Below are 288358 nucleotides of genomic sequence, written 5' to 3' on the forward strand. Positions count from 1 at the left end.
TTATAACGATACTGATTATAAAAGGCAATAATAATGAAAAAAAAAAAAGAGGTATCCAACTTATGTCAGAACCAACTTATGATGGAGTCACCAGAATGAATGATTTAATGAAGTAGAATCAATAGGTTTCAGCAACTTTGCATGTAGGGAGGTGGGCAGAAAAGGAATTACATCAGTGTGTAGAAAGCCTTGCTGTTAGGAAAGAGCTGTGCTGAAGACATAAACAGTGAAGAATAGGTAGGGTTTGGTTTTTACAAACAATTTTGAGAACTCAGTTTTTGAAACTTTCCAGTAGATAATTAAAAGTGTGAAATTGGCCTGAGAAGGGATGTCAGGGCTTGGAGATAAAGACTTAAAGTCATCCACATGGATAGGGAAAGCAGAGAGGAAGGATGATGCGGCGGCTCGTTCTTTGTACAGATGGCTGCAGCGATATTTCCTTCTGTTCTGCATGCTGGCTAATGCCTCCTACGTCCCCAGCAAGAGGTGGGGTCATTTTCCCTCCCCTTGAACTTGGGTAAGCCTTTGTGATTGCCTGGACCCAAAGACTACAGTAGGAATGACAGTCTGTGACTCAAAAAAAAAAAAACACACACACACACACACAAAAAACCAGTGCTATTGAGTCGATTCCGACTCATAGTAACCCTATAGGACAGAGTAGAACTGCCCCATAGAGCTTCCAAGGAGAGCGTGGTGGGTTCAAACTGCTGACCCTTTGGTTAGCAGCTGTAGCACTTAACCACTATGCCACCAGGGTTCCCACTGTGTGACTAAGTCCTAAAAATGCCTTGCACTCCTGCTTTGTCCTATTAGGTTCTTTGCTCTTGGAACCCAGTCACCATGTTGTGAGGAATCCCAAGCAGCCTTTGGTGAGGCCCATGTGGAGAAGAACTGAGGCCCTGGCCCATGGACCTATTTGAGTTCCCAGACATCAGCCAGTATCAACTTGCCAGTCAATGTGCCAGCCACGTGAGTGAGCCATCTTCAAGGTGGATGGCTTTCCCAGCTCAGCCCCCAGCTGAGCTGCTGCAGCTGATGCTATTTGGACCCAGAGACGTATCATCCCTCTGAGCTCTGCTTAAATTGCAGATGTGTAAGCAAAACAAATAAATATGATTGTTTTAAGTCATCAAGTTTCAGGAGGTTTGTTACACGGCAATAGACAACTGATAGACATGTGTAGATGGAAGGAACACGAGGTTTGACTGTGACTCATGGAGACCCCATGTGTGTCAGAGTAGAACTGTGCTCCATAAGGTTTTCCATGGCTGGTTTTTGGGAAGTAGGTTTCCAGGCCTTTCTTTTGAGGAGCATCTCGGCAGACTTGAATCTCTAACCTTTCGGTTAGCAGTCAAGAGTGCTAACTATTTACACCACCCAGGGACTCCTGGGTTCAAAACCCTGGTTCTTTCACTACCAGGATGTATGGCTTTAGACAAGTTACCAATGGACAGCTAAGGCTCAGCTACTAACTGCGAGGACAGCAATTCAAACCCACCCAGAGGTACCTTAGAAGAAAGGCCTGCTGATCGGCTCCAAAAGGTCACAGCCCTGAAAACCCCATGCAGTTCTACTCTGAAATGCATGGGGGCGCCATTAGTTGAAAACGACTTGATGAAAACTGTTTTATTTTTATAATGGCCACTACAGAGGGCTGCTACAAGAGGTAAAAGAGATATTATCTGCAAAATGCCTACTGCTGGGCTTAATCTCTCTGGTAGTTAAAAGTGAACGCTATTTCTGAGATCCGGAAGTTGAAGTCTTGAGGGCTATCTGAGGAAAGAGGATATCCATGGAGGTGACCTGGAGATGGACAGGAAACAAGGAGTGGAAAAGAGGGAGAGGGAGCGAGGGAATGGCTAGAGGAAGAGGAGAGAATCCAGACGAGCTTCTTGAGAAGGTTGGAGTGAAATTGGGGACGGAAGGCTGGCTAAAGATCAAGAAACCTGAGGACTGAGAAAAGGCCAGGGATTTAGTCAGCAGAGAGGTGACTAGTGACACAAGACAGAGCAGTGTCAACAGAGCAGAGGGCTTGGGAGCCTGAGTGCTGAGGGGTAGAAAGGAAGGGAGGAGTGAGAAGCAGCAAGCGGCTGCTGCTTACTTGTGCCTTAATTTCTAAGCATTTATGACACCCTTTAGGGACATGCGAAGACTATTATACTAAAAAGGTGTATATCGCCCTCTAAAATGTCAGTTTTCCTATTATAGTGGTCTTTTTTTTTTTTTCTTTCCTAGAAGTGCATCCAGGTGGCTCTTGCAACTCATAACCCTCATTCTACTGGTTTTCCCTAAAGACACATTTATTATGTTTATTAATGTCTCTGTGGACTACTGTTTCTGGTGTGCTTTATATTTACATGTAAATTTTGTTCTCCAAAATGTCTCTTATTTACTGTCATTATACATGTTTTTTATAATCTGCTTCCAAAAGGAAAAGTGAAGCCTACAGATTACGTGCTTAATGACCAGGAGACCAATGGCTCTACCTAGAAATAGAAGAAATCTGCTGTTCCACAGATGAAAATGAAAAGCATACCATTAAAAGCTACAGGGGGTTTCCCACCCTCCCACGGTTATTTGATACTTTCAGGGTGTATTTAACCACCCTACTGGTATCTGGAGCCCTGGGGGAGCAGTAGTTAAGAGCTATGCCTGCTAACCAAAAGGTTGGCAGTTCGAATCCACCAGCTAGCTGCTCCTTGGAAACCCTATGGGGTAGTTCTACTCTGTCCTATAGAGTTGTTATGAGTTGGAATTGACTCCATGGCAATGGGTTTGAGTTTAGTTTGGGTATTGTTATCTCAGAGTCTGAGCTGAAAGGAATTTATAGGTTCCTCCTTTTATAGATAAGAAAATAGACTCAGAAAAGGTACTTATACAAAGTTAGTTACATACCTTGCTACAGTTGTTCAAGGAGCCCTGATGGCACAATGGTCAAGCTCTCAGCTGCTAACTGAAAGGTCGGTGGTTTGAACCCACTAGTGGCTCACAGGAGAAAAGACCTGGCAATCAGCTGCCATAAAGATTACAACCTGGAAAACCCTATGGGGCAGTTCTACTCTGTCCTTTAGGGTTGCTATGGGTCGGCATCGACTTGCTGACACAGAAAAACAGTTCTTTGGTGAACCTGACATAAACATGGGCTCATAGAAAGTCCATAGTGAAAACCTAGTTTCCAAATAGCTATTCACTCACGTTTTATTATTTTTTTTGAAGATGAAATTTTCCAAGATGCAAAATCATTTCTAAGTCTCCACATAAAAGGTTTTTAATATTCATTCTCAAACATTTACTTAGTTCCCGCCATGTGCAAGGCACTGCATCAGGTGGGTCGTCTAAAATATACTATACAAGGGAATGAAAGATAATTTCTGGTTTAAAAAGCCAAATTATGAAAATGTAATATTTATTATGCACTTGTAAGATAAAAGGCACTCCCTGGTGCATCACCTCCACAAGCTTTACACCTCCGTAAAATTTTGTGGTTTGCTCAGCTGATGCGAGCGTGATGCTAATGAGATCCGGGTCAGGAGTTTAATTCTTGACAGCTTCGCATCAGGAATGTTAATTCTGGCCGACTGCGCCTGGGCTCCAATAAGTTAGTTCTAGGATTGAGGGGAATGTGGCTGTGGAGCTGATGGTGGGCAGCCAGACAGCCATACAGGACCAGTGAGTGGATACAAGAGACAGGAAATGGGGGTGTACAGGCAGGCTCCCAGAATTCTTCCCCCCACAGGGGACACCAACCATCGAGGGGGATTGAGACATGGGGCATTGGATGCGGGGCTGCAACTACAGCAGAATTGGCTTGAGGGGAGTAATCTTTCCCATTTCTGAGGTTTCTTTCTATGCATGGGGAGCTCAAATAGCATAACACTCCCGGCCTTTCTCAGTGCTTTTTACTTTAGAAAGAGTAAAAAAAAAACAGTTGCTCTTAAGTTTACTCCAACTCATGTGTGTCAGAGTAGAACTGTGCTCCGGAGGGTTTTCAAGGACTGATTTTTGGGAAGCAGACAGCCAGGCCTTTCTTCCGACACACTTCTGGGTGGACTAAAACCTCCAACCTTTTGGTTAGCAGCTGATCGTGTTAACTGTTTACACCACCCAGGGACTCCTTCTGCTCCAGCAAGAGTGACCTATTTGCCTTGTCAATTTGGGGAAAACGAATTGAGCATGCTGGCTTCTTCCTTTTACCTTGTGGGAGCTAGCTGCCTGCAAGGAGCATGCATGCATTCTATGTGTCCCTTCAGGCAAAGCTTGCAACAGCCCAACACTCCTGTGCTGGATTCATCTGCCTGATCCTGGTCAGAAATAGGAAGACTGTTTGCCTATAGATACAGGCTGCTTCCTCCAACCTAGACCTTATCCGTCGTACAGGTGGTATCTTGGTCCTGCATATTCTTAGGCCTTATTTCTCAGTTGTTTAAGAACTTAGGTGGTGATTTATTGGGTACCCCCTTGGAGACTCCTCAAAGATATATGATGTCTAAACTCTGGTTGCTGAAGCCCTGGAAGGAGCATTTTTATTAGACTTTGTTGTTTCTGGTGCTCTGACAGTATTTGGCAACATACGTCAATTACCTGAATTGCTGTTGTTTATGAAGCAAAGGCCACAGGATGCTTCATCTCTGTGTCTCCATTGCCCAGCACAGGTCCTAGTAAACATACTAAATATAAATGGAGCAAAGAAGACCAGTAAAGCAGCCAGGAACCCAAGCTGGAGGCCAAGATCAAAGGTAAAGGCAGGGAGATTATCAAATGTGGGAGAGCATGTGAGAGGGGACTACACTATTGAGTGCCACTATTCAAGTATTCAGGAGCACTGCTCAAGTCTAGGACCAGCTCAGCAAAACTGACATTCAGTACAAGATTCACGCAGCCAAACAGGCCAGCTCACTAAAGAACAGCTCCAGCGTTGCTTGGGCAGAATGGGACTGCTCTCAAATGGCAACGTCCTGGAAAATTTTCAGGTGACCCAGAAATTAAAGCTCAGGGTCCCCAGGAGCCCTCATAGCCATAGCCTACACTTATATTTTTAGCCAACCGTTCAAAAAAACCTGTGTATGTTTGAACAAAAGTACAGGGGTAGCTCCTCCGGACATTTAGTAGAGTAACTATTAGGGCTTGTGGTTTAAGTAAGTTGTGTTAGCAGGCATGGGCTGTCAGTAAAGTTGTAGTTGTGTAATATAGGATGACGCTTGGCCCTTTCAGACCATCACTGAGGAGAGTGAATATTTCACTTCTCTTGTGCCCTCACTCTGCCCCTCCCCTCTGAGGTGGATTAGGAAGAAACTTGACCTCGGTTTCCGAGGAGAAGCAGAGCCTGGGTCAGGAGGGTCTTTTCGATGTCTGCCTGAGAGTCAGGGTGAATTCTGAATGATGCCTGAGCTCACAGCCAGCTTCCACAAAACAAATCGTCTGTCGTCTCTTGGAGCTTCTTCCCTGAGGACAACAATGGCAGTCTATTTACTGGTTTCCGTTGTTATGAAGTGACCATCCTGCAGAAGTAGGGCTGTTGCCCTTAGCTACACATTTCTTTGTGGGTGTAATCTTGAATCACACAGTACCAAATCAGTAGCCAGGCGAGGCACAGGCCCTGGTGAAATATTTTCCTAGCATTAGCCTCCTTTGATAAGACAGGTTGTGGTGAACTCAGCTTAGAAATCAAAGGCAGGGCTGACTTCGTTTTAATCCTGTCCTCTTCCCTCACAAGTAGGGCTTTGCTTATTTTTATTCTGCTCTTCTGAGGTGTGCCAGTTAAAATAATATGTCCTCAGTCATCTCATTCCTGATTGTTCCCACATCTCAGGGTTGTTGTGAGGACTGCAGGGCCTCCTGTACGCGAGCGCGCAATATACGGTGGGCAGGGCTGTTACTAAATGTGGGAGAACACATAAGAGCCTTGGTGGTGCAGTGGTTCACAGCTTGGCTGCTAACCAAAAGGTCGGCAGTTCAAATCTACCAGCCAGTCCTTGGAAACTCTGTGGGGCAATTCCACTCTGTCCTATGGGGTTGCTATGAGTCGGAATCAACTCACTGACAATGGGCTTGGTTTTAGTGCTGTTATAATTATGGTGGGGGTGGTTGTTACTATACTCATCCTGTTACCAGAATAAGGTTCTTGCCTCTCACTGGTCAAGAATGAGCAGGTAAGGCACGTAGTTTTCCACACGAGCACAGCTTTATTGAAGAGGCTTGCAAGCGGAGAAGGGGAGGGCCTAGCTTACCCTTCATCTCACAGGACAAAAGACAGGTGCGAGCTTTTTAAAAGTTCTTGGGAAAAGATTCATGTTTATTCATAGGCACTGGTAGGGATATGTTAACTAAGGTGCACGGGCCTGCAGCAGCTTTCCAAGATGGCTCCTGTCCTGGAGGCCTCTGGGATTCGTAGCAGGACTTATTAGGGGGCTCCTGCTGCAGCCCCTCACTGCCCCTGGTGGAAGGCCACACAGCGGTCACAGGTGGATGTTCTGCGCATGTCCCTGGGCCTGGTTTTCTCCAGCTGCTTCTAAAAGGCAACTTTAAAGAAGTTTGTGGGCTATTTTTAGATACTGTGCTGCATTGTTCTGGGGGAATGGCTTTGTTTCTGTGCCCTGGCCCATTTCTTGTTACTTTATTTGCAGATTTGGGGGCCCCTCTGTTCCTTGTGTTACCAAGTCTCTAGGTTCCACACCCAACCCCCTACTACCTCCCTGATAGTATATTTTTCTTTTACTTGCTTCTCCTCTAACCACACCAGTCTCTTCACTGTTTTTCAAACAAGCACCCTCTGATCTCAGGGCCTTTGCTCCCCGTCTTAATTCTGGAGGAGAAAAGAGTGCTATGTGTCTTCAGATAGTGAATGTTATTTGGTTGCTGTTGTTGTTCCCTTCCGTTCCATTCCATTGGTTCCAGAGATTAGATATTTATTTTCAGGCTAATTGCTGAGTACACTTCTATTTTGAATTTCATGGGCTATCTTCCGGCACAGTTAACTCTACGATCCCTTGTTTCATATCTTGTCTTCCATTTGGACAGTAATCTGCAAGTTTGGGTATTTATTTTCCACATACATATACTCTTAATTTCTGCAACATTCCATCACATGCCACTAGGGTCCTGGGGGAGGGGGTGTCTTTGTGTGTCTCGTACCCTGAATCCATTTGCAGTCTTCTCTTTTTTTTAAGGTGCTTTTTCAAACGCACCCCATGTGTGCTGACATTTGAAAAGGCTGTAAAATTAAAGCTATGTCATTATGAATACGATGAAAAAGGTTTTGACAACTTTTGGTGGCATTTAATTCAAGTTAAACTCTTCTCATTCAAAATAATAAGCATAATGTTACTTATTATGCAAACGAGGTGGCAAGGTAGATGTTTTCCATCCTGCTGCGTTCACTGGGGATTAATACACAAGCCGAGCAGGAGGGGGCGGAGTTCAACCTGGGGATTTGAATAAGGGCGGAGCTTTAGGAAGGATGATTAGGCTGGAGCTCTGTTGTCCGATATGGGCCACTCTCCACATGAGGTTATTTAAATCAATTAAAACGAAATAAAAGTAAAATTCCATTTCTCAGTCATATTAGCTATAATTCATATGCTCAATAGCCACATGCGGCTGGTGGCTGCTGTACCGAGGAGAAGATATAGAACATTTCTATCACTGCAGAAAATTCGATGAGACACTGCTGCTAACCACTGGAGGACCCCCTGGGTAGTGCTAATAGCTTGCGCCCCACCAGTGACCTAAAGATTGGGGGTTGAAACCCACGCATCAGTGCCGTGGAAGAAATCTGCTCCTGTAAAGACGACAGCCAAGAAAATCCTATGGAGCAGTCCTACTCTGTCACATGGGGTTGCTATGAGTTGGAATCACCTTGCCAGCAACAGGTTTGGCTAAGCACAGAAAGGTTAGAACAGAGCTAAGGATGCTGTAGATTCCTGTTGTAAACTGGAGCCTTAATCCTCCAGCAAGGTTCTCAGGGTGATGTAGACCTATGAAGATCCAAGAGGTGAAGGAGTCAGGATCAGGTTGCTGGTCGAGTGGCAGCTTGGCGTCTCAGAGATACACTGGAGCAGTGCTTCACAAACTGAGTGTGTATACACATCACCTGGGGATCCTGTTCAGGTGCAGTAGATCTGGGGTGGGGTCTGAGAGTCAGCATTGCTACCTGGTGCCTAGGTGACGCTGCTACTGTTGATCCATGGACTGCATTTTTTGAGTTGCAAGGAGCGAAAGCCCTAACAGCAGCTCTCTGGTTTACAGTAACATCCCTGGAGATGGCTAACTAACCCGAGGAAGGAACCCTTAGTCAATGTGGGCTGCTGCTCGGGTACATTTTGTAGCCACCTGAAGTCATTTCACCCCAAGTCCTGTTGCAGAGAGCACAAGCCGCTGTAATGAAGAGAAAAAAAAAAAAAAAAAAGTCAGAAAATACCAAGCATACTGATGCGAATCTGATAATTGGGACAGTAATCTAATTTACCTTTCCAGGTACTCCATTTTTGCAGATTAAGGAACAATTTTTTTTTTTTTTTAACTAACACAGGATAAACTGAAGCTCCATGGAAACACCAATTTGCATACATAAAAACTCCGTCTATCGAAATGTTTGTCAACTGTCTGCACAACCGCCGTCACCTAGGGGAACTTCTACACAGTACCAGCGAGATTTCACCCTCAGAGATTTTGATGTAATTGACCTGGTAGGGGCGGGGGCTCGAGCATCACTATTTTTTAAACACTCCCCCGGTGGTTCTAATACACAGCCATAGAGGATTTTTACCATAGCCAAACAAAACCAAACCCGTTAATGCCGAGTTGATTCCAAATCATAACGACCCTATAGGTCAGAGTAGAACTGCCCCATACAGTTTCCAAGGAGCACCTGGTGCATTCGAACTGCCGACTTTTTGGTGAGCAGCCATAGCTCTTAACCAGTACGCCACCAGGGCTTCCCTACATCAGCCCTCATAGCAGCGCTCCTTAAAGTTTAGCAAGCATCACAACCACGTCTTGTTAAACCTTACATTACCGGGCCCCACCCCCAGAATTTCTGATCCTCTAAGTGTGGGGCGAGGCCCGAGAATTTGCATTTCTAACATTCCGGGTGATGCTGACGCTGCTGGTCCGGGGGCCTCACTCGGAGAATCACTGATTCTCCAGCGTGCCTGCACACCTAGTGAGGCTGAAAAACTACTGATGCCTAGATCCTGCCCCCCTGAGATTCTGATTTAATTCCTCTAGACAACGGGGACTTAAAAGAAACTCCCCAAGTGATTAGAACTTGAGGAGCATTGATAGGACTGAAGCAAGTCTACCAGGTCCCAGAAAGAGAAGCGCTGGCATCACCGGAGAGCTTGTTAGAAACAGGTTCTCAGGCTCCATCCCAGACCTGCTGATCATAACCCGCATTTCAATAACATTCTCCAGGTGACTTGATGTACTTTAAAGGTGAGCACTACTGTACTCATAAAAAGAAAAAAGAAAACCAAGCCCACTGCCATGAAGTCTATCTGACTCATAGCAACCCTATAGGTCAGAGCAGAACCACCCCAGAGGGTTTTGTAGGAGCGGCTGGTGGATGTGAACTGCCGACCTTTTGGTTAGCAGCTGAACGCTTAACCACTGCACCACCAGGGCTCTACTGTACTCGATAGCCTTTTAAAATAACACTTTATTGATCTCTGCATGTAAGCACATTAAAAAAATCAGCAACTTCTGATAGTTCCTAAAAATACTGGGGCGTAAAATTTAGTCCCTAACAACTAACAACAAAAAAAAAAACAAATGTGTTGCCATCCAGTAGATTTCAACTTATGCCAACCTATGTATTACAGGGTAGGACTCCTCCATAGGGTTTTCTGGGCTTTAGTCTTTATAGGGGAGCCCCTGGGTGGCACAAACAGTTAAGCAGAAAGACTGGCAGTTCGAAACCACCCAGAGGTGACTAGGAAGACAAGCCTGGTAGTCTGCTTCTGAAAGATCACAGCCTTGAAAACCTGATGGAGCAGCTCTACTCTGCACACATGGGGTCTCCAGGAGTGGAACGGACTTGAACAACATCTTTACGCAGCAGATTGCCAGCCAGGCCTTTCTTCCGAGGAGCTGCTGGGTTGGTTCGAACTGCCCACTTTTAGGTTAGTACCCAACTCCATTGCCATCGAGTTGATTCTGACTCCTAGTGATCCTAAATGGCAGAGTAGAACTGCCCCAGAGGCTTTCCAAGGAGTGGTTGGTGGATTCAAACTGCAGACCTTTTGGTTAGCAGCCAAGCGCTTTAATCACTGCACCACCAGGGCTCCTTAATTTAGTCCATTCTTACTCCAAACTATCGAAACTTTAGTAGAGTGTCACCGCATAGATAGAAACTTGGTGATTTTTGCTAGCATTGTAATAAAAGACATCCATAATCCCAGCAGAGTACAACTGTGGGCTTTCAAGTCACAAGCAGAGGTTAAGAATAACGAAGCTTTTCGTAATTAGTTCCACATATTTGCATAAAGTTTATTATTCATGATAAACTGCTCTTCTCTTTTTAGGTTCATGTCTTCTGATTTTAGAAAATGCACACTTGTTACTCTTTACCAGAGATACACAACATAGACACATTCTTAATTTATGTACCCTTTATTATGCAACACTAAGATCCTGGGGGGAGTAATATAAGGTCATGAGAAAAAAAAGTTGCTAAGATTGTGTTTTCCTAATAAGCCTTTTTGGGTAGCATTTTAGGCGGGAAGACAATTATAATGTAGAAAGGCCAACCACGTGATGCATTAGAGAGCTGTGTTTCTCAAACTTCAGTGTGCACAGGGATCACCTGGAGAGCTTATTAAAATGCAATGTCTGATTCAGGTTGTGGCTGAGACTCTGCATTTCTAACAGACAGGTGTTGGGATGCTACTGGTCCACAGACCAAACATTGAGTGACACGGGGTTAGAGAACTCCCCCAGGACACCTTTTTGTACAGTCTCATCTCAATGGCTCCAAAAAGCCAGCAGTCTGGTATAAACACCGGAAAGGGTAAATTTGTTGAAAGTGCTGATTTGCTGTTTTGAATTATCTGCGAAAGACAGCAAAAGGACAAAATTATTCAAAGACCTGTTATTAATGGAAAGTTAATAGAGAAATGAAGAGCGGTTTATGGCAACAGCAAAAGAGTAACTCAAATACCTCAGATGACTACCAGGGACAAATTTTCTAAAATGTTGCAAGCTGTCTGCATGCTTGAAGTAGCAATTTACATGTATAATTAGGTGCAATCAACAGTTTTGAAATGTAATATATTTTCTGAGTCCATATTTACTTGACAGATGCGTAAAAAAGTCTGTCCCTAAAAAACAAGAGGGATAGAAGGAAACATATTTGCACGTAACAATAGGTATCTTAAAAGCATATGTCTAAATTTAGGACAAATTTAGTTGAAGTATTGTATCTTTATTTTGATGTTCATTTAAACATTCAAAGAAGTTCGCAAACACATTTTAGAAGTAACAAGCATGAAAGAAAAATATTCCAGTCACTATTCCGGCGCCTGTCTGAGCTAACATGGGATTCTTATTTCTACATCACAGAAAGAAAACCTGTCAAACTCAAAACTTCACAGAACACCACTGACTTTCTCCGTGCCTTCAGAAGGGGCTATATTACTTCATTACTTGAAGATACTAAATACCCTTTGTTGTTGTCAGCTACCACCAAGTTGGCCTTGCACTCAGGCACAATGGGATTGGACGATTGTGATTCCTAGGATTTACATTGGCTGATTTAGAACCTATTTAAATAAAAAAAAAAATTAAATTAGTAATTTCTTTTCCCTAAAGATCCTCAGATGTGTGCTCATAACATCTTACGGTTCTCTGTATGACAGACATTTTTGGGCGCTCACTATGTACCAGGCACTCTGTTACCACACAAATCATGTGATTCATTACAAAAATCCTCTAAGAATTGTTGTTTATTGCCCTGTAATGGAGAGGAAGTGCAGGGTAAGTAAACTCAAAGGCACACAGTTCAACATGTATTTTCTTGGCTGGTGCATTATTACATAAAGGGTCATAATGTCACTTAAAAAATGGTGAATCTCAGACTAAAGCAAGCTCACCTTATTTTTCACATGTTCCCAATTTACAAAAAGAATTTGAAATCCAGTTTTTAGAAATTTTGAAGAAGGAATTGAGGCCAAAAATGTGTAATTTGGTCACCAAACCTTTTCCTTTCCAAAGGCATATTTGGACTGAATTACTTCAGATTGGCTGTCTACACTGATTAAATTAAAGTGGCAATTAATCTCTGTCGTACTAATGTCTTCTTCTGTAACTGCAACTACTGGGCAGTGTCTCTTGATATGGTCAAGTTGTCTTTAAGTTAATATAAAACAGAAATGAGATGAACAATACAATTCCCCAGTTTCATGAGTTATCTGCGATACATTATATTTTAGGGGAAAAAAGCCACCTTCTGCTAAGAAACACATGAGTTCATTTATCTGCTGATCCATTTGGGGGCATTATGGAACTCAAAGCCCAGAACAATAGGCTGTATTTAATATTAAACAGGTTCTTAATAGCTCGCTATTTCTCTCCATGGCTGCTGGAAGGTCCTTTCCGGACGTGCAGAGTTGCACTAACAGTCCCCATGAAGTTGTAAGCTGCTCCCCAGGACCAAGTGGTGTTAAATTTAGAAGTCATGCAGATCACCTGACTGACGGTGAGCCCCGACTTAAGAATTTCCAAGTCTACCCTGGCCATCTATAGCTCTATAACTATACATCTACACCTAGGCGCAGCTGGCCGCCTGCCCCCCGGGCCGCCCCCGGAGCTCCTGGAGACTCGCCCTGCTGAGGACGCCCTTCCAGCACCGGAGAGCTCTCGGCACCGGAGAGGCGGCGCCCAGCTGGCGCCCACCCCGGGGCCCATTGCAGTAGATGCCTGGCAGCAACTTCTCGCTTCTCCCTCCTCCTCCCCCATCGACCCTCGGCTGCCGACCTTTAAGCCCAACTCGGGCGCGCAGCGAGCCTCGGGTCCCTGCCAGCCACGCGGGGCCCCACGCCCTCCCGGTTGCAACCGGCGATCCGGCGGGGGGCAAGGGTAGGTGGATTCTCTGCCCAGAATTTGCGGCTGGCTTCTCCTTTGGACTCCAGCTCCCCAGTGCAGGCTGTGTGGCGCGGAGCAGGCGGAGGAGTGGGCGCCCTGGGAGTCCCCCGCGGGTGCACCAGGGAGGCTGACCTCGGAGACACGCTTGGCCGCGGGAGGGAGGAAGGGAGGGAAGGGGACTGGGGCCAGCGTGCAGCTGGGGGTCGCCTGGGGCTGGGGGTGGGCGCATCAGCCACCAGCCCTCCGCAGGCTCCTCTGCCTCCCATCCTCGCCGCCACCGCCTTGCACAGGTCGGAAAATCCTCCTTTTCCGCGGGTCCTCGGCGTTGGGGAGGGGGCTAGGGTGAGGGTCGGCGCGTGGTCAGGGGGCGGGGATGGTAGGTTTCACTTACACCTGACGTCCCCTCTTCCTGCCAGTCTCCCCCGGCGAATCCCGGCGATCGGGTTGGTTCTTCCAGTAACTTTGTTCCGAAGGTTGGAGGGGAGGGGAAACGCTGAGAGGCCCCAGGAGAGTCTGGAACGCGGCGAGCATCGGGAGGCCTGGCTGGAGAGCAGGTCCCCGGGCGGCCCCGGGGCTGGGCGCGCGGCTGGGAGGCGCCGCCGCCGCCGCCGGGATGCTCTCTGCTTAGCGGGACTGCCGGGGGCGCCTGAAGGCCACCGCTCCAAGGACGCGCGGCCAGCCGCTCGGGGCGCTCCCGGCCCAGACGCCGCCCGTGCCGGAGCCGAGCGGGAGCGGAGCTGCGGGGAGCGCGGGCGCAGGGTGGCAGGAGGGCGGGCGCGCGGGAGGCGGCCCCTCGTCGGCGAGCCATGCGTGCCACGGGCGGCTGAGGAGCCGCCGGGCGCCGCTGCCAAGTCTCCGCTCCGCTTTTGTCTTGCCCTCCAGTGAATGGGAAGATGGAGATGGATGTTGACGGAGTTTCTCCGCGCCCGGAGCCCATCCCCCGCTCCCAGGGGGCCGGCGGAGCCTGCCAGGCGCCGCCACCGCCGCCCCAGCCCCAGCCCCCGCCGCCGCCGCCGCCGCAGCAGCTGGCTCGCGATGAACTGCCCGGCGAGAGTGCAGGCGCTGAGGACAGCGACGACCCCGAGAAGAGACCCAACGGCGAGAAAGGAGACAGCAAGGTAGGTCCACAGTGTTGCCGCTGTGACACCTTTTGAACCAAACCGAGGAGCTCTATACTAGTGGCTGTCACTTGAACCCCTCCGCTCCCCCAGCCCCCTTCCCTCGCTTGTGCTGGGGGAGGGGGGAGATGTGGGGAAGGCGTGAGATCTGAGAGAATCCGTGGGCGATAGTGACTTTCCGAACTGGAAGGCGTGTGCAGAAGTCTGTCCTGGTTTCCGTGTTTAGCGGTGTGTGCAGAGAAAAGTCTTGGTCATGCGGTGCGATGCCCAGAGCAGAGCACAGGACCTCAGGGGAGCAGCGTTGAGAGACTTTTGCTCGCCCTTGCTGTCTAACGGAAGCTTATTTGCATGGTCTAAAGGAAACATATGTGTTCAGGAGTTGCCAAGTGGCTTCTGAGACTCCTTGGAGGGAGGCGACATCAACCTGAGATGACAATAATGGGCGCAAAGTTTGGGTCATTTGCAAAATTGAGAGTGCTGCTTGACCCAGCTCAGGATCCTCCTGCTTGACTGCCAGCCGCCTACCTGGGAGGGCAGGGACCAAGCGCCTGGCAGCAGAGGAGCCTTGCAAGTCTTTGGCAGCCCTGCTGTGTCACTGTAGACCAGGGGATAGCTGTTCCTTACTGTGGAGAGTTCTTCAGGTAATTGGATTCCAGTAAGAAATGGCTCAGATACCATTGTGGGGTTGATGTTTCTTCTGCTGAGAAAATCATAAAATAAGAGGAAATGGAATAGAAAAGAATGCCTTGGTAATATAAGTAGAGCGCACTTATTACAGCTGTGTCTCTGGCTATAGTCTTCTTTTCCGGACACACTTGGAGTTTGTTTTCGTGGAAGCTAGTGTTGTTTAGTTGTGGCTCTATAACGTGCACACGTGTATTTGTTAATACATTTTGAACCTGGCTGCTAATATTGGGGGAAGGTTGGTTCAACAAATCAGAATAATGGAACAAAAGAAGGGTCAGTCGGTATACTTTTTCACTTTTGCTTACTTAAGGAAGTGGACGGGAAAATGAGCACGTCTGCTGGTTAGGGAAGAATTGCATTTTATGAAGTACTCCCTCCTGGAGATGGCTTTGGTGTCTGCTGGAGTTTTCCTAAAGCACTAGTGGATTAAACAAATACCCGGAGCCCAGCGGGATCACATTGAGTGTTGCTGTTTTGTATTTCAAGACAGGATCACTTTACAAGTTGAGATTTGCAAATACTCGAAATTGTTTTGGATTTTGAAACTGAGCTAAGAATTGAGGTTGTTGTTTGTCTACCCAGATCAATGTTGTAATTTAAATGGCAATCTCCCAAGGAACTGGAATTTGCACACACTCTAGACCGGATCAGGGTGTCTTACAAATGCATAGAAGATTTACGTTCTGTAAACTATGATGAATTTTAATATCCTAATATCCGCCACAGCTTTTTCAGTTGCTCTTGATTTCATGAATATTTAATTCTGTTGTGACTGCATATTTACTACTTTAAGTGACGGCCTGCGTCTCTGTTTTATGAAGTAGCCCTAACGGAGCGTCATATTACCTAATTGAACTTTAAGTCTCTTTTGCAAAAATAGATGTGGGGAATAATTAAAATATACAGCCAGTGCTGTTTCCATATGGTGGGTTCACACGCCCTGAGCAGAAGAAATTCCTGCTATCAGCAAAACCCTGGGCTTATTTGTTTCCCTTTGATGCACCAGGCAGGCTGTCTAATGTTCTACGGGCTGTGAGGCATGGGGACTTGGGGGCGCTGGAAATATGACAGGAGGGGAAGAGAGGCCTGAAAGCAGGTTGATTACATTTAGTTAATTAGCATGTGCAGATAATTGAGAATTCCACTGATGTGATTTGCTTTATGTTTGTCTGCAATTTCTTGAGGTGGAAACAAAACACTACTTTCTTCCCTCCAGGTGTTTGCCTTAAAAAATCATCTTTCATCCTTCCTGTGACCCAGAAAGCAGCTGTGTTAACCCTCTGCGTGCCTCTGGTACTCTTCCTGCTGGTTCTCTTAAAGAGTTTTGAGGATGTTTGCTGTGTTTCAGACTTTAATAGCTGCTTTTAGCTTTGATGGATCCTAAGGCAAAGTTATAAATTGATTTTTCTTAGCAAATCTTCTAATGAAAGGCCCTTTCATGAAGTATTCTACCCAAAAGAATAAATAAATGGAAGATGAACTGGGTTAAAAATGAATGTGGTGTTACCAAGCTGTTTTAAGAGAATCATAACAGGGTTTAAAAGCAGTATCGTATACGTGGGATTTATTGGATTATTGTTTTCTTCTCACCCAAGACGAATAAGCATATAAACTGTGAATTCCGAATCATTTATCTGAAATCAGGAGATGCCCCCTAAATGGCATTTTTTCAGATTATGATTTGGGCCATGATTTATTCTCTCATAAATTTACCCCAGGTGTCTCACTGAAAAAGAAATTGGAGCTTAGCGCCAGGCCAGCTTGTCTCCTAAGTTGTAGGTTCATGGTCATACGTCCTCAGAAAGTCTCCAAACGGGAGGTTAGAAAACTGGGCCAGTCAAGGGATTTTTTGCGCCAGAGGTTCATGACGCAACTGGCACTTTCTTTTCCTAGAATAATGATGCCTGATTCCTCTCGAGCAAGTACTGTTGAAGGAAATACTGAAGCAGCCACATTGTAGTCCGAGAATTGCAGAAGACCCTAAATAGGTTATCTGTTCCTCTTTTGTACCAAGAGGAGGTATTAGACCCTTAGAAAAAGTGGTTTCCTGTAATAACATCCGAAGACAATGTGGTGTAACTCTCTTTGGGACTGAGTGAGGTATTTCTGTACCCATTATTTCAAGACCTTCTTCCTCGTACCTGAAGAGAAGATCCTCTAAGCTGGACAAATCTTTTTTATTCTGGTCTTAGAGATGAAGAATAAATGGTCATTGTCCTTGAGAAAACGAGCTGTGGTAGTGCAGTGGTTAAGCACTCGGCTGCTAATCAAAATGTCACTGGTTTGAACCCACCAGTGCCGCCTCAGGAGAAGGATATGGCAGTCTGTTTCCATAAAGATTACAGCCTTGGAAGAAGCCCTATGAGGCAGTTCTACCCTGTCCTATAAGGTTGCTATGAGTTGGAATCTACTCAATGGTGGTGGGTTTGGGTTTTTTTTTTTGGCCCTTGATTAAATGACGTTGAAATCTTTGGAGGTGTTCATGATTCTGGAGTGGATCATTTGCAGAATTTTCTTACAAAGTTTTCCACTGGACCTGAATATTCCGTCTTTTTAGTGCCTTTTAAAACTCTTCTGAAATGCTTTGGTTATGCCAAGTAACTCTTGGCTAGGTATGACGCTTCCTTTGGGAAAGTTAAAAAAAATTTTATTATAATGAGGACCAGTGCTCCAGTGTCTTACTCTGGGTTATCAAGTTAATGATGCAGATATGTGAATTCCTCCTTTGACCCCAGACCAGCCATATATAAATGATTCTTGTCTCCTTCAGCTTCATCTCATTCGTGTTTTCTTGCTCTCCCATATTTTACTCTTTAATGTTTTGTATAAAACAAAACAAAATAAAACCCAGTACCACCAAGCTGATTCCAACTCATGGCGACTATATGACAGAGTAGAACTGCTCCATAGAGCTTCCAAGGAGCACCTGGTGGATTTAAACTGCTTACCTTTTGGTTAGCAGCTGTAGCTTTTAACCACTGCACCTCCCCTCCAGGGTTTCCAGTGTTTTGTATGGCCTAGATTTGAGGTATCGTGACCAAACTTTTTTGTCTGTTCAACTCATTACAGCCTTAGTTTGCAAATCTTCGTGGTTTGGGGTTAGAGGGACTCTTTACAGTTACGCCAAGTGTACTTCATTGATGAACTTCCCAGCCTGTCCAGCACATTTTTTAAAGCCTTTATTTTGAAATAATTTTAGATTTGTAAAAGAATTACAAAGTTAAGACGGAATTTCTGTGTGCCCTTTACCCAGCTTCCCTGAATGTTAACATGCTACATAATCATGGTATGTGTATCAAAATGAAGGAATAACAGTGGTACAATCCTATTAGCTAGACTTGTCCAGTAAATTTTTCTTGAATGAATGTGTAACATATTGACATTTTCTAATTTGTCCTCCTAGAATTTAATATCTTCTTTACACCTGAAAGTCTCTCTGAGAGGGTATTTAAGTGCCAAACTTAACTTTGGGGTGACTGCTTCCCTTTTTCAGGAGCAGAGGAGCAGCTTACAGAGTGCAAAGTGTGAGTTCCCTGAAGCTCTCCCAGGCCTCAGTAAGCCTGTGGGAGTGACCGCTTTAACAGAGCTCTTGAGAGCTGTTAACTTGTGTGCTATGAGTCTTCTTTTTCATTGTATCCTGGAAAACATTCCTGCTCCAGGTAAGATAGTGTTTGTCTGTACGCAGAGCTGGTTTGCCTTTACCTGGAGGATGGCAAAGTCTCAAGTGGTAGGTAGAAGAGAAAAGGTGATTGATAAAGCCAGGGCAGCCCACTTTGATACCCATCCCCTTGGGCGTTTGTTCCTGACCAGAAAAATAATGAAGCCCTTAGGTTTTTGCATTGTGTTCACCAGGGAACTCTGATTTCTTACACACATTAGGCAGGAAGGTGCCACTGTGGTGAAGACTATTGCCTGGGAAATGAGGAAGACCACCATTTCATCTTGGTTCTGGCTTTTACTAGTTATTGACTTCAGATAAGTTCTTAACCCATCCTCAGTCTTTTTATCAGTAAAATAGGAATAATGTCAGTGTTTACCAACTATGGTTGTTGTATGGCTCAAATGAGATAAGACAAAAAATTTTTGATTCAATGCTTCATAGGTAATAACTACTTAGTAATTGTGCACAATGTTAACTGTGGTTACTGTCAGAGTCCAAAATTCTGAGAAGGGGAATGAGTTGGGTGGAGCTCCAAGTTTCCCTTTAATTTTCAGTTTGCCAGAAGGCTGTGGGGCTGGAAATGCCACATACGTATCATTCTACAGTCACACTAAGTTGCTGCCATCAACCAGCTTTTGCCCTGTGTGCGTGTTTGCCTTGCGGGCCTTTTCCTGGTGGGTAGGAGTTTAGAGAAGAGTTATTCTGATTTGTCAGTTTCTTATCGGCAAAGTCCCTACATCCCACCCCTGAGATTCTAATAAAGCAAATGGATTGCTCTGCTTTCCCGCATTACATTTATGGCTTTTAGAGAGACATAGGAGCCCTGGTGGCGCAGTGATTAAGAGCTCAGCTTCTAACTAAAAGGTCAGCAGTTCGAATCCACCAACTGCTCCTTGGAAACCCTATGGCAGTTCTACTCTATCCTATAGGGCGGCTGTGAGTTGGCGTTGACTCGATGGCAATGGGTTTTGGTTTTTAGGAAGGTGTAGGTGGCAAATTTTAAGAATTAAAAAATGGTTGGGCTAAAAAGTTGTATCCTTCAGGACTCTGGCTGCAAGCAACAGAAACAACTATTGTGAACAAAAAAATCCTTTTATTGTAAGGTTGTAAGATAATCACAGAACCAAAGAAAAAATGATAAAACTGGTTTTGGGGAAATACAGAAACCAGTGAGACTCAGAAGATCTGAGGAGTAGAAGGTGATCAAAGGTCTCCTGAGGACACTGACCATAAGAAGCATCAATTCTGGCCATTTTCTGCCTTATGGCGCTGCGTAAGACCCAGATCTCATGGGAAGATTATCTAATTGTCCTCATTTGGATCAGACGTCTGCTGCTTGGCTAGGGGAGTGTTAACATCGTTGTGGAAAGTTCCAACAAGTTATATCCTTTGGAGAGGGCGTAGTTCCTAGGAAAACTCAGAGTGCCGTTACCAGAGCAAGGAGAATGGATATTGGACGGCAAAATACCCAGCATGGCTCCTCACCTATGAGAAGAGAGAGAGAAAAAAAACGACTTAGCAAAAAACTCTGGAACATTTAAAAACATTACATTTCCTTACATTTAAAAAGAAAATATGGAGGAAATTATATAACCTATTGCTTTTTTTTTTTTTTTTTTATTGCTTAGGAGTTCCTAGGTAGTGCGAATGGTTAATGTGCTCAGCTGCTAACTGAAAGGTTGGAGGTTCATATCTACCCATAGGCACTTTACTAGAATGGCCTGGTGATCTATTTCTGAAACACCAGCCATTGAAAACCCTATGGAGTGCAGTTCTACTCTGAGACGCATGGGGTCGCCATGAGTCAGAATCAACTCCACAACAACTGGCCAACTGGTTGGTTATTGCTTAGTTATGTATGGAAAGAAGGGAACAGAGGACTTGATATTTATTCCTATTTGCCAGAAGAGACTCCTGGAATTAGGAACTGGATTGGAACACATGGCTCAGTGGGTCTGGTTTCTCCTCCCCCCTATTTTTACAGGTAAGAGAATTGAGGCTCTATTGTAATTGATTTGCCCAAACGCAGAGCTGCTCTTAAATGAAGGCCTGTTGAATCCTTCTTCAGGCTGTGTGGCCCAGGACATGCATCCAGATGGCATGAACCATCTCAGAATGCCTTCTCCTTGGGAGTCTTAACTCAGAGTTTTAACGTGGTTAAGTGAACCATTTGGAGTCTTATTCAGAAATTCAGAATTCTTAGTTTCCCCCCCAAAAAAAAAAATTATAAGAGATTAGTAATATATTTTACACCTGCTGAGCAAATAATCAAGGCGCCCTGGTGGACCAGTGGTTATAGCAATTGACTGCTAATTGAAAGGTAGGCAATTTGAAACCAGTGGCTCCACAGGAGATAGATGTGACAGTCTGCTTGCGTAGAGATTTACAGCCTTGGAAACCCTATGGGGTTGCTATGAGTTGGAATCGACTCAGTGGCAGTAGGTTAGTGGAAGCAAATAATCTGAGGATGAATGAGATTGGATCCTCTTCCGCAAATAATCTGAGGATGAATGAGATTGGATCCTCAAGTTTTAAACTACAGACCTTATATGGAATAAAATTCCCTTAGAATAAAATATATTAATATATGTTTTTTGGTCTTTTCTAGATTAAAGCAAATTGATTTTCTGCTCACACTCCTAAAATTTTTCTTTGACTTTTCGGTCTGTATGCCAAGATATTTCTGTCCTCCCATTTTGACCTTATACCCTATTGAAGGCAAGGGAGTCCTGTAGAAAGAGTCATGGATGGTGTCAGTTTCTCAAATGGGGAGAAGGGTAAGCTGTTCATCCCAGTATACACACTGTTCTAGCACAGTGCTTGGGTACCTGGTAAAGAGCAAGGAAGTGCAGCTACGTTGAATTCTGTGTTGATGTGTTCAATCAACACGTGTTCAGCGTTGTCTTGACTCTGGGATTACAGAGTTGAAAAAGACAGCCCATCTCTTGAGAAACCCATAGCTTAATATGGGGAGACAGACTTGTACTTAGATCCTGATGTTTTAAAGGTTTGGGGTGTAAGAGAGATGAGAATATGAGGTACTGCAGAGAAGGGTGGACTGTTCTACTGGGATGCCCTGGGAGGCTGCATGGAGGAGCAGTCATTCCACCAGGGCCTCAGAGGAGTGGGAAATGGAGAGAAAGGACTTTCCAGAGGTAAGGAATGTGTCAGAGTTTAGAATGGATGAGAAAGTTTCGTAAGCTCGTCGTAGGATCCGTTGGAGGGTACCAGCTGGAGGTGTGTTTATCGCAAAGGCCTTGTGAAGGCACGAGAAGGAGTTTGGACTTTATCTTACAAATGGTTTGTGGAAAGGGCAGGTTCTGTCCTGTTATAACAGTCTTACCCTCTCCAGCCGGGGTTCCCACTTTTTGGAATTTCTTGGATAAGTAAGCTTAAAATGGGGGAGACAGAAGAGAATTAACTCCTATATGACAAGAGAGGGCATTCTGTCATTTCATAAATAGAAGGGTTTTAGACATCAAAAAGGGTAAATAAATGGAATTTATCTTAAAAAAGAGTAGCCTTTCCTGAGAAAGAATAGATAGCAGCCTTCAACCCACACACACACACACACACACACGTGCAGGCATACTCACGCCGCTCTGTCATGTACGTCTCGTCTCATCCCATCCCATTATGTTGGCTTCACTGTCCTCATTTCTCTGTGGACCTGTAAGTATTTCTTCATGGACTGGGGTTTGGGAACTGCTGTGGTCACCCCGGTATCAAGCTTGGGAAGCATGAAACAATTTTACTGAGATGAGTTTTCTGTTCCCATGGGCCGAGCCTCGGCAGAGGAGAATCAGTGGTAAGAGGGATCCATGTTCTTAGCCAGGGCTGTTGTGTTCACATGTGAAAAGTTACTTAAAAAAAGAATCCATTCTTGAGGTCTTGTTGTTCTTAGGTGCCGTCACGTTGGTTCCGACTCACAGTGACCCCCTGTACCACGGAACGCAACCCTGCCTGGCCCCGTGCCATCCCCACAGTTGTTACGCTTGAGCCTGTTGTTGCGGCCACAATGGGTGGGGGGGGAGTGGAGGGGAGAAGTAGCTTCTCAAGCACAGTTTTGAAAATGTGGCCATTTCACACATTGTTAAATGTAATGTGTTGACTTGTGTAAAAGGCATTAGCTGTAGCCAAGGGAAAATGAGAGTGTGGGATACGTTGAGACCGTGGTCAATGAATACTCCGTTTTCTTGGTTTGCCCCACGAGTAACCAAAGGCAAAGTCAAGCCCGTTCGCAAATTACTGGTTGATTTTGTCCTGTCCGGCCTTCTTGTGCCTCCAGCTCCACACCTTTTTCAAGCTTGCATTCCTCCCTCGTCAGGTTGCATTCCCCGTACTTTATAAAACTGATTTTATTTTTTGAAGTCAGATTAGTGGCATATAATTTACATATAGCAAAATTCACTCTTTTTAAGTGTACAGTTTTGTGAGTTTTAACACATGTGTACAGCTGTGTAACCACCACCACAAACAGGACCTAGGATGTTTCCATCACCCCCAAGGAGTTCCTTTGCGTTCTCTGCAGACAGTTGCCTCACCCTACCGCAGCCTTTTCTGAATTTCGTAAAAATGGAGTCAAACAGCACGTAGGCTTTTGTGTCTGATTTCTTTCACGTAGCAAGATGCATTTGATATTCACCCATTTTGATGTGTGTATCAATAGTTACCTTTTCTTACTGAGTAGTATTTCATTGTATGATACACTATGTGTTGTTTCTCCATTTACCTGTTAATGGGCCTTGGGGGTATTTACGGATTTTTGGCTTTCATGAATAAAGCCAAAATATTTGCATACAGGCATTTGGATGGACATACATTTTCATTCTTCTTGACTAAATTTCTAGAAATGTGACTGCTCGCAGACTTAGCGGAGGAGCCCTGGTGGTGCAGAGTGGTTCATTGTTCGGCTGCAAACCAAAAGGTCAGTGGTTTGAACCCACAAGCTGTTCCACGGGAGAAAGATGTGGTAGTCTCCTTCTGTAAAGATGACAGCCTTGGAACCCTGTGGAGCAGTTCTCCTCTGTCCTGGAGGGTCACTATGAGTTGGAATTGATTCAGTAACGATGGGTTTGGGTTGTATGAGCGTATCAGTCAGGGCCCTCCAGAAAACAGAACCAATAGGAGATATATCTATATCTATTTAAAAAAAAAAATACTATATATATACACTACTTGTATATACTCCGTTTTTATATATACACACATATAACACATGTGCTTTTTTATATGTCTGTATATTTTTATATATGTATGTATGCATATTATATTTTTTTATGTATGCGTGTATATGTGTATATGATTTATTTGTTTTAAGGAACTGACTCAAGGGATCATGGGGGCTGGCAAGTTGAAAATCCACGGGGCAGGCTGGCAGACTGGAAACTTGGCAGGTGTTGATGCAGTATTGAGGCAGAATTTTTTCTTCTCTGAGAAACCTCATTTTTGCTAAGTCTTCCCATCTGATTGCGTGAGGCCGACCCGCATCCATGAAGGTAATCTGCTCTTAAAGGCCACTGATGGTAGATATTAACTACATCTACCAAATACCTCCAAGCAATACCTGCGTTAGCTTTTGACTAAATAACTGCCCAAGTTGACATACACATATGATATATGTTTACCTTTACAAGAAGCTGCCGGTCTGTTTTCGAGAGTGGCTGTAACATTTCACATTCTCACTATCAATGCATCAGATTTCCAGTTGCTCTACGTTGTTACCGATACTTGGTATTCTTAATTTTAGTCAGTAGTCTACTAATTCCCTAACCGCCCCCACCACCCCCAAAAAGCAAGAAACCAAACCAGTTGCTGTCAAGTCAATTCTGACTCATAGTGATCCTACAGGGCAGAGTAGGAACTGCTCCAGAGGGTTTCCAAGGAGCAGCTGGTGGATTTGAACTGCCAAACTTCTGGTTAGCAGCCATAGCTCTTAATCACTGTGCCACCAGGGCTCCAGTAGGTCCCTAGGTGGCGCAAGTCATTTGTGCTCGACTGCTAACTGGAAGGTTCGCAGTTCAAACCTATCCACAGATACCACAGAAGAAAAGTCCTGGCTCTCTGCTTCGGTTAAGATTGCAGCCAAGAAAACACTGGAGCAATTCTACTGAGCAACAAGTGGGGTCACCATGAGTAGGAGTTGACTCAAGGCAGCTAACAACAACAGCAGTAGGTGTGTAGTGGTGTCTCATTGTGGTTTTAATTTCCACTCCCCTAATGACTAATGATGTTGAACATCATTTCACGTGCCTCTTTGCCATCCATATGTTTTCTTTGGGGAAATATCTGTTCAAATATTTGGCCTTTTTTTTTTTTTTAAATTTAAATTGTGGCAAAATATACACAGTGAAACCTGGGAGAGCTAGAACCAGATGAGACTGCCTTGTTTTTCCAGGTCTGGCAGCAAATTCTCTGCCTTTGACGGGATGCAGTCTTACCACTTTTCTATCGTTCTTTTTAGTGGAAAATGTTTGAGTTTTCCTTCTCTGACTGGTTTCTGCCTTAGACAGGTTCTGGCTTTTGAAGGTTTTACTGTATAACAAAATGTTTGCCATTTTAATCGTTTTTTAAGTTCAGGATTGATGGATATTAATTACACTCACCATGTTGCACAACTGTTACCATTATCCATTTTCAAAGGTTTTTTGTCATCCTGAATAGGAACTCACAACCCCTTAATCAATAACTCCCCATTCCCACCTCCCCCCAGGCCCTGGTAGCTACTAATAAAATTTTTCTCTAGGCTTTTGCATATTCTCGATATTTTGTGTCAGTGGGATCGTACATTATTTGTCCTTCTGTGACTGACTTGTTTCACCCCGTGTAATCTTTCCAAGAGTCATCCACGTTGTAGCGTATATCAGCACCACATGCCTCTTTTTATCTGAATAATACTCCACTAGATACATACGTACCCCGTTTTGTTATCCGTTCACCCGTTAGTGGGTACTTGGGTAGTTTCCGTCTTGAATTATTCTGGTTAGTGCTGCAGTGACCATTGGTGTATAACTATCTGTTTGAGTCCCCGCTTTCAAGTCTCTCGGGGTATACACGTTGGAGTGAAATTGCTGGGTCATGAGGTAATTCCATGTTTAACTTTTTGAGGAACTGCCAAACTTTCCCCCAGTGACCGCACTGTATTTATATCCCCACCCGTTGTGTGTGAGTATTCCAGTTTCTCTACATCCTCACCAACACTTACTACTTTCCATCTTTCTGATGATAGCCGTCCCAGTGATGGGCGTGAAGTGGTGTCTCATCGTTATTTACATTTCCCTAATTATCAATGTTGTCGAACATCTTTTCATGTGATGTTGCCAATTTGTGTATCTTCTTTGGAGAAACGTGTTTTCAAGTCCTTTGCTGATTTTTTAATTTGGCGGTTTGTGTTTTTGTGGTTGAGTGGTAGTTCTCAATATAATCTGATATTAAACTCTTATCTGATATATGGTTACCAAATATTTTCTCTCATTCATAGATTCTTTCTAAAGTTCTTTGATGCACAAAAGATTCTAATTTTGATGAAGTCCGATTTATCTTTTTTGTTGCTCATACTTTTGGTGTCATATCCAAGAATCCATTGTCAAAAACTAGTTTCCAAAGCTTTACCTCTATGTTTTCTTTTAAGAGTTTTATAGTTTTAGTTTAGTGTTTTTTTTTTTTAAACATTTTACTGTGTTTTTGGTGAAAGCTTACACAGCAAATTAGGTTCCTCTTTAACAATCTCTACAGATACTGTTCAGTGACATTGATTACATTTTCCACATTGCATCAACAGTCTCATTATTTCCTTTCTGGTTGTTCTGTTACCATAATTCTTGCTTCCCTCCCTTCTTTCCTCCAACCTTCTCATCTTTGCTTTAGGGTAAATGTTGGCTGTTTGGTCTCAAGTAGATGATTTTTTTTTTCCTTATAAAAGGTGCACAGTACTCACAGGTGATATGGCTTATTTTATGAGCCAATCTGTTATTTGGTTGAAAGGTGACCTCCAAGAGTAGTTTTGGTTCAAAATTTAAAGGGTATCTCAAGGATGATAGTCTTGGCGGTTCCCCAGGTCTCTGCTAGTCTAGCAAGTCTGGCTTTTTTTTTTTTTTTTTTAAAAAGAGTTTGAGTTTTGTTCTACGATTTTCTCCCATTCTGTCTGGGACCATCTATTGTGGCTCCAGCCACTAGTGGTAGCTGGGCACCATCTAGTTCTCCCGGTCTCTGGATAGATGAGGCCACGATTCGCGTAGGCAGTTGGTCTGGTAGACTGGTTTCTTCTTTGAGTCTTTAGTTTCCTTCTTTCTCTTTTGCTCCACATGAGTAGAGGCCAATAGTTGTATCTTAGATGGCTATTTCCAAGCTTTTAAGACCCCAGACACTACTCACAAAATTAGGATGTAATAGTTCTTATATTGGATCACTGATCCATTTTTAGTTAATTTTGGGAATCCTGGTGGCATAGTGGTTAAGAGCTACATCTGCTAACCAAAAGGTCAGCAGTTTGAATCCACCAGGTACTCCTTGGAAACCCTATGGGGCAGTTCTACTCTGTTCTGTAGGGTTCCTATAGTTAATTTTAGCATATGGTGTGAGGTATGGATTCAACTTCATTTTTTTTTGCACGTGGAGATCCATTTGTCACAGCACCATTTGAAAAGACTTTCTTTCACCATTGAACAGATTTGGCATACTTGTTGAAAATCAGTGAACCATGGGTTTATTTCTGGATTCTCAATTCTATTTCATTGGCCCGTTTCTCTATCCTTATACTACTTCCAGGCTGTTTTGATTACTGTAGTTTTATGTTATGTTTTTAAATCAGAAATTATGAGCCCTGCTTTATTATTATTATTCAAGATTGCTTTGCCTATTGGGACGCCTTGCAATTCCATAAGAATCTGAGGATTGGCTTTTCAATTTCTGCAAAAACAAACAAACAAAAGACTATTGGAATTTCTATAGGAATTATGTAAAATCTGTAGATCAATTTGGGTAGTATTGACATCTTAACAATATTAGGTCTTCCAGTCCGTGAACACAGGATATCTTTCTCTTTATATGGCTCTTATTTAATTTTTTTGAGCAATGTTTTATAAACTTTTCCAGTGTACAAATTATTCACCTCCCTGGTTAAATTTATTCCTAAGTATTTTATTTTTTTTAGATGCTATTGTATATTTGGCCCATTTTTAAAAATTAGGTTCCCTGTATTCTTATCGATGCAATCTGTTATTTTCACATAGGGATAGGTTTCGAAAACCATGGTGGAAGTTTAAGGAGATTACAAAGGGAGGAACATTTTGGGTTTCCTTTCTTGTGAGTGTTGGTGAGCTGATACTTATTGGGCATTTATCTTGTGCCAGTCATGGAGCAAGGTAGATTCACATTGGATGATCTCATTTTATGCTCCTCGATAATCCTGAGAAATAACTATTAACCCTGAGGTCACACAGCTAGTATTTGGTAGAGGAAGGATTTAAATTTCAGTTTGCCAGACTCTTACTCTTTCCACTTTATCAGGTACAACTCGAAGGCCTGTTCTCCACACCTTACTGGTTGGTTTCTCAGTCCAAAGTTCTTGCATGCTTGGGATGTTTAAAAACTGCCCTCAGGTAAAATAACATTGCTGGCCTTGACATGCAAATCAGGACATTGAGCTTAAGGCAAAAGAGAGTGCTCCAAGATTTATTTTAGCCCAGAATAAATCCTATCTACTTCAGCAATGAGAAAAGTAAGGATTCTCCAGAAAAGTGAAGGGTTGAGGAGTTTATTTACGTATCAGTGCCTGAAGAATGTCCATGTCTCACAGCTAAATTGCAATGCTGTGGTTATCTAGGGGAGTAGAGTAGGGTGGAGCCTAATCAGACCTCGGTTCAAATCCCATTTCTGTCCCTACAGGCTGTGAGAACTTGGGCAAGCCATGTGACACCTATAGTCTGAATTCTTTCTCAGTTAAAGGGATGGGTAAGGCCTCCTTACCACAATAAGGGTTGAATTATTTTAGAGTGACCAACTTGTCCTGGTGTAGTACTCAAAATACTGTGTTCCAGGAAAGCCTTATTGTTGTTCTTAGATGCCATTGAGTTGATTCCAACTCATAGCAACCCTATAGGAGAGAGTAGAGCTGCCCCATAGGGTTTTCAAGGAGCAGCTGGTGGATTTGAACCGCCAACCTTTTGGTTATCAGCTGAGCAAGAATTAACCAGTGTGCTCTGAGGACTCCCAGAAAAGCCTTGGTCCCAGGTAAATTGTGAAGTTGCTGACCTTAATCACAGCATACATGCAAAGCACCTGGAGCGTTATAGACTCTCCGGTTATGTTAAAAGTGCTTTGAAGCTTTTAGTCCGTGAGTCTGAAAATGACTCATCATATTTCAGAACTAATGAGGCCCTATGAGTGGTTCCAGGTTCTCCATATTCACTTAAAAAGTAGTTCAAAGCAAGGCTCTGAATTGGAATTGAAGAAACAGCCTTGCCTTTCTGAGTAAGTGGCCATAGAACTTTCTAGGCAGCTCCATAAAATCCCCAACCATGAAGTAAGTGTGTTTCAGAAAGCCAGCTGAGGAAGTCTCTCTGGCTGGAGAGGGGAAGGCTCGATAGGGGAGTGTCTTCACTGGTAAGGCAAAAATCACCTCAATAAATAAATTTTTAAAGTTGCATGGTTGGTAGAGTTTGTATCACTAAGCATAAGACTCAGTATTTCCCTTGGGGCCCTCAAGTGGGAAGGAACTGCTCACGTAGACAAGAGCCTCGGGCTACAAAGGGGTGACTTTGAAACCTGGCGTCCAGCTGTGAAATCTTGTACAAGTCACATTTTCTTTGAGCCTCAGAGTCCTTAACTGTAAAATGAGGATAATATTTTTACCTGGTGGTGCAGTGGTTAAAGCACTGAGCTGTTAACCGAGAGGTTGGCGTTTGAACCCACCAGCCACTCCGAGGGAGAAAGATGTGACAGTCTGCTTCTGTAAAGATTACAGCCCTGGTAAACTCTGTGGGGCAGTTCTTCTCTACTTAGAGGGTTGCTCTGAGTTGGAACTGACTTGATGGCAATGGGTTAGGAACGGTCAAGACTAGAATCTCAAATTCAGCAGTGCTTGAGCAAAGCCTTCTGTAAACTTAAACATAAGTCTGAGTGTCTGCCTGTATTTATGTGTGTAAGACTCTCAGGTATTGTTGGATAAATGAGCCTGCCCCCCCGGCCCCCCATGTTTTTTTCTTTCTGTGACTCTTATTTAAGCTCATCCAGTTAAAGGGGCTGGCTGTTGGGGTGCGTAGGAGCATGTGGTCATTCTTATGGTCATGTGTTCATGCTGAATCAGTTTCCTAGTGCTGCTATAATAGAAGTACCACAGGTAGGTGGCCTTAGCAAACAGGAATTTACTTTCTCACAGTTTAGGAAGCTAGAAGTCCAAGTTCAGGTGCTGGCTGTGGGGGAAGGTTTTTTCTCTCTGTCCGCTCTAGGGGAAGGTCCTTGTTTCTTTTCAGTTTCTCTGTTCCTTGGCAATCTTCGTGTGATGTGGCATCTGACTTTCCCCATCTCTGCTTCTTTGAGTCTGTGCCTAATCTCTTTTTATATCTCAAAAACGACCAGTTTATGACACAGCCTACACTGATACACCCTCATTTATATAAGAAGTGGGATTACATCCACAAGTATACCCCTGGCCGTTGAGTTGATTCTGACTCATAGCAACCCTCTAGGACAGGGTGGAACTGCTCCATAGGGTTTCCAAGGAGCAGCTGGTAGATTCGAACTGCTGACCTTTCGGTTAGAAGGCGTAGCTCTTAACCACTGCACCACCAGGGGTCCATTCCACAAGTATAGGGGTTAGGATTTATAACATATTTTTTGGGGGCACAATTCGGTCCATAACTGATGCCCTCAGATGACTTTGAGTGGGTTCAGAGTGTCTGGGAGGTGCAAAGGGCTGGATCTGGGCTACAGCATTCTTCTGGCGGCATAACCAACTGACCGTGACGGCTTGCTCTTGGCCCCTCTGCCTTGCTTGCTCTTTGATGACAGTAATACTGACTTTTTAGAATTTGGAGCTCCCCACGTCTCACCCAGACCCTTTGCCCAAGCCATCCCCTTTGCCTGGCGTTCTCTTCTTCCCCTACCCTTCACTTTCCTTTCACTCAGTTAATTCATACTCAGCCTTCAACCTTGAGTTCAACTCCTCAAGGAAGTTTTCCTTCATTTAAAATCATTCCCTTACAAGTCAGATCCTGCTGATATGGTATCATATGGTCTTAATTGGGTAACTAGCTGTTTAATGTAAACATGAGGATAGAGACCAGGGCTGTCTTTTTCGCAGCCGTTTCTCCAATCCTAATATAGTGCATTTCATGTAGTAGACCCTCAAATATATTTTTGATGAATAATGCCGAATTTGGTACCTTTTATCCAATATCTGCTTTCTGGCACAGATGGTCCTTGTTCTTATGGAAGTCACATTCTACTTGGAGAGATAGATATTAAAAAAATAAATAAATATGACAGATATTAAATAATCTGACACCAGTGGCTTCTTGGCTGGCTGACTGCAGGTATAGATCTAGAATCTCTGCCTAACCATATTTAGACATGCACATGAATTCCAGGCAGTAAAGAAACAACCACAGTCCAGTGTGTTTTCTAGAGTTGCCACCTATCAGTGGTCTCAAATCCTGGTCTCCTTCCTCTACCTCTCTCTACCTCTTTTATGGAGTTTATGTTCTCACCATGTTGGCATTGGCAAATACGCAGCACACGTGCCAACACCTCCCTTTCCTGTGTTTATGGCAGACATTGCTAGCTGATTGCCAGTCTTTTCCGATGAGCTCGATCTTAGCCTTGGAAGCAGGTAGGCATTAACAATCAATTAGAGATGGCAAGTGAGATGAAACCACGGTGCTATTTTCGCTCTAGATTTATAGTTCCTCAGGCAATGCTTTCTCACTTGCCTAGACCCCACACTCAATACTCAGCACAACCTCCCTCAAATTCCAGACCAGCATGGTCCAAAATGGTAGTCTCTATGTCCAAGAGACACATGTGACTATTTAAATTTAAGTGAATTAAAATTAAATACAATAAAAAATTCAGTTCCTCAGCTGTACTGGTAACATACATCAAATGCTTAAAAGCCACAGGTGGCTAGTGGTTACCATATTGGACAGTGTAGATATAGACCATTTTCATCATTACAGAAAGTTCTGCTGAACAGCAGTGTTATAGACTCTTTTTGACTTGACTTCCCCTGGTCTGACCCAGTCACTGTTCACTAAAATTCCTGTGAGCTGCTGTGAAACCAATCCTTTGACAACGGTGGGGATTTCACAGCTTCCCTGGGTTTGCTTTAGGTTTTTGGTGAATAACTTCCAAATTGTTTTTGAACTACCATTATTGTTGTGTATAGAAACTACTTAAAGCAAGATCACATTCCAAAACTTTGGCCTGCAGTGCTGCAATTTTTCCTTAGGTGTTCCACTGAATCTTGGTGTTTGCCCTTGGCCATTATAGGAAACGGTCTCTGGTAAAGTGGTTCTAAGCGATGGCCTTTCTATTATCCAAGTTCAAAACCTTTATTAGTGGGTGGTTGAACCACCGTCTGAAGCACCATTGACACCTCCTCTTAGCCATTTTCTAATGATTGTCCTCACACTGTGGGGATTATTCTGATGGTCCTTGTTGTCAGAATAACACAGGCCGAGGAATCTTGCCAAGAGCCCAAATCTAATATCATCATAGAGCCCCTGATGCTTGCAACAACAATGCAGGGAATAATTTTCAAATTATATAATGGATAAAGAGTGCTGCATTACAAAGTGACACCCTTAAGGTGTCCTATTCTTCCTCTAATTATATCCCCATTCAATAAAATTCCAGATACATTCTGATTCCCAGTGGTTTCAGGTACAGATAAATAAAAGAGAGAGAGAGAGGATGGGAAAAAGTCTGATAATAGAAACTACCTTTTCAGTCCTTTTATTTTTTGTTTATTTGTTTTCTTCATCGTGAGTGAAGACAGGATCAGGGAGTTAGTCCTAAATAGTCCTAATATGGGGCTCACGATGCCTTTGTCTAGCAAGTTACAGGAGTATCAGCGGGAAAAGGGATGGAAAAATGGCCCTAGGGTGGCTTTGGTGAATTTCCTTCCTGTTATCGAGGATGAAGATTTGAATGACATCTTGAAGTGATCTAAGACTCTTTTATTTACACATCCAGTTAGCTGGGAGGCCCCTGGGCATCACATTGAGAATGTTGCAATGCATGGAAAAGAGCAAGAGTGAGAGACGTGAGCCCTGTCTCTGCTCTCCCAGCAGTGGCAGATGAGCTGGGTCGGGGAGCGAGAATGTGGAGATAGAACAATAATCAAGAAAGAAAAAGGCAGCTGACTAAGCCAATAATAATGGCACTTTTGGGGTATTTTCTGTATTATTTAAACAAGGATTAATAACAGAGGTACAGAAGAATTAATATATTTGCCAAACGTTAGAGTTGTAGCCAAGGTAACCATAATTGCCCATTACTCATTACTTTCTTTTTTTTTGTGTTTCAGCTACAGACATGCAGCTGGAGTTCTTTCCAGAGTCTTGTATACCAGGGAGGGTTCATTTGTCACCACTGGGGTTTTGTGGGTGAAAAAGTGGAATTCTGGCATCTGTGATGTCAACTGCTTCAAGCACATGTGAAACATAAAAAGTACCTGTGAATGGAGTAAGAGTAAGGGAGGCTAGAATAACTAATGGGTTTTAATCTCCGGGGCCTCCTTGCCTTCAACATGTATTTTCCCAGGTGCACCACTCCCACATGTATATATGTTTCCTGTATGTTATTGTAACTTAAACACACATGCTCAGAGACACAGCCCAAATGGTGGGCAGACACTTGTCTGTTGTCCCTTCTGCTTTCAGCCTCTAGGCAGTTTTGGAATTCAAAGAAACCTCCCCATCTATGGGACAGTCCCAGAATTCTACCAAGATTTGCTATCTATGGCAGCGTCAACATGTCAGAGGCTACTTTGCTGGTTTTATGTCCCTCTCTTTTTTTAGTGAAGGAAGACAAGGTAGAGAAAAAAGGAGATCCTTGAGGGAAAAGCAGTCCTGAAGACCTAACACTTCACTGCTGCTATAACGTTTGAAAATACATGTGAAGTCTTTATTTTGATGCATCAATTTAATTGCAACCTAGAGCTGAGATTTGCACCTCTGAGGTTGTCAAATGTAGAGATTGCCGTTGAGCTGATTCTGACTCATAGGACAAAGCGGAACTGCCCCAGAGGGTTTCCAGGGAGCACTTGATGGGTTCGAACTGCTGACCGTTTGATTAGCAGCCATAGCTCTTAACTACTGCGCCACCAGGATTTCCTCAAATATAGAGATACAATAATAAAGTAACACCAGACGCTTCACTCCATTATTATTATTATTTTTTGGTGTTAGCTGTGTAACAGCCATGTTAGAGAAACTCAAAGCTATCCAAAGGGTTAATTTCATGCTAGGTGAGCCGTTAAGGTCTTCTTCAGGGCTAGACTGAGAGTCTGTTCAGTGCCAGGTCAGTAAAGCAGAGTGCTACGTACAGAAGTGACGTTCTAGCTGAGGGTCATATCACTCTCTGAAAAGCAGCCTGGCTTTCTGCTGATGATTCATCAGAAAAATGAGCACGGTAATTGAATTGGGGATTTACAAGGATCACAAGGAAAACAGCCACATCCGAGTGCTGGCACTGTCATAAGAAATTCTGTTAATGTGCAATATGTAAGGCAGTAATCTGTCACAGTGGAATCTTTAGCAAGTGCAGACCACTTCTTTTTTGGCCCCGATCAGCTACGGGAGGCTGTCCACCACTGCTATTGGATCAGGGTGGCATTTGGAAACTCTGAGCTGAAAAGCTCCTCTCTGTGAATGCCTATGGCACCATCTGTGTTGATCGGATGCTGAGAGAGACCTGGGTTCTTCCATGAATGATGATACCTCTGAGAAAGGAGCACCATGGAATTTTCTGAAGAAAGTACTGGTCTTCCTTCTTTCAAGGGTGGCAGTGATGATGACCGTGACAGGACGTGTAATTGCTGTGTTTTGGAAGGGAATAATAGATCTTGCTTCCAACTCTCTGGACAGTTGGTTTCTACAAGCTGAGCAAACTAACCACCTTGTGGCAAGTTAAAAGTCTTAACTCTTCTCTAGAGGAGAACAGGTTCTCAACTGAAGGCAATTTTGCCCCTCAAAGAGCATTCGGTAGTATTGGCAGACATTCTGTTATAACAGGGTGGAGTGCTCCTGGCATCTTGTGAGGTGGAGACCAGGGATGCTATTACATGCCCTACAGTGCACAAGGTAGCCCCCACAACAAAGAGTTAGCTTGCTCACCAAGAGACAGAAAGGGCGCCATAAACCAGAGACTCCATCAGCCTGAGACTGGAAGAACTAGATGGTGCCCGGCTGCCACTGATGACTGCCCTGACAGGGAAAACAACAGAGAATCCCTGATGGAGCAGGAGAACAGTGGGATGCAGATCTCAAATTCTCGTAAAAAGACCAGACTTATGGCCTGACTGAGACTAGAGGGGCCCTGGAGGTCATGGTCCGTGTACCCTCTGTTAAGCCCAAGACTGGAACCATTCCCAAAGCCAACTCTTCAGACAGGGATTGACTGGACTATAACACAGAAAATGGCTCAAGTAGACACATGAGACTATGTGAGCAGCTCCTGTATGGAGGCAAGATAAGAAGGCAGAGGGGAACAGGAGATCGGTGAAGGGACATGGGGAATACAGGGTGGAGAGAAGGAATGTGCTCTCTCATTAGGGAGAGAGAGTCAGGAGTACATAGCAAGGTTTTGATAAGTTTTTGTACGAGAGACTGACTTGATTTGTAAATGTTCACTTAAAGCACAATAAATTAAAAAAAAAAAAGAAGAAAAAGAATTACTTGCTCAAAATAACAGTAATGCCAGGTTGAGAAACCCTAGAGAAAGTTCTTGGTCTTTGGGGGTCTTGCCTTTGTATATATTTCGTTGGAAAAGTTTGTGCAGAGAAAATCCAAGGGTTTTTGTTGTTCTGGGGTAGTCACGACTCCCGAGTCTGTGGATTCATCCTTTTACTAGATCTAATTCTAGGAAACTAGTTCGAGGAGACTCTTCCTAATGATTACCAAGAATTCCAAGTGTTGTCTTTGCTCTGACAAAACTGAGACTCACTGGTCCGCTTTCTGTTGTCCTCATGGTAGCGGATGGGGATCCTCCTTTCTGAAAATTTTCTCAGACTGTAACAAAGATTCTCTGTCTTGGTGCCAAAATGTGTATGCTTCGTGTTTCCAAACCAGTGAATTCACATTTTGTAGCTGTTATACTCTTATTAAATTCTGCTACAAGCATTTTCTGGATTAATCCATGCTTATGACTTTTCAAATCAGGGAAAACATTGTATACCAAAGAGTTTACATGTTTTCTTTTTAAAAACACAGTGTAAGACTAAGAACCTTTAGCCCTGTAAAGTATTGGTGACCAATAAGTCATTCTAAAAAAGATGGCTATTTAAACTTATTGAATAGGATTTTAAACTTTTAAAACAAGTGTATGAGCTGTCTAGATTCCATTTTTTAACTTTGGTAAGCATGAGGAAGGAACTATTTGGTTAAGAAGCATACAAATGGTGTGGGGGAGGCATCTGACCTCCTCTGACTGCGCAAGGGGGAAAGAGAATCAAGATCAACAGCCCAAAGCTGATTCCTATGAGACTGAGGTCAGACATGCCTCCTCTCTCTGCCGTCTTTACCATCTCTGACACCAACCGTCCCTCCTGCGGCACTCTCTGCTGGGTTCCATAATTCACTGCGGTGACCACACGGGAATCACAGACAATACTTAGGATTATGGAATTTATTGGGGAAGCGGCAGTTACAGTTCAGGCTCAGGAACACTCAAGATATATAGTTTTTCCATCAGGAAATACTCTTCCCAGCAGTGCTTGCAGTCGTGCTTCTCCCTGGCCCTATGCATCTGTCCAAAGGCACTCAACTTTCTTGATCTGTAGGCCAAGAAGGCCCACTGTTTGGTCTCTCCTGCCACTGCTTCTCTACCACTGCTTCTCTCTGTCTTCAGGGTTATAGTTTGCTCTCTTTCTCAGGCTCCAGGAGCTGCTTAACACAGGAGTCCCAGGTTCAAGGGCCATGTTCTCTGCTCCTGGCTGTTCTTCCTTGGTGGGGGTGGGATCCTCTTTTCCCCATCTTTGAGGTGGCTCATTTCAAGCGCAGTGGGATGGCGGAATTTACCAATCCCTTTGGTGGGTTACAATTACCCTATCACACAGTCCCGTCCAATCAATTGGGTGGTGGGTAATAAGACCATGGCTAGAAAGGCCACACAAAAGTGATCCACCACACTGCAGGAAGTAGAACTTTGGTGACTGTACTCTATATCTCAAAAGATTCCATCTACCAAATGTATTATTTTAATTTTATTGAACAAAAAGATTAATTACCATTCAGCATGAGATGGCCAGGGTAAGGTCCTGCATCAGTTAATACACTGACAACCCAAAGTGAGAGGTATGATACTTTATTTCAGGAATTGGGAAACTTTTTTTTTTTTTTTTTTACAAAGGGCCAGATAGAAGTTATTTTAGGCTTTGTGGGCCATATGGCCTCTGTTCTAACTACTCAACCCTGCTTTTGTAGCCTGCAAACAGCCATAGACTGTAAATAACTGAATGGATGTGGCTGTGTTCCAATAAAATTTTGGAGGCCTTAGATCAGATTTGACATTGAGGTTGTAGTTTGCTGACCCTTGCTTTATGTAACCTATGTAGTTTTATCATAGGCAAGTGCGTGATTCCTGTGACATTCTTTGCATTGACGAGTATTATTTAAGGAACCTCAGTGTTGTTTCCAAGGACTCCAGCTTGGTAATCATTGCAGGATGCATTTAAGTTTGTTTATACACCATCAGCGACTCAGGAGGGAAGAAGACCTCATAGTCATGAACTAATTTTGTTTAAAAATGATGCGTATTCATGGGAATGGCCTATCAGGGTCTATTAGGCTATTATAAAAATATTTCGTGCTTTAATATTTCCTAGATTTCAGATTTAGTGAAGAATTTGTTGTTAGGTGCCGTCAAGTTGATTCTGACTCATAGTGACCCTACGTACAACAGAATGAAACACTGGCTGGTTCTGTGCCATCTTCACAGTTGTTGCTATGTTTCAGCCCATGGTTGCAGCCAGTGTGTCAGTTCATCTCATCGAGGGTCTTTCTCTTTCTCACTGACCCTCTACTTTATCTCGCGTGATGTCCTTCTCCAGGGACCCTCCCTCTAGATAACATGTTCAAAGTATCTGAGTGGAAGTCTCGCTATTCTTGCTTCTAAGGAGCATTCTGGCTGTACTTTTTCCAAGACAGGTTTGTTTGTTCAAATACAAAGATATCAATTCTTCTTCAGTCTTCCTTGTTCACTGTTCAGCTTTCTCATGCATGTGAGGCTACTGAAAATACCATGGGTTGGGTCAGGCACACCTTAGTCTCAAGGCGACATTTTTGCTTTTTAACACTGGAAAGAGGTCTTTTGGAGTAGATTTATTCAATGCAATACATCGTTTGATTTCTTGGCTGCTGCTTCCATGGGGATTTATTGTGAATCCAAGTAAAATGAAATCCTTGAAAAGTTCAACATTTTCTCTGTTTATCATGATGTTGCTTGTTGGTCCAGTTGTGAGGATTTTTGTTTTCTTTATGTTAAGGTGTAATTCATACTGAAGGCTTTCATCTTTCATCTTCATCAGTAAGTGCTTCAAGACCTCTTCACTTTCAGCAAGCAAGGTTGTGTCATCTGTGTATCGCAGGTTGTTGGTGAGTCTTCCTTCAATCCTGATGCCCCGTTCTTCTTCATATAGTCTAGCTTCTCAGATTATTTGCTCGGCATACAGATTGAATAGGTATCGTGAGAGGATATAACCCTGACACACACCTTTTCTGTTTGAACGATTGCCTCTTGATCTAGGTACAGGTTCCACATGAGCACAATTAAGTGTTCTGTAATTTCCATTCTTTGCAGTGCTGTCCATAATTTGTTATGATCCACACAGTCAAATGCCTTTGCGTAGTCAATAAAATACAGGTAAACATCTTTCTGGTATTCTCTGCTTTCCCAAAATCCATCTGACATCAGCAGTGCTGTCCCTTATTCCGTGTCCTCTTCTGAATCCGACTTGAATTCCTGGCAGCTCTTTGCAATCATTTTTCAATGATCTTCAGCAAAATTTTCTTGCACGTGATATTAATGATTTTGTTCGATAATGTCTGCATTCTTTTGAATCACCTTTCTCCAGAATGGCCACAGATATGGATCTCTTCCAGTCAGTTGACTAGGTGGCTGTCTTCCAAATTTTTTGGCGTAGATGAGTGAGCGCTTCCAGTGTTGTATCCATTTGCGGAAACATCTCAATTGGTGTTCCATCAGTTCCTGGAGCCTTGTCTTTCGCTGATGCTTTTGGTGCAGCTTGGAGTTCTTTCACTACAGTTGGTCCTTGATCACATGCTTTCTCCTCGTATGGATGAATGTTGACCAGTTCTCTTTGGCACGGTGCCTCTGTATTCCTTCCATCTTCTTTTGATGCTTCCCGCCTTGTTTAGTATTCTCCTTAGAGTCCTTCAATATTGCAACTTTTGAGGCTTGAATTTTTTCATTTCCTTCAGCTTGAGAAATCCTGAGGGTGTTCTCTTCCCTTTTGGTTTTCTAATTCCAGGTCTTGGCACATTTTCATTATTATACTTTGTCTTCTTGAACCACCTTTTGAAATTTATGCACCAATTTTTTACTTCATCATTTCTTCCGTTTGCTTTAGCTACTCTACGTTCAGTAGTAAGTTTCAGAGTATCTTCTCATGTCCATTTTGGTCTTTTCTCTCTTTCCTTGCTTTTTAATGTCCTTTTGCTTTCTTCATTCTTTATGTATGATGTCTTTAATGCCATTCTACAGCTCTCTGGTCTTCAGTCATTGGTGTTCAGTGCATCAAATCTATTCTTGAGATGGTCTTTAAATTCAGGTGGGATATACTCAAGGTTGTACTTTGGCTCTGGTGGACTTATTTTACTTTTCTTTACCTTCAACTTGAACTTGCATATAAGCAATTGCAGTCGGCCCCTAGCCTTTTTCTGACTGATGATACCGAGCATCTCCATTGTCTTTTTCCACAGATGTAGCAATTTGATACCTGTGTATTCCATCTGGGGGTCCACATGTGAGGCCCATGTGTAAGGTCACTGTTTATGACGTCAGAAAAGGTATTTGCAAAGAAAAGTTGTTGGTCTTGCAAACTTCTGTCACGCAATCTCGGGGGTGGTTTCTGTCATGAAGGCCTTATTTAGCAACTACCGGTCCTTGTTTCCAACTTTCGCATTCCCATCACCAGTAATTATCAGTGCATCTTGATTGCATGTTCAATCATTTTCAGACTGCAGAAGTTGATAAAAGTCTTCAGTTTCTTCATCTTTGACGTTAGTGGTTGGTGCTGCATAAATTTGAATAATAGTCATATTAACTGGTCTTTCTTGTAGACATATGGATATTATCTTATCACTGACAGTTTTGTACTTCAGGATAGATCTTGAAATGTCCTTTTTGATGATGAATGTGACACCATTCCTCTTCAGTTTGTCATTCCCAGCATAGTAGACCATTTGATTGTCTGATTCAAAGTGGCCAGTACTAATCCATTTCAGCTCACTAATGCCTAGGATATTGATCTTTATATGTTTCATTTCATTTTTGACAAATTCCAATTTTCTTAGATTCATACCTCGCACATTCCCCATTTCGATTATTAATGGGTGTTTCAGCTATTTCTTCTCATTTTGACTTGTGCCACATAAGCAAATGAACGTCCTGAAAGCTTTAGTCCATCCACATCATTAAGGTCAACTCTACATTGAGGAGACAGCTCTTCTCCCATTGTATTTTGAGTGCCTTCCAGCCTGAGGGGCTTATCAGACAGTGTTCTGCTACTATTAATACATTTTTCACTGACCTACTGTTTTAGAAATAGATCACCAGGTCCTTCTTGCTAGTCTGTCTTAGTCTGGGAGTTTCACTGATACCTGTCCACCATGGGTGGGTACCGTGCTGGTATTTGAAATACCGGTGGCATAGTTTCCAGTATCACAGCAACACGTAAGCCACCACAGTACGACACACTGACAGATGAGTGGTCGAGTGAAGAGTTAGATAGAGAAAAAAAAGAAATCAACCATTTCAGAATGGGATTTCCCATGGACTCGAACTGCATCATGAAGTCCTGATCGTAATTGTGGGTGTTCCTCCACAGAGTCATCAGACATTGCCTGGCTCTGTCCTTGCTCGTCTGTGATAAGGTATGGCAGTGTCTTGCTCAGCTATATTGTGGGTCTTTCTGATATAGTTTTCTGATGTGGGGTTGTGTTATTAGGCCCTGTCAATGTGTCGGTTAATATGATGTAAGAGTGAGCGAGGGTTCCTGCAAATTGTAAAGAGAGAAATGAGCCACCACGAGCTGCTTGCTTTCTGTTCCTCAGTAATCACGCCAATGTGATCAAACACTGTGACACTTCCAGCAAGCCAGCCAGTTGCAGTGCGGAGGCAATGAGAGATTTTTTTTCCCCACCCCTTAAGTGCCCTCAGTCAAGAAAGATAAAACTGCAGTGGTTTTGTGTGAGGGTTCTCAATCACGGGACGGGAGAGGTGCAGTGTACTGTGTGGCAGCAGAAGCATAAAATTGCCTTGAAGTCTTCATTTTATGTGAAATGTGAGGCTCTTAAGAAGTAGCCTTTGATTCCCTGAATGAAGTATGTGCTGTGTTCAATTAATCATGTTTTCTTCAATTCCACCAGTCAACACACACACACAAGCACACCTCGAAAGCAAGAAGAGTCTACACTTGCATTTCACATGCACCAGTAACAAGCTCATGGTAAAATCTTTTGCTGGCTTGTTAAAAAGAATCTGTCATACACAGAGCACTGATTTCATCATGTGACTTGGTTGGAGAAACTCAGTGTAATACCCAATGCCTGGAGTAGTCTATTCCCCTGTTTGCGGGAGGCATTAAAAAGAACTAAAGATAGACAATCCTTTCCATCCTTGGGTAAACCAAACCCAAACCCAGTGCCGCTGGGTCAATTCAGACTCATACCGACCCTATACGACAGGGTAGAACTGCCCATAGAGTCTCCAAGGAGCCCCTGGTGGATTCGAACTGCCAACCCTTTGGTTAGCAGGCGTAGCACTTAACCACTACGCTGCCAGGGTTTCCTCCATCCTTGGGTAGAGCTGGCTTTCTCTCGCCTCACCCTGTCATCTCTTTGTATTGGAAAAGTCAGTGTTTTAGTTATCTGTTGCTGTGTAACAGATTACCCTAGAAACTTAGCAGCATAAAAAACAATAAACATTTACTATTTCTTACAGTTCCTGTGGGTCAGGAATTTGAACAGCTTAGATGGGTGGTTCTGGATCAGGGTCTTTCATGAAATCACAGCACAGATGTCAGCCAGGGCTGCAGTCATTCAGAGGCTTGACTGGGGCTGGAGGATCAGCTTCCAGTATGGCCCAGTCATGTCATGTGGCTGGCGAGCTAGTGCTGATTGGTGGTGGGAGGTCTCAGGTCCTTGCCACTTGCACTTCTCCATAGGGCTGCTTGTGTGTCTACGGAACATAAAAGCTGGCTTCTGCTGGGACCAGTGATCTGAGAGAGAGAATGTGGAAACCACAATGTCTTCTGTAACCTACCCTTGGAAGTCATGCTTTGTCACCTTCACAATAACTTATTGGCTACACACATCAGCGCTACTCATTGTGTAAGTAGGTTACACCAGGATGTGAATACCAGGAGGTAAGGTCACTGGGGGTCATGTTGGAGGTGGGTCACTATGGCCTCTCGCTTGGAATGATCCCTCTGAATAACTGTCCTTAATTTCCATTTGTATGAAGACAGAAACTTCAACAAAGATTCTTTCTAAACCTGTGAAGGCTGTAACTAACCTAGACTTTTCACATAAACAGCGACGTGAAACTTAGCGTTCATCTGGCAGGCCTAGAAATTCTGTTTTTTTTTGCTATTAATAATACCTGTCAGGTGCACTGGCTGGGCATTGTAGCGGGCGCCAGTTCAGTTTTTAAAAATCCTCTTAAAGGGTTGCAATTATGTGTATCTAGATTCTCTTTTCTTCTCTTGTTTAGTATCCCAACTGATCTTATTAACTCAAAACACTTTTTTCATGTAACATTCATCCATGGACTGTCTGTTGCTTAGGACAGGATGAACTACCATAGACAGACAAATAGACCTAAAAATGTATAATGCCTCAAACACAATAGAGCTTTCTTACTCATGTCACGGTCCAAGAGGTATTCTCCTGGTCAGTCGGCAGCTCTTCCTCGTACAGTGTTTTGGGCAACAAGACTGCTTCCATCTTTGGTTCTGCCATTGCTGAAGGCCATGTTATTATCTGCATCCAGTCTGTGGAAGGGATAGGAGTGTGGAGGAAACAGCATCACTCAGATACTACTGGAGAGAACTAGTTACAAAGCTATGGCTAGTGCAGGGTGGCTGGGAAATGTGATCCCTTATGGGGTAGCCACTTCCCGGATACAACTGCATTCTCTGGAAGAGGGGAGGTGGTTGGAATGGGTCTTATTAGGGAGGGACCCATCTCTCCCTGAGATGCTAGACTTCAGAACTTAGTTACATTTGATGAGAACTTGAATTAAGTGCATTTGAAATTTTGTGACTAAAGTCACTATTACTTCATTTTAGGAGCACATTTAGAGTAATGTGAATCCAGCTCCATAGTAAAAATTTCAGCAAGAATGACAAAATTTCAAAGGTGGTGGCCATGTGCATTGTAAACTGTTTATACTGTTGACATTGGGGCACCACTTGGGGTTGATAAAGAGAAGGGCCCGCCATCTTTTTGAAAGGATTATGTGAGGTCTTCAAATAGTAGCCCTCTCATAGGCACAATCGGCCTTTTTTTCAACCCAGAGTATTCTGAACTGATTAGTAGTATTCTAACTTGCACACGTAAACCACCTCTTTGTCAGTGGTTAACGTGGTTATTATTCAGTTGAGGTACTTTTGGGTCGTTGTTGTCAATGCTTTTATAATTGCTATTGTTGTCATCAGCAACACCACTTATAAGGGCTTTGCTTACATCTTAGTTAATCTTCACAAAACTGTATAACTATACCATACCAGGTGTTCTTGAGTTGATTTCAACTCATGGCGACCCCATGCGTGTCAGAGTAGAACTGTGCTCCATAAGGTTTTCAACGACCACTTTTTCAGAAGTGGGTTGCCATGTCTTTCTTCCAAAAGGCCTCTGGGGGAACTCAAATTTCTAACCTTTTAGTTAGCAGCTGAGCCTGTTAACTGTTTGTACCATACTGGGTAAGTAAACCAAAACCAAACCTGTTGCCAAGTTGATTCCAACTCATGGCAGCCCTTTAGAACCGTCTTTTTTCTTGTGGAGCAGTTGGCGGATTCAAACTGCTGACCTTTTGGTCAGCAGCTGAGTGCTTAGCTGCTGTGCCACCGGGGCTCATCTCTGGGTAAATACATCGTCCTAATTTGACCATTAAGCTCATGGAGTGTCAGAGGCAAAGGAACAGTTAGTAGTGGAGTTGGGACTGAAATATATTTTGTTTGGTACAAAGCCCTTGCTTTTTCTCTCAAAACCCTGGTGGCGTAGTGGTTAAGTGCTGTGGCTGCTAACCAAAAGGTAGGCGGTTCGAATCTACCAGGCGCTCCGTGGAAACCCTATGGGGGCAGTTCTACTCTGTCCTGTAGGGTTGCTATGAGTTGGAATTGACTCCATAGCAAAGAGTTTCGTTTCTTTTGTGTACATCAGACTGAGGAAGTGTCAGATGCTGAGTACATTTTGCTTTGTGGTCTCAAATCCTTAGGCTAAATTAAATCACATCTTTCTTGATTCTGAAAGCACTCTGTGGAGCCATCTCCCTGCTCCTTCTAAAAGCTTCCGTTATCCCAAACATGGCCTACTCGCTTCTGAGCAGAGGCTTTTTCTCTTGCTGTGCCTTTGCATGCTCACAAATGTTTTAAACAATCTTTCTTCGAAAATGGGTCTCTACTGTGAATAAATTTATAAATATCTTGAAGAATTTGGAGCACTGGGCAGTAACAGCTTTGGCTTCACAGAGGACAATGCAATCTCCTGTGACACAGAGTGGCAGGGTTGGTAATTCTTGTGAAGGCAGCTTAAAAAGAATTCATTTATCACCATCTTTGGCAAGGCTTTTCATTCTGTCCCGTCCTAGCAGCTCATCCGCAAGCTGGTTAATGGATTCAGCTGACTTGGATTTTCCCATTTGCTGTGCTGGCCATCCCATGTTGTCTTGTCTTGGTCTGTCGTTGTCATTGTTAGGTGCCGTTGAGTCAGTTCCGATGCATAGCGACCCTGTGCACAGCAGAACGAAACACTGGCTGGTCCTGTGTCATCTTAAAATCATTGCTATGCTTGAGCTCGTTGTTGCAGCCACTGTGTCAGTCCACATCATTGAGGGTCTTTCTTTTTTTTGCTGACCCTGTACTTTGCCAAGCATGATGTCCTTCTCCAGGGACTGATCCTTCCTGACAACATGTCCAAAGTATGTAAGATGCAGTCTCTCCATCCTTGCTTCTAAGGAGCATTCTGGTTGTACTTCTTCCAACACAGATTTGTTTGTTTTTTGGCGGTGCATGGTACATTCCATATTCTTTGCCAGCACCACAGTTCAAAGGTGTCAATTCTTGTTCTGTCTTCCTTATTCATTGTCCAGCTTTCACATGCATATGATGCGATTGAAAATACCATGGCTTGGGTCAGGTGCACCTTAGTCTTCAAGGTGACATCCCTGCTTTTCAACACTTTAAAGAGGTCCTTTGCAGCAGATTTACCCAATGCAATACGTCCTTTGATTTCCTGACTGCTGCTTCCATGGGTGTTGATTGTGGGGCCAAGTAAAATGAAATCCTTGACAATTTCAATCTTTTCTCCGTTTATCATGGTGTCGCTCCTTGGTCTAGTTGTGAGGATTTTTGTTTTCTTTACGTTGAGGTGCAATCTGTACTGAAGGCTGTGGTCTTTGATCTTCATTCCCCATTTAGTAAGTGGTTCAAGTCCTTTTCACTTTCAGCAAGGAAGGTTGTGTCATCTGCATAAAGCAGGTTGTTAATGAGTCTTCCTCCAATCCTGATGCCCCGTTCTTCTTCATATAGTCCAGCTTCTCGTATTATTTGCTCAGCATACGGCTTGAATAGGTATGGTGAAAGAATACAACCCTGAGTCGCACCTTTCCTGACTTTAAACCAATCAGTACCCCCTTGTTCTGTCCGAACAACTGCCTCTTGTTCTATGTAAAGATTTCTCGTGTGCATAATTAAGTGTTCTGGAATACCCATTCTTCACATTGTTATCCATAATTTGTTATGATCCACAGAGCTAAATGCCTTTGCATAGTCAAAAAAAAATAGGCAAACATCCTTCTGGTATTCCCCCAGGTGTGTGTCTGTCTGTTTCTTGGTCTAGCCTCATTGAATTGGTCTTCTAAAAGTGGTGAAAAGAACTAACTTTCAAATCAGACAGCTGTGAGTTGGATTCCTGACTCAGAAACTTCAGAGTTGTGTGATATTCAGCTTCCAGTGTGCCAGTCTCCATTTCTGTAAATAGAAATGATGATGAGTAAAAGATAAAATGCAGCCCTTGTGGCACAGTGGTTAAGAGCTCGGCTGGTAACTGAAAGGTTCTAGTTCAAATCCACCAGCCTTGGAAAACCTATGGGGCAGTTCTACTCTGTCCTGTAGGGTCACTATGAGTTGGAATCGACTTGATGGCAATGGGTTTTAAAGACAAAGTAAGGCAAAATAAGTGCAGATACTTAGTACAGTGTCATTCAAGAGAATGGTAGGTCCTCTGTAGTTATCGCTACATTAATTTGTCCAAAAACTGTATCAGTAATGCAGAAAGCAACAGATAGCCTGAACAATAGCCACGTAAGCCAGTGTTGATTTTACTCACTTGAGAAGTTTGCAGATTGAAGGTTGCTAGTTTTGGTTCATGAGCTCGATGAAGTCAGGACTATGATCTCTGTGATTCTCTGGACTTTGTCCTCATGGCTGCACAGCTCCAGAGGTCATATCTACGTGCAGAGTGAGAGAAAGAGGGAGGTATCAGCTGTGCTTTTCTCTCATGTGGAAAACACAAAAACTATCCAGAAACTCCCCAGGACTCTAGTACTGATGTCTCATTGGCCAGACTGTATCACTTGACCATCCCTAGCTACTGGGGAGACTGGAACAGCGACTAGCTTTTCCAGCTTCAACAGAGGAGTTAGACAAGGACCCTATTCACAGTCTTATTTGGGGATGGGGTGGCATGGGTATGGGGGTGTAAGAGGTTTAAAAAACAAAAGTGCCAGCTGTAAAGGCGTGGTGGAAAAAAAGACTGCGTGGGAGCTGGGCTGAGGTTTAAATATCTGAGAGGAAAGAGTGTTTGAGAAGGGTCCGAATGAATGGTTGGTAGGCAGAGAAGGGGGAGGGAATTCCAGGCAGTAGAGGGTGGGGTGCAGTGACAGGTGAACACAGTGTGCATTTCATGTTTGGGAATTGTTAGAAACTTGACATTTCTAGAGTGTGTGTGTGGGGGGGGTGGGTACAATAGTTGAGGGAGGGTAGCATGTTAAGACTGGCAAGGTGAATTAGAGCTAGTGCCTGTTGGAAAGCACCTTGGACTTTATATTGCAGGTAAGGTGATTGGCCACTAGATGGTTTTATACCCGGAGTAGGATATCCACTTTATGTTTTGAACTGGAGTCAGGAAGTATCAGGTGCAGGTTAGGGATGGTGGGGTTTGGGGGAAAAAATGAGATAGCAGATACCTGAGATATTTAGGAGGTGGACTTGACAAGAGTTGTCCACAAGTGAAGAGGAATAACAGAGAGGGAGGAGTTCAAATTAACCCTGAGGTGTCTAGCTTGAGTGTATGATGATGCTATTGCATAGAGAAGGAATACTGGGAAAGGAACAGGCTGGTGGGGAAGGATATAAGTCTGGGTTAAGATAGAGTTGACTGGGTCTGTACAATTTCTAGATATTGGAAATTCCATTCTAGAGGCCAGAAGAAAAGGTTGGTTGAATAACAGATGAGATCTGCCTAGGGCAACATGCAGTGTTAGAAACCAAAAATGAAGGGACAGGCAGAGGATGAGAAGGAACCCAGAGTAAGCAGAGTACTGGGGAGGGGCAAGTGTCAAATGTCTTAAAGAACTGATACAGAATGGGAAAGAAACCATTGATACTGAGCCCAAATTGAACTTTTCATGTGATACATCTTTGACATGTCCCCTTTTTTGAGGTACACTTGTCTAGACCCTAAGTTTCTTAAATCTGAACCATTACATTGAACTTACCACCTACTCTTGTATGAAGTAGCAAGTCGTCTTCCTAAAATAGATTTCCAAAAATTAAAAAAAATACATAGTTTTGTTTTTTTTTTTTGCTACTACAAAAGCAATATATGGTAATTGTGGGAGAAACTAGTAAAAACTGATAGAGTAAAAAGGAGGAAAACTCTCATAATTGTAGCACCCAGCAATAACCACTGCCAAGATCTTGCCTTATATGTATTTTTAGACCATATGTGTAATATAAATTAGAACTCTTGGTATATACAGTATTGCAGTCTGATTTCTTAAATATCATTCTATACTGTCATAAAAATATTTCTGTTAATCATCTAATGGCATTACTTATTACTTTTCATGGATGAACAATATTTCACTCAGTGAACATATAATTGAAAAGAATTATTTCCTTAATGTTGGACATCCAGGTTGCTTCTAATTTTTCGCTATCATAAACAGTGCTGTAGGGAACATCCTTGTAAATAAATGTTGTTGTTGTTAGGTGCCGTTGAGTCGGTTCCGATGCATAGCGACCCTGTGCACAACAGAACGAAACACTGCCTGGTCCTGCGCCATTCTTACAATCGTTTTTATGCCCGAGCTCATTGTTGCAGCCACTGTGTCAATCCACTTCATTGAGGATCTTCCTCTTTTCCACTGACCCTGTACTTTGCCAAGCATGATGTCCTTCTCAACATGTCCAAAGTATGTAAGATGCAGTCTTGCCATCCTTGCTTCTAAGGAGCATTCTGGTTGTACTTCTTTCAAGACAGATTTGTTGGTTCTTTTGGCAGTCCATGGTATATTCAATATTCTTCGCCAACACTACAATTCAAAGGCATCAGTTCTTCTTCTGTCTTCCTTATTCATTGTCCAGCTTTCACATGCATATGATGCGATTGAAAATACAATGGCTTTGGTCAGGTGCACCTTAGTCTTCAAGGTGACATCCCTGCTTTTCAACACTTTAAAGAGGTCCTTTGCAGCAGATTTACCCAACGCCATGCATCTTTTGATTTTTTGGCTGCTGCTTCCATGGGTGTTGATTTTGGATCGAAGTAAAATGAAATCCTTGACAACTTCAGTCTTTTCTCCATTTATCATGGTATTACTCATTGGTCCAGTTGTGAGGATTTTTGTTTTCTTTATGTTGAGGTGCAATCCATACTGAAGGCTGTGGTCTTTGATCTTAATCAGTAAGTGCTTCAAGTCCTTTTCACTTTCAGCAAGCAAGGTTGTGTCATCTGCATAACACAGGTTGTTAATGAGTCTTCCTCCAATCCCGATGCCGCGTTCTTCTTCATGTAGTCCAGCTTCTCAAATTATTTGCTCAGCATACAGATTGAATAGGTATGGTGAAAGAATACAACCCTGAGGCGCACCGTTCCTGACTGTAAACCAATCAGTATCCCCTTGTTCTGTCCGAACAACTGCCTCTTGATCTATGTAAAGGTTCCTCATGAGCACAATTAAGTGTTCTGGAATTCCCATTCTTCGCAGTGTTATCCATGCATAATCTGTTATGATCCACACAGGTGAATGTCTTTGCATAGTCAATAAAACACAGGTAAACATCCTTCTGGTAGTCTCTGCTTTCAGCCAGGATCCATTGGACATCAGCAATGATACCCCTGGTTCCACGTCCTCTTCTGAAACCAGCCTGAATTTCTGGCAGTTCCCTGTCGATATACTGCTGCAGCCGTTTTTGAATGATCTTCAGCAAAATTTTGCTTGAGTGTGATATTAATGATATTGTTCTATAATTTCCACATTCGGTTGGATCACCTTTCTTGGGAACAGGCATAAATATGGATCTCTTCCAGTCAGTTGGCTAGGAAGCTGTCTTCCATATTTCTTGGCATAGACGAGTGAGCACCTCCAGCACTGCGTCTGTTTGTTGAAACATCTCAATTGATATTCCATCAGTTCCTGGAGCCTTGTTTTTCCCCAGTGCCTTCAGAGCAGCTTGGACTCCTTCCTTCAGTACCATCGGTTCCTGATGATATGTCACCTCTTGAAATGGTTGAACATTGACAAATTCTTTTTGGTATAACGACTCTGTGTATTCCTTCCATCTTCTTTTGATGTTTCCTGCGTCATTTAATATTTTCCGCATAGAATCCTTCACTATTACAACTCGAGGCTTGAATTTTTTCTTCAGTTCTTTCAGCTTGAGAAATGCCGAGTGTGTTCTTCCCTTTTGGTTTTCCATCTCCAGCTCTTTGCGCATGTAATTATAATACTTTACTTTGTCTGCTTGAGCTGCCCTTTGAAATTTCTGTTCAGTTTTTACTTCATCAATTCTTTTGCTTTAGCTGCTCGACATTTGAGAGCAAGTTTCAGAGTCTCTTCTGACATCCGTCTTGGTCTTTTCTTTCTTTCCTGTCTTTTCAGTGACCTCTTGCTTTCTTCATGAATGATGTCCTTGATGTCATTCCACAACTCATTTGGTCTTCGGTCACTAGTGTTCAATGTGTCAAATCTATTCTTGAGATGGTCTCTAAATTCAGGTGGGATATACTCAAGATCATGTTTTGGTTCTCGTGGACTTCTTCTGATTTTCTTCAGTTTCACCTTGAACTTGCATATGAGCAATTGATGGTCTGTTCCACAGTCAGCCCCTGGCCTTGTTCTGATTGATGATGTTGAGCTTTTCTGTCGTCTCTTTCCACAGATGTAATTAATTTGATTTCTGTGTGTTCCGTCTGGTGAGGTCCATGTGTATAGTCGCCGTTTATGTTGGTGAAAGAAGGTTTTTGCAATGAAGAAGTCGCTGGTCTTGCAAAAATTCTATCATTTGATCTCTGGCATTGTTTCTATCACCAAGGCCACATTTTCCAACTACTGATTCTCCTTCTTTGTTTCCAACTTTTCTATTCCAATCACCAGTAATTATCAATGCATCTTGATTGTATGTTCGATTAATTTCAGACTGCAACCCCATGTGTCTGTCAGTTTGTTGCACTGTGGGGGCTTGCATGTTGCTGTGATGCTGGAAGCTATGCCACCGGTATTCAGATACCAGCAGGGTCATCCATGGAGGACAGGTTTCAGCTGAGCTTCCAGACTAAGACAGACTAGGAAGAAGGACCCGGCAGTCTACTTCTGAAAAGCATTAGCCAGTGAAAACCTTACGAATAGCAGCGGAACACTGATATAATGCTGGAAGATGAGCCTCCCCAGGTTGGAAGGCACTCAAAAGATGACTGGGGAAGAGCTGCCTCCTCAAAGTAGGGTCAACTTCAATGACCTGGATGGAGTAAAGCTTTCGGGACCTTTATTTGCTGCTGTGCCATGACTCAAAATGAGAAGAAACAGCTGCAAACATCCATTAATAATCAGAACCTGGAATGTACGAAGTATGAATCTAGGAAAATTGTAAATCATCAAAAATGAAATGGAATGCATAAACATCAATGCCCTAGGCATTAGTGAGCCGAAACAGACTGGTATTGGCCATTTTGAATCGGACAATCGTATAGTCTACTGTACTGGGAATGAGAACTTGAAGAGGAATGGCGTTGCATTCATCATCAAAAAGAACATTTCAAGATCTATCCTGAAGTACAACGCTGTCAGTGATAGGGTAATATCCATAGGCCTACACGGAAGACCAGTTAATACAACTGTTATTCAAATTTTCACACCAACCACTAGGGCCAAATTGAAGAAATAGAAGAAATAAATGTTAGTACATTTTAATAGGTTAATGTTAATGTTAGTAAATATCTGTAGGATAAATGGTGAGAATGGAATAGCTGGGTCTCTCGATACCCTTTTGTGAGCTTCTCTTGGTTTCCATCTATAGACACGTAGGTTCTTGGAGGCTCCAGTATGGGCTTCTCCTATTCCCCCTACAGTTAATAGGAAGGTGCCTCTTTGCTTTTCTCTACACTGGCTCTCCTAAGGAGCCACTAAAGTATTTGGAATGTTCTGAAGGGAGAACCAGAAGCAAAGGCCAAACAGAATAGCAGCTCATCCTGAAGAACAAACTGATCTTGCATTTCTAATAAAGGAAGAACTCATTAGTGAAGCAGGATCAGCAGTTACCCTCTGAAATAAAAAAGAGAAGAAACAGGTTCAGTCTCTGGTGTGGGTCATTTAAGTCACTCACATAAAATCATTCCCAATGACAGCACTGAACACATACTTATCTATAATTACGCTGAATGTAAATGGACTAAATGAACCAATAAAGAGACAGAGAGTCTCAGACTGGATAAAGAAACACAATCCGTCTATATGCTGCCTACAAGAGACACACCTTAGACTTAGAGACACAAACAAACTAAAACTCAAAGGATGGAAAAAAATACATCAAGCAAACAACAATCAAAAAAGAGCAGGAATGGCAATATTAATTTCTGACAAAATAGACTTTAAAGTTAAATCCACCACAAAGGATAAAGAAGGACACTACATAATGATTAAAGGGACAATTGACCAGGAAGATATAACCATATTAAATATTTATGCACCCAATGACAGGGCTGCAAGATACATAAAACAAACTTTAACAGAACTGAAAAGTGAGATAGACACCTCCACAATTATAGTAGGAGACTTCAACACACCACTTTGGAGAAGGATAGGACTTCCAGTAAGAAGCTCGATAGAGACACGGAAGACCTAATTGCTACAGTCAACCAACTTGACCTCATAGACTTATAAAGAACACTCCACCCAACAGCTGCAAAGTATACTTTTTTTTCTAGTGCGCATGGAAGATTCTCTAGAATAGATCACATATTAGGTCATAAAACAAACCTTTGCAGAATCCAAAACATCGAAATATTACAAAGCATCTTCTCAGGCCACAAGGCCATAAAAGTGGAAATCAATAACAGAAAAATCAGGGAAAAGAAATCAAATACTTGGAAACTGAACAATACCCTGCTGAAAAAAGACTCGGTTATAGAAGACATTAAGGAGGGAATAAAGAAATTCATAGAATGCAATGAGAATGAAAACACTTCCTATCAAAACCTCTGAGACACAGCAAAAGCAGTGCTCAGAGGTCAATTTATATCGATAAATGCACACATACATAGAGAAGAAAGAGCCAAAATCAGAGAACTCTCCCTACAACTCGAACAAATAGAAAGCGAGCAACAAAAGAACCCATCAGGCACCAGAAGAAAACAAATAATAAAAATTAGAGCTGAACTAAATGAATTAGAGAACAGAAAAACAATTGAAAGAATTAACAAAGCCCAAAGCTGGTTCTTTGAAAAAATTAACAAAATTGATTAAACCATTGGCCAGACTGACTAAAGAAATACAGGAAAGGAAACAAATAACTTGAATAAGAAACGGGATGGGTCACATCACAACAGACCCTACTGAAATTAAAAGAATCATATCAGATTATTATGAAAAACTATACTCTAACAAATTTGCAAACCTAGAAGAAATGGATGAATTCCTAGAAAAACACTACCTACCTAAACTAACACAATCAGAAGTAGAACAACTAAATAGACCCATAACAAAAAAAGAGATTGAAACGGTAATCAAAAAACTCCCAAGAAAAAAAAAACCCTGGTCCGGACGGCTTCACTGCAGAGTTCTACCAAACTTTCAGAGAAGAGTTAACACCACTACTACTGAAGGTATTTCAAAGCATAGAAAATGACGGAATACTACCAACTCATTCTATGAAGCCACCATATCCCTGATAGCAAAACCAGGTAAAGACACCGCAAGAAAAGAAAATTATAGACCTATATCCCTCATGAACATAGATGGAAAAATCCTCAACAAAATTCTAGCCAATAGAATTCAACAACATATCAAAAAAATAATCCACTATGACCGAGTGGGATTTATACCAGGTATTATGCAAGGCTGGTTTAATATTAGAAAAACCATTAATGTAATCCACCATGTAAATAAAGCAAAAGACAAAAACCACATGATCTTATCAATTGATGCAGAAAAGGCATTTGACAAAGTCCAACACCCGTTCATGATAAAAACTCTCAGCAAAATAGGAATTGAAGGAAAATTCCTCAACATAATAAAGGGCATCTATGCAAAGCCAACAGCCAACATCATTCTAAATGGAGAGAGCCTGAAAGCATTTCCCTTGAGAACGAGAATCAGACAAGGATGCCCTTTATCACCGCTCTTATTCAACATTGTGCTAGAGGTCCTAGCCAGAGCAATTAGGCTAGACAAAGAAATAAAGGGCATCCGGATTGGCAAGGAAGAAGTAAAATTATCTCTATTTGCAGAAGACATGATCTTATACACAGAAAACCCTAAGGAATCCTCCAGAAAACTACTGAAACTAATAGAAGAGTTTGGCAGAGTTTCAGGTTACAAGATAAACATACAAAAATCACTTGGATTCCTCTACATCAACAAAAAGAACATCGAAGAGGAAATCACCAAATCAATACCATTCACAGTAGCCCCCAAGAAGATAAAATACTTAGGAATAAATCTTACCAAAGATGTAAAAGACCTATGCAAAAAAAAAAAAAGAAAACTACAAAGTACCAGTGCAAGAAACTAAAAGGGACCTACAAGTGGAAAAACATACCTTGCTTATGGATAGGAAGACTTAACATAGTAAAAATGTCTATTCTACCAAAAGCCATCTGTACATACAATGCACTTCTGATCCAAATTCCAATGACATTTTTTAATGTGATGGAGAAACAAATCACCAACTTCATATGGAAGGGAAAGAAGCCCGGATAAGTAAAACATTACTGAAAAAGAAGAAGAAAGTGGGAGGCCTCACTCTACCTGATTTTAGAACCTAACTTTACAGCCACAGTAGTCAAAACAGCCTGGTACTGGTACAACAACAGGCACATAGACCAGTGGAACAGAATTGAGAACCCAGATATAAATCCATCCACATATGAGCAGCTGATATTTGACAAAGGCCCAGTGTCAGTTAATTGGGGAAAAGGTAGTCTTTTTAACAAATGGTGCTGGCATAACTGGATATCCATTTGCAAAAAAATGAAACAGGACCCATACCTCACACCATGCACAAAAACTAACTCCAAGTGGATCAAAGACCTAAACATAAAGACTAAAACGATAAAGATCATGGAAGAAAAAATAGGGACAATATTAGGAGCCCTAATACAAGGCATAAACAGAATACAAAACATTACTAAAAATGACGAAGAGAAACCAGATAACTGGGAGCTCCTAAAAATCAAACACCTATGCTCATCTAAAGACTTCTCCAAAAGAGTAAAAAGACCATCTACAGATTGGGAAAAAATTTTCAGCTATGACATCTCCGACCAGTGCCTGATCTCTAAAATCTATATGATTCTGTCAAAACTCAACCACAAAAAGACAAACAACCCAATCAAAAAGTGGGCAAAGGGTATGAACACGCACGTCACTAAAGAAGATATTCAGGCAGCTAACAGATACATGAGAAAATGCTCTCGATCATTAGCCATTAGAGAAATGCAAATTAAAACTACGATGAGATTCCATCTCACTCCAACAAGGCTGGCATTAATCCAAAAAACACAAAATAATAAATGTTGGAGAGGCTGCGGAGAGATTGGAACTCTTATACACTGCTGGTGGGAATGTAAAATGGTACAACCACTGTGGAAATCTATCTGGCGTTATCTTAAACAGTTAGAAATAGAACTACCATACAACCCAGAAATCCCACTCCTCGGAATATACCCTAGAGATGCAAGAGCCTTCACACAGATACATGCACACTCATGTTTATTGCAGCTCTGTTTACAATAGCAAAAAGCTGGAAGCAACCAAGGTGTCCATCAATGGATGAATGGATAAATAAATTGTGGTATATTCACACAATGGAATACTATGCATCAATAAAGAACAGTGACGAATCTGTGAAACATTTCATAACATGGAGGAACCTGGAAGGCATTCTGCTGAGTGAAATTAGTCAGAGGCAAAAGGACAAATATTGTATAAGACCACTATTATAAGATCTTGAGAAATAGTATGAACTGAGAAGAACACATTCTTTTGTGGTTACGAGAGCGGGGAGGGAGGGAGGGTGGGAGAGGGTTATTTACTTATTAGATAGTAGATAAGAACCACTTTAGGTGAAGGGAAGGACAATACTTAATACATGGAAGATCAGCTCAACTGGACTGGACCAAAAGCAAAGAAGTTTCCGGGATAAACTGAATGCTTCGAAGGTCAGTGGAGCAAGGGTGGGGGTTTGGGGACCATGGCTTAAGGGGACTTCTAAGTCAATTGGCAAAATAAATTCTATTAAGAAAATATTCTGCATCCCACTTTGAAGTGTGGCGTCTGGGGTCTTAAATGCTAACAAGCGGCCATCTAAGATGCATCAATTGGTCTCAACCCACCTGGATCAAAGGAGAATGAAGAACACCAAGGTCACACAATAACTATGAGCCCGAGAGACAGAAAGGCCCATGTGAACTAGAGACCTACATCATCCTGAGACCAGAAGAACTAGATGGTGCCCGGCCACAACCGATGACTGCCCTGACAGGGAGCACAACAGAGAACCCCTGAGGGAGCAGGAGACCAGTGGGATGCAGACCCCAAATTCTCATAAAAAGACCAGACTTAATGGTCTCACTGAGACTAGAAGAATCCTGGTGGTCATGGTCCCCAAACCTTCTGTTGGCCCAGGACAGGAACCATTCCTGAAGACAACTCATCAGGCATGGAAGGGACTGGACAATGGGTTGGAGAGAGATGCTGATGAAGAGTGAGCTACTTGTATCAGGTGGACACTTGAGACTGTGTTGGCATCTCCTGTTTGGAGGGGTGATGGGAGAGTAGAGAGGGTTAGAAACTGGCAAAACGGTCACGAAAGGAGAGACTGGAAGGAGGGAGCGGGCTGACTCATTAAGGGGAGAGTAAATGGGAGTACGTAGTAAGGTGTATAAAAGTTTATATGTGACAGACTGACTTGATTTGTAAACTTTCACTAAAAGCACAATAAAAATTATTAAAAAAAAAAAAGACCAGGCTTGCTGGCCTGACAGAGACTGGAGGAACCCTGACAGTATAGCCCGGGACACACTTTTAGCTCAGTAATGAGGTCACTCCTGAGGTTCACCCTTCGGCCAAAGATTGAACAGGCTATGGAACAAAACAAGACTAAAGGGGCACACCAGCCCAGGGGCAAGGACTAGAAGGCAGGAGGGAACAGGAAAGCTGGTAATAGGAAACCCAGGGTAGAGAAGGGAGAGTGTTGACATGTTGTGGGGTTGTTAACCAATGTCATAGAAAAATGTGTGTACTAACTGTTTGATGAGAAACAAGTTTGTTCTGTAAACCTTCACCTGAAGTACAATTAAAAAAAAAAAGAGTTACTACTGAAAAGGTGAAAACAATAGATATGCTTATCAACAGATGAATGGAGAAACAAAATGTAGTATGTATACACAATGGTACACTTCTCAGCCATAAAGAGCAATGAGGTCCTGATGCATGCTGCAACATAGATGAACCTTGAAAACATCATGCTTAGCAAAAGAAGTCAGTCCCAAAAGGACAAATAGTATATGATCTCACTTATATGAAATAAATGAATATATAGAAACCAAAGATTTTTAGAGGTTACCAGAGGTGGGAGGGGGAATGGGGGAGTTTTTGCTTAGGGGGCATTGAGTTTGTGTTAATGGTGGTGGAATGATTTGGAAAAGGGTAGTGAGAATGGTGGCACAACTTGAAGAATGTAATCAATGTCACTGAATTGTACATGTAGAAATTGTTGAGTTGGTTTATGTTTTGTTATATGTATTTTTACCACAATACAAAAAAATAAAAAAAGTAACTACTTGATAAAAAAAAAAAAAAAATGTCCTGATAGTGTTCGCTGTTAGCTTTGAAATGTGTTCCTGGGTGAGACGGCAGAGTCTTATCTGGAAACCTTTAAGTATTTTAAAATCCGTTTCAGCAGGAATGGTCAAGTGGAGGTGGGAAGAAGGAGTTGCTCCTCTTGGTGACCTCTCTGGGCCATTGCTGAGCCTATGGAGTCACTCTTAAACCTGGGAGATGTGCCATTACCCAGGGTTTATTGCACTAAGTTCAAGTGATGATCATTTAAGTCTGTTTTCTGTGTATATTTGTGTGAGTCATTCTGTAGCGTAGGTTGAAATCTGAAGTTATTTCTCCACTTCAATTCCTGTGTCCATGAATAGTGCTTATGTGAGAAAAGAGATCAGGGTGGTTTATTGTTGCTGCTGTTACTTGTAGCTGGAAGTCTTTTCTATCAATACAAATTCCACTGCTTTCTGGAAGATCAGAGGTAATCACATGTAGTCTGTATATCTAGGGTTACTCTAAATGACACCATTTTCAACCTCCTGCAAAATTCACTTCCATTCTAATCTGTTACCTCATTTCTTATATTTTGGGGCTTTCTTTAGAAATACTTGCTTTTCTCCTCTTTCTTTGGGGCCAAATGCCTGAGGAAGAAAGTATAGGCAGGCAGCTGAATCTTTTTGTCCCCTAATAAAAGATCATGGAGGGTACCTGAGGAGATTTAGACCTTGGGAAAACTAAAACGAGCATCTTAATTCACTCTTCTGGGACATTTTTACTTTTTTTTTTTTTTTAAAACCTTTGTGAGCCTCTTCTTTAAGTATTTTGTCAGTGAGAACTAATTTTCTAGTGCTACAGTGATGGCAAAATGTGATTAATAAATGAAGAAGGTAGGGGTTTCGATTCAGGGTACTGAAGCCATTATTCTGTTGTGGAAAAATATTTGAAAGGTTACCAAAGTTCTTCAGCCTTTTTGAATTTCATGTCGAAAGTGTGATTCTATGGAACTCTCCCGAAGGCCCCATAATTTTTATACTCTTGACTGTAACTTTTGCCAGCACTGATAAGCGAGTTTGTGACGCTCACCTCTTAACAACTAAAAGTGGGCATCAGAGGGCTATGTACCCTTACTTCAAATTATGATAGTGCTGTCACTAGAAAAACACCATCATGGGCAACAGCTGACTAGTTAAAAGTAGTGGAAATGTGCACAGTAAACAAAAAGGAAGCTCGTGACCTGGGACTCTGGAGACCTGCATCCTTTTCCTGTCTGCCTGGAAGTAGCTGGGAGGCTTAGGCAGCTCTTCCTCTTCCTCTTCCCTGGGTTTCACCCTATTAGATGTGCTACTCCAGGAGCCAGGGACCCTGACTTCTTGTTTATGGCCTGTTGCTAATTTACTGTGTACATTTGTGTAAGTGAGACTTTCTCCCTTCATTTTCTCATATGTAGAATAACTAATAAGAATACATCTTTTCAAATCACAGACACATTCAAGTAAGCCTCTAGTATCAAAGATTATAAAAATTCTTAAGTGCCCCTGAATGTTGTGAATGTATTCAAGAGTCCCTGTTGAAATTACAAAACAAGTCTAAACTTGTTAAATTAGGAAGTGCGTGTCGGTAATTACTAAGATCTAGTTATCTTATTAAGGAGCCCTAGTGGTGCATTAGAAGAGCCCTGGTGGTGCAGTGGCTAAAGCGCTCTGTTGCTAACCAGAAGGTTGGTGATTTGAACCCACTAGCCACTCCGTGGGAGAAAGACGTGGCAGTCTGCTTCCATAAAGATTTATAGCCTTGGAAACCCTGTGGGGCAGTTCTACTCTGTCCCTTAGGGTCCCTATGAGTTGAAATTGACTTGATGGCAGTGGGTTTGTTGGTTGGTGTGGTGATGCAATGGTTACGTGTTTGGCTGGTAACCAGGAGGTTGGTGGTTCTAACCCACCCACGGCTGCATGGGAGAAGAGACCTGGTGATCTGCTCCAGTAATGATTACAGCCTAGGAAACCCTATGAGGCAATTCTACTCAGTCCTGTAGGGTTGCTATAAGTCAGAATCGACTCAGTGGCAATGGATTTGATTTTTTTTTTCCTTTGGTGGCACAACTGTTAAGTGCTTGGCTTCTAACCGAGAGGTCAGCAGTTCAAACCTACCAGTGGCTCCTTGGCGATCTGCTCTTATAAAGATTACAGCCTAGGAAGTCCTATGAGGCATTTCTACTCTGTCCTATAGGGTTGCTATGACTCCGAATCAACTCGGTGGTACACAAAAACAACAGTACTTCCAAATCACATTCAAGTAAGCATCTAGTATCAAGGATCTAAAGATTTCCTTATGTGCCCCTAAATGTCCTGAGTGTGTTCAAATGTCACTTTTGAAATTATAAAACAAGCCAACTTTGCTGTTTCTCTGAAAAGAATTGCATTTCACCAATGCATTCTAGTCCTGTTGTTATGTTTTTCTTTACTCCAAAATGCCAAAGGAAGGGAAAAAGACAGTTTGTACATAAATAGGAAGGAAAAACATTACATAGTGCCTCTGTGGAGATGAAATATAACTAGAAATTGATTCTGAGTGTAGTCAGCAGATTGTCATATAGAAATTATTTGGTAAAAAAATTTTTTTTGCCTTAATGAAGATGAATTCAAGGCATGGCTGCCCTTCAGATTGGGGTGAGAAGGATTCTGACATCAGTTAGAATTTGGATACATACGACTGCTCTGACAGGAATCACAGTAGAGGGTCCCGGACAGAGCTGGAGAAAAATGTAGAACAGATTTCAAACTCACAAAAAAGACCAGACTTACTGGTCTGACAGAGACTGGAGAAGCCCCAAGAGTATGGCTTCTGGACACCCTTTTAACTCAGTACTGAAGCCACTTCTGAGGTTCACCCTTCAACCAAAGATTAGACAAGCCCATAAAACAAACAATAATACACATAACTCAGTCATGTATATAAGACTGAAGGGGCACACCAGCCCAGAGGCAAGGACAAGAAGGCATGAGGGGACAAGAAAGCTGGACTAGTGGAAATGGGGAACCCAAGGTCAAGAAGGGGAGATTGTTGACACGTCGTGGGGTTGGCAACCAGTGTCAGAAAACAACATGTGTATTGTTTAATAAGAAACAGACCTGCTCTGTATACCTTCATCGAAAGTACAATTGAAAAAAAAAATAATTTAGATACATAAAATTTGGGAGGTGTGAAGATGAAATTTATGGGAAATGTTCTAAAATACAAAAATATTTTACTTATGATTCACAACACTTTTTTTTTTTAAATTAGTTCTTGCCAGCATATTGTATATTTATTTATTTATTTTTCCCAGAGAAATCTTGTATTTCAAGCACTGGGTCGCCATATAGATGGTTATTTGTTTTTAATTGATAGTATCTATTAGCTCTATCTGATTTGTGCCAGAGATTGTGAATTAAAAAAAAAAAAAAAAAAAGGAATAGACAGAAGAAGTATGTTAGAAGCATTTTATAATCTATCAGGACAGTAGCAAGGTCACATCACTAATACACTCATTTTTTAATTTTATTTTTTTAAAAAATGGGATGAAAAACCATCTTCTGCAATTTGTTTTGTTACCTAATCACATATCATGGGAATCTTTTTATGTCACCCCAGATATTAGATTTGCCCCATTCTTATCCAATTTATGGACATAAAATAATTTGTTCAGCCTTTGCCCTATCCTATATATGCCGCTGCCTATTTATTTATTTATTTGTTTGTTTTCTGAGGGGGTAGAATGATTTGGTGAATATAATTACACAATATATATTTAGGTGTTATGCTAGTATTTCTGTAGGGTAGATTATAAACATGAGAGTATAAAGTCTTAGACTGTGGACATTTAACATGTTGATAGTGACTGGTCAAGTTTCTTCCAAAAAGGATGTTCCATTTTCCACTCCACCAAGAGGTGAGTGTCTATTTCTCACCCATTTGCCATCACCCATCATTATCAATCTTTTTTAACTTTTGTCAATACAGTTGCCTTTAGTTGGTATCTGGAGGTTTAAGATGGTAGAGTGATTACCAACATCTAACTCTTCTCCCTTCCGTAAAAATCACAGGAAGATATTTTGTAAAAGGATGAATCTGTAATAGCACTGGGGAAGAAGTAAAGGTACCATCAGTGGCCAGAAATTTTGAAGAATATGTGGAACATAGAAAAAAAGATGTGATTGGACTGAAGGAAGAAGCTCTGCGTAATCCACAATTCAGAGCAGCCCCAAGCCTGGGGTCACAAAGAGAGCTGGAGTAGGCTCTAGTCATCACAGTTTCTCAGTTTAGAACTGTGTTTCTAACAACCTAGACATTTGGGTGGCTCTTCTTTGCCCTCATTAATGAGAACAGCTGGCAGGAATGGGCTTTTGCCCTTGAGCTGACACTGAGGAACTGTTTCCTAAAGAAAGTGATTTTGTGTGGGGATAGTTCCCAGTCAGGGTATAGGAGTCTTTGGGTGAAGCAAGGCTGGGTATGCAGTCAACCCAGTCTCTACCACAGACATGGTAGGGAAACAAAAGAAAAGTGAGCTGCCTTGAAGGGAAATATATAGCAAACTATTCTACCCCGGTGCTAACCGCCCCCAGCCTCCTTCCATACCGGTGTCTAAGCAGGTGTATCCCTGTTGACATGCTTCCATGTCCCGTTGACCTACCTAGAACCTGAAGTCACCCTTTCCATTCAAGGGAAAAATGAGGAAACAAATTTATACAGCTTCAAAGGAAGTCTACACCAGCTAACTCTTCTAAACCATGCAGTCCTATGTTTAAAAGCATGAATGAACAAAGTTCAGCAGATATTTGGTAAAAAACCATGAGTAAAGGTATCAAGGAGGAGGGCCAAGATGAACAGAACAATTCATACAAAGTTCACAGAAATAATTCAGGTAACGGAAAAACAATTCAAACAAGTATTCTCAGAGCAAATGAAAAGATTTCATCTATTTAGTGGTAAGGTATTCTGAAAATAAAAAAAATAGTGTGGGATAAAAACAAAACACTGGATAGTCTAAATAGTATATTGAGTTGGACTGAAGACCAAGTGATCTTGAAGATAGAGTCAAGGGAACGTTCTATACTGTACAGTAAAAAGATGGTGAGAAAATGGGGAAATAGTGCAATGATATGGAGCAGAGGTCCAGACATGCAACGTGATCTAATGGGAGTTCCAGAAAGAGAGGATAGGAAAGAATGGAAGAGTGGACATAGTCCCCACCTCACCAAAAAACAAAACAAAAAAAAGATGTTTTCTTTAGCGTAAGAAATACGACTCTTTCAGCTCTTCAGATTGAAATGTTCCAGCATGTGTCAGGAAGTATGAAGGAAAAGAGAATTCACCTCTAGCTTAGTGGGCTTCGTCTCAGTTTGTCAGCTCAGCCTTTTTTTTTTTTCCCCCTTTGGGTAACTGATCCTCTACCACATACCAAAACCGGCCAATTAATATAGGGGGTTGATGTGTCATCAACCTTCAACCTTCGATATGCAGATAACCCAACCTTGTTTATCAAAAATGAAGATGATTTGAAACACTGTTAAAGGTAAAAATTAACAGGCTTTCAGTATGGATTACATCTGAATGGGAAGAAAATGAAAATCCCCATAATGGGACCGATAAATAAATTATGATAAATGGAGAAAAAATTGAAGTGGTCACTGATTTTATTCTACTTGGATCAACAATCACTGTCCATGGAAGCAGCAACCAAGACATCAAACAATGCATTGTATTGGGCAAATCTGCTGCAGAGTTCTCTTAAAGTTTTTAAAAGCAAAGATGTCACACTGATGACTAAGTTGCACCTGACCCAAGCTATGTTGTTGTTGTTGTTGTTGTTAGGTGCCTTCGAGTCGGTTCCAACTCGTAGCGACCCTGTGCACAACAGAACGAAACACTGCCCTGTCCTGTGCCATCCTTACAATCGTTGTTATGCTTAAGCCCTAGCTATAGTCTTTTTTTTTTTAAATTGTGCTTTAAGTGAAAATTTACAAATTAAGTCAGTCTCTTATACAAAAATTTATACATACCTTGCTATCAAGCCATGATCTTTTTAATCACCTCTTATGCATTGGAAATCTGAACAGTGAAAAAGAGACAGAAGAAGAGTTGATGCATTCAAGTTGTGATGTTGGGAGAGAACATTGAATACACCATGGACTGCCAGAAGAGCGAACAAATCAGTCTTAGGAGAAATACAACCAGAATGCTTAGAAGTAAGGATGGAAAACTTTGGCCTGCTGACATTGGATACATCACCAGGAAAGACCCATTGCTAGAAAAAGACATTATCGTTGGTGGAGGGTCAGTGAAAACGAGGGAAACCCCCCATGAGATGGGTCGACACAATAACCACACTAACGGATTCACGTATACTAATGATTGTGAAGGTGGCATAGGAGTGGGCAAAGTTTCAGTCTAATGAAATTTTTAATGATGTTATACATAAAGTGGCCATGAGTTCGAGCTGATTTGATGGCAAACTGACAACAACAACAACTTGGATTTCCCATTAAGAAACTAATAGTTTTTGTTGGGTTTCTAGCATTTAGGGCCTGAAAGTCCTGCTAATTATACCAAATATATCCTGGAGGAATGCTAACACCCTGAGGATAAAGAGCTTCTGGAAGGGAGAAAACAAAACAAAACAAAAACAAAAGCCAACCATTTGTTTACCAAGGAATAAGAAGTAGAATGACATCATGTCTTTTTCTGTCAGCCACACTTGATGATAGAAGACAAACAATCATCAGTGTTGTCAGAATTCTGGAGGGAAGGTTTTGGAGCTGGAATTCTATACTAAAGTAGCCACATCATCTATTAAGCACGAAGGCAAAGTAAAGATGTGCACAAATTCAGGAAGTTTATGAAAGGGTTGGAAAGGGAGGTATTTTAGCTATTCGAAAAAGAAGTAAGATTCAGGAGTGGGTGCCTGAAAAAAAAGCTCCTTCAGTTGGAAATGATTTAAGGATAACAGATCCCCTGTCTATCATGCCTCTTGGTGCTTCATAAATAATACCTACCCGTTTGTAAGAATTGTAAGTGCTCTACGGAGTTTTCATTTTTGGAGTCAATCTCTATGGTCAACGCACAGAAGACCAAATTTGTCGAAAGGCAAAGTATATATGTTTTAGAATGCAGTAATTGCAGTTGGGGACAAGGTGATATGCTTTAAACAATTATGCAGTTCATATAATTCCTCTGAGGAAGATCTTGTGGAATTGGGATCTGAACAGAGAAATGACTATGAGTCCATGTTAGAAATGGGGTGGGGAGACAAAGACAAGTCAATTGGGAACACTGTTGTATCTGACCTGAGAAAACAGCTTTCTCAGAAGAGGAGCTTGGGTGTAGCAAGTTGAAGAGGTTCCCATTTGTGGTTGTGCTCCTGACTGGGACCAGCATTTGCTCTCTGGGAGAGCACTGGGTCCATTAGATCACCCTCATTTTCTCTCCCCGAGGACCCTTCATTTCCCCAAATTGAATATCTAATTTTGTCATTGAAGTGGTTTTGGTCAGAAGACACATAATGTATTCACTTTTCTGGAAGGAAGATTATATGTGATAAAAGGATGCCTTTTTAATGCACTGATGCGTGCGTCTTAAATATTTAAAAAGAGGAGCGGAGGGAGAAAGCTGAAATGTTCCACTTCAATTTTCTACAGTTGAAATTAGTGTGAAAGGACTTAACCTCTTTTCAGGGAAACAAGAGCCTTAAGTCTCAAAGTACCTAAACACAGAGAAGAGAAACAACAATTGCTAATTGGTGCTTAAAGAGGTTCAGTATTTTTTGGTTGTTTGGCATATATTCTCAAGAATAAACATTTCTAATGATGTCCAAAGACTACAGGGCAAAAAGAAAATGGGATAGTAAAGACATTTTACTAATCTAGAATAGCCAAGGAGAAGTAAGACAGTGTTAAGGCACCATGTGTATCATGTCAATTCAACTGGAAAGTTCAGACTAAACGTTGAGCTGCTTTTTTCTACACCATTACAGATAACTTTCTCTAAACCATTCTTTTCGCCTTCCCAATAACAAACTCAAAACTATCGCTTGGTTTCTCTGATACAGATATTATATAGAATGAAGGAATTATGAAATCTCAGGGGTGTGGAATGAACCATATCAGACCAGGCATGGACAAAGGAGAAGGAGCAGAGTCATCTTCAGGGGACAAGTGGAGAACATTCCAGCAGTGTTCACTGAGTGTTGTCAAGCGATAACTTTATGAAGCCTGCATGTGCGACGGAAGCATTGTGAATTAAAGTAGCAAAGGAGGAACTACAGTGGATATTTTAGAAATTGATGTATAAAAAAAGAGTCCAAAAAATCTGCATCCAGAAAGGAGTTCAGTAAAAAAGAAAAAAAAAAAGTGCAGTGAAAGGACATGGGGAATGTCTTAGTTGCCTAGTCCTGCTATAACAAATACCACTAGTGGGTGGCTTTAATAAACAGAAATTTATTTTCTTACAGGTTAGGAAGCTAGAAGTCTGAATTCAGGGTGCTGACTCTAGGAGAAGGCTTTCTCTCTCTCTCTAGGCTCTGGGGGGAAGGTCCTTATCTCTTTTCAGTTTCTATTCCTTGGTTTCTTGGCGATCTTCATGTGGTCTGTATCTTTCCCCCTATTTGTACATCTTTCCCTGTGCCTAATCTGCTCTTTTTATATCTTAAAGGTGATTGGCTTAAGAACAGCCTACATTGATATGGTCTCATTAACATAACAAAGAAAATCCTGTTCCCAAATGGGATTACATGCACAGGTTTAGGGGTTTAGGATTTTCAATACGTATTTTGTCAGGGCACAATTCAATACATAACAGGAAGAAAAATGGGGGAAGAGGAGAAGCTTTGTGGCTCTTACCTATAGGTGTTAACATTGATAGGATAATGATGCTGAATGTGTTTCTAAGAGAGAACATTCTAGAGATTTGTAAATAATATTGCCTAAGGTATTTTTTGGAAACACCTGTTGGTATATGACCCCAACAATGAACATTCAATAGACATACCTAATTTGTACAGAGGACTTGGAGTCTTTTGAGAGAAGGAGCCATACTCGAAATCATAGTTAATTTTGAGAGTCTTGACTCTCTGCCAGGCGCTGTGCTAAGTGCTTTTGATGTATCATTTCATTTAATTCCCATTACATCTTATGACACCACCTGTCTGTCAGTTTGTTATACTGTGGTGGCTTGAGAGTTGCTATAATGCTTGAAGCTATGCCACCAGTACTTCATATACCAGCAGGGCCATCCATGGTGGACAGATTTCAGTGGAGCTTCGAGACTAAGACAGACTAGGAAGAGAGGACTGGTGATCTACTTCTAAAACTTAGCTGATGAAAACCTTATAGATCACAACATGATATTGTCTTACCGGCTTTCTTTGGACATGTCACCAGGAAGGATCAATCACTAAAGGAGGACATTGTGTTTGATGAAGTGGAGGGCCAACAAGGGTGAGGTCGCCATGAGTTGGACTTGACTTGATGGCAGATAACAACAGTCTTATGAGGGAGGTGGCCATCACACAGATGAGGTTTCAAGACATTAAGCAACCTACCCAGTATCTCACTAGTAAGTGTAGGCTTGGGTTTTGAACCCAGACTCTCTGAACCTGGAGCCATGCTCTGAACCCTATGTTACTGCTGTGGTGTTACTGCTGCTCTATTATGGTTATCATAAGTCATGGTTTCACTCAATAAATAGGAATTTTTGTAAGAAGTAAGTTGTAACTTCACGAGTCTGTATTTCTTTTCACCTTAGCCTCAAAGTAAGCATTAATTAATAAATAAAAATTAAAATAATAACTGCACTTGCATGTCAGCTACTGTACTGTACATGTATCATCTCATTTAAGGATAATTAAGGAGGAAAATCAGAGTCACACAGCCTGGGTTCAAATCTCAGCTCCACCATTTAGTAGTTGGGTGTCCTTGGCAAGTCTTTTAATTTCAACCAACCTCAATCTCCCCATCTGTAACATGGCAGCAATAATACCACCTTCATTACAAAGTGGTGAGGCTTGAATTGCTAATCAGAAAAATGGCTGGAACATAGTAAGGGCTCCAATGTTAGTTTTTTTTAATTCCATTTTAGAGATGGGAAAAACGGAGACTTGAAGTTAAATAACTTACCGGAGTTCTCCGGTAGCAATGCTGGGATTTGAATTTCTGCTTTGTCTTATCCCTCTGCTGTAAGGCCGCCCCATCATTAGGCCTCACTGCTTGGTTTTCTAAGGATCATTCAAGGTCCTTTCCCCTTAATTTAAACTCCAACCCACATAGTCGCAGGTGGTGCCTGGCAAACGGGTTGCCTGGTGTGCTTGGGCGTGTCAAGGTTCAGGCAAAGAATAAATTTGGAAATAGACTCGGTTTCAGGTGACCCATTTTTAAAGCTCACCTTTTAAAAGCCCTTTCTATTCAGAGGAAACCGGATAGGTGGAACTGCCCTGTTTTGCTAAAACACAGATCCTGCATTTGGAGAAACACTTAGAATACTTTATTTCCAACGACGGCGTGTTCGTACACGTGTAACCGTAAAGAAGGGAGCAGAGCTTTCAGTTTCCGTGACTTTGAAGTTTAAAGAAAAAAAAAAAAAGGGCAGCACAAAAGGGTCTATAATCCATCTCCAAAGTGCGGGATAGCATGAAGAAGTACAAATAAAGCATGTCCTCAATTGTTCCTATTTGGGAAATCTCAGTGTAAGATGGTAGCGGATGGTGGTGTAATGAGCTCTTTGTAGGTTACCTCTATGACCTTAGGCTTTTAGTTTCTGCACTTTTTTATTTTTTTAAGTTTTGGGAAACCATGGGATATTAGAGACCATGAATTGTATAACAGTGCACATTTAACTAGAAGGAAAAGGCTGTAACTCGGCTAATGGCAGTTTCCATAAGTTTTTGCCCAAGACTTGCACAGAGTGGGGAATGGGTCTCATCACAGGATGGCATTAATTTTGTGAATTTGCTGCCATATTCTGGGCGCAGTCCCAGTAGGCTCGGAATATTAATTTGTCAGCATGCTGCCCATCATTTCTTCTCTCCCTCAGGTGTGGGCTCAATATAAAAACACGTGACTCGAAGGTATAAAACCAGAAAGGCCAACTGATGAACGTACAGTGAGCCCTACTTGCCGGAAGCCTAGACACAGGCCACCAGCCCACCCTTTATCTCCCTGTCAGCACGGACAGTGGTTGCTGATGCAGGGTGTAAACAGCCAAGATGGGCGACTAGTTCGATGATTTAGATGTTCAGTGGCATAACGCTGAGAGAGTTGATTTCCTCCATTCCCCCAGAGAGGGAGACCTGCCACCAGGACCAGATGGGTTCAGTCTCAGCAGTTCCCTCAATGATGGTCTGGAGTCCTTGGGTAGGGTCAATAAAGAACATACTTGGCTGCTAACTGAAACGTTGAAGGTTTGAGTCTACCTGGAGGTGCCTCAGAAGAAAGGACTGATGACCTACTTAAAAAAAAATCAGCCATTTAAACCCTATGGAGCACAGTTCTACTCTGACATACGTGGGGTCTCCATGAGTTGGAACTGACTGGTTTAAACAGTGGTCGAGTGGGCACTGCCAGCTGTGAGGTTCTGTGTGACCTTGGGGAGTTACCTGCCTCACTGTGCCTGGAGCTCCTCACCTATAAAATGGTATCAGTAAATGTGCTTGGTTCCTATGAAACCATTATCTTCATCATCCATGCATCCACTGCCTAGCAGCTCCTCCTTCATCCAGAAGCCCTGCTTTCTCTTCAGTGTGACCATACACATCTCTGATTTTAAGTTTAATTTATAGGAAAACATTTTCCCTGACTTCCAAGTTCTTGTAGCTCTCAAGTAAACAATGATAATAGAACTTTTTTTTTGAGGGTGTCCATGTAGCAAAGTTAAAATTGTTTAGATTCCTTCTGTGTTGCTAAAACACGTTCTGCCAGAACTCTGTGGAATATGGTCCTGTCTCTATAAGCTGCCTATTTTTAGCTGCCAAAAAGATGAAAATATCCTCTGATGTGGTTTTTCTTTGCTTTTTTTGTTAAATATTTGTGTTCAGATAAAAAGCCTGACCTTTTCTTGATTTTTTTTTTTTTTAAACAAATATGTTTCACTTTACTGAGGACCAGAGAGCACACCCTGCCTGGCTGCTTTCCCCCCTGATATTACAGACCTGGCTTGCAGGGAACCAAGACTGGAGAACAAGCGGGGCCTTTATGCAGCAGAGACAGCTGATGGTAACGGACACCTGCTCCAGAGCCATTACCTCGCCCGCAATATTTAATTCAGCTGCCTGCCTCTTGGCTTTCGCTTCTTATTAGAAAACAACCTTTGCATAACTCGGTAAATCTGCCTCTTGGCCTCAGCCAGTGTACTTAGACACCGTTATCCCCTGTTTGGGGTCTGACATTTGCTGGGGACGTGTAGCTTCCAGTCTCTTTCAGGAGAAAGAAAGCTACTACTTATGGTCATGTGGTGTCGGACTCATAATGGTGTATTTTATTTTGGACGTTTTGGCAGCCATGTACTTGTTTTCATTTAAATTGAGTAAATCATTTTTGTGTTATGAGTCTCGACGTCCCCGTGGTTCCCCTTGATGTTTCGGTGAAATGTGTTATCCTGGATTAGTACAAAATCAGGCACCAGTGCCTCGGTATTAAATACCACACAGCTGTATTAACTTTTATGAGATGAAGCTGAGCTGCAAAACACGGGTGGATTTTGGAGAGGATTGTTTCTGACCGGTGAGTTATGATGACTGGGTTTTTCATCTATAGTATTAGAGTTGGGCTGATCAGATTAATGCTTTTTGGGCATATAAACCTGAATTGGAAAGAAGAGAAATATGTTCTCATTGCAGGCAATTCTTCGTCGGTAATGGTATAACTGGATGAGATTTTTAAGCTGGTGAAATACTCTCTGGATGATTAGAAAAGGCTTATATTTTCCAATTTCCTGGGATACTAATATGCATATCTCTAAAAGGAAAGGGCAGCTAATGGCCTTCCCAGGGCTGTCTCTAGTTGATGGGACACCAGTGCCATCAAATCATGGGGCCACACTAAATGTGATTAGGAGCTGTCACAATGCATTTAGCCCTCATCGGTTAGAGAAAGAATCCGGGCCAAAGGTCATTCTCTACAGCAAAGTGGGCATTGAGTGCTTTTATTCGCGCTAATGGTAAATGATAGTTAATGAAAATCATTTATAAACCTTGTCCAAACCAGTATTTCTCTGCTGAAAACGGCGGCTGGCTGCCTCTCGGGAGGATGGTAATTGCAATACGGTTGATGCCATGTGATAGTAATTGGGCTTACAGCTTAATGAACTCTGCAACCGGTAACTCATTTCCCCAGACTGGGGAGACAGGCTGAGGTACTGGCCCTCCCTGCTGAGAGCTTTGGCTCCTTTGGTTCCTCTAGCCAACCTTTGCCCCGCTGCACTTTGAAGTGGCATATCACCACCTCTGAAATGATAGCCCCGTCTGAGGCTCCATACTTTTGGCTCCGTGGTTGACACATCCCTTAATGATGATTAATAGTCTTTCAAGTATGCTAATTGTTTTAAAGGTCATGTCATCTTTATGTACAAGCTTAATTTAAGAATTTACCCCTCTTACACACCTGGCATTTGTTTTGATGGGGAAAGATAATATTGGCCGCAAGTTGGTGAGATTGAATATATTTGGCACTCGTTCCCTTTTCTCAGATTTCTGTTTTACTCTTTTAAAAAATCTTCTCGTTCATTGTACTTCCTTCCCAATGGTTGTGGTAAAGAGTCTTCTGGCAAAATCTGATTCTTGCAGTTTCTTGGGTCGATTCCACTTCATCAGTTGACTGTTGGACAGAATGCCTGGCCATTCAACTTTATTTTCCCTCAAATCATGAATTTTTGAGCAATAGAATGATTGCCTGTTTGAAGGCCTAGTATTTGAATGAAAACGTCTGTGAAGACTTCTAACATTGTGTTGAAAGATTCAGAATTAGGGTTATATATACAGAAGAGCTAATACCAACTAACATTTACTGAGCACTTACTGTATCATAGACGCTGGGCTAGGCCTCGATGTGAGTTATCCCATTTAGTCTTTGCAAGAACCCTATGAGACCCATATTATTATTCTCCCCATTTTACAGATGGAGATGGGAAATAAGGTTAAGTAACTTGCCCATGCTTAGGTGGTTAATAAACAGGGCTGTACCTACCCTATATGGCGCTTGTGTGCGAATTAGGAAAAGACTCTCTCTCTGGTGATGACTTGGCTGGTAGCGCACAGGATGGATTTCAGTCTCTGCTTGCACCAGCTGCCAGCTGCCTTTGTGCAGTGTACAACCCACACAACCTACATGGCAGCCCAACTTGAGTAACAGATCCAGAATTCAGACTATAGCAATAGAGCAGTACTGCCCAATGGAAATAGAATGTGAGCCACATATGTAATTTTATATTTCCTAGTGTTGTTGTTGTCAGGTGCCATTGAGTTGGTTCCAACTCACAGTGACCCGTGTGTATAACAGAATGAAACACCGCCCAGTCCCATGACATCCTGACGATTGTTATGCTTGAGCCCATTGTTGTAGCCACTGTGTCAATCCACCTCATTGTGGGTGTTCCTCTTTTTCGCTGACCCTCCACCAAGCATGATGTCCTTCTCCAGGGACTCATCACTCCTAGTAGTCACATTAAAAAAAATTAAGAGAAACAGATGAAAACATTTTTTATATATTTGCCCTACTATGTCCAAAAAAGTATTTCAACATGTAATAATTTCTAGATTACTGAGATATTTACATTTTTTAAGTTTTGGGCATCAAGCCTTTGAAATCTGAACGAGTCACATTTCAAGTGCTCAGTTAGCTGCATGTGGCCAGTGACTACAGTATTGAACAGTGTAGTCCTTTGTCTCCAAGTCGCAAACACCACCCCATATTGGTTCTGAAAGAATAAGCTAAATTCAGTCAAACCCTCCTCAGTTTTCAGTGGTTAAGAGCTGGGCTGCTAACCAAAAGGTTGGCAGTTCGAATCTACCAGATGCTCCTTGGAAACCCTATGGGGCAGTTCTGCTCTGTCCTGTATGGTCGCTATGAGTTGGAGTCTATCCCATGGCAACGGGTGTTTTATTAGAAACAATAAAGTGGATCAGAAATTCTAAGCATGATTTCCTCTCCTGCTCAGTGTAATTATGAAAGCTTTGTTATTGTGTACAAAGGGTATATCAGCATTCTTACCAGTATATTCTTGGTGATACAGAGTCTGAGAATCTGTATTGATGGATTGTCAAATTATATGCATCCTTTAGTTATTGTCTTTTTGCTGCTCCTTTTATCATTTGCATTTCATCCACAGTCCTTTGCGGGCAAAGAGCTGAAGAAGCAATATGACCCAAACCAAAGAGCTTTTTGACTTGTCAGCAACTCTGTTAAGAGTAACGCAGTCCAAAAGCTTGAAGACATTTCTCGATGATTGATTATAGAGGATTTCAGATGATGTTTATATTCATATTCTGTAGAGTTAGGGAGAAATCCCTGGGTAGAACAAATGGTTAAGCACTTGACTACTAACCAGAAAGTTGGCGGTTCAAATTACCAGGAGGTGCCTCGGAAGAAAGGCCTAGTAATCCACTTCTGAAGGATCACATCCGTTGAAAACCCTATGGAGTGCAGTTCTACACTGAAACATATGGGGTCGTCATGATTTAGAATCAACTGGATGACAGCTGGTATTTTTTTTAGAGTTAGGCAAAGTTCCTGGAGGAACAAAAACACAGGCTGAGCCCAGCTTCTTGACTTCTTGTGGTGGTGGCTAGCATGATTTAATGAATTACATTTTTTTTTTCTTAAATAATCTACTTCATTCTTTCTGGTAATAGGGTATGAATCAGACTGAATGTCATTAGTCTATGACGGGTCATATCTTTTTGGAGAACGTTGGAGATTCTCTTGAAACTCAGGAAAGTAATGACATTGCTTGAAAGGGTTCGTAGAGCTTTAATTACTAATTAATTACTGTGATTGCAGTCTGGGAAGCCTGCCATACATGGATTGTGTGGCTTGGCTTCCTTGAAGCAAGGACAGCTGTGAATAGTGTAGCATTTGGGGAAGAGAACTTAGAATCACAGGTTTGCTAGACCTCTCTTAATTTTCTTAATCAGTAACACGGGAGAATGACCCCTGTTACTTAGGATTGTCATGGGGAGCTAATGAGAATTTATGTGAAATGCACAGTTCTGTGCCTGGCGTCGAGTAGATAATCCATCAACTGCAGCCATCATTACTACTTACAGAACCGATTGACATGCCCTTTTTTGTTGATTATATTCTTTTCTCATCAGAACATTACTATTAACAGCCATGGTTTATTGTGAACAAATATCATCTTCTAGCATTGAGTATCATGACCTCACTATGTATCTTGTGCTTTTATAAACACAATAGCATGATTCCCAGAGAAAGAATGAACTGAGACGTTAGTGGGATGATTGAGATAAAGGTGGTGCTTATTCCACAGAATTGTATTGGACCAAAATTAGAACTTTTTGGTTTCACAGGAGTGGAAAGGTTGCTTCCACCCCGAGAACACATACATATTTTCCCTTCAAACAAGTGTTCAAAGTAATTGTGAGCACTTTCTCTCTTTCTTAGAAGGAAATGGGTTAAGTTGGTGGGAGGTTTGCTTTGGGGTGTTTGTGTGTGGAGCATGGTGTCTTGTGACTTGAAAAGTTCACCTCACAGACCAAGGTGATGTGTGTGGTTTATGGCTATGGGGTATTTTTATTTAAGAAATGCCATTGCTTCAAGCCACTCATCTGGATGATGAGTATATAAACTGTGAATAAGGAGCCCTGGTGGTATAACAGTTAAGCATTTGGCTGCTAACTGAAAGAAAGGTTGGTGGTTTGAACCCACCCACTGGCTTTTTGGAGGAAAGACCTTGTGATCTGCTTTCATGAAGAATAGAGCTTAGAAGGCCCTATGGGGCAGTTCTGCTGTGTCACATGGCTCACTATGAGATGGAATCGGCTATATGGCCCCTAATAACAATAACAACAAAACTCCAAATGCTACCAATCTTATTTTGTTATCTGTTATTGAGCTATGTTGCTACCAAGTGCCTCTTAAAGAATAATATTCATTTTACAGTAAGAGCCAAAGAAACACACACAGTGAGATGTAGCTGGATACTTCATCAGTTAAAAGCCTTTGGAATAACCAACATATTCCTATACTGTCTAAGTTAAGTTATAAAAAGGGAGTTTAGTGAAGAGATACAGAGTGGATGGAGGATGGTCATTTACTTAGACATAGATTAGGAATGGACAGCGCTTGCATCCAGCAATAGGGTTGATCCGAATGTTTCATCATTTATGCTCTTATACCACTTTGCTCAAGTTGGGGAGTTACAGTGAAGTGTCTATGGCTGAAGCTTGGGTTGCCCCTTGGATGGGTTGGAGTGTAGCTAGATTTGTAGAGCTTCCAAGTCTGAAGACTCCATCTGGATGCTGAGTTGCCAAAACAGTCAATCAGTACATGTTCACTACAGATACAGGTCTCACTTAGGAGCAACTACTATACATACCTGCTTTCACTTAATCCACTTTGCCTTTATGCCTCAGTAATCCCGATGTTCTAATTCACCTTCTGTCATGGATTGAGTTGCGCCCCCCAAAATTTGTGTATCAATTTGGCTATGCCATGTTTCCCAGTATTGTGTGATTGTCTACCATTTTGTCATCCATGTGATTTTCCTCTGTGTTGTAAATCCTATCACTAAGATGTAGTTGAGATGGATTAGCAGCAGTTATGTTGATGAGACCTACAAGATCAAATTGTATTTCGAGCCAATCTCTTTTGAGATATAAAAGAGGGAAGCAAGCAGAGAGACATGGGGACCTCATACCACCAAGAAAGCAGTGCCAAGAGCAGAGCACATCCTTTGGACCTGAGTTTCCTGCACTGAGACGCTCTCAGACCAAGGGAAACTGATGACAAGGACCTTCCTCCAGAACTGACAGAGACAGCCTTCCACTGGAGCCGGCGCCCTGAATTCGGACTTCTTGCCTACTGGACTGTGAGAGAATAAACTTCACTTTGTTAAACCATTCACTTGCGGTATTTCTCTTAGAGCAGCACCAGATGACCAAGACACCTTCCTTCCTTTCACAGGATCCCAGGTTTTTCCATGGCATAGCCATAGCCATCTCTGTGGTGTTTTGATGTTCCAAAGCTTTGACCTTGGGTGGCAGACCACAGTTTCAGCGGCTGTTGAAAAGTTCACAGTGGAATTGTGCTATCTTCCTTCCAGCATTTCTGTACTCTCTTGTATGCCAAAAAACTAAGAAGACAGGCAAGAAAGAATAAATCGTATTGTACTTCAATTCTACATCTGCAAAAGAAAACCAAACAAAAAACTCAGAATGGTCTTTTATACACAGAGCTTTCCTCAGCAATTAGTACCTCAGTCTTCTCACTCTTTCCTTATTTCTGTGTGTGTGCACACACACACAGAGTCTGTTTACACAGCTTTATAACTGGGTTGTTGATGTGACTATTTTTCCTCCAGAAATAAAATCTGATCAGTACCTTTGTAAGTCAGTGTCCATGGGTGGTATCAGACATGATTATGTGGTTGGTGGATTCAGTGGAGAGGCCTGGATGGTGCTTCCCACACGTCCCTTTGAGATGCTGCAAAGCTGACTTTGCCATTTTAATATAGTGTCAATACACATTAGAATTCAGAGAGCATTTTGCATAGTGCTAGGCACGTAATAAAACCACTGTCATCTAGTTGATTCTGACTCATAGCGACCCTGTAGGACAAAACAGAACTGCCCCATAGGGTTTCCAAGGCTGTAAATCTTTAAGAAGCAGACTGCCACATCTTTTTCCCAAGGAGCAGCTAGTGGGTTTGAACTGCCGACCTTGCAGTTAGCAGCCAAGTGCTTAACCACTGTACCACCAGGGCTTATTAAGCACATAATACGCTTTGCTCTTGAGTCGATTCCGACTCATTGCAAGCCATGAGGAGAGAGTTGAGCTGCCCCATAAGATTTGCAAGGAGTGACTGGTGGATTTGAACTGCTGATGTTTTGGTTAGCAGCCAAGTGCTTAACCATTGTGCCATCAAAGCTCCTTGGGCACATAATAGGCAGTCAGTGAATTCATGATTGATTGATGCAGCACCTAAAGTACGTAACTGCTCATCCTTCAAGACCACGATCAGGATCTAGTTGATAATATAAAAACAAAACAAAAAACCAAACCTGTTGCCACTGAGTTGATTCCAACTTAAAGCGACCATATAGGACAGAGTAGAACTGCCCTGTAAGATTTCCAAGGAGCAGCTTGGTGGATTCAAACTGCCAACCTTTTGGTTAGCAGTCAGCTGCTTAACCATGATGCCACCGGGGCCCATGTAGTTGATAATAGAAGCTGTGAAACACCACAATTTTGTTAGTTGATTTCTTTGATTCTTTCCCCTAGTAGGTGGTTGCCATTTTTTAACTCCTCTGGGCAGAGCTGCAGGTATAAGAAATACTTAGAGTGAGAATATGTGAAGATCTGTGGAAGATTCAGGCTCTGTTATGGTGTCAGGTCCAGATGGTCATATATTCTGAGGGAAGCAGGCAATACCCTAAGCTACACTAGGAAGTTCTGCATATGGCCCCAGACTTTGGAAAGTAGTTTGTAGGGTAGAGCTGTGGTTTTGAAGTCCATCGTTCATTCATCCTTCCTCATGACTTTTGTTCAGGTAGTCACCCAAGTTCTGGTTTTCAGACACATGAATACTGTGAACCCACAGCTCCACAGATGGGCTGTGATAGGGCTAAGCCAAGAAAATTAAAACTACTGATGAAAAAGAGGTACTGTTTTTGATTGGAAAGCTATCTTCATGAAGGTTATTTGAATCCCTTAACCACAAACGGGAGCCCTGATGGTGAAATGGTTAAGAGCTTGGCTGCAAACCAAAAGGCTGGCAGTTTGAGTCCACCAGCCGCTCCTTGGAAACCCAGTGGGGCAGTTCTACTCTGTCCTATAGGGTCACTATGATTCGGAATCAACTTGACAGCAACTGGTAACCACAGGTGAACCTGGCAACATTCTTTCAGTTGTAAAAGATACAAAACCCAGCACACCAATTTAAGAAAAATAATGATATATATATTGGTTCAGGTAACTAAAAAGTTCCAGTAGGGCTACTTGAGGCTCAGTTGGATTTCAGAGCTCAAATCAGGATTTAGTTTTCTTTATCTCTAGGCTCAGCTCTGTGGGCGTTTATTCCTTTCTCACACAGGGTCTTTCTCTGTGGTCACAAGATGGCTGCCAGACATGGCACTAAGTCTGTTGGGAGTAAGCGTTTCCTTTCAAGAAGTCCTAGCAGTCTTACTGGCTCTGCCTTAATCATGTGTCTAATCCCTGAATGAGTCACTGTGGTCAAGGTGAATTATCAAGTTTCAAATGGCTTACATCTGGGTTATGTGCTCCGTGCCTGGAGTCTGGAGTTGTATTCCCTCTCAAGCTGCCTCAAGGTACATTAATGTTGGCATGCTGCATGTATGGTGTCTTTGTAATTTAATAAAATAAAACACAGATAAAATATTAGGACAAAGCATTGGCGATGGCTGTTTCTTGGAGTAGCTTCGTAGGTGATAGAAAGCTTTTTTTTTTATTGTGGCTTCTAAATTTTCGGATGTGAGAATGTAAACTTTTATAATTATTTGATTTGTACTTTAGTAGTAAAAGAACTGCTTAATAACATTCCTTAAGAAAGTTATATATTTTCCTCTTACCTCTTCCATTGCACTTAGTTTTAGAAAAATTTTTCCTCATTAAATATTTACCTTTAGTCTATCGTTTATATATTATTTCTTCAATCCATTTGGAATTGTCTTTGGTGTGTGGTATAAGGTGAGAGTCTTAACTTATTTTTTTTTCCAAATTATCAAAATTTCAGACAATAATGGTTGAAAAATACATTCCTTCTCTATTGATTTGGAAAGACTCATTTTCTTTTGCTTAAAAAAAAAAAAAAAACACACAAGAAGCTTGCCAAAATTCATCTAAAGAAATTCTCTGTGTTTGAGCCTAGGTCAACCACACCACGTGGTGAAAGGTGAGAAAAAGCTAATTATGAAGATGTAGGGAAACAGGAAACATCTAGGGTTCCCTGCTTACAGAGCTGAGGTAGGACGACTTCCAAAAACCAAAACTCTACAATTCCCCATGTCTTGTGTTTTTTTTTTTTTTTTGTGACAGCCCCATTTCCTCTTTCTCTAAATCCTTCCTACTGTAACACCTGTTAAAGAAAGAAAAGACTGCTGATCGTACATGGACAGCTATTTGTAAACATTCTGGAGAAATTGGTAAACCAACCAAAACCAAAACCTGTTGCCGTCAAGTCGATTCTGACTCATAGCGGCCCTATAGGACAGGGTAGAGCTGCCCTATAGAGTTTCTAAGGAGCGCCTGGTGGATTAGAACTTCCGAACTTTTGGTTAGCAGCTGTAGCACTTAACCGCTCCGCCACCAGGGTTTCCAACTGGTAAACAACAACAAAAAAAAGCCCTGCCAAATTCAGATTTTCTCCCAGCTTTCCTGATACAGAACTCTGAGGAAGGTATTCATGTACAGTACAAAGCAGTCCATGTTTGTGCATAAATAAGACATTGATTGGAAATGTGTTTTAATTGCTCACTTCTTTCCAGAGAGCCTGTTTTAAATTTGCCAATAAAGTTATATATTGCAAAGCGTAATTCTTACCATTGTGAAACAGTTTTTGGTTAGTTTTGAAATGAAAGATGTTAGCGTAATACAGATAAGAAATCTTACGAGCATTTAAAAAAGAACCCACCTAGCCTTCCCCCATAACAGTGACCCTGAAAAAGAAAATTGCAGCGGACATTGGGTTGGTGATACAATCAGAGAGAATTTTAAAAGTCTTGAGGATCTTTCAGTTGGTATATTAAAATCCTACACAGAAAGATTCTTGAAGTTATTTCAATTTTTAAAGCTCTGTTGAGGTCAGTAGAGTCTTACGTGGGAAGGACTACATTTTAAAAAATATATTGAATATTTTGTACTTAGACAAATCAAGAATACTGTGGACTTTTGCCAATAAAAACTAGAAATCTCTTTATTTCGAAATCCCATTGCACCACCCTCATCCCACTCCACTGTCAACCTAACTCAGTTTTCTTAAATTACTTCTCATATAAATATCAGTGGAACTCTTTTTTTTAAAAGAACAGTTGCGTTCAATGTCATGTCTCCATCACTTTGTTGGAGATGAAATTTCCATGAATGAGCTGGAGTTTTCTCTCTAGAGGCTTGGGGACTGAATGAGACCATCTGCATAGATGTGTTTAGTGTCTGTTTAGATGTTTTTAGAGTCTGTTTAATTGATAATCAAGACTCAGTCCTGTTGATTAACAAATTGCTTTCTCTTGGTAGGGAACTGTGTTTCCCAAGCTAAGATGCAGAATTCCTTAAGCCACAACTCAGAACTTAGAGGAAACTGTCTACTTGAAGTGAGTTGTCATGTTGAGCTTCAGTCTCTATGATAAAATACCTAATACATGTCAGATACTGGGTCTCCCAGGGAGTTGGAATTGGAGAGCCCATTTCATATTTTGGATAGGCATACCACAATGAGTTCATGATTATATTCCGTTTTGGCTTTGTGGTCATGAACTTGGAGTTGAGCCCATATTTGGGACTGGTAAACATTAATTTATAAATATTCCACTCTTCTTTGCTCTTGGGCTCAGCTGTGCTGCCATGATTATTGCCTCCTTGTTGACTTTTCTCCTTGTTCTCTTACTCTGTCAGTGGGAGCACTTGAAACACTTTGGACTCTGCTAATTCTTAAATTTTTAAGGGTACCACATGCTTCTGAAAACAAGGATGCTGTGTTAATAATTAGCTGAAGAGTATTCGTTGTAAATAATTACTAAAAAAACAAATTCCAAAAAGTGCATTATCATTTGCATCCAAAATTGTTGGACGGGTATATATCTCAGTAAGAATGTTAATTTGTTCCTTGTGAGGCTGAATCGTCATAATTTCTCTAGTCCCAGTGCAGTGCTCAGGACATATAAATGCAAGTTGGAGGTTTCAGGCAGATAAATAGAACCTTAGCTTAGAGATGGGCTCAAAAGCTCATGATGAAGGGACTAGTCTCTGGGTAGAGAAGGAGAGGTATGATCCTTCAGTTTGGGAAGATATCTTTCACTCTTAGGGTATATATCACAGTAACGATTAACTTGGAGCCCCAGTGGTGCAACAGTGAAGCGCTTGGCAGCTAACTGAAGGGTTGGAGGTTCCAACCCACCCAGCAGCTCTATGAGAGAAAGACTTGGTGGTCTGTTCCCATAAAGATTATAGCTTAGAGAACCCTCTGGGACAGTCTAGTGTGTCACATGGGGTAGCTGTGTGTCAAAATATACTGGAAGGCACCTAACAGCAACAACAGTACATTTAAAAGTCACCCTGGGGGGTCCTTAATTTCATTGAGCTGTTGATGGAGAAGAATTACCACAGACTCAGTGCTCTGAAAGGCCACTCTAATCAAAGGCTCAGGAGCACCAGGCTACAGGGACTGCTATTTTTCAAGAAATCTATAGCGGCAGTGCATCCTAGAAGGAAGCTTATTGTAAAATTCAGGTCTGAGCTCAGCAGCAGCCAGCTCCTTTCAGAAAGAAGAAATAATTATACAAGTAGATTTTGCAAAACTGGTACAAATGACAATTTCTTGTCAATATGAAACTTTGGTTATTTTTCTGGAAACAAGCTGAGCTTTGTCATGTTAGGAAGAATTATGATAACTATTTATGGCACATTTGTATGTATGTTAAACTAAATGCAGATCTGCTTTGTTAAAATAATTACACATCTTTTTTGGACACTAAATGTTTGTGTATGAATGTGATATTTATTTGTAGTAGATAAAAAATCACTATTTCCATAGATGATACTAAAATTATTTTATTGTAGAAATTACTTTTTTTTAGAAAAATATTTAGGGAAAGGTGAAGCTGCGGAGCCAAGGGCTGTAAGAAAATATAAAGCAAAGAACCCCACTGCCGTCTAGTTGATTCAGACTCATAGCGACCCCATAGGACAGGGTAGAACTACCCCATACGGTTTCCAAGGAGTACCTGGAAGATTTGAACTGCTCGACCTTTTGGTTAGCAGCCATAATTCTTAACTGCTACACTACCAGGGTTTTCATTAAGCAGAGATAGCTAAACGTATTTGCGTGTGTGATGAACAAGAGTGGTTGATGGGAGAGATAGAGATAAGAGATCGTGGAATAGGCAGAAGGAGATGGGAAGAAATGTATAACATGGTGGAAGGGTGGAGTGACTGGGGAGAAATTCCTGGCATTAAGTTGGCTGAAATTTACGTCACGTGTGTGTTTACATTGCAAAGTCATGAGTTAAGTGTGCTATACACCCCAGTGCGTGATTGGGGCAGTCATCATGGCTGAACCCAACAATTGGACTGGCATAGAACCTTGAGAATTGCTGCATGAAATAAAGTCTCATGAGATGTGGGTGAAGCCCAGTGGCCCCATAGTAACCTGGAGACAGTGTCCCCAAGGAATTTTCATAAAGTCTCTGGGAGGTGAGGTGGGTATTGAGCTTTATAGAGGCCACCAGAAAAGGAACTTGAGGCAATTTTATCTAAATCTGAAAGGAATGGATAGGTGAAAGGGTAGGTGAGAGGGTGGTTGGAAGGATGGATAGATGAGTGGATATGAAAAAAGATGGCACAACTAGAAAGGCATTGATTGCTTTGTTTAGAGTTCTATTACCCAAGTTTTTGTCTCTACAAAAAAAGACATGGTATAATTCTGGCCAGTGTTATCACAAGTTAAATAACAAACTTGAGGGGAGTCTGGAAGAATCTGGTAGAGATCTTCCTGGTTCGGAGGGGCTCTGCATGGACTCACTCAACAGCCAGGGGTTGTGATGTGTAAGCATGAAGCCCAAGCAGTAGACTATCCTAATAACACACAATTCTTGTTGCTGTCTTCATTCCAAGGAGACAACTTCCTTTAGCATTCCTACATATTACCTACACCTACCAGTCCCCAGAAAGAGAGAAATACTGTCATTCCCTTGCTGCCCACATTTAAAACCCTCCTCTACAGCCAGCTTCCCCAGAAACACTTCTCTGACTCTGAAGAGGAGACTCAGGATGCAATTCAGTGTCAATGAGTTGAATTAATTAACTTGGCAACTGTAGCATAAGGGCAGTTGTTTGTTCATTTTGGTTCTGTTGATCTATATCTATAGACAGTAAGTGAAAATGTAAATATGGTTGGAGTCCACTCGGAGGAGCCTCGGGAGAAGGGCCTGGTCATCGACTTCTGAAAAATCAACCATTGAAAACCCTGTTGAGCACAGTTTTACTCTGACACACGTGAGGTTGCCATGAGTCGGAGTTCACTCACGGGCAACTGGCTTGTTGTGGTGTGTGTGTATGCACATAAAGATATATATATATACATATATGCACATACGTGCACACACACGGAGCCCTGGTGGCATAATGGTTAAGTACTCGGCTGCTAACTGAAAGGTTGGCAATTCAAACGCACCCAATGGCTCCATGGGAGAAAGATCTGGCTATCTGCTCCCATAAAGATTGTTGTTATGTGCCATCGTGTTGATTCCGACTCATAGCAACCCTATAGGACAGAGTAGAACTGTCTCACCAGATTTCCTAGGCTGTAATCTTTGTGGGAGCGGATTGCCAGGTCTTTTCTCCCATGTAGCCCCTGGTGGGTTTGAACTGCTCATGTTTTGGTTAGCAGCTGAGTGCTTAACCATTGTGCCACTAGGGCTGTAGCCTATAAAACCTGTGGGGCACTTGTACTTTGTCACATGGGGTTGGTCTGAGTCAAATTTGACTTGACAGCACCAAAGAACAGCACACACGCACACACATACACATACATACGTGTGTGTGTGTATGCATGTATATACACACACACACTGTATTTTTTTCCGAAATAACAGGCCCATGTATGTAATACACATACCACATCTAAGAAAATAATGGGTGAAGGGGTTCCATGGTTGGCAAAGAATTTTTTAACAAGCATGTTATTTGTGTAAAATGAGGTATACTACATCAGTTTCAACAGTTTTCTTTCCTTCAACTTTCTAGAGTTTTATTGTTTATCACCAAAGGTCAATGTACTTAATTAAAATGAGCAACACTTCATAGGTGTTCAATAAAAACATGTAAAATTGTACACATTATGGTGTTTCTATCTGGGAACAAGTAATTCAAACTTTTCACTGAAAGTTTTTTGGAACTTAAGTGGTGCTTTAAAAAAACAAACAAACAAAAAAACCCAGTTTCTGTCAAGTTGATTCTGACTCATAGTGCTACTCTATATTTCAGAGTAGAACTGTGCCTCAGAGGTTTTTCAGTGCCTGTGTTTTGCCAGGCCTCTCTTCTGAGTCACCTCTGGAGAATTAGAACTGCCAAGACCAACCTTTCAGTTAGTAGCTGAGTGTTTAACCATTGGCCCCACCCTGGAACTCCCAAATGGTGCTAAAGGGGGCTAGTTCTTCACAAGCTAACTATAAACACATAATGTATTGTTTTTGTTAATGCTATTTGAATTTAGGCTACTGTCCACAAAAGCAGTTTTTAGTTCCAACCTAAATGGTGTTTATTAGCTTTTATTCATCACAAAAGGAATGGAAGGAGGTACTTAGTAGACTTTGCTGTTTGCTTTTGTGGATATTAGCCTCAATTCAGTCTTTCATCCTTAAAGTCTCCTGTTCTTTTTCTCTTGGGTAAATCTGACCCGTATTTCAAGTTACCTCTCACACAAAGCTTCCGTATTACAGAGCTTGTAACTTACTATACCCGTGTCTTTGTGCTGGCAGGGGTGTTTGATGATCTTTTTGGCTTTGTGTTCTCTAGTTGTTTCAAATGTTATTCTTATCATTGGACCCCTGTTGTATTCTGCATACGTACCCAGGAGACACTTGCATCCTTTTGGGACACACAGTAGACACTGAATAAACACTTGCTCAGTTGCATTCAGCTGTGGAGATAATGCTGCCAAGACCTGGTGTTTACTTGCTTAGCCTAGCTCTCGGTTTACCTGTTGTGTTGGATCTTGACTGTAAGTGCCTGAGTCCATGAACAAGGTTGTTTCCTTGTCAGCGTTGAACTACATGCATCTCTTGGGCAGAGATTTTAGTGGATTGATTATTTAGCAGAGACATGGATAGACTAGTTGTTAAGAGCTAGACTCCTACTGTTCAGAGGCTTCTTTGCCACCTTCTTAGTAGCGGAGCGGCCTTGGAAAGTTACTAACCACTGTGTGGCTCAGTCTCCCAATTTATAAAATGGAAATAATCATATCTGTCTTACAAGGTTGTTGGGAGGATGAAATGAATTCATATATGTACATCCCTGAGAAAAGTACATGGCACATAAGTGCTGTGAAAGTGTTAGCTATTACGTTATTAGTATTACTGTTATGAAAAATTCTTAGTGTTTAATGTAACAAGGGGCCTGGGTGGTGCACGCTGTCTGTAATCAGCTACTAACCCAAAGGTTGGTGGTCGGGACCCACCCAGCGGCTCCACGTAGGAAAAGACCTGACGATCTGCTTCTGTACAGATTACAGCCAAGAAGACCCTGTGGAGCAGTTCTACTCTGTAACACATGGGGTCACCATGAGTCCAAGCTGACTCAAGGGCAGCTAACGTCAACAGCAACAACGTGGTAAGTCAGGGCACTTTTTTCTTCTGCTTTTCTTTCTTGAGTTATATTCTTACTGAGTTGCAGTGAAAACTGAAGATTCCAAACCAAAAAGCTAACCAAACCCGTTGCTGTTGAGTCAATTCTGACTCATAGCAACCCTGTAGGACAGAGTAGAACTGCCCGATAGGGTTTCCAAGGAGTAGCTGGTGGATTTGAACTTCCCACCTTTTGGTTGGCAGCTGAGCTCTTAACCACTGTGCCACCAGGGCTGAATGTAGGGTTCTTCCCTTGAGTGGCTTGAGTGAGGTTCTTAATAATTGCCTTCATTCAGCTCCTGAAGCATTCACTTGGCCCGGGACATGGGCTACTCTTGTGATAAAAGCAGAAAGACCTACACTTGTCCAGAAACTCCCCACTTGTGTCCATCATTCTTCGTCTAGCTGCAGCCCAAGTGGATGCATTTATTCATCCGATTTGTTTAGAAGGTGAATCCAGTGTCGAGCATACAGCTTCTTTCAGGCTTTGCCCCAGAGCTGCCTTCAGCTTCAGGCAGAGGGAAATACTCTTTTTCTCTCTCTGTATCATTTCTTACTGGAATCAGACTTTGGATGGAGTACCTTGGGGCCCTGGGGATGGGCCATATATAAAGAGGATGCTACGGATCCCACCAACACTCCCTGCCCCAATCATTTGAGGACTCCAGTGTGTGATGTGTCTGTTTACACAGTGAAAGCTGAAATGCCTCGTGATAAGGTCCCAGAAATGATTTCAGGAAATGTGATTTAGGGAGGCTTCAAGAGCTCTCTCCATAGTTATAATTGTTTTGACCAGAAAAAGGAATAATCAATAGGGAAATCATGTGATGAGTCATTCAACAATTTTTCACCGGGCACCTACTATATTCCAGGTTCTGTACAAAGTGCTGGGGAGATAACAAGGTTACTACTTTCCTAGTGTTTACATTTGAGCATAGGAAGATAGAAAAAAAAAAAAAAAAAACCAAGAAACCAAACCTGTTGCCATTGAGTTGATTTCGACTCGTAGCAACCCTATAGGACAGAGTAGAACTTGCCCCGTAGGGTTTCCAAGGAGCGACTGGTGGAGTCGAACTGTCGACCTTTTGGTTAATAGCTGAGCCCTTAACTACTGCGCCACCAGGGCTCCATGGGAAGACAGAAGTGCTGGATATTTTCCATTTACTACTTCAGATCCCCTGTCTACCCTTCACAGTCAGATCTGGGTCTTTGGAGGCTGACCAGAATGGTCTGTGTTACGGGCCAGCAAAGTTTGGACCCCAGGCCAAATGTGGCTTGTCACCTGTTTTTGTATGGTCTATGACCTAAGGACTGATAGTTACAGTTTCAAATGTGTGAAAAAATATCAGAAAAAAGAATTAATGTTTCGTAATACAGATAAATTATATGAAATTCAAATTTCAGTGTCCATGAATAAAGTTTTATTGGTACATAACCTTGTTCAGGTTTTGACTGTTGTCTGTGGCTACTTGCCACCCCAAACAGCGAACTCAATAGTTGTCACAGAAACATAAACCATTTGCTCCCTGGTCCTTTACAGAAAAAAATCAGCCAATCTCCGGCTTTCATTAACAGATTCCTTGCCCTCTGCTGCTTCGTCTCCTTCTTTAGTCTTAGGAATAATTGACATAAAATACAATTTCACCAATTTTAAGTGGACACTATGATGATTTTTTTCTCCATTCCCTGCTCCCCACGTCTCTTGGTAACCACCAGTAATCTTTTTTTTTTTTTTTTGGTGAATTTGCCAATTTCTACCCTCTTCTTCTTGTTGGACTTGGCAAATGGGAAGCTCTGGTTGGAGATCAGAGGGCAAGAGGAGATGGGCTTTGGTACACTTGCTTCCTCATTTTCTCTGGGGTTTTATGGGATGGGCTGGCTGCCCCCTCTCCTGAGGTTACAACTTCTCACAGGCCGCCCTCCCCACATAAAGCCCTTTCTGTCTCTATGTGTCACTAGCTACCCTCCCACCTGTCCCCTCCATGCCTAACCCGTTGCCATTGAGTCGATTCCGACTCATAACGGCACTCTAAGACAGAGTAGAGCTGCCCTATATGGTTTCCAAGGAGTACCTGGTAGATTCAAACTGCCAAACTTTTGCTTAGCAGCCGTAGCTGTGAACCATTGTGCTACCAGGGCTTCCCCTCCATGCCTAAGGGTGCTAATGTCCCCCTGGGAATTGTACCATTCCTAATGGTTTCCCCACACTGGGTCCTCACATTTGTAAATAGCCCCTTTATTAACGATCCTCAAACTGCCCAGCTTGTCCGTGATATGTTTCCTGCTTGGGCCCTAACAGATAAAACAGTAAAGAGGTAAACAAATCAGTGGTCAAGATCATTTTAGACAGTGAAGATAAGTAGAAAATAAAAGAGGGTGATTTGATAGCAGAGTGAATGGCTGGGGAGGCCTCCCATGGAGGTGTAGTTTGAATGCGGAGAAGAGAAGAATGAGAAAAAAGACCTCGAGAAACAGCATTTCAAAGTGAAGATGCAGCTGGTGTAAAATTCTTCCTGGGTTAGAATTACAGAAAGGATGCCTGTGGGGTAGAGAACAGTGAGAGGTAAGGGATGAGGGCAGAGAGAAGCAGGAGCTTGTTTATATAAGATCTCCAGGCGAGTTGCATAATCTGAATTACGAATTTTAAAAGGTCACTTTGGCAATGGTTGAAGAAGGAATTGTTTGGTGTCATGGGTGTCTGGCAAACCAGTACTAGTCTGTGGTTATAGTGATGAGCAAGTCCCCAACCAGAGGCCATGGGTGGGCACTACTGTTCATTTCTGGTCTGTTACCTTCCAGTAGAACTTTGGAGAAGGTACTATACTTAAGGCCCTGGGTGGCCCAAATGGTTAAGCTCTCAACTACTAATTGAAGGACTAGTGGTTCGAATCCATACAGAGGCCCCTTGGAGGAAAGGCCTGGAGATATGCTTCCAAAAGGTCACAGCCTTGGAAACCATATGAAGTGTAGTTCTACTCTGCATTTAATGGGGTCATCATGAGTCAGAATTGGCTAGATGTCACAAGTCAGAATTACCATGCTTAGGTCTCATATTAAGGAATGGAAGTGCTGGCAGGTGAAACGGTGACAACTGGAGTTAGATTTCCTTAAACTCTTGGTCCACCCTACTTGGTTTTGCTTGAAGAGGACGTTGTATTTACTTTTATTCCTTTGGGAGATAATGTCCCAATTTCTGCATCTTTATAGCACCTTATAAAGCTTTAAAAGACATAAGCTACCCTCTCCTCAGATAGTAAATAACAAAGCCGGTGTCTGGATTGATTTTTGTATCTGGTTTCTGTGAGAGCAAAACAGGAAAAAAAAATTGCATTAGCATAATCAGTTTGTGATTGTGTTTTGATTACTCTAACTGGTTTTGATTGTGTTCTCTATACATCTCTGAGTTGTTCCGTTGGGTTTCTTGGTCAGGGTGCTGTGGTTAACTTTTGTACAGGGCTTCAAACCAGTTCAAACTGGCTCAGTCATGGCCAACGAAGCAAAATTGGAACAGACGTGAATTTTTAAAATTTGGGTGAAGTGGACCAGTAACTCGAACAGGAAAAATTATGAGCTGAAGCCCTGGAGTGGGAGACTTGGAAGAGTTGTAATGAGCCCTTTCAGGGGCCTGATGCAGGAGATTGGGTTATTGTCAGCACTGTGGCGAGCAACACACATTCAATGCCGTGCCTTTGGCTGCCATCTTTGAGCAGGGCACCACTGTTATGGACTCTGTTGGTCAGGAGATTTAGTTGCCATGCAGTGTACGCGCTACCCTTGTTTTCTAAGAGGGAGATTAAGCTTCTAACAGGGCTTCGCCCATTCGTAATTTGTCTCATTCTGGGTATCGTTCTGGTTCATTCACATTTAAAAAATTCTAGTCTGTTTGGGTTTTGCTTCACTGGCCACAACTGAACCTGGCAGAACCAGTTTGAAGCCCTGCTTTTGTGTTCTATTTTTAGTGTTTTAGCCTCATACATTTACAGCCCACACCTTATAAAGGCTGGTATTCTCCCTTCCTCCACTTACCGCCTCGACTCTCTTGCTCTCACACACTCTTAGGGTAGTTGTAGCATTAGATCCTTGCTGGCCCCTTGGGATGAATGCTTCCATCCTGCAAGAGAGAGATATTCTTTAGCTGAGATTCCATTGCAGAGTGGTCAGAGGGATGTTTTATTGCCTTCCTCTCTTGCCTCCTTTCCATGTAACACTGGGCAGCTCTGTGTAAGAAATTTTGCCCCTTTCTCCCTTGTTAGCCTCCTGCTACTTAGGATGAAACGTGAAAGACCAGGAGTGATCTTTCTTACACACCTTGGGCAATTTGACAAGCCTCTTCAAACAAGTGCATTTGTGCCCTTAAAATTTTCTTTCCTCATCCTTCAGCCAAAGATTGAACAGGCCTATGGAACAAAATCAGACTAAAGGGACGTATCAGCCCTGGGGCAGGGACTGGAAGGCAGAAGGGAACAGGAAAGTTGGCAATAGGGAACCCAGGGTTGAGAAGGGAGAGTGTTGACACATTTTGGGGTTGTTAACCAGTGTCATAGAGCACAGTCTGTACTGTTTGATGAGAAACTAGTTTGTTCTGTAAACCTTCATCTAAAGTACAGTAAAAATATAAATAAGAAATTTTTTTCTTTTCTCTCCACTTCCGTGTTCACTTAGCTTTGCCTGTTGCCTGTGGTGTATGCCGTAAGTTCTGGTGGCACAGTAGTTAAGGGTTTGGCTGCTAACCAAAAGGTCGCATTTCAAATCTACCAACCGCTCCTTGGAAACACTCCGGGGCCGTTCTTCTCTGTTCTGTAGGGTCACCATGAAAAGGAATTGACTCGATGGCAGCAGGTTTGGTTTTGGTTTACAGACATAGTTTTAAGACAGAACAATCAAAAGCATTTATTTAGCAAGTATTTGTTGGATGCCGTGTATGTAGTAGGCCCTGTGCTAGTTACTGGAAAGTCTTTATCCTCAAGCAACATGTGACATGATGGGGGAGTTGGGTATCTAGGATGATAATTATAACACAGTGTGGTAAGTATAATAGAAAGATGATGGTCGTTATAGAGATAGTGAAGTATAGTGGTTGACAGCCCAGATTCTGGAGCCAGATGGCCTGGGTTCAAATCCCAGCTTCAGCACTAATTAACTCTGCGATCAGGGCAAATTTTTACTTAAGCTCTTGGTACCTTATTTTTTAATCAGGAAAAAGGAGATGGTGTAAGACTTAAGTGAGTTAATATAATAAAACAACTAAAACAATGCCTGGCACATAGTAAGTGGGGAAGCAATCATTATCTGTTCTTATTAATATCTCCTTATAATCCTCACAGGATTGGATTTTGAAAGAGAAGATAGAATTTAATGTGGGCTAGTTGCCGCTCTGAACCTGGAGAATTTTTCAGAGCAGTTAACAAGAAGCCAACTTCTGGTCCTTGAGATTCCCTGTAACGAAAGCTGCAGGATCGCACCCTTAAAGATACTTTCAAAATATTTCTCCCTTTACATTTGTGCTTTCCACTCGGACCTTCTGTATCTACTTTGCTAGGTTGAAGGAAGAAAAAAATGAATCTTTTCTGTTTACTTAGAGTCAGTTGCACTGATTCTAGGGAACATTTTTCATCACGTAATCCTGGGCTTTAGTGCCTACCTCTTTTTAAATTAGCTGTCTTCCCTGTGGGCTTTCTAAGGAAATAAAAAACCAAACCTGTTAGGTGACTGCAAAACTGGATATATTGGTTTTAGTTCCCATTTTTCAGCGTTGCATCTTCTGAGTGGTGAATGCAGAAATTCCTTTAAGTGTAGAAAGTATAAGCGTCGGGTCCCTAAACTTCAGCAGGCTTCCCCCACACTGGTAATTCCCATCTTCCAAAGGTTTTTCTGAGATCATGACACCTGCCAGGCTCTTGTTGACACATTCTTTCCTTGGCATCTTGAGAGCCTGAGACGTCTTTAAATCCTCGTTCACTAGCTCATATTAGCTGCTCGATCATGGTTTGTTGAGTAAACAGATGAATAAATGAGAGTTTGGGTCTGTGATAAAATATACGTAGCTCCTACTCCATTAAAGAACTGGCTTCTCTCTTTCTTTCCTTCCTTATGTATCTTATTTGTACCTAATGGCCCAGGGCCAGCCTGCTGAATCTAGTTGTGCAGTTTGGGCATTACATAGAGGCATCCCAGCAGGAAGACAGACTAGCACTGAAATCTAGCCCATTCTGTGCTCACCAAACCAGGTGCCCTGGCAAGGGTCCTCTACCCAATCAAGGGAAAGGGGATCTTTTTCCCCAGGCTCAATAGTACTGTCCTCTGGCCAAGCTGGATGTCTATGAGGTTTTCTCACTAGTCAGGCACCTTGTTCTAAGTTTTCTCAGAGGGGGGCCACCTTTATCCAGCTTGCATAATGGTGACATTTAGTCTGGTAGTGACTGTGGCAGTAAGTTCAGAGTTCCATCATAATTTTCCATGAATTTCAAAAGCAGAAAGGGAATAGGAAGAAGATATAAATGCCCTGTTTCATTTGCTACCAAGTCAATTCTGACGCATAGTGACCCTATATGACAGACTAGAACTGTCCTATAGTGTCTTCAGGCTGTAATCTTTATGGGAGCAGATCACCAGGTCTTTTCTCCCTTGAAGCCACTGGTGGGTTCAAACCACTGACATTTCAGTTAGCAGCTGAGTGCTGTAACTATTGCACCACCAGGGCTTCTCCCCATAAAGATTACAGTCTAGGAAACCTGTGGGGCAGTTCTATTCTGTCATACAGGGTCACTGAGTGGGAACTGACTCCATGGCACCAAAGTCATTCAGACGGAACAAGGAGATACTGCATGGTTTAAAGTCAGGAAAGGTGTGGATCAGGGTTGTATCCTTCCACTATACTTACTAAATCTGTATGCTGAGCAGATAACTCAAGAAGCTGGATTATATGAAGAAGAATGTGACATCAAGATTGGCGGAAGACTCAATAACAACCTTCCCTGTACAGATGACACAGCCTTGCTTGCTGCAAGTGAAGAGAACTTGAAGTACTTATTGGTGAAGATGAAAGTTGAAAGCCTGCAGTATGGATTATACCTTCAACATAAAACAAAATCTTCACAACTGGACCAATAAGCAACATCGTGATAAATGGAGAGAAGGTTGAAGTTGTCAAGGATTTCATTTTACTTGGATCCACAGTCAACACCCATGGAAGCAGCAGTCAAGAAATCAACGCATTGCATTGGGCAAATCTGCTGCAAAAGACCTCTTTAAAGTGTTAAAATGCAAAGATGTCACTTTGAGGGCTAAGGTGTACCTGACCCGAGCCATGGTGTTTTCAGTTGCCTCATATGCATCTGAAAGCTGGATAGTGAATAAGGAAGACTGAGGAATTGATGCCTTTAAATTATGATGTTGCAGAAAAATATTGAATATACCAAGGACTATCAGAAGAACAAACAAACCTGTCTTAGAAGAAGTATAGCCAGAACGCTCCTTAGAAGCAAGGATGGCAAGTCTTCATCTCACATACTTTGGACATGCCATTAGGAGGGGCTAGGCCTTGGAGAAGGACATCATGCTTGGTCAAGTAGTGGGTCAATGAAAAAGAGGAAGACCCTCAATGAGGTGGATTGACACAGTGGCTGCAACAATAGGCTCAAGTATAACAATGATTGTGAGGATGGTACAGAACTGGGCAGTGTTTTGTTCTGTTGTGCAGGGGGTTGCTAGAAGTCAGAACCAACTGGATGGCACCTAACAACACCAAGAACATGCAAACTTGCCTTTTTTTTTTTTTTTAACTTTTATTGAGCTTCAAGTGAACGTTTACAAATCAAGTCAGTCTGTCACATATAAGTTTACATACATCTTACTCCGTACTCGCACTTGCTCTCCCCCTAATGAGTCTGCCCTTCCAGTCTCTCCTTTCTTGACAATTTTGCCAGCTTCCCACTCTCTCTATCCTCCCATCCCCCCTCCAGACAGGAGATGCCAACACAATCTCAAGTGTCCACCTGATATAATTAGCTCACTCTTCATCAGCATCTCTCTCCTACCCATTGTCCAGTCCCTTTCATGTCTGATGAGTTGTCTTCGGGGATGGTTCCTGTCCTGTGCCAACGGAAGGTCTGGGGAGCATGGCCGCCGGGATTCCTCTAGTCTCAGTCAGACCATTAAGTATGGTCTTTTTATGAGAATTTGGGGTCTGCATCCCCCTGATCTCCTGCTCCCTCAGGGGTTCTCTTTTGTGCTCCCTGTCAGGGCAGTCATCGATTGTGGCCGGGCACCATCTAGTTCTTCTGGTCTCAGGATGATGTAGGTCTCTGGTTCATGTGGCCCTTTCTGTCTCTTGGGCTCTTAGTTGTCGTGTGACCTTGGTATTCTTCATTTTCCTTTGCTCCAGGTGGGTTGAGACCAATTGATGCATCTTAGATGGCAGCTTGTTAGCATTTAAGACCCCAGACGCCACATTTCAAAGTGGGATGCAGAATGTTTTCATAATAGATTTTGCCAATTGACTTAGAAGTCCCCTTAAACCATGGTCCCCAAACCACGGCAAACTTGCTTTTGATGTGAGTCAAAGCACTTGATGAATAGCAGTTTCCTATGATTCCGCCTAAGAGTTGTAGAACTTTAGGCCCAGTTTTATACCTGTTCCAAAGCCATTCACATAGTAAGTGGTAGAACAAAGATCTGAATCCAGTCAGCCTGGCTTCAGATTCCACATACCTGAGTGCCCCACCATGTCAATCTGCTGGATAATTGAAGTGTTTGTGGTTTGTTAAGGGTGGTGGTGTTGTTAGGTGCCATTGAGTTGATTCCAACTCATACCAACCTTATAGAACAGAGTAGAACTGCCCCAAGGAGCAGCTGGTGGATTTGAACTGCATACCTTTTGATTAGCAGCAGAGCTCTTAGCCACTATGCCACCAGAGCTCCTAAAGCCAAACTTCTTGTTGTGGAGTCAATTCTGAGACATTGCGACCCTGTAGGACAGAGCAAAACTGCCCCGTAGGGTTTCCAAGGAGCGGTTGGTACATATGAACTGCTGACCTTTTGTGTCACGGCCTGAGCTCTTAACCATTGTGCCACCAGGGCTAGGGCCTCATTATTTCCTCATCACCCATATCATATCACCTGGTTCAGAGCTTTGCCCTCAGGAAAGACCTATTAAAATTTTTCCTTTGATTAGTGCTTTTATCTGAGAATATCTACCTTTTCTGAGAGAGAAAACGTAGGTAAAGCAAAGTACAACGTTGAGGATAAGAATTCAAGGTTTAGAAGGAAGGAGAAAGAAAAACAAAACAAAACAAGTAACTAAAATAAAGATAATTAAAAGCCCTTCTAAATAGCCCCTAGAGAGGTAAGGGTTGGCTGTTCAGAGTATGAAAAGAAGCGATGAGAAAAACATTTGATAGAGAAATACAGTTTTTATGAGGGAGCCTCATAGTTTGTAGTCTTTATACCTATTCCAGCCTAACCTGGCCTCATTCATGGATCTTCACTGCTAAGGTCCTTTAAGAAAACCCTGGTGGCATAGTGGTTATGTGCTATGGCTGCTAACCGAAGGGTCGGTAGTTCAAATCTGCCAGGCACTCCTTGGAAACTGTATGGGGCAGTTCTACTCTGTCCTGTAGGGTCGCTATGAGTCGGAATCGACTCGATGGCAACGTTTTTTTTTTTAAGGTCCTTTAAGGGTTATTGTCATAGAAAGAAACCTCAAAAAGTGCTTGCTGTCTAAAGTGTGCTTCATGTTACAGCTGAGAGAAAATAGTTTCCTAAGAGATAGGTGTATAGATGAGAGCAGCCAGTGAAGATGTAAACACATTTCCATAGAATTTCTTTAATTAATTGTGGCAAAAGGCCTTTTATTCACGCTTGGTAATTGTTTTCTCCAAGGAGAACATTCTTTATCTAATATTGAATCCATTGATGTATATATATATATTCATTGTGACCTAATCTAAATGTGTTAATTATGGAGTAGTTTGTGTTGGCAACAGAATGTTATACTTTTGTCTTCTAGCATATTCCTCCTTTTCTTGCCAACCATGGAAACACAAAGGAATGAGAGAAACTTTCCGTAAAATTTATGAGATAGTCTTATTTTTATGATAAAAGATTCAGCCTTCCATCTACCCTCTGGTAAATTTTAAGTTTTACTCAAATTAAGTTAAATCACAGCAGGCAAGTAAAAAGCATATTGTTTTTCTCTTTAAATCCAATTCTAAGCAATTCACTGTCTGAGGTTTATAAAGTCCCAGTAACTGTCTGCAATATCTAGACATTGAAATATCATATTAAGTGATCAAGATGCCTCTTGATATAGTAGATGGTTTTCTCAAATGGAGGGGAGGGAGTGGAGCTAAAGGAGGGAACAAAATCACCTACCTTCTCTGGGAACGTTTGGCAATGTCTGCAGCCTTTTTTGGTTGTTAGAACTGCGGAGCACGGGGGGTGCTGCCAGCGTCTAGCAAGTAGGGGCCATGAATGCTGCTAAACCTACGATGCACAGGGCAGCCTCTACACAAGGAGTTATCCAGCCCCAAGTGACAATAGTGCCAAGGTTGAGAAACTGCTCTAGATCATTATATGAAAGAAAGTTCCCTGCTTTCAGATGCATATATGAGAGCTTTAACATTTAATGGATGAAAGAACCTACAGGAAACGTCTATCTTCCTTACGCAGGTTGTAGGTTACTTGCTTTTGATAATGGTAGACCAAATGCAAAACTGGGCACATCATTTTTAAAGACTCACAGGTATGAATTCTTTGCTTGAAAAAGTGTATTAGCCCTTTTGCCTTAGCTTTTTTAATCTGAGGAGTTTGAATCCTTCCTTAGAGCTATGTATGTAGTGAAGAAATTAGAAACTAGGATTAAGGAGTTTTAAAATACCTATGTTTTTCCTTGGTCAATAAATTGTTTCCATCTTAAAAATCTTCCGAAAACTCTAAGGGTCACTTCTGAGTAACCTAATCTGTTTTCTGGGCAAGAGACATTTGGGAACAGTTTCTACCCCTTTTTCAAACCTCTTTCTTAAGGTTCTTCTCAGTGTGCAGCATCTTACGTGGCAATATGACCTTTCTTTGCGCACTTCCATTGTGGTTGGAGTTGCCTTGATTTCCGTGTACCTGGAGATTGGTTTATTGGAAACATCTCTATCTTCCATTACATAATGCATATAGCCTGCAGAGTCCTGACTCATGGTGTGCGTAGGTGCACCTCAGCCTCAGCTTCCTTGCTTTCTGAATTGTAATCAGGTCATCATTTTGCTACTGCCCTTCCACAGCTCTCTTCAGAGCTACAATACATTGTTTCTGGTTGTAGTTCTTCTGTGGTCTGTGTGATGGTTAAGGATATGTGTCAGTTTGGCTGCTCTGTCATTCCCAATTGTTTGGCCAAACACAAGCCTAATTGCTGCCGTGATGTAGTTAAAAAAACTTAACCAAATTTGTTGCCATTAAAAAAAACCTAACCAAATTTGTTGCCGCCGAGTTGATTGCGACTCACAGCGACCCTATAGAACAGAGTAGAGCTGCCCCATAGGATTTCCAAGGAGCTTTTTTTTTTACTGGTAGGTTCAAACTGCCGACCTTTTGGTTAGCAGCCAAGCTCGTACCCACTTGGACTTGGGCAGAGCAGATTACCTCCCATAATGCAGTCTAATGTAATACAATCAATCAGTTGATGTTCTACCACTATACGGTGGATCTTAAGCCTGATAACTTCTGAGTTTTTAAAAGACCTGAATGAGCGCAGACACACCCAAATACAAGGGAAAACAGATGCCACATGAACATCTCCAAGGAACCAAGGAATGCTCTGGGCTACTGACCCTGATTGGGACTTTCAGCCTCCAGAACTGTGAGGAAATAAATTTCTGTTTTTGATTGCCATTCACGTGTAGTATTTCCATTCCAGCAGCACCAGCAAAGGAGGATAAACTGCATCCAGATAACACATGAGGGCATCAGCACTGCTCTGCACAGTATGTGCACCGCTGGGGACCCTTGTCCTTCACAGATCTTGTCTGCACCAGGCCTGCTCCGAATCTGCGGGTAGAAGCAGGTCAGTGTGATACGCTGCAGAGTAGTTTGTCAGGCCATCCTTCACGCTGTATTCTGGGAGTTGTTTGAGCTGAACCATGGTGACCATCGCATCTTCTGTTAACAGGCATGTAATAACAAGGCCTATGTCTGCTAGAAACACGAGCTAGCCATTATCTAGTGTTGGGGTGTGTTTCAATTATTCTTATCCTGTGTTACCAAGCATTTCCAAGCATAGCCATAGTGCTGCCTTCTGGTCTTATATTTCAGTTGGTATCCCTCGGAGGGTGTCATGAATTGAATCATGTCCCCCAAAATATCTGTCCACTTGACTAGGTCATGATTCCCTTGTGTGATTGTGCGATTGCCTACCATTTTATCTTCTGATGTGATTTCCTTATGTGTTATAAATCCTATCACTATGATGTAATAAGATGGACTAGTGGCAGTTATACTGATGAAGTCTACAAGATTAGGTAGTGTCTTAAGCCAGTCTCTCTTGAAATATAAAAGAGAGAAGTGAACAGGGAGACATAGGAACCTCATACCACCAAGAAAGCAGTGCCGGGAGCAGAGCGTGTCCTTTGGACCCTGAGGTTCCTGTGCTGAGGTGCTCCCAGACCAAGGGAAGACTGATGACAAGGACCTTCCTCCAGAGCTGACACAGAAAGTCTTCCCCTGGAGCTGACACCCTGAATTTGGACTTGTAGTCTACTAGACAGTGAGAGAATAAATTTCTTTTTGTTAAAGCCATCCACTTGTGATATTTCTGTTATAGCAGCACTAGATGACTAAGACAGAGGGATACCATTGTCCAGCCTTGCTGGGCAAATGAATAAGGAAGACCAAAGAAGAACTGATGCCTTTGAATTATGGTGTTGGTGAAGAATATTGAATATACCATGGACTGCCAAAAGAATGAACATACCTGTCTTGGAAGAACCACAGCCAGAACACTCCTTAGAAGTGAAGATGGTGAGACTTCATCTCACCACGTACTTTGGACATGTTATCAGGAGGGACCAATCCCTGGAGGACATCATACTTGATAAAAGGTCAGCGAAACAGAAGAAGACCCTCAACGAGATGGATTGACACAGTGGCTGCAACAATGGGCTCAAGCAAAAAAATGATTGTGAGGATGGTGCAAGACCAGACAGTGGTTCTTTCTGTTCACATAGGTCACGTCACTATGAGTCAGAATCGACTTGATGGCACCTAACAGCAGCAACATCTCTTGGAGAAAGCCTTATTATTGACAACTTTGATAAACCCTATCCTGCTGAACAGAGGCCCCTGTGTGTGGCTTGGCACAGACCGTTTCTATAATGTTTAAAAAATGTTTGTTTTTTTCTTTTACAAGTTGTATGTTCTTATTTTAGCAGGAAATTTTGAAATGTGGGAAATTACTTACAATTTTACCATTTACTGATAAAGTTTTAGGCACATTTTTCTCAACATGACTGTGCATAAATAGACATAGGTATTTTTTCAGCATAGTGAAGATCATATTGTTATTTACCTTATTATACTTAAAATATGACAATCACTTACCTACAGCCTTATGAAGTTTGAGTGGCATATTTTTAATGACTGGATAGTATTTGAAGAGATAATTGGACCATAACATGTACATATGTTCATACTGATATATACATAATACTTATTTTTTTTTTACCAGTCACTTTTGTTGAATATTTAGTTTGTTGTAGTCTTTTCATCGTGACAGGTACCTACATGTTTGTGCATATGTCTGGTTGCTTGTCTCAGAGGGTAAAGCTCTAGGCATGGAATTGGTTAGTAAAAGATTGAGTATTTTTAGGGCTTTTGATAAAGTGTTTCCGAACAGCGTCTTGATTTTCACTTACTTGATTTTCTTATCCTGCATTGACTTAAACGTCTGCTATTCATTCTTGACTTTTTATTTTTCTTCCAATGGATATTTTTCTGCTTCCTTTTTTACCATTAAACATATATTAAGGAAGTATCTTACTATTCTGATTTTTTCAAAGGCGCTTTAATCAGGAATGGGTGTTGATTTTATCGAATGCCTTTTGGGCATCTGTGTTATACGGTGGTTTCTGTCATTGAACCTATTAATAGGGGGGATTATGTCTATGTGTTTCCTGACATTGAGTCACCTGGCCTTCCTTGTTCTCTTGGTTTTCCAGGATCCACCTACTTTGGGGTGAGAAGCCTCCTGTGTGAGAAGGGAGATGGATTATTACCTGGGGCCATGCATGCTGGCCACTAGGTGATCAACTTTTCTAGCAACTATTTGTTCAGTTTCAATAAGGGCTCCTGGAAGTTGAGGAATGCTGTAGCCTTCAATCCTGTTGATCTAGGCAGTGATGAGCCAAGTAGGATTTCTTATCTTTTTCGAAACTTGCCACGCCCCTTTCTCATAGGACCGTCAAGCTTGAGAGATTCTGGTGAGACATCTGAGCATTCCCTCCGATACTGGTTACACTGCAGTGCTTTCTCAGGAAGGGGCATTAATGCCAATGTTTAAGATCTTTTAGTTCAAATTTAGACTGTTCTGTGACAGCTGTACCTTAAAGTTTTTGATGGGAAGTTGGAACCATTGCTTGGTTTCAGTGGTGATGATATATTTTCCGTTGTTGATATATTCATTTTTGTCACTGTTGAGGAAATTCATTTTATAAACCTAAACTGATAGCTTGGTGAACTCTAGTACACGTAGATAAAGCTTTCCACACACACAAAAAGAAAAGATAAATTTCATGTACACTCCTAAATATGTGTTGCGTAACCAAAAAAAAAAGTCTTATTAAAAACATTTCTGTGTTTAGTTTTCAGAATTAAATGATGTGAAGATAATTTAAAATTGTAATGTGTTTGAATTGCCATGGGTGTGATGGCAATGAATGTGGCATCATTCTAACACATACGGGGATTATCTGATAAATTTTAATTTTACTCCAGTTATTTCAATCTCTATCTGAGGCTGGAAGTAATTTTCTGAGAACTGGATTAAGTATTCCATGGTTTACTTTCTGAAAAGTATGAAAGGAATAATACTTTTAAGTCACCATTTTTGAGCACCTTCTGTATACTAGACACTGTACAGTAGCACATTTTAAGCCAAGTTCATGACAGAAATTTGGTGTCAACGCTAAATATGCCCAGAGTTCTCCAGTTTTTATATCTCCATAAATCTGTGAAAATATACATGGGAAATCTTGTGAATGGATGTATTGAACTTCTTAGATATGTCTGTTTGTAGTGGAAAAAATACAATTGGGAAGCTTATGATGTGTTAAATACACGAGGCCAAAACAAAGCCACTGTGATTTAATGAAAAACAAATTTTAAGTTGAGTGTTTTTGAACAACTTCAGAATATATCGGACTGTGGAAGGTATCAAATAAAGCGTTGTCTGAAAAAAATCTTTGTAGACAGGAGGGAAAACAGCTAGATGTTGACAGTGAATGCCCGGTTTTAACAGTTAGTGTTACCAAAGCCATTTATTCTCAGTGTGGTTGATCACACTTCTAATAATGCTTGCGAATTCGTGTTTCAGAGTTTCTCTAAACATGAGAAAATCATTCACAAAGTACTCATTTTAACTCATACACTTTAAAGTGACATAGTAATGGATTGATGGCAGCAGCGTTTAAAAGAATTGAAAAGCAGATATTTTGATCTAAATTTTTTTTATACCAGAGACTGTTACAAGTTTGCTTAAGGTAGTGATCTCGCGTAATTGTATCATCCTCCGTGTGATAGAGTGGTTGTTGGAGATTGAATACGGCCCTCTTTGCCCTTGTTCAATGAACATATTGCTGTACAACTATATGTAAATCACATTTAAAAACCAGTTGAATCATTTTAGATGTATTAGAGGATCTATCTATGTGAAAGAACCCATTTGGGAAAGACTTCCTAGACTGATGCGTCATCTCCTAGTTTATAGCGTTTAAATATGGATCTTCTCAGAGTTGTTTAAGGTGCATTGCACTTAATTATTCTGACATCCTAATGGGTTTTTTTTCCTATACTTAATTTTGACCTTGAAATTCTGAATTTAGACCCCAACATGTCTGTCAGATGAGAGTCTACTGTAACCTTTTGTTCCAATATATAGAACCAAAGTATTGAATGTATTCTTACTCCTGTTGCAGCATAGTCTCATGGGAGAAGTTGAGCCTTGTAATTCACGTAACCCTGGGTTCAAGTTCTAGTACACCATAGTGGACCTGTTACTTAAGTTCCTTTAAACTTCAATTTTCTTGCCTTCAGAGAGGTTACAGTAGTAGCTACCTAATAGGGTTATTTTAAGACTTAATATTAGGCAAAGCTGGACTATATGAAGAAGAATGTGGCATCAGGATTGGAGGAAGACTCATTAACAGCTTGTGTTAGGCTGATGACACAACCTTGCTTGATGAAAGTGAAGAGGACTTGAAACACTTATGGATGAAGATCAAAGACTACAGCCTTTAATATGGATTACACATCAACATAAAGAAAACAAAAATCTCCACAACTGGACCAATAAGCAACATCATGATAAACGGAGAGAAGATTGAAGTTGTCAAGGATTTAATTTTACTTGGATTCACAAATAATGCCTTGCATTGGGCAAGTCTGCTGCAAAAAACCTCTTCAAAGTGTTAAAAAGCAAACATGTCACTTTGAGCACTAAGGTGCACCTGACCCAAGCCATATGCATGTGAAAACTGGAAAATAAATAAGGAAGACTGAAGAAGAATTGATGCCTTTGAATTATGGTATTGGCGAAAAGTCCTGAATATACCGTGGACTGCCAGAAGAATGAACAAGTCTGTCTTGGAAGAAGTATAGCCAGAATGCTCCTTAGAAGTGAGGATGGTGAGACTTTGTCTCATGTACTTTGTACTTTGGACATGTTATCAGGAGGGACCAGTCCCTGGAGAAGGACATCAAGCTTGGTAGGTAGAGGGTTAGCAAAAAAGAGGAAGACCCTCAATGAGATGGATTTACACAGTGACTGCAACAATGGACTCAAACATAGCAACAATTGTGGGGATAGCACAGGACCAGGCAGTGTGTTGTTTTGTTGTACATAGGGTTGCTATGAATCAGAACTGACTTGATGCACCTAACAACAACATTAGGCAATGTATTAAAGCACTATGAATAGTTCTATGTACACAGTAGGCGTGTAAAAGATTACTTTCCTTATTGAACCTACTGCTGAAAATCCACTTCTCATATTTCATCCATCAGGTATGGCATTATTTTTAGGATCTTAGTGTAGGTCCAAGAGTATTAACTCACAATTATTGAGCCCTTATTACATGATATTGTTCTAAATTCTTTATATGTATTCAGTTATTTCTCAAAAACCCTGTGAGTTACCTATAATTTGTGTTGCTATTTTATAGACAAGGAGACTGAGGCTCAGAGAGGTCCATTAACATACCCAAGATCACAAAGCTGGTAAGTGAAAGCTGGGATTTGAACCCAGAATAATGCCAGCATTTTCTAGCCTCTTTTAGGAGAAAGCCTTTTTCTTACCTTCTGACCTAGAAAATTAATATTAGCTTCTCACATTTAATGAAAAAATCATAGAAAAGTTCTTCCATGAGGGAAGACTTTGAAATATTATGTAGAGAGTATTTATCTTTTTTTTTCGGGGGAGGTTTATAAATTAAGGAAACAACTAGCTAAGGTAAAATGGAGGGATTTTTTGGAATTCAGAAATGGTCGACTCACCAAACTGTGGAAAGTGAACAAATGCAGCTGGGCTGGGAAACAGCTGGCACCAGAGGATTGAACCACACCAGAATTTTTTCCCATGTTTAATTCATGCCTCTCTGTGCATGCTGTCTTTTGCCATTCTCAGCGTAGGCAGGCTTTCTCTTCAGTGCAAAAACCATAGCTACTGATGGCTCCCAAGTTTAACATTTTATATAATTTCAGCCATGTAAGTGGGCTGACTTGCCTTCTCAGATTCAGTTTGAAAAAGTCTCAGGAAAGGACTGGGGTCGGGGCCTTTTCCTTGTATAGTTGACTGTAGCCTGAGAGTAGAGTCGTGAAGAGCATGGCTTCTCCTGAGGTGGCCCAAATTATGGTCTTGGGATTAGGGAGGATGAGGGCAGGTAAATCAGTTAGGGATGCTTTTGCCTGCAAGTAACAAAATATTGCCAACGGCGGCTTTACAGGATATTGATTATTTACTTATTTACTATTACAACAAAAAATTCTCAAGGTAAGATTAAAACATTAGTTCAGTGACATGATAAGAACCTTGTATTTTTTTTTTGCTTTCTGTGGTGCAATGAATTACTTAATATGACCCTTTTAGCCATAGTTTTTGTGACTCACACACAGTGATTGAGTGGGACTATGCAAATAAGGTATATGGAACCTTCAAAAGGGGATTGGTCAGTTTTTCCATCCTGCTAGGCTTAAAATGAACCATCCCAAAGGTGGGAGGAGAGGATCTCACTACCACCAAGAAAGAAGAGCCAGGAGTGGAATGTGTCCTTTGGACCCAGAATCCCTGTTCTGAGAAGCTCCTGGAGCCAGGAGACTGAGAGAGTGAGACAGAGAGAAGGATCTGCACCACGGAAGACAGGGAGAGCTGTAATATCAGAGATGGTGAGAAGCGGTGGCAGCAGAACCAGGAGACCACAGGAGACGGTGCATTGGGCTTCCCAGGCCATGGAGCAAGAAAGCTGAGTACCTTCAGGCAGGAGGTGCTTGCTGGTGGAGTAGGGTGCCTCCGGGCACTTGGTGGAGCTAGGTTTGCCAACCCACAGAATCAGAGCTGAGAGCCTTGGGCCAAGGCTTACAGGTGGAGTGGGGTGCCTTTTAGACACGCATCCAGGGAGCTAGAAGAGCTTAGTAACACTTGCCTGAGCAGGCAGAAGCCAGGCCAAGAGGTTGAGGGGCTGAGGGTCAGGAAGAGACCTGCCTTTGGGCATGGCCGAGAAGACGCTGTCCTGATCGAAGAACTGTATCCTGAGAGTGTTCCTGAACCTGAATTGTAGCCAGTTACTTCCCTAACAAAGCCCATAGCTGTGAGTATAGTCTGTGAGTTCTGTGTGGCCACTGCAGTGAATTATCAAACCCAGCAGAGAAGTACAGAGTGCTGTGGGAGGGATGGTTGGTGTCAGAAATGGTAAAAAGGCTGGAGGATAGAGGCATGTCTGACCTCCGCCTCATAGGGCCTTGTTGGACTGTTGATCTTGATTCTCCTTTCCCCTTGTGAAGTTAAAGGAGGTCACATGCCTCCGCCACACCGTTTTTACAGTTTTCTAGTGTGTAGGCTTTTCACGTTCATGCTTGTCATCTATTGGTCACAAGATGGCTGCCAGAGCTCCAAATACCATGTACACACTCAAGGTAAGAAGAGAAAAGTTGCATGATTAGTAAGATTTCTTCTTGTTTCAGACTCTGTTATTTACGTTTTTTTACAGGTCCACAGCAGACTTCCATTTATGACTTATCAGCCAAAATGGAGCCACAACCGTGTCACTATCTGTGAGAGAGTCTGGGAAGACAAGCAACTAGCTTGTTAGCCTCTGTAGGGAGTGACAATAACTGAGTAGGGATGGCTATTAGTTTACCCAGTCAACAAGGTCTGCTGTAGTGGATGAAGAGGTGGGCACACTTTACATGAGAATGAAAAAACAACAAACCCATTGCTGTCAAGTGGATTCCGACTCATAGTAACCCTACAGGACAGAGTAGAACTGCCACATAGAATTTCCAAGGAGCACCTGTTGGATTCGAACTGCCAACCTCTTGGTTAGCAGCCGTAGCACTTAACCACTACATCACCAGGGTTTCCTGAGAATGAAAAAAAAGGAGGGTATGAATCAGACAGTCTCATAGATATCCAATGTCGTCGTTGTTGTTATGTGCTGTTGAGTCGATTTTGACTTGTAGAAACCCATGTAACACAGTAGAACTGTCCCACAGGGTTTTCTTGGCTGTAATCTTTACAGGAGCAGATTGCCAGGTGTTTGTCCTGCAGAACCGCTGGGTGGGTTCAAATTGCCAACCTTTCCGTTAGCAGCTGAGTGCTTAACCTTTGGGCAACCAGATTATCTGTTACATAATATGTAAAAATTCATAAACTTAGACCTCGACGATACTCGATGATACTGAATGACCTTCAAGAGAGATGACCCAGCCAATTGCATTTTATCTTTTCCTCCCAAATAGGACTTGGGCCCTTCTGCCTTGAGGCTCTGCTCAGGGGACTTGCTTTCCTAAACTTTTTTTTTTTTTTTTTCCCTTCAGAGCTGTCAGGACTGTTAGCCTTATTTCAAGGCCCACCTCAGTCTGCCAAGCCCGTGGTGCCATCTTATTCCTGTGAGTTCATAGTACTTCTTGATGAGAAAGCTCCTAAGTTATGTATTAGCAGATGACAACTTGCGTTTTGCTATTTTACCCGATCATTTAGCTTTTGACACCTCTACTAGACTAAAGATTTCCTTAAACGGAGCAACCCTCAATTTCTTTGTAAAGCCCACAGGGAAAGCAGAGCACGTAGTAGGTACTCAGTTATGTATATGTCGGTAAATTCGTTCTTTACAAGTGTTTATTTCAAACCCTAATTTTTCCATGAAGGCTACTTTGTTTTTAATGTTTGGCTTGCCTCTGAGGTGGTTTAGAAGAGAGAACTGAGGGAGACAATTTTTTTAGTGTACCATCTTTTTGCCTAGCTCAAACTTTGTCTTAGAACATCGAGAAATGACAGTTTTCTCCTCAGACCTTCTTGTGGTACATCACTGTACAGGTAATAATAAAGACTGTTTTCCTTCTCTCAGCTACTGTTGGGTTTGTATTATAGACAAACCAGCCGCTATGCTTGTCCACTGTGCTATTTTGGTCCTGCCTGGTTTTGAAACATTTTCAGCAATACCATAGGTTGTTGAATGTAATGTTCTCTGGAGTCAAGTGGCTATTATGCATGGGCAGAAAAAGAATTTCATGGAAGCACTGCAGTTTTTCAAAAGAAGTCAAGTTCTTTAGAGATGGGGAGATAGCAACAGGAAGCGCTGCTCTGCGTGAAAAGGTGAGATGTGAAAAATACATGGTGGAACCAGCAAAAGGTTCCTTATTTGCTTAGCATTTGATGAATGAAAATTCTATTTGTACTTGAGGGTGATAGAATTTGAAATGGTCATATGTGGGCTTCATAACGTTCTTGAGAGAGTGGCGGCTGCAATTTTTTTTTGTCTTTTCATCTTTGATGTCCAGCTGGTGTTTTGAGACAAGAGTATGATTATGGAATTGGATTTGAAGAGCAGCACTAAATCATTCCCACTTGGTACTTGACCTTCATCCTAAACAGAATAGATTTCATGGGAGGAATCAGATTGGGGAAGATATAATTTAATTTCGCTGTGGGTCAAGTGGAAAGGTTGAGTCCTTTGAGTTCCTCATTCTGTGATACTGCTTGGTGCTGTTTTTGCAAAAGCCATTTTTTTAATACTAGAAACATTTCCTCCATGTACTGTGTTTTTATTTAATTACTTTAATGCACAAACTAATTTTAAACAGGTTTTTCTTGCTAGTATTTCTTCTGTGAGGCCCTGGTTGATGTAAACAGTTATCTTACTCAGCTGCTAACCAAAAGATTGAAGGTTGGAGTCCACCAGGGGTGCCTTGGGAGAAAAGAGCCTTGGTAATCTATTTCTGGAGCCCTGGTGGCACAGTTTAAGAGCTCAGGCTGCTAACCAGAAGGTCTGCAGTTCAAATCCATCAGCCGCTCCTTGGAAATCCAAGTTCTACTCTGTCCTGTAGGGTCACTGTGAGTCACTATAAGTCGATGGCAACAGGTGGTTTGGATCTACTTCTGAAAAATCAGGCAATTGTAAATCTGTGGAGCACAGTTCTACTGTGACCCACATGGGGTCGCCACAAGTCAGAACTGACTCAGTAGCAACTGGTACTGGCATTTCCTCCTGTATCTTTTAAGAAATGGCAAAAGTTTATTTTTTGTGAATTAAATTTAAAATTCGTTTTCTTTCTATATTAACATACCAGGTGGCCTGGCCCACCATTAGTTCAAAAACATAAGACAGTGATTTCACTATCTGTTTTTTTTAAAAAAAAAAATCATAGCAGGCCGGCCTTACTGGTTTTCTTCCACTTCCAGACCTCAGAACAAATTGACAGATGAGGATTACTCGTGAGGTTGTCTTCTGCATCTTTCTTGGTAAGGTTTTACCTAACTTGTTTTCAGACACTTCCATTGAGGAAACCCCAGCATTTCAAAGCATCGCCTTTGCTAAATTCTCTCTTTGAGAGGAAATTCTCCAATCTCATTGGGTTCAGATTTGCTTTGTCCATAACATGGCACAGTTGTGTTTTCCCTCTTGGAGGAGAACTTTGGTTTCTGGTGGGTAGACTCAGCTGTTTACCCAGGATACCAACCTCCAAAACACTCTTGTTTTGGGTTTTTTCATTGCAGACATAGTGCTGTCTACAGAGCGTTCTTGTTGCTTTAATTAATGTGTATTCTTTTAACCTTTTCTCTGGATATCATAGCCAACTCTTGTCACTTTGCTTTCTTACACCTCTCATCTCCTGGCATTTTCAAAATGGGATGCTTCAAACCCTGTGCATCTTTCTGATTGAGATAGGCTTGTAATTACCTCCTCCTTCTCTCTAAGCAGAGTCCTGGTGGCTAAGCAGTTAAGAGCTCAGCTCCTAACCAAAAGATCGGCAGTTCAAGTCCTCCAGCCACTTCTTGGAAACCCTGTGGGGCAGTTTTACTATGACCTACAGGGTCGCTATGAGTTGGAATCGACTCGACAGCAACGGGTTTGGTTTTGGTTTTGGTTTGTCTCTAAGCAGCCCCTTCCATGTGAACGTCAACATGGTGCTGAACTGTTATTGCTCCTTGTAGTTGTTTCCTGACTCTGGCCTCTGATTTTGGACTCATTCTTCCCATTTAGACTTAACCCATTAGCAGTCATTTTTCATCCACCCAACGCTTTGTTCAAAATGGTTCTTTGTTAACATTCCCCTACATCTCATGTAGTGGTTTAGACTGTTCTACAACAGCTCCTCTTTAATGTGACCTGATTTACTTGGTGGGTTGTCTCATTTTGGGGGAGGAGATAGTAATCATGGGTGTTCTGCCCCCATCCTATAAAACTGCTGATTATTCAATGGGCCTCTTGCCTTTAGGCATAGGGGATATTAAGGTTTGGAAAAATTTGAGGGTGTTTAATAATATGATTGTATTAATTTTCTTGACAGCTTGAGGTCACAAAAAGCCAGCAAGGCCTGAGCCAATTCCAGGATAAAACTTTCTTATAACAAAATAATTATGAAATAACTGTCTCTAGCATTTCTGTGACTTGCAACTATAACTGCAGCATTTAAAAGAGACCGGTGAAGGCAGATATCAAAGGCACAGTGCTCACGTCCAGGCTTGCACCATAGGTCCCCTGACCCAGATAAACTGGGAGACTTGCAACAGGCCAGCAATGTCAACTTACCACACAATAACTCGGTCTCTGAGGGCACGGGCTTGATCCTCTGCTCTACCCCCTATGGCACCTAACACAGTGCTTCAGACCTGGCAGGCATTTATTAAAAATTTGTCAAATGAGTTCAGAGGTTGAGTGAGCAATACACACACCACAATATGTACTTTACAGAGCCTGTGAGGCAACTTCGTTCACGGCATGACTAGGACTAGAAGCCAGACCCATTCTGACACTTATTCACCACATCTCAATACCACTGCTGGCCCCATCCCCACCTGCAGACACGGGGACCTCCCTTAGGTGTCTCCAGAGAAGATAGTCTGGTTTGTAAAAGCTTAAACATCAGATGCTAACATCACAGCAGGCTATGCAGTGTCTCAAATCCATCTTGACCAAGCAAATCAACCCAAAATCTACATAGGTTTTGCTTTCTCTCATCTTTTTCCATTCTCTGGACTTGTTGCTGTAACAACACACATCCCCTGAGAAGCAGTTTGGGGTCATTATCTAGAGAGGTGCAATGGAGAGTTTTCAATGTTTCTTTTTGGGTGGTTTCAGTTTTTTGTCTTGTGGGTTTTTGTCTTCTTGTGCTGTATCACCTCATTAAAACCTAAAAGACCCAGGTGGGTCCAGCCACCCATGACATCTTGTCACCAAGGAGTCATTCATTGAGCCAACACACATTACTGAGCATTCACTGTGTGCCAAGACCATTATAAACACTTAAGATAAAGAAGTTAAAAAAAAAAAAAAGACACAAACATCTACCTTACTTTTGAGGAGATTCTGTCTCAGAAGGGAGAGGCAGACAGATATGTAAATAAAAATCACGATATGTTAGGTGATAAGTGTTGAGAAGAGTAAAGCAGGAAAGGGGAATAGGAGCGACTGCTGGGGGGTAGAGGGCTAATAACTCTAAACACAGAGATCAGGGAAGGTTTGCCTGAAAAGGTGAAATTTGAACAAAGACCTGCAGGAGGTGAGGAAGTGGGCTGTGTGAAAGCAAGGGATAGAAGATACTAGAATTCATTCTTGACCTATCTAATATCCATAGCATACCAGGCCAAAAGTGCACTTACCGGAATTCTATTGTATAGCAAATGGCAGATATGTTGCAATAGGACAGAAGCCAAGGCAGATTCCAGTGGATGGGATGGGGTGGGTGTCTCAGGACAGCAGAACGCTGCGACTGAGTAGCCATGGCTCCTAGTAAAGGGCGCGTATTTGTGTGTAGCAGTTCACTACAGTCTCCGCTCAGGATTTGAGTGTTTAGCCCCTGGGCTCTGTAGATATTTGGGTTCGTGACCTTGACTTAGAATATCCACTGTGCTGAAGAAATACTAAACATTTAGAAAGTTGTGGGGGTGGTGAGAGCCAAGGCGTGTTTGCAGGCTTTTCTTCCTTTATCTGGAAATCCAGACTAGTTCACCCCATCCTTTCTGCTTTCTTCCCGTTCTTAACCTGACCTCAACACCTTCCACTAGAGTCATTGGGGCTGTCTTTTTTGAATGTGTCCTGGGACACAAAGACACATGAGAGCAAATGATCTATAGAGCAAAATTCAACACCTGGCATTTTATTATATGCAATAAACAGTGCATGTTGTTGTGAGGTGCCAAGTCAGATTTGACTCATAGCAGCCCCGTGTGACAGAGTAGAGCTACCCCATAGGGTTTCCTAGGCTGTAATCTTTACCAGAGCAGATCGCCAGGTCTTTCTCCCGAGGAACTGCTGGGTGGGTTCAAACTACCACCCTTTAGATTCGCCGCCAAGCGCTTAACCATTGTGCCATATATACATATGTGTCTGTGTGTGCATGTTTTACATGGGAAATCTGTAAGTAGTAAAAGCACAAGCCAGAAGTCGAGGCCATGTTTATTCATTCAGATGGAGCTAGAGGAAGAAAAATGAAACAAACCTAAAAAACGAATCCTCCTTATTAGTTATCTCATCTCCATGGTCAAAACCTTTTCTCTCAGAAAGATAGTTTTAAGACTTATGTAACAGTTACTGTCCCCTGCCTGCTATGTGCCCTGTTAAATGAGAAAACTATGTTTTCTATTTGTAGCCATTCCCACATTTGGTGTACGGGACTGGGGGAGATTTAAGCTGGAGATTTGGGGTCATCGGCATATGGATGGTGATTGATGCCATCGGAATGATTGAACTCCTCTAGGGAATGTGTGTACGGGGTGGGATTGGGAGAGGATTCAAGCAGAACCCCTGTAAACATTCACATGTAAGGGCACAGAAAAAAAACACACAAAAAAACCAGTCAAACTCTGCCATCGAGTTGATTCCGACTCATGGCGACCCCATGTGTTACAGCGTAGAACCTCCTTCATAGGATTTTCTTGGTTGTAATCTTTATGGGAGCAGATTGCCAGGCCTTTCTTCTGCAGTGCCTCTGGGTGGGTTTGAACCACCAACTTTTAGATTAGCAGCCAATTGTATATCATTTGGTTCACCAAGGGACCTGTAGGGGACAGGAAAGGGACCCACAAAGAGACTGAGAAGCATATGTGGAATGGAATCAAAGCAGAAGACGTTGTTTTGAGAATTAACCATTTCAAATAGTGCAGAGGGGGCAAGAAAGCAACGTGCTGAATGAGTCCATTGAACTTAGCAGACGCGTTGCCTGAGAAGGCCAAGGACCTCTGAAATTAGCACAGCAGAACACCAGGAATGAAACAAGAAGAAAAGTGGGCCAAACAAGAAAAAGAGAAGAAGGGTGAGAGCGGGGCTTACCGCCTGGTCTCCTGTTTCCAATATCTGTGAGTAGGTTGTTTTTGTTCTTCTGTGTGGTGGTTCAATGAAATCAAAGAAATCTCCTTCACGTTAGCGAGCCCTCCTTTGATGTAGCCCACTTCTGTGGGAAATCCATTTTGGAGAGGAGACTGTTGTGCTCCGTTGAAAATCAGCCTCCAGGAAACTCATATGGGAATTGTGCAGAGAAAGGAAAAGCTTCCAGGGAGATGTTTTGAAATCCTTTGAGCTGCATCTAATCAGTGCGAACTTTACATGTATATTGACTGTACGTTAAGAGCACTCGAAGCAGTAAAGACCTCAAAGGCACTAGTCCATTATGAGAACAAACAGCAATTTAAAGCAATATTTTCCCAGAGAAAAGGATCAAGAAGAACAAAGATGCCAGGGTCGGGCCTTTCTTCCCCCCTGTTCATTTGTGAGAAAATGTGCTTTTGATTGCTATCTACCAAAGACTGTGTTCAGCACAGCATATTTTTGATGCTTAATGAACGTTCAGAATAGTAATTTAAAACATTTGGGGTGGTGCCTCCAGGCGCTTTTTCCAATACCTCTTTTATTCTTTCCAATATCTGGAACGTGAAGACGGAGAATGAAAATAATTACACTCACGCTCCTTTGCACCTTTCCCGGGAGTCTGAGTGCTCAACACCCCGTGTACCAACGAGTCCTTCTTCTCCCCAGAATTCTTTGCTTTCATTTTTACTTCTAGGACGAATCCAAAGTACCTTTTCTTTTCCTTCGGAATTCGCGTATTAAAGAATATGGCTATAGAAATGTGGAATGGCTTTAGAGAAAATGCTCAGTTTCTAGTTTAGGTCAACATAGTGAAATGAGAAGAGCTCTTTACCCCCGTTTTCCTGTGTTTTTCTTCGTTTTTCCAGTCACATTTTGCGTTGGTGGGATGTGATTGTAAAACACCATACAGATGAGATGCTATTGAGAATTATCAGACCATGACAACTTAATAGCATCTTGGTAATGTGTCCAGCTTATATCTGCTCCAATTTGTATACAGCATAATTTTATATGCTACTTAGAAGAAAAAAATACCACCACTATGCCACAGACCACTGATTTTAGGCTTCATTTATACACAAGTAATGCTGTACTGTAAATAGACACTAAAGAGCTTTCTATTATCCTCTATTGTGGTTGCAAAATACTGGGCATGTAATAACCCAGCCAGTTAATAAAGTTGAGTTAAATCTGCTAAAGACGTTAATAAGAAGAAATGTGTCATAAAATAAAAGAATCAGAATACATCATTGTTTAGCCCTAAGACGTGTTATCTCTTTAAGATGTTGCCAGCAGTATTTCAGACACTGTACAATTTTTCATGGACATAGTTATTAAACAGCATGATATTTTAAGCATGTTAGAATTCTTGAAGCCTGCATAGTCTTCTGTTTTATTCTGTTCCCTGGTTTACTATCAGGAAACCTGAAAATAACTAATAATTAATAATCTGCAATTTGTGCCCTGGTGGCATAGTGATTAAAAGCTACAGCTGCCAACCAAAAGGTTGGCAGTTCAAGTCCACCAGGTGCTCCTTGGAAAGTGTATAGGTCAGTTCTACTTTGCCCGATAGGGTCTCCATGAGTTGGACTCGATGGCAATGGGTTTGGTTTTTTTTTGTTGTTGTTGTTGGTTTTACCATGTGCCAGCTCTGATTATCACAACGGTACTGTCCCCATTGTACTGATCAAACAACTGAGGTTCAGAGAGTTAAGTAACCTGTCCAAGATTATATAACCCAAAGTGTTGGAGAAGGGACTCAAGCTCAAGGCCGTCTGTCTCTAAATTTAAGACCCTTTCCATGGGTTCAATTACATCTGAATCACTAGGGATGGGACCTAGTTATTCTCTAGAAGACGTATTGCATTGGGCAGATCTGCTGCAAAGGACCTCTTCAAAGTGTTGAAGAGCAAAGATGTCACCTTGAAGACTAAGGTGCGCCTGACCCAAGCCACGGTATTTTCAGTTGCCTTGTATGCATGCGAAAACTGGACAATGAATACGGAAGACTGATGAAGAATTGACACCTTTGAATTGCGGTGTTGACGATAAGTATTGAATACACCATGGACTGCCAGAAGAATGAACAAATCTGTCTTAGAAGTACAGCTAGAATGCTCCTAAGAAACAAGGATGGAGAGACTGCGTCTTACATACTTCGGACATGTTGTCAGGAGGGATCCGTCCCGGAAGAAGGACACCATGCTTGGCAAAGTACAGGGTCAGTGGAAAAGAGGAAGACCCTCAATGAGATGGACTGATGCAGTGCCTGCAACAATGGCTGAAGCATAATAATGATTGTGAGCATGGCGCAGGAGCAGGCTGTGTTTTGTTCTGTGGTGCACAGGGTTGCTATGAGTCAGAACTGACTCGATGGCATGTAATAACAGCAGCAACAGAAGACCCTGTAAGGGGTCTGTTGGCACAGTTCTTCAGCTCTTGGGCTGCTAACCGAAAGGCTGGAAGTTCGAAAACACTAACTGCTTTGCAGGAAAAAGATGTGGCAGTCTGCTTTCGTAAAGATTATACATCCTTGGAAACCCTGTGGGGACAGTTCTCTTTTAATTTTATAGGGTCACTATGAGTCGGCATCAACTCAACAGCAATGGCTTTATGGGTTAGGAGACCCTGTTGGAGATTGTAACAGGGAACTGTAGTTGGAAAAGACTCCACCACTTGGCACCATTTTGTCTTTCATGAGAGCAAGAAACCAGCTTTGTTGTATTGTTCATTTGTGGGATGATGGGATACAAACTAGCAAGAGTAGAATTCTCTGTATCACATTATCTTTAGGTTTCTTTTTGAAGTTAGAGAAGAAGGGATCCATTATATCTATGTATATGTGGAGATGTGGCCACGTGTATCTCTTCAGTGTTCTTTAAAATGGAAAGCTATTTAAAATGGGAGGTATGTAGATGGAATATTTATATGGAAAAATATGTGGAAAATGTTGAGCAAAGCTGTGTAAATGCCAAGGAAAAAGAAGTGTTATGAATATAGAATATAGTGTTGGCTATGTTCACATTTTATGTGTGTGTGTGAGTATATGTGAGAAATATCTTTGAGTTCATTATTTCATAAATCTAAAAATAAATTAAGAGCAGAAGTCACTGGATTTGAGAACTGAATGTTTAATATCTTGGCCCTTTGAGCAGAGATGGCAGGAGACCATTTTATTTTGGTGGTGGTGCAGGAGTTTTGGAATAAAGGAAGGCTTACAACTTGTTTTTTTCATCACCTCACATTCTTGATATTTGGAATTTAGGTCTCATCTTATTGCCCAATAACCTGACATATCTTGACTATGTCTAGATTGTCAGCAAAGGAGAGTCATCTAGAATGTTTAGTTTCTCTTCTTAGTGCCATGTGGTTTTCATAGTAGTGGAAAATCGTTTTCCATCTTTCTCTGCTGCCTCGCTAAGCTGGTGAACCCCCAATATCATCCTGTTGTAATCCTTGTTTGATATTAAACTTGACTTCACTCCAGACTCTGTCCACAAATGACCCCCTTCCCCAGGTGTATGACTCTGATACCCGTGATTCTTTACAGCTTTTTTGAACGCTAGCTCATACAACTGCAGTAGGAGGCAACCTGGTCACAAATGGTCAGTGATACCATCAGCACAGTTTGCTTTGAGGTACTTAACTGTGTTACAATATTAATTTATTTGGAGTTTCAAGGTAAGATGGTGCTTACCTGTTAGTCACCAGATAAGGCTAACAGACTTTTTTTTTTCTCCCATTTTTGCAGTTTTTAATGGAAGTTGTATATAAGATTATTTCACTCCTGCATCTTCTCAATTGTTTCTTCCTTGTATTTGCCCTTTTCCTCTCTTACTTGGTGAAATTTGGCTTTATGAAGACTAACAGATTTTAACATTATCGTTAACCCATTTTCATCAACTGTTGGTTGCAAGGAGATTCTGAAATTTTTAGTTGTTCTAGTGCATGTTATATTTGTTCTACAATAGGTAAGAATTGCTGTTAATAGTTGACTTAACCTTACAAAGAATTCCCAAATAATAGGCGTATACAGATTTTACTGAATGAACAGAATTTGGGTCTTTGTTCTCTCTCCAGGACTGTTGTGCAGTTTAGAAAAGCACATGGTCATTGGTAGGGTAAGGATTTGAGACATGGTTAATCAGAGACGTTGTCGGGGTTGAAGAGTTACAAGCACATTTAGGGTCCCTCCACTTTCTGAGAAGGAGCTCTGGTAGTGCAAAGGTTAAGCAATGGTTAAGGGTTATTTCTAACCCACCCCGTGGCTCTGTGGGAGAAGGACCTGGTGATCTGCTCCTGTAAAGATTACAGCCTAGAAAACCCAATGGGAAAGCTCTACTGTGTCACGTGGGCCTCTAAGAGTTGAAAATGGACTCAATGGCACCTAATAACAACCACCACCATTTTCTTTGATTCTGTTAATTGTAGAGACAGTGGAAATTTCAGGACACCAAATGGCAGAGCCTCATGAAAGGTCCCTCATTGTCTCTTATTCACTGTCAAGGACCACGCTCAAAAAAGATTTGGGTGACCCATCTGCTTCCTCCAGCTTTGTTCCTGAGGGTAGGCCTTTTCAGTAACCCCAAGGGCTCAGGGTCGTGAAGCTGGCATCCACCTTCTGTGACAGGGTACAGACCAAGTTGGGTCTCACGGCCGGGTCTCCAGGCATTTGACCAGTCTTCTCTTCACCAAGGAGAAGAGGTGTCCTGACTCTTAGTATCCGTTTCCTGGTGTCAGAAGTGTGGGCTCCTGATAATAATTTTAACCTCTACCTAATCCAGTGGTGACTTTGATCCACAAAATCCTTTTCTGATTTCCTTTTTGATATGCAGGAGCAGTTCTTCTTTAACCTATTTAGGAAGAAATAAAGATAAAACACACAGGACTCCTACAGACAGGAACTTCCAGCAGGGTATTTGTAAATATGATTTTTTTCTTTTTCATAGCAGGCATGCAGACATCTTCTAAGAAAGAGCACTATGGTCTTTGGCTTTCCTTGCTTACAATAATGGCTACAACATTATTCTCCTCTGCTCCCACAGGAAGGAAAAAGCTATAAAAGGATAATGCTAATGGAATTTCAAGCCATACGGGCACCAGAGTGTAGTGCCATTTGTAAATGGGTTTACCCTCGGAAGAGATGGGGGAAAATCTCACATGATGGAGAGGGGAATGAGTAGGCAGGATAGATAGAAACGGAAGCGGCAGCCAGAGTCTGAGAGACCCACTAAGATTGTTCTCAAGGCGGTTTTTCATGCACAGAGAGTGTTTACCTTCCCGTTAAATCACAGGCAGGTTGCTTGCTGTCCTTGAGTAGCCCCCTGATTCATGGCAACCTCACGAACAATGGAGGGAAATGCTGCCCAGTCCTCTGCCATCCTCATACCAACAACCAACTCAACCCAGTTCTGTTGAGTCGATTCTGACTCATAGCGACCCTATAGGACAGAGTAGAGCTGCCCCATAGAGTTTCCAAGGAGCGCCTAGCGGATTCAAACTGCTGACCCTTTGGTTAGCACCCGTAGCACTTAACCACTACAGCACCAGGGTTTCCACCATCCTCATGGTCAGTTGCAAATTGAACTGTTGTGATCCACAGGGTTTTCACTGCCTGATTTTTGGAAGCAGATCTCCAGGACTTTCTTCTTAGTCCATCTTAGTTTAGAAACTCTGCTAAACCTGTTCAGCATCAAAGCAACATGCAGGCCTCCACTGACAGATGGGTGGTGGCTTCACATGGGGGGCGTTGGCCAGGAATCAAACCGGAGTCTTCTGCATGGAAGGTGAGAATTTTACCACTGAACCACCACTGCCCCCCTTCCCAGGCATAGAATCCCAGGAAAAACCATCAGAAGTATTACTTATATAAGAAGCAAGATTCCATGCCATGCCTTTAAAGGTGCCTGCGTCTGCTTTTCTTAGGCTTTTCTGTCTGCTTTCTATTTGGCCTACTTGATTCTCTTTACATTCTAGGCACGTAGAGAAATGCATATTTTTGTAGTGGGCTTGTTCTATCTATATTTGAGTTTCCAGGAGGGCATGCCATTTGGAAAAGTTTTACTTAGTGAAGGAAAAAAAGACGACTTTGTGTTTGAAGTAGTAGCCTTGTTTCAATGACATTTAAAAGATGGATGTTCACCATCCTACATCCTTCCAGGCTAAGAAGCCGGCATATCTTGAGAAGATGAATGGTTCAGTGGGGCTGGTTAATACATTATCTTTGTTTTGCTCCTGGCTGGCGGGGGAGAAATGTTAAGATGGCCAAGAGGTTGTCCTGCTCTTGTTTTTATGTTCATGTAAAGTATGCCATATACTGAACACTAAAAATTTCCTGTGATACTTTAGTCCCTGGAAGAAACTAAAAATAGAATGGAGCGAATGAATGAAACATAACTCAGCATTCTCTAGTCCCTTCCTCTCATTCCTGAATAAATCAGAAATCTCTTTTCTGGTGCCCTAAGACATAAAGATTACTAATGTGTTGTTTCTTGCCCTTGGAGGGGGCTCTCTAGAAACTAGAAATAGTGTGTTCCTGGCTTCATTTCTATAGCTTTCTTTCAGAGGCCATCTCAGGTGGGAGCTTAGAGACTTGAAGACAGACCTGATTTATAAGAAGGAATTCCCTCATGAGGACAGGGCTTTGAATTACTATCACTTATATCTGGTCCTATTGAAAGGCCAAGGCGACTCTGCGCTGGCCTGTCTTATGCCTTTGGAACCGTGGAAGAAATGAGTTGCTGACAGGTTGGAACCATGATGATGATGGCCATCATTTGGCTATTGTGCTTTCAAAACAATTTAGAATGAAGTTTAGGAAAACATTTTAGAAGTAGATAAAAGTCTTAGGGCCATTTTAAACATGCATTTCATCTCCTTGCCAAAAGGATGCTATAGATAAAAATCAGGGAGTTAGGATGTAATTTTTTTTTTCAAGAAATTGTAAAACCAACTCAAACTGTCTTAGACACCAAAGGGGATATATCGGCTCCTGTAATTTTAGAAAGGCCAAAGCTAGGGCAGGCTTCCGAGGCGATTTGAACCAAAAGACCATGGTGTCATCGGAACTCTGAGTTCGTTGCTTGTGATTCTCTTGGCTTTCTTCTCTTTGGTGTCCACGCATCATTCAGAGTCTGGCGTTCTTCCTGGTAGCAAATGGCTTCAGCAGCTCCAAGCCTCCTGTCCACACATGACACTGTCCACCCAAGGTGAATGCACCCTTGTTCTTTCATTCCTAGAAAAGGCCTGAGATTTATTCTTTGTTTGTTCCACTAGCTGGCTTAGCCTAGGTCACAGGCTCAGCCCTGGAGGTGAAGATGGAGTCAGCATTCTCAGAGCTACACAGAGTTTCAGATGGCAATGGGGACTGTCAGAGAGGGCCGAATGGATCTTTGGGATGCACCCAAGTGTCCATAATGGCACACCACAGTTAAGGTTTTTCTGCGTTTCATAAATCCAGGAAAAAGGACTTCAAGTCCACTTCTTTCCTATCGGTTCAGGTTAGAACCTATTTTCTGATGATTCCGAACACATCGTTATCTATCCAATTCTTCAAGATGCACAAGAAGCCAAGTCTTCCACCTTAATCAATAGTGTACCATCCTGGTATTTCCTACCCATTGTGTTCAGCTTTTTTTTTTTTTTTAACGCATATGACTCTTGGTGCAGTTAAATCTGTTCTTTTCTTATTTAATAGTCACTGAAAAGAAAGAACAGCTGGCTTTGCCATTCTGTATGATATCCTTAAATCTGTTTCCAGTGTTCGCCAACACTTGAATTGACTTTGGTGCCTGAAGTCACACTAAGGCAAATGCCCTCCTTTTCTGTGGCCTCTGCCTGTGGATGAAAATACTCATATGATACAGGCTTAACCGACTTACGTGAGGTGACATTTTGAGTTACAGCAGAGAGGCAATGTTAACGACCATAGCTCCAGAATTCTGGGAGTTGGCAAACTATAACCTGGGAGCCAAATCTGGCCTGCAGCCTGCTTTGTAAATAAAGTTATATTGGAACACAGCTACACTCTTTTGTTTAGGTGTTGTCTACGGCCGCTTTACCACTACGGTGACAAAGTTGAGCAGTTGTGGCAGAGACTGTATGGCCTGCAAAGCCTAAAATATTTACTGTCTGCGCCTTTACAGAAGAAAGTTTGCTGACTCCTGGACTGAAGGAGCTGTATTTTTCACTTTAAAAACTGTGAAAGATATTACAGCTAGGTGTGACACTCTTCTCAAGCCTTTTGGGGTAGAGGTTGTCTTTAAAAGTAATCAAAGAATGTTGGAGTTAGAAACAATCTGAAGAAAGATCCTCTAGTCCTAGTCTTTCATTATCCAGATGAGAGACTGGGGCTCAGAGAGGCCAAGTGGCTTGCACAAGGCCCCAGAGCATGTTGGAGGCAGACCAGCGTGCCCTTTATTTCCCATGCTGAGGTTTGCATGCTGGAAGAGTACCTAAATATATTGCCACCGAGAGGGAGATGAGGTCTGAAGGACTTGGGGTGGGGTGGGTAATGTTAGGACGAGTGGCGAGTGAAGCTCTGCCTTTGACCAGCTTGAGTAAGCTATTTACCCCCTAGCTGAACCTAATTTCTTCATCTGTAGGATGAGAGTAGCAATCGTACGTACCACCTGGGGACTATGGTATGAGTGAGACACACATTGTACAGTACAGAGGAAGGGCTAAGTAAAGGTTAGCTGCTGCTACTATCATCGTGGTCCTCATCATCATCATCACCACCACCACCACCATCATCACCATCACCATCACCATCATCATCATCACCACCATCATCACCATCACCACCGATCCTTCTTTCCTGCCTGTCTTAATGAAGAGGGGTCACTGTCCTTTTCTAAGGCTAACTGCGTCAGCTGGGAGTTAGATCCCTTTCTCTCATGCCTCCTCAAGGACCTTCTTCTGGCAGTTACCTCATCTTCCTCTATTGTCTATTGATTCCTTTCTACTGTGCTTTCAAATTATTAACAAAATACTCAAGTCTTGTAGTACAGATATTGCAGTCACCTGTTTCATATCCATATGATGTCACAATCCTCTCCTTTCTTTCATTGTCCCATTGGTTCATGTCCTACTGTCTCTACTCTCTCAAGTTCCATTCTAAATTAAACTGTTCTGTAACTATCCGTGTTTGGCTGCTAACCAAAAGTCAGCAGTTCGAATTCACCATCTGTTTCTTGGAAACTCTGTGGAGCAGTTCTACTCTGTCCTACAGGGTTACTGTGAGTCAGAATTGACTCGATGGAAATGTTTTTTTTTTTTTTTTTTGTAACTGTCCCAGAGGTCATCAGCAAATCTGTGGGACTCTACATAGTCTTACTTGTCCCATGTAGCATTAAAACTTGACCCCACCCTTCATCAGAAACTCTCCTTTTGGTTTTTGAACCATGATCCAATTTTGCTTCTCTTCCTACCTACCCATCAGTCTCCTTCCTTCCTTTTTCCTCCTCTGCCCAACGTATAAATAGTATGGTTCCCAGAGTCCATTACGTAGAACCTGTCCTTAGCAATCTGATACTTTGCTATGGTTTTCAACAACTGTCTCGTTGAGCTGGTGACTGTCTTTACCTGAATGTAGCAGAATTTGTAACCTTCCCAAACAACTCCTCTACTTGATTCTTCATCCTCCTCCTCTTCATTTTCATGCTGTTCTAACATCGAACACATAGTGAACGCTGGTTTTGGAAAAGGTTCTGTGCTGAGAGCCTTGCAGGCAGCATATTACTTTTGTGTTTTAATTATCTGAAGTCCACTCTTTATTCAGATTTCCCTAACTTTTTTTTTGAAGTTTTTGTAGTTTATTAATCCTCTGGTGAAAAATCCACACAATCACCGCCGATCAAGTCACTGCAGAACCTTTATTCCTTCTGTTATCCAGTCTCCAGCTCACTTTTTGCCTGCACCAACGTTGGCCTTTGCAGTCCCCCTGACTTTCTTCATTCCGTTCGTGCGCTTCTTGCGCTGTTTCCTCGAGGTCTTTTTCTTCTCATACAGGCCATGTCTTGCAAGTCTGTGTTTAGGTTCGTTTTTCTTTGCATAATCCAAGGAATCGTAAATCATGCCACAGCCAGTAGTCTTTCCACCACCAAAATGGGTTCTGAATCCAAACACAAAGATGACACCTGGTGTGGTCTTGTACATCTTGGCTAGTTTTTCTCGAATTTCTGTCTTAGGTACTGTTGCCTTCCCAGGGTGAAGGACGTCAATGACCATTTGTTTCCGCTGGAGTAGCCGGTTGATCATGAACCTCCTGGCCCGGATAGTTACTGTGTCATTCATGATGGCGGCAGACCCAGATTTCCTTAACTTTTATCTGATTTCCGTTTCCTGTTCGAAGATCCCATCCAGGATACCACATTGCATTTAGTTGTCATGTCTCCTTAGGCTTCTTTTGAATGTGAGTTTCTAAGTTTTCCCTTGTTTTTTTGACCTTGACAGTTTTGGAGAATATTGGCCAGGTGTTTTGTAGAATATCCCTCAACTGAGATTTGTATGATTTTATTCCGCATTATTACACTGAGGTTATCGGTTTTGGGGAGGAAGTCCATATTGGTAAAATGCCATTTTCATCACATCATATCAAAAGTATGGATTATCAACATCTCTCATAGAGACCCTATAGGACAGAGTACAACTGCCCCATAGAGTTTCCAAGGAGCACCTGGTGGATTCGAACTGCTGACCTTTTGGTTAGCAGCTGTAGCTCTTAACCACTATGCCACCAGGGTTTCTAAACCCCTTGCCGTCAAGTCAATTCCGACTCATAGTGACTCTATAGTTTACTACCCTAAAAACTTCTCTGTGCTTCACCTATTCATTGCATCCTCTACTCTAACCCCCGGCAATAGCTATCTTCTTACTATTGTTATAGTTTTACCTTTTTCAGAATGTCATGTAATTCAAATCACACGTCACGTAGCCTTTCAGACTGGTTTCTTTCACTTAGCAATATGCATTTAAGATTCATCCATGTCTTTATTATGAGATGATCGTTCGTTTCTTTTTATTGCTGAATAATATTCCATTGTATGGATGTACCATGGTTTATACATTCACCTACTGAAGGACATCTTAGTTGCTTCTGGCTTTTGGCGATTATGAGTAAAGCTGCTGTAAACATTCACGTGTAGGTTTTTATGTAGACATAATTTTCAGATCAGTTGAATAAATACCTAGGAGCACAATTGCTCGCTCACATGGTAAGACTATGTTTATTTTTTATTTATTTTTATTAACTTTTATTGAGCTTTAAGTGAACGTTTACAAATCAAGTCAGACTGTCACATATAAGTTTATATACACCTTACTCCGTACTCCCACTTACTCTCCCCCTAGTGAGTCAGCCCTTCCAGTCTCTCCTTTTGTGACAATTTTGCCAGCTTCCAACTCTCTCTATCCTCCCATCCCCCCTCCAGACAGGAGATGCCAACACAGTCTCAAGTGTCCACCTGATATAATTAGCTCACTCTTCATCAGCATCTCTCTCCTACCCACTGTCCAGTCCCTTTCATGTCTGATGAGTTGTTTTCGGGGATGGTTCCTGTCCTGTGCCAACAGAAGGTTTGGGGACCATGACCACCGGGATTCCTCTAGTCTCAGTCAGACCACTAAGTATGATCTTTTTATGAGAATTTGGGGTCTGCATCCCACTGATCTCCTGCTCCCTCAGGGGTTCTCTATTGTGCTCCCTGTCAGGGCAGTCATCGATTGTGGCCGGGCACCAACTAGTTCTTCTGGTCTCAGGATGATGTAGGTCTCTGGTTCATGTGGCCCTTTCTGTCTCTTGGGCTCTTAGTTGTCGTGTGACCTTGGTGTTCTTCATTCTCCTTTGATCCAGGTGGGTTGAGACCAATTGATGCATCTTAGTTGGCCGCTTGTTAGCATTTAAGACCCCAGACGCCACATTTCAAAGTGGGATGCAGAATGTTTTCCTAATAGAATTATTTTGCCAATTGACTTAGAAGTCCCCTTAAACCACGGTCCCCAAACCCCCACCATTGCTCCACTGACCTTTGAAGTATTCGGTTTATCCCGGAAACTTCTTTGCTTTTGGTCCAGTCCAGTTGAGCTGACCTTCCCTGTATTGAGTATTGTCCTTCCCTTCACCTAAAGCAGTTCTTAGCTACTAATTAATCAGGAAAAAACCCTCTCCCACCCTCCCTCCCTCCCCACCTCGTAACCACAAAAGTATGTGTTCTTCTCAGTTTATACTGTTTCTCAAGATCTTATAATAGTGGTCTTATACAATATTTGTCCTTTTGCCTCTGACTGATTTCGCTCAGCATAATGCCTTCCAGGTTCCTCCATGTTGTGGAATGTTTCACAGATTCGTCACTGTTCTTTATCGATGCGTAGTATTCCATTGTGTGAATATACCACAATTTATTTACCCATTCATCCATTGATGGACATCTTGGTTGCTGCCAGCTTTTTGCTATTGTGAACAGAGCTGCAATAAACATGGGTCTGCATATATCTGTTTGTGTGAAGGCTCTTGTATGTCTAGGGTATATTCTGAGGAGTGGGATTTCTGGGTTGTATGGTAGTTCTATTTCTAACTGTTCAAGATAACGCCAGATAGATTTCCAAAGTGGTTGTACCATTTGACATTCCCACCAGCAGTGTATAAGAGTTCCAATCTCTCCGCAGCCTCTCCAACATTTATTATTTTGTGTTTTTTGGATTAATGCCAGCCTTGTTGGAGTGAGATGGAATCTCATCATAGTTTTAATTTGCATTTCTCTAATGGCTAATGATCGAGAGCGTTTTCTCATGTATCTGTTAGCTGCCTGAATATCTTCTTTAGTGAAATGTGTGTTCATATCCTTTGCCCACTTTTTGATTGGGTCGTTTGTCTTTTTGTGGTTGAGTTTTGACAGAATCATGTAGATTTTAGAGATCAGGCGCTGGTCGGAGATGCCATAGCTGAAAATTCTTTCCCAGTCTGTAGGTGGTCTTTTTACTCTTTTGGTGAAGTCTTTAGATGAGCATAGGTGTTTGATTTTTAGGAGCTCCCAGTTATCTGGTTTCTCTTCATCATTTTTGGTAATGTTTTGTATTCTGTTTATGCCTTGTATTAGGGCTCCTAAGGTTGTCCCTATTTTTTCTTCCATGATCTTTATCGTTTTAGTATGTTTGCTTTTATAAGAAAGTACAAACTGTCTTCCAAAGTGGCTGTGCCATTTTGCCTCCAATGAATGAGAGTTCTGTTCCTGTTACCCTGCATCCTCACCAGCAATTATTATTGTCAGTTGTCTGGATTTTAGCCGTTAGAATAAGTGGATGGCTAATGGTATCTCATTGTTGTTTTAATTTATAATTCCCTAATGAACTTCTTGGAGCCCTGTCGGCATAGTAGTTATCAGCTTGGCTGCTAATGAAAAGGTTGGCAGTTTGAATCCACCAGCCTTTGAAACCCTATGGGGCAGTTCTACTCTGTCCTATAGGGTCGCTGTGAGTTGGAATGGACTCGATGGCGTGAGGTTTGGTTTTGGTTTAAAGACATATAATGTTGAGCATCTTTTTTTTTAAAATAATTTTTATTGTGCTTTAAGTGAAAGTTTACAAATCAAGTCACTGTCTCACACAAAACCCATATACACCTTGCTACACACTCCCAATTACTCTCCCCCTAATGAGACAGCCTGCTCCCTCCCTCCACTCTCTCTTTTCGTGTCCTTTTTGCCAGCTTCTAACCCCCTCCACCCTCCCATCTCCCTCCAGGCAGGAGATGCCAACATAGTCTCAAGTGTCCACCTGATCCAAGAAGCTCACTCCTCACCAGCATCCCTCTCCAACCCACCGTCCAGTCCAATCCATGTCTGAAGAGTTGGCTTCAGGAATGGTTCCTGTCCTGGGCCAACAGAAGGTCTGGGGGCCGTGACCACCGGGGTCCTTCCAGTCTCAGTTAAGCATCTTCTTATATGCTTATTTTTCATCTGTATATCTTCCTTGATGTGAGGTGTCTGTTTAGATCTTTTGTTCATTTTTAAATCGGGCTTTTTGTTTTCTTATTGTTTAATATTAAGGGTTCTTTATATATTTTGGAGACAGGACCTTTAACATGTGTTTTGCAAATACATTCTCCCAGCCTGTGGCTGGTCTTTCTAGCCTCTTAACATGTCTCTTTGAGAGAGGAAGTTTTTAAATTTTAATAAAGTCCACCTTATCAATTTCTTTCTCTTATGGAACATGCTTTTGTAATTTGTTCTAGAAGTTTTATAGTTTTGTATTTTACATGTAGGTCTATATACAGCTTTATAAAAACAAGGCTCCAGGAATTGATGGAATACCAATTGAGATGTCTCAACAAATGGATGCAGTGCTGGAAGTACTCCCTTGTCTAAGCCAAGAAACTTGGAAGACAGCTACCTGGCCAGCTGACTGGAAGAGATCTATATTTATGCCTATCCCCAAGAAAGGTGATCCCACCGAATGCATAAATTATTGAACAACATCGTTAATACCATACGCAAGTAAATTTTGCCGAAGATCATTCAAAGGCAGCTGCAGCACTGTATCGACAGGGAACTGCCAGAAATTCACGCCAGATTCAGTAGAGGATGTGCAACCAGGGATGTCATTGCTGATGTCAGATGGATCCTGGCTGAAAACAAAGAATACCAGAAAGATGTTTACTTGTGTTTTATTGACTATGTAAAGACATTCAACTGTGTGGATCATAACAAATTATGGATAATATTTTAAAGAGTGGGAATTCATTCCAAAACACGTAATTGTGCTCATGAGGAGCCTGCACATAGATCAAGGGGCAGTGGTTCAGACAGAACAAGGGGATACTGTGTAGTCTAAAGTCAGGAAAGGTGTGTATCAGGGTTGTATCCTTTCACCATACCTATTCAACCTGTATGCTGAGCAAATAATGCGAGAAACTAGACTGTATGAAGAATGGCGCATCAGGATTGGAGGAAGACTCATTAACAGCCTGCGTTATGCAGATGACACAACCTTGCTTGCTGAAAGTGAAGAGGACTTGAAGCACTTACTGATGAAGATCAAAGACCACAGTCTTTAGAATGGATTACACCTCAACAGAAACAAAACAAAAATCCTCACAACTGGACCAATAAGCCACATCGTGATAAACGGAGAAAAGATTGACGTTGAGGATTTCATATTACTTGGATCCACAGTCAACACCCATGGAAGCAGCAGTCAAGAAACCAAAAGACACATTGCATTGGGCAAGTCTGCTGCAAAAGACCTCTTTAAAGTGTTAAAAAGCAGTTGTGTCACCTTGAAGACTAAGGTGCACGTGACCCAAGCCATGCTGTTTTCAGTTGCCTTGTATGCATGTGAAAGCTGGATGATTAATATAGAAGATTGAAGAAGAATTGATGGCTTTGAATTGTGGTGTTGGAGAAGAGTGTTTGATGTACCATGAAGTACCAAAAGAATGAACAAATATGTCTTGGAAGAAGTACAGCCAGAATGCTCCTTAGAAGCAAGGATGGCAAGACTATGTCTCATATACTTTGGACATATTATCAGGAGGGATCAGTCCCTGGAGAAGGACATCATGCTTGGTAAGGTAGAGGGTCAGTGAAAAAGAGGAAGACCCTCAACTAAATGGATTAACACAGTGGCTGCAACAATGGGCTTAAGCATAACAATACTTGTGAGGGTGGTGCAGGACTGGGCAATGTTTCATTCTGTTGTACATAGGGTGATTATGAGTCAGAACTGACTCGACTCGATGGCACCTAACAGCAGCAAGCAACACAGCTTTGTAAATTTTTGTCATTGAAATATATTTAGGTAACCACCCACATCAAGAAAGAAAACATTACCAGCATTCTGGAAGCATCCCTGGTGTTCCATTCTAGTTACTAACACTCTAACCAATGATAATTATTATCCTGACTTCTAACAGCATAAATTAGTTTAGCTTGTTCCTGTATATTGTTAAGTGGACTCCTATAATATGTACCGTTTGGTAACATTATGTTCTTGAGATTTGTTGATCTTTTTTTGTGAGTAGTTGTTGATTGCTCATTCTTATGGCTGTATAGTTTTCTGTTGTATGAATACACCACAATGTATGCATCTTTTTTTCTGTTGCTAGAGATTTGGATAATTTTCAGTTTTTTATTGCTACAAATAGAACTACTGTGAAATTCCTGTATATGTCCATCAGTACGCTTTTGAACTTCCCTGGGTGGCATACATGGCTAAGTACTTAGCTATTAGCCAAAAGGCTGGCAGTTTGAACCCAGGCAGAGGTGCCTTGGAAGATAGGCCTGTTGATCTGCTCCTGAAAGGTCACAGCCATGAAAACCCTACAGAGCAGTTCTGTTGTGCACACATGGGGTCACCATGAGTTGGAATTGAATCAGTGGCAACTAACAACAGTAACTCTTTCGAACACATTTTGGTTGGGTACATTCCTAAGGGTGGAACTGCTGGCTCATGGGGTGTGTATATATTCAGCTTTAGTAGATAGTGACAAAGAATTTTCCAAAATGATGATACCAATTTATTATCCTACCAGCAGGGTATGAGAGCTCTTGTTCCATGCATTATATATTCTAATCTTCAAACCAGTTCGGTGATGTAGTTACTCTTCTGTTATTTTCATTTTGCATTGGAACAAAATTGGAGTCTTACGCAAGGTAAATGACTTAACCAAGGTCATGTGGGTACTGATTTACCCCCAAGGCACTCTGACCCCAGAGCTAATATTTTTCACCACCATCCTTTCCTTGTTCTCTTGAATAAGGATGTTACCTTATACACATCGTCCTCTACTTTGAAACTTCCAAAGTTCATATAGATACACAAAGCTTAATGCCAGCCCAATGGGCGTCATCTTCTACCCTGCCCAACAGATGGTGCTAACAGTACTTTGAAGCTTGTTACCTTGGACTTTTGAACAAATGAACTGAGGAAAAACCTCTTAGAGCTAGTCTTCCTTTGTGTTGGTCTGAGGTGGACTGATGCTAGATGCCTTGGGATCACTTCTCCTTCTTTCTAAGCCCACCCAGTTGGACCCCACATCCCATCCGTCTTACTGAGAAATAAGCCCTGAACATGCATCCCCCTTCCATTCCCTCCTCCCTTTGCGTTCCCATTATTCTTTCTTCCTGTCTCTTTATAGCGCTCACCACAGGTGGAAGTCTGTGTACCTGCTGTGCCCTGCCATGCTCTGAACTCCTCAGAGCAGACATGGGAAAGACCATTCTTTCCTTGCAGTCACATAAGCTCTAAAGGTGTTTTTCCATGCCCTGTCTACCCTGAATGGCCTGTATGGCTTTTTGCATTTTTGTCTCTCTCCTTCTGAAAGCTAGGGGATGATTTAAGCTACAAGATCATTTCTTTGAAGAAAATGGGTGGTTGCTTTACAACAGTTCTGTGGCAGACTGTTGGCTTGACCTAGCTGTCCATTTATCCTGGTTCAAATCAAGTTGCTGGTGATTAAGGGTTTGAATAGAGTGGGTCAGCCTGAGATCAAGCAGCAGTGTCTACAGAGCCAACAAGGACAAATCTGTCTCTTTATGGGATATAAAGAGATTCTTGGTTATTGGACCATTTATGGGCAAGAGATTTGCTTTTTGATCACATAGTTTTATATACTTGGAAGAGAATAGATAAAAACATTAATAAGCACAGTAACATTTTAAAAATATTTTCTTTCCTCGGCTTTCTCTTTGCACCCCCTTCATATGACTATAACGTTGCAAGGATGGTGTTGATATTCTGTGTGGGTCCTGGTATATTACTCTATCTGTTTAGGAGCCAAACTGCTTCGGTACAACTCTTGGCTTTGGCCCTTCCTATATATGTGGCCTTGGGCAAGTTACTTATAGGGCTATAAAACCAAAAAACCCAAACCCACTGCCATTGAGTCAATTCTGACTCATAGTGACCCTATAGGACAGAGTAGAACTGCCCCACAGGGTTTCTAAGGAGCACCTGGCAGATTCGAACTGCCGACCTCTTGGTTAACAGCCATAGCCCTTAGCCACTACACCACCAGGGTTCCCTGTAGGGCTGTAATGGGGACTAAATGAGTTCATACATAAAGAACAGTCCTAGCACATAGTAAGTAAATATTGTTTACAATATTACATTCAGTAAATATTGTCTCTTTCACTCTCTCTCTCTTTTTTTTTATTCACTTTTATTAAGCTTCAAGTGAACGTTTACAAATCCAATCAGTCTGTCACATATAAGTTTACATACATCTCACTCCCTACTCCCACTTGCTCTCCCCTTCTTGAGTCAGCCCTTACAGTCTCTCCTTTCGTGACAATTTTGCCGGCTTCTCTCTCTCTCTATCTTCCCATCCCCCCTCCAGACAAGAGTTGCCAACACAATCTCAAGTGTCCACCTGATATAATTAGCTCACTCTTCATCAGCATCTCTCTCCCACCCGCTGACCAGTCCCTTTCATGTCTGATGAGTTGTCTTCGGGGATGGTTCCTGTCCTCTGCCAACAGAAGGTCTGGGGAACATGGCTGCCGGGATTCCTCTAGTCTCAGTCAGACCACTAAGTTTGGTCTTTTTATGAGAATTTGGGGTCTGTATCCCACTGATCTCCTGCTCCCTCAGGGGTTCTCTGTTGTGCTCCCTGTCAGGGCAGTCATCAATTGTGGCCGGGCACCAACTAGTTCTTCTGGTCTCAGGATGATGTAGGTCTCTGGTTCATGTGGCCCTTTCTGTCTCTCGGGCTCATAGTTATCTCGTGACCTTGGTATTCTTCATTTTCCTTTGCTCCAGGTGGGTTGAGACCAATTGATGCATCTTAGATGGCCGCTTGTTAGCATTTAAGACCCCAGACGCCACATTTCAAAGTGGGATGCAGAATGATTTCATAATAGAATTATTTTGCCAATTGACTTAGAAGTCCCCGCAAACCATGTTCCCCAGACCCCCGCCCTTGCTCTGCTGACCTTTGAAGCATTCATTTTATCCCGGAAACTTCTTTGCTTTTGGTCCAGTCCAATTGAGCTGACCTTCCATGTATTGAGTGTTGTCTTTCCCTTCACCTAAAGCATTTCTTATCTACTGATTAGTCAATAAAAAACCCTCTCCCACCCTCCCTCCCTCCCCCACTCATAACCACAAAAGTATGTGTTCTTCTCAGGTTTACTATTACTCAAATATCTTATAATAGTGGTCTTATACAATATTTGTCCTTTTGCCTCTGACTAATTTCGCTCAGCATAATGCCTTCCAGGTTCCTCCATGTTATGAAATGTTTCAGAGATTCGTCACAGTTCTTTATCAATGCGTAGTATTCCATTGTGTGAATATACCACAATTTATTTACCCATTCATCCGTTGATGGATACCTTGGTTGCTTCCAACTTTTTGCTATTGTAAACAGAGCTGCAATAAACATGAGTGTGCATGTATCTGTTTGTGTGAAGGCTCTTGTTTCTCTAGGGTATATTCCGAGGAGTGGGATTTCTGGGTTGTATGGTAGTTCTATTTCTAACTGTTTAAGATAACGCCAGATAGATTTCCAAAGTGGTTGTACCATTTGACATTCCCACCAGCAGTGTATAAGAGTTCCAATCTCTCCGCAGCCTCTCCAACATTTATTATTTTGTGTTTTTTGGATTAATGCCAGCCTTGTTGGAGTGAGATGGAATCTCATCGTAGTTTTAATTTGCATTTCTCTAATGGCTAATGATCGTGAGCATTTTCTCATGTGTCCGTTGGCTGCCTGAATATCTTCTTTAGTGAAATGTGTGTTCATATCCTTTGCCCACTTTTTGATTGGGTTGTTTGTCTTTTTGTGGTTAAGTTTTGACAGAATCATGTAGATTTTAGAGATCAGGCGTTCGTCGGAGATGTCATAGCTGAAAATTCTTTCCCAGTCTGTAGGTGGTCTTTTTACTCTTTTGGTGAAGTCTTTAGATGAGCATAGGTGTTTGATTTTTAGGAGCTCCCAGTTATCGGGTTTCTCTTCATCATTTTTGGTAATGTTTTGTATTCTGTTTATGCCTTGTATTAGGGCTCCTAAGGTTGTCCCAATTTTTTCTTCCATGATCTTTATCGTTTTAGTCTTTATGTTTAGGTCTTTGATCCACTTGGAGTTAGTTTTTTTGCATGGTGTAAGGTATGGGTCCTGTTTCATTTTTTTGCAAATGAATATCCAGTTATGCCAGCACCATTTGTTAAAAAGGCTTTCTTTTCCCCAATTAATTGACACTGGTCCTTTGTCAAATATCAGCTGCTCATACGTGGATGGATCTATGTCTGGGTTCTCAATTCTGTTCCATTGGTCTATGTGCCTGTTGTTGTACCAGTACCAGGCTGTTTTGACTACTGTGGCTGTATAATAGGTTCTGAAATCAGGTAAAGTGAGGCCTCCCACTTTCTTCTTCTTTTTCAGTAATGCTTTGCTTATCCGGGGCTTCTTTCCCTTCCAGATGAAATTGGTGATTTGTTTCTCTATCCCCTTAAAATATGACATTGGAATTTGGATCAGAAGTGCGTTAAATGTATAGATGGCTTTTGGTAGAATAGACATTTTTACTATGTTAAGTCTTCCTATCCATGAGCAAGGTATATTTTTCCACTTAAGTATGTCCTTTTGAATTTCTTGTAGTAGAGCTTTGTAGTTTTCTTTGTATAGGTCTTTTACATCCTTGGTAAGATTTATTCCTAAGTATCTTTATCTTCTTGGGGGCTACTGTGAATGGTATTGATTTGGTGATTTCCTCTTCGGTGTTCTTTTTGTTGATGTAGAGGAATCCAAGTGATTTTTGTATGTTTATTTTATAACCTGAGACTCTTCCAGACTCTTCTATTAGTTTCAGTAGTTTTCTGGAGGATTCCTTAGGGTTTTCTGTGTATGTAATCATGTCATCTGCAAATAGTGATAACTTTACTTCTTCCTTGCCAATCCGGATACCTTTTATTTCTTTGTCTAGCCTAATTGCCCTGGCTAGGACTTCTAGCACGATGTTGAATAAGAGCGGTGATAAAGGGCATCCTTGTCTGGTTCCCGTTCTCAAGGGAAATGCTTTCAGGTTCTCTCCATTTAGAGTGATACTGGCTGTTGGCTTTGCATAGATGCCCTTTAATTATGTTGAGGAATTTTCCTTCAATTCCTATTTTGGTAAGAGTTTTTATCATAAATGGGTGTTGGACTTTGTCAAATGCCTTTTCTGCATCAATTGATAAGATCATGTGGTTTTTGTCTTTTGTTTTATTTATGTGATGGATTACATTAATGGTTTTTCTGATATTAAACCAGCCTTGCATACCTGGTATAAATCCCACTTGATCAGGGTGAATTATTTTTTTGATGTGTTGTTGGATTCTATTGGCTAGAATTTTGTTGAGGATTTTTGCATCTATGTTCATGAGGGATATAGGTCTATAATTTTCTTTTTTTGTAATGTCTTTACCTGGTTTTGGTATCAGGGATATGGTGGCTTCATAGAATGAGTTGGGTAGTATCCTGTCATTTTCTATGCTTTGGAATACCTTCAGAAGTAGTGGTGTTAACTCTTCTCTGAAAGTTTTGTAGAACTCTGCAGTGAAGCCGTCCGGGCCAGGGCTTTTTTTGGTTGGGAGTTTTTTGATTACCGTTTCAATCTCTTTTTTTGTTATGGGTCTATTTAGTTGTTCTACTTCTGAATGTGTTAGTTTAGGTAGGTAGTGTTTTTCCAGGAATTCATCCATTTCTTCTAGGTTTTCAAATTTGTTAGAGTACAATTTTTCATAATAATCTTACATGATTCTTTTAATTTCGTTTGGTTCTGTTGTGATGTGGCCCTTCTCGTTTCTTATTTGGGTTATTTGTTTCCTTTCCTGTATTTCTTTAGTCAGTCTGGCCAATGGTTTATCAATTTTGTTAATTTTTTCAAAGAACCAGCTTTTGGCTTTGTTAATTCTTTCAATTGTTTTTCTGTTCTCTAATTCGTTTAGTTCAGCTCTAATTTTTATTATTTGTTTTCTTCTGGTGCCTGATGGATTCTTTTGTTGCTCAGTTTCTATTTGTTCAAGTTGTAGGGAGAGTTCTCTGATTTTGGCTCTTTCTTCTTTTTGTATGTGTGCATTTATCAATATAAATTGACCCCTGAGCACTGCTTTTGCTGTGTCCCAGAGGTTTTGATAGGAAGTATTTTCATTCTCGTTGCTTTCTAAGAATTTCCTTATTCCCTCCTTGATGTCTTCTATAACCCAGTCTTTTTTCAGGAGGGTATTGTTCATTTTCCAAGTATTTGATTTCTTTTCCCTAGTTTTTCTGTTATTGATCTCTAGTTTTATTGCCTTGTGGTCTGAGAAGATGCTTTGTAATATTTCGATGTTTTGGACTCTGCAAAGGTTTGTTTTATGACCTAATATGTGGTCTATTCTAGAGAATGTTCCATGTGTGCTAGAAAAAAAAGTGTATTTTGCAGCAGTTGGGTGGAGAGTTCTGTATAAGTCAATGAGGTCACGTTGGTTGATCGTTGTAATTAGATCTTCCGTGTCTCTATTGAGCTTCTTACTGGATGTCCTGTCCTTCTCCGAAAGTGGTGTGTTGAAGTCTCCTACTGTAATTGTGGGGGTATCTATCTCACTTTTCAATTCTGTTAAAATTTGATTTATGTATCTTGCAGCCCTGTCATTGGGTGCATAAATATTTAATATGGTTATGTCTTCCTGATCAATTGTCCCTTTTATCATTATATAGTGTCCTTCTTTATCCTTTGTGGTGGATTTAAGTCTAAAGTCTATTTTGTCAGAAATTAATATTGCTACTCCTCTTCTTTTTGCTTATTGTTTGCTTGCTATATTTTTTTCCATCCTTTGAGTTTTAGTTTGTGTCTCTAAGTCTAAAGTGTGTCTCTTGTAGGCAGCATATAGATGGATCGTGTTTCTTTATCCAGTCCGTGACTCTCTGTCTCTTTATTGGTGCATAAATAAGTTTTTAGTGGTGTCATTTTGATGCCTTTTCATGTGTGTTGTTAACAATTTCATTTTTCCAGATACTTTTTTGTGCTGAGGCGTTTTTCTTAGTAAGTTGTGAGATCCTCATTTTCATAGTGTTTGACTTTATGTTTGTTGAGTCGTTACGTTTTTCTTGGCTTTTATCTTGAGTTATGGAGTTGTTATACCTTTTTGTGGTTACCTTATTATTTACCCCTATTTTTCTAAGTAAAAACCTAACTTGTATTGTTCTATATCGCCTTGTATCACTCTCCATGTGGCAGTTCAATGCCTCCGGTATTTAGTCCCTCTTTTTGATTATTGTGATCTTTTACCTATTGACTTCCATGATTCCCTGTTATGTGTATTTTTTTTTTTAATTAATCTTAATTTGTTTGTTTTTGTGCTTTCCCTATTTGAGTTGATATCAGGACGTTCTGTTTTGTGACCTTGTGTTGTGCTGATATCTGATATTATTGGTTCTCTGACCAAACAATATCCTTTAGTATTTCTTGTAGCTTTGGTTTGGTTTTTGCAAATTCTCTAAACTTGTGTTTATCTGTAAATATCTTAATTTCGCCTTCATATTTCAGAGAGAGTTTTGCTGGATATATGATCCTTTGCTGGCAGTTTTTCTCCTTCAGTGTTCTGTATATGTCGTCCCATTCCCTTCTTGCCTGCATGGTTTCTGCTGAGTAGTCTGAACTTATTCTTATTGATTCTCCCTTGAAGGAGACCTTTCTTTTCTCCCTGGCTGCTTTTAAAATTTTCTGTTTATCTTTGGTTTTGGTGAGTTTGATGATAATATGTCTTGGTGTTTTTCTTTTTGGATCAATCTTAAATGGGGTTCGATGAGCATCTTGGATAGATATCCTTTCGTCTTTCATGATGTCAGGGAAGTTTTGTGTCAGGAGTTCTTCAACTATTTTCTCTGTGTTTTCTGTCCCCCCTCCCTGTTCTGGGACTCCAATCACCCGCAGGTTATCCTTCTTGATAGAGTCCCACATGATTCTTAGGGTTTCTTCATTTTTTTAAATTCTTTTATCTGATTTTTTTTCAGCTATGTTGGTGTTGATTCCCTGGTCCTCCAGATGCCCCAGTCTGCATTCTAATTGCTCGAGTCTGTTCCTCTGACTTCCTATTGCGTTGTCTAATTCTGTAATTTTATTGTTAATCTTTTGGATTTCTACATGCTGTCTCTCTATGGATTCTTACAACTTATTAATTTTTCCACTATGTTCTTGAATAATCTTTTTGAGTTCTTCAACAGTTTTATCAGTGTGTTCCTTGGCTTTTTCTGCAGTTATCCTAATTTCATTTGTGATATCATTAAGCATTCTGTAAATTAGTTTTTTATATTCTGTATCTGATAATTCCAGGATTGTATCTTCATTTGGGAAAGATTTTGATTCTTTTGTTTGGGGGGTTGGAGAAGCTGTCATGGTCTGCTTCTTTAAGTGGTCTGATATGGATTGTTGTCTCCGAGCCATCACTGGGAAACTAGTTTTTCCAGAAAATCCGCTAAAAAAAAATGCAGTCAGATCCCTATCAGAGTTCTCCCTCTGGCTCAGGCTATTCAGATGTTAATGAAGCCTCCTGGGGAGGGTGGGGGAGGGAACAGAGAGATAGGAGAGTAGCACCTCAGAATATAGCCAGAGTTGCTTGTCTTGCTTGGAATGATTATTATATCTGAGATTCCCGTGGGGCGCGTCGCCTATGTGTGCTGGCTGTGTGGAGATTGCCCCCGGGGGGTCTGGGCCGCTGGAGTCAAGGTCAGATCCTCCGCTTCCAGCCCCACGCCCAGCGTCAAGGCTCCCCTACTGGGACGGTGCACTCTCAACTCCAAAATCAGTCGCTGCCTCCCGGGGACTTCTCGTCCCTCCAGCCACGTTGCTGTGCCGCCTCCGAGAACCAGTTGGGCCGCCTCCCGGGGTTAGTTCAGGTGGGTGGAGCAGCTCCCCGTGCTTGTGCCATGACCGAGTGTCCCGGCTGGGACGCTGTTCTCCCCGCTCCAATACCAGTCGCTGCCTCCCGGGGACTTCTCTTACCGGCTGCGTTCCACGCCGCCCACGCGACCCAACTGGGCCCCCTCCCGGGGTTAGTTCAGGGGGGTGGAGCAGCTCTCCGTTTTTATGCTGTACCTGCGTCCAGTCCAAATTCCGGCGGGACGGTTCCCCTGCTGGGACGCTGCTCTTCCTGCTCCAAGACCTGTCACTGCCTCCCAGGGACTTCTTCTACCGGCTGCGTCCCACGCCGCCCGCGGAACCGGCTGGTCCCCCTCCTTGGGTTAGTTCATGGGGGTGGAGGAGCTCTCTGTGCTTGTGCCGTACCTGACTGGTACGCTGGCTCCAGGCTCTGAAAACAATCGCTTCTTCCCCGTATTAGTTCGTTCTCCATCTCTAAATCTGTGTTTGTTGTTCAGGGTTCGTAGATTGTTATGTATGTGATCGATTCACTTGTTTTTCCGTGTCTTTGTTGTAAGAGGGCTCCGAGGTAGCGTCTGCCTAGTCCGCCATCTTGGCTCTGCTCTCTCTCTCTCTTTTTTATGATCATACCAGACACAGCTGTTTTGTGATGTTATCTGGATCATAGAACACAATCATGAACAAATCCATTTACTATTATGTTTCATGTTGTGGTAGCTTTTATTATGAGTGCGAAGAATGACAAAATGTAAATGAATTTGTATCTATTTTTTTTCACCAATTTTACTGGGCATTTTCTGTGTTCTTTCTATGATCTACTCCTGTACTCTCTCTACATGTGTTGGAATAATTCGTTATGTTTGAATGATGCCTTAAAGTTTACAAGCTGCTTTTGCTCACAGGATCTCATTTGAATTTCTCAGAAATCATTGCAGCATGGACAAGACCTGGTTTGTTTTCATCCCTGTGCTATTTAAGTGATGAGAAAGCTGTATCTTAACGGTGGTTAAGGGATTTTTGCAAGGTCTCGAGACTGGTAAATGATGGAGCTGGGACTACATCCCCCTCATTTGACTCCTGTGGTATACTAGTCCCAGAGGCTCACATTCATTGTCAAGTTCCACACGTGTGTAGACAAACATATATACGAAGGAGATCAGTGAGTTGTGATGGAATGCAACTGTGTCCATTAATAATCTGTGTGCATATACAATAGCTTCTACCTAACCAAAGAAATTAGGTCCTTAGATACCCTCTTACTAGGAGAATTCACAGCCAAGTACGTTATTTTCAAAATGAGGGTGGACGATAAAAGTTCCAGATGAATCTATGAGAACCTGTTAAACCTATTGCCATTGAGTTGATTCTGACTCACAGTGGCCATATAGGACAGAGTAGAACTGCCCCATAGGGTTTCCAAGGAGAGCAGGTGGTGGATTCGAACTGCTGACCTTTTGGTAAGCAGCCATGCTCTTAGCCACTGAGCCACCAGGGCTCCTGAATCTATGAGAGACTTTAAAATTTTATGTTCACTAAATCAAGTTAAAAGAATACCATAAATAAAGACACTATCAGTGAGGGTTTGCACATTTTTAGTGGGTAACAAGGAAATTCCAGGGCCCCCTTTCCCAACGGTTGCAGCAAGTTGCTTTTATGGTTGGTTTGTTTTTGAAGGTACTATTTTTTTTTTTTTTTTGCATATCACAAGCTTTCCCCCTCTCCTCCTATGTCTCCTTCTCCATCCAAATGTTCAGTGCCTTTCTGGTTTTATGACTCAGGATTATTGATTTCTTCCTTCCTAGGGACCACGTCTGTCAGCCGCTCTTAGCCGCCTCTCAGCTTTCTTCCTTTGCCTAGACACGGCCAGGATATAATAGTCAAGCTCCGGTTTACCTTCCTTCACCTCTATATCACCCAAAGCTTCCTGCAAAACTGCTCTTACTTTCCTGGTATTTCCTTTACCTCTTGTTTTCATTCGCAGACCTCAGGACATCTTTATTAATTTGCTTTCGGAGGACTGACCTGAGTGAAGTCTTAAATCTAAAGCCTTCCTTGTTTCAGAATATGAGTACTAAAATTTATATAAGATTTAATCCACATCAGTTAAATAGGCATCCAGTTTCTACATACACCTGGGAAAATTTCTTTTGAGGACCTGGATCTTCATGATTCACCCAGGTTCGTTCTGATGCAGAGCCTGGGAATGGATAAAATATAGCTGTTGTGTATTGTTCTTAATTAAGTTCCACTGAAGCTTTCTGCATCCCTTTCCTCTCCCCCAGGAGAAGGCTACACACCTGTACTACCAAAAGTCTCCTAATGGAGGTGTGTTTTTCTTTGAAATACACTTGCTAGCTCTTTAGATATATCTCTGTAAGGGGGTTAGTTAGGGAGAAATCTGCCCCATTGTACTGCCAAGTGGATGAAGGCAAGTTGTTATTGATGAACACCATGGGGCCATGAGTTCTGTCCTAGGGAAGGTGATAAAAGAGCCAGAACCTCTTCCTCCCTCTTCCGAAATGGTATGGTGGATGCTGTGGTGTGCAGCCCAGATGCCCCCTCCAGGACCCAGGTGCTCCTTCCCTAGCTGCTGCCAGTATGGACTGCTGTCAGCTCCCACTCTCACCTGTAATTGCTTACTGTCGAAGGGAGTCACCTTGCCCAAGGTCAAGCTCTATCCCAGAATAGGGGAGTGGCCAGCCTCCAATGACTATTCCTCTAGGGCACAAATGCCCAGCCCCCTTGCGTCAGTTCAGGACAACTTCAAGGGCTTTCCAAGCTCAAAGCTGCCTTTGGGATCAGTAGAGACCTCTATTTCCAGGCATAACCCATGTCGGCTCCTCCTTCTGCCTAATCCTGCTTCTTCCCTTCCCCACAGGGCTGATCTCAAGAGCACTCCCAATGCGCGTCTTACATGGAAACCTCATAGTCTTCAGAGCCTATTTCCCAGGGAACTCAACATCAGACACATAGTCTGGTTATCTGTGCAGTGGCTTGCCTAAAAATTAAGGGCAAAATCCCTCAGTGCCCACCCCCACCAACCCCCCACTGCCAAGCAAACCACATTGGTCTGGAGCTGTCTTGACTCTTGAAAAATGTCATGCGTGGCAGTGTGCTGAAGTAGGGCCCGTGACATCTGGATATTGCTTGGCATGGAACTGGGTAAGGAATACTGGAAGGAAATCGTTTGATGTCTCCTTCTCGTTATGATGAAAGGAAGCAAAGAATGGTTTAGCCTAAAGAGACCCTAAATTTTCAGTTTTAAAATGCTGTCCTCAGTGTAGAGTTTGGGCATACAGTAGTGAATAAGAAAGATAGGATCCTTGCCCTTATGGAGGGGAGAGAGGCAAGCTAAGAGACAATCGCAATATGGCTGAGGGTGCTGTGATTTGGCAATGGTAGTGTCCTATGGGATTGCTAAGAAGAGCAGCTAACCTGAGTTGAGGAGGTTGGGGTTAGAGAAGGCTTTTTGGAAAATACTGAGAACCAGAGATTGGATTTGCAAGTAAACCAGGGGAAGATGTAATGTGGGATCTTGGGGAAGGGGAGAGGAGGTTTTATGGAGAAAAGATGGGATCCAGGTGGATTTGAGAAATGGAGACGTGACCAGAGTTCTAGGTGGAGCACAGGGTGTGTGTGAGGTGTGGTGAGGTGAGAATAGAAACTGGAAAGGTCAGCAGAGGTCAGATCCTGCAGAGCTTAGTAAAAAGATGTTGGAGAAGTTGGCCTGTATCCTCAGAGCAATGGAGAGGTATCCATGGATTTTAGGGAGGGGGTTATCTGACCATATCTGCTTACTTGGCAAGTTTAATATTTGTGGGTTGACATACGATCATTTATAATATGGATTAGTATGGCCATAGAAAAAAAAAAAGATTGAAAAAACAGTTGAAGGCAGGACTGCAAAGTAATCAGGATGAAGAATTGTTCTCAGCAACCACTGGCTGTGAGAGGACAGGCTTTAAGGGATATAGGCAATTTCAAGAATTCCAAGGACAGGAAACAAAGAAGTGGCAGTAGAAGGTGGAGGTGTGCTAGCCAACAGTGCTGAGGCAGCCCTTGCTCTTTGTGTGCATGTGTGTGTGTGTGTGTGTGTGTGTGTGTGTGTTATCTGTCTGTCTGATTTCTGTTCTCTGTTTGGACATCTTCACCTCCCCTGCTTTCAGTGTATCTTTGTCTCTGTCTCTTTGTTTCTATCTCTATTTCTTTCGTTTTCTCTCTTACGGGGTCTCTTTGGGCAAAAAATATACCCAAAGCTTGTCTATGATGGAGATTCCCCGGAAGGAGATAAACAAAACATGTCTTTCACAGTGATTCCCCTGAACAGTCCCCAAGCCCACTCTTAGCCAGAGCATATTCCATTGGGATTACCAAAAATGCCTGAAACGACAGAGTTGAGCAGCTGTGAGCTCCTGGTCTCCACAGGGAAGCAGTTCTCTGTCATAGACTGTTGGAGGACTGGAAAGAAAGCGTAAACATTTTTCACTTTGCTATTTTATTCATGTCTAAGCTTCCTTAATTAAAGAATAATTATGTTTTCCTTTGAGTGTATTTGATCTTCAGCACGGTACATATGCTGACATCAGTACTGCACAGGAAGACGGTCCCCCCATCTGCAAGCCAGCTGTGGGGGCCCTGACCCAGACCTCACCCCCGAGCCACAGTTTTGCTGCAGAAACTCATGGTCTTTCAGATTGCTAAATTGCGGGGGCAGTAGTGGAAGGCAGATATCGATTTAGTGAGAACAAACGGGTGAAAATGACCAGAACAAATAAACTTTGGGGATCCAAATCGTAGAAATCATTTGTCCCCATCACAACCCCTGTTCCTGCTCCGTTCCGATGTTCTTTTACTTTCAGAAATCAAAACAAAACGAAAGAACATTGACAGATAAACTTGTTAAGGTTTGGGGTTTGTTTTTGTATGAAGATATCCTTGGAGCTGCTGCTTCTTTCTTGGTGTTTGACCTGTATATATATGTATATTTAATTTTATTTTTTTCCCATCTCTGTTTTATTTGAAGTAAGATGTTACCTCACTCTGGCAATTCGAATTGCTTAATTGATGTTGGGGGTTCCAGTGGTGCAGTGGTTAAGAGCTCAGGCTGCAGACCAAAAGGTTGACAGTTCGAATTCACCAGCTGTTCCTTGGAAACCCTATGGGGCACTTCTGCTCTGCCCTATAAGGTCATTATGAGCCAAAATCAACTGGACAGCAACGGGTTTGTTTAAATTAATGTTAGGGGCCCAGTGGTGCAGTAGCTAAAGCATTTGGCTGCTAATTGAAATATTGGCAGTTTGAAACCACCAGCTGCTCTGTGGAAGAAAGATGTGGCAGTCAGCTTCCATAAAGATTTATAGCCTTGGAAAACCTATGGGGCAGTTCTACTCTGTCCTGTAGGGTAGCTATGAGTCAGAATTGACTTGATGGCTTTTTTTTTTTCTTTTTCCTTTTAACTGATGTTGCTAAGGAGGAGGTTTCTCTCAGTTACTCTCTTCTCTACTCTGGAATGTCTCTAATCCCTTTAATAATTATCTTCATGGAAGCACGTCTTATGCTGAGAGGAGAAAGTCGCTGAGGACACGGAGTGAAATCTCAGCCAGAACGTCACAGGGCTGGAGTTGTTTGACCAGACCGCCTCCTGATTAAGTTGGAACATTCTACAGTGTGCTATTTCACAGTTATTAAGTGAAATTTACTTGAACTTTTTTTTTTTTTTTCCTGTAAATGAGCAGCTTTCCAGGCTAATGACTATGGGAGAGAGGAAAGAAATGAGAGACTTGGGAGGCTCTAGATTCAGTGCTGCTGTGGCTAGGTGGCTACTGGGGCATTGGGCCAGCCCCCTTCTCCAAGGGCCTCACCTGTGAAAGGAGATCAGACTGGATGGTGACTGATGTCCTCTCTGGAAATCTTGGTGGCGTAGTGGTGAAGAGCTATGGATGCTAACCAAAAGGTCAGCAGTTCAAACCCACCAGGTGCGCCTTGGAAACCCTGTGGGGCAGTTCTTTTCTGTCCTATAAGGGTGGCTATGAGTTGAAATCAACTCGACAGCAGCAAGTTTCTTAATGTCCTTTCCGACTCCCTGGCTGTGCAAATGATGATTATGCTTGGCTGCTAACCACAAGGTTGGAGGTTCAAATCCACCCAGAGGTGCCTTGGAAGAAAGGCCTGCTGATCTACTTCTGAAAAGTCAGTCCTTGTAAACTCTCCTCTGACACCCATGGCTTGAGTTGGAATAGCCTTGATGGAAATTTGTTTAGTGTCCTCTCCCCAAATCAGTATTCTGGTTCCATGCATTTTGGGACTAAATGTAAAAAAGTTGTCCTCTCTGTTATGTACTTTAGTTCTCCTTCTAAAAGGAGAGGTTATAAAGGAAACTGTGTCCATATAATTGGTGACTCTTCCTTGAGTAGGGGTTAACTGAGCACTTGAATTTCAGCTGTAGAGGAGTGCTGTTTAACATACTGTTTCTCCCCCCTCCATGACATGTACATGTGTGCATGTACATGTGTGTGTTGGGGGAAGGGCGGGTTTGACGGAATTATGAAAGAGCAGTCATGCCAGCAGAATGTGGAAGTCAGATAAAGAGCAAGTGGGTAATTTTCCCATTTCTCTTTCCCACCCGCTTTTGTACATCAGCTTCTATGGGACAACGGCTGCCTTCTAGAATTCCACCAGCTCTTCATTATTGTTTCCTAGGCCTGCCTGGTGGGAATTATCTACAAAGACTTCTTTAAAATCTTACGGGCTTCTGTGGCTCATAGATCTTACTCTATACCCAGCAGGTCCTCAGTAAGAACTTGTTGAATGGAATTGAATATAATTATGCTTCAAATGTTACATCTTAGATGCAGCTACTCTTTAAGGAACCACAAGTGTTGAAACCCTTAGGGATGAGAAAGCTTCAAGCAAGCAAAGTGAAAGTTACTGGAGGAAGGTGGTGTCTTTTCTGTATGGTAAGACCCACTGAATTACCCAATTATATCTCTCCTGATGGCTCCAAGCAGTGCTCCATTTACCTACCTCGGCCAAGTGTGCAGGAATCACCTGTTGATGCTTATTAAGTGTTCATGGATTAATGGTTTTCATCTCCACTCTCACCATTCCATTCTAAGCCACCGTTGTTTCTTGCTAGGACTACTCTAAAGTAGTGGTTTCTGGATGTTAATATGAATAGGAATCACCTGGAGGGCTTGTAAAAACACAGATTTCTAAGCCCTACCCCCGGAGTTTCTGGTTCTGTGGGCCTGGAGCCCAGAATCTGCTTTTCCAGTAAATTCCCAGGTGGTGCCAGTGCTATAGATCCTCAAAAACCACTTTGAGAACCTATGCCCTAAATAATTTTCTTGCCTTCTTTCTCCATCCCCAAACCCTTTGTCTACACAGTAGCTAAAGCGATCTATTAAAAATATAATTCAGATGGCATCACTAACCTCTTAACACCTTCTAAAGTCCTTGCCCTGGACTGTGAGGTCCTACATGTTCTGGCTCACAGGCCCTAAGGGTCTGGCTCTGTCTTGCCCCATCTGCACCTCACTTATCTGACTACAGTCTCCCAACCCACTGTCATCTGAATCATAGCTACCCTGTAGGACAGAGTAGAGCTGCCCCATAGGGTTCCCAAGGCTGTAATCTTAAGGAAGCAGACTGCCATATCTTTCTCCCGTGGAGTGGCTAGTGAATTCGAACCAGTGACTTTTCAGTTAGCAGCCGAGCACTTTAACCGCTGTGCCCACCAGGGCTGTTTGGCTACAATCTCAACCTGTCTCCATTCAGGGCTCTGCTCTTTCTTGCCTCTAATTCTTTATACAGTACCTACTTGTCTCTGTGGCAAGCCTTCTCTTCTTTGTCACTTGTTAGGACCTGCATACCCTTCCCTTCTTAGCTTCAGTGTCACTCCTTCACAGAAGCCATCTCTAACCACACAAAGGTTGTCTTCCACCTCAGAGAGCTGTTTTTTTCCTTATAGCCTTTAGCACAATATTTCATGATAGTTATTTCTGTTTTTACTTTATGAACAATTGAATTTCTCCTTGTCCATATGGGAAGGGACCATATCTGTTTTGGTTACTGCTGAATATGTAATGCATGGTGGGACCTGGCACATGGTAGATACTCAGCAAACATTTATTAAGTGAGTGATTGAATGGAAGGGTGGATGGGTGAATGGATAGGTACATGGATACAGTTCCAGAATGCTTGGGAGTTGTAGGAAAAGCTTGGAGAGTAAGAAAAAGAATACTTATCATCTAGCATTTGTCTACAGCTGGGTATACTGGTTTATTTGTCAATGAACATATCTAGGGTCCATTTTTCAAATTTTTGCTTAAAGGCCCATCACTCCCCCCTACTTTGCTTAGTCTAATTAGTTCAAAACATTGTGTCTTCCTTAAAACTCCTTTCTTGGGCAATCTGATTCTGAAGTTAGTTCTTTGACTCAAAGAACTAATCCGTATATTTTTGAAATATGATGCTTTTTATTGACAATAAGTTCAGAGTTTTGAGAAACGTGGTTGTGGCTTAAAGTAGCAAGATTCTTTCAGAGGTAATTTTGTGGAATTTCAAATGCCCTCTTTTTTTGAGGTTGTCCTATAGCATGGCCTACTTTTCTGGAGAAATTTTGCTCCTTCTTGGACCCCATCCCTTGCTTGTATCTTTCTTGTTCATTCTTTTCTTCCTAGATTCCATCCATGGAGCCTGTGCCCAAAGAGAAACAAAGGATTCTGTAGAGTTCACAAATGAGCGGGGTACATAGAAAAGATTCTGAACCCAAGGCTGTTGCTTATTCATCTGCTCTAGGACAGCACTGATCTCCTGGCCCACTTATTGAATCCCAATTCTTCAATTTAGTTGTGTGGGCTTGAGAAGTCAGAGGAGTTGTCTTAGGCTGGGTTCTCTAGAGAAGCAAAACCAGTGAAGCATATATATAGTCTTCTCCTGACTCACATAGCTGTAGGGGCTGGTGAACCAAGATCGTCAAGCCAGACAGCAAGCTACTGGCTCACAGGCTGAAGAGGCTGACGAGCTCCAACACTGGCAGGTAAACTGCTAAATAAGTCCCAGGAACTGCAGGTCAGATGAACAGGAGCCAGCTGCAGGATCTAGGGTGAGCAAAAGCCAGTGAGCCTTGCCAGACAGTCCACCTATATTGAATGCAGGCCACACCCCCAAGAGAATTCCCTTTCAACTGATTGACTGCTCATAGCAGATCTCATCAGGGAGGTGATTACCTTATAGCAGATCTCATATGGAGGTGATTACATCATTACATAGCTGCCAAACTATATCATAACTGCCAAACCACTGAGAATCACGGCCCAGCCAAGGTGACACACAACCATTAGGGGGGTACAGGTTTATCATGCAAGAGCAAAATTGTCCAATCCAAGTAGCCTGTGGGGTCAGTCTGAAAGTAGCCAAGGCATTTGAAACAGGAGTTACGGGTTTCACCACTTGTGACCCATGCAAAGAGGGTGGTTCCAGGACTCTGAGGATTTTTTTTTCTTTCAAAGAAGTGTTTTTTAGGGAAGCATGTTGCCAGGTCATGAGAATTGTCTGAGCTTGGCGTTGACAAAGTTTACCCAGGTGTGGAAACAGTATCAGGACCTCCTAGCAGGTAAAGCTGAGTTGGAGAGCCAGAGAGAGGGTTCATGCACCCAGAGTTAGGATGACATCCTAAATTAGAGTGGCCAGTACTACTACTTGGCTGCCCAGGGTTTCCCTTTCTGGTTACAGAATGTGTTTCTTGATTGTGGAGAACCACCCCTCCCTGCTGCCATTCCTTGTGATTTAGGGGCTCATTGATGGAAGATGATTCTCTATGGATTTCTTGCTTGGCTCTGCATGACTTGTATCAGCTTTTGTTTCAGACTATCTTACCCAAGACATTTGTACAGCAAACAGCCTTGGAAAGTAGAGATCACTGTCTCCCTACAGGCGATGGGTAGGTTTGCTTCCTGATCAGAATAATAAAGGTAATGTCTCTCTCTGTTGAAGGCTGAGTGAGATTGTTAGCATCCCCTTATAATACTGGGGCTTTCTAAGCTCAGGGTCCTGAGCTGTGATACCAACCAACTCTGCTGCTTTGCATTGTCCCCATGAGACTTGGGTTGCAAGGGGAACCAGTGTAAACATGAGGCTCATGCTGCCTGCTGTGCTGAGAGTAATAACGTCCATTGTCTCTGTCCCAGGAATCCAGCAGCATGTGTGAAACCGTGGCAGGCTCACAGAGTTAAATCTCAGACCCCTCACAGCTCTTGACACCTGGCCCTTGCCCTGGTTCCAGACCTGGGCATGTGTGTGAACCAGACCTGGCCATTGAGAGCAGAGTAGGTTCCTGGCCACAGGGATCACTTTGGTATGGTTACATGACGAAGGTCAGCCCCATGGGAATGATCTTCAAAACTTGAGCTAGAGTTATTTGGCAAGAGATGAAGAATATAAGCCTAGCCATTTCTGTTGATTCCCTAGGGCTGTCATAGGGGCGGATTAACCAGTAGGCAAGGTAGGTATGCACCGGTTTACAGTATCAAAGATGTGATGAAAAACAGGTGAAACTGTGTGCTATGGATCAGTAAGTAAGCACAAGTAAGCCCGTGCATACCTTCCTTACTGGGCAATCCATACCTGGCTGCTGTAACAAAGATCACAAACTGGGTGCCTTAAAAGAATAGTAATGTATTCTCTCACAGTTAGACCAGGCCATACTGCCTTGAAAGCCTCTAGGGAAGGAGCCTTCTTGCCTCTTCCACCTTGTGGTAGCCCCAGGGATTCCTTGGCCTGTGACCGTATAACTTTAATCCCTGACTCTGTCTTCACATGGCCTTTCTCCTGCGTGTCTCTGTCTGTGTCTCTTTGGATTGGATTAGGAACCATCCTAATGACTCTATTGTAATTGACTACATCTGCAAAGACCCTACTTTGAAATAAAGTCACATTCCCAGGTGCTGGGGGTCAGGACTTTAAACATACCTTTTTGGCCCATAACCACATACTTGCTAGCACATGGGGAGAACCCTTTGAAAATGAAACTCCCACAGAGTAAAACAGAGCCAAGAAAAGGAAAGAGAGGAAAGGTGAGGGAAAAAAGGGAGGTTGATGAGACTGAAATTGATTTCATATAGTAGCGTTGATTGAGGGCCTGGGTGTTGCCGTGTACTTTTCAGTTACACAAGCCAGTAAATTCACTTTGTTTGCTTAAGCCAGTTTGTATTGGTTTTTTGATAACAGGAAGTAAAAAAATCCTATCAAATAAAATTGCAAAAATGAAGAGTGAAGCCAGACCTCCCCAAAGGCTTATTACTCTGGGCCCTTCCAGCTCTGACATGGCACTAGAAATTGAGCCTTGGTCATACTTACGGCCATTTCCTCCACGGTTGGGAACAAACCTATTTGATTTTGCAAAAGTCAACAAGAAAATAAGGTTTTCTATCCAAACTTTTCCTTTGCAGGTACATAACCCTCAACTGCTCACCCACCCTGAAATATATCTAGGCAGTGAAATGTTCATTAGGGCTGCCTCCCAAATGTCTCCCTGAGTAGTTGTCAGCTTTTCCTTGTTCTACTTAAATGTCTGTGTGTCTGCTTACCAAGGACGATGTGAGAATTGTGAATAAAGGCAAACGCAGAGGCAGAATGAGAGCAGTAAGAAATGACAGGCCTCTGGGGAAGGCTGGAAGCCAAGCATGTGGTAATGCTTAGAGCCCTGAAGTTAAACCAATGATAGGATGTTCAGAATGTGGGGTTGTAGAGCTTCTGGCCTCTAAATCCATCACTCAGAGCTGTTCTGTGGCTCCGAAGAGAAATGATGATCAAGTTGAGATTAGGTTATCAATAAAACATCTTGATTGTTGTCATTATTTTGTGGGGAAGTGCTATGGAATTTAGGAGTGACACAGTGAACGCTGTGAGGTAATAAGATGGACAGATTCTTTCAGGTCCAGCTCTTTCAGTACCAGCTTAGATTTTTTAAAGAGAAGAACTATTTTCTCTCTCTCTCTCTTTTTTTTTTTCTTTTGCATGTGCACACATGTATATTACAGATTACATGTCTGTACCATATTTTTAGGCAAATAACAGTCTTCTGTATTTGTTTGCCGGCTGTGCCCTACCTACCCACCCCCCTGCCCCGACGAAGCACCCTCATAAGTACTGCAATACCAATCCCCTTCCACATGTTGCTGTAAAAAAAAAAAAAATTAGTATAGTGCACTTACTCAAGTACCTCATGCGGCAGGCAAACAAACGCAGAAGGTGCGCGTTATTTGCATAAAAATATGGTTTGTGTTTGCGTGTATGTCCGTGTATTTCTATGAATTTTTTTTTATCATGGAGGGAAGAATCATAATCATCTCCCGCAATATTTTGTTACTGATTTCACATAATCAGCAGAGTGTTTTTATGACCAAACATCTTTTTACCATCTTTTTTTTTTTAGTAATAGTTTCAAGTGGTGGTTAGAGAAGGAGCATAAAGTGTGGGTAGATAAAGTTTATTAGACAAAGTTGTAGCAGGGGATGCTAACAGACATGAAGAAAGAAGATCAGAATTCCGCGCCCCCCCAAAAAAAAAGGTGACCAAAGATGAACTTTAAATACTGAGCCTTTTATGAAATGAACCCATGTAAGCCTGGCTCCAATTTATCTTCCAGACTTTTTCTTGACTAGTTTTCATAGAAACCCGTCTACGTGTCAGTCACCCAAATAACACGTCATGGTTCATAGATGATTACGCCATACCCGTGCTAGCTTCCTCCTTGCCATCTAGTTTCCCACCTCTGCACTAACATTCACATGCCATCTGAAATAACATGCCTTCCCTTTTTGGCCATTCTTGTCTTATCTCGCCCCGTGGACCCACCCAGGGCCTGGAATCAAATACCCACCAAATTCATAAAGCCATATCATCCATCCAGCCAGGTGCTGTGTGCTGTGGATTGAATTGTGTCCCCCCAAAATATGTCAACTTGGCTACGTCATGATTCCCTTGTATGATTGTCTACCATTTTATCTTCCAATGTGACTTCCCTATATGTTGTAAATCCTATCACTGTGATGTAATGAGATACATTAGCAGCAGCTATACTGATGAGGTCTACGAGATCAGGTAGTGTCTTAAGCCAGTCTCTTTTGAGATATAAAAGAGAGAAGTGAGCAGAGAGATGTCAGGACTTCATACCACCAAGAAAGCAGCTGGGAGCAGAGTGCCTCCTTTGGACCTGAGGTTCCTGCTCTGAGATGCTCCCACACCAAGGGAAGACTAATGCATCACAAGGACCTTCCCCTGGAGCTGACACCCTGGATTTGGACTTGTAGCCTACTTGACTGTGAGACAATAAACTTCTCTTTGTTAAAGCCATGTACTTGTGTCTAAGACACTGTGTCTCACTTTCTCTTTGACCCAAAGGGAGAAAAAAAATGTTAACTTGATGCTTTTCATTTTTAAAACACACACACACCAAGTTAATTTTAAGATCAGTCTCTTGAGATTGGTCTTGGGACATGTCACCAAGTGAGATAAAGATGTCAGAGAGTCCACGGTGCATGGAATCTTTCTCTGTTTTGTATGCTTTTTTTTTGGTTGGAATTTCCAGTTAGGAACAGAATTTTAATTGGCCATCTAAACTTCCAGATAAGCTTTTGTTCACCATTTGCCATGAATTTACAGGGGGAAGAAAAAAAAAATCAATATTCTACAGTACTACTTTAATCCCAAGAAGGTTTTGTGAAAGACATTAGCTGCAAAGTGAGGAGATCAGAAGTGAAAATGATATATATATATATAACACCCCCATCTTAACAATGTCATCTAGAAGAAAACAGACCCTTTCCAAAGCAACTTCTATTCTCATTTCCAAAGGCGATCACTTTTAATGGGTGACCACGAAGATGAGAGGCAAGAAGAAGGTATAAATAGAAAAAGTGCAGAGTGCAATTTTCTTTTCTCTGCAGTTTTTGGGAAAGAGATCCCAGCTGTGAATGTGGACAGTTTGCAAACATTTAAGCCAGACTTTTGGCCAAATTTAAATGCCTTTACCTATCAAGACAAGAAAAGAATCATCAATCTCTGATATAACGCTGAACAGCTGGGAGGTGGCAAATGGCGTGAACTTCCTGAGCCTGACTGTGATGGGACTCTTCCTAGGTACACATTAGATTTCTTTGTAGTACAGTGCAGTGATATAGTTTCATACCTTTTTTTTTAATCAGTTGTGGCTTAATATGTTTGAAAGTTTCCTGGTTTTCTCTTCTCAGTGCTTTGGTATATATGAAGTGGTTTTATTTTGCACAATAACTGGTAACAATTTGCTCCCTCAAACCCCACTTTCTTCTTGTGTAGTGGACTTTCTTGATATGTAGCCGACTTTTTTGACAGTGTCTTAGCAAGGTAAGAGTCTATAACTTTTTAGTCAATTTTTAGTATTAAAACACTCCCATTTTAGTATTTTAAAGGTCTTGATGTTATCAATTTATTTTTCTTTCCTAGTGCTTCCATAACAAAATACCATAAGTGGGCTGCTTGAAACAACAGAAATTTATTGTTCTTAGAGCTATGGAAGCTAGGAGTCCGAATTCAGGGTGTTGGAAGGCCATACTGTCTTTGCCCACTGTAAGGAAAGACCCTTTCTTGTCTCTCTCAGCTCCTGGTAGTCCCAGTTTTTTCTTGTCATTCATTGGCTTGGGACTGCATCTGGACATGGCCTCTTCCCTCATTTGTGTCTCTGTGTGTCTATTCTCTTCTTTTTAAGGACTGCACCCTTCTGGGATGAGGACTCACTCTACTCCAGTGTGACCTCATGCTATCTTAACTGATACTGTCTTCAAAGACCCTTTTTCTTTGGTATATTCACAGGTATAGGCTTAGGATTCAACAAATTATTTTGATGTGGGGGGGGGGGGGGGATACAGTTCAATCCGTAACATCAATTTTGTAACTTCAACCTCATACTTAATTTGGAATTACTTATCTTAGCCGCCTTTCCCTTATTGCCATCTTCCCTCTAGCCGAAGCTAAACTTGTGGCTCTAGGGTTTAGGAGTGGAAGGATACAACCTTCTTCTCTCCCTTCTAGGAGTGGGTACTTTGGTATTGGGGCACTGAGGAAGAGAATGAGATGAAAATGTTGCCTTGCATGTTGGTCTGTGGTGGGGTTACACTGCTGTTCCTGATTGGCTGTGAAAACTAAACCTAGTTTATGATGTAGTCCAAGGACTTTGAGGATGGGTGGTGGCTCCATCATACCTACAGATAAAGGCCTCCCTCCCAAGTGGCTCTATGGGCAAGACTGAACCCCATCTTTTAGATGAGCTCTAGCTGGAGACATCACATTGCTTTGCCTTACCTATTTACTCTGCCCGTGCCCGGCAGAGGGTAGTACAATGCCATCTGGTGTTTGTTCTTAGCCCTTAAGCTCAGTGACCAAACCAACAAGCGATGGGGCGTGCAGTGTCGTTTCCTGTTTTCTTGGGGTCTCCTTTCCTTGACATTGTTGGGGGGTATCTTTTCCTGAGACATCTTTTAGTACTTCTGGATGGTACAAACAGTCTGCACTGGGCTGGTAACAGAAAGGTTGGAGGATTGAACCACACAGGGGCACCGCAGAAGAAAAGGCCCGGCGGTCTGCTTCCATAAAGATTACAGTCAAGATAAACCTGTGGAGCAGTTTTACTCTGTAACTCATGGTCGCCCGTGAGTCAAGGGCATAACAATAACTTTCAACAGCCTTTCAATAAGCCCTGTGGGAAGATAGCTGGTTCTTTGACCTCAGAATGTGAGGTACTTAATGCATCTATTCTTAGCTATAGGGGAAACAGGGCAATGGACCTAGCATCATCCTGTTAGGCTGCAATTAATGGCTTTTATTAAAAAAGAGAGAGTAAAAGGGAAAGTATCAGAAAGAAGTGCTAATTATTTTCCTTATAAGTACCTTAAGGCTGAAATTAGCCCAGAAAATGGTGTCCTCAAAGCCCATGGGTGTGGAATGCTGGGCTCCTTAATGAAAGTGTCCAATCTTTTTATTTGTAGAGTCTAGCACAGTGCCTGGTACACGCTCATGGGTAAATTTTAAAAGAAGTTTCCTAATTACCAGATGGTAGAAGGCAATGAATAGAGAAGACAGAAGAAGAATTGATGCCTTTGAATTATGGTGTTGGCAAAGAATACTGAATATACTATGGACTGCCAAAAGAACGAACAAATCTGTCTTGGAAGAAGTACAGCTAGAATGCTGCTTAGACTTGAGAAAGGTGAGACTTTGTCTCACATACTTTGAACATGTTATCAGGAGGGACCAGTGCTGGAGAAGGACATCCTGCTTGGTAGAGTAGAAGGTCAGTGAAAAAGAGGAAGACGCTCAACGAGATGGATTGACATGGTGGCTGCAGTGGGCTGAAACCTAACAATTGTGAGAAAGCCGCAGGATTGGGCAGTGTTTCTATCTGTTGTGCATGGGAGGGCTGTGAACTAGAACTCACTCGATGGCACCTAGCAACAGCAGAAGGCAATGGTGTAGTTTTTCTCTGGGAAAGACTAAATTGCAGAGAAACCAGTCCTGGAAGAAGTGTATTACAAGTTTTTCTCCCCTCTTCCTCTTCAAGAGTTTCAATCGTCCTTTCCTCTGTCCTGCTCACATAAAACTGTGCCATGGAAAAAGTGGACTTGTTTGCCTTTAAAATGACCCTGAATAGTGGTAATTGTGAGTGCTGAGCAGCTACTTTGCAACCTTGAATTCAGCTTGATATGGCAAAATGGGTGGCATTAAAACCCTTGTTTCTGAAGCGCAATGGAATTAGAAGCATGCAACTAGAAAAAATGTTTTTCAGCGACCTTGAATGAGGAAATAAATGCAGTACCCGCCCTGAAACTGGGCAAGAGGGACCTCTGTCCTGGGCCACGCACTTTGGAAGGCCTCACATACACCAACACACACACACACACACACACAGAAATTAATAAAGAATACATGGTGTCTCTGTTAACTCAGGATTCAGCACACAGCATTGGCAGCTAAACATCCCCTCCCGTGACTACTAATATTGCTCAGGCCCCGGGGAAATGCTTTCTCACATCTCTGGCCCAATGTTCTCAAACAAAAGATGACTGCGTCTGAATGCCACGAAGATTTGTGGGTTGTGCTGTCTGAAACGGGCAGTGCTTTGGCGTGTGGGTGGAATTAAGTGGCAAAAAGCACTTAGGTAAGACAGAAGACTAATTGACTTGTAAAACCATTCTCTCAGCATGAGTGTAGTAGTTTATGGCATAAAGAAAAAAGTGTTATTTCTCAAAGCCCTGAACATCCATTTTCTGGCTTCTCTTCATGGCGCCAGAGGTCCTTGTGTGTTCCTTGTGCTTTTGTAGTAGTTGCACATGGTGACTGCAGAGTGTTTGCCGATATTAAACAATTACTCATCCTGAAATCTCTGGTCCATCAACAGAACACCCAGATGTGTGCGATAACAATTGCATCCAGTCATCTTTGCTATTCTCCTGAACTTCGGTGTTCTAAAAAGCATAATTTTGTGTTGTTGTTGTTTGGTGTCATTGAGTCAGTTCCAACTCATAGTGACCCTATACATGACAGGCTGAAACACCACCCGGTCCTGCTCCATCCCCGTGATGATGATGCTTGAGCCCATCATAGCAGCTGCTGTGTCAGCCCATCTCATTGAGGGTCTTCCTCTTTTTCACTGACCCTCCACCACGCATGATGTCTTTCTCCAAGGACTGGCCCCTCCTGATAACATGTCCAAAGTATATGAGATGAAGTCTTGCCATCCTTACTTCTAGGGAGCATTCTGGCTGTACTCCTTCCAAGACAGACTTGTTTGTTCTTCTGGGCCAAAAGCCCAAGCCCATTACCATTGAGTTGATTCTGACTCCTAGTGACCCTATAGGACAGAGTAGAACCGCCCCACAGAGTTTACAGGGAGCACCTGGTGGATTCGAACTGCCGACCCTTTGATAAGCAGCTGTAGCACTTAACCACTATGCCACCAGGGTTTCCGTTCTTCTGGCAGTCCATAATTCAAAGGTGTCAATTCTTCTTCTGTCTTCTCTATTCATTGTATAGCTCACACATGCATATGAGACAATCGAAAACACCAATTGGCTTGGGTCAGGTGCAACTTAGTCCATCTTTGCTTTTTCACACTTTGAAGAGGTCTTTTGTATCAGATTTGCCTAGTGCAATGCATCCTTTCTGGGCTGCTGCTCCCATGGGCTTTGATTGTGAATCCCAGTAAAATGAAATCCTGGACAACTTCAGTCTTTTCTCTGTTTATCATGATCTTGCTTACTGGTCCAGTTGTGAGGATTTTTGTTTTCTTTATGTTGAGGTGTAATCCATACTGAAGACTGTGGTCTTTGATCTTCATCAGTAAGTGCTTTAAGCCCCCTTTGCTTTCTGCCAGCAATGTTTTGTCATCTGCATATCGCAGGTTGTTAATAAGCCTTGTTAATGAGTTTTATAAAAAGCATAATTTTACATACTTTAAAGTTTTTTTTATAGTTATGAAGTGTTAGGATAGGAGAATAGAACATATTTCATTTAACTGTTAGCTTTATATGTAACTTAAAATATTAAACATTTGGTATGTAGGCTTTCATTTATATCTTTGCCCTGGGCCATGCAAATATTAGGCTTGGGCCTAATGTAAATTGTCAGAAGGTCACAGTAGTTGCCTCAAAAAAGTTAGCTTCTCTTCCCTTCCGTACACTTTTTGTCTTTCACAGTGAAAGGATCTCTATTTCTGAAACTTCATCAATGTACTGTGGAGGTGAGAGTATAAAATGATGGCTAAGGTTTATCCAACTTTCAATTGCCTGGTATTTTTCCATGGAGCTTAAGACAGATTCCTCAAAAAAATATGGAACACAAGCCCTTAAATACTGTTTTCACTAAGTCTGTGTGTTGGTGACCGTAACAGGCCAAATTTAGAGCTTATTAGTTTGTACTTCAATATATTCTTCTTTTCCCAGCGTGGATACAGGCACACTCGGGTAGGCAAACTACGCGCTCTCACCACTTAAGGACCATTTTTGTCATTAACGACAACTGCTACAACAACAATAACATTAACTGACTAAGGAACAGCACTTTACAGTGCTCAAGGTGCTTATATGTATTTTAGCCCCTGTTAACAAGTTAGGGAAGAAAACCGTGGCTTCTGACATCTTGATAGATTTTGTTGCAAAGTTAATGGCAATATGGTGGAAGGGTTGCACCTGTTTATTTTCATATTGTAGTAACAAACTGAGCCCAGACATTAATTTCTGTCTTGGGTTATGCATTTCAGGACATTTTAAATTTTGCTTTCTCTTTGTGGAAATGGAAACATAGTCTTCAAAATATGTTTATACCATGGTGGTTTATTTTTCATCCTGGCAGATCAGTAGCTAATTCACTGAGGAAAGCATAATTTGGTGATTAGAGTGTGTGATCTCCCCCCACCAAAAAAAAAGTTTTCAAGGTATTATATTTGTTACATTTGTTGTTCATGATTGAGCCTGTATTCATCTACATGAAAAAGAGATGATAGGAGTATAATCAGCTGCATGAGGAGTTGAGAGACCTGAGTTCTCAGCTCCACTTTAGGTAACTTCTCTGAGCCTCAGTTATCTCAGCTGTCCAGTAGCAATAACTCATGTGCGCCATCTATGTACTATGGCTGTTGTGAACAGCAGACTGGGTGGTGGGTGGAAAGTGCTCTGAAGCCAATCATTATGACAAAAAAAAAAAGTTATAAGTAATTGGTATTGTTGTAAACCAGGGGTTTGCAAATTATGGCCTGCCACTTATTTTTGTAAATAAAGTTTTATTAGGACACAGCCACATCCATTCATTTATGTGTTGTCAATGGCTGCTTTCACACTGTAACAGCAGGGTTGAGTAGCTGTAACAGAGACTGTATGGCTGCAAATCCTAAAATATTTACTGTCCTGCATTTTGCAGAAAAAGTTTGCTGATTCCTGTTAGAGACCACAGACTGGTTGGACTTCATCTTAAATCTAGGAGAAGAAATAAGTATCTAATGTTTAATTTTTTTAGGAGGAACTGTAGTTATCTGGAGTTCGTGGGTGTTTCACATGGTTAATGTGCTTGGCTGCTAACTGAAAGGTTGGAGGTTTGAGTTCAACCATAGATGCCTTGGAAGAGAGACCTAGCACTCCACTTCTGAAAAATCAGCCCTTGAAAACCCTGTGGAGCACAGTCCTACTCTGACACACAAGGGGTTGCAGTAAGTAAGTTGGAATCAACTTGATGTCAACTGGTATATTTTATCTGCAGTTGATGAGGGAGAGCCTTTCTTTACAGAAGTATGACAACTAATAAATAAGGAAGTAATGATAGATTTAGAAAATCTCCCTTTCGCAACCACTATGAGGCAGCTGATCCTGACAAAGATTGTCAACGGGTATTAAAACCACCTCAGAAGGTGGCTTTGGACAAAACAATATTCACACCGTCAAGGCATCATACCACACCTTGCTTGTTAGTTGTGAAAGGAAAAACATACCTTTCCAGGGGAACAATTTTCGTGGTTACAGCCTTATCCGTAAAATCAAACTTAACAACAACAGAAAAACCAAACCCATTGCCGTTGAGTTGATTCCGACTCATAGAGACCCTATAGAACAGAGCAGAACTGCCCCATAGAGTTTCCAAGGGGTGCCTGGTGGATTCAAACTGCAGACCTTTTGGTTAACAGCTATAGTGCTCAACCACTAGGCCACCAGGATTTCCTAATCAAACTTAGCATTACTTAAAAGTTGGACAAATGGACATGATATGCCTGCTAACATGATGCAAGATTTTGAAAAAACCGTCTAGTATTCTTGTCAAATTTTTGTAAGATGCATTTAATCAAGACTTAGACGTAATTTCCAGTTTATAGAAAATACTGAGAATATAGGAGCCAGTTAAATGACACCAAAAGGAACCAGTCAGGTAATTCTGAAGCCAAAATGAGCGTCAACTCTTTTCGCCTATTAGAGAGAAAACAACCAAATGTAATGTTGCAACTTTGATTGGATCCAGTTTGAAAATCAGAAAGCTGTAAAAGATATGATGGGGAAAATTTGAACGTATTGGATATTAGAGCATTATTACTAACTTGATAATACCATATTGTTAATATGATAATGATGTGGTTATGCAGTGTATGGTGAGGTTTTGCAAGGTATCTTCGAGTTATATTCAAATGCTCAGCACACGTGTGTGCGCGCACACACACACAGAGGATACAAAATCATTATGGCAAAATGTTACCAGTTGTTTAGATCTACTTGCAAGATATATGAAAATTTATTGTACTATTCTTTTAACTTTTCTGTGCTTGGACATTTAAAAAATATTTGGAAATCAAATCTAAAAAGCAATTATTGCTTGCTTACTTTGAGGGAATATAGATCCCAGTGGATGACCTCATGGAGGAAGGACGTGGCCACTGGGGCACATGGCTAATGATGCTATGCAACGTTGTTTGCCCTGGTGACCCCTGCCCAGCCCCTCAGGTAAAAAAATTAGAAATAAAACATTCTCTTTTCATGATATTTTTCCTGCAGGTGTTCGTTCCTGATGATGACTCATCTTCTAGCCAAGGAAACCACCCGAGCAATATTTTTCTCTTACAAAATTCATCCGAATTGTTGTCACCCATCATTCTAGCCTGTCAAAATCTTTAGAATTTTGATTCTTTCATCCAATCTGCTCGTTACCTTTTCGAGTCTTGGGACATCTGAGTGTCTGACGAGCTCACTTTCTACATCTTGATCCAAGTCGGTCATAAAGATGTTGATTTGCCATCTTCCCCACCCCCAGCCCTCAGAAGCTAAGAATGAAACCCCGCAGGTTCTGGTATGCGTTCCCTTTGAGGCTGAGGTAGACCTGCTGATCAGCCCTCTTTGGGTTCATGATTCAGCCAGCTACAAGACAGCCTGCCATGTCTGCATCAGAATCCCTTATACACCAGCCACTTCAGGCTCTCTGGGCCTCAGCACTTGTATCAGCTGCTGCTGCCCTGACCCCGCGCAGGGTGGGCGCTCCTTGGCTTCACTCAGGTGCAGCCTGATGGTGCTTCCCTCATGCTTGTGAAGGGGCCTCTTACCTTCTGTCCTGAAACATCCCTGTTGACACCAAGACTTGAGATGCACTGAGGACCACATCCTGCCTGTGTGTATTCAACCAGGAAATGTGTAGGCCTTCACGCTCTGGGACAGATCTTGAGCAGTGGAAGGCTGGAGCCTGTACATCAACCCCTTGTTCTCCTCCTGGGCAGACTGTCTGAGGTGCAGCCAATCAGCACTTGGTAGCAATTAGGAGCTACTGTGTTGATTCTCCTTCCTTCCTGACCACACTTACTTTGCTCAGTCTGCTAACCACAAGGTCGATGGTTCAAATCCACCAGCTGCTCCTTGGAAACCCTATGGGGCAGTTCTACTCTGTCCTATAGGATCGCTATGAGTTGAAATGGACTCAACAGATAGCAAGTCTTGGGGTTTGGTTTTTCCTTTTACCCAGGCTCTGCTTTCTGCAAACTCGAGCTGTGACAGGCCACTTCTACCATAAGTCTGCATGTCTCCAGCGTGTCCCCGGGATGTGGCAACCCACCCAGAACCCAGTCCCGGGATGTGGTAAAGACTGCCAAAATGCCTTTCTCCAATCATGATGGCATTCTCTTCACTTACAGATCCAGGAATCCCACTTGTGTGTATTTATTAGATAATGAGATCAATCATCCTAAAATTTACAAAGTCAAATGTTTGCAGAAGACAGTTTATTGGTAGTGGAATCTTTTTCATTCCAGAGAACAACAGACATCAGTTATTTTCTTCAGTTAGTGTCTCATGATCACCAGTATAGATGTGCAAAGTGCTATTTCAAGTTTATTCTCGTTAAACTGCCATTGATGGCTTTATATATTTTTTATACTTTTTTTTTTCCTGTCATTTTAAACATTTCTAGAAGTCAAGGGATGTGACCAGGAACTTACGTATTATTTGTTCTAAATTATTTTAAAAAATCATTATGAGTACATGCATCACCAGGCCATTCACATTGAAAGCAGAGAATTTTACCAGTAATGGCTCATCGAGAGGCAGTGTGGGGTAGTGGTTATAGCCATAGGCTTTAAAGTCAGGTTGTTTTTGCTCACGTCTTTTCTCTGCCATTTATTAACTCTGCCACTTTGGCAGTTTACTGTATTTAATTTCTCCGTGCCTCAGTTTTCTCATCTGTATAATGAGTGTAATAATAATGTGATAATACCCTGCCATCACTGGACTCTTGTGAAGACTGAGCAAGTTAAAATATATGAAAGCAATTATGACAATACCTGGTGATTAGTAAGCGCTCTGTAAATGTTAACTGATATTACTGTTATTATTATAAATTATTATTACTACCACTACAATGACTTCTTTTCTAGAGGTTATTTGCCTTTTATCCATGTTCCATACCTATAAATAAAATGTAAAGAAAAAGTCCCCCAAGCAGCTAAAATAGGTATCCTAAAATCCTAGCACTAAATACAAGCTCCTTACTTAGGTATTCATTCAAAGCATATTTACTCTTATACTGCACTCAGCACCAACATGTTTTTTATCTGTTTTTCTGGATCGTGGTTCATCGGAAGCATCAGAGCTGATTGCCATTGCCTGGCTTGAACAACTGGAAAGAAGGTGGTGCCATTTCCTGGAATGGAGAAAAACTAACAGGAATGGACTGGATGGTGTCAGGAGTGCCTTGCTGGCTGTGTTTGGTTTGGGAGGTTATTAGACCTTTCAGTAGCCGTGTCAGCCAGGTAGTTGACTAGGCAATTCCATGGAAAGAGAATGAAGGGCGGACCTCTTACATATCTCAAGGGACCTCTGAGGGTTGATACGTGGGAAAGCACAGGAATTTAACTAGGCTGTGAGCTTTTTGGAATAAATATTGGTGAAGGTTGATACAGATGTGTAACAGCTGAAAACGACAATTACGTAATTGGGTAAAAGTTGATTTTAATAGTTAAAAGGCCTGTTAAAGATCTTCTTGAATGATAGGCGTCTTCCATTAAGAACAGGGGGAAAAATCCAGTTTTTACTTCATATGAACCTTCTATTTTACTAAAATTGTCTTTTGCAAATTTCCAGGAGCCCCTAGACAAATCTTTTCCAACTTGTGCCTCCCAGCTTCCATGTCTGAAAAGCAGATGCAAGTGCTCTCTGAAGGTATAACACCAGTTACCACTGAGTCATTTCCAACTCATGATGACCCCGTGTGTGTCAGAGTAGATCAGTGCTCCATAGGGTTTCCAGTAGCTGAGTTTTGGGAAGTAGATCACCAGACCTGTCTCCTGAGGCATCTCTGGGTAACTGTGAACCTGTACCTCTTTGATTAGCAACTAAGGGTATTAACCGTTTGTACCATCCAGGGCACTCTGAGGTGTACCAGCTGGTCAAATTCTTTTTTTAGAAAGGTAGATCCCAGGATCCCATTTAGTTAAACCAACTGCTCTTAAGAGGAGTGTTAGAATGGCTGAATTTAAAACATTTGCCATGGGGGATAAGAGTTGGAATGCCAAGGTCATCTGGTCCTGGCCTTGGGAGATTTCGTTCCATGTTAGGTTGGGTAGTATTGAGATGAATCTTACACGGTAGCTGTGGCGGAGGCGCCTTCTCAGCCGTGTTAGTTAGCAAAGCTGATCCAGAACCTTCTCTCAGTCAGAAGAGACAGAGATCCAGGAGGGGATTCTGTTGTGTGCGTTTGTTTTCTTTCTTTTAATTTAAGCTTAACACAGTATTAGCTTCTTAAGCAAATTGCACTTTCCTCCCCCTCAGCCACCCATTTCGGACTGCCCACTGATTTATTCTGCTGGTGAGAACAGTGATTTTATTTCCTTTCGCTATGTATAGGATGGCTTCGTGGCAGTTTACGTTCAAGCCCCTTGGTGGGAGAACCTGCTGAATTTGTGAAGGTGTCATTATTTATTCTTTTAATATTCTGGAGCAGTGGCAGTTCTGTTGCTTGCTCGAAACGAAGGCATTGAATGAATTCAAGACCAGGAGAGCTTTCTGTAGGATATCTGCAGTAGGCAGAATTTGCTATTTTCGGCCTCAACTGTTTCTTGACCGCTTGAGTCACATATTAACCTTTTGCCAAGTATTGACTGTTCCTGTCAGATAGGGGACATTGTCTTTTGTTCTCACTGTAGAAAACTCCTTGAGCTGTTCATACCAGAAATTGAGTGCAATGCAGATCACGTGAATGAAGTAAATGGCCAGATCTTAGATGAAGTCCCTGAAGGCTGGAGAAGAGATCAGTCTAAGTTGTTCAGCTCTGGCCTCGAATCTGCTGCCGTCAAGTTGATTCTGAGTCATAGCAACATACAGGCAGAGTAGAACTGCCCCGTAGGGTTTCCAAGACTAATCTTCACAGAAACAGGCTGCCACATCTCTCTCCTGAGGAGCGACTGGTGGGTTCTTACTGCTGACCTTTCGGTTAGCAGCCGAGTGCTTATCCCCTGCACTGCCAGGGCTTCTTCAGCTCTGGCCAAATACCTTTTTGCACTAAACTGTTGAGCTGGGCTTTTGTGGCCCCATTAGAGGAATACAGCAGAGTCTGAGGGCAAACTTGATGTGGGGAAACTCCTATAGACTGATATTTCCCTGGAGATGGTTTCTGGAGAAGGTTGGGATGGTAGTCCTGTTGCAGGTTGCCTTTTTCACATTTTCCAAACTCTTTTTATTCTTCTTATTCCACCATTTGTACACTGTCCCCCCCTCCCACCAAGGCTGCCTCAAAATTTTATTTGTATATGACAAATGTTTAATCCTCTGCTTTTAGTGTTTGCCTCTTTGTATGCACATTTAAATGGTGGAGGATTGGGTGTCTTGGTTTTTATACTGTCTCTATCATTTATAAGCAGGGACTTCTCTAAGTTGCAGTTTCTTCCCTTGGGAAATGGAGACGGTGATTTCTACCTCAGGGTGGGAATTAAATATGAGTAGGAAGTAACGTGCACTGCAAACTGCTGGACTTTGGAGGTAAGATAGACATATTTCGTATTCTGGTTTTTGTCTTTTCTTGGCTGTGTGATTCTGGATAAGCTGTTTTATCTCTCTTGGCCTCAGTTTTCCCACCTATATAATTGGCATAGTGCCTATAAAAAAAAGTGTACCAAAAAACCAAAACCCACTGCCATCGAGTCGATTCTGACTCATAGTGACCCTATAGGACAGAGTAGGACTGCCCCACAGAGTTTCCAAGGAGCGCCTGGTGGATTGGAACTGCCGACATTTTGGTTAGCAGCCGTAGCACTTAACCACTGTGCCACCAGGGTTTCCCCTATAGTGTGGGGTGGTTGTAAATGAGATATGGAAAATATTTAACGTTTGCCAAATATTGACAGTTCCTGTTGGATGGGGCACGTTGTCTTCTGTTCTGACTGTTGAAAACTCTTTGAGCTGTTCATACCAGAAATTAAGAGTGGAATGAAGGTCACATGAATAAAGTAAATGGCCAGATCTTGGATGAAGTCCCTGAAGGCTGGAGAAGAGAAGATAAGCCTAAGTCGTTCAGCTCTGGCCCCAAATCTACTGCTGTCCAGTCAATTCTGACTCATAGCCTCTAAAATGGCCCTTAAAATATGCTCTGTAGGCAGTAGGTGTTGCTATTATGGCCTTTATATACATGCCCTGGAGCCTGACTCTAAAGCAGCTTAAGATATTTCAAGATTTATTGAAAATTGGGCCAGCGTTGAGATTGTCTGGACAAGGGCGTGTGGTCAGGACTTCATCATATCCTGGTCATGTAATGACATTTGAAAGCATTGCCCACCAAGGCAGCACTGCAGCACAACCAAGAAGGCGAAGCCACAAGGTTTGCCTTTCACACAGGACCCATCAAGCATCAGGAACTTCTTCTGTTAGTGCGTCTTGTTGGAGTTTTGTGGTTGCTGGTTACCAGGGAAAGGATTTAATGGAGTCCCAGTGTTAGGTCCTCCGAGGCCAGGGTCACCAGGGTATCAGTCTTGGATATTATTTTAGGGTTAGCTTTCATATGTGAGCATGTAGTTACAGATGGCCCTCAGTTTGGACTTTGAGGTCCTGGAGTTGTCGGATCATGGACACCAGGGACATGGATGCACCGGCTGGCCCTGGGATTGATTGTGCCTGGTTTTCTGATTAGAGTAGCATTTACTCAAGTGATCTCTGAGGGCAAGATGTTAATTGATGTTGCATAAAGTAAGGTTTAGTAGACAAAGAAATTTGGGAAATGAAGGGGCTATATCTTGGAATACAGAGATAAATTTGAATATCAGCTCCTAGTAATCTATCTACCACCCTTTCTAAATAATATCAGGACATTTCATCAAACTCCGACCAAATGTCTAGCACTTTTCTAGGCCCTTCATACGTATTATCTCTAATCTACCCCAAGCCCTGCAGAATGCTTGGCAATGCTGCAGGTGAAAAAAATCTCAAGCTCGGAGGAAGTGAAGTGGGTGGATCATGGCCACAAACCTAGAGGAGGATCTGGGCTTCAAACCCAGGTCATCTGATACCAAAGTCCAGGCTTCCTGAATTCTTGGGATGACATGTGGTACACTCTTAATGCAAATAAAAATAACTAAGTGTATAAATAAATAAGATGCTGCCTATGATAATAATTTGAAAACCATACCTTCGTTGGGTTGATCTAGGGAATGAAGAGCTGGCGGTTTGCCTGGAGAGGAAGTAGCTCTTCTGTGTGATCCACTTACTTGTGACCCACAAGGAGAAGACAGAGGGCAGAGGGAATGTTTAATACTCACTAAATGGTAAGACATGGATACCATCAATCAGAAGATCCTGGTCTTAGGAGAAACCCCAAGAGTATGGCCCCCGGACACCCTTTTAACTCAGTACTAAAGTCACTCCTAAGATTCACCCAAAGATTAGACAGGTCTATAGGGCCAACTTATTGTTGTTAATTGCTGTCGAGTTGATTCTGACTCATGGAGACCCCATGTGTGCAGAGTAGAACTGCTTTGTAGGATTTTCAAGGCTGTGACATTTTGGAAGCAGATCACCACATGTGTCTTGTATAGTTTCCGGTCTCTGTGAGTCGGAATCGACTCAATGGCAACTTTTTTTTTTTAAATAGGGCCAACAATAACACATGTGAGGAATGGGCTTCATAGTTTAGTTCATCCATAGGAGACTAATGGGCACACCAGCCCGAAAGCAGAGACAAGAAGGGACAGGAAAACTGAATGAATGGAAACAGGGAACCCAGGGCGGAGAAGTGTTGACACATTGCTGGGTTGGCAACCAATGTCACAGAACAATTTGTGTATTAACTGTTTAACGAGAAACTAATTTGCTCTGTAAACTTTCACCTAAAGCACATACACAAAACATACAGGTTGGTGGTTTGAATCCACCCAGCATTGCCACAGAGGGAAAAATAAAGATACTGGGCTTAAACCTGAAGCAGCATCCTGGAGGCCAACTGAAGTGTCAGCTAGCATTTTAGTTGCTGAATCATGAGGAGGTCTAGAGAGTTCCTAGAGAGAAACCAAGGGCAGTCAGGGTGGGGGACAACTGGAGGGCTTCAGGACAGCTACCATTTTCCAACTGGTTCACGAGTTTAAAAAAAAAAAAAAAAACTTTGATGTTTAATATCCCAGTGCAGTTACCTACCAGCGGAACATCAGCCTTGGCAGGGGGTGAAGCCAGTCTGAGGTACTGCGATGTTTCACACCTGGCCAGGTGATGAGTTGCACACCTGCCTCTATGATTATAAAGCCTTGTTTGTTAGTGGAAGGGGCAGGAAGACAAGTGGCCTTACCAAGAGAGTCCTTTGTCTGCCTCATCTGTTTCTTGTTAGAAAGCCAATATCAGTAGGAGTGAGTAGGTAGGCCTTTGTTTTTTCAGCATTGTTGACTTTCCAATATTTATATGGAGTTATCTTTATCATGCTCTGCCCGGCAGCACAGTTCTACAAAGGATAAGCAAGCTTCGCTCCTTCAGCCTCTCCTAAATTTTCAATATGAGAAGAATTTTGTGTGTGCTTTCTTTTTCTCCCACAGTGGTTGAGGTTACAGCCAAAAAGCTTCTCGTCCCCCATAATTGTCTTGCCCGTGAGCGACTGTTCTTGTAGGTTCCTAATTTTATGGAAAATATCCTATAAAACATATTGATTTTTATTTAAATTCAGCAGTGCCCTAGTGCCCTGGTGTCCTTTGTTGATGTTAACTTCGATACTGGGTTCATTTGGAATGTGGGAGGTGCTGGATCTGTTTGATTTGGTGCCCAGACCCTGCTTTGGTCCAGATTCCTTGTCTAACTGTGCAGAGAGCTGCAGGGCTCCAATGATCCCTTGGGTCGTTTTCCCTGGTCTACGTTTCTGGGCGTGCCTCCCGTATGCGGGGTTTGAGGGGTTTTACTGGAGACTTGGGGGGGCATTTCTAGATGTGGTATCGAGTGTTTGTGAGTGGTTGTGGTGGGCATGTAGGAGTTATGAAAGGAGATGCAATAATCTATTTTCTCTGGAACTTTCATTGGTAAATTCAGTAACATTTAGAAACAGAATGGCAAAAACTTTTTTTTTTTTTTCAGGCATCTTCTCTTTCTCTTCTGACGTAGGTACACTTTATGACTGCGTTATCCAAACTTGCAGAACAAATCTGTGGCCATACCAGGACTTGGTCACAAATCTCAAAGAGGAGAACATAGATGGGAATTTAGTTTTACTGTAATAACTGTTTCATTGAGGCCAGTCCCCCTACACGGCTCCCCCTCCCCCTCAACTTCTGGAATTTGCAGCCTCCCACTCCTTCAATCCAATAGGGAGGTCGTTATTTGACAATTTCCTCTGAGGCGTTGTGACCCTGGAAGGCGATCCTGGGTTAACCCCTATTGATCCTTTCAGCAGGGTCCCTGGGACCAGCCTGTCTCCTTATACCCTTACCTTCAGCTAAACCAAGTCCCCTAAGGAAACTGGGCTTAGGCAGCCTGGACCACCCAGTGAGCATTTAGGGTGGCATCAGACAGGCAGGCATCTGGTGGTTCGTTCAGTTTTCATCAACGGTTGGTTTTTCTGTTGGCATTTAGGCCAGAGGCAGCAAGACCTAGAGTTACCTCTAACACCACTTGTGACTTCATTTCCAAAACTTGACCCAAGAAACTGGCTACTTCTCTGTGGCTGGAGCCAGGAGTAGTGGGGCACAATGTCTTGTACTGAAGGCACTCGTGGATATTTGCAAACTTTACTTGATTGTGGTTTGTTGCCATGAATGTACCAGTAGAGAGCGTTCCCTCGATGCCACTTCTGAACCAGGTAAAGCTAGTCGCTAGTTAGAAAATGTATTGGCAAGAATAAGCACATGAGTATATTTGCCATCACCCTCCTGTCAAGGCAGAAGAAGACCTTGGTGCAGACAATAATGGAATAGGTACAAAGAGGTTAGGCCTTTTCTGTGCTGATAAGAACGAAGTCAGTGATTGGACTTCTTTGTGGCCGGGTTTCATGGTAAATGCATTGTAGCTCATTCTCTCGTGAACAGGGACAGCATGAAAATCTGAAAGAAAGCTGAGGTATCTAGCCTTTACTGGCAACATAGGTAGTTAAGGTGGTAACTGTAAGGACTAGGAGAAGTGATAATGCTGACAAGTAATGTAATGGTGGGAAGATAAATATTAGCGTAGAGGAGAGGCAGGAACCACCAGTTCTAAATAGTAGCTTTTTTTTTTTTTTTTTTTGGCAGGTGCTGTTCATGAGCAGTTCTACTCCGTCCTATAGGGTTGTTATGAGTTGGAAGTTTCTTGATGGCAGTGGGTTTGGTTGTTTGGTTTATTCATGAGCTAAGGAGCCGTGGTGGTATAGTGGTTAAGTGCTCAGCTGCTAACTGAAATGTCAGCTAATTGAACCCATCAGCTGCTCTGCAGGGGAAAGATATGGCAGTCTGCTTCCATAAAGATTATAGCCTTGGAAACCCTATGGGGCAGTTCTGCTCTGTCCTGTAGGATTCCTATGAGTCAGAATCAACATGAAGGCAGCATGTTTTGTTTTTTTTGTTATTCATGGGCTGGAGTCCCTGAGTTGTGCAAACAGTTAAGCACTCAGCTGTTAACTGAAAGTCTGGTGCTTCAGATCCACTCAGATGCCTCAGAAGGTGGCTGGCGATCTTCTGGAAGGTAGCAGCCATTGAAAACCCTGTGAAGTGCAGTCCTATTCTAAAAAGCATGGGTTTTCCATGAGTTGGAATTGACTCAATGGCAACTTTTTTTTTTTTTTTTTAATTATTCAGGGGTTTATGAGGACAGTGATGTTTCAGTGGTAGACTTCTTACCTTCCACGCGGGAAGACCTGGGTTGGATTCCTGGCCAGTACACCTTATGCACAGCCACCAGCCATCTGTTAGTGGAGGCTTCCATGTTGCTATTATGCTGAACAGGTTTCAGAGGAACTTCCAGACTAAGATGGATTAGGAAGAAAGACCTGAGGTCTATTTCTGAGTGTCAGCCACTGTGAGGACCCTGTAAATTACAATAGTTGGATCCTCACCTGGTTGTAGGGATGGCTCAGGACCGGGCAATATTTTAAGTGTGGGGTTGCGATGGGTTGGGGGTGACTTGATAGCAGCTATCAACAACAAAAACATTCATGGGCTTGGTGATTGATCCCTGCTCAGGTGTGTTTCAGCAGTAGGGCAGGAAGGGAAGGAGATAAAATTTAAAAATCTAGGAGTAATGAACTCTGAGAAGGAAGAAGAATGAGCTTCTAAGGCCTGGTTGAGAAATAGAAAATGGTAAAGGTATTTTTAATGGGATGCTGTGTCCATCTTTTTCAGTGAAGTGTCAGGAGAAGAAAGTAGAGCCCAGAGGAAGAGGGCCACCCAAGCAGCCTCTGTGGAGAAGAAAACAGTTCACAGAGTAACTCAAAAGGCTATTTAGGGTTCAAAGACTAGTTTAGAACTACTTCAAAAGACATTGACTGCTGCCCACAAGAAACATGGCATGTGGAAACCTTGGTTATGGTCCCTGGAGTGAATTGTGAGGAAGACATTTCTTTGCAGTGCCAGAGGTGATGTCAGGCTTGGGATGGGAACAGACACAGACTTGTTTTGGAAAGAAGGCATGAGAAGGAAAAAATGAGAACTCCCGCTTAATATTTATGGAAATATCATTGAGTAAATGGAAGTTCCAGGCGGCTTTCTCCCTCCGACATACTATGCACTGGGTTTCCAGGGCACAGTCGTCTTCTTTGTAGCTTCTTCCTCTTCATCCAGAGCAGGGTGTTGTTGCTGGTTCCCTTAGCCATGGGCTCTTCATTTCAGGACCCCCACCAGTTGCCTTCTTCTCTGAGTTTGGCCATCATCCACTTTGAGATGATACCCCAACCCCCTGCCACCCCTGAATGGTCGGCTTGATCCAGTCTCTTTATAAATTTTGTATGCTGAAAAATGTCTTCAAAAATGTAAAACAGTATTTAAATCTTATTATCTACTCAAAATTGACTGGGCAGAGGCATTTGTTCTGACTCCATGATTCTTGCCTATTTCCAGTTTTTTTCATCACAGTGGATTGGACCATCTTAAATCTCTTAAGATTTTAGCTCATAAACCCAAGAGCAATTTTTTGATTCATTATTTCTTTTAAGGGACTCTGGCACTCCATATTCTTTACCCCACCTATTTGTGGTATGGCATAGTCCTGAAGCCCAAGGACACTGGAGTCACATGGCTAGGTTTAAATTCTGGCTTTGCCCCTTAGTAGCTATGTCTATGGGCAAGCTGCTTCGCTCTCCATGCCTGTCCCATGTCCTCTGTAAAATATGGGTAATGACAATACCAACCTCATAAAGGTGTTGTAAAGATTTTAGAGATAGAAAATATCTGGCTCATGATAAGTGTTCAGTATGTTCAGTATATGTTAGCTATTATTATTATTATCATTATGAGAATCACAGAGTTCCTTTAGGACTAACTTTTTTTGTGATATCCTAGAAGCATCCAGGAACCCTGGCAGCACAGTGGTTATGAGCTACGGTGAGCTATGGCTGCTAACCAAAAAAGTCAGCAGTTTGAATCCACCGACCATTACTTGGAAACCCTATGGGGCAGTTCTCCTCTGTCCTGTAGGTTGGCTATGAGTTTGAATCCACTCTACGGCAATAGGTTTGGTTTTTTTGGTTTAGAAGTGTCCTAGATGAAAGACTGAGAAAGACGTGGGTTTGAATACTGACTTCTCCACTTATTAGCTGTGTGACCATGGGCAAGTCACTGAGCCTCAGTTCTACTCACCTGCAGAATGGTGCTCATAGTACTTGCATGCAGCACTGTTGGGGATATTAAAACCAGTGGTATCCGCAAAATACACGGTGCAATGCCTGGCTTGAGGTTGGTTTCCTATAAATGTTAACAACTATTATTGTTATTTGTTTCTTGTACACAACCTAGGCTCAGGATTACCCATGGGTAAGACATACATTAATTGAGACTAAAGGTCCAGTATTTCTCATCCTTACGTTAGTCTTACTTTGAGTTTCTACTCATTTGCAGTTGGCTCAAACTCTTGGCCTTTCTTGACTGTGGGCTGAATGCCTCCTCTGACCTTTTTAATCTTGATCTTTGGAGGCTCATCTGAATATCTGGACTTCTTATGACTCTGCCAGTCGATCCTTGATCTGAACAACAGCGCCCGTCTGGGTTCCATTTCAGGCTGTAGTCCTTAAGCTGAAGTATGTGATGTAACGTTGCCGAGCTTTGCTTGTCCATCACATAAATGGTTATTGTAATAATGATCTTATTGGTTGTTGTGAGGCCTAAATGCGATGAAATATGAAAAGGCATCTAACTGTACCCAGCATTTAGGCAGCGCTCTGTCTGAAGTTGGTTTCCCTGGAAACAGACTCTGGGGTGAAGATTTGCATACAGGAGACTTTTGGGGGAGAAGTTTCTGGAACAACATCTGCAAGGAAGTGGGTACAACAGGATGGGGAGATGTTCAGCTGTACTGCAGTTGCAGCTGAACCTTCATCCAGATTCAAGAGGAGAATCTTAACCCTGATGCTTCTTCAGAGTTATCCCAAATTGAGACAAGGGGGTTAAACATTTGTAGTTGTGCCAACCAGTCATTAGATGGGGGCTACTTGGGAGTGGGGTGTGACCTTAGGTATGTAACTCCCTTTCACCAAGGTCAGTGCCTGGAGAGGGATTCAGCTGTGAGTCATCAGCAAGCAGCACTTATGACAGCTGGGGGAACAAGTGCCTCAGTCCTGACGGGGTCTGGGCACACACCACGGTATTCACTGCGCGCTCAGTAATTCTGAATTGCCTCTGATCTCCTCTTCGGCGTCTCTTTCGGTTCTTAAAGCTCCAGGTTTCACTCTGACCAGCTCTTGCTTTTTCCTCTAGAGACCCTAATTTTAGTGTTTCTCCTCTTGAGTTGCTACCTAAGAACACTTGCATAGGTTATTATTTTCAACTTTTTTGGGGGGGGGGTCATGACAACCAGCTATTTACTTCTCATTCACCACTAAATAAAGAACCTAAAGTAGAGGTGGTATTTTTCTTTATTTAAGGACCATGTCTTAGTTATTCTAGTGCCGCTATAAGAGAAATACCACAAGTAGATGGCTTTAACAAAAAGAAATTTATTCTCTCACAGTCTGAGAGGCTAGAAGTGTGAATTCAGGGCGCCAGCTCCAGGGAAAGGCTTTGTTGGCTCTGGGGGAAGGTCCTTGTCATCAATCTTCCCTCGTTGAAGAGCTTCTCAGCACAGGGACCTCAACTCTAAAGCACATGATACTCTCCTGGCTTGTGTTTCTTGGTGGTATGAGGTCCACATGTCTCTCTGCTCTATTCTCTCTTTTATGTCTCAAAAGATATTGATTTAAAACATAACCTAATCTCGTAGATGGAGTTCTGCCTCATTAGCATAACTACCTCTAATCCTGCCTCATTAACCTTACAGGAGCAGGATTTACAACCCGTTGGAAAATCACATCATGATGACAAAATGGTGTACAGTCACACAATACTGGGAATCATGGCCTAGCCAAGTTGACAGATATTTTGGGGGGATGCAATTCAATCCATAAGAGACCACTTCTCATTTATCAGGAGCCCGGGTGGTACAGTGGTTGAGCACTTGGCTGCTAACCAAGGTTGATGGTTTGAACCCACCAGCTGCTCCACAGGAGAAAGATGTGGCAGTCTGCTTCTGTAAAGATCTACAGCCTTGGAAGCCCTATGGGGTAGTTCTACTCTGCCCTATAAGGTTGCTGTGAGTCGGAATTGACTGTACAGCAGTGGTTTGATTTTGGTTGTGGTTCTCATTTATCGGTGTTGAGCATACTCCAAGGGCTGTGATGAAAAGAGTTGTAAGGCTGTGTCTAGGCTTAGCAGAGAAGAGTGTGGTGATCAACTAGTGATGCCTGCTGTGGGAGTGGGTTAGGAGACTAGGGGTACTGGTGTGCCATGTTTGCCGTCCCAAATGTAGAGCCTTGTCTTCGATTTCAGTGTTGGATGTTAGAATGCTGTAGACCTTTCCTAGTCTTCCTGAGAAATTTCTGTACCACTGCTTACTTCTAATAAACCTCCTTAAGCCTAATTAAGCCATATGTCTACAATTGCTGCTCAGGTCACCTTAATCACTTCATCCTCAACTTCATCTCCAGGCACCCTTTCATTAAATAATTGAAAGCATTTGCTAGAAGGGTTGGGTTATTTGTATGAATCCTTCTTTACTTGCTTTCCTGCTAAATCTGGGCTCACCTTTTATGAACACATTATGTTAATGCTTATTTGTTAGTTCTATAGATTTGTTTAGTATATCCCCTAAGGAGCACTCTTGCTCTGCTATCCTTGCCTGTCTGAGGTTGTGTAAGCTCCCAGAAGGCAAATATTATGTCTTTTTAAATTGCATTGTACCGTGCTATACACAAATGAGCAATTAATTCTCCAAACACTGACAGTAGAAGAAGGCACAAAGGAACTTGATGATATCTTAAATGATTTAAAAGATGTCTTTAATGGATTGGCTATTCCCAATTTTTTTTTCTGATAAAAACTGTCAGAAAAAAATGAGATAATGTTCAAAGTATATTGAGTTTCTCTGAACTAAGGCACTGGTTAAATTAAAATTATTATTAAAAAATCAGTCTTAGGTGTTTCTGTTTATATCCACAAGCGGTTGTTGTTGGATGCCTCTGTCACCCAAACTCAAAACTCACTGCTGTCGAGTTGATTCCAACTCATAGCGACCTTATAGGATAGAGTAGAACTGCTCCATAGGGTTTGCAAGGAGCGCCTGGTAAATTGAAACTGCCAACATTTTGGGTAGTAGCCAAACTTTTAACCACTACACCGTCAGCCTCTATCAGGCTCCTTAAATTGTCCCCTTAAGGCTAACAGGCTGAAGAATAACAATGGCAGTGGAGAAGGCAAAAGTCCCATACTTGACCTGGGTCAGGGGTTGGCAAACTTTTATCTGTTAAGAGCCAAATAGTAAATGTTTTCAGATTTGTGGGTCCTGTGGTCACTCTCAGAACTACTGAACTCTGAAGTGTAGAAGTGTTTTTGTTGTTGTTAGGTGCCGTTGAGTTGGTTCCAAGTCATAGTGACCCTATGCACAACAGAACAAAACACCACCCGGTACTGCACCATCCTTACAATCGTTGTTATGCTTGAGCTTATTGTTGCAACCACTGTGTCAATCCACCTCATCGAGAGTCTTCCTCTTTTCCGCTGACCCTCTACTTTGCCAAGCATGATGTCCTTCTCCAGGGACTGATCCCTCCTGACAACATGTCCCAAGTATGTAAGTTGCAGTCTCACCATCCTTGCCTCTAAGGAGCGTTCTGGTCGTACTTTTTCCAAGACAGATTTGTTTGTTCTTTTGGCAGTCCATGGTACATTCCATATTCTTTGCCAACACCACAATTAAAAGGGGTCAGTTCTTCTTCTGTCTTCCTTATTCATTGTTCAGCTTTCACATGCATGTGATGGGATTGAAAATACCATGGCTTGGGTCAGGCACACCTTAGTCTTCAAGGTGACATCTTTGCTCTTCAACACTTTAAAGAGGTCCTTTGCAGCAGATTTACCCAATGCAATGCGTCTCTTGATTTCTTGACTGCTGCTTCCATGGCTGTTGATTGTGGTTCCAAGTAAAATGAAATCCTTGACAACTTCAATCTTTTCTCCGTTTATCATGGTGTTGCTCATTGGTCCAGCTGTGAGGATTTTTTTGAGGTGCAATCCATACTGAAGGCTGTGGTCTTTGATCTTCATCAGTAAGTGCTTCAAGTCCTTTTCACTTTCAGCAAGCAAGGTTGTGTCATCTGCATAATGCAGGTTGTTAATGAGTCTTCCTCCAATCCCGATGCCCCGTTCTTCTTCATATAGTCCAGCTTCTCATATTTGCTCAGCATACAGATTGAATAGGTATGGTGAAAGAATAGAACCCTGATGCACACCTTTCCTGGCTTTAAACCAATCAGTATCCCCTTGTTCTGTCCAAACAACTGCCTCTTGATCTATATAAAGGTTCCTCATGAATACATTTAAGTGTTCTGGAATTCCCATTCTTCGCAGTGTCATACATAATTTGTTATGATCCACACAGTCGAATGCCTTTGCATAGTCAATAAAACACAGGTAAAGATCCTTCTGGTGTTCTCTGCTTTCAGCCAGGATTTGACGTGAGCGATGGTATCCCTGGTTCCATGTCCTCTTCTGAAACCGGCCTGAATTTCTGGCAGTTCCCTGTCGATATACTGATGCAGCCGTTTTTGAATGATCTTCAGCAAAATTTTGCTTGTGTGTGTTATTAATGATATTGTTCTATAATTTCCACATCCAGTTAGATCACCTTTCTTGGGAATAGGCATAAATATGGATCTCTTCCAGTCAGTTGGCCAGGAAGCTGTCTACCATATTTCTTGGCATAGATGAGTGAGCACCTCTGGCATTGCATCTGTTTGTTGAAACATCTCAATTGATATTCCATCAATTCCTGGAGCCTTGTTTTTCACCAATGCCTTCAAAGCAGCTTGGACTTCTTCCTTCAGTACCATCGGTTCCTGGTCATGTGCTACCTCTTGAAACGGTTGAATATTAGTTGATGTTCTAACTCATAGCAACCAAATAACCATTTGTAATGTGTTCATAAAAGGTGAGTCCATATTTAGTGGGAAGGGAAATACAGGAATGTACAACGAAGTGTAGAATCTGTAGGGATAATTACTAGTTGCAAGTATCCTAGGCACCTCTATTTTTCAGATCCTAGCCACTAAATGCTCTCATTCTGGGCTTCTTCACTTACTAACGGCTAGATTTGGGGAATCCACTGAAGCTCTCTGCACCTAACCTCATGTTTCTTTTCTGTATGAAATAGATTGCGATGCCTTCCGGACTTACTTAACATGGTTGTTGTAACGGCCAAGTGAAATACTTCCCAGAGACACGCGTTGCCAGATTCCTGTTAAAAAAAATTATTTAAATAACTAAAACCAAACCACACCCCTTGCCATCAAGTCAATTCCGACTCATAGCAACCCTGAAGGACAGAGTAGAACTTCCCCATAGGGTTTCCGAGGAGCGCCTGGTGGATTTGAACTGTTGACCTTCTGGTTAGCAGCCATAGCTCATAAACACCTTGACCCTTTACTTCTCTCAAGCTCAGCTGGGTTCTTGGTTGACTTATTTCTGGGCAGATTTTTGTTTTTGGTGTTTATTTTTGTGATATCGAATATACAAATACTGGTTTTAAAATAACACATGTGCCGTAAATGAACTCTTCTCCAATGTTGCTTCACATTTGACTCACCTGCAGCATTTAAAAAAATTCTGATGCCTGAACAACATCCCACATTAACTAAATCTGAATCTCTGGGCATTGGACCCAGGCATTAATATGTTGTTAAACTACCCAGGTCATCAGTTTCTGTTGCTGCTGTAACAAATTACTGGCTTAAAACAACACAAATTTATTATCTCATGGCTCTGTAGGTTAGAGGCTTGACGTGGGTCTCATTGGGCTGCAGTTAAGGTGTTGGTGGCATTCTTTTTTGGAGGCTTTGGTGGAGAATCCGTTTCCTTGCCTTTTCCAGGTTCTGGAGGCCATCTGCGTTTCTTGATTCATTGCCCCCTTCTTTGGTCATCAAAGTCAGCAACAACAGGTCACATCTCTCTTACATTGCATCACTCTGCCCGTCTTCCATAATCACATCTCCTCCTGATACTCCCTTTTCCACATTTAAGGCCTCTTGTGATTACATCGTGGGAGAAAGATGTGGCAGCCTGCTTCCCTAGAAATTTACAGCCTTGGAAACTCTATGGGGACAGTTCTACTGTGCTCTGTACGGTTGCTGTGAGTCGGAATTGACTCCACTGCAGTAGGTTTTGGTTGTGATTGCATTGGTCCCACCTGAATAATTCGGGATAATCTCCCTAATTTAACGTTAGCTGATTTGCAAACTTAATTCCATCTGCAACTTTAATTCCTTTGTGTTTTGTAACCTAACACAGTTGTGGTTTTTCAGGATTAGGGTGTGAACATCTTTAAAAAAACCAAACCCATTGCCGTTGAGTCGATTCCAACACAGCGACCCTACAAGACAGAGTAGAACTGCCCCATAGAGTTCCCAAGGAGCACCTGGTGGATTCGAACTACTGAGCTTTTGGTTAACAGCTGTAGCACTGAACCACTATACCACCAGGGTTTCTGTGGACATCTTTGGAGGGGGGGTGGTTTTTTCTGTCCACCCCCACTAGGTAATTACAATTCTGAAAGGGAAAAAGGTATTAACCCTAACTAAAACCAAAACCTGTTGCCATTGATTCGATTCTGACTCATAGCAACCCTATAAGACAGAGGAGAACTGCCCCATAGACTTTCCAAGGAGCAGCTGGTGAATTTGAATTGCCAACTTTTAGCAGCTGTAGCTGTTAACCACTATGCTACCAGGCCTCCTCTAGCCAGGACCTAATAAGAGAAAAAATGTATTTAAATACAGAACGTTAGGTGCCCTGTATCCTCATAGGAAGGGTCCTGTTACAGGTTGATTGTGTCCCCCAAAAGATATGTTCATAGGTAGGTACCTAGCCCCTGGTACCTGCGAATGTGATCTTGTTTGGAAACAGCATCTTCATAGATGTAAATAGTTAGGTTAACATGAGATCATACTGGAGTAGGGTGGACCTTGCTCTGAAATGACTGATACAAGAGGAGGAGCAGAGACTCAGAGACAGACAGACGCAAAGGCAAGATGGCCATGTGAAGATGGAGGTAGAGATTGTGGGTATGGTGCCATAAAGCAAGGAATACCTGGGGATGCCAGAAGCTGAGACAGACAAGAAGGCATCTTCCCCTGGCGTTTTGGGATCCAGCATGGCTATGCCGGCACCCTGAATTTTTAACATCCAGCCTCCAGAACTATAAGACAATAAATTTCTGTTGTTTTAAGCCACATTAAAACAACAATGACAAAACAAACAAAATAGCAGCTTTTGGAGTTGATTTCAACTTATGGCAAACCCCGTGTGTCAGAGTAGCACTGTGTTCCATATGGATTTCAGTGGCTGATTTGTTGCAAGTGTGTCACCAGACCTGTCTTCAAAGGCACCTCTGGGTAAACTCAAACCACCAATCTTTTGGTTAGCAGCTGAGTGTGTTAAACATTGGCACCATCTAGGGACTCCTTAAGCCACATTGTTTGTGATTATTTGTTGCAGTGGCCCTAAGAAATTAATATAGGTGCCTCCTCAAAAAACTAGAAATAGACTTACCTTATGATCCAGCAATCCCACTCCAAGGTATATACCCTAGAGATATAAGAGCGGTGATATTACACACATAGACTTATGCACACCTATGTTCATTGCAGCATTATTTATAATAGCAAAAAAATGGACACAGCAGAAATGCCTACCAACAAATGAATGGGTAAGCAGATAGCAGTCCCTGCACAAAATGGAATACTACGCATCTATAAAGAATGATGAGGAATCCACAAACCATAACATGGATGAATCTGGAGGACATTATGCTGATTGAAATAAGTCAATCACAAAAAGACAAATATCGTATGGTCACAACATTATAAAAAGTCAAAGAATAGATAATATACACAGAAAGCAAAGCTCTTCGATGGTTACCAGGGCTGGGAGGGAGGAGGAGGGGGAATCGCTTTCTAGCTAGTGGACACTTGTTACTTTTCGTGGTAGAAAAGGCAATCCCAGATATGGGTAAAGTCAACACAACTTGACCAAGGTAAGTAAAGAAACCAAGAAGTACATGAGAAAAAGTGATAATTTTGGTAAATGCAGTAATATATACCATTTTGCAACAACACTAAAAACAACCAAAAATATGTGTGTGGTTACATAGGTAGATTTGTATGCTTGTATGTGTGTGAGAAGGCATGTGGGAGTAAATCCACATGCCTGTATAGATGCATCTGTAGGCACATGTATATACACGTACATAAACAAACCACATAGGGGCACAGTTACGAAGGCTTCCTGGACTTATCCATATAACTTGCAGGATTGGCTTACTAGGTTAAAAGACTTGAGACCATAGTCTTGGGGGGTAGCTTAGTCAATTGGCATAACATAGTTCACAAAGATAATATTCTATATCCTAGTTTGGTGAGTAACATCTGAGGTCTTAAAAGTGAGTAGCCATCTAAGATGCAACTGTTGGTCTCTACTTCTATGGCACAAAAGAGAATGAAGGAAATCAAAGGCTCCAAGAAGAAACTAGTATGTGGGACTAGTAGCTTATACAAGTCACAGCCTCTGCTAACCTGAGACCAGAAGACTAGATGGTGCCTAGCTACCACTACAGACCATTCTAAAAAGGTCAGTTAGAATTCCTGAAATTCCTGAAAAAGGCCAGACCTACTCGACCAGTAGAGACTAGAGGAACCCCTGAGACTGAGATACCATTTGCACTTGGAAATGAAGCTGTTTCTCCAGGTTGCCTTTCAGCGAAATAATAAATTGGCTTATAAAATAAATATCACTCATGAGTGATATGCTACCTTAAAGAATTACCTTTATGAGACCAAATGGTCAGCATTTACCCAAAAGCAAAGATGAAAAGGCAAGGAGGGGAAGGGAAGCCAGATCAATGGAAACAGAACAAACAGAATGGAAATAATGAGAATGCTGACAACGTTGTAAAAATTGTAACCAAGTGCACGGAATAATTTGTATAAAAATTGTTAAAGGAGAATCTAATTTGCTATGTAAACTTCCACGTAAAACACAATAAAGTATTATTTAAAAACAAACAAACGGTATAGGTCCTTTCCTGAATTTTGAGACTAGGTAAGGATTCCTAGAGGAAGTGATGACGGGTATTAGGTAGGTATAGAATGTTGACTAATAGCCCGAGTACCTTCTCCAGACACTTAATAACCTTGTCATCACTCCTTGCCGCAGCTTGGTATGATGAGTACTATCACTGCCATTTTGCAGATGCAGAAACTGGTAGTGTAGTGGTTAAGAGCTACAGCTGCTAACCAAAAGGTCAACAGTTCGAATCCACCAGGTGCTCCTTAGAAACCCTATGGGCAGTTCTACTCCTTGTAGGGTCGCTATGAGTTGGAATTGACTCAACAGCAACGGGCTTGTTTTTTTTTTTTTTGGTTCAACAATAATAGATGGCTTTCTATGACATAATATGCAGGGTCCTATAGTAAGGCACCCTGGTGGTGTAGTGGTTAAGTGCTACGGCTGCTAACCAAACGGTCAGTAGTTCGAATCTGCCAGGCGCTCCTTGGAAACTCTATGGGGCAATTCTACTCTGTCCTGTAGGGTCGCTATGAGTCGGAATTGACTCAACAGCACTGAGTTTGGGTTTTTTTTTGTTGTTGTTGTTTATAGTAAGGCATTAGGATGGCTGTCCTTCCTTTAAACATCAGACTAATTTATTACTCTCTTCCAAGTCCAGTTTTATTTCTGAAGAAAAAAGCAAAAGCTTGACCTTGCCTCTGTGGTTATCGCCTGATGCTGCCCTGTAAGTGTTTAGCCTGGTGGTTTGTTTTCTGTCTGAACCAGGAGAGCACCATGCTCTCTGTGGAGGTGCGGTCAGTGTGTACTTTATTGGGCATAACAGAACTCCCGGCATGCAGTCACTGTGTTGCCATTGGCAACACCGTAGCTCATCTGGGTATTAAAGTAGATTGGATGTGAGGGTCTGGTGTCTGCTGGATCTATGCAATACAGGGCAGTTGCCATCATTTCCTGAAGATTTCAGGGCATGCTGCTCTCCTGAAGGATGAATAAGGGAACACAGAACACATACTGTTAGGCTCATTTGGTTCCTTTTTTCCACACTAGGCCTGACAGATCTACGTGGGGGGCTTCCATCATGAATCTTTCCGGTGTGTCATCGGACTCTCACTTCTGGTAACCAGCTGTAGTTTCTCTCTGACGAGGATATAGATGTGCTTCTTATACTGGTCATTTCTCAGCCGACATGTGGTTAACTAACATTCCCAGGCATTGATGTACAACCTGTGATGTGTAAAACATCGGAATACATTGGAACCTGCTAGAAGGATCCTTCAGGAGTTTCTTTGGGCCATTGTGCCCTAGCCATTGATGTTTGGGGTACAATGGTAAATAAGAAGGCCAAGGTGTAGTGAGAGGGTAAACCAAAATCAAAACAAAACCCAAAACACACCAGCTACGATTGAGTCAATTCTGACTCATGGCGACCCTGTGTGTGCAGAACAGAACTGTGCCCCATAGGGTTTTCAAGGGTGTGACCTTTTGGAAACAGATTGCCAGGTCTTGTATCCTAATCCCCTCTGGATGGGTTCAAACTGCCAACGTTTTGGTTACTAGTGGAGCACTTAACCAATTGCACTACCCAGGGACTGCTAGTGAGAGGACTGTTGTTGTTAGGCATTGTCTAGTTGGTTCCAACTCCCAGCGACCCTATGCACAACAGAATGGGATGCTGCCTGGTCCCGCACCGTCCTCACAGTTGTTGTTTTGCTTGAGCCCATTGTTGTAGGAAATACAGGTGTCATAGGACCTCTTAGGGAAGGGGCCTGAGCCCAAAATTCAAGACCAGGTGAGAATTCCTGGAGGAAGTAATGCCCAGTGCTGATGTAGGAGCTAGGTAGTAGAGAATGTTGAATGATACCCTAACTCACTGCCATAGAGTAGATTCTGACTCATAGTGACCAGATATTTAATACATTATCTTTCGTTCTCCCCACAACCTTGCATGGCAGGTACTATTACCACCATTTTGCATTTGAAGAAACTCAGGTTCATAAGATTCAATCACACTTAAGGCCCCACAAGGAAACTGACGAAACTAGAATTGGGTTGGGAAAAGATTTTATGTCTGTACTATCTAGTACAGTGCTCATTAGCTACGTATGTCTATTTAAATTATTTAAATCTTTAAACAAAAGGTCAGTTCCTTGGTCACACTAGCCACACTACTAGTGCTTAGCACGCATATGTGGTTAACTTATTGGATCCCAACAAACAAACCCACTGCCGTCAAGTCGATCCTGACTCATAGTGACCCTACAGGACAGAGTAGAACTGCCCCACAGAGTTTCCAAGGAGCGCCTGGCGGATTCGAACTGCCGACCCTTTGGTTAGCAGCCCTAGCACTTAACCACTATGCAACCAGGGTTTCTGCAACTTATTGGATAGTGTAGATTATAAAACGTTTTCTTCACTGCGGAACATTCTGTCGGACAGCTCCAGAAATAGTTCTAGAAAAATCTTGTCAGGTTTGTGACAGGGCTGGTACCAGTGAGTAGCTAGAATATCAGAACCAGAGGCAGACTCTGTTTCGTGACTGTTTTATGCCAGTAGCTAGTGTTCTGCCCTTACTGGTCACAAGATAGAATAAAGAAAGTATCAGAGATAGACCCTCAACCTGTCCCGTTGTTGGTGCGGGGAGAGTGGGAGAAGATTCCTCTGGATCAAGTGGCTAGTATTTTCAGGGGGCAACATGTCCCTCTGTACTAGATCTGTCGACAGGAGAGTGTAGGTGGTTATTTGACAGTGACCTTGACAGTGGGTTATTTTAGCAAAGTTAAGCACTGCCCCTCACCTCTACATTTATGGGTCAAGTGCCCTGGTGGTGCAGTGGTTTGGTTAAGAGTTACGGCTGCTAACCAAAAGGTCAGCAGTTCACGTCCACCAGCCTCTCCTTTGAAACCCAGTGGGGAAGTGCTTTAGGGTCGCTGTGTGTTGGAATTGACTTAATGGCAACGGGTGTGGTTTGGTTTAGGTTTTATATATAGAGAGAGAGTGCATAATAAATTAGTCAAATTAGAAATTATTACTTTGCTTTAAGATAATTTAAAAAATTTTGTTGGTATATATGTATATATACATAAAACATGTAATATATATATAACAAAAATTTGCCATTATAATCATTTTTAAGTATACAATTCAGTGACATGAGGTTGTTATCAGTTGAAATTGACTCGATGGCAACTAGCGGCTAACAACAACAAATTACATTCACCATGAGCAACCATCACCACCATCCATTTCTAAAAGTTTTTTATAAGATAAAGTGGTTTCTAATTATCCATTTACAGATATACTAGTAATATGCTGATAAGGAGTCATTCTTACCTGTTTACTAATACAGGTCCTTAAAGCGTTCTGACCTTAGTTCTCTTGTCTTAGTGAAAGTTTACCTTTGCACAGTGCTCAGCTTTGCAAAGCTATTTTATAAATTTTGTATGCTACCATTTTCGAAATCATGCAATAAGGAAGAACGGGCAAGTATTGTGATCCGCAGTGAACAGGTGAGGGAAATGAGGTGCTCAGATTCTTATCGTACCATGTGAAGTAGGTGGGCTGGGGTCCATCCCACATCTGTGGCTTTCTAATCTTATGATAATTTCAACATACCGTAAATGGACTGAAGGCTCACTTATTTAAGAAAGTCTAACCGGTAGTTATTCCTTTTTTTACCCATTGTTTGTAAGTTTTAACTTATAAAGAATTATATTAATAATGAAATTTTCTCACTGCCCTCGAGTCAGTTCCAGCTCATAGCCACCCCAGAGGATAGAGTAGAACTGCCCCATAGGGTTTCCAAGGCTGTGACCTTTACGGAAGCAGACTGCCACATCTTTCTCCTTTATAGCGGCTGGGTGGGCTCAAACTCTGACCTTTTGGTTAGCAGCTTTAACCACTGTGCCACCAGGGCTCCTGTCACATGGTTTCACTCCTCTTAAAAAGATGTCAATTCGTAAAGAATTTGAGTGACTCCAGTGGGTGGTTTGTGGACTCCTTGAGTCCATACACATCAGGTTTTGTCTCAATATTGACACTGCAGGTGACAATTGTTGCCGTTTAATCAACCTAATGAGGACTAAGAAGTAACCAAGCATAGGCACCTAAAAATGGATCTGAGTTTGCTTATTGGTTGGCAGCATTCGTATCTTCTGTCACTGTTTCAGACTGTTAAAGTCAAATGGCTTTGTTATTGATGGTCTGTGTAGGAACCGAGTGTGGTAGACGCTAGCAGACACACAGAGTGAGCGGCCTTGCTCTAGTCTCCAAATAGAGATCAATGACTATTTTATTTGTCCAGCCCACAGCTGCGGCCTCCATCATGAGGTATGTGGAATGATTAACGATCTGTTGGAGGTATTAATGCCTCATGTTTTGGAGCTCTAATTATAGAAGCAGATGGGAGCCACGCTTTCGGAGTGGGTGTGAGATTGAAAGATATTTAAAAAGCAGGTGATTGGTCCAACACTTCCACTTCTCTCAATTTAACCATAAATCAATTGAGAGTGATTTTTCCACTGTAATTTTTCATAGGCTTTGAACTGGGGTAATGAGCATCCCTGTCCTGGGAGCGAAACTGTGATTTTTCCTAGATCTTGTTGGAAAGAAGATGAAGATTTATGAAGGGGCTTGGAGGGAAATGTATTACATTTCTTTCTAACTTCTGCTTTTTTTTTTCCCTCCTCTCCTCTCCCTCAACCCTGGTCGACTCAACTTTCATGCATGACATACCGTGTTTGGGAAATGGAAAGACTCTGGTGTGTTTTGACCTACTTTCCAGTGAGTGTATAATTACCAACAAGAGTCGATGCTATATAAAGGAGTACTACGTTCCACACTGAGGAGAACATACGGAGAAGCAAAGAGTGGATTTGTCTGAGCAGCCCCAGATCTTTTACTTCCTTGCTGGGTTTGTTGACTTCCGGTTTTTTTTCCCTTAAATACAGAGCAGCTCAAGGTGTTGCTACCACCCAAGAAGCTGCCAGGAAGGAAAGGCTGAAATTGAAATCATTTTGACCAATTTTCCTTCCCTAACTAGGACTGCAGCTTGCCCACTGTGGGTAATATGATAACATCTGTGCTGCATGAAAACATGGCTTTTGGGTTGTGGAAAAACATGTTTTTTTTTTAAATATTTATATAATATTTACTTTTTTAAGCATTTTATTATCTGGGAAATAGATTGGCAGCAAAAGGTTTGTTAAAATAGACTTCTTTACAGAAACTCAATTGCAAAATATGCTTCTGTTTACCTTTATACCAGAGCACGTGGAAAATGACACCAGGTCTTTTAAGGTATGCAGTTCTTCTGTAGAAGCAAGACTGTTTGAACTCCTGGGTATCAGAGCAATGTGTTATATTTAAAATCTATTTAGAATATATATTAACAGGTTTCTGTTATAGTTCTGTACCACCCATCTGTCAGTTTGTTAGTTTGTCCTACTGTGGTGGCTTGTGTGTTGCTGTGATGTTGGAAACTATGCCACCGGTATTTCAAATGGCAAGGTTACCCATAGCGTACAGGTTTCAGCAGAGCTTCCAGACCAGGAAGAAAGGTCTGACAATCTACTTCTAAAAATTAGCCAATAAAAACCCTGTGGATTACAACAGAATATTGTCTAGTATAGTGTTGGAAGGCACTCCAAATGTACAGTGGCTGCAACAACGGATTCTAGCATACCAACCATTGTAAAAATGGCGCAGGACCAGGCAGCATTTTGCTTTGTTGTACATGGGGTCGCCGACTCAATAACAACGAACATTACAATTCTGTAAATATTTGGAAAGAGTGCTTTCCTTCCTCCCTCCTCCCCCCTCCATTCTTCTATTTTTTTTAAACATCTGTTTATATCTCTTGATATCTATAGATCCATTATCATACACAAAACGCTAAGATAGTCCTAGGTAGCTGGGTGGTGGAAGGGGAAGTTGATTTTGAAAATGAATACGATTCAGCCCTTGCCTTCGAAGGTCTTACCCTCTAGTGCAGAAGGTATAAATTGTTGTCACAGATAGCAGAATCTACTATAACTTAAAGTGTTTATGTCAGGGCATTTGGTGGCTGGCAAAGCCTTTGGAAGGGCTGGAGAACCAGGATCTAAAGCAGGCGGGAGAAATGCCCACTTGTTCTAGGGGAATCCCCATTGGTAATGCTTTACAGCATTGGCAGGACCTCTGCCAGGGCTGCCAAGAAGGATAAATCCCTTTAATATCATGCTTGCAGCAAGAGTCAATCTCCCCAAGTGTGTCTGTGACCCCATGTGTCCTTCTTGTTCATTCCAAATCTCTCACAGGTATATCTCCTTGGCAAAACCTAGGTCCCATCAGCAACCTTAACTTCAAAGAAGTCTGGGATATGTGGTTTTTAGCTTTCCAGACTCTGCCACCTAGGAAGTTACATCAGAAGGCTTGGAACAGGTGTGAAGGGAGTGAATCCATAGTGTCTACCACAGAGAGATGAACAGGCCAGCGGGTCATCAGTGAACTGTGTATGTGCTGTCCTAGAGTGGCTAGAACTGCTGTGGGGACCCCTAGTGGAGGCACCTGTCCCAGAGAGATGAGGGGTGTTCAGGCGAGCATTTTGGAGTAGGGTTACACTTGTTGAGTCTTGCAGAACTTCATGGTTAATATGAGTCAGGATAGAATAGGTGGATGATGCGGAAACATCCTGGAAATCTCAGGGACACACACAGACACATACACACAACCTGCCTGAAAAGTCTGCCCTGTGAGCAGGACTGGGTATATAATTTGTGGGGCCCAGTGCAAAATGAAAATGGAGCTCCTTGTTCCAAAATTAGTAAGAATTTCAAGATGATGACAACAGAACACTGATCCAAGTGCGGGGCTCTTTAGAGGGTAGTGCCCCATGTGATTGCATAGGTCATACGCCTGTGAAGCTGGCTCTGGGTGTGGGTCCAGGAGGCTTTCCAGGAAACCTTTCTTCTACTTGGTAATTCAGTAATTCAAGGGACCTTAGTCTTGTGGCTCTTCCAACTCAATACCACCTCCTCCACATTTGCTAAAAATGGGCAGGAGAGAGACTAGACGGCCACACGAGGGCTTTTCACTGCCTCAGCCCAGCAGTGTGACAGGTACTGCTTCTCATAGTTCATTGGCAGGAACTAGTCACATGGCCTCACCCAATTACAAGGGAGCTAGTATGTGTCCCCTGAATACCCAAGAAGGAGAGGAAGGCAGATCATGGTGAACCAGCAATTTCCGCCCACTGGCTCAAAGAAGGAAACCCTGGTGGTGTAGTGGTTAAGAGCTACAGCTGCTAACTAAAAGGTCGGCAGCTCGAATCCATGAGGCGCTCCTTGGAAACTCTATGGGGCCGTTCTACTCTGTCCTCTAGGGTCACTATGAGTTGGAATTGACTTGATGGCAATAGGTTTGACTCAAAAGGAATGCTAAAATCAATAACTGCTCTTTGAAAATACTGTCTGTATCTTCATCTTAATAAATCTAATGTGGTTTAAAAACTCAAACATCATCTTTGCTATTGCCAATCCATACATTCTGAAAAGAACCATCTCAAAAAAAAACAACAAAAAAAAAAACATATATAGCTAAATCCAGACCTTTTGGTTAGCAGCCAAGCTCTTAACCACCTTGCCACCAGGGCAGCACTCATAGTTAGTAGTATCTAATGAAAAACTTGGAGGGATCTTGTGTCAAATTCTTTGGCACAAGGAACAATATATCTGCTTTAATATACATATGTTTTGTCTTAATGTATATATTATGTTTATTTTACATGAAAACATAAGTATATGACAACTGATTGAATGAAAATATTATTTTGAATTTCTTTAAAACCCTTTTGCCAATGAATGGAGTCAAACGTGCCCAAACCACGAAATAATACCATTAAAATGATTCTGAGGCTTTTTACCTGCTTCTGCCAGGTATTCTGACTTTTTCTAAAGAATCTGAGTGTTCTAGAATTTGGTAAGAGTGTTACCAGTTAGAGTGAACTATATTCCTATAGACTGGCTATTAAAAACCTTGAACTTTATAGGTTGGTCTTTTTCCCTTTCTTCATCCTTACGTAACCCATTTCTGTCAAGTCAGTTCTGACTAATAGCAACCCTATAGGACAGAATGGAACTGCCCCGTAGGGTTTCCAAGGAGTGACTGGTGAATTCCAACTGCCGATCATTTGGTTAGCAGCTGAGCTCTTAACCACCGCACCACCAGGGCTCGTTCCTCATCCTTACCACATATCAGACCAATAAAGTGGGTGTTGCACACTTAAATTCACAGTGCAAATGAATGAAGCCAGCCGGATATGACAGAAACAGTGTCTTAAGTCATATTTTTTGATGCAGATACACATTACTTGCATACTAAACATGCAGGGTTGTTTTTCATTTCCCCCCAAAATATGCTGTCACCCGTTTTATTTGAAACTTGTGGCCCTCTAGGTCTTCTTGCTTTTCGCATTTTTGATACGGATATGGGCACAGAGAACTATTTAACTATATTGAGAAAGACAAGTAAGATAATCAATAGTAATTTATCCTCAGCCTCAGGGTCAGAGAAGCAGTAGGGAAGGGTGGAGACTATGGCAAACTATAGAGCATGCCCTGTGTAAAGAGGGCAGCTGCTTCTCAGCTACACAGTTCCATGAATAAATGTAGGTTCGGAGTTGCCAGACCTTCTGATTTTTAAGAGAAGGCAGCAATGTGTAATTTTATGTGAAATTTTGTGTTTTGAAAATTTCTTAACTCTTTTTAAAAAAGCAAACAAAAACCTTTCAGGCTTAATTCAGGCCATAGGCCTTTATTGCCTGTGTCTCTCTGTCTTTTGGGTTCAGCGAGGCAGCCCAGACTGCAAAGGGTGTTTTATCTGTCTGTGATCTCTGTGAGTGGCTGTTACTCCTTTTTCTGCCTTCAGGTTCTGGAATTTCCCTGACTCACAGTTCTCTGACTCTTTTTTAGCTACTGATACCACACCGCCTTCTCCCTCTTAATCTCCATGGATCTCTTCTATCGCCTTCTCTCTGCTGGACCTCTCACTTTTGTCCGGTTTCACTTACAGCCTTTTCCACTTTCCTCGGAATGGCCAAACCGTTTATGGACAGTGCCAGCCAATCAGTAGAGCATCTCCATGTCTTGCCAGTGAGAGGCCAATCATAGATGTTTGGACTCAGTTTTAAGGTTCAGCTCTTCTCAGCTTTGTTCAGGCTTTGGGTTTGTTGTTTCATGCAAGAGCTTCATTCTCCATCTTCTTGCTTCTTCATTCTGTGTATACTTGAAGGAGCTAAAAAAAGAAAAAGATAAGTTGCTGTCAAGTCAGTTCTGACTAATGGTGATCCCACGTGTGTCAGAGTAGAACTGTGCTCTGTAGGGTTTTCAGTGGCTGATTTTTTGAAAGTAGATTGCTAGGCCTTTCTTCCAAGGTACCTCTGGGTAGACTTGAACCTTCAACCTTTAGGTTAGCAGTCAAGTGCTTTAACTGTTTATGCCATCCAAGGATTATATTTCTGAAGGCTGAGGTTTTATTATGGGTGTGAAAAATGATGGCGATAAGACTATGTCTCTTGTTCTTTGGACATGTTATCATGAGGGACCAGTCCCTGGGGAAGGGCATCTTGCTTGGTAAAGTAGAGGGTCAGCAAAAAAGAGGGAAACCCTCAGCGAGATGGATTGACACAGTGGCTGCCACAGTGGGGTCAGGCATAACAAGGAGATCATGAGGATGGTGCAGGATCAGGCAGTGTTTCGTTCTGTTGTCCAGAGGGTCACTCTGAGTTGAAACCAACTTGACAGCAGATAACAAGAACAATAACAACAAAATGATGATGATAATGACCATTATTATATTGATATTTAACAGACTCTCTTCTATGTGCTTTATGTGAATCAACTAATTTGGTCTTGGTGATAACCCTATGAGGTAAAAAAAAAAAAAAAAAGATACTGTTATTATCCTCAATCTAGAGATGAGGAGACTGAGACACTGAAAGTTGGAGTAATTCTTCAGTAAGTGGCAGAGCTGAGATTTGAACTCAAGCAGTCTCATTTCTGATCTTCTGTTCTTAGCCACTGTTGTATACCGTATACTATGTGTACGTTCATATGTGCATACACCCACGGTCACCTTGACCATTGGGTGGGCTTAGGATGTGATCTCATCTGTTTCCTAAATTTGCCATCCCAAAGTGTTCTTTCTTTCCAATGAACTATTACTGATGAGAGCATTTAATCTGTACTCCTTTAAATATAATTTCACTCCTTTTTGCCATTTCTTCTACTCTGGCATTAAGCTACTATTCTAATGTCTTATTATTTTTGATGTTGCACACATGTCCTGTGTTGTATTTGAAAGAAAACTGGACTTGAGAACAAATCATCAGTGTCGTAACCAAAACACTTACCAACTGTACAAATTATCCTTTAGACTTTCCTCACTGTGAAATGGTGTCATGGATTGAACTGTGTCCCCCCAAAATATCTGTCAACTTGGTTAGGTCGTAATTCCCAGTATTGTATGATTGTCTTCCATTTTGTCATCTGATGTGTTTTCCCTGTGTCCTGTAAATCCTGTCACTATGATGTAATGAGATGGATTAGTGGCTGTTATATTGATGAGGTAGTGCTTTAGGCAGTGCCTTAAGCCAGTCTTTTTTTTTTTTCTTAACTTTTTGTTGTACTTTAAGTGAAAGTTTACAAATCAAGTCAGTCTCTCGCACAAAAACCCATATACACCTTGCTATACACTCCCAATTACTCTCCCCCTAATGAGACAGCCCGCTCTCTCCCTCCACTCTCTCTCTTCGTGTCCATTTCACCAGCTTCTAACCCCCTCCACCCTCTTATCTCCCCTCCAGGCAGGAGATGCCAACATAGTTTCAAGTGTTCACCTGGTCCAAGAAGCTCACTCCTCACCAGCATTCCTCTCCAACCCATTGTCCAGTCCAATCGATGTCTGAAGAGTTGGCTTCGGGAATGGTTCCTGTCCTGGGCCTACAGAAGGTCTGGGTGCCGTGACCACCGGGGTCCTTCTAATCTCAGTCAGACCATTAAGTCTGGTCTTATGAGAATTTGGTGTCTGCATCCCACTGCCGTCCTGCTCCCTCAGGGGCTCTCTGTTGTGTTCCCTGTTAGGGTAGTCATAGGTTGTAGCTGTCTCTTTTGAGATACAAAAGAGAGATGTGAACAGAGAGACATTGGGACCTCACACCACCAAGAAAGCACCAGAAACAGAGTGCATCCTTTGGACCTGAGGTTCCTGTGCTAAGATGCTCCCAGACCAAGGGAAGACTGATGACCAGGACCTTCTTCCAGAGCTGACAGACAAAGCCTCCCCCTGGAGGTGATGCCCTGAATTTAGGCTTCTAACCTACGAGACTGTGAGAGAATAAATTTCTCTTTGTTAAAGCCATCCACTTGTAGTATTTCTGTTATAGCACCACTAGATGACTAAGACAAATAGGAAGGCTGGTTATAACGATCAAAATGATCATGGTGATGATCAAGATGTTGAATGATTAGTTGACTGCCTTCCCAGCTAAGTGGACAGGGATTTACACCTCAGAGTGGACCAGAGTCAGAAAACTACTGCCTATAAGTCAGACCTGGCTCTTCACCTGTTTTTGTAAATAACGTTTTATTGTAACACAGGTGTGCCCGTTGTTTATGTATTGTGTATGGCTACTTTCACACTACAATGGCAGAGCTGAATAGTTGTGACAGAGACTGTATGTCCACACACAACCTAAGATATTTATTATCTGGCCCTTTACAGAAAAAGTTTTCTGACTCCTGGTCTAGAAGGCCATGAAATACCTGTTTTGATTTAAGCAAGTTTAGAAATATTGCCTTAAAGGGATATAAGGCTGCCTTTAAAAACTCTGTACTTTACACAGCAACGAGAAAATCCCAAAGGAGAGCCTAACTCAACTTTCAGCTGCTGAGAGAGACGTGTAGCATTTATCTTTTCAGTCTTGAAATGCTACCTATGGGGCCTCAGCTGACAGAGGTCGTTAGGCAAACACAGATTCATCTCTCTATGGTACCGCTCCGAAAGCATTTGCACAAATGTAAATTGTATTAAGGCTTGAATATAATGTATATACTTTAGTCACTTTATGAAATTGTTCAGTCATCTGGATATCTTTTACTCTGTTTACCAGGAAACGTGAAATAGGGAATTGGGCAATTTTCTCGTCAATTTGATCAATGTAGATTGGTAGCCTGGATGCCGTTAGTTTCTTTTTTTTTTTTTAAAAAGAAGATTTTTTTCTCCCTCAATGGCAGGAATTTCTTTATTTTACTCAATTATCCAGTTGATTACTCCAATTTTCTAATCTATTTTACCACTGAGGACTCATCTGTTTGAGTTTTACATGTGGTCAGTACAATTGAGGTCTGTTCCTAAAGTGGAAGCCTTTTCAGTGTCGGGTTCATGTTTGTTTACCCATCTACTCGCTTGGTGCTTTGATCCATCGCCTAAATTGTTCAGATTTTACTTTGAATCGATCAAGTACCATTGTAGAATCACAAAAGGAGAGGAGGAGAGAGATTGAAATGGAAGACCAAGAACTGAAGAATTTGCGGAAATGGCATCCTGTTGACAAAGATACATGAGGGAAGAGCCTTGGAGGAGACGTGAGGAGAGCATAAGACCGTGGGCTGAAGCCTTGGGAGTCGTCCTGTAGTGTGTGAGGGGAGATAGAAGCAGCCAGTGGTTTTTTTTTTTTTTTTTTTTTAGGGGTTTAGAAGGAGCCTTCAGTGGGAAAGAAGTAATCATTGGATTTGCAAATGTGAATGAAGGAGAGGGAATGTTTTAAGGAGGGAGGTTCAGTGGCTAATGGTGTTATTTTCAGGAGTGCCCAATATGAGAAAATAAAACTGGCTCTGAGTTTAAACATTGTCCTGGATTGAAAGGGGTCAGGGGGAGAATCTTGAGCTGGTTCCATCTAGTCCTACCTTCGTTACATGGGGGAATTTTCTCATCATGCTGCCTTTTCCTCTTCCAGGTACTCAAGAGCTCTTCTATCTCCAGGAGGTTTATGAATGTACTAAAAAAAGAAAAGAAAAGAAAACCAAGTCTGATGCTGCTGAGTCCATTCTGACTCATAGTGACCCTATCCTGGTCATTAGCAAAGACTTATGCATGTGGAGTGGGGAAAAAGGGGACAGGAGCAAGGTCTTAGGACACAGATACATGTCACCTTTGAGTGGACATCAGCAAGCACCATGGCTGTGTTGGTCACTGTAGGTTGATGGCCCTCGATGGTATTGATGAAAATACGGCTGAATGATGACATGGCCTCATGGCCTTGGCTTGTGGCCATGGATGGCACTTGCTTTAGGGGAAGATCCTGGTCTTTAGGTCTCATATTTTTCTATTTTAAAGCTCCCCTCCTTTCTTCTTTTCCTGCTCATTTATGCTAATAATCTGTACATTTTGAAGAGTGGGTTTTGAAATTAATAGTGAAGTATTTTTGTAGTTTTTGTTTTCTGATTTCACAAAGGGTGACTCATACTCACATTATAGTAAAGAGCCCTTGGGGTTCTGATGATGGAATTTCTTGGGAAGAAAAATACTTTGCCATAGTGCAATTTGCCAAAAGTGGTTATTAGATTTGGTGAATCAGCATTTGTTGATGACTTCTGTCATCAAAGATGGAAGAATCCATGTCTCAAGACCAAGATTCAGGAAGCATTCTGTTGGTTGGTTGCTTGTTTTTTTCCAACACAGAATTAGACATGGGTCAGAGCATACTAGAACATTATACAGTGATGGGGAAAGACAACACACAGTTCCAGGTCCTGGCACTAAGACTGCGGAAGGAATCTGTCCCAATTAAAGCCAAGAACGTTGGACTAACACAGGAAGCAGTGCACTAACCAGTGTCCATTGGGTCAAGTCCTAAGGAGTGACATGGAAAGAGGTTATTGGAAGTCACAGGCTAGTGAGTAGAGATAAGTTCCTGCAGAGAAAATTTCGCCAACGGCTGGCATCTTTCAAAAGCCCAGGCTTCCTAAGAGTGACCTCTTCAATCATAAAAGACTTTCAAAGATTTGATGAGTATGTACCTGAGGAAGTAGTAGTTAATTGTGTCTTGAAGAAAATACAGGTTAGCTGGCAGCTTAGAGGGAATATGTGATCATTCTAGTTAAGAGGATTTACCTGAACATGGATGGAAATGGTGTAAGCCTGGCATATCCTAAAGACTCTTAGGAAACTGACATATTGAAATCAAGGCATTCCTGGAGCTGGTCTGTGCTCTGAGGATCTCAGTGCAGCCTTGATTGTGTTTCTTGTGTGTTCCCTTGAGTGTAAGTGTATAAACTATTTACCAAGTCAGGTTATACATTTGAGGGCTCAGCCTGCATACTTTATCTCATAATACAGATCACAGTATTGGAATTATAGCCCTTTTGGTAGAGTTGTAACAAAATATTTTAATTCCTTGTTTTCCTTTCCTTACCTAACTGAAAGCTCTTCTTGACCTACATCAGGTTAAATTAGACAAGCACATGGATCATTTGGGAGGTTGTTAAAGTGTGGATTTTGGTTGAGCAGGTCTGGCTGTGGTAGGAGCCTAAGGTACTGCATTTTCTGCGAACTTCCAGGTGATGCTGATACTGCGGACCTGAAGACCTTATTTTGAGTAGAAATGGCCTAGATAAAGGGAGGAGGAGCTTGATAGCAAAAAGGGCTTGAGTTTTGCCATCAGAAAGGCCTGGGTGATTTTTTTTTAATTGTCTTTTAGGTGAAAGTTTACAGCTCAAGTTAATTTCTCATACAAAAATTTATACACATATTGTTTTGTGACATTAGTTTCAATCTCCACGACGTGACAGCGCACTCACTCTTTCTACCCCGAGTTTCTCATGTCCATTCAACCAGTTTCTGTCCCTTCCTGCCTTCTCATCCTGCCTCCGGACAGGAGCCATGCATTTGGTCTCTCGTATCTGACTGAACTAAGAAACACGCTTTTTTGCTTTATAGTCCAGTCTAATCTTTGTCTGAAGAATAGGCTTCAGGAATGGCTTTAGTTCTGGGTTAACAGAGAATTTGGAGCCCATAGTTTCAGGGGTTCCTCCACTTTTTGTCAGAGCATTAAGTCTGGTCTTTTTACATGAATTTGAGTTCTGCTCCATACTTTTCTCCTACTCCATCCGGGACTCTCTGTTGTGTTCCTGGTCAGGGCGGTCATTAGTGGTAGCTGGGAACCACCTAGTTCTTCTTGGTCTCAGGCTGGTGGAATCTCTGATTTATGTGGACCTTTAGTCTCTTGGGCTAGTATTTTCCTTTGTCTTTGGTTTTCTTCATTCTCCTTTGCTTGGAAGTGGGATGGGACCAATTGGTGCAATTTAGATGGCTGCTTGCAAGCTTTTAAGACCCCAGATACCACTCACCAAAGTGGGATGCAGACAATTTTCCTAATAAACTTTTTTATACCATTTGACCTAGATGTCCCCTGAAATTATAGTCCCCATGCCTGGGTGAGTTGAATTCTAGCTCTGAAGCTTATGGAATCTATGATTGTACAGGTGGTTCAGCTGTTTGAGCTTTGTTTCCTTCTCTGAAAAATGGGGATAATGATACTGCCTTCCGGTGTCGTTGTAATAGATACATTTCCCCGCTGCATCCCTCTTGTTCACTGTGTTATACTAGTGCTTATTAGCACAATACCAGACACATCACAATACCATAAACACTTATTGAATGAGTGATTGAATGAATTAACGAATGACCAAATAAATAGGGTTGAATACGCATATTACAAGGTAAGTAGAATAGGCAGCAGAGTTACTTATTACTTTTAAATAAATGCTGGTTACTTCCCCACCTCCTCCCTCCCCCTCTGAAACTAAAAGCCGAATCGGGATACACGTCTCAAACTCCTGAAGCAACGACATATAAGCCAGGTGGTCTAATGTGGCCCCTGAGTGAAGTAACAGCTACTACACTCCAGATAATAGAAATGTGATGGATAGATGAGAGAGTAGTTTCATAATGTCGTTGTCACACATGACAGACGTGGGTAAATAAGGCAACCACTTCTCACAGCTTGGTCATCTAAATACGTGTATGGACCTTATCTGCTGATAGAAAACTGAGGGATGTCATTTTAAGGAAATTTGAAGCTTCTTAGAGACCCTTTGGATTCCGAGAAGACTAGAACCAAAAGCACAGCTACTCTCGGGGACAAGCATTTGACAAGTCTGAATCACCTACTCAGAGACACCCTACTGCCCGAAATGAGAAAATTAACTTCAGTGTAATGAGCTTGATCTTTTCAAAGTGCAATCGTTGTGAGAACTTAAAGGGTTAACGCTAATTTGCGTATGAGTGTGATTACTTTAACCAGACTGTTTTCCTCACGTTCCATTAGTCAACAATATTTACTAAGTGCCAGCTGTGTGCCAGGAACTGAAGTACATGTTGGAGAGGTGGGGTGTGGAAGGCAGAACCTTGTTTTAAAGAGGAATCAGAGAGCTAGAGAAAACAGGCAAACAGACCAAGGGCTACCATGGTTTGATCGGCTTTCAGAAGTGCATTCACTGAGCTGGGTTATCATTTATTGATTAAATGGGTTTAAAACCAGTTCTGGTGGATACTTATAACTATGACTGTAGAAGAATCAGTCTTCTCAGAGCATGGGAAGTTTAAAATACAACCTTAACTTTAAGCTTACGATGGCAGCTCTTTTGCTGCTCTGTTTTGCTCTATACTCAGAGCTTTTTACACTGACAGGTACATGGTGGATGCTCAATAAATATTTGTTGAATGATGAAACACTCATCCACTATGCAAGAAAGTACAGTGTATTCTTGTTAATTCTTAGTGAATTCTTGTTAATGATGACAGAGGTCTTATAGATCGTTGTACTCCCAGGGCTCATGTATTGTCATTTCTGTGTTGTATCTAACCAGTGTCTAGGTTCTAGCTATAACTAATTAGGGTCAAGAGTAGAAACACCAGCAACTATGAAGCTATTTTTACTGATCTCATGCTAAAGCATTTGAACAGGTACATCAACAAATTAGCTGTAAATAGCTATATTGACTGTTCGGTATATTGACAGCCCCATGCCTGACTTAGCTCTTTTAAAATTTTTTGTGGTAGCACCCACCGTCTTTAGTGGCAGTTGTTGCATTTTAAGTTGTATGTTGAAGTTGACAATATATTGTGTTTGCACTTTCATTTTGCCCCTGAGCTTATTCTTTTTTTAGCTTTACTATTTGACAGAGCTTGGTGGGTTGTCACAACTGTTCTCAGTTTCTTAAGAATAGAATTGTCCCCAGAGCTGTTACCTGCTAATTTGGTCTAGTCCCTATGTTACAGAGCTTTTGTTGCCCAAAGCAGGCGGTGACATAATATCAATGGCAAACACACCTGATCTAAAAAAAAAAGGAGGAAGAGCACTTAGGTTAATGTGAATTCTGGGAGGCATGCAGTTAAGTAGGCCATGTGACTAGCAGGCCACTATGATTATGCTGATAGCTGTTCCCATACGGAGGTAGAGGAGGTTCGTTGTGTAGTATAGTAAGGAAGGGTCATACTGTGGGCTGAAGTTTGCCTGATGTGGTATCAGTGTCCACACCAGCAGATCAGTCTTCTTTCTGTGAGACCAGAGTCCCATCAAGTCTTAGGCAGGAAATGTTGGGCAATTACAGAATAATTGTGATGAGTGAATGAGCTCATGAAGTGGCTGGGTAGCCAGATAGAAAGGACTGCCATCAGTTCCCAAAACAGCCAACCATACTGAGGTTAGGAGTGCTTAGAAAGGCAAAGGGGATCCATTGATGTATTATACCTTTGTGTTCCCTTTTTTCATAGCTGTGAGACAAATATTTAAAAGTGGAAGAGATGGAGAGGGACGTAAAACCAAAAACTCTGACACAACACATTTTCTTGGTGTCCTAGGGTAGTAATCATTCTAGTGATGTTATCCCAGGAAACCAGTCTGACTTTTCTTGTTAGAATAAAAAAAAAAAAGAAGGAAAGTGAGAAATAACTGCTCTTACCATTGAATAGGTGAAGGCATCAGAGCAGAATGACCTCTCAGACTTGTGTGAAAACCAGCGTGTGACCAGGAGTGAAGCAGTGGAGAGTGAAGTAGTGATCTGTGATGTACCTGGGAGTCAAAGGTGGAGGCTGAAGGAGCCTAGTAGACTGAAACCCAAACCTACTGCTTCATTGAAAGTAGATGCAAAAAAAACAGCCCAAGAAAGGAACCACGGGCGTGAGACCAGTATAATGGAAGAAATGGCAAGTGACTCTAGTCAAATGGAACCAGTTCATCATAGTGTACAGGGTTCAAATGTGTGAACTGTGAAGAGGCAGAGGTAAAGAGAGAGAGTGCGCTGCCTCTAACTAGCTATGTGTCTGTCACTGGCCAAGGCATAGACTCGCCTCGAGTTCTGTCCTTTTCTGTTAAGTGAGACGGAGGGACTTTATAAGCCTTTTTCACATTGTCCTTCGTTGGTCTCAGAGATCCTAGGAAATATCCTTTTCTGGGAGTAAGTTTGGTCCAAAGGTGGTAGAAAACTCTAGGGATCCAAAGATGACCTCAGGTCTACCCAATTAGGATTCTCTGAGTCTTATCATCTCTCTAATAGCAAAAGACTGATGGTGAAAAAAAAAGTAATACTTCTGTATTATGTTCCAATTAACTGAGATAAGTATTTCGCTTGCTTAGTAATCAGTATGTAGTATGATCTGATGATTTGCAGTTAACACTTGTCCAAAAGTCTTGTTCATCCCTCGCATGTATTATCTGGAATAGGAGTCCCTGAAATCAGTTTGACTCATTGGATCATCTAGCTTCTGTAATGGAAGCTTGGACAAAATGGAAATTGGGTTAAGGTCCTGGAGGGAATTGCTACACGAGTGATGTCCCCAGTTAGTGATCTGTTACATGAATGATCTTAATTGAGATAGGTTCAAATTCAGTGCTGGCACGAGACTTTGATTTGGTAATTTGGGGACTTTCGTTCTTACCTCTAGCCCTGTAAGGTGGTTTAATAGTGTGGCGACCGTAGAGAGCTAAGTTTCACAGACTGATAGGGAAAGTGAAATGAATCTGTACAGTGGTAAATCATAGGGAGGAGTGGTAAAGAAAAAGACAGGAGTGTAAGAGGGGGAGAGAAAAAAGGACAGGGTGATGGCAGAGTGCTGATTAATTCCTTTGGAGCCAATTTTTGGGTGAGTTGATGACTATACCTGAAGAGGAAAGAATGCAGAGAAAAAGAGACAGAGACAGAGCAAGAGAAGGAGATAGAGAAGAGTCTGTAGAGCAGCCAAAAATCAGACATGGACCAGAAACCCTTTTCTGCATATTCAGAATGCTGACCCCACAGTTTGGATCCCCGATTTTCTGGTTGGTGGATTGGCCTTCTAGATTCAGCAAAGAACCCAATATAAACCTCATCCCAACCCATTCATTATGCAGAGCACCTTTTTGGGAAAAGTATTCAAATAGGGAGGCTTCAAATGACCAGAATAATCTAATCAAATCTGTTATTTTATCTTGGCCAATATTATTTTTAGAGAAAACTGATTAAAAAAAAAAATCTCAACTGCAGTCAACAGTTTTATTTTTCACTTTTGGCAAGGAGCAGCTGACTATTTCGGTAAACTGACAACAGACATTGTGGAGCCTTTTCCTCTTCACAGATATTGATATTGAAGAATGAATGAAAAAGCAACTAGCATGTGTGTTGAGTTTATGAAGCGTATTCTGATAAGTGGCTGCCACCAGGGAGTAGGACCCACTGCGAAGGCTTCCTTTGTTCTCCTAGCCCTCCAGCACCTTGAATTTGCAGTTGGCTGCTGCTCAGTTGCCTAGTAGTTTCAGAATAGGTTTGCACAAATAACATCCTGACCAAGGTCAATAATTGTCTCAAATAATGTTGTGTTACGTCCCCCAGATCAAAGAAAGATGTGGAAAGCAGTTATTGAATTATTTTTCTCTAGCTTTATTTTTAGCGGGTAACGTAGATCGGTTTTTGACCTCTTGCCTGTGCTCATAAATAGTTAATCCTATTTTTGCAGAGAAAATGAAGCTATTAGCTTTATTTATAGAAGGATATTTTAAACGGGTGAACAGTTGGGTCTGGAAAACATGTTCTAGGGCTTTTAAATGCAATTAGGAGATTACCAGCTAAGGAACCTAGAATGAAAATTTTCTTTTCTAAATGTAACCTGAAGACATTACTATTCAGCATTATTACCTGTACAGGAACGATTATAATATCAATATGTTTTGAAGCCAAAGGATTTCCCTAATTGTGTGTCTTTCCTAACCCATTCAGGTAAGCATTGTGAGACCCCTCCCAACAGATTCTAGAATCCTTTGTCAGCTTTATATCAAAAGCTTGGTGTGTACGCTTCATAATTACCACCTGGGGTGATGCCTTCAATCACTAAAGGAAATAAACAGGTACAATTGTAATTTACATGGTCACCTCTTTATTCTAGTTTTCCTCCTATATTTCTTTACTGTTATCAAAAAACTTACGCTTCTGTGACTTCCTTAGTCTTTTAACAGTTTAAGAGAGTCTTAGAATCATTTTTGGCGTTTTAGGGCTTGATATGCATGACTAATGACGTCCTTCATAAGGCAGGAGTTGTTTTGCTGCGTGAGAGCGCTAATATATTTAAAATTGATGGAAAGAACTAATCTGCTCGGGGTGACAAGTCAGAGTGTATAGTGAATTCATTGCCTGCTGAAATTCTCTTTTCAAGTCAAGCAAGGATTTGATTTTTCAACACTGAATCGAGAATTTATGGTTTTGTCCTTCAGGAAACTGGAGTCTAACTCTTGACATGCATGTATAATATTTTGTGTTTGGGTACATTTCACAGAGTCACTTTTTTTCTGTTTTCTGGTGGCATAGTGGTTAACAGCTATAGCTGCTAACCAAAAGGTTGGCAGTTCGAATCCACCAGATGCTCCTTGGAAACTCTGTGAGGCAGGTCTATTCTGTCTTGTAGGGTTGATATGAGTCAGAATTTTTTTTATGTGTGTGTGTGTGTGTGTGTGTGCGCAAATGAGATCGTTTCCATAGAAAGGTTGCAGCAGCACTGATCCTTAGCTTATTTTCCCACCCTCTGGCCAGTTGCTGGACGGTGCAAACAGCTAGCTGCAAGGTTTGGCTTTCAATCCCACCCATGGCGATCTGCTTCCAAAAGGGCACAGTCTTGAAAACCATATGGTGCAGTTTTACTCTGCACACATGGGGTAGCCGACTTGATGGTAACCAACAACAACAACAACATGGCCACCATGAGTGTTTTTGGTTTTGTCACTCAAGTCCTTTGTCCTGTTAGCTGATATAGTAGCACTTGTCTCATTGTTTTGCCTGCGCTCCTTTAATCTCTAGAGAGTTGCGTAAATTTCTTTCCTGTGATTTTCCTGCTGATCCTGACCTGTTAATGCCACCTTCTCTGTCTTCCTGAATTCAGTACATCCTTGAGACCTACCTTTTCTCTGAAGCCTGCCTTGACCAGCTTGGAGCCCGCCACGGTTGTATCACCAACCCACCAAAAAACCAAACCCACTGCCGATGAGTATGTTTCAACTCATAGCAACCTTACAGGATAGAGCAGAGCTGCGTGTTCTCAGTATCCCAGAAGTACTGCTTTGTTGCGGTTTCTGTGTTCGTATATCCGCGCAATCTAGATTCTCAATTCTCAGCTCCTTGAGGGCAGCTTCACGACCAGCTTCTTGTTTCTCTTCCTGTTCATCCGGTATATACGGTTGTTTATAGTTGGTGCAGTGTGGAAAATATTTCAAAATTAATAATCCAAGTCCATTGTCCTTTATACTAGTTTAGTATTGTAAACTGAAAGATAGTAAGCTTGTTGAGGACAGGGGCCATGGTCTACTCAACTTTCAATTCCCAGCACCTATAGCTTGTTATGTAGTAGGCACTCCGCCTTATCTGTTGAACTGAACTGAATCTTCAGTGACTGGTTATAGCATGCCTGTTTTAAAGATGTTGAGAATGATGACATGAGGCAGCATACCTTTAGAACTTAGCTTCTGAACATTCGTTGTGTTTAAGTTTTCTAGTTGAGACCGATGTTGAGATGACTTCTGTTTTGACTTTGGCAAAACTTTTGGGCATTGTTGATGGCTTGACTTAACCCATCACCTCTAAATGAGAGTTCCATGTACATAGCCCCCCAATTTTATTTTAAATATCTTAAGTATTCAAAAAAGAAATGATCAGTATCCCGGGATGGTTTTAATTATATTAATACAGCATACCCACTGAGAACTTTTAAGCATGGGTGTTAATACAGAAGCTTTAAATGGGGTTTTGTTGTGTAGCTACATTTCCAAATTTCTGTTTCTAGACTTCAGTGTAAATATCAGCCCTGTCTAAAGAATGCTAGATGCACTGGCTAAAAAAGAATAAAAGGGAAGTTATTGCCCTTTGGCTTATCAGCCTGAGAATCTGTATTGACTGGTTGGTACATAGCCTCAGTCAGTCCCCCTGGGTGGCAATGCCAGCATCTACTACCCAAAGCCTTTGTGTCACATGTTATGGTTGGTAGCCTATGAACAAGCTGTCCCAATGTGGCATTAAAGCTCATACAATGCCACATTTGTCTGTCCTGTTACTGTCAGGGACATTCAAACCACTGAAGTGAATAAATCCACCAAGAGGACACCAACCCTGGATTTTCCAGATGGCTAGATGTTTAATTTACATTATCCTTTAAATAAAAAAAAAATAGGTATGGGTAAATATGGGTATACCCAAAAATACCATTGCCATCAAGTCAATTCTAACTCATTGTGACCCTGTAGGACAGAGTAGAACTGCCCCATAGGGTTTCCAGGGCAGTAATCTTTACAGAAGCAGACTGCCGTTATCTTTCTCCAGTGGAGTGGCTGGTGGGCTCGAACCGCCAACCTTTCGATTAGCTAGTTTGTAGCTGAGAGCTTAACACTGCTCCACCAGGGCTCCTGAGATAAAATGTATTGGTATTAAAATGTCTTCAGAAGAGTAGGGGGTGTTTGGGAAGTTAGAAAATATCCCTCCAGTAGTCTCCGAAGTCTCTGAAACCTGAAGCACTGAAAGACCCTTCCCCAGTACCACAGACCTGAGAAATTTGTTGGACACAGGATATTGCCTAGATTTTATACTCAAGTAAATATGCTCTGTGTGTTCCCAAAAAGGCCAATATTTATATATCAAGCTCACCAAGTTAAATTTACTTTCCCACATTAAGCCTGCATGATGAATGGCTTTATCTTGCCTATTACAGCCTGTTAAATCATAAATCCCCAGGCAGGAGAAAGAAAGAGAGAGAGAAAAAAAAAATTGGTTGAAGAAAGCCACTGAGGACAAACCATTACTATTTAAGGTGGTTATACTGCATCACATTTGCTAACAATGATATGTAAAATACTTTGGAAACCCCATTTACTCCTATTTTCCTTCCATTTCAATTTCTGTTGCTAACAACAACAGAAGAGGAATGTTGACATAGGAATATCTGACTACCCCAATACTTCCACTTCCCTGTTTTATTACCTTTATAATATAGTGTTCCTTGAACCAACTTTACTTCTATTCTTATTTGTTAGATGAATAAAGAAACAAGTGAATAAACATGAGTATAGAAATATTTCCATATTCTAGTTGAAATGCCTTTTCCACTTATTGAAATTTTCACCCATTCTTCACCTTTTAGGAAAGGTCCCTATTTCTCAAAGGAATTTCCTCTTGTCTTTGATTGGAGTTCTTCTCTCCCTCCACCGCACTTCTATGGAACTTTATATTTCTTTTAGGTAACTGTTTAAATACTACTTTGTATTAAATCTAAAAGTGTTTAAGTAATGTTGTTATGCACTGTCGAGTCGATTCTGACTCATAGCAACCTCATGTGACATAGTAGAATTGCCACGTCAGGTTTCCTAGGCTGTAATCTTTAGAAGAACAGATGGCCATGGGACCACTGGTGGATTTGAACCACTAACCTTTTGGTTAGCAGCCTGTCTTGTTCAATTCGTAACTACTCAGTGAGTGCTTTTTAATGCTTCATTTTGTATTCCACAAAGTGGAGAATAGGACTTTTAGACAATACAGGAGAGGTAGGATGATCATATAATTTATTGTTACTTTAGAGAGTGAAAGGCATTCTAGTGATTATGCCAGGGCAATAGGCATATAAGCCAGGACCCTCTGGGGCAAACCAGCTACGTGAGCTCCCTAGAAAGCATGAAGGGTAATTCACACTCGGATGACACTGAAACATGAACGAGGACTGTTCCAAGGGCACTGTGTTCAGGTCTGTCTTCTGCTACCTTAAATTTGTAAAATAGATTTTAGTGGGATGTTGTAAATAAATGTGTATTGCTACTGATGTTAAGTATTTGTAGACAAGAGAATAAACACGTATGGGAAGTTATTGAATGGTTCAGGTTCCAGTTCTTGCAGGTGAGAATAAAAATAGGATATCTGGTTTCTATTTTCCAGGTTTATTTTGTGTACTGGTTGCATTCTTTAAATGATTGTTTAAAGCTTTGCGTCATGGCTGTGTATATTTCTCTCTCCCTCACTAGATTATGAGCTATTACAAGGCAGAAAATATTTATTATTTATGTTTGTATCTCTTACCGTCCCTTTTATGTGTATAATCAAAGATGTCACTTTGAGGACTAAGGTGCTCCTGACCCAAGCCATGGTATTTTCAGTTGCCTCACATGCATGCAAAAGCTGGACGGTGAATAAGGAAGACTGAAGAACAATTGATGTATTTGAATTATGGTGCTGGCGAAGAATATTGAATATACTATGGACTGCCAGAAGAACAAACAAATCTGTCTTAGAAGAAGTACAGCCAGAATGCTCCTTGGAAGCGACCCTCTTAAATTAAAACATGTCGTTATAACTTTGGATTGCTAGGAGAATGAGTAAATCTGTCTTGGAAGAAATACAGGCAGGATGTTCCTTAGAAGTGAAGATGACGAAGACTTTTTCTTACTTATTTTGGTCATGTTATCAGGAGAGACCATCCTTGAAGAAGGACATCATGCTTGGTAAAGTAGTGGGTGAGAGAAAAAGAGGAAGACCCTCAATGAGTTGGACTGGCACACTGACTACAGCAATGGGCTCAAACATACCTACTACTGTGAGGATGGCACAGGGCTGGGCAGTGTTTTGTTCTGTTGTACATGGAGTTGCTATGAATCAGAACTGACTTGATGGCACTTAACAACAACAAGTTTCAGAGTCTTCTGACATCCTGTCTTTTTAATGACCTCTTGCTTTCTTCGTGTATGATGTTCTTGATGTCATTCCACAGTTCATCTGGTCTTTAGTATTTAATGCATCAAATCTATTCTTGAGATGGTCTCTAAATTCAGGTGGGATATACTCAAAGTTGTAGTTTGGCTCTCATCGAATTGTTCTAATTTTCTTCAGTTTCAGGTTGAACTTGCATATGAGCAATTGATGGTCTGTTCTGCAGTCGGACCCTGGCCTTGTTCTGACTGATGTTATTGAGCTTTTCCATCATCTCTCTCCATAAATGTAGTTGATTTGATTCCTGTGTAGTCCATCTGGCAAGGTCCATGTGTATAGTCACCGTTTATGTTGGTGAATAAAGGTATTTGTGATGAAGAAGTCATTGGTCTTGCAGAATTCTATCATGCAATCTCCAGCATTATTTCTGTCACCAAAGCCATGTTTTCCAACTACCAATCCTTCTTTGTTTCCAGCTTTCACATTCCAATTACCAGTAATTATCAATGCATCCTGATTGCATGTTTGATCAATTTCAGACTGCAGAAGCTGGTAAAAATCTTCAGGTTCTTCATCTGTGACTTTAGTGGTTGGTATGTAAGTTTGAATAATAGTTATATTAACTGGCCCTCTTTGCAGGCGTATGGATATTATCCTATCACTGACAGCTTTGAACTTCAGGTTAGATCTTGAAATATTCTTTTTGATGATGAATGCAACGTCATTCCTCTTCAAGTTGTCATTCCTGGCATAGTAGGCCATATAATTGTCCTATTCGAAATGGCCAATACCAGTCCATTTCAGCTCACTAATGCCTAGGATATCGATCTTTATGCGTTCCCTTTCATTTTTGACGGTTTCCAGTTTTACTAGATTCATACTTTGTACATTCCAGGTTCTGATCATTAATGGATGTTTGCAGCTGTTTCTTCTCATTTTGAGTCATGCCACATCAGCAAATGAAGGTTCCAAAAGCTTGATTCCATGCATGTCATTAAGGTCGGGCTCTACTTTGAGGAGGCAGCTCTTCCCCAGTCTTCTTTTGAGTACCTTCCAACCTGGGGGGCTCATATTCCAGCACTATATCATACAATGTTCCGCTGCTATTCATAAAGTTTTCAGTGGCTAATGCTTTTCAGAAGTAGACTGCTGGGTCCTTCTTCCTAGTCTGTCTTAGTCTGGAAGCTCAACTGAAACCTGTCTGCCGTGGGTGGCCCTAGTATATCTGAATACCAGTGGCATAACTTCCAGCATCACAGCAACACAGCCAGCCCCCACACTACAACAAACTGACAGGTGGGGGGAAAAGCCTATGGTTTATTTAATACACACATTAGCATTTTTTTCATACTTGATAACTGATGGTGGTTGTAGCCAACAGAAAAGAATGCTGTCAAGCACGTACTGGCTATGAAAGCTTCTGTACCAAAGTTATACAAAACACTTTTTCTCACAATTTATTAGCAAATGCAAAAGCAGCTTACGTCACACTTACCTTCATATGGGTGAGAAGGGCAATCCTTCTCTGTGCCTGAAAAGAGAGAGAACTGAAATATGTGTGCACAACTTGGAAAGGTTTTTCGGTTGATCTAGAAGTATTGGAATTAACAAATGCAAACTTTGCCAAAAAGGAAAGAATTCGTACCAAACACCAATAAGGCCCATTGCCATTGAGTTGGCTCTGATTCATGGTGACCTTATATACAACAGAATGAAACATTGCCTGGTCCTGTGCCATCTTCATGATCACTGGTATATTTGAGTCTGTTGTTTTGCTATTGTGTCAATCCATCTCACTGAGGGTTTCCTTTGTTTTTGCTGCCTTTCTTTTACCAGACACGATGTCTTTTTTTAAGTGGTTGGTCTTTCCTGATGACTTGTCTTAAGTAAGCTAGCCAAAGTCTCACCACCCTCGCTTCCAAGGAGTATTCTGGTTGTATTTCTTATATGACTTAGAACCCTAAAATTCTAGAACTAAGAACAGCACATGATTTATACATCTGAAATTTCAGAAAATTCGAAAAATGAGACTAGTCTTCTTTGAAGAACAAATAGATTCCTGGAAGATCAAGTGTAAAAATTCTCTTGTAACACAGCGAAAATATAAAATGGAAAGACTGAGTGAAAAGCATAAGAGGCATAGAGGACAGTTGCAGAAATGGTTAAATTACAAATAAAAAAGTTTCAAGTGGGAAAAAAGGTGCAATAATAAAGGAGGAGGAGCAATAATAAAGAAAAATAGAAATTTTTCTTAAAGACATAAAATTTGTTATGGAAAAGATAATCCAAGTTCAGCTGGTTTCCTGGAAAAAATAAAAAGAATGTATATATGTATGTGTTGTTATATACGCATGGGTAAACATATACATAATCCATCGTACATCAAATACATATAGCTGTTCACATTTGCATGTGCAGTACAAACACATACAAGTATATACACCTGTATATATACTTTGGTGTGTATTACTGGTGTGTATACACACACAAAACTAAAAAACTCAGTGCCAAGGTATATATACACATACATGGGGGTATATATACACATGTACAGGCGTATACATGGGTATATATGTAAAATCTATATCTCCTGGTGAAATTCTGGAAGTACAAGAATACAGAGAAATTTTTCTAAACTTCCAGAGAGAAAGACTGTCTTTCCCAGCAAGGAAAGGGAATCAGACCAGCATTAGGGTGCCACAATTGAAGCTAGAAGATGGGGAATGTCTACAGACTATTGAGTGGAGGAGGAGTGTCCAGGAATCTCATTAGAGATTTCACCTGTCAATTAGAAAAAAAGGCAGAAGTATTCAGACATGGAAAACCTTGGAGTATATGCCATTCTTATACTATATCCTTGAAAATATTAGTGAACTCATCTAACCAAATGAAAATTGAACCAGAATAGACATTTCAAGAGAAGAGAGACAGTATAAGGAATGGTGATGAGCAGGGAAATTCACAACTTATAGTTATTTACTCATCATAATAATCCTATGAACTGTCCTTTTGCTTTTTTATTTTTGCCCAATTTGTAGATGAGGAAACAGAGAATTGGATTAAGAAATCTAATCAAAGGTACCCAGTTAGTAAGTGGCAGAGTTCGGACTCAAATTAAAGCAGTTTGTACAGAGCCCATGTTCTTAACTATTTATCTAATGTGGCTTTCATTAATACCCTGGTAAAGGGAAGAACTGCTTTTGTAAAACAAACAAGGAGTCCTAAAGAAAAGACAGACACTTGGCTGCAAAAAGTGTTTGGCAAAAGATACCAAATATGAAGTCCAAAGATCAAAAATAGACGAAGGAAAAATATGTACAACACATGACAGGACAAAGGTTAATATAACTAATATATAGAGGTGTTTGACAGATTGATACAAAAAATAAACAACTAAATAGAAAAATGGGTGAAGTACATGAACAGGCAACTCACAGAAGAAGGAATGCAAATTGCCAATAAATGTATGATAAGATCCCCACCTCATTTATATTCTGGGTAGCACAAATTAAAACAACATTGGCATATAATTTTTCACCTGATAATTTTTTTTATATTGTCTTAAAAGGATCCCAGAATGGTACAGTTAAGTGCTTGACTACTAACCTAAAGATTGGTGGCCTGAACCCACTCAGAGGTGTTTCAGAAGAAAGGCCTAGTCATCTGCTCCCAAAAGTTCACAGCCTTGAAAACCTATGGAGCATAGTTCTACCCTGCATACATGGGGTTGCCATCAGTGAGCATTGACTCAACAGCATCTGGTTTAGTTTTGGCTAACTAAAATTAAAAGCAGGTATTCAGCACTGGTTAGAACTCAGTTATATGTGTAATTGCATATGCCTTTGGTCACAGTAAATTAAAAAAAAAATTTTTATTGTGCTTTAAGTGAAAGTTTACAATTCAAATCAGTTTCTCATACAAAAACTTATACACACATTGTTATGTGATCATAGTTGATCTCCCTACAACGTGACAACACTCTCTTTCTTTCCACCCTGTATTCCCCGTGTCCATTTACCCAGCTCCTGTCCCCCTCTGCCTTCTCATCTCGCCCCCAGACGGGAGTTGACGGCATAGTCTCATGTGTCTACTTGAGCTAAGAAGCACACTCCTCACCAGTATCATTTTATATCTTATAGTTCAGTCTTATCTTTGTCTGAAGAGTTGGCTTCGGGAATGGTTTTTGTGTTGGGCTAACAGAGAGTCTGGGGGCCGTGTCCTCTGGGGTCCCTCCAGTTTCAGTCAAACCATTAAGTCTGGTCTTTTTACTAGAATTTGAGGTATTCCACTTTTCTCCTGCTCCATTAGGGATGGTCACAGTAAATTTCTACTTTGTAGAAAAATAATCTGGTGGCATCTTTTAAAATTAAAAATACGTACACCCAGAAAACTCAGTTGGGAAACACAATTCTGCCAAAGTCTCAGCACGTTATACTAAGACAACAGTTAATGTTTAACCACTGGCTCTTGGAGGGGGTATCTCTTGCCACTTACCATGCCATGAATACTCCCACCATAGCCATAAATACGCCTACCATGGCCATAAGTATTCCCACCATGGCCAAGGTCAAACTACTGATGTGGCATCACTCACTAAATGCAGAGTTGGAAAAGATGCACACAGTTGGCTGTCGTAAGTCTGTAAGAGGAGGGTCCAGCACATCACTGTATTACGAAGTGTATCCCCTCTGTATTGTTAAACTCGTTAAAAAGCATTTATTATCTTTATGATTTTTCAAACTGTTATAAACTTTATAAGGAGTAAGATTTCACCAGGCATTCTCCCGTTGCCCCATAAAGTCCTTTGGTATTGTAAGAACGGATTTATTTGGTTCTGGAGTCTCAAACTTAGTCAAGTATTCTATTACTATTTCATCAACATCTCCTAGATGTTGTAAAGCAATTTGACATCTCCATTAATGAAATGAGCCTTCAGCATGCCAAGGTTGGTGAAGGAGTGATAGATGACTGCATTGCTAACCTCAGAGGATCTCTGTGGGATTGTATTAGGGGGCTGCCAGGTTTCTTGTCATTGTAACTTTACTAGAAGGCAAGTTCCGTGAGGGCAGAGACCGTGTTTATCTCATCCAAGTTTTTCCAGAGACTAGCTGTGAGTTGGAATAGACTTGACGGCACTCAACACAACAATGCAGCCTAATTCCTGGTGCTTGGGAGTTGATTAATAAATAATTAACCAGCAAATAAATAAACGAATACATTTGCTCTGTGGCATGCACAACCCTTTTGTTTGAAAACCATCCTGACAGAGAAAATGAAAGCAAAATAGTTGTTCTTGCCCCTTTACCACTCCGAGCATTAACAGTGCTAGAATTAGCTGAATTACTTCTACCTTTGTTTTTCCTTGTGCCTTGAGCTTAAAAAAGGACTAAAAAAAGACACTCATGTTTCCTCATATTAAAAAAAAAAAAGTTGGCTCATTCTGTGCGTTAGCCTTCCTGACACTTCTCATGCGTCTGTCATGTTGGAATGTTTTCTGTCTTTGTACACGCTCTTTGAAAATACAAGCTCATCAGAGATCTGCCTGTGCAGCCACTTAGTACTATTGTTAAAAAAATCTCTTCCTGTTGTGCTCACTGGAAGTTTTTTCATAATGTTATCAGAATTTCCTTTTTTAAGAATCTCCTGCTTCCTTTGAGCCACTTTCCTTTTTAATTTCTCAGGTCATGAAGTCATGGTTCTACTGATAGGCCTTTTTTCTGCAGCATCTCTGGGTAGACTTGTACCTACTGATAAGCAAAGGACTGAAGGTTTCCTTGCATGCCCAGCTTACTGGACAGGGGTGTCCCTAGATGTTGGTCCAGTCTCCCTCGTTAATCTTTGCTTCTCACCTCAAAAGCCCTTGGGCTGTAGTATATGGGACAGACCTTTCACTGGTCCTTCACAGTTTAATGATGTAGGTGGTGTTTGTTGAACACTGCTACATGTCTGTCTGGGTCAGTATTGTCTCTTACTTTAAAATCCTAAGAAAAACAAGGAAGCCTGGTGACACAGTGGTTAAGCACTTGGCTGCTAATTGAAAGGTTGGTGATTTGAACCCACCAGCCGTTCCAAGGGAGAAAGATGTAGCAGTCTGCTTCTGTAAAGATTTACAGCCTTTGAAACCCTATGGGGCAGTTCTGGCCTGTCCTGTAGGGTCACTGTGAGTCAGAATTGACTCGACAGCGATGGGTTTGGTTTTTGGCTAGGGAAAAGCAAATATCAAAGTACCTACCTAACACAGTGCAGCTTCCCTTTGGGCACTTCAGTATTTTGGGGTGTGTGAGTAAAGAAAACATTTTATTTACATGTTTTTAAAGGGATAAAGTCTGGAATAGGTTGAGATTTAAGTAATTTCATGTTCTTTTAAACATGTCTGTGAGCTGTGCGAGAGTGAGCTAATCAGGACAGCAACTCTGAGGGTTGTGGAATAAATCTTCGAGAAAGGCACAGAGCCACTCTGCCATTGTTGTGCAACTACTTTCTAAATTAGAAATTTCCCATCATAGGCTTCACAGAGTTCCTCATCTATCTCTAGGCTTCAGGTTGCCTATTTTCTCCTTTTTGCCCAAGACCATGAAAAAAAGAGGAATTGGGAAACTTGGTAGGGGAAAGAAGGAATTTTCTGTGCCAAGTAGTAAGGCAGACAGGAGAGATTTTTTTTCTGCTAGCCTGGATGTTAGGGGATGTGAAAATACAAATATGATGAAAGGTCACATGGAGTTTTAACACTTACGTTGGTGAATAGATGCTTTTATGCAAAGAATCCCACCCAACACACACACAGGTTCACACATGCACACAAAAGCAAGAAATTTAGGATAGCATGAGGCCTAATCAAGTATGTATTTATGCTCATGATTAGATTGAGTAGTGACTGATAACTGACTAAAGTTTGTACAAATGGCACCCAGTTGTACCTAGGTGTTTCTATTTCTTTCAATATTGTTCTCTGTATTATTTAACTCAACACAAAGGAAGGTAATTTCCTTAACAAACTGTCCTGTTTTATGAGAAAAACCTTAATTAAGTGGAATGATGGTGCTATTTATCTCTCTGTTTTACCCATAAAGGCAGTGTTAAACCACTGCTACTCAGCTTGCAACTGAATATCTGAATTGTAAGCATAGTATTTAGGAAGAAATAAATAGCCTCATTCTGTAAGCCCATGCCTATAAAATGACAGTAAACTGTCACTGTAATTAGCTCTTACATTCTGATTAGGAACATATAAACCTGCCAAAGAATCTTTGTTCTGCAATCTGGCTCACATATTTCACTGTTTGAGCTCAGGGGACGGGCTGAGGGATCTAGGATTAATCATTGAGTAACTGTCTGCTTCACCTGTAAAAATGGACATAATCTTTGCCCCTAGCCAGATTCCCAAGGGAATATGACGAATGAAGTGCTTAAAGCTCTACAGGACGTATATAAATAATCATTTTAATTGAACGCTGTCCTTGGGCAGACAAATAGGCCCTGTGACTTGACAGATTCCTTTTCATCTCCATTACCTAAGATGGAAATACATAAGTCCCACTTGAACCAGCCCATATGTTAATATCTTCAGCAGGGTCCTTGATAGATCTGACAGCCTAGATGGAAGTGATTTCTAACCAGCTTCATATTCTAGTTGTATAACAAACTAGAAGGGCAAGGCAAATCCAATTTGGGTTTTTCACTTTGCCAAGCATAGTAATGAACTCATCTCTGCCTTCTCCTGTGAGAGCACTGAGAAGAACTTAAAAAGATTGAAGGGTTTTAAAATGATGACCAGGCATAAATTTGTGCCATAATTCTAATCAATAAGTTTGTACTAGGATGCCTGCTAAGTACAGGACGTTTTACTAGTGTTTAGTAGGGGAAGTGTTTTCAAATACCAACAATACTTGGTCCTTTTTCTCGGGGAGCTTTAACTGTAGTCAAGAAGATGAAGGAATACATATTTAATAAGAATAAAAACAAGCTGTGGTGAGGCAGAGCATAGTATCAAGGGAAGACAGACCGATAGAATCAGAAAGAAGTAGATAAAAAAGATTATTTGAGGTAAACCTTGAGGGCTATAAAGTTTACTACTGTTGCTATTTTGCAGTTTTAGCTTGTAGCTAAAGACATACCTAAAACCAAACCAGTTCTGACTAGCTGATACCAGTTTATGGCAATCCCATGAGTGTCAAAGTAGAACTGTGCTCTGTAGGGTTTTCAGTGGCTGATTTTTCAGTAGATCACTAGGCCTTTTTTCTGTGGCATCTCCGGGTAGGCTCGTACCCCCAGCCTTTGGGTTAGCAGCTGAGTGTGTTAACTGTGTTTGCACCATCCAAGGAAATGGAGTAAAAATGGTAACCTGAGACTGCCATTTTTGTTGACTGAATGGTCCTGAGTGGTTCAGGTCAGTGCTTGATTCTTAGTATTCATTAAATCGTTAAAGAAATAGAAAACTTAGGAAACATGAAGGAAAAAGAAAGAGGGAACTGTCTGAGAGAAGGACCAAGACTATATGTTGATCTTCCAAGAGCCTGCTCTAGGCCTGGTAAAATGGTGATGCTGAACGTGTTTAATATAGTATTTCTGAATAGACTGGTTTCAACATGGTGGTCATGGAGCCTGGATGGGAACTCGATTGAGAAGGAAGAGAGATTTGAGAGCAGTAGGTTATAATGGGAGACAAGATGTGGAGAAAAGAAGAGAAAAAGGATATGAGGTGCAGATGAATGAGAGATAGTGGGCAAGGAACAAATTTTAACAAATAAGCTTTTATTTTTAGGTCTGTATTTAAAGGGAACTACGTGTTGTAGGAATTTTCAGTTTTGTTGATTCCTTATAGTACTGTGTGTTTTATCTTCAATTCTAAACATTTCATGAGTTTTGCTTTCTAGGATATAATGTTGGAATTTTGTTCATTGAAGTATAGGTATATGTAAGTCCTGTTTGCCTGAACAGTGGTTTTGGATAACTGTGCTCGTTTACCTAAATAGAGTAACATTCTTTTTCTGCGTGTATCAGACATATTACTTATGGTCATGAGAGATTGATTTCAGGACAGTACTGCCATAGGAAAAGAGAACAAAATTCTAATTTTATGTAGTGGATCAGAATGTACGTCACATCATATAGTAGTTTGTTGTTTTGTTTTTTAAGAAAATTAGTTTATTCTTTGGTTCTTATGAAAAGCATACACTATTCTTTGGACTTTTTGTGATAGAAAAAATCTGTTAATGCTTTTCCTTCCTTGTCCCGCCCCCTCACGTTTTATCAATAAATGAAGACACAGTGATATCAACTTCATCAGTCCTTAGCAATAACAAGAAGAAGGACACCAGCTTGTTAGTTAATATTGGCCAATATTGGTGAAATCAATACAGAAAAAGAGTACTTTGTGAGCCAAGAGTTCAGTAGAAACTAGAGCTTCAAGGCAAAGTTTACTGGCCAAGAGTCAGGAAACCTATTTTTCGATCCTGACTTAGTTTTTCAGCCTTGAATAAGCTATCTTTTTGTCTGGGTCTCAGTGTCCATGTTTGTAAAAATTAGAGTTTAATAATTTTACTTCTTGGTTACAAATAGTAACAGCAACCACTTATTGAGCAAATACTCTGTGTCAGACATTGTGCTAAGCTCTCTGCTTGTGTTATCCCCTTAAGTCAAATGGCAACTGTCTTGAGGTAAAATATTACTATTCCAAATTTTCAGTTGAGGGACCTGAGGCACAAAATGTACAATGACATAATGTACCAAGCACCATGTTAAGTGTTTATCATATACCTTAGACCATTTTAATGTAATTTTCACAGCAGCTCTGTGGCCTAGCTCCATTTTATGTGGCAGAATATGGCAACTCTGGCAAACTAAGTGATTTGCTGCCTTCTCCCAGGAAGAACATGGCAGATGCAGGACAAACATCTGGGTTTCCTGATTCCAAGGCAGATACTTTGTGACTGTACACTGCCTACATTCACACCATTCCTATGTCTCGAATTTTGTCTAGAGGAGGAACCTAGGAACTTGGAAACTCACAAGCCAGATCTCAGATTTGTCTTGTTTGGCCTGCATGGTAATATAAGAAAAAAATTATAGTTGCCAGCATTTTCACAATGGGAGTTTTCCCATAAGTGATCTTGATTTCTGACTTCTCTTGAAAAGCAGAAGTTTACGGTATCCCTGGGCCCTTATCCCTCACAACAGGTGGCTGCTGGAACTGAGTCGCTGGCTCTCAGATTTCCCATAGGGCCTGCTCAGCTCTCTTTACTTGTCTGTGTTACCTCTGGGGTCTTTGTGTTCCTATGAGTTTGTGAATCCTGGGTTGAATTAAAGGTTTCTGTGTCTACAAAATAAGGAATTTGAAAGTTTGCTGCCCAGAGCAGTGAGTTGGTTATTCTACTTGGCTTCTTCCTTTTGACATCCATGAGAATGAAGGTCATGATGGTGTGGTTTCTCTCCTGCAAGAGAAACCTTAAAAAAGACAGAGTATTTCTCCAGAGTAAGTGACATTTCAAATTCAGGAAGGTGAGGCGAGCCACAATTGGCCCTGTCATCATTTGCATTTGATGTTGGCACCTCGTGTGTTTGCCCTGGTTGAGTAATCTGTTTGTGTCTGGGTAGTCCACACACAGACAAATATGAAATCTGTTTATATTCATTTCTTTCATGGAAACGTGGTTCCCCTGGGTCACAGCTTTGGAACGATTGATAGATTGGAAATTTACGAGTATAAATTTGGATGCAAAAACTCACTTGAACCTGTATTGGGAGCTGATCTCAGTAACCTTCCTTGGGCTACAGGAGAGGGGCCTTTCTCATAGACAGCTCCAGTGGAATAGAGAAATTGCATGGTCATCATGTCTAGATACAAGATGCTTGAGATCTAGAGGAAAATGACATGAAATCACTCAGCATATGTTACACATAAAAGAAGGCCAGAAGCCACTTTAAAACATTTTTAACAGTGTGACAATAGCTCATTTAAAATTCTTTCATTACTGTTGAATTAATTGTATACCAGCCACTTTTTATGCCTCTGGACCTCAGAGCTAAAGCTATTCCTGTTCTCATGCATTTAGTTTCAAGGTGGGTTCCTTTTGAAATGTGTGATGCTCAGCAGACCCCAGGTGGCGCCTCATTGTTGTGTAGCATTCTATTAGGTGATGCTCATTTTGTAAACTTTTGCCTTTTTTCCTTTATTTCTGCAAGATAAGGCTTGCGAGCATAATTATGGCATTCCTGTGTGATAGGGAGCTCTAATGGGCTTGTTCTGGGTTTTCTGTGTTATATTTGGAAAACCAGAGGTTCCCGATGTAACCTAATGGAAAAGCGTCCTCAATGAATCATATACCTCTCACTGGTATATTGTCATACCACAGATCGATGGCGCCACAGTGCCACTCGCCTCATTGGTGGCTTATATTACCAGATCATATTTCTCAAAACCCATATTACCACCCGAAAATTTAAATACACTCACTTTAGTAAGCATTCATTTCAATGCTGAAAACACATGCTGTTAAAAAAAAAAAATTTAAGGAGACAAAATGTAGTAACAAGAGTTTTAATCTAATCAAGACATTTAGTGTTCCCATTTGACAGATGAGGAAATCAAAACTCAGAATTTTCTGAAGTTATATTAGCTGGGTAAGTACTCATTATATACCACAGATGCCTCTCAGTAATGGGCAGAATTCCCTTTTGCTCCTTGATGTGGCATTCAAGTACCTCCCTCTCCCAGCCAAGTCACACCCAGCGCTACTGCCAGCATTCATGAGGAAGACAAATGGGCCCTCCATTTTCTGTGAGTAATAGTCTGCAACGGGTCAAGAGTGAGGGAGTCAGGCTAAAAACCTATTGCCGTTGAGTTGATTCCTACACATAAGTGACTCTATAGAACAGAGTAGAACTGCCCCATAGGGTTTCCAAGGAGCGACTGGTGGCTTTGAACTGCTGACCTGTTGGTTAGCAGCTGAGTTCTTAATCAGTATGCCACCAGGGCTCCTCAGGGAGCCAAGCTTAGGAAACCAAAACCTCCTATGTCTTCTCTGTATCTTGTTCTATGGACTAAGCACAGAGGCTTCCTAGGACCTTTTTCTCCATCGTGATGACCTGGTAGAATCCTCATAGCATTGCCATCAATGAGCTGTATAAGTAGCTTTCTTACATTTAAGATTTCTTGTGTTCAGAGCCCTTGTGCCTAAAATTTGGAACTAAGTGGAGGTAGGAATTCTAAAAGTCATTTAGAAAAAAATTGTCTCCTTTTTATTATCCCTCCTTAACCTCCTTCCCTCCTCAAGCAGAAGTTTACAGATTGAAGTGGGAGAGGGGGTCAGTGGAAAAAAACTGGAAGCCGTCTAGGAGGTAGCTTATTGACACCATTCTCGTCAAGGTCACTTTTTCGTAACCTACCCTTGGAAGCCTGAGGTGCCTAACCCAGATTTAGCCACAATGCAAGATATTTCCCATTCTAGCATCAAATCTTCTATTCAGAAAATACAGTCAACTTAGTTGCCAGCACCCTGCTAGGCATTCTGAGACTTGCAAAAGAAGCCTACATAAGAGATGGCCTCAGCCTTCGGGGACTTTATATTCCAGTTGCCAGCCAGGAATGTATGTAAAAATGTTCAGACTGGAGCTTGTAGGCTTCTTTGAGGCACTGTCAACACCATAGAAACACTCAACAGAATAAATACTCCCTGTCCATTTGTTATTATTATTTTTTTTGTCCGTACCTGATTAATGGTACCTGGAGAGTGTCAAGGACAAATGTATTTTTGGAGTGAGTGGAAAAATGATATAAAACTAAAATGCGGAGATATTAAACTGCTTCAGGAGCGGAGACTGGGAAGATGTAGTATTAACTTCAGATAAGCCAGCCTTTAATATTCAGGTACTTTAGATATTGGTAAGACTACCTCCTCTTACCAAGACTGCCAAGGGACCACATTTAATATTATAAGATGTTACAAGTTAAATAGCCAATAATAAATTTCAAATTTGAGCATAGTTTGGGATAATATGGACTATTTTAAACAAGTGTTGGATGAAGTCTTCCTTATGTGTGGCCAAAAAGTTGGCATCACGCGGTACAGTTTTCAGGCTGTAATGGCATTCATGCGAGCAAACAACCCAGAGTGGGAATAAGCCATATGGTGTGTGTTAATTTTTTTTTTTTTTAATTTTTTCTCTTTTCCCATGGTTTTCTTTTAGTGAACGTGGAGTTTTGAAAGTGAGTGTAATTAAACATTCCACGGGTATTGTATTTTCCATGTGTATTAGAGAAAATTTAACAGCGAATTTCTTCCATAAATAATGAGCAAAACCCTTTTGAATTGACCAGATCATCTAGAACTGTACTCTGAGACCTGCTTGCTCCTCACGGTTGTGCTTATTTTAGATGTATCTTAAGTGAACAATTATCTCTTTCCTTAAGGGATTCAGCTGACTGTCAGAGAAGCACTTATATATAGATGGGGCAGAAGTTAGAGGAAGATCCTGCGAGTATGTTGTGTGTGCCTACATATTTAGTGCTTAGAAGTCTCTGGTTGTCATTGTGCTCCTCTTCCGTGCCCTTCTTCATCCTGGCTTCTTCTCTGACCGTTGTGACAGCTGCTTGCAATTCTGTAGTGGTTTCATTTCTGGATGAATTACCCATTACTCATTGCTCTGCCTGTTTAATCGTTGTTGTGGCTTCTTCAAGTTCCCACATGGCAGAGGAAAAAAAAAAAAAGAAAGAAAAAAACCCAGCCTGTAAAGGACTGGACTGTCTATTCAGTTTAGACTTATTTTTAAAAATCTTCTATAGAATCTAACTTTTCTTCAGTCAGCAGGATTTCTGTAAAGCAGTATGTTACAAAGCCTTAGAAATATTCTTTTAGAATTCCACAGCTTGTGGAAGGTGACATTCTGGGGGCAGACCTGCCCTGTGCACCTAGAACTGTGACAAGGTCCCCCTGAGGTCTGTTGAGGAAGGGCTGAAATAGTATTTCAGTAAGCTCTGTTAGCTGTCAAGCTGGGGACACCGAGTGACCTGGTTGATCAGTACCTTATCTGGACTGTCAGTTGTCAAAGGCTTAGAAAATAATGCGCCAAAATACGCAGCTCTGAAATAACACAGAGTGTCATTTCACCTTTCTTTGATTAAGAAGGTTCTGTAGCATCTTTGAGTCCTGGAAGAGCTAGTTAGTAAGCATCCCAGGTCTAGAATGTCTGATAAACCAGCCTTTGTTCATGTTAGGAAAGGAAAAAAGGCAAGTAGAAAGGCCGGGAAGGAGATGTGAACCCTAAGCGAATGTCAGGACTTTGTAATTAGGAGTATTAATATTCACTCTTGTCTCTCTGCTAAACATCATGTACACCTTCACTTCTGGAGCGTAAGATGAGTCAAGGTAGGACCTCCTCTTTGCTTGTTCTGGGCTCTCAGTCACTGGCATCCATTTCTGTGATACACAGTGAGGGACTTAATAAATTATATGGCTACCATTTTCAGTAAAGGGCTAGGATTTTCAGAAAAGACCTCACAGGGATGGGCCTCACATTGGCCTCTCTAGCTTGTACAGCTCGGTTTGCCTCCGACTGGGCTCTTGTGCAGAAACAGGCCAAGTGAAAATATCTGATTACGTAGCATTTTGCACTGTGTTGGCCTGAGGGCTTAGCACGTGCCAGGTGACTCTGGTGCCCTGTCTCAGTGCCAGCTTCCATTCAGAGCTTCCAGACTCATCCTTCAAAGAGTTGAAGGCAGCATGATTCCCTTCTCTTAGGAGCTTCCTCACCCTTGACAAGCCTGTGGGACAAATGGACCTGACCTCTATGGCCTCTTGTCTATCACCCTGATTGAATATTCACTCTGCAGAGCATCATGCCAGGCATCACGGAGAATTACAGAAGAAGGGGCAGGTGCACTCCTGGCCTTTGAGCTTCTTATCAACTTACAGGATAGACAGAACCAGCACGGCTCAAAATATATAAAAAACACAAATGTCAGCCGGGCATGTATAGTTATTTATAAATCCAATTAAATGGCCTGGGAGTATATATTTATGTATACATATATCTATATGTACATAAAGTTAAGGCATTTGCTGAAATGTCTGGAGTGACTGGAGCTAGAAATAAGTAGCTGTCAACTGTAAGATTTAGTCTCCCGGTAGACCCTGAGACAAGGATTTGAAGGCAGTGGTTTATTTGGCAAGTAGAGGAAACACGAATAAGAGGAGTGGGAAAGGAAGAGCAGTACAGGAAGGCAGCCAATAAAGGGCATGTTAGTTATTGAGCCGACAATAAGACGTTGGTGGTTCAGTGGTGGAATTCTCGCCTTCCTTGCAAGATTCCCGGCCAGTGCAACTCATGCCCAGCCACCACCCGTCTCTGTCAGTGGAGACTTGCATGTTGCGATGGTGCTGTATAGATGTCAGTGGCGCTTCCAGACTAAGATGGGCTAGGAAGAAAGGCCTAGAGACTGACTTCTGGAAATCAGCCAGTGAAGTCCATGTGAATCACAGAGGTCCCATCCCAACCAATCATGAAGATGGCATAGGACTGGGCAGCTTTTCATTTCATTGTGCACAGGGTTGCCATGAGTCGGAGGTGACTTGATGGCAGCTGACAACAGCAACATTGAGGTGGCTATGACTGTAGGCAACTAGAGTTCAAGCCCATGGAGAAGTGCTGGGGAATAGTTTTGAATAAAAAAAAAAAAAAACCCGTTGCTGTCGAGTTGATTCCAACTCATACATCCCCAGACTCCTGTCAGTCTCTGATTGAGGACTCCAATCAGAGCGAATTAAATTCCCAGATATTTCAGGACTGCCATGCCAAGACAGAAAGATTTTTGAAGAAAGCACTCTTGCATAGTAACTCCTTACGCAAGTTCCCCCAAAGGATTGTGACTTAAGTGGAACAGGGAAGAAGCAGTCTGATAATGGGAGGCAACTTGGGGCCTGAGGGCCCAGGTTATAATGGCTGTCCAGTGTTAGGATGCCCAGTGATCCACTAGACATCTATCAGCTGCAAGTCATGTTGGGGATGGTGGGTGGGTTAGTCACACCATGGATTGTGGGCCACTTACTTTATCATTTGCAGGAAGTCCTGCCACATCGATTGGAATCATTTCAGAAGAATGTGAGCTCAGAGTGATTGGTGATGCTATGGGCCAACAACATGTCCTTCCTTCAGTGTACCTCAGCAGAGGAGGCAGGTGGTATCCAACAAGCTGTGGTGGTCTTGTCCCAGACCACCTCCTGTGTTTATACAGCACAGGACAGATAGCACTGGGGGAGTGAGGATGGGAGTAGTCGTGGTTGCTATCTCTAAAGTGGCTCTAACAGAGTCTTCTCTTGAGTTGTGTGCGCCATCTCTACGGTGCTGGCAGATTAGGGTGTTAAGGCTGTCAAAGGGTACAGCAGTGTAGCGGGTTCTTATTCATCCAACGCTGGGTAGCTGTTGATATATTGCTACAGAAGCCCTGTACCCAAGGCTTCAGCAAGTGCCCCTGTAAGGACTCTGGTGTGTTGATCTATGCTGATGGGGACATTTATGTGTTTTACCTGGCTTTCAGCTGCCCTGGCAGATGTGCCCAGGAATGGGCTTCCAGAGAATCGTGTTGGGGATAGCAAGTGGGTTACTTTCTAATAGGGTCATGCACTGCATAACATCCACTTTTGGCAGTGTTCAACCACATATATGTCTCTGGGCCTATAAGGTTATAATAAAGTTCAGAAATTCCGATCAGAATGGGGCATAGTGAACATAACCAGATGTAGCAAACCAGCTGCTTCCTGCATGTAACACAGGTATCTCATTTCTCTTGTATATAAAGTGATTGCACTGCCAGGCGTATAATGGTACAGAACATATATAACCTATCACACGTATGTCTTGATAGTCGTAATAAATGCCTGTTACTGGCCTATGTATGTACTGTACTTTCTATCATTTTAATGTGAACTTTCCCTACTTACAAATAAAAAGTTTCCCCTGTAACACCGTATGCTTCAACTCGTAGGCAGTAGCATGCGGTCTTGTGTATTGAGCGTCTCTCGAGTGTTGTAGCGTTCAATCTCTGTTTAGTTTTCTTTCAAAAATATTACTGTGAAGTGCATCATGGCTCCCAAACGCAGCAAAACCTATGCTAGTGATAGCAGCAGCAAGTGACAAAGGGGAAGTATCGATTTGGAAGTGAAACAAAAGGCTAACGAAAATGTAAGAGGGACCCATATCAGGTCTGAAGAAATTGCTAATGACGTGGATTGAGGACCAAACACAAAAGCGAATCCCTCTCAGCGCGTTGACCGTCACAGCTAAGGTGTGAAGCTTGTTCGAGTCGCTTAAAGAAAAAGCAGGACCAAACGACCGCATCGAGTTTAGTGCTAGCACTGGGTGGCTCCAGAGCTTCAAACAATGTTTTTCGCTGCGTAATGTGGGAGTGAGCAGTGAATCGCGAGTGCTGATGGGAAGACAGCGGAAGAATTTGTTGAAACCTTAGATAAATTAATTGTAGAGAGAGGTTACTGGTCCCAGCAAATTTTTAATATGGACGAAGCCCCCTTATCCTGGAAATGAATGCCTGAAAGGGCCTTCATCCATAAGGAAGCCAAGTCAAGGTCAGGCTTTAAGGCTTTGAAAGACACAGCGACAGTGTTGTTTGGAGGCAATGTTGTATATAACGTGATGTTCACACAGCGTCCAAACCACACCAAGTCCTATTTCACAGAACGGATGGCGGACATTAAGCAACACATAACCATATATCAGATCCCATGATCGGATATCTCCTTTTCCTAGCCTGTATTTAAATGCTAGGCAGAGAACTGGAACAGAAATGTCAGGATATGTGGATAATTTATGGACAGCTTTCATGGGAGGGGGGGTGATAAACAAAATCCTAGGGCAGTACAGTGACACTCTCATGCATTCTTGTGTACCCAGTATTACATTATGTCTGTGGAAGAGGAGGGAAGAGAGTGACCAGGCTGCATCCAGGCAGAAAACAGAAACCACACCAGTTACTTCAGCAGAAAGAATGTATGTAAAGAAATGTTGACTAAGTACTGGACCACCGGAGAGGCACTGAGGGGCTGCCCAGGTATCACAGAGGTAGTAACTGCAGGAAGCAGCTACCACTCGTAGAGCTGGGGGAATCAGAAGAGAGGCTGGGATAATGAAAACTTAGAAGTTTGGAAGAGAGAGCTGGCAGATGGGGAACCCAGACCTCTGAGGCTGGGGGCACCGGCTGGCTGATTGTGCTGAAGGAAGGCGGGGGGTGGAGGGGTGGTGCATTGTGACACTGATTCTGGGAATAGAGAAGCCACAAACTGGAATCAATTGCTATTACTGGAACCAACTGCTGCTGCCAGGGTGAAGAGTTATTACTGGGACAATGCTGACGGAATGGGAAGCAGCAAAGTCGCCAATTTCTTCTTTTCTTCCTGCCGACGGTCATGCTCTGGCACCCCCTACTGGCAGAGCCTATCGGAGCTGGCTGGCCAAGGAGAAATGTGATTTGCAGAGTCCCAGTGCCAACATCACAAAGCAGGGTGGGTTTGGAGCTGAATAATAAGTTAAAACCCAACAGAGAGAAAGGGAGGAGGGAGGAGAAAGAGAATGAGAATATGCAAGTACGCTGGCGGGCATAAGAATGTGCGTGTGTGTGTCTATATGTATATATACATACACAATACGCAGCGGCTATATATAATTTTTTAAATATAATTTAATACATCAATATATAATTTAATGCATACATATATAATGCCAGTCTTGCATTACATACTGCATCTTACATACTTTGGACGTGTTGTCAGGAGGGATCAGTTCCTGGAGAAGGACATCATGCTTGGCAGGGTACAGGGTCAGCGGAAAAGAGGAAGACCCTCAACAAGGTGAATTGACACAGTGGCTGTAACAATGAGCTCAAGCATAACAATGATTGTAAGGATGGCTCAGAACCAGGCAGTGTTATGTTCCGTTGTGCATAGGTCACTATGAGTTGGAACCAACTCGACGGCACCTAACAACAACAACAACAATATGTAATGCAGAAACCTATAATTTAATACAATAAGGAGGGTTGTTAGTTGTAAAAATAATCAGAACAGTGGCCTGTCCATCAGGAACCTGGTTCTAGGGGGAATGACATTAAGGACCCTTATTTGGGGGCAGGGGGTATTAGATTCTAAAGTCAGGATGTTAGGAGAAAATCACCTATAAGCAGTAGATAAGAACAACAGGTCTGTGTCCCTCATCCCATGTTCACTGTGATATACACACACATACTGAGCGGAATGCGGGTGGAAAGCCTTCTCCCCCTGCTATTGATATTCTTGCTTTCTCTCCCTCTTGTCTGCTGCACCCTCACCAAGTGAAGAGGGGAAACCATGCAAGGTATGTGTATGTGTGGTTCAACTTTGGTATTCTGTGCCCCTTTATACCAGGCCTTGTGCTAAGCACCTGTCTTACATGCTGTGTTACACGATGATCGCATTGATCCTGGAACCAGTATTATTATGCCACCTTAACAAAAAGGAGAGTGGATGCACCCAAACTAAACCCACTGACATTGAGTCAATTGTGACTCATAGCGACCCTATAGGACAGAGTAGAACTGCCCCACAGGGTTTCCAAGGCTGTAAATACAGAAGCAGACTTCCACGTCTTTCTCCTAGCAGAGTGGCTGGTGGGTTCGAACTGCTGATCTTTTGGTTAGCAGCCAAATGCTTTAACCACTGTGCCACCAGGGCTCCTGAACAGATAAACAGCGAGGTTAAATAATGTGCTGTGGGCAGAGCCAGTGAATGATAGCACCTGAATTTCAAACTGAAATGTATCTTGCTCCTAAGCCTCTGCTGTATTCTTAGCACCGTCATGTTCCTCACGCTGAGGGTTCTGCCTCTGATATCGCATCTAGGGAGAATGATGTCATCTACAAACAGCAAAACTAGGCACCCGCACAAGGTGGTCCCTAAGATACAATAGACTTGCACTGTCCAATATGGCAGCCACTAGACGTGTGCAGCCATTTAAATTTACATTAGTTAAAAAGAAATAAAAGTTAAAATTCAGTTCCTCAGTGGTGCTGGCCACATGGAGGACCTTAATAGCTACGTGTAGCTAGTGGCTTCCGTTATTAGGCAGCACAGAACATTTGTATCCTCACAGAAAGTTCTGCAATAGATGCAGAGTGAGCGAGAGCATGACTCAGAAACCTAGTTTCCAAACCCATCTCTGCACTTGACCAATGGTGCATTTGTGGGCAGGTTACTTAAACTCTCTGTGCTTCAGTTGCAACATTTGTGAAATAAGGATGGTTGAGGCAGCTGCTCGTAGGGTTCAAGGGAGGATTAAATGAGGTGTTATTTTTGTAAAGTACTTAGCATGGTACCTGGCACATTGAGTTTTCAATACAGGTTACCTAAATGGGGAAGAGAGTCTCTGGGTAGTGCAAGTGGTTAACATGCCCAACTGCTAACTGGGAGATTGGAGGTTCAAGTCTACCCAGAGGCACCTCAGAAGAAAGGCTGGTGATCTTCCAAAATATCAGCCATTGAAAACCCTGTGGAACACACTTCTACTCTGACACACATGGAGTCACCATGCGTCAGAATCAACTGGATGGCAACCGGTGTTAGAGAGGGGGGAAGGTCTCTTGGCACTATATTGTATGGTTTTCTACATAATCTGCCGTCTTCATTTTCCTCCTGATATTTTTATTTGGGGAAGGTGGTAAGACGTTTGAAGCAGGGGGAACTTGATCCGCTTCTATTTGGAGTGTTTCGTGGAGACAAGGAATCCTACATTATTTTATCTAACAAAGGCTTTTACAACTCATAGCATGTTCCAGGTGCTGTTGTAAACACGTAACACATATTTCGTCATTTAATCCTTCCAACAGCTCTATGCGGTAGGTCTTCTATACACTCTCTTTCAGTCCCCTCCACATGTTAACGATTTATCTGGGCAATCCTGTGATGGTAAGGAGGGGAGGACAAAGATGAAAGAGAAATATTCTCCCTTGAAGGAAGAGAGTAGAGAAACAGGTATCCATAGAGGGTACATTGCCTCAGAATAGGTACTTTATGTATATTATCTAATGTAATACAACAACCCTGGGAAATACATGATAATCTCCCCATTTTATAGATGTGAAAACAAGCTGAAGAGTGTTACTGATAGCCCACATTATGCAGCTAATCCCACACTCTACACTCTTTTCACTGCACTCTATTGTCTCTTAATAAGAAAGGTAACACATTTACATGGATAAGAATAATACAAGGTAGAAATAAGGGAATGTAGATAAATTCTTCTAGGGGTAAAAGGAGGGACAGGCATGACTTCCAGCCAGCAGGGTCATGAGAGTCTTCATTTGAAGACATCACATTGGCAATGAGGCTTAGAAAGTGGGTAGAATACGGACTTGTGGGATTGGAGGAAGAAGGTTCCAGGCATAGGGAGGAGCTCAAGCAAAGGCTGTGGCTGGAAAGTGTGTAAGGGTACCATGGGTAGTTAGCAATGGTGGATCAAAAGAGAGGGGAGCTATTTTACATTAGCATGGTTTAGGATTGCCAGTGCATTGGGATACTAAAAAGCAGACCGACACTTAGTTTTATAATTGCTTTTACATTCTCTATAAACAATATAATGCTTATTACGTGTCTCCAGGATAGACCACTCCCCCACTCACCACCTCTTGGCGTGCCACTGGTAGTTGGGCTTGTTTGGTTACCTTTCTTTTGAATGTTCTGTGCCTTTCCTGGTAGCACTCCAAGGTCCTCTGATTTCCACTGTGTTCTTTATTGGTAGGCTACCTATGCTGTGTCCTGGGGAGACAGGTTCTATGAAGGACAAAGAGGTAGCCCTGGGCTTCTCATGAGTTTTTGGGTCACAAGTGGGGCCAGGTGTCACTCTTGCTCCAGGTCTGGAGTTCTTTTGCTACAGACAGGAAGCCTGGATAGGAGAAAGACTTTGCCCACGATCTGAATGATGCCTTAGGATCAACAGGCAATGCTAGATTGAACCAAGGGGCATGAACCATGGGATGGGAGGAATCTTCTTGGAGCCTTCATCACTTGGTGGGCAGCTGATAGTGGGCTGACTTGAACATTGAAACAACTAAAGAGAATACCAGATGGCTGATGCCCACCCCATCCCCATCTCCTCCCCCTGCCCCCGACTACTTCCCCAGGGCAAAGGAAGAAGGAGGACCTCCCGTTAATTTTCAACTGAGCTTTGCTCTCTGTTATGTAGTATTTCAGTGACAGGATCCACTGAGGAGAGTTGGGGCAAGGCTGGCTGAGGTTCTCAAGGAGCTGAGTTTTGAGTTCAGGTGCCCGAATGGCAATGGAATGATGCATCCTGACCCGTCAGACTTTTGAGACCTCTGGGCGTTCTTAGAAATCACTTCAAGCCTCCAGTCCAGGATACGACTGCCTAGGGAATTCCAGGGAAAGGTGGCAGGTAGAGTATCCTTTCTGAGTTTTATTCTTCCTCGTCCTCCCTTCCCTCATTTCCATGTGTCTGTGTTACTCTGTTGTGTCACCCTCTCCTGAAGATTCCAGAGACCGTTGATGCACGGGTATTTATTTTATGTTCTTGTCAACAGTGATCTCATGTACTGCAAGAGGATGGATGCTGCAGTGAGCTCTCTGCAAGATGCTAGAGATTCCAAGCTGCTGGCTGTTCTCCATAACATAAAGCCATCCTGCTAGAGAGGCTGCAGGAAGCAAGCGGGAAGGAGGTGAGGACCCATCCACTCTGCCTTCTTCCCCTGGTCTCCATCAGCTTTTAATGATCAGATTGTTTGTGTAACGCCTGATAAGCTTTTTCCTTGTATATCCTTCCATAGGTGCCATTTTTTGGCCAGAGGTTGGAGCACCTTCTCAGGCGTCCTGGGAAACTGCAAAAGGGTGACGAGGAAGGTGCTGCAGGCCCCCAGGAGAGAAATGGCAGCTGGAACCAAGAAGCATCTAGAATGGATTCAAGCTCTGCTTCCCTTCAGAATGAAACTGTCTGAGCTGCACTTCTGGGTTGGATTGTTTTTGTTGAGCCATCACCCACATACACGTGGTTCGGGATGCTTTTGACTGGTTGGCTTTCTTTATTCTGTCTTTTCTGTTTCTTCTCTCAGCTTTGGAAATTGTAAGAAAAGAATTTGCTTTGAAAAATAGGATTCTGTGCTGAAATTAGCCTTGTTTATGAGCAAATGCTTTCCCTGTAGGTTTTTTAAATTACAATCCCACGTGACCTAGTAAATGGGGATGTGTAGTGTGAATTGTGTAGTACTGATGCTTAGATTAAAAATACATTTTCTCTCTCTCTCTCTTTTTAAGTTTGGAACCAGGTAATGGCCCGAGTCACATTTGCTTAGCTACTGAAGCGATCTCAATGTGGTTATCGCTTAGAGTTGAAATATAATCAAACATACATTATACCTGGGGCTCTTGAACACTATTTGATATGTATGTTACACTACAAGAAACACAAACCTTGTAGGTTGAAATTTAATTTCTGTCTGATCCTGCATGAAGAAATTATAAATATCAAAAGTGGCTTTGAATACCCTGAATGGAAGCTAGTTAACAGTAAGTGGACAATTTTCCAATGGCGTTTTCCAAGGCAAAGCATGAATGGAAATCAGCCGACCTCAGCAGCAGTCTATTGCTCAGGTCTGTCTGTGGATTGGCCCATTCTGGAGGAATTAGAGAACAAGGGATGCTTGTTAGGGAAATTGTAGTGTATCTGACTCAAACATTCTGTAACTGTGCTTGCCTTCGAATAAAATTCCTTCAATTGACTTAGCAACAAGGTCTCTGTCAATTTCTTGTAAAACTGTGTCCTTGGTGGTTTTGTAAGAAAGCCCAGGGGAGTGGCTGACCTGCTAGAGATCTCAGCTGGAGACAACACTGCTGCTCTTTCCCAGACATGACTAGAGCCATCCATTGTCTCCATGTGGAGTCACAGAGTGTGGTCACCTTCTCTACTCTTCGTATTAGAGTCAAGTCTAGAAATCTTATGGCATGGCATAACCTGTCAGGCAGATGTGCTGCGCTTTGCCATCATCTCTAACCCTGGGTCTCCATTTATTTCTCTGAGACTCAAAAACAAGCCACAAACTCTCTGAACCTCAATTTCCTCACATACGAAATTGGGGAAATGACGTTTTCTATAGTTATGGTGATAAGTGGCCCCAAAAGGACATCACGAAGATAAATACTTTACGTGTTGTGAATAGACTGGGATGAGGCAGCAGCACATAATTGGTGGTTATTTTGTTTGTAAATAAAGAGCTGAATGAACTTTTTAATTCCTTAGAGTTGGCCTTTGAAAACACTGAGTAACTAACCTCTGAGTGGCTTATTAGGGCTTCTTGCTTAAAATGATTGAAAAGAAATGGGAAGATTCATGGGACACAAGTCAGGAGAAGGGAATCTGCCACTCCCTACCTTGGCCATGTAGCAAATACCTCAGCCCTTAATTCCTTCTTCTGTGAAATGGGCAGATATTCCACCTTCCTCACAGAGATGACACTATTGCTTTCACAGGAAGTGAAATTTACCGTACACATAGATGTTCAAGACACCATCTTTCCCACCATCTCTTTTGCAGCATCGGTCCCATACTGTCCAAGGACAGATGAGTCTCCCTCTAAATAGTGACCAAAAAAAAAAAAAAAAGCCTTTGCCATCGAGTCCATTCCGACTCATAGCGACCCTATAGGACAGAGTAGAACTGCCCCATAGGGATTCCAAGGAACACCTGGTGGATTCGAACTGCCAACCTTTTGGTGAGCAGCATGGTGCTTAACCACTGTGCCAAATACTGACAAGGAGGTCCCAATCACTATGGGGAAGAGTCCGACCCATTGGAAGCCTTATCAGACTATGAGTGTCGCTTTAGTAGAGAGCATTTCTGAGAAAACCCCAGCACTCTCCACCACGACACCTGAGATTTTAGAGTGCCCAAAATGTGAAGCAAAGATAAGAGAATTCATCTTACACTGGGTGGCAAATGAAATAGTTCTCTGATCTTCTTGGTAGCTATTATCCCACAGATATTATCTCTGGACTTCAAGCCATGTATAGTAGAAAGAGCACTTTCTACTATATGCTTTGAAGTTATCGGTGTGGTGGTAATAATTACAACCAAAACCGGTTGCCATCGAGTCCGTTCTGACTCACAGCAAGTGATAATTACTGAGCACTTATATGTCAGGCATTGGGAAAAGCACTTTATAAGGCATTGGCTCCTTTAATCCTCACAGTGATTATATGAGGTAAGTACTTTCATCACCACCGTTACCTGGGTAAGAAACTGAGGCATGAGGAGGTTAGGTAACTTGGCCAGGCCACTCAGTTACTGAGAGGGGTAGGTGTGATTAAGCGGGCCTGCCTGACTCTGAAGCTTGGGCACTTTACCACTGTGCTTGGCTGCCTCCTCACGTGCGTTCCAGTCCCTGTCCGTTCCCTTACTGGCATTGTGACTTTTAACTGTATCTTTGGAATGTCCTCATTTGTAATACAGGCTTATTACCATCATCTCATGCCTGCTTCCCACAATTATCTTGTAAGAACTTTGCAAATGTTTGAAGCTAATTGTAAATCAGTGTGAAAGTTAAGATTTTTAAAAATTAGTATTTTTTTATTTACCAACAAATGAAAAAAAACTACTTGGAGTCCTACCTTGTGGTTAATTCTACTTCATATTTAGTAGCCTGAGGTTCCAGTATATATATTGTATCCAAAGGAGGTCCTAGTGGATGTGAATGTTGAACCCAAGAATCCTATTAGAGGTAAATGAAAAGGGATGAAAGAGTGAAGGATAGTGACTCTAACCGTGGTTCCTAAAGTCTGATTCAAAGAACATCATTCATGTCAGATTGAAATAACCTTCATAACTTCCTCCAGTAGTTTACCTAGAAGTTGGTGGCATTGGGTTTCATTTAAAGGACCATTGGAGTTTAAAACAGCTGAAGTATTTGCAGGCAGGTTGTAGCTGATACAGCCGGTGCCTGGTCCATATTTTTGAAAGCTTTGGTTGGGGTGCCTGTGTGCATCGTAGGCCAAAAGTTCAGGGGCATTAATTCCCGTCCCCAACTGAGATTTAGCCTTCAACCAGTGACTGGAAGGGTTCGTATATGAATGTCCCAGCTTCCTCACTCCACAGGTGGAACAACCGAGGCATGTTCTGCACTAGCTCTGAGTTCCCCAGCGAGCTACCCCCCAGTTGCCCATGGTGTTAACTAATTGGCTAACCTACTTTCATTGGCTGCCTTCATTCCCTGTTTCATACGCTCACTCTTCCCTTAGTGTCTCCAAGGATCACCATCTCAACAAGTAGTAATTACCTATCTCAGGGCCTGTTTCTGTTTTGTACGAGCCCAAGCTCACACAAAATTCTGGTGCTGGGTTATTATAGAAATAATAATGCACCAGAGAAAATACGGCAATACAACTCAGGACTAAGTGAATTGTATTGTCCTTGTACTGATACCCTCAACTGTGCTAGGGACAGGAACGGGGCCCTCACAAACCTGAGACCCAGTTGCCAGAGAACCGTTTCCTTCCTGTGAAAGAGGCACCTCCATAGGTTATAGAGATTTTTCCTTGAAGGACTCAAACTAACACATGAGAGCAGGCAGGAGTCACCTGCTGGCAAATCAAATTACAATTCAGCGGCTAGAACAAGTAATTAAATATAAGGGGTAATGGGAAAAGGAGAGTCCCAATCCCCAAGTTCCCCTCTCACCTCTCAAGGACTTCTATTTGCCTTTGAATCACTCCTGCTTCAATTAACATTGATTGAGCCTGTTTAAAGTGCCTTGCTCTTGTCAAATGCCATTATAGGAAACTCCAAGAGCCTTTGTTCGACAGGACATTTTTGTGAGAATATTGAATAGCGTACCGTTACACAAGAGCTTTGCTTTTTCTGGAAGGGACGTTTTGTAAGCAGGATTTCATCTATGTCATTATCGTTATCAACTCGAACCAGTTCTCTAAGTTCAAGTTATGATGCACTAAAAAGCATGTCAGTCTGACCCACCATTGCTTTTAAAAGATAAACACTAAGAATGTCAAACCCATCAAGTAAGAAGATGTGATTGAATCTTTGTTACAGATATCACACACCAAATTTATTTAGTTTTTTGGTGGGAAAGAAGAGAGAGACAAGGAAACGTGTCCGCTCTACTGGGTGCCCAGTAAACAATTCGATGTTGATTTTATCGGAGATGTAAATGAAATTAGAGTACGTATCAGAGTCTGTCTTGCTTATCTTTTTTTCTCACTCTTTGCTAAGGTCTGAGAGAGTGGGGGTATGTTTTATGCGTCTTTGTTTTCAATATTTGGCCAAGGTGTCCATTACATCTATACTAAAAAGAAGAGTGGAAAACATTTGTTTCATAGATTTCCTACTGAATTTTAATTGAAGCCAACAAGAGTGTGCACCCAGCCCTGTGTCTGACTACACTGTAGGGAATTGGGGGAGGGAAGTAAGAATCAAAGTCCACCCTTGGGTGCATGCTTTGGTGTCGAGGGGTAATATTCCTGCTTAGAAAGATCAGAGTATAACATCGTTCCTAGGATTGTTTATGATGAAGGTGTGATTGGTACTTTTTTAAAGCTCACATTTTTAGCCTTACCAATTATTACTGCTTTTTTCTGAACATTCAAATGCTGCTTCTGCCAATGATAAATCAAAACATATTTTATGAATCAAATCAACTTAACTATTTAAATGCTGAGTATAAATTTAACTAAACAAATGCTCATAAATATTTTAATGAGATCTCTACCAATTCCATTTAAAAGTTTAATAAACTTTAAAAGCGACTGCACACTTGCTGGAGAAACACACACACACACTCATTCTCACAATGGAATGAAAATATATTATTCCTATACTTAAACTGTTAAGGAATATTTTCTACTATGGGTTTCATTTATGTCTTCATGATTTATAAACTTGTTTTATATCTTTCCGTTTTTACTGGGGCCCTGGTGGCACAGTGGTTTAGAGGTCGGCTGCTAACCCAAAGGTCAGCGGTTCGAAACCCTGTGGGGCAGATCACTATGAGGTGGAAACGACTCGAGAGCAGTGGGTTTGGTTGGTTGTTTTATACCTCTCATTTTTTATGCTTTCCTAGGATTACAGTAGACTTGCCAAACTCGAAAGAAGAAGAATGCGGTCTCAGACCAGCCAAGTTTACAGATTCTGGGTTATCAACCACTTGATTTTTTGATTGGCACATGGGGTCTTATTGAATCTCTTCAAAGTTTGATGCAGCCTTGGGCTATTATTTTTCCTGGTCTGAGATTTCTCTTAGAGTTGAGGTTGTGTTGCCATGTCAATGGGTTGTTCCAAGCCCTTGCCTTACACTTGCAATGTGGAGACTCCCCTGAGTCTTTCCATGTCCATCAAATCTTAGTTTTGGGCAATGAGTCATGATGCCTTAGATTTTTCCATATTTTTGATAAAGCATCCTGTGGATTGAGTCATCATCCAAGAGATGAAGGATAAGTCGGGTCAGTGGATTCTCTTCTTAGAATTGCTGGCACATGCGTTAACTTCTGACATACTGTTGGACACTTTCTATAGGTTATTTTGTGTGAACATAGGAGCTGATCACTCTTCTGATGTACTAAGAAAAATTTCTGAGTTTTCTTAAGTCCAGAGGACTTGTAATTCACTGTAGCCATTCCTTTTTATTTTCAGAGAAAATAAAATATATATATAGATGTATATTAAATATATAAAAAATAAAAGAAATGGAACATCTAAATACGTCAACTCTTCAACCTACTTATTAAAAATATTAAATATATATATATGACCTTCCTTTTACATTCAATTATATTTTTGTATACCTGTAACCAAACCAAAGCCATTGCCATTGAGTCGATCCCAACTCATAGCGACACTATAGGGCAGAGTAGAACTGCCCTATAGGGTTTCCAGGAATATCTGGTAGATTCGAACTGCTGACCTTTTGGTTAGCAGCCAAGCTCTTAAGCATTGCATCACCAGGGCTCCATATTTTTGTGTACCTTATTATGATTTTTCATCATTGTGTCCCATTATAGACTCCAGGCTTTTCATAACTATATCAACTGACTATAATTATTCTTGTTCCATAAATTACTGCAGCGTGGCCAGTAGGTACCTCTCTTTAAGCTTTGTCTTTCCGGCATTACTCCTGATACATTTTAAAAGCCTTTTGCTTAAAGGCAACAAGATGTTCCATACGCACATTGATTTTTGTCTACTATTAGCTAAAATTTTAGTCCTTGAGAAGCCCTGATTTCTATTAGAGAATACTACTAGGATCACGTAATAAGTTTATCCCCACAAATGCAGTGATAGGCTAAAACTGCTTTGGGCCACTTTTATGGAAGTGCCAGAAAAAAAAAATTATTTTTAAGATCATAATATGAGCGTGCTAATATTGTTATCAAAAAGAAGGCCTGGTGGTGCAGTGGTCAAGTGCTCAGCGGCTAACCAAAAGGCCGACAGTTTGAATCCACCAGTTGGTCTGTGGGAGAAAAGACCTGGTGACCTGCTCCTGTAAAGATTAAAGCCTAGGAGACCCTATGGGCAGTTCACCCTGTCATACAGGGTCACTATGAGTCAGAATCGACTCAACGCATGACATCAACGACAACATTCTAAATTTTGATCTAATATTAAATATTTAAAATTTAATGTTTTTCTATATCCTACCCTCTTGGGTTACTAATTCAGAGTGTAATCACACACTCTTCTCATTCATTAGCCTTATGTATTTTATTGATCACAGTTTGTCATTTTTGTTGGTAAACCTAAGACAGGATCCAAGTGGAGGTAGTCATGGAATACAGTGGAAAGATCTTCAGTTTTTTCATGTGTAAAAGGTACTGCTCTGATGAGATTTTGGGTTTACATTTTATCTCGTGTGCAATGGAATGCTCCTTGGAATTTTTGCCACTGGTCCACAGCAGTGGAACACTTTCTAGAACATCAGAATCACCTGGAAGGCTTCTGAAAACACAGATTGCTGGGCCTCAGGCCCAGTTTCTTATCAATAGGTCTTGGATGGGGATGGAGAATTTTCATTTCTAGTAAGTTCCCGGAAGTCCTTGGGTGGTAGAAGTAGTTAAACACTCTACTACTAGCTGAAAGGATGGCGGTTCTAACCCACCCAGAAGTGCCTTGGAAGACAGGCCTGGTAATCTGCCTCTAAAAGGTCACAGCCTTGAAAACCCTATGGAGCAGTTCTACTCTGCACACATGGAGTCGCCATGAGTCAGAATTGACTAAACTCTGTGACAACTAACAATTTCAACAGCGTTCAGTTCCCAGGTGAGGCTGATTGCTGCTGGTGGTGAGGACACATCCAAGTGACAACTGGTCTAAGGAACACCGAATAAGGTTTGTTTGGCTAGCTGGAGAGGCCTTTGATGCCTTTAACTTTGGAGCCATTAAGCAAGCTAAAAAGTAAGAAAAAGTAGAAGTAACAATTTCTAGAAAAACTAGTTCTTGGGTTATAAAATTTGGAACTATCCTGCTGAATGTTCAACCAGGTCCTCTTTCACTCATAGTTTCTACTCCCTTCTGGTAGCTTTGAATACATATCAGGTGTAGATCTCATGTAGAGACTGAATTGTAGACAGGTACAAAAACTTCAATAAAAAGTAATTCAACAAAGCTTCATAATTCATGTAGAAAATTCTTTTCACTGTAGATGAACATCAATGAAAATGTCTTTCAGAAGATTCTTTGGAGGGGATAACATAGGAATTTCATGCCTTTAAGCCTAAATCCTAAATCTTGATTTTATTTTAATGCTGAAATGTACCTTTCCCTCCCTTTACTTGGCATCTGTTACAGCAGGAAGCCTATCTTCCTAAGTGTTTAACCAAGTGCTAGGTATGCTGTCACTTTAAGGTGAATAATAAACAGCCTAAATAAATAGATGTTGTAGGTGACATTAATAAGACATTTGCAGTCCTGCAGAAAGACTCGTGGTAGAAGATAAATAGACGCATTCATTTATACTATTGTTAGGAACTTGAACTTCTGACACAGAGCAGATGCTCAGTCTATTTTGGAGCCACCTGATAAAACTCCTTTGTTTTCTTGCTCTTCTCTCTGCCCCCAAAATATAGATGTTTCTCAAGGTTCTGCCTTTTCTCTTTGTTCCTTGATCTGTCTATTTTCCGATGAATGAACTCTTCCCCACACTTTAAATTATTATCTCTAGAGGGGATGATTCCACGGTCCATCCTCCCCCCAAATTGAATCTTCATTTCCAGCTGTCTGTAGGACATCTCTGTCAGGATGGCCTTCAGGCAACTCAACTCTGCCTGCCTGTAGCAGAAGTTGTTGCTTCCTCTTCCCAACCCAGCATCTCCTTCTTATTTCTCCTTCTCTCTGAATATTAGGCACATTATTTGCTTCACAAAATTTTCCCTTTTTATCATCCCAGCCAACCACAAAATTCAGTCCCCAGTATGTCTTTCTGACATTGATATCTTCCTTTCATCTTCTACTGACAAAACCGTATCTTAGGCACTCACTGCTGTCATTCAGATTATTGTTATAGCCTTTTAACTGATTCTCTTATTTTCCATCTCTCTCCACTGCAATCCATCTCCAATATCATTGTACCAAAAACTTCCCCAAAGATCATGTCATTGATCATGTCATCACCCTGGTCTAGAATCTTTCCTGACTCTTCAGCATTTAATGAGATATATTCAAGCACTTTATCCTGCCGTTCTATATTTTCCAATGCACAGGCCCAACTTACTTTCTTATTTTTATCTCTTATTAGTTGCTTATGAACCTTCTCACGCTATTGGTGTAATATTAACCTCTAAACATGTTTTTAAATATAATATTTTATTTGTGTTATTCCTTTTACTTCATGTTATCTTCTTTCTCTACCTACTTTTTAAAGATACATTTATAAAAAGGAGCCCTGGTAGCACAGTGGTTAAAGAGATGGACTGCTAACAGAGAGGTGAATGGTTTGAACCCACCAGCCACTCTGCGGGAGAAAAGATGTGGCAATCTGCTTCTGTAAGGATTTACAGCCTTGGAAACCTTAGGGGGTCGCTATGAGTCCAAATTGACTTGATGGCAGTGGGTTTGGGTTTTTTTTGGTTCCTGTCTCTTGATTCACCCCAACCAGTATTACCTTTTCTTCCTGCTAACTCCTATGTTACTCTGTGGACCTTTTGCATTCTGACTTGTGTGTATACCTGGTGGTTATGGTGATACGGAATGTTATTTATTGGAATCCTGAACTCCCAAATCCTGTTCTATATCTGTATAGGAAATATGTAGATAGACACTCTTGGAAAATGAATGCTATTTATAATTCTCCAAATATTTGAAGGCCCTCTATGGTCCAGGCAGTGTGCCAGGCATTGGGGCCACACTAAATGCAAGTTCCCACAGAGCTTACATTCTGGAGGAGAGACAAAGACAAGAAATAAAGCAACATAGATTATTTGTGAGTTGTGCTAATAAGGAAAGAAAACAAGGAAATGTTAAAGAGAATTGTGGGTGCAAGATGTATGTAATTAGGGAGGTGACATTTAAACTGAGACCTGAAGAATGAGGAAAAAAAAAAAAACAGAGATCTGGGGGAAAGTGTTCCAACTGAAGAATGGCACATGAAAGACCATGAGCTTAGCCTTTTTAAGGAGGAGATAAAAACTGGTGGGGCTGGAATATAGCTGGTAAATAAGAGTTGTATGAAATGCGATTGGAGAAGCGGGTGGGAAGTCAGATCGTGTAGGGCCTTATAGACTTTGGGAAAGAGTTTGGTTTATTCTGAGCATGAAGGGAAACCAGTAGAAGAGTTTAAAACAGGATAATACTCTGTGGAAAATGGGGTTGTAGTGTCACAAGAGAAGAAACAAGTAGACCAAGCATTGACTCCCAAATCTTATTTGGAAACTCTGGGTCTGGTGAGCATGGCTGAGCCATAGTTAAGGGTCAACAATTCCTTTTGCTCTGTGATCTAGGTTAAAAGTAAGTCAAGTTACTTCATTGGCCTCTTTCCCCCTGGGCTACAACCTTACCTTGGCTCTTGATATGAATCCTCTGGTAAGAAAAGGCAGGAAAGAATAAGTTCGAAGATAAGTACCCCAAGGGAAATCAAGCACCACCTTATTTTTCCAGTGTTAATGGGAACAATTTCAGTAGAGTAAAATACTAAAAAGATAAGAAATCTAAATAGTTTAGGCTATGTGAGCCTTACAGTTTTTACCACTTTTGCTCACAACACTGTAGCTTCCATGATTACGCAGAGCTCCACACGCCAGCAACAAGGCCAGATGGTGATCTTGGCCAGTGTCCAATGTCAGCATCCCTTCTCAGGGATGGACTAAAAGGGAGGGGTCTTGATCTCCTCAAAGAAGTATTCAGTTTCTTACTTCCTTTTTAGGAATGGCATGAATAATAGGCACACAATATATATTTGCTAAACAAAGCCAAACCCGTTGGGAGAACTGCCCCATAGGGTTTCCAAGAAGCAGCTGGTGGATCTGAACTGCTGACGTTTTGGAGAGCAGCCATAGCTCTTAACCACTGCACCACCAGGGTTCCATTTGCTAAACAGAGTCAAGCACTTCATAAACTACTGCCTTTAATCAGAGACTCAGAGGTAGTCACACCTCATAGTGTTCACACTATTAGTAGAATTATTTTCCTACTTTTTCTTTCACTGAGCCCAGGACAGTCTGTACCTTTTTCGCTACAATCGACTGACCTTGCTCTGTAACTCCCTGGGACAATCCCCTTTGCAAAATTGTGAAGGGCATGCACGTTATTTGGGGCTTCGCTGATCATTTTAGGGTTCACTTCATTTTTTTTCAGACTTGTTCTGAGCCTCGTGTCTTCTGGGTCTCTCAATTTGGCTAAATAACCAGATAAGATTATTGGTTTGTTGATGAATGGTAATAACTTGATATCTTTCCCAGATTAAAAAAAAAAATCATGTTTCTAGCCATTGTAGTTTTAAAACTAGGCATAGTTGATAATTTATAGTATTATCTGATATCATATATGTTTTTTTCCTTCAACAATATTCTAGTTCCTGTTCTGGATACAGAGATGAATGGGACATAATATCTGACTTAAAAAAAAAATTCAGTTTAAACTCTGGTAGAATCTCAGGGGAAAGAAATTAAAGATCGTCACCCTCTAAGTTCTCTCTGTAGAGTATCTGCCAAGTCATCATCTCGCTTCCCTTGGAAATCCTCAGTGACAGTGAAAGTGTCATCTCCCACAACAATCAGTGCCATCTCTAGGGAGCTCCTCCTTATTATCCAGTGAAACTCTTTGTCTCTGTGGCCTTACCCACAGATCATAGTTCTCACTCAGAACATTCAACCTAAAATGCCTACTGAGGCTTGGCAGATAATACACATGAGTTAAGCAACCCAGGTATTAAAATTAAAAAAGCCCAAGTATTATAATAAATGGCAGCTGGCATGTGGCCGCCATGTAGTGAAGACCATAGGGAGTGGTAGGAACTGTGGTACACTGAAGAGTGTGCTGCTTTTCAGCTCTTATGCATCGCTGCCTTGCAGAAATGGGGGCCCAGATAGCCTAGATCTTCTGATTTTTTTCAAGGCAACCAGAATTCAAAAATTTAATATGGCATCTCCAGATTTTTAAGCTGGCAACCAATCCACATACTCAGAAACACTCTTGGACCAACACTATGAGAATCAAATAACACATCTGTAGCTAAATTTGCCTTGTGGGCCATGAATTTGCAACCTGTATGCTAAGTCCCGTAGGTGTTGAAGAAATCCAAAGTCTGTCACTTGACAACTTGCCAGGTGTTTGAAGACAACAGTCACCATCACCCATGACCACACATTCCCCATAATCTCTTTCTCCTTTTAAGTCACACTTCCGTCCAACTCACAGACTATCCTTGACCTAATGAACGAACACTTGCCATTATAGAACTGTGGCTGGGTAACATCCATATATGAATTATGAAAAAACTCAAAGGCAGTGCTTGGAAAACATTTGCTAGTATGTGTTCTTTACCTATGTAGAGTTGTTTTTCCAAGAGACCGTCTAAGCAACAGTATAAATCTAGATTTGATTGAATGGTGGAAATTTCATGTTGGTGGGGAAAATGCTTGGGTAAGGATGCTTTTTTAGGCTTCCTCAAATCACCCCAGCCTCTCTACGAGACGGATTGACACAGTGGCTGCAACAATGGGCTCAAGCATAACAATGATTGTGAGGGTGGTACAGGACCGGGCAGTGTTTTATTCTGTGTACAGAGTGTCACTATGAGTTGGAACTGACTCTCCAGCACCTAACAACAACAACATTAATGAGATAAAATTCCTAGTCCAGTGTCTGCCTCTTAAACTAGGTATTCAATACATGTTGATCCCTGCACTGGTTATTATCTATTTGCCTCCCCACCCAAGTCTACTCTCTGATCTTTTCTTCTCTGATCTGGGACATGGAAGTCTGACTTCTGTGGATTACCATTCCCAGGCTCCTTTGCCAGGTGGCTTCTGGTAGGGCTTGGCCAATGGGAGCCACCAGCAAGAGATGAGAGAGGAGGAGAGAGAGGTCACTGTATTCATTCCATGTTCCCTCTCTGCTTTGAGTCTCTGGTAGTAGCCATATCTCTGTATGATCTTGACTTCCAGCAGAGAGCTCCTCTGCTATGGCCCCTGCTCTCAATGAGTCCTGCAACACCAATTTTATTCTCTTGCCTCTGTCCCTATGGATGCTATTGGCTTCTCAGTGTTACTAATGTTGGTGCCTCAGTATCCCTTGTACCTTTCCTTAGCCTGGCTGACAAGTACCACTGTCTCTTGATTGAAAGATTTGTTGCAAATTCTTTATTCTGCAGGGTCCTTGACAGAATCATTCTCCTTCCCCGCCTCCCTATTTTTTCTTTAGCTCTTATAATGTCATCTCTCCATTTCTATTTGTGTCAATAATAGGAACTTTTAAAGAAAATGTTTAAATATCTGGTTAGGAACATTTACTCATATTTTTTGTTTCAGTGTCCTGGCAAGTGTCAGGACCTGCTAGGATAAGTCACTCTCTATGGAGCTGTATTTTAGCTTACTCAGATCCACCCCATTCATCCATGGAGTGCAAGAACACCTTAAAGATTGCCATCTCCAGCACATTCAGGTGCAACCTCTGAACATCTTCTTTCAAGAGCCTGAGCCCTTACTAGTTTCTGAACCAGATCTGACCTTCTTGGGTACATTGGAAGCTTCATTCTCATCAGCAGGATAGGTTCAGAATTAGCTTCGCTTTTCTGATCCAATATCAGTGAGCTTGAGGAGAGCCTTCAGCCCTAAGGATACTCAATGAACTCGACTTTTACTATACTGTTTGTACTGTTGATTCTAGCCCTTTATATGCTGAGTTCTTCCCTGGGGACCCTCTCTAAGCCATACAAACTTCCCATAACCATAGCACTGTCACCCTGTCTCATCGCAAGTATAGACGGGTAGTAAATTCTGGATTGACGCCTCTTAAAAACTGAAAACCAAACCCATTGCCATAGAGTTGATTCTGACTCAGCAACCCTATAGGACAGAGTAGAACTGCCCCGTAGGGTTTCCAAGGAGTAGCTGGTGGATTCAAACTGCTGACCTTTGGGTTAGCAGCCTGAGCTCTTAGTCACTGTACCACAAGGGTTCCTGGAGCCCCTTAAAGCCACTGCTGTCAAGTTGATTCCGAATCATAGCAACCCCATAGGGTTTCCGAGGCTATAAATCTCTATAGAAGCAGACTGCCACATCTTTCTCCCAGGGAGCCTCTGGTGGTTTGGAACCACCAACCTTTTGGTTAGCAATCGATTGCTTTAACCACTGATCCACCAGGGCTCCTTTGGAATTTCTTAGAGCACTGGAATTTGGTTCTTTGGCCACTCACCATCTTAGTCCACCAAGCTTAGGCCATACGCAATCTATTCTGTGCCCACCAATTAACACCCCAACATGACTTGGGAAAATACCTAAACCAGTTATGACTGTGAGATATAACAGGGCACCTTCTGCAAACAAAAATTTTATGAGTATTAAATGTCAAGGACCAGTAAACGTAGCACTGCAGCCAGCCCTGTGTCTGTAAAATCCACTAACAAGTAATTAGGGAGAGGATGAGTAGATGTTTTACGTTTAGAAACTCAGAACATTTCTCAGCAAGAGCTATTTTCAAAACAATATAGGTTGTAAAATCTGCTGCTAATAATTTTAATATGGTCTTATCTTTAGAACACTTTCTAAGTACTAATTCTGCCAGCATCCTTCTGAAGTATATATCTTTAGCAAAGGTGTGTGCCAGACTGGGTTATTTTTAAAAGAAATTAGTACAGTGAATGAGCAATCTGTTTTTACCTTAGTATTTAAATTGAACTTTTGGGGTATCATTTAAAACTACAGAATCAAGACAATTAAGGTTTTGTTCACTGGATTAAGGTGGAAGATATTATAATGTAGACATTTTATAATGTTGTAGCCAGTGGCCATATCTTTTATGTTGTACGTTCTAACAGAGTGATCCCCTAGAGCAATGATTTTCAACCAGGAGCCATTTTGCCACCCCAGGAACATTTGGCAATATCTGGAGATATTTTTGGATGTCATGACTGGGGATGTGCTATTGGTGTCCAGTGGGTAGAGGTCAGGAATGCTGACAAAAAATCCTATAATGAACAGAACAGCGCCCCTCAACAAAGAATTATTCAGTTCAAAATGTCAGTAAGGCTGGGGTTGAGAAACCCTGCCTTAGAGAGATGAAGGTCTTCTTTGCCAGTTCTTCAGCCTATCTGCTCCTGCCCCTCTCTCACTCCCAGACCAAGATGACATCTTAATAACTCCAGGCCATTTCAACATAAGGAAAATTTCTTCAGAATTTTCCTCCATCTTACTAAGTATCTACTATGTATTATGGCACTATCTCCACAGTAGAATGGAGAACTGGGAAGTTCGTCAGGATTTTTCAATCAAAGTTTATTTGTTGTTAGGTAAGGAAGTTGTTATTTGAAGCCACAACTAATTGTAGCTGCCTTTCCTTCTCAGGAAAGTGACGGGGCATGTGATGGTGATATTCTTATCAATGGGGAAGTAAATACCTTCAATTTACAGTGACACTTTGGGGAGAGAGATGGGTCAGCCTGCAATTTCAAAACCTTTGCCGGTTCTTTCCTATTGCTCAAGGTGAAGATATGAACAGATAGTCCTTTTGTTTAACTGAGGACATCAGCGAGTGTTGTGATTTGCCCAGGGCCATTCTGAGTGAGATTAACTTGTTTATGGAATGGGGGGAGGGGTGTTGGCTTTTTGGGTTGGGGATCCCAAGGACCAGATGAAGGAAAACGAGTAAGGTAAAAAAGATGTGGAATGTCTAGATGAAAAGGAAGAGTACCAAGCCATTTAGGAGGGGACTAGGGAGGGTTAAGAAAGGTGACCAGTGAGAAATCCCTCCTGGAAGTGGGGACTCTAAATGGCTTTATAGGCAAGGCACCACTCGTATCCCGTCAGTTCAGCATATTTGTTTTCCTCTGATGTAAAGACCTTCTATAATTGTCAAAATTTCAGTGAAGTCATCTATACACATACACACACACAACCCCCTAGACACATCTCATGAGTAGTTTCTGCTGAAGTTAAAAGGGGCTGAATTCTAACGGTGAGCCACCGTAGTACAGAGAGAGTTGAGTCTATCTGTGGCCTGTCAGACTACAACAGAAGACGATAATTAGGTGCAGGTAAGAACCTAGAGGCAAATGCAGCAAGAAAATTGTAAATCCCTGAGGACTTCCAGAAATCTTGCTAAAGATGAATGAATTACTATAGAATACAGAGTCAGGGATGAGTGTACTTCAGCTGGGTATGGATATCACATAATATGTTAGGAAATGATTGCTTTCAGGTTACAGAAATCTAAGTCAGACTGGCTTATGCAGAAAGGGAATTCATTGTCCAAGGTAATCTGAGAAAGCCAAATGTTGCCTGCTTCCAGTACAGTTAGTTGGATCCAAGGGTACCAAGATAGTCATGGGGCTCTGTCTCCATATTCTGTACCTTAATTTCTACTGTGAAGACTTCATTTTCAGGACAGTTCTTTTCATGGGGCAGCAGAGCTGGGTCCTGCTTACTCCAGGCTTCCAAGTATTTTGGTGTTTACCATCGTCATAATAGAAGGACCAAAAAAACCCACTGCTGTTCAATCAGTTTGGACTCATAGATACCCTATAGGACAACATAGAACTGCCCGATAGAGTTTACAAGGCTGTAAGTCTTTATGGAAGCAGACTGCCACATCTGTCTCCCACAGAGCCACCGCTGGGTTTGAACCACAGGCTTTTTGGTTAGCAGCCGAGAGCTTTAACCACTGTGCAAACAGAACTCCTTCATAGAAGGACAGAAAACCCATTGCAGTTGAGTCGATTCTTACTCATAGCGACCCTGTGGGATAGAGTAGAACTACCCCATAGGGTTTCCAAGGAGCAGCTGGTGGATTTGAACTGCTGACCTTTTGGTTAGCAGCCAAACTCTTAACCACTGCACCATCAGGGCTCCTTATGTGTGAAAACCAAACCAAACTCATTGCTGTCGAGCTGATTCCGACTCATTGTGTTCCTAAAAGACAGAGTAGAACTGCCCCATAGGGTTCCCAAGGAGTGCCTGGTGGATTTGAACTGCCAATCTTTTGGTTAGCAGATGTAGCTCTTAACCACTATGCTACCAGGGTTTCCTCCTTGATGTTGAGGGGGTGGCATATTCCGATTGGCCGTTCTAGGTCATGTGCTCATTTGTCTGGGGAGTCGGGATCATGTGGTTGGCAGGCACAACAAGTATAGGAGGGCTGTTCCCAAAAGGAAAAGTTACTAAAGACATAAAAAAGTAATGAACACAAATTAATCTCAGATTAGTCATGATTTTAATGCTATGATTTCTTTAAAGTAATTCTATTTTTAGTATGTTGAGTTTTGTAGAGTCTGCACTAAAATATTTATTCTTTTTCTGGGAGAATCCTGTAATTGGAAAAGGTTTTTCCTCTTTCACATGTTTCAATCAGCAATTCTTAGTCTTCACTGTGCATCAGAATCACCTGTGGAGATTTACAAACGAACAGATGCTGGACCCTATTCCAAGATATTTTGATTCAATTAATCTGGGGTGAGGCTTCACCATTAGAATATTTTTTGAACATCTTTAATCACTCTGGAGTTAAGCTGCAGTGTCTCAGGACTCCTATATAAAATGCAAATGGTTCCAAAAGAGTTAAAGACATTCCATCCCTAATGCACTATCTAGGTGAATTTGACAGGCATGTTTTCCATTGGAACAAACATATGAGTACGGTGGTGGCCAGATGGCAATGGACTAGATGACAGGTAAATGTTGAGGGGTGGAGTGTGAAGGCAAAAGCTTGGACTTAGAGCCTGGACCCTGCTGAGGAGGGCAAGCCTGAGATTGTTGGCGCCCTTCAGGAGAAGGGACCCTACGGTAGCCAGGTAGCCTTTAGAGGGTGTTTATACACCAGGGTTATTCTGACAAGCTTCTTATCTCGTGTCAGTTCTTAAAACATGGTTTCTGCTGTGGACCCTCTCCCTGAGCCCCAGTTATGATAACCTGTCAAATATACTGACTCTACTTCAACAGGTGTTTATACGAACAAAACTTTTCATTTCTCTGGTATAAATGCTCAGGACTGCAATTCCTGTGTTGTATGGTAGTTTCATGTTTAGTTTTTTAAAGGGAAGCTGCTGAATTGTTTTCCAGAGTGACTGTACCATTTGACGATCCTTCCAGCAATGAATGAAGTAATCTAGTTTCTCCACACACTCTCCAGCATTGGTCAAAATATATATTTTAGCCATTCTGATAGGTGTGTGATGCTATCTTGTTATGATTTTAATTTGTATTTGCCTAATACCTAATGGTGTTGAACATTTTTTCATGTACTTATTTGCCATCTGCATGTCCTCTTCAGTGAAATATCTACTCTATCCGTGTCTTTTGCCCACTTTCCAATTGTATTTTTTTAATTGTTGACTTTTGAGAGTTCTTTATTTATTCTTGATGCAAGTTTTTGTCAGCTATGTGGTTTGTAAATGTTTTCTCCCGGTCTGTAGCTTGTCTTTTCATCTTCTTCGGTCTTCCTTATTCATTGTCCAGCTTTCACATTCATATGATGCGATTAAAAATACCATGACTTGGGTCCCGCGCACCTTAGTCTTCAAGGTGACATCTTTGCTCTTCAATACTTTAAAGAGGTCCTATGCAGCAGATTTACCCAGTGCAATGCATCTTTTGATTTCTTGACTGCTGCTTCCGTGGCCGTTGATTGTAGATCCAAGTAAAATGAAATCCTTGACAACTTCAATCTTTTCTCCATTTATCATGATGTTGCTCATTGGTCCATTTGTGAGGATTTTTGTTTTCTTTATGTTGAGGTGCAATTCATACAGAAGGCTGTGGTCTTTGATCTTCATCAGTAAGTGCTTCAAGTCCTCTTCACTTTCAGCAAGCAAGGTTGTGCCATCTGCACATCGCAGGTTGTTAATGAGTCTTCCTCCAATCCTGATCCCCCGTTCTTCTTCATATAGTCCAGTTTCTCGGATAAGTTGCTCAGCATACAGACTGAATAAGTGTGGCGAAAGAATGTAACCCTGATGCACACCTTTGCTGATTTTAAATCACTCAATATCCCCTTGTTCTGTTTGAACAATTGCCTCTTGGTCTATGTTTAGGTTCCACATGAGCATAATTAAGTGTTCTAGAATTCCATTCTTCCCAGTGTTATCCATAGTTTGTTATGATCCACACAGGCAGATGCCTTTGCATAGTCACTAAAGCACAGGTAAACATTTTTTCTGGTATTCTCTGCTTTCAGCCAAGATCCATCTGATACCAGTAATGATATGCCTCATTCCACGTCTTCCTCTGAATCCAGAGTAGTTAAAAAAAAAAACCAAACCCACTGCTGTTGAGTCAATTCCGACTCCCAGCGACCCTATAGGACACAGTAGAATAGCCCCATAGGGTTTCCAAGGAGCGCCTGGTGGACTTGAACTGCCTACCTTGTGGTTATTAGCTCTTAACCATTGTGCCACCAGGGTTTCAGAGTGGGGGCTCCCTGTCAAGAGGCTGAGGCTTATCTCACTCCTGTCCCCAATCCCTGATGCCCTGGAGTGATCTGTCCTTTCAGACCTCCCTGGTGAGGTCCCAATATTGGTTCTATCCTTTCCTGTCAATCCCAGCCCATTCCATCAAGTCCAGGGAGCAGAAATTAAGCTCCCAGGTTTTGAGGTCACCTCTAACTTCAAGGGAAGCCCCAGTCATTTAGGCCTCTGAGTCCAGCCCACTTTCATCACAGTCTCCTCCCCAAATGAGGAACATTGGGAAAGCTGGAGGGTCCTGCCTGGGAGGGGGTTTTTGGGAGTTGAGCCAGTTTTGGGGCCCCCTTCAGTATCTGTCCAGGTGGCAAATGTGGTACTGAGCCTCATCAATAGAGGTTTTATGGCTGTTTCCTGCCAAGAATAACAGAGAATTTCCGACCAAGTCATTCCGTAAGTCAATAAGTAGGAGGGGAAAGATAACTATCAGGGGAAAGAATACTGCATCACAGAGGGCTGATGAGATGATGTTGACAATATGCATCTTATACTTTGCATTTTTGTCAATGCTTGGGCATGGCTTCTTTAATATTAATAAAAGCAGAAGGGTCTCTATGAATTATAATTGGGGATTGTGATAATCATAAAGGGGATAAACATCACTCTGAATATATGGAAATCATTAAGGCACCAGATGTCAGTTATCTATCATGATGTGGAAGATACATACGCCGCATTCGTAGTACCTTGTTAAAGACCAAGTCCATTGAGGCTAATGAATGTCAGGTTGACCCAGTGACCCTGTGGTGAAAAGACAAAGACGAGGCCTCTATCTGTTAAATACTACTTACAAGTCTGTGTTTCAGAGGGATTTTCTTTTGGTCTCAGCTGAGCTAACCTGTGTGTCTTTGGTAAGTTGTGCATTGGGTAGGCAGCCCTGCTGACGTGGTTGGGCTTTCTCACATATTTGGAGAGGCTGGCTGAACACTGATTGGTGACTGATGTTGTCCTTGGCTAGGACAAGAGGGGTCTCTTCTTTCATCTTCCAGTGAGCTAACCTTGACTTATTCTCTGGCAGTGGTGGTGTTTTGAGATTGAGAGTGCAAACATGAAAAGTCTCTTGAGGCCTAGGCCCAGAACTGACTTCCTGTCACCTCTGCCACACTCTATTGGTCAAAGCCAATCACAAGGGGCCTCCAGATTGAAGTAGTGGGGGAAGGAACTCTTATTGGGAGGAGCTTCCAAGTCACATTGTCACAGCACAGCTATTAACTGGGCTATCAATGCAATCAATCTACCACAAGTCCCTCTTGCAATCATTCTTGCACAGCTTCCTTAAGTTTGTATATTTGGAAGTAATTTGGTTTTCAATTACTTAAGCCTGCTTTAAAAAGCTTTCAGCTACTTAAAATGATAAAGGACTGTCTGAGGTTTTGCTCAGTGTCTTAAGTAAATTGGATGCTATTCTTTTTTTCTGTAGATAATTTTTTGTCATCATGTGTTAATAGGAATGAGACTATAGGAGGGACAGAGGAAGGGAGGGAGGAAAAGAAGAGAACAGAAGAGAAAGAAGCAGCTTTGCACATTAAAAGGTGGATGCTTCATATGGATTTCCGTGACAGAAACTTGGAGAAGAGACTCCCTTGTTATTTCAGGATAATCCTGTCAAATGCAGTGGCACTGTAGGAAAGCATTACGATTATTATTTAGAGTTCCTAGAACCCTTTATATTTGGACAGTGCTTTACTATCTCCTTTATTCTTTCTTTTTTCTGTAAGTAGCTTGGCCTTTTTGAGCTCTTTCTCTATCACTATCCCTTCGATGTTATCATAGAGCTAGAAAGGTCATTGAGAGATCATGAGATAAAGAAATCTTGGCGGCTTTGCATTTGTTCCCTCCAGAAGAGAAGGTTCTAGAGATTCTAGAATGTTCTTTGGGATCCTCATTTCAATATTTTGTCACTGTGGCAGGTAGGTTCTTTATGTACAACCCCAATTTTCTCCCCTAACATCCATTTCTTCCTGTTCAGTCTTACATGAGTGTAGAAGGCAATATATCTTCCTAAGAACACGATTAACAAAATAAATACTGTCATAGGGCTCTCATTGGAGAAGGGAAAATTTTCTAAAGTTGTTGAAGATGTCTAGTGATAGTTCCTTAGTATAGAATAGACCTGAGAGGCAGAGCAAAACAGTGTATATAGGCCAGATGAATCAGTTTCAAAAAGTAGTGTTCATTCATGTGGTTTTTCAATCAATCATATGCCTTCCATGTGCCATGTAATGTTCAAAGCCTTGAGGTGATGGATAGAACACACTCGCTGCCCTCAAGACTTCACTTTCCAGTCCAGGAAAAACAGGCCTGTAAATAGATAAATTACTATATTCTGTCACATGTAAACAGATGAGATACTATATATTCTGTCATCCCATTGTAACAGAATTTTAAACTAAATGCTCCGAGGACACAGAGGGGTTTTAGATATTCTGACCTATTCAGGTTTGTGGTTAAGGGCCACAGCTGCTAACCAAAAGGTCAGCAGTTCGAATCCACCAGGTGCTCTTTGGAAACCCTACAGGGCAGTTCTACTGTGTCCTATAGGGTTGTTATGAGTAGAAATCGACTCCATGGCAACAGGTTTGGGTTTTTTTAGTTGGTAGTTAGATAACTTGGGTCTTCCTTGCGTGGTGCCACTGTCTGCTCCTTCAAAATTATTTGCTGAGTTCTAATTCTAGTTAGGACCTAATACTAGATTTGCAAGGTTTTTTCCTAGTCCAGAATAAAACACTTCAGAAGGTTTTAAAAAGAAATCTCTCATACTGTTTTAGAGCAATGGAAGAGGATGGCTTTGAGGAATGACTTGCTCCAAGTTTGAGAATCCATGTCAGGTTTTCACTGGTAAAAGCACCAGGGCTCTGAAGATGTATAAGGTCCACGTAAAAAACGTCTAGGCTCTACAGGGAGCCTGGTGGCACAGTGGAAAGAGCTTGGCTCCTAAGCAAAATGTTGACAATTCAAATCTACCAACTCCTTGGAAACCCTATGGGGCTATTCTACTTTGTCCTGTAGGGTTGCTATGAGTTGGAATGGACTCGATGGCACCTAACAACAGTAACAACAGACTGTACACATTTATAATTGTAAGGTAGGTTATTAGATATTACCAAATCCCTGAAGCATTGTGGGGCTCAAATTTGCTGACCTATTCTAGAGAGAAGGATCCAATTAATGAATGTATTAGTCAGGATAGACTATGTTATGCTACAGTAACAACCAGCCACTTATCTCGGGGGTTTAGCACAAAATACATTATTTCTTGTCTCTCTTGGGTCCTACAGGAAAGCAGGTATAGTGGTTTTTTTTTTTTGTGGGAATTCTTCTAATCCTCTAGAAATAGTTAGCATGCAAAACTAAAATTTAACCAAAATGCAAATTTAATCTTTTATTCTAACTTCCACTCTGACGATCTTAGTACGGGATATAGGAGGGTACTTTTGGGTCCTCTCCAAAAGAGAGAGAACATTCCATTGGCAAGATTTTCCAGTCTCATATTTTAACTGAATGAGTTTTGGAACTAAAAAAACCTGTTCCATGTTTTGCATCTATTGATAATTAAGGAGGATCTCACAGATTTTCCTGAAAAAAAGTTAAAAATGAAATTATGGGCCATGGAAATTCATAGAAGAAAAGCATGTGACCGTAGAAAAATGATTTGTTTTGAACAAAACTCATCAGCCCCAAATTGCTAAAATGTAATTTTTCTTTTTTTAATCATTTAGTAAAATTTAGAAACCTAAATGTTGTAGCTATATTGTGGTGACTAATTTTGCCTCGTGCAGTTGATGTAAATCATGTAATTAGCTTGATGTGTGTCAATTGAAACACCTGAAACTTGTTTGTGACGCTGGCAATCCCATTCTGTACCCTCAAAATCTTTGTAAACTTGTGCTACAGTGAGATGGGGTTAAAGCAAGGTTCCTCAACCGCAGTGCTGTGGATGTTTCGGGACACGTAATCTTTTATTAAGGAGCCCTGGTGGCACAATGGTTAAGTGCTTGGCTGTTAACCTAAAGGTTGGCGGTTCGAACCTACCCATCCACTCCGCAGGAGAAAGACCTGGCAATCTGCCTCCTTAAAGATTGTTGTTGTTGTTAGGTGCCATTGAGTCGATTCCGACTCATAGTGATCCCATGCGTTAGAGTAAAACTGTTGCATCGGGTTTTCATGGCTGTATTTTTTTACGGAAGGTGATTGCCAGGTCTTTCTTCCATGGAGCCGTTGAGTGGGTTTGAACTGCCAGCCTTTCGGTTAGCAGCCAAGTGCTTAACCATTTGCACCACCAGGTCTCCTTACAGCCAAGAAAACCCTATGGGGCAATTCTACTCTGTCACATGGGGCCACTATGAGTCAAACTTCATTAGATGACACCCAACAACAACAACAATCTTTTGTTATGGGGGTGTCCTGTCCACTGTAGGATGTTGAGCAGCACTCCTGGACTCTACCCACCAGATGCCTACAACTCGTACTCGCCCTAGTGGTAATAACCAAAAATGTCTCTAGATATTGCCATATTCCCCTGGGTGGCAAAATTCCCCCGGTGGGAAACCAAGGCACATGCAACTGAATTGAAGGTACCCAACATTTAGCTAATTGAATTTTTATTGCTTTGATGGGATTCCATTGCTAGAGAACAATTAGAGTTTTTAATTGTAGCTTTAAACAGGCCAATTCCTTTTTAAAATGTTTAATTTCTCTATTTCCTGTAGGGATCATTCACAAAGATGGTCATGTTCGTTGTTGTTTGGTGCCATTGAGTCGATTTTGACTCACAGAGACCCCAAGTGACAGAGTAGAACTGTCTCATAGGGTTTCCTAGGTTGTAATCTTAACAGAAGCAGATCACCAAGTCTTTCTCCTTTGGAGCTGCTGGGTGAGTTCGAACTGCCCATCTTTTGGTTAGCAGCCAAGCACTTAACCATTGTGCCACTAGGGCTCTTTAGAGATGGTCATAGAATTCACAAAATGTCACAGCTGGGAAGGACTTGAGAAGTCGTCTTTTTGACAGATGAGGAAACTAAGGCTGAGGGAAGTGACTTACCCAGGTTAGAGACAGTTCATTGACACAGAGTACTTGATAAATAGTGCTGTCTTCCTCATGCACTTTGAAAGTGCGTTTAGGCTTAGTAATTTTCTCTGCTGTGGAATTTTCATGCTGACATAGTTTCTATAGAAACAGGGCCACAGTGCATTGGAATAACTTGACACCACTCTTCCAGAGGCTCAAGAAAAACAAACAACAACAACAACAAAAAAAAAAAAAAAATAGGGAAAACCAAGGTGGTTTTTATCAAAGCTCTATTCTTGCAGCCACTGTAGCTGGATCTGTGGGCACAATGCAACTGCTCCCTCCCACTTGGGTTTTGAATTCATCTGCCCCATGCAGGGTTTTCTAAGCAAGCAGGGATGTGGTATGGATTGTTAACGTTACTTTTTATGAAGTGTTTAGCAGACACTGTATTATTATACATTTGCTGTGCACTTGAATGCTGTGAGCTGGAGTGTTGTAGTGTGCACCTGAGAAAAAATGGAGCCCAAGCCCCAACAGGAGGAAAAAACCAGAAAGATGACCCCTCAGGAGAAGTAAATCTAACAGCTTGGCATGTACACATTAAGGATAATAACATAGAATTTTGGAATTTAAGAAATGGGAGGAACCCGTGATAGCATTTGAAATAGGGAGGGCAAATATATGGCATTTGTGTTACCACTTCCCCTTCCCATGCCATGATAGATGTTATTAACTAATCCTGACACCCTTGATGGACACAGGCTCATTAACCTTCTCAAGACATAGCTCCAGGAAGTCACTATCAATTGATTGGTGTTGACAAGTTAATTTTTTCATGATTTAGTCACACTTTTCATCTTATAGAGAACCCTTCTGGGCTTCATGTTTTTAAAGCTAATTACCTAACATCAAGGAACTAGTCATTTGAAGTATTAGAGACCAGAGTATATATTTTCTAACTCCCTGCCTTTTATTTTTTTTCTCCTTCCACCAGACTGGGAGGTTCTGTTGACAGCTCTGTAGGGCAGGTTGCTGTCTCCAAGGAGAAGATATATGATGAGGAAAATAACCACACACCAAGTGTCAGGTCGTGGCAACCAAGAAGAGATGTGTGGTTTCAGGGCAGCTCACGTGTTGATACCAGATGATGGGGAATGGTCTTGCTTTAAGGAACCTGGTGGTCCATGATGACTCTGTGGCCATCTTACTTTGCTGAACAGTGTTAGGGAAGGGATGTTGTTGTTACTATTAGGTGACATTGAATTGATTTTCAATTCATAGCAATCCCATGTGACAGAGTAGGACTGCTCCGTGGGGTTTTCTAGGCTGTAGTCTTTAGGGGAGCAGATTGCTAAATCTGTTTCCTGTGGAGCCCCTGGGTGGGTTTGAAATGCCAACCTTTTGGTTAGCAGCTGAGTGCTTAACCATTGTGCCATTAGGGCTCCTTCGGGAAATGATAGTGTTCCCAAATCTATGAAACCTATAGCTGTACTGGGTGTTAGGCAAACAGGTAGATTATTGAAGAATGTTCCAACCTCTTCTCCTGATCAAGAAGAGCTCTTTCTTTGAAGGAAGAAACTTCTTTAAGGTACCATGTATATGTGATAGAGGAGAGGTATATTGCAAGGTCATCCAGAAGAAAGAAGCCAAGTTACTCAGAAAGAAAAGGAAGCAGAGGGTTCTGATTCTTTGGCAATGCAAGGGGCCTTATCAGGTAGTTTTAAGGGCCTTACTTTCATGCCATGAGCCTCTCTCAGCTTGGGGGTCCCTTTGCATGGTTGCCTCTACCTGTTCTGCCATCAACTACCTCATTCTTTCTGTCTGTTCTGAAAAATATTTATTTGCCCCATTGCTTTTACTTGCTTGTAGTTTCTGTCCCTTTGTAAGCTTAGTTTGCCATGATCCCTCACAGCTCTTACTCATTGATTCTCTTTCCATGTTTCTTTCACCTTGTTCCTCCATTGCTAACGAACGCTCTCAGAATTTCCTGGTTCAAATTTTGAGGAAAGGGAATCTGACTGGCCTAGTTATCCCCTAACTTAGGGGTTCTCAAAGTATGGATTCCTGACCAGCAGCATTAGAATCACCTTGGGAATTTTTAAAAAAGGCAAATTCTCAGGCCTCACCCTGGATCTACTGAATTAAAAACTCTGAAGAGGGGGCCAGCAAATATGTGTTTGAACAAGCCTTCCAGGTGATTCTGATGCTTATTTCAGTTTGAGAAACATGGTCTAACCCCAGACATATGGATTGGCTACTCTTCTGGTCGGGCTCCTACTTCTGGTCCAAGGACCTGTGGACGTGCTGTGGAAGATCAGGTAGAAAAAAAGAGCAGAAGATAACATGGTGTAAGACGTGGTCAACCATGGTCTGGTGGATATGGATGGAACAGTCGCCAAGATTCACTTAGAATTTTAATTCCTGTCTAATACACTGCTTTGGAATTAAAATTCTAAGTTTTGATTTTTTAAAATTTTTATTGTGCTTTAAGTGAAAGTTTATAAATCAAGTCAGTCTCTCATATAAAAATTTATGTATACCTTGCTATATACCCCTATTTGCTCTCCCCTTAATGAGACAGCACACTCCTTCTCTCCACCCTCTATTTTCATGTCCATTCAGCCAGCTTCTGTCCCCCTCTGCCTTCTCATCTCCCCTGCCCACATAGTCTCATGTGTCTACTTGATCCAAGAAGCCAACTCCTCACCAGTATTACCCTCTATCCCATAGTCCAGTCCAATCTATGTCTGAAGAATTGACTTCACGAATGGTTCCTGTCTTGGGGTAACAGAAGGTCTCGGGACCATGACCTCTGGGGTCCTTCCAGTCTCAGTCAGACCATCAAGTCTGATCATTTTACAAGAATTTGAGGTCTGCATACCACTGGTCTCCTGCTCCCTCGGTGGTTCTCTGTTGTGTTCCCTGTCAGGGCAGTAATCCGTTGAAGCCGGGTACCATCTAATTCTCCTGGTCTCAGGATAATGTAGTCTGTGGTTTATGTGGCCCTTTCTGTCTCTTGGGCTCATGATTACCTTGTGTCTTTGGTGTTCTTCATTCTCCTTTGCTCCAGGTGGGTTGAGACCAATTGATGCATCTTAGATGGCCGCTTGCTAGCGTTTAAGACCCCAGATGCCACTCTCCAAAGTGGGATGCAAAATGTTTTCTTCATGGATTTTATTATGCCAGTTGACCTAGTTGTCCCCTGAAACCATGGTCCCCAAACCCCCGCCCCTGCTACGCTGACCTTCGAAGCATTCAGTTTATTCAGGAAACTTCTTTGCTTTTGGTTTAGTCCAGTTGTGCTGACCTGTCCTGTATTGTGTGTTGTCTTTCCCTTCAACTAAAACAGTTCTTGTCTACTATCTAATTAGTGAAGACCCCTCTCCCCCTCCCTCCCCACTCTCATAATTACCAAAGAATATTTTCTTCTCTGTTTAAACTATTCTTGAGTTCTTATAATAGTGGTCTCATACAATATTTGTGCTTTTGCAACTAATTTCACTTAGCATAATGCCTTCCAGATTCCTCCACGTTATGAAGTATTTCACGGATTCATCATTGTTCTTTGTTGATGTGTAGTATTGCATTGTGTGAATATACCATAATTTATTTATCCATTCATCCGTTGATGGGCACCTTGGTCGCTTCCATCTGTTTGCTATTGTAAACAGTGCTGCGATAAACATGGGTGTGCATATATCTGTTCGTGTAAAGGCTCTTATTTCTCTAGGATATATTCTAAGGAGTGGAATTGCTGGATCGTGTGGTAGTTCTATTTCTTGCTTTTTAAGGAAGCACCAAATAGATTTCCAAAGTGGTTGTACCATTTTCCATTCCCACCACCAGTGTCTAAGCGTTCCAGTCTCTCCACAGCCTCTGGATTTTTGGATTAATGCCAGCCTTGTTGGAGTGAGATGGAATCTCACTGTAGTTTTGCCAAGTTTTAATCATATTTTGGCAACTTGGAAGCTTCCTGATCAAAGTCAAATCATTTTTTGTTTGTAGCTGTTGTGGATTGATTTGTGTCCCCCCAAAATACGTATTGAAGTCCTAGCCCCTATACCTGTGGCTATGATTTTTTTTTGGAATAGGGTTTTATTTTTTAGGTTATACCAGAGCAGGGTGGGTCCTTAATTTAATCCCCTCTGAGCATAGATTAGACACAGAGACATTCACAGAGGGAAGGTGCCTTATGAAGACAGATACACAATAGCAGATGATCTACAAACCCAGGAACTCCAAGGGCCATGGGCTACTAGAAGCTGAAATAGACACAGAAGGACCTCCCCTTAGAGCTGTGCCCTGAATTTGACTTCCAGCCTCCTGAACTGTGAGAAAATAAATTTCTGTTTTCTAAAGCCACCCACTTGTGGTATTTTTTGTTACAGCAGCAGCGGGTAACTAAGACAGTAGCCTTAGTTCATAGCCTTTATTCATAGGAAAAATGTAGACAGTGATACCCACTCTTTGGACTCTGTAAGAATTAAATTATGATGATAATATTTAAGTAGACTTTACAGTTTATGGAGCCCTGATGGCACGGTGGCTGAGAGCTACGGCCAATAACCAAAAGGTTGGCAGTTCGGATCCACCTGCTGCTCCTTGGTAACCCTATGGGGCAGTTCTACTCTGTCCTATAGGGTCACTTTTGGTCAGAATTGACTCGATGGCAACTGGTTTGGTTTTGGTGACAGTTTATAGCACACTTTCTCATATGTTTTTCAATTAGTCCCTAGGGTAAATGTATATAAAAGTACTTGTAAACTGTAATCTGCTATGGAATTGTAGCCATTATGGTTATTATTATATCTCCCGTGAAAGCTTGAGAAAGAGGGATTTTTCCTGTGGTTCAGACTGGACCACACAAGCAGTGACCATGAACTTGTACTGTGAAACTTGTACTGCAGGATCCAATCTTACAGAGAGAATACCCTGCAGCCTTTGTGTCTAACACTTGTGTAGGCCTGAATCAAGGCAGTATATCATCCCCAGATGTTTGTATTGAGTTACAACCCAGCACTTCTTTTACAAAAAGTACATTAAGCGCATTCATTTTTCAGAGAAGGTCATAGACCTAAAAGTCATAAGGTGGGGAACTCATCCAGATTTTATTAATGCTCTGATATTAACCTGCAGTAAAAAAATTTCTACCACATTTATAGTTAACCAGTTCCCATAATCTGCTGTTCTCAAAATGGTAACTTGTTAGAAATATAAATTTTGGGCTCCACCCCAAACCAAACCTATTGCCACCAAATGGATTGCCAGTTATAGCAACCCTATAAGACAGAGTGGAACTGCCCCACAGGGTTTCCAAGGCTGTCGTCTTTATTGAAGCAGACTACCACATCTTTCTCCCGCAGAGTAGTCCATCACCAAACCTTTGATTAGCTGAGTGATTAACCACTGCGCCACCAGGGCTTCTTGGCTCTACCCTGGATTTACTTAATCAGAAACACTGTGGGTGAGTGGAGTCCATCAATTAGTGTTTAACTAGCCTTCCAGGTGGTTCTGATGATGCTAAAGTCTGAGAATCAGTGCCACGGCTCTTCTTGAGAGCAGGGTTTATCTTTTTATTATCATCCTCATAGTGCCTTATACATAGGATAGTGGATAAAAACCATTGGCAGATGCACACAATGGTGGGATAAAATGTGAAGAGTGTCAAATTGGGAGTCACTGGACCTCAATCCAATTCTTAAATTTGTTGATTAACACTGGAATTAGCTAGTGCTCTCTGAGAGTTCCGGCATCAATGTGCCAAAGTGAGGCTAGATAAGATTTGCTTTCAGTGAGGCTTCTTGTTCTGGGGATTGTTGATTAGTGAGTGAAATGGCATTCCTCCAACCCATACGGTCCCAGCAACTCAATCTTGAATCTTCTCTCATCTCCTGGACGCTGTGTCCCATTGTGAACAAGTGTTCTTATATTTTCACACTTGTCACTGAGTGGCCTCTCTACTTCTTGCCTAAATGGAACCCTGGCATTCCCTGAGGCTACTCTTTGCCTTGCAGCATTCTTTTATGGAAACCGCTCAATCTCTCCCAGCTGCCACCTTGACAACATCCCACACTTGGGTCAACATTAAAGACTGCTGTGAAGCTCATCCCATCCTTCCAGCAGATATTCTCTACCCTACTAAAAGCCATCTGCTGTAAACATTTGCTTAGTGTGGGAATTGGTTACAATATACTACCTCACCTCAGATCTTGACATCTTCCTAGTGACTTCCGGTGACCCTGTTCTCAGCATCCCTGTTGGATCATCTAACTTCTCAAATCCTAGTCCTCATTAATACTTATCTTGGGTTCATTCTTTGGATATGTTAGCAGCTATAACTTCTCCACCCAGAAATCTCACTCTTCATGCTACCATCCAACCATGGTTTCTTACCCATTTTTTGGTCTTTAAGACCTCTTCTTCCATTATATCTATGCTTCAAAGCCATAGATACTTCCAGCATTTTGGCTTCTATTTCCACCTAATCACAAACCCCTTCTTGGTTTTCTTTCTTTTTCTACCCAGACTAAACTGGCATTCACTATCACCTTCAATCACCCCATCCGTATCCTCAGACCCTGATCCATGTTTTTAATCCGCCTTCTCTGTATTTATACCCAGATGACCTGGAGATGCTATAATGTGTTCCCTTTGCTGGCTCCTGGATCCTCATGGCTGGAAACCTGTGGTTAACTGGGCTGCATAGTTATATCCTTCACCTTTCTTTGTGGGAGAAAAGATTTGGCAGTCAGTTTCAATAAAGATTAAGACAACTTTACAGCCCTGGAAATCCTTTGGGGCAGTTCTACTTGTTCTATAGGGTTGCTATGAGTTGGAGTTGACTTAATGGGTGGGTTTGGACTTAACGGGTAGGTTTGGATTTTTTGATTTTTTCTCTTCAGTCTTTGACTTCCTCATACTCAGGTGATGACATTGTTTCAGAATTCGGTGACAACAATGAGGCCTTAAAATTTAAATGATCTCTTTCGATTTCCTGGCCTCCTTAAAACTTTCTTAAATAATATCTCTATACTTAACTCATTTGTTCTCGTTCAAGGTCAGAAAATCTACTAGTACCTTCAACTCCTTCTTGTTCTGTTACCACTGAGATCTTTTCTTTCTTTTGTTCCTTTTCTTTTCTGAGTCTTCAACTTTGCCATCTTTGCTGGACCCTTCTTTCCAGCAAATAAATATTTTTGAGTCTTTCTTATTAAAAAGAAGGAGGAGGAGGATGAAGATGAGGAGGAGGGGGGAGAAAGGAAGGAAGAGTCTTTCTTGGCCATGTTTCTTTCTCTTTAACAATGAACTTTAAACAATTAGAGAAAAGGGGCAATGATTTATTTTGTATTTTTTCCTAAGTATTACTTTGTGTGTGTGTGTGTATATTTTTAAGTTATACATACCCTAGTAAACATTCAGAATCTCTAAAAATGTATATGGAAATATTCGACCACCTATGAAGGCGAGTTCCTAGAAGTAGAGCGGTTGAGTCAAAGGATATTTATGTTCTTGATTTTTTCTTTTTCTAATGGCTTCAACAAATGGAAGTTTATTCTCTCACAGTCTAGTAAGCTAGAAGTCCAAATTCAGGGCGTCAGATCCAGCAGAAGGTGTTCTTACTCTGTCTGCTCTGGAGGAAGACCCTTGTCATCAATCTTCCCCTGGTCTAGGAGTTTCTCAGCACAGGGATCCCGAGTCCAAAAGATGCTCTATGCTCCTAGCGCAGCTCTCTTGGTGGTATGAGGTCCCTGTTCTTGATTTTTAAAGATATTTCCAAATTACCTTGAAGAAAGTGCACCAGCCTTTGTTTGCACAGATAGTGCAGGGTACTTTCCTCCCCGTAGCCTTGCCAATACTCTGTACTATCAAATTTTTATCTTAAACTATTTGAAACTTTTTTAAAAGATTTTTTGTTATTATTCAATAAGTACATTTGAGAGTCTTTTCTAATGTTTGAAAGCTATTTACATTTTTTTCTTTTCATTTTGCATCATTTATATTGATCTACTGTTGTACATTTTTTTTTTTGGTTAGAGCAGCTCTACATGTTAAGAAAAATAGCACTTTTCTGCATACATGTTGTAAATGAAGAAAGTTTCCTGTCTCATTTGTCTTTTAACGTCTTTTATCTTTAAACATAAAATAACAAAAAAACCAGACCCGTTGCCATTGAGTTGAATTGATTCTGACTCATAGCAACCCGACAGGACAGAGTAGAACTGTCCCATAGGGTTTCTAAGGAGTGGCTAGTGGATTTGAACTGCCCACCTTTTGGTTGGCAGCTGAGCTCTTAACCACTGCGCCACCAGGGTTCCATTTTTTTTTTTTTTTTAACATGCTAACATCTAAAACTTTATGTAGTCAAATTGATCAACCTTATATTTGTGGCTTCTCCTTTTTTTCCCACTTCAAGAGTCTTAGAAGCTAGCATGGTCCTTGATCACAGAGTAAGTGCTCAGTAATTTCTTGCTGGAAGACTTTGAAGGAAAGCACATTATGAAGGATTATTTAGGGTCATACACAAGAAGTACTAGAGCATCAAAGGTTTAAGTGTTCTCGAACATGTCAGTGGTATAATCTAAATTCTGAAACGAAGCCTTGGTCTCCTGGCTTGGGGCTGAGTCTGGGTCATTTTCAGTACTGATGCTTTCTCAGGTTCGCGTTTTTATTTTTATATTAGGTTACCTCACTTTTCTCAAGGAATTTTTCAGACAGAATTTGAAACATAATTATTTTTTTCTTTACATAAAACTCAAACATAGACCTCATAAAATAAATTAAAAAATACAGAATGTCCCACCTCATTGGAATGGCTTCATAATTCCAAATGTGTTGGCTGTAGTTTTTAGATCCTTATTGTTTATTCTGTTATGACAGTCTACTTTTTATAAATAATTTTTTAAATCAGATTTTTAAAAATCAAATGTCCTTTGGCAGCCAGTAAGATGATTATGTAATTCCTCCTTCTTGACCTAACGGTGCGATGCATTTTGTTAATAGATTTTCTGATATTCAATCTCAATTGCAACTCTGGAATAAACTCTAATTAGTCATAAAGAATTAAAAAAGTTATTAAATTATTGACTCCATTTTACTATAGTTTTCTGCTCAAGGATTTGTATCTTTATTTATAAAGAGACCCCATTTGCAACTCCAATCCCTCATAGAGAAAAAACTTTTCAACTTTCTTTTAAGGTTATTTTTTTCATTCCATGTTTCTGATTAAAAAAATGCTGACAATGCAAATGTTTATAAAAAAAATTCTCCCACCTCATATACTCCCTAATTTTAGCCCCCCTATGAAAAAAATTTTTTTTTATGAAAGCAGCTCTTAAGTTTTTAATGACTCTTTCTACAAATTTTTTATGCAGACAAAAGTATATTAAATTATATTATGCATGTAAATCAATTTTTATACAAATGAGATAATCTATATATTGTTATTTTTTAAGTAAGTATTTGGAAGACCTTTCTACAATGTCAAAAATAAACTAAGAAGTGCATCCTATCTTGTTGCATGAGGCACCATCATTTCTTTAACTAGTCTCTTATTGGTGACCATTTGGGTTGTCCAGATTTTTAGTATTATAAGTAAAGCTGCAACACACGTCTTTATACACACATCTCTATGTGTCTTTATATTGTATTGGCTAAAGTCTCAGAGTTGGCAGTGCAGATTCTTAATGTGTGATGAATGGCCTTAAATTGGTCTTTAGAGATGCACCAGTTTGAACTAAGTAGTGATTTGTTCTTAACTTGGGAAGCAAACTCATGTTTCACATTGTTGGGTAATAGTCTCATTTAAGACTGGGAACCTTCAGGCCCAGCCTCCACCAAGCTCCTGTCTGGCTGGCACATGGAAGGACCGTTGTGACAGCTGTCTTGGCTCCTTTCCTGCAAGTCTCTCCGCCTTTTCTCTCTGGGGTCATAATGAAAAAATTAGAGACCTCCTATTTCTATTCACCTTATGGAAGAAACACTACCTCTGAGAGTTCTTAATTTCAAAATTCCCCTCCATAGCTTCAAACAAATTTTAAGCTCTTTAGCTTTTAGAGGAAAAGTGTTTCCGGAACATATTAAGGGAGAAGTGGTAGTAAAAATTCACGTTCACTCCCCATGCAGTTGTTGCGCTTTTAATAAAATCAGAGGAAGTGCCTCCATGTTGCCCTGAGTTGCAGCCTCTTTTCTTGCTCCCCAGAGGACAATGCCACCAGGCAGTTTCTACACTGCTAACTTCTGGCTGGTTTTCCTGTCTCTGTTTGCAGTTAGGATGTTTCTCTTCTCTCTCACTTCACTCCATTGCTCCCTCCCTGCTCTGTTAATGTGCTTTTTGTCCATCCTCTTTTATCCTAGCCTTTCCCTGCAGCTTTCTTTTATGAGTAAGGCACAGCCGGCCCCTTCCTCTCCTGCTGGAATTCACCTGGCCGTGTGTCCAATACTAATGTGAATGCAGTAGCTATGGCCAGGGCATTTTTAAAAGGAGCAAAGCTTCTATTAGTTTTTAACCTTAAACTTGGGTTTTTTCCCCTTTTAGTCCTGTGGTACCTCATTTCAGCAGTTGGATTTTGCTTATGTGTTTATGTCAGGTTGGCCAGATTTCTGGGGCTCCCCAAGAAGCACAGCTACAAAAGCCCCAATGACTATCACCCACATACTCCTGTGGAGGCCAGGCAGCCTCCGGTCTCGTAGCTTAGATGCTGGGCTCTAAGTCAGGCAGTCTTGCTGTGAGGCTCAGCCCTTCTCTCCCTAGCTTGTCAAGTGACCCACCCCAGCGGAGTCTCAGTTTTCTCATCATTGCCATGGACATAATTATAGTGTATTTATGTCTAGGTTCATTTTGGAAGCATTACATGAAAAAAAAAGCACGTAATGTGCACAATGGTGTCTGGTACATAGTACTCGGTGTATGTTTTAGATCTAGCTAGTGTGTTTTGAGACTTTGCTCTGTGCCTGGTGGTATATTGGGAGTTCCATATATGGAATGTTTTTTTGCCCACTGTATCAACACCATGAAATAGACAGTTGATGCTATTTTTTTTTTTTTTAATAAGGAAACTATAAGAGAGTAATGTTTGGACTGATGAGAGAGGGACAGGTATGTCAACTTTATCTGAAACACAAACCTCACCCTGGCTCAGCAGAGATGAGCTTGGGTCTTAGTCCAAGTCACAGGGATGTTACTAGTTTCACAGTCCGGCTCAAGGGCATGCTGCAATTCCTTCCTCTCTACCTTAGCCAGAGAAGAACACTCTTTCTACTTCTGCTCTTTTCCTGCAGCTTTTGCGACTAAGATGTTTCCATCATTATTATGAAAGTACCTAAGTCCAGTTTAAGAACTTCATGATGTGGACAGAAATGTGGACTCAACCAGCTGGAAATGGGGTTGGGCCAAGGTTCCAGAATAAGGTGGGCATGGCCAGGATACCAAACCTAGCCCCTAAGCAAAGTGACATTGGGAAAGGCTACCTGGTAAATTAACATAGCAGAAATCTCCAGGAGCAGTGAGAGACTGTTTAGAGCCACAGTCAAGGCAAAGCTGGAGAACAATGATGGGGATGCTTGGTTGGCCATGACAGTTTTATCAGGGCGACTGGAGAGGCTGGCATTCCATTTGACGGCATGAAATCTTACACCTGTGAGCTTCCTCTGTTAACATATGATTCCTCTGGCTGTGAAAAGTTCTCAGAATCCAGGAGAGGGAGCCAACTGATTCTCCTTTGCAGCTGCCTCACTGTGACCTTGTAGGGACAAGGATACCCAAAACCTACTGCCACTGAGTCAATTCCGACTCATACTGGCCCTATAGGACAAAGTAGAACTGCCCCATAGGGTGTCTAAGGCTGTAAATCTTTACGGCAGCAGATCGCTACATCTTTCTCCTACAGAGCAGCTGGTGGGTTCAAATCGCCAACCTTTTGGTTAGCAGCCAAACACTTTAGCCACTACGCCACCAGGCTTGGGACAAGAATAACCAAGGGATGTTTCCCTCCTCTTGTATCAAGTGTCATAGAGAGGCAGGGTGGGAAAGAGCACGAGCATTAGACTCCTACAGAATCGGATTCTGATTAGGTTTCTTTCTTGCATGTGATCCTGAAAATTTTGCTCACACATTTCGTGCTTATATTCCTCTTCAGCCAAACGAGGATAACATCGTGCATAATTCTTATGAGGATCAGAGAGACTGTATGTCCTAAGTATCTCATGCTGCTATAACAGAAATGCCACTAGTAGGGGGCTTTAACAAACAGAAATTAGCTTTCTCACAGTTTAGGAGGCCAGAAGTCTGTATTCAGGATGCTTGCTCTAGGGGAAGGCTTGCTGTCTTTGTGAGTTCTGGAGGAAGGTCCTCATTTCTTTTAGCTTCTGCTCCTGGGTGATCTTCATGTGGCTGGGCATCTCTCTTCCCCCATCTCTGCTTAGATTGACTCAAGGTACACCCTACGCTAATCCTGTTTCATTAAAATAACAAAGACAATGCATCCCCAAATGGGACTATAGCCACAGGAATAAACTAAAAAAATCTAAACCCACTGCTGTCGAGTGGATTCCAACTCATAGCGACCCTATAGAATAGAGTAGAACTGCCGCATAGGGTTTTCAAGGAGCAGCTGGTGGATTCAAATCATTGTGCCACCACAGGTATAGAGGTTTGGATTTATAACATATTTCTGGGGGACACCGTTCAGTCCATAACACTGTACTACATGACTATCGTATTGACGACTGTCAACTGTAAGTTCAGATGGATCAGACACAATGAAAAACTAATAATCAGAGAGGAGTTTCTTCTCTAAAGGATATAGAGACAGTGACATTTCCCAATTCTAGATAGAACTATATGTTTCTGGGTTTCCCCTGATATTACTTGAGCAGTGAGGATGCAGCTGAGGATAACATCTGAGTTAAAAGGGGCCATTTCTAATTCCCTGCCTACAAGCCTAGTGTATGCACAAAAGGCTATAGCAGCTCTTTACTTATGCTAATCAGGGCTGATACCAGAGCCAGGTGCCCCTTGTGATTCCCAGGATCAGAGAGTGTACGCTGTGGCCACAGAAGAGGGACTAGCACAGTGCTCCCAGACATGATCACAATCCTCATTTATAGGACTTAGCCTCTTTCCTGGGCCTCCAGACACTTAGCTAGAATAAACGTTAGTAACCCTTGTGCTTCCGGTGTCAGGCCTATAGGCCCTTAGGCTCCCTCTAGGCTTGCCATGCACTGAATGTGGAGCTCCCATCATGAGCAGGCATGCAATATGCAGCTGTTGTCATCATATCTCTTCGTTGTCATGGTGTCTCTCCTTATGGCATGACCATTGGCTTCTTAGTTCACGCATTCATCATATGTTTATTGAGCGTGTACTTTATGCCAGGCACCATGCCAGGTGAACAAGGTAGAGTCAACGCCTGCCCTTGTGGAGTTTCTAATTTAGTGCAGGTCTACAGATAAATAGAGGTATGATTATACAGCAATGTGACAATGGCCATTATAAGAAAGAATAAGGTGCTTTGGGAGCGTATAAAAGGGACACCTAATCCAAACTTAGAAAATATGGAATGTGTTCCCAAAAGAAGAACATTCCAATTTGGAAACTGGCTATTTCTCTTATTTGTTTGTTCAGTTGTTCACCTTAACCCATTCAACAAATATTTGTTGGAAAGTGCTTTCCAATAGAAATGTAATGTGAGCTGCATAAGTAATATTAAATTTTTAAATAAATTTTCTAAAGTGAAATTGCCTGATATTAAACAAAATAAAAAGTAAAGCTGGAGTCAATTTCAATAACACATTTTATTTAATCAAACGTATCCCAAATATTATAATTTCAATATGCAATCTCTATAAAAATATTAGCGATGTAATTTTTTTTTTTTTTTTTTTACATAAAGTCTTCAAAATCAAGTACGTATTTTATAATTACAACACCTCAATTTAGACTTGGCACATTTCAACCGGTCAATAGCCACTTGTTGCTACTGGCAGCTGTATTGGGCAGCACAGGTACGGTAGATTCCAGGCACTGCCCTAGGGTCTGGGGATATAATGATGCGTGTACCAAACACAGTCCCTGTCCTAACCGAGCATATGATCTAGTCCTGAGTAGTGTTTAGCTCCACAGAAGGGAATTGACGGGGGGAGGGCAGAGTGTTGTAGTTGTAGAATCAACAGCTTTCGTCCAGAGGTGGAAGAGCATGGTGAACTATAGAATGGAATAGCCTCAGAGCCGGAAAGGAAGCCAAAGCACATAGTGAAAGAAGAGGCTATTGGGGTAAGTGGAAGCTGACCATTGCATCATATATAAAGATTTAGACTTGTTCTGGAAGCCACTAGGGCGTACCGAAGGGTTTTAAGCAGATGAGCGACTTAATCAGATTTACATTTATAAAAGATAATCTTGCCTGCATTGCAGAGAATGGTTTGGAGTAGGTCAAGGTTAAGGGCGTGGAGATCACTTAGGAGGTGCCACAGTAAACTTGGAAAGAGATGATGTACCTGGAATAGGATCGAATAGAGGTGGGGGGTAGAGAGAGATTTAGAATGCACAGGATTAGATGATTGTTAGAATGTGGAGTCATCAGTGATGCCCGAGCTTCTGGATAGACCTACCAGAGAGATGATGGAGCCACTCACTGTGGCAGGAAGTACAGGCAGAGGGTTAGGATGGAGATGTTGTGGGTAGGGAGATGAGGGATGATGAATCCAGTTTGGACATAGTGAATTTGAATAGAGATGTTGTTATGGATTGAATTATGTCCCCTCAAAATGTGTGTCAACTGGCTAGGCCATGACTCCCAGTATTATGTGATTGTCCAGCATTTTGTCATCTGATGAGATTTTCCTATGTGTTCTAAATCCTACCTCTATGATGTTAATGAGGCAGGATTAGAGACAGTTACATTAATGAGGCAGGACTCAATCTACAAGATTGTGTCTTAAGTCAATCTCTTTTGAGATATAAAAGAGGGAAGAGAGCAGAGAGACTAGGGGACCTCATACCACCAAGAAAGCAGTGCCAGGAGGAGAGTGCATCCTTTGGACCCAGGGTTCCTGCACTGAGAAGCTCCCAGACCAGGGGAAGATTGATGAGCTGACAGAGAAAGAAAGCCTTCCCCTGGAGCTGGCACCCTGATTTTGGACTTCTAGCCTCCTAGGCTGTGAGAGAATGAATTTCTCTTTGTTAAAGCCATCCACTTGTGGTATTTCTGTTATAGCAGCACTAGATAACTAAGACATATGTACACTCAGAAGGGATCACTGAAGAGAGTTTAATAAAGAGTCTTCTTACACAGTTGTGGGCAGGTAAAGGGACATCAACGGTGGATAGTGAAGCAGCCTGCCACTAGTAACGAGGAGTCATTACAACTGTCCATATGTCTGAAAAAAAAGGGAAGGGATGGTTATCAAAGCCTACTGTAGCAGTAGGAGAAATCCAAGAGAGGTGGCCTTAGGTGGAGTATAGAGCACTTAATAAAGCATGGCCTGGCAGAGAGGGAACTAAGGACATAAAGATATCAGCCTGTTTCACACCCTGACCTGCCAATGACTCTAATTAAACTTGCCTAGAATCCAGAGGTCCAGGGAGTTCAGTCTTCTAGAGTCCAAAGCAGGGTGACAAAGGGCAGAGGATGTGCCTAGAGGGGCAAATGAAAACTAAATAGCACAAAATGCCTCGGAGACATCCAAGTCGGAGTATACAGTAGGCTATTGCCTATGGAAGTCCTGCAGTTAAGCACTTGACTGCTAACTAAAAGGTTGGAGGTTCCAGCACACCTAGAGGTGCTTAGGAAGAAGGCCTGATGATCTACTTCTGAAAAATCAGCCATTGAAAACCCTGTGGAACACAGTTCTACTCTGACACATATGGGGTCATCATGAGTCAGAGTCAATTCAATGGCAACTGGTTTATTGTCTCCATGGGTCTGGAAACCAGAGGAATAATTTGGGCTGAGGCTATTGTTGGAGTCAATAGCTTAAAAATGGAAATGTGATCCATGAAAGTGGAAGACATCTCCTAGGAAGAGGAGGTAAAGTTAGGACAGAACCCTGAGGACCACCAGTGTTCACAGTAGAAACCCTTTGATGAATGAGCCTCCATTGCCCCCTTGGAAGTATCCCAAACCATGTGGTAAAGATGGTTTTCTTATTCAGAATAATGACTAGGGAACTTGTTAGCACTTTTGTCTGTTAATTTTTTTCAAAGGCCTTTTCATGTTATGAATCAAACCACTTGCAAGTCATTGACTTCAGGAAATTGGCCAGGCAGTGATTAATGCTTCTTGCTGTACGATTTTCAGGCTTTCTATCCTTATTATTTCTTTAAATGCCTAATCACCACTCCTGGGACCAACTCGCTTCCTACTAATGATGTGTACTTGCTGAGTTCGTATTTTTTTTTTTTTTTTTTTAAGATTCCATCATCTACTTTTCCACTCCAGATTGGAAGATAAGCAGGCAGGGTTTGGTTCTTCAGCTGCTTGAACTCCCTAAGAGAAAATGGGAGTTGGAAAACACAAATCTGTAGAAACTAAACCATTATGAGAAATATATATTTTATAGAATAGAAGGAAAAAAAGAAAAGGAATTAGAGATAAGCACAACTCTAAAAACTTGTCCCCAACTGAGCCAGATGGAGGGAGCTCCCTGGGAAGAAGCAGAGACAAGAAATCTGGATAAGAGAGAACCATTGGGAGTGGTGGCGAGAGGGCTTACAGTTCAAATAACTGAACCCAGAGCCTTGTATTTATGCTAGTGGGGGGTCCTTGTGTTGCTGCAGTGTTTGAATTGTAGGTCAAGAAATTATGTTTGAAAACAGAGTCCAGTGACCTGGGATGCAAAGATGACAATACTAAAAGGGAAGAGTTGAGGGCCAAGTAATTTGGGCCAAGTTAGGGTTTTCAGTAGAGCTCTAATGACCTAGAGGAAACTAGGCATCAAGGCCTGAGCAGAGGCCTAGCTAGTTTAACTCACTGAAATCAACTGGTGAAGATTAGCAGGAGAGGCTGCAGCCTGATACTCACACAAGTGGCTTGGCACTACTCCAAGATAGACACACAAGGTGTGAATTTCCATCCGATCCCTGGTCTGTTGAGGGCACAATCTGGCAATATACCAGAAGCTGTTTCCCCATTAAACCAAACCAAACCCAGTACCGTCGAGTCGATTCTGACTCATAGCGACCCTACAGGACAGAGTAGAACTGCCCCATAGAGTTTCCAAGGAGCGCCTGGCGGATTCAAACTGCCGACCCTTTGGTTAGCAGCCGTAACACTTAACCACTACACCACCAGGTTTTCCGCGTTTCCCCATTAGTAAGTGGAAATGATTTGTTGCCATTGTGCCATCAATTCTAAGACATAGCTGTTAGTTTGTGATAGAGGTAAGTAGGGTCCTATAGGAGTAAGAGGAGTTGCGACTACCTAAGAGTGCGTGTGTGTGGGGTGGGGGGAGTCCTGATGGTTCACTGGTTAAGCACTTGGTTGCTAACCTGAAAGGTCAGTGGTTTGAACCCATCAGCTGCTCTGGGGGAGAAAGTTGTAATAGTCTGCATCTGTAAAGATTGGGGCCTTGGAAACTGTATGGGGCAGTTCTGCTCTGTCCTACAAGGTTGCTATGAGTCAGAATTGACCTGATGGCAATGGGTTTGGTTTTTTGGGTTTGTAAAGACCTCTTTAAAGTGTTAAGAAGCAAAGATGTCCACACAAAAAAGAAAATTACAGACCTATATCCCTCATGAACATAGATGTAAAAATCCTCAACAAAATTCTAGCCAATGGAATTCAACAACACATCAAAAAATTAATCCACCATGACCAAGTGGGATTTATACCAGGTATGCAAGGCTGGTTTAATATTAGAAAAACCATTAATGTAATCCACCATATAAATAAAACAAAAGACAAAAACCACATGATCTTATCAATTGATGCAGAAAAGGCATTTGACAAAGTCCAACACCCATTTATGATAAAAATTCTCACCAAAATAGAAATTGAAGGAAAATTCCTCAACATAATAAAGGGCATCTATACAAAGCCAACAGCCAACATCACTCTAAATGGAGAGAGCCTGAAAGCATTTCCCTTGAGAACGGGAACCAGACAAGGATGCCGTTTATGACCGCTCTTATTCAACATTGTGCTAGAGGTCCTAGCCAGAGCAATTAGGCTAGACAAAGAAATAAAGGGCATCCGGATTGGCAAGGAGGAAGTCAAATTATCTCTATTTGCAGATGACATGATCTTATACACAGAAAACCCTAAGGAATCCTCCAGAAAACTACTGAAACTAATAGAAGAGTTTGGCAGAGTCTCAGGTTATAAGATAAACATACAAAAATCAGTTGGATTCCTCTACACCAACAAAAAGAACATAGAAGAGGAAATAACCAAATCAATACCATTCACAGTAGCCCCCGAGAAGATAAAATACCTAGGAATAAATCTTACCAAAGATGTAAAAGACCTATATAAAGAAAACTACAAAGTACTACTACAAGAAATTAAAAAGGACATCTTAAGTGGAAAAACATACCTTGCTCATGGATAGGAAGACTTAACATAGTAAAAATGTCTATTCTACCAAAAGCCATCTATACATACAATGCACTTCCGATCCAAATTCCAATGTCATTTTTTAATGTGATAGAGAAACAAATCACCAACTTCATATGGAAGGGAAAGAAGCCTCGGATAAGCAAAGCATTACTGAAAAAGAAGAAGAAAGTGGGAGGCCTCACTCTACCTGATTTCAGAACCTATTACACAGCCACAGTAGTCAAAACAGCCTGGTACTGGTACAACAACAAGCACATAGACCAATGGAACAGAATTGAGAACCCAGATATAAATCCATCCACATATGAGCAGCTGATATTTGACAAAGGACCAGTGTCAGTGAATTGGGGAAAAGATAGTCTTTTTAACAAATGGTGCTGGCATAACTGGATATCCCTTTGCAAAAAAATGAAACAGGACCCATACCTCACACCATGCACAAAAACTAACTCCAAGTGGATCAAAGACCTAAACATAAAGACTAAAACGGTAAAGATCATGGAAGAAAAAATAGGGACAACCTTAGGAGCCCTAATACAAGGCATAAACAGAATACAAAACATTACCAAAAATGACAAAGTGAAACCAGATAACTGGGAGCTCCTAAAAATCAAACACCTATGCTCATCTAAAGACTTCACCAAAAGAGTGAAAAGACCACCTACAGACTGGGAAAGAATTTTCAGCTATGACATCTCCGACCAGAGCCTGATCTCTAAAATCTATATGATTCTGTCAAAACTCAACCACAAAAAGACAAACAACCCAATCAAGAGGTGGGCAAAGGATATGAACACGCACTTCACTAAAGAAGATATTCAGGCAGCTAACAGATACATGAGAAAATGCTCTCGATCATTAGCCATTACAGAAATGCAAATTAAAACTACGATGAGATTCCATCTCACTCCAACAAGGCTGGCATTAATCCAAAAACCACAAAAGAATAAATGTTTGAGAGGCTGCGGAGAGACTGGAACTCTCATACACTGCTGGTGGGAATGTAAAATGGTACAACCACTTTGGAAATCTATCTGGCGTTATCTTAAACAGTTAGGAATAGAACTACCATACAACCCAGAAATCCCACTCCTCGGAATATACCCTAGAGAAATAAGAGCCTTCACACAAACAGATATATGCACACCCATGTTTATTGCAGCTCTGTTTACAATAGCAAAAAGCTGGAAGCAACCAAGGTGTCCATCAACGGATGAATGGGTAAATAAATTGTGGTATATTTGCACAATGGAATACTACGCATCGATAAAGAACAGTGACGCGAATCTGTGAAACATTTCATAACATGGAGGAACCTGGAAGGCATTATGCTGAGCGAAATTAGTCAGAGGCAAAAGGACAAATATTGTATAAGACCACTATTATAACATCTTGAGAAATAGTATAAACTGAGAAGAACACATACTTTTGTGTTATGAGGCGGGGAGAGAGGGAGGGTGCTAGAGGGTTTTTTTACTGATTAGTTAGTAGATAAGAACTACTTTAGGTGAAGGGAAGGACAATACTCAATACATGGAAGGTCAGCTCAACTGGACTGGACCAAAAGCAAAGAAGTTTCTGGGATAAACTGAGTGCTTTAAAGGTTAGCGGAGCAAGGGCGGGGGTTTGGGGACCATGGTTTAAGGGGACTTCTAAGTCAATTGGTAAAATAATTCTATTATGAAAACATTCTGCATCCCACTTTGAAATGTGGCGTCTGGGGTCTTAAATGCTAACAAGCGACCATCTAAGATGCATCAATTGGTCTCAACCCACCTGGATCAAAGGAGAATGAAGAACGCTAAGGTCACACGATAACTAAGAGCCCAAGAGACAGAAAGGGCCACATGAAACAGAGACCTACATCATCCTGAGACCAGAAGAACTAGTTGGTGCCCGGCCACAATTGATGACTGCCCTGACAGGGAGCACAACAGAGAACCCCTGAGGGAGCCGGAGATCAGTGGGATGCAGACCCCAAATTCTCACAAAAAGACCATACTTAATGGTCCGACTGAGACTGGAGGAATCCCGGCGGTCATGGTCCCCAAACCTTCTTTTGGCCCAGGACAGGAACCATTCCCGAAGACAACTCATCAGACAAGAAAGGGACTGGACAGTGGGTAGGAGAGAGATGCTGATCAAGAGTGAGCTATTTGTATGAGGTGGACACTTGAGACTGTGTTGGCATCTCCTGTCTGGAGGGGAGATGGGAGGATAGAGAGAGTTGGAAGCTGGCAAAATTGTCAGGAAAGGAGAGACTGGAAGGGCTGACTCATTAGGGGGAGAGCAAGTGGGAGTATGGAGTCAGGTGTATATAAACTCATATGTGACCGTTTGACTTGATTTGTAAACGTTCACTTGAAGCTCAATAAAAGTTAAAAAAAAAAAAAGAAGCAAAGATGTCACTTTAAGAACTAAGATCCACCTGACCCAAGCCATGATGTTTTCAATTACCTCATATGCATGCAAAAGCTGGACAATGAATAAGGAAGAAAGAAGAATTGATGCCTTTGAATTATGGTGTTGGTAAAGAATATTGAGTATACCGTGGACCGCCAGAAGAATGCACAAATCTGTCTTGGAAGAAGAACAGCCAGAATTCTCCTTAGAAACAAGGGCAACAAGACTTCTTCTCACACTTCTACCTATAGGACAGAGTAGAACTACCCCATAGGGTTTCCAAGGAGCAGGGGGTGGATTCAAACTGCCAGCCTTTTGGTTGGCAGCTGAGCTCTTAACCAGCATGCCATCAGGGCTCCTTATCACTTGGAAGGAATGTTAAAAACAGTATCTCTGGGCCCTATCCCAGGGTTTCTGATTCAGGAGATCTGGACTGAAGTTCAAGAGTTTGCAATTTCAGCAAGTTCCCAGGTGATGCTGATGGTGCTGGTTGGAGACTGTCCTTGGAGAACCACTGCTTAAAAGCCAGAACTTTGCCCTCTTGTCTTCACCTAGAATGCCTTTTTTTTTTTTTTTAACCATGTGGAAGCCTCCTTAGCCAAGAAGAAGACCCATCCTAAGCATTATATGTTGGAAAAAACTGTCTTGACTTGTCTTGGGGTCAGATTCCTTGTTCTGTGGGCTGCCTTGTTCATAGCACATACAATTGTATTGTGAACTGTTTACCACAGGAAATGGCGTTCTAGAGGCCCAGGCATCATTTTAACCTATTCTCCGTTCAAAAATTGTGCACGGGGCCTGGCCCATAGTTGGCTTTAATAAATATTTTGAGTGAATAAATGGGTGAATGAATGGCTTCTGTTCTTGAAATTTAGTAATGCGTCAAAGAGCCGTAATCATAAGAACTACCAATTAGCCCTAAAAATAGAATTAATACGAGCATATGTTTTCACTTCACCAGACTCAGCAAAAACACATGAGGACAAAACCCAAAACATCACACCTGTTGCTGTCAAGTTGATTCTGACTCACGGCGACCCCTTGTGTTACAGGGTAGAACCGAGTTCTATAGGGTTTTCTTGGCTGTCATCTTTACTGAAGATCACCAGGCCTTTCTTCCATGGTGCCCCTGGGTGAGTTCAAACTGCCAGCCTTTCTGTTTAAACCACTCAAGGACTCTAAGGCTACCAGTTAAATAAAAACCAAAAAACCAAACCCATTGCCTTCAAGTAAATCCCCGGTTAAAGAAACGAGCTGTTATAACGAGAACTGAAAAATCTGATTCGTGCAAGGGCTTTGGTTCTTATAAATGTAGGTTAATTCATCTATCCGACAAGCATCTGTTGAGTGCCTACTGTGTACCCAGCACTGTGTCAGTTTTCACTCATTGCAGCACCTTTCTTCAAAGTTAAGACATTTTACCAAGCAATATTAAGACAATATATTTTCACAGATTTAGTAAATTAGACTTTTTTTCTTACATTTTAGAAATTAAAAGAAAATTAAGCAAATGGCACTAGAATTATAAAGAATGAGCAATTCATTAGGCAATAAGGATATTAACTAGAAATTAGAAATCTCATTCCTATTTTAATATGCACTTGAGCTTAATTGGCTAAGTTTTGAATATGGGGTGATGAGTTGTTAATACAAATCACACACCTTTTATATACTTAATAAAATCCAAGAGTCTGGGATGCGTTTGAGTTGCAGGCAATTTATCTGCAGGAGTCACTGAGTTGAGTAATAGAAAGGGATAATAGGAAATCAGTGGCTGAGAAAACTATAAAGTAAATTAGCGGGTGCCTTACTTTATTAATTTATAACAATAACGTAATGGATAAATCAATGAGGAGTGCCTTGAGAGAAATGGATGGAGGGAAGAGTTCCTCCTTTTTGCAATTTGTTGGAATCATTTCCTCTGAAGAGGAAGCGTTGGTTGGAGGCGAAGCAGCATCCTGCTGTTGGCGCAGAGGGGAAAGGAGGTTGTGTAGTGGAGTCTGTGAGTACCCTGCACACATCCTTCAGGCCTTTTGGCTTCAGACGGCCCCTGATAACTTCCAAATGCTGGTATCTGCATCCCTTTGCCTGGGGACTTTTTCCCCAAGGCCTCCGCTCTAGAACGCTGGCAGTGCTGCTGAAAGAACTCATTCCCAGGACCTCAGCACCCCTCCACCAATGACTGACAGGAGTTGGTGTATAAATCCCCCAGTTCCCTCGAGCCTTGGGTGGTATAATTCCTGGACAATTGTTATGCGGTTTTCCAGATTTACTTCTTTGGAATAAGCTCCATTTATCTACAATGGAAGCTGACTTGATGGGCTGTCTTCTCTTCTCTGTCTCACTTCTCCACTTTCTTAGTAATAAGAAATAAATGCTTGGACCGTTGTGCTTGATCGCTTGAATCCTTGCTGATTGGCTTCTGAGAAAATCCAACTAAGATGGCCCCAAAGCATGCTGGCTCTTTGTTCCTTTTGTTCTTTGTGGTCTCTGAGGAGGGACCTGATTTTTCAGGTTTAGTAGCCCAGGCTTGCGAGTCCTGGTTACGGAAGGAATCCCATTACAGGCACACCCAGGTTTCAGAGTTTTGAGGAGTTTCTTTCGGTAGGAATCTGTGTACAGCTCAACACTGGGAACAGATGGGGTTTTTTAAGGTGGTTTAACTGGGCTCTTCATTTTTGTCCTCTGTCCCCATTAGTTGTGTACGGTAGCCTTCTCATCAACACACACGTGCGAAAGACAGGTTACTGCTAATTAGACTGAGCTTTGTCATTTTCTGTTGCCAGTCTTCATTTGAGAAAGTAAACATTTGTCTCACTAGCATTAAAAGCAAGCAGTTTTTTCCTTTCACTGCTTGCATTGCCAGGCTTAATTAGCAGTTTGCTCAAGCTTCATAATGCCTTTTGGTGATGCTCTATCGCCGTTCCATTTAGGAAGAGCATGTCCCCCTTCCACAGTTTTTATATGTGTGTGTGTGTGTGTGTGGAGGGAGGTTGTACAATGTGAATTTTTCTCTTAGCCATCATCTCGCACTTTAACTAATATAAATAAAATCTCGCTTGCCTCCTGCTTTCTCTTTTGAACACCAGGGTTTGTTCTCTGTAGCAGCCAGAATAGTCAGTTAAATGTAAATTTGTTCATGACCATTCTCCTTAAAACCCTCCAGTCATGTTTTTGTGCACTTCCTATGAAACCCAAACTCTTACGCCATTTTGGGAAGTCTCCCTCCCGGTTCTCCTTCAGGTCTTTGCTCAATGTTACCTTCTCAGAGAGGCCTCTCTCCACCAGCTTATTTGAATTTGTAAGCCCATCTCTTTACACTTCTCATCTCCCTTCCCTGCTTTGTTATTTTTCAGGGCTTCCAATGGGTTTATTCCAGTTTGAACCCCAGCTGAGAACTTGCATTTCCATCCCAGCAGGGTTTTGAACCAGAATGAACCAATTTCAAGCCCTGTTATTTTTTACAGCATTGTCACTAAGTGATTTACCATGTTTTGCTTATCTGTTGGTTATCTCACTGCACTAGAACAGTGCTTCTTTTACTTTGCAAAGTGCATTTGACATTTATCCATGTTATTGTGTGTGTTAGGAGTCCATTCCTTTACAATGTTCAATGGTATTCCATTGTGTGGAGGTACCTCAGTTCGTTTATCCATTCACCAGTAACAACATCTTTATTGTTTCCAATAACCTCTGCACCACTAGGGCTCCTTAGGGCAATTATGAATAAAGCTGCTATAAAGACTTGTGTCTAGGTTTTTTGTGTGAATGTGAGTTTTCATTTTTCTTGGGTAAATACCTAGGAGAGAAATTGCTGAGTCATAAGGTAAAGTTTATCTTTAACTTTAAAAGAAGCTGTCTGTTTTCTGCTATGGCTGCTAACCAAAGGGTCGGCAGTTCATATCTGCCAGGTGCTCCTTGGAAACTCTATGGGGCAGTTCCACTCTGTCTTATAGGGTCGCTATGAGTTGGAATCGACTTGACAGCACTGGGTTTTTTGGTTTTGGTCTGTTTTCTAAAGTGGTTGTACCATTTTGCATTCCCATCAGCAACAAATGAGAGTTCTGGCAATTCAGAATCTTTGCCAGTCCCTGGTATCGTAAGTTTAAAAGCATAGAGGTCACTCTGAAAGAGTATCTAGCTCAACATTCTGTTTAATCAGAATCTCTGGTTGGGGCGAAGTGCAGGTCATTTTCTTTAACCTTCCGAGGAAATTATAGTGTACAGCCAGGTTTGAGAAGCATCAAATTGGAATATAATCTCCCAAAGAATCTTTCTTTTTCTTTCAGTATGTTTTGATCATTTGTATATTCTCAGAGCTTAGAACAGTGGATGCTGCCTGGCATAAAACAGGTGCTTGATAAATACTGGTTGAATGAATGAGTGAGTGAGTGAGTGAATGAATGGTAAGACCAAACCAGATTCACAGAGACCAGAACATTCCTTACATTTGATTGATTTTCTAGATGAGCTCTAAGGCTGGTTTCAAACCAAATAACTTACTTGGCTGGAGTTTGCTACTCCCTACTTTGCTATACCCTTCCTTGCTTACTCCCCAGGCCCAGAGACACCTTGAGCTGCCCTGCCTAGTGCTTTTTCACCCTCTTTGGAAGCCTCCTCTTTCACTCTGCCTTTCACATCCTTACCAGTCCTTCTGTACCTAACTCAACTCTTGTCTCTTGCAAAAGGCCTGCCCAAAAAATCCATTGCCTTTGAGTCGATTCCAACTCATAGCGACCCTAAAGGGCAGAGTGGAACTGCCCCATAGGGTTTCCAAGGAGTGCCTGGTGGATTTGAACTGCTGACCTTTTGGTTAGCCATAGCTCTTAACCACTATGCCACCAGGGTTTCCAAAGGCCTGCCAGGTACCCCAAATCCTCTTCTGAACTCTTAAAATATTTATTGCTTTTAGATTGGTTGGACATTGTGAAGTGCAACTTGTTCTCTCCATTCCATTGCTCTCCTGATTGGCTGTTTACACTTTGTTGTGTAATTTGCATGTATTTGTACCCATTCCTCCCCCCACCACCCCTACTCTGAGCACCCTAGGGGCAGGGATTATATTGTTACTCACTGTGTTCTGTTCTGAATCCCTCCAGCACCTAACATTGCACCAAGCTTGATAAATATTTGATTTTCTTTTAATTCAGAAATGGTGAATTGTGGGGAGTGAGTGATGCAATGGAATGGCATGTATCCAGGCAGCCAGAGACTGGGACACTGTTGGCCTCAGTTTCCTCATTTGCTAAGTAATAATTTATTCTAAAGTCTCTAATTTCTTCTCTATTTCTACCATTCTGTGTTTTGATTATCCGTAGCAACAACTGGGCAAGTGACGTAATTGGCCTAAACAGACATAGCCACAGTGGAGATTAGACATCAGTCTTTGAGAACAACAAGCAGGAGTGGAGCTGTTAACTTGAGATCAGTTCTCATTTTCCAGGTCACCATGAGCTCTTATCCTCGCTCCTAAGCAGTGTCCCTCACCTGGAATGCCTTCTTTTCTTCTGTACTTGTCCCACATTCAAAGGTACACTCAAATTCCACCTCATACAGCCTTTCATGGTTTGTAACTTCTTTATTTGTTTGCTTTTCACTTGTTTTTGTATCTTTTCCCTGCCATCTAGAAGCTCTATCAGAGAGGAATCATAAAATCTTGTTCATCGTTGTAACAGTGCCTGACGTTTAATAGGCCCTGAAGAAATATATATTAAATGAATTAATGATGTTAATGGATGTGCTTGAAAAAATTTATTTTATCGTGAATAAGTGCTGTAAACACTGCACATCCCACTCTTTCTACTTAGAGTGTCACGGTCCTGCATTAAAAAAAAAACTGTTTGATTTTGTCATCCCAGGAATTACCAAACTTATTTGATCATGAAACCCCTCTTTTTTAATTTTCCTTGAGATATCTATTTGTTCACCCATATTAAGTCCATATTAATAAAATATTAATAAATTAATAAAATTAATCACATCCATATTAATAAAAAGTAGTATCTAATCAGTATTAAACAACTCTCACTAGGGCATTGCTATTCTAAGCACTTTATATGCATAATCCTCAAATAGTCCTATTTTTATTTGAGATTTACAGATAAGGAAACAGGGGCATGAAGAGTTAAAGTAACTTGTGTAAGTCACACAGGAATCAGTATGCGGACAGCTCAGTGTGGGAAATGCTGGTCTAGTGGACTCCTTGGGCTCTGGTTTAAGAGAGCCTGCTTTTGAATCTGGAATGCAATGGATTCTGAAATGGGTTGCTGCTGACTACATGTGGGTCTGGGCCTCAGTTATCCTTATCTGTTGTATAGTGGTGATCATACCTCAAAGGGTGTTTGTGGAAAATAAATGAAATAATGTATGTAAAGAAGTTAACACTGTACATGGTGGAGATAAATGCTTAAGAAATTCTAGTTGTTATCGGCAGGGAGGCTGGCACAAAAAATTGTACTGGGTGAATGTAAGTTACCTGACCTATCACCTTGCTTTTTCATCTTTGAGTCTTTGGTGACTTGGTTTACCTTGAAACTTCTAAGAGCAATGTATTAGGTGAGGCTAACAGCTATAACAAAGAGCCCTAAGATATTGTAACTCCTACTCAGTGAAAGCTTCTGTCTTACTCACAAACTGTCCAAAGTGGATTTTCTTGATTGGGGAGCTCTCTTCCAAGTTGGGACTGAAATCCTCCTCTGCCTTCAACATGGAAACAAGGAAAAAAAAAAAACGAGACGACCAAGCAGATGATCTCAGGAGTGTTTTTTAAAGGACAATTACAACACTAATTTATTTCCCAGTCCTTCAAACATTGACTCTGGATGGAGACTCAGGAAGTCTACAGGTTATTTTAATAATTAAAAGTCCAGTAAGCAAAATCTCTAGTTTTTGATAACTGGCAAAACTGTGAACACAATTTGAAATTAATTAGCTTTCCCCACTATAACTAGAGCCTACTGCATGTGGTCAGGTGGCAATGGGATAGGGTAGATATGCACCTTTTTCAAGTTTCCTTATCACTTCCACTCTTCTCATTCTGTGGACACTTTTTTTTTTTTTTTTTAAGCAAACTTTTAAGATGATAAGTGTCTTAGTTATCTCTTGCTGCTATCACAGAAATACCACAAGTGGATTGCTTTAACAACAGAAACTTGCTCTGTCTCTGTTTGGGAGGCTAGAAGTCTGCGTTTTGGGTGCCCACTCTGGGGGAAAGCTTTCTCTCTCTGTCAGCTCTGGGGGAAGGTCCTTGTCTCCTTTCAACATCTGTGGGCCCAGCGTTCCTTAGAAATCTCCACGTGTCTTGGCATCAGTCTTCCCCTGGGTCTAGGAGGCACGCCGGGTCCAAAGGATGCTCCGCTCCTGGCTTTTCTTTCTTGATAGTAGTAGGTCCCCCCCCCGACCCCAATTCTCTCTCTTTTTATCTCTTGTAAGATAAAAGATGATGCAGGCCACACCCCAGGGAAACTCTCCTTACTTCGGATCAGGGCTGTGACCTGAGTAGTCCTTTTTAACATAACCTAATTTTACCTTGTTAACCAGAGGCAGAGATTAGGATTTATAACAGAGGGTACAGTTACATCAGCTCACAAAATGGAGGACAACCACACAATACTAGGAATCATGGCCTAGCCAGTTTGACGCATATTTTGGGGGGATACAATTCAATCCATGACATTAAGTATGTAGCTTGATTAATTTACACCAAGTAAAAACACCTGTTTAAACCACCATGTAGCTCAGGAAATAGACCTTCATCAACATTTCTGGCAATCACCTTAAACTTTCTTCCAGTCATTACTGCACTTGCCAAGGTAATCCCTATTCTGACTGCTATCATCCTAGTTTAGCTTGGACTGCTTTTGAATGTATATCAATAGAATTATGTATTCTGTATTTTTTGAGTCTAGCTTCTTTCACCCAACATTATGTCTGTGAATTTCACCCATATTGTTACTGGTAGTAACACTTTGCTCATTTTCATTGCTATGTAGTAGTATTGTATTGCATGAATATACCACTAATTCTTTATCAATACTATTGTTGATATACATCTGGGTTATTTCCAGTTTGGGGCCAGTATGAAGTGTTACTATAAACATATTTGTATTGTCTTTTGGCGCACATATGTACAAATTGTATAGGAGTCACCTAGAAGTGGAATTGCTGGGTTAGAGATTATACATATGTCCAGCCATAGTAGATACTGGAAAATAGTTTTCAAAAATTGTACAAATTTGTGTGTATGAGAATTCTGTTTGCTTCACATCGTCATCAACACTTGGTATTGTCTTTTTCTCATTTTAAACATTTTGGTGAGTGTATAATGGTATCATCTGTGTTATGCAGATGACACAATCTTGCTTGCTGAAAGTGAAGAGGGCTTGAAATACTTACTGGTGCAGATCAAAGACCATAGCCTTCATTATGGATTACACCTCAACATAAAGAAAACAAAATTCTTACAACTGGACCAATAGGCAACATGATAATAAATGGAGAAAGGTTGAAGTTGTCAAGGATATGATTTTACTTGATTTCATAATCAACACCCGTGGAAGCAACAGTCAAGAAATCAAAAGACGCATTGCATTGGGAAAATCTGCTGCAAAAGACCTCTTTAAAATGTTGAAAAGCAAAGATGTCACCTTGAAGACTAAGGTGTACCTGACCCAAGCCATGGTGTTTTCAATCACCTCTTATGCATGCAGAAGCTGGACAATGAATAAGGAAGACTGAAGAATAATTGATGCCTTTGAATTGTGGTGTTGGCAAAGACTATTGAATATACCATGAACTGTCAAAAGAAGGAACAATCTGTCTTGGAAGAAGTATAGCCAGTATGCTCTTTAGAAGCAAAGATGGCAAGACTACATCTCATATAAAAAATACTTTGGGCATATTTTCAGGAGGGACCAGTCAATGGAGAAGGACATCATGCTTGAAAAAAGGAAGAACCTTGATAAGATGGATTGACACAGTAGCTGCAACAATGGGCTCAAGCCTAACAATGATTGTGAGGGTGGCGCAGGACCAGGCAGTGTTTTGTTCTGTTGTACAGAGGGTCACTATGGATCAGAACTGACTCGACAGCACCTAATAACACCAACAACATCATATCATACCATTGTCTAAATTGTATTTCCCTGATAATAAGTGCAATTAAGCACACTTTCCGTGTTTATTGGCTGTTTGGATATTCTCTTTTTCAAAGGACATGCTGAAGTACATTTGCCTATTTTTCTATTGGATTACCTATCTTTTTCTTATTGATTTGTAGAAATAGTCTTGATATGAGACCTGTAAGCACAGGAATCAAATCGACTACATCCATGGAAAGAGGTGATGGAAAAACTCAAGATCACCAGTCAGAACAAGGCCAGGGACAGACTGCAGAACAGACCATCAGTTGCTCATATGCAAGTTCAAGTTGAAGCTGAAGAAAATTAGAACAAGTCTATGAGAAAATATAACCTTGAATATATCCCACCTGAATTTAGAGACCATCTCAAGAATAGATTTGATGCCTTGAACGCTAATGACCGAAAACCAGACGAGTTGTAGAATGCCGTCGAGGCTATCATACACAAAGAAAGCAAGAGGTCATTAAAAAGACAGGAAAGAAAGAAAAGACCAGAATGAATGTCAGAAGAGACTCTGAATCCTCTCTTGTATGTTGAGTGGCTAAAGCGAACAGAAGAAATGATGAAGTAAAACAGCCAAACAGAAGATTTCAAAGGGCAGCTCGAGAAGACAAAGTAAGGTATTGTAATGACATGTGCAAAGACCTGGAGCTAGAAAACCAAAAGGGATGAACATGATTGGCATTTCTCAAGCTGAAAGAACTGAAGGAAAAATTCAAGGCTGGAGTCACAATATTGAAGGATTCTACAGGGAAAATATTAACAGATACAGGAAGCATCGAAAGAAGATGGAAGGAAAACACAGAGTCACTGTACCAAAAAGACTTGATTGACATTTAGCCATTTCAGCAGTACCGTATGATCAGGAACTGAGGGTGCCGAAGGAAGAGGTCCAAGCCGCACTGAAATCACTGATGAAAAACAAGGCTCCAGGAACTGACAGAACAGCAATTAAGATGTTTCAACAGATAAATATAGCCTAGAAGTGCTGACTTGTCTATGACAAGAAATTTGGAAGACAGCTACCTGGTCAATCGACTGGAAGAGATCCATATTTATGCCTGTTCTAAAGAGAGGTGATCCAACCAAATGTAGAAATTATTAAACGGTATCATTAATATCACAGGCAAGTAAAATTTTACTGAAGATCATTCAAAAGTGGCTGCAGCAGTACATTGACAGAAATTCAAGCCAGATTCAGAAGAGGACATGGAACCAGGGATATCATCGCTAATGTCAGTTGGATCCTGGCTGAAAGCAGAGAATACCAGAAAGATGTTCACCTGTGTTTTATTGATTATGAAAAGGCATTTGACTGTGTGGATCATAACAAGTTTTGGATAACATTATGAAGAATGGAAATTCCAGAACACTTAATTGTGCTCATGAAGAACCTGTACCTAGATCAAGAGGCAGTCATTCTAATAGAACAAGGGGATACTGCATTGTTTAAAGTCAGGAAAAGGTGTACATCAGGATTGTATCCTTTCACCATACCTATTCAATCTGTATGCTGAGCAAATAATGCAAGAAGTTGGACTATATGAAGAAGAACAGGGCATCAGGATTGGAGGAAGACTCATTAGCAACTTGCGTTATGCAGATGACACAACTTTGCATGCTGAAAATGAAGAGAACTGGAAGCACTTACTGAAGAAGATCAAACCTTCAGTATGGGTTATACCCCAACATAAGGAAAACAAAAATCCTCACAACTGGACCAACGAGCAACATCATGATAAACTGAGAAAAGATTGAAGTTATCAAGGATTTCATTTTACTTGGATCCAGAATCAACACCCAAGGAAGCAACAGTCAAGAAATCAAAAGATGCATTGCATTGGGCAAATCTGCTGCAAAAAAAATCCTTGAAAGTGTTAAAAAGCAAAGATGCCACTCTAAGGACTAAGGTGCGCCTGACCCAAGCCATGATGTTTTCAAATTTCCTCATATGCAGGTGAAAGCTGAACAATGATTTAGGAAGATTGAGGAAGACCTAATGCCTTTGAATTATGGTGTTGGTGAAGAATATTGAATACCATGGACTGCCAAAAGAGGGAACAAATCTACCTGGGAAGAAGTATAGCCAGAATGCTCCTTAGAAGCAAGGATGGCGAGACTTGGTCTCACATCCTTTGGACATGTTATCAGGAGGGATCAGTCACTGGAGAAGGACGTCATGCTTGGCTAAGTAGAGGGCAATGACAAAGAGGAAGACCCTCAACAAGATGGATTGACACAGTGGCTGTAACAATGGGCTCAAAAATAGCAAGATTATGAGAATGGCGCAGGACTGGGCAGTGTTTTGTTCTGTTGTATATAGGTCTCTGTGAGTTTGAACCAACTCAACAGCATTTGTCTTAGCTATCTAGTGCTGCTGTAACAGAAATACCACAAGTGGCTGGTTTTAACAAAGAGAAATTAATTTTTTCACAGTCTAGTAGGCTAGAAGTCCAAATTCAGAGCGTCAACTCCAGGGGAAGGTTTTCTCTCTCTGTGGGCTCTGGAGAAAGGTCCTTCTCATCAATCTTCTCCTTGACTAGGAGGTTCTCGGTGCAGGAGCCCAGGCCCAAGGGATGTGCTGTGCTCCAAGCGCTGCTTTCTTCATGGTATGAGTTCCCTTCTCTCTGCTCATTTTGCTTTCCTTTTATCTTGTAAGATAAAAGATGGTGCAAGCCATACCCCAGAGAAACTCCCTTTACGTTGGATCAGGATGTGACCTGAGTAAGTGTGTTACATCCCACCCTAGTCCTCTTTAACATAACCTGATCTTGCCTCATTACCCATAGGTAGAGATTAGGATTTACAACACATTAAAAAAAACCCAAAAAACCAAACCCACTGCTGTCAAGTCGATTCTAACTCATAGTGACCCTATAGGGCAGAGTAGAACTGCCCCAGAGTTTCCAAGGAGCACCTGGCTGATCCAAACTGCCAACCTCTTGGTTAGCAGCCATAGCACTTAGCCACTATGCCACCGGGGTTTCCTTACAACACATAGGAAAATTAAATCAGTCACAAAATGGAGGACAACCACACAATACTGAGTATCGTGGCCCAGCTAAACTGATACACATATTTTTGGGGGACACAGTTCAATCCATGACAGCACCCAAAAACAACAAACAATATGCACTATATGTATTACAAATGCCTTCTACAACTGCCTTCTTATTCTCTTAAAGTTGTCTTTGAGAAATAGAAATTATTAGTTTTAATGTAGATAATCTATCAGTCTTTTCTTTATGAATAGTGCCTTTCAAGTCCATTTAAATAAATATTGGCCTATTCCAACATCATGAAGATATTCTCCTGTGTTATCATCTGGGAGCTTTACTTTTTTTCATTTCATTTTTGTTTCTGTAATTCATCTGAAATTGATTTTTGTGCACTGTGTGTGACAGGGATTGAGATTCATTTTTGTCCCCCATAGCCAGCTGCCGTCGAGTTGATTCTGACTCATGACGACCTCGTGTGTGTCTGAGTAGAACTGTGCCCTATGGAGTTTTCAATGCTGCTTTTTTGGAAGTAGATCACCGGGCTTATCTTCTGAGGCATCTTTAGGTGGACTTGAACCTCCAACCTTTCAGTTAGCAGCCAAATACTTTAACTCTTTGCACCACCATTAAAAAAAAAAAAAAAAGAGTTTCTGTCAAGTTGATTCCAATTCATAGGGAACCTATAGGACAGAATAGAACTTCCCCATAGGGTTTCCAAGGAGCACCTGGTGGATTTGAACTGCCGACCTTTTGGTTAGCAGCCATAGCACTTAACTGCTACGCCACAATGAGGTGCAGTGGCACATTTGTGAAAAATCAAGTGACTGTATAAATGTGGGTTTGTTCCTGAAATTTGCGTTTGTTCTAAGGGTCTATTTTCTGTCCCCTTGGCCCAAAATACACTGTGTTGAATACCATAGTATTATAGTCTTATTTGTTTTCTTATTTTGTTTTACTTAAAGGTTGTCTTTTATTTTTGGCCTTTAAAACTTTCAGCTAAATTTTAAAATAAACTTGTCAATTTCCGCAACCAAAAGTAAAAAGGCTGCAACAATTTTCTTTGTGATTTGAGAAGATTTGATTATTTTATGTTAAATATCCCAGTCTAAAACATGACATATTCGTTTGTTTAGTTAGGGTTTCTTTAGTTTCACTCATTTTTAAAAATGTTTAATATAACACACTTACATAAAAATGGGAAACCCTGGTGGTGTAGTGGTTAAGTGCTATGGCCACTAACCAAGAGATCAGCAGTTCTAATCCACCAGGCACTCCTTGGAAACTCTATGGGGCAGTTCTGCTCTGTCCTGTAGGGTTGCTATGAGTCAGAATCGACTCAATGGCAATGAGTTTTTTTTTTTTTGTTTGTTTATATAAAAACGTTAAAATATAACTTTTATTAGAATCTTGCTAAAACTTTTTCTCTCAGTAAGGTTTTATAGTTTTTTTCCAGAGGTCTTGCCCATCTTTTGTCAGATTTATTGATATGTATTTTACATTTTTGATGCTATTCTAAATAATATCATATTTTCAAATTGTTTTTGCTGGTATACAGAAATAGAATTGATTTTGTATATTAACCTTGTTTGCAGCAAGCTTGTTAAATTTCCTTGTTCATTCTGTGTATCTGTTGTTTCTTTTCTCTCTCTTTTTTTTTTTACATGAATAGAATCTTGTTGTCTGATTTTAAGTCTTTCTTTTCAACTCTTGTGTCTTTTATTTTTCTTTTCTTACTGCATCAGCTAGGACTTCCAATATGATGTTCAATAGAAGTGGTGATAGAGGGCATCCTTATTTCACTCCTCATCTCAGAGTTAGAGTTTTATAATTCACCATCAAGTATGATGTTTGTGATGTTGTTATCTTGATGATCATTAAAAGAGTTTCTATTCCTATTTATCTAAGTTTGCTTTTTTTTTTTTTAAATTATGAATGGGTGTTGAAATTTATCAAATGCTTTTTCTACACCTATGGAGAAGGTCGTATAACTGAGTTTCATTTATATTGTGACTGTAATAAATTATGTTCATTAAACAGCAAGCAAACCAAATATTAAACCAACTTGAATTTCTGGGATAAATCTAACTTGGCCATATGTCTTATTATTTTAGATATTGCTGAGTTAGATAGTGAATATTTTCTTGATGATTTTTTTCTATTTATATTCCTGAGATACTGACCTATGGTTTATCTTTCTTTTAATGTTCTAACCAGGTTTTGATATTGATCATAAGCCAGTTTGAAAGAGATCCCTTGTATTCTATTCTCTAGAAAATTTGATTACGTTCTTACTTAAATATCTGGAAGAGTTTACTCTGGAACTTATATGGGCCGATAATGTTCTTTGTGGAAGATTTTTATTATTGATTGATTTCCTTTAAAGATACAGGACTTTTAAGATACTCTATTTCTTCTAAAGTTGAAGAAAATTTTTTCTAGTTTGGTAAATTGTAGTTTTTATGATCATAATTTTTATCAAAATTTTCATATTCATTGGTGTAAATTTGTTCCGAGTATCATCTACTTTCTTTTAAATACCTGTGAGTTCTGTTCTGATTCCTCTTCCTTCTTTTTTTCCAGATTAACTCTTCAAATAATCTACTTTTGGTTTTGTTGCTTTTTTAATATTTTTGCTTTGTTTACTTTCATTAATTTCTTCCTTTTACTTTTTTTAATGAATTATAGCATGTATACCCTAAAAAAAAAAAAATACCCTAAAGTGCACTAATATTAAGTGTACAGCTTGACGACTTTTTGCATTTGTATGCACACATGAAACCACCACTCTGATCAAGATATAACACATTTCTAGTCTGCAGACGATTCTCTGATGGCCTTGTTTTTACTTTCCTCTATTATTACTTGTATCATTTCCAATTGTTGGTGATGATTTAAAAAAAAAATGGCTGTTTTAGAACTCCATATGAATGTAATCATAAAGACCCATTTGTGCCTAATTTCCTCTGCCCAACAATGTATGTGGGATTCATCCATTCTCATGGACATGTCAATAGTTTGTTGTTTTCTCTCTCTCTGTAGCAGTCTATAAACTTACCATAATTTATGTATCTGTATATTTTTTTTTTATTCTTATAGTGATGGGCATTTTTTTCCATCTTGGTGCTGTTATGAATAAAGCTCTTATGAACTTTCTTATACATTCTTCCAGAGGACATATGTGTTCATTTCTCTTAGGTACATACCTGGAAATAAGATTGCTGTTGTTGGTAGCCATCAAGCCTGTTCCAACTCATAGTGACGCAGGTGTGTCAGAGTAGAGCTACTCCATAAGGTTTTCAAGGCTGTGACTTTTGGAAGTAGATCACCAGGCTTGTCTTCCAAAGTGCCTTTGGGTGGGTTCAAACCTCCAGCTTTTCTGCTAGAAGTTGAGTGTTTAACCATTTGCCTAGGGAACCTATGAGTCAGATTCAAATCAACAGAAATGGGTTTTTTTTTTTTTTTTGGTTTAGGGACCCAAATATAAGATTTAAAAAAGAAATTTTTTTTTTTTTTTTTACTATAGCATAATTTAGAATTATACTTAGCTGTAGTTGATACTGCCAAAGAGTTTTTGAGAGTGGTTCCACCAATTTATGCTCTAAGCAATATGTGGGAGTAGCATTTGCTCTACAGCCTTGCTTGTACTTGATATTGAAGATCCTTTTAATTTTAACATTCTAATGAGTTCATAAACCCTGGTGATGCAGTGGTTAAGAGCTACAGCTGCTAACCAAAAGGTTGGCAGTTCAAATCCACCAGGGTCGCTATGAGTCGGAAACAACTCGATGGTACTAGGTTTTTTTTTTTTTGGTAATTAGTTTACAGTGGCAGCAAAATATAACGTTGTGATTTTAATTTGCTGGTGAGTACTGATGCTGTGCCTTCTTTTGTATGGTTCTTGGTCATTTAGATATTCTTTTTTTTTTTAAGAGGTCTTTCAAATCTTTTGCTTTTTAAATTGAGTTGTCTTTTTATTATTGATTTTAGTAGTTCTTT

At 41.6% G+C, this 288358-nt stretch overlaps 2 protein-coding genes and 1 long non-coding RNA gene across 3 annotated transcripts; 1 reads left to right on the plus strand and 2 right to left on the minus strand.

The window, feature by feature from the left end:
- Nucleotides 1-12749: 12749 nt before the first annotated feature.
- Nucleotides 12750-14032, minus strand: LOC104846398 (collagen alpha-2(I) chain). The gene is given in 5 exon segments (XM_064277315.1): nucleotides 12750-12964; nucleotides 13479-13614; nucleotides 13616-13773; nucleotides 13776-13807; nucleotides 13809-14032. Coding segments are annotated over 5 exon segments (750 nt in total). The 5' UTR covers nucleotides 14018-14032.
- Nucleotides 14033-14129: 97 nt separating this feature from the next.
- On the plus strand, nucleotides 14130-227617 carry LOC135228766 (uncharacterized). The gene is made up of 3 exons (XR_010319600.1): nucleotides 14130-14198; nucleotides 226684-226818; nucleotides 226927-227617. It is a non-coding gene; the product is annotated as an uncharacterized LOC135228766 (long non-coding RNA).
- Nucleotides 121606-122079, minus strand: LOC100673208 (small ribosomal subunit protein eS24-like). Its single transcript, XM_064277529.1, has one exon. The coding sequence runs from the start codon at nucleotides 122062-122064 to the stop codon at nucleotides 121672-121674; it is 393 nt and encodes a 130-aa protein (XP_064133599.1). The 5' UTR covers nucleotides 122065-122079; the 3' UTR covers nucleotides 121606-121671.
- Nucleotides 227618-288358: the final 60741 nt, after the last annotated feature.

Source organism: Loxodonta africana, chromosome 27 (genome assembly GCF_030014295.1).
Source record: "Loxodonta africana isolate mLoxAfr1 chromosome 27, mLoxAfr1.hap2, whole genome shotgun sequence".
Lineage (NCBI taxonomy): Eukaryota > Metazoa > Chordata > Mammalia > Proboscidea > Elephantidae > Loxodonta > Loxodonta africana.

Excerpts from the sequence above, each read along its gene's own strand:
- LOC100673208 (XM_064277529.1), bottom strand. The coding sequence starts at position 122,064 with ATGAATGACACAGTAACTATCCGGGCCAGGAGGTTCATGATCAACCGG.